The sequence below is a fragment of the Pempheris klunzingeri genome, chromosome 2 (assembly GCF_042242105.1).
Source record: "Pempheris klunzingeri isolate RE-2024b chromosome 2, fPemKlu1.hap1, whole genome shotgun sequence".
Lineage (NCBI taxonomy): Eukaryota > Metazoa > Chordata > Actinopteri > Acropomatiformes > Pempheridae > Pempheris > Pempheris klunzingeri.
The window spans coordinates 27,297,553-27,585,910 of record NC_092013.1 but is presented as its reverse complement, the minus strand read 5'-3'; the positions used below and the strand labels follow the sequence as shown (position 1 = coordinate 27,585,910).

Below are 288,358 nucleotides of genomic sequence, written 5' to 3'. Positions count from 1 at the left end.
CAAAACGCCGCTTTGCTCCTCGTTGCAGCGAACTTTCCGCCGGGTTCATTAACAGTATCCAGTTTGTCCGCAACCGGTGCTTGTACGTGTAGACAAGTTAGCCAAACAGCGTAACGTTATTTCTCGAGGTTACGAGATCACAAACTCCATTGTCGGACAGTCTACACTTGTAAATTCCCTCTCACGCATCCAACTTTCACTTGTTTGCTCGCCTAACGCTTTTGTGAGGAAAAAAAAATCAGTGCAGTTATTCCAAGCAGTAAAAAGTAATGTTTGGTTTAGTTTCTTTCCTCCGCTCGGTTTCTCTCAGCAGGTTTCTTCCCCCCACATGTAGCCGGTGAGCGGTGGTGGGAATGGTTCGGTGCTGCGCTCAGCGCCCACTTCTCCACAGGCGTAAAAAGGGGTTTGGCAAAGGGGATGTATCATGCTGCCTTCAAGTGCTCCTCGTTTTTTTCCCCATAAACTAGTCAGACGGTAGAGTAAGCCTGCAGTACTGTTTTTTTTTTTCTTTTTGTTTTTTTAAGTAATTCGTTCTCATTTTTGGCTTTAAGGTGAAATAAACAGATCAAGACCAGATTTCCATAGCAAACCAAAGAAAAGTGTTGCATTCAAGACCCTGATGCAAAGTGCAGTTGTAGCATGGTGGCTAACTAATGCTCTTCTGTATACTCATCTTGAAATTTTCAGACAAAACTTAAAGCAATCATTAGATATAAATCTAATGGCCAAAGATGCTTTAAAAAAAAAAAGAAAGAAAAGGAGGGGGGTGTTTCTTAGAGCCACTGCTCTGTTGGGTTTTTACACTGAATCATTTGGTTCACATTCCAGATGTGGCCACCAGGCCAGGTCAAGCACATCTCATTGGTAGTTGCAATACTTTGGAGAAACCTGTTCTTGTACCAAACTAAATCTTTAACACCCCTGGTGTTGATAATGAACTATTACAGCTCTTCTCTGCCTACAAAAAGAGAGGACACTGTATTCGCAGAGCTAAATCTGAACTGTTCCCTAAGCAGAAGCAGATGAACACTGTTCTCACGAGGGGAAGCAAGGCCAGTCACTGAAATCACGTCATGTCACATTTAGGCTTCCACTATGGTGTTGGTGTGTTGTGTGCTTGCGATGTAGTGGTAAGACCGACATTTCACCGAGTGTGTGAAGGCAACATTAGCTGCTTGAAAATGCCTGGTGCATGGCAGACCCCTTCTGGCCAACTGGAGACATGCATGGGATGAGATGAGATGAGATGAGATGAGATGAGATGAGATGACATGAGATGACATGAGATGACATGAGATGACATGAGATGACATGAGATGAGATGAGATGAGATGAGATGACATGAGATGACATGAGATGAGATGAGATGGACTTTATTTATCCCACACAGGGGAAATTCACTTGTTCCAGTAGCAGAGAGTTAAGAGACAGACAAGGTGCAGAAGAAACAAAGTGTCAGAAGTAGTGCAAAAACAAGGGATATAACAAATATAAAAAAGGTATTGCACAGGAGGTGTTTATTGCAAAACATACAACTCACATGGTCTGATCCCCAAAGTTTGTCACTTCACAAACGGCCATTTAAACCAGCAGCCCTACAGTGTTAAACCACCGTAAAAGATGAAAGCTGTGAGATGGATTCGTTAATTTGATACTTTTTTTTTTAACACTAAGTTGTCTTGAGCAAAGACCCATGGGGGTGCATGTCCCAACTACTTTTGAGTTTCTAAGCTCTATATTGTCGGCTAGCTTAAATAAAAGATATGAATAAATACAGTGATTTCCAGTGGCCATCCACACATTCATGCTTTGTATTGCCTTTTTGTTCATTTATTATTTTTGGTTTGTACGCCAGTCTTCAGCTATCATGAGGTATGAAACAAGCATTCATTAAGCATTAAGATGGCATGACTGGAACTGAAGCTGTGATAATTTCAGGATCCAGTCCTCATCTGCTCCTCCATTTACAGAGGACGTGTCATGCTCTGAGACATCACATGCATATCAATAGAGACCACACAGAGATCACAAAACCCGCTGCACACACTTTTCCTCGCTAAGGAGGCTCTCTCTCTCTCCCGCTCTGTCTCCCTCTGTATCTTTGTCCCCTCTTGTGAAAAGACGCCTTTTATCTCCCCTCTCTTAATTCTCCTGTAATGAGGGCTGAAGCTAGATAAGCTATGCTCACTTCAAAGATCACTCAGCCCCACCCACCATGCCACTCCTTAAAACCACCACCCCTCCCTGCCCCCATTTCAAAGGCAAGACAACAACAGCGGGCTCTACTCTGCTCCTGCAATACAGTGTACCATTGGAGTTATGATATTTATGTACAAATATATGTCAGTAAACTTTGCAATAAACAAATGTTGTCCTTAATATTTCAATAAAAAGATATCATGTGTCTTTGTGTGTACAGCGTAAAGTAATATTTGTTACGTTTAAATTGTATAGATATAGATGATGGCTCGGTATAGTTGATCATGTTATAAAAATCTAATTCGCTTAATACAATGCACGCTAGATTCCAGAAATGTGTGGATTCTTTAGGACTCCATGCAGCAAAGAATCCTACAATCTCACTGACAGAGCAGAGATGCTCTATCAGTAAATCCAAATAACCAGATATTTTCATATGTATCAAGGGGTTTGCATATACACTACTCACTAAAAGTTAGGGATATTCGACTTTCAGGTGAAATATATGGAAAATGTAAAAAGTTAATGCTACAGTGATATTATATCATGAAAGTAGGGCATTTAAGTAGAAGCATGCAATGGTAATTTTATTCATCTTAAACAATTTATTGAGAGAAAATCTACCAACAGTGGTAGGTATACCACAACAAAACATTTTCAGTGTCTCAATAAATTGGGATGTGGCCAAAGGACGTCCACTCCTCTCCTTTCTGTGACTCTTCCAGTCTCTGTATCACTGTTCCAACCTCCTGATGACACTCTGTGACCCTCTAAGCTCAGTGAACACCTCCGTCTGAGGACTTCCTGTTTGAAGCCTCCAGTGTTGAGGTGCTGCTGATCAACTGTTAGGTGTCGTCTTGGTCTCATGATGTCAGAATGTGAACAGCAGGATGAGGAGGACTGTTTAAATACCAATTCTAACTGAAGCAGGAAATGTATTGGTGGATTCATGGATCAAACCTGTTGTGAATGTTGCTGTTAAGCTTCTTGTTAGAGAACAGCAACTTGTGCAGAAAGTACTGAAACACTGAACAGTTGGACATGTGCATTCAAAGGTTTAGAGAAGGTCACATTAAGTTCACCTGGAAAGGTTAGAATGCATTTTAGGTTCATCCTGAAATTTCACCTGAAAGCTGAATATCCCTAACTTTTTGTGAGTAGTGTATATTCAGTATATGTGCATACAAGCAGGTGACAAATGAAAGCAAAAAGAAAAGCCTTTGCTCTGCTGATGTGTTTTGCACAAAGCTCCACAGTTAAAAATGAAAGCCAGCAGAAATGATGATGTTGTTTGTTCGTTTATTTTGCCTTCTGCTGAATTGAAGTTTTGCTCCACCCTGAGCCTCCACAACAGCATCAGTGGTCCTCAGCATTGATTCTCTACTGGAGGGATGAGCAGCATCCTTCCGTCAGACAAAAGATCTCTCACTGGGTGACGGTGGAGGAGAGCGCTGTCCATAGGAAGTCAAGTGACTGTGAAGGCCAGAGCATGGGAATCACAGAATTTTCATTCTCCTCAAACTATTCAGTAAGCCCTGTAACGGGTAGAACTTTTTGCAGGAAACATCTTCTGTCATTTACATTTGTTATTTTGGTGTACACCAAAGAAACTTAACACAAGTGGAGTAGAGATAAAAACAAAATCAGTAGAAACTCTCAAGTTCAGAAAACAAGTAAACATCAATGGACATACTGTTTGTTTGGCTGCAGAGTTGGAGAGAAGGAATTACTCAGAAATGAGCTTTTGATACAGCAAGGTGGAGACAGTTAAGAACATGTCAGAGCTGCCACTTCAAGCCTGCAAACTATACACAAAACACTGTATGTGGGTAATACACATCTCTGAGGTTGATAGTACCGTCATACCCATGAAGTCTAGTGGGGACCCCTCAGTCTGTGTGGATTTGTGTGTTCTCGGCACAGGCTTGTATTCATAGCAGGGCGACAGAGAAGTTAGTTTGAAAAGTGGAAAAGCAGAGTGTGAATGAGCATGTCTGTGTGTCAGGAGCAACACACTGTATTCATGTCCCTGTGAAAAACACTGGGCCATTCATCCCCAAAGCTCACACACACACATGTAGCTCTCGGTCACACTGAGAACCAACTTGTCTTTAGAAAGGAGATAGGAGCTGGGTGAGCTGGCTGGGATGGGGGATGGACGGTGGGAGGCTGGCTGGTAGGCGATGGATGGCTGGGGGAGGTGTGGGTAATAGTGGGTGTGAATGGGTGCGGGGGCAGCCTCCCCCCTCCCACTATGTTCATTATCACAAGCCCAAACACAGATCCAAACTATTCAGTCTCAATTCTAATGTGCTTTCACACATAGCTGATAGGCATGAAAACAAACTCAGCTGTAAGTCAAACATCTCTCGGACTTTTCTTCAGTCACTGAAGGTTCATGGAGCACATTTAGAGGAAAAACTTACAGGCAATGACCTGGTATTTCAATAAGTTAGAGACTGGTTGAGAGGATACCAGTCCGAACAATAGGGTTGACAGTGCTCGATGAAATAATCCTGGAATTCTACTAGGGAAGGTGTTCCTGTTTCAAAACAAAGAACAGGTATTTCTCCTTGTCTGTGCCATTTGTTTTTGTCCCTTTGTACATTTGTCTGCAGGCCACCTCCAAATGCACACGTGAACGTCAGTGAAAAGTTAAGTGTGTGTCAAAGAAGAATCAGTTAGTTTTTGGTGATGTTTCCCATCTAATAGCGCCACCGTGTGGCTATTCGTGAAACACAAAACTCCTGAACCATGAGGCAGAGATGCAAAACTCCAGGCAATTTTCCAGGCATCCTGTGCTCAAGACAGATCTATTGTGACTAACCCTCGAACAGACTTTCCTCTGTTTTTTAATGTTTTGCGAAACACATTGTCATTAGTCAAATTTCATTCAATCTGTCCCGAATTACCAACATAGCACACGAACAAAAGGTCACTCGTTTGACAAGATAAATCAGATAAATCAGTTCACCTGCTTTTTGGGAATAGGGTTTTTCACAGCAGAGATTCTGAGTTGTCACAGCAGAAAAATCACATGAGCAGAGGCATTGTTAACTTTATTAATTATACCTATGCTATGACAAGTCCAAGTGTCTGTCATCAAAAGGTCTATAGGTGGGGACCTACAGAATTCCCTATAAATCATGGCTGCCAGCAGACAACCAACACATCTGTCACCATGTATGTTTTGATCTATATTCAGATCTAGATACAACTATTTTCTAGTATTAAAATAACAAATATAGAGGATTATATGTGGCCTCTCTGTAAAAATTAGAGTACTCTGACAATCATTATTAATATATATATATATATATATATATATATATATATATATATTTGGAGAACATGTGTGCTACAAGAATTAACACGATTAATATATAAAAAACATGACCCAGATCAATTGTCATTCAATTACAAATAATAAATAATAATAATAATGGATTACAAATAATAAAAAGTTCACCAATGAATGAAAAATGAATGAAAAGAATGTAAAAGCAAACAAGATTGTGTATGATACGAGACTGAAGACCTTTATTTGTCACACACACAGTTATACACATGATCGAGAGCACCACTGATATTAAATGGATCTATAGGCACTGTGAACCACACTGTACATTACCTCTGATCACCACACTGCACATTACCTCTGATCACCACACTGCACATTACCTCTGATCACTACACTGTACATTACCTCTGATCACCACACTGCACATTACCTCTGATCACCACACTGTACATTACCTCTGATCACCACACTGTACATTACCTCTGATCACTACACTGTACATTACCTCTGATCACCACACTGTACATTACCTCTGATCACTACACTGTACATTACATTACCTCTGATCACTACACTGCACATTACCTCTAATCACTACACTGCACATTACAAGTACTTAAATACTTTTCTTTTTGCACTGGTGAACTGCAATCAAACTCTAATACACTGTTTGTTTCCTTTTCTTCTTAAATTATTCTTCTGTACATTGCCTTTGTTTTTATATTTATAATTGTTTTTGTCTATGTGGAGGGAAACGAGCAAAGTAAGTTTTCCATTGCTCAGTGTTACCACCGTGTTTTTTTTACTGTGCACATGACAAATAAACATCTTGAATCTTGAATCTATTGGTGAGATTGTTTTGTCAACTCCCTTATTTATTCATTCATGTGTTAGTATATAGTGTGCTCAGTTTACAGCTGACTGTGTATCAGCGTTAGTATGAACAGCTGTGACTGGAGCTCCTTTAACACTACCTCCTCTGTCCAGTAGATGGCGCTCCCGTACTTCCGATAAAGTAGCTCCGTCAGTGTGGACCCCGGGCTGTGTCACGGCTGTCCGTGCTCACACTGTGGAAAACTCACATGTTCTCCTGATATCTTCCTTTCTTGAACCAACCGATGGTTCTTCATAAAAAAAAAAATGTAAAAATAAATCCGGAGCAGCCGCTGCTCCATCAGCTCCATCAGCTCCATCAGCTGCATCCCGACTGGATAAAGTTCGGTGTCACAGCGGACGCGGTGAGGGGCAGCGCACGAGGAACTGACGCAGTCCTTGAAACCAAAAACTATCATGGAGCAACTTAAAGGACAGTTGTGCTTTCTTTAAACATTAACTTATGAGCAGAGATTCTCTTCTGGCGGACACGCGCAATGGAACATCGTGCGTGCGCGCTTCCGTGCAGCAGTGACAAAGATGGCGACCGCCAGACCAGGTAAGCCGACTTCACCGACACTTCAGACTCTATCTTTCCCTTGATTTAGCATAAAAGGTTAATTTTCCAGCCTACCGTAGCAGCTGAATACTAGTCCGTCAGTCCCTGGAGTCCAGCTGCAGTCCAGCTTAGACTCTAACAGTTCTCAGTGGGAAGGAAACGCTGTCGGTTCCACTGATAGCTAGTTCATTTGGAGGCTAAGCTGGCCCACAGTTTTCGCCCAACACTCAGCCATCTGCAGCAGCCTTGACGTGCCATTATGAAGCTTAACGTTACACCGTCTTCGGTCATCTGTGTGACTCCGTGTCCGGACCCGATGTTCCCACCTTCACATTTCGCCCCTCAACACCACCAACCCCGCGGGTCACACAGTCTGACGGGTCACCACATACGGTGCATCACCGATCAGAGAAACGGCTCCATCGGGATCAGATCTACACCACAGATCACATTAGTCCGAGTGTTGGTGGGTTACTTTGTTCGGAGTGTGGCGACGCCTAGTTAGGTGTGTAGATAAGCAGTTTGCGGTGATAACGCTCAGCAGCCAGAGGCACAGCACCCCGGAAGAGATGCTCGGAAGTAGCTCGTCAGTCTGAAATGTTACACAGTCTTTCCGTTTAGTTAATGAGAACATCTGGCCTTAATGAGTTACATCTCACAGTTCAATCGGCAGCAGCTTTAACTAGTAGCAGCATAATGTAGTCAGTAGTAGTGAAAGCTAACATCAGCGCTGCTGCGGTGGAGCAGCCGTCACATCCTGTCTGAGGGACGATGGTGCCAACAACGAAGGCTCATCTTATAATCCTGCTGATACAATCACAGCAGCGACGACTGGTGATAATGTCCCAGTGTAAATTCAGTAATACTGAATATTTCGCATGCCTGGTTAGCTTGAACTTGTTCACCTGGATGTCGCAGCAGGTGGATTCTGCCGTCCAGGTGTTAGACCTATCCACAGGCTCCCTGGTTGACGGTCAATAAATGGATCCTTTAAACTTCTAAAAGTGTTTAGTTTCTCAAGAAAGGAGCACATGAAGACTCTTTCTCCCACTTGCGTGGAAATCTGGTGGAACAGGTATGCTTGGAAAGCAGCCATACCGGACAGGAGCTGTTCCCGGGGTGAAGCCTGAGGCTGGAATTAGTCAGCGTGTTATAACAAGAGTCAGAAGCTGGAGTTCAACAACACAGTCACACACATCACATCATCCTGACCTGGTTGACCTGGAACACTGATGATTTAAACTAGGAAATTAAAGTGAAATCTTCTAATCCTACCCGACAGAGTTCTTTTAGGACGGAGGTTGGAAGTTGATAGTTGATGATTGTTGATTTAAAAAAAATATTATCAGCTTTTAAACTATGTGATGATACTAGAGGCATGTATCCCCCCCCCCACAAACCTTTCTTTAGTTGAGTTTAGCTTTCAATTAGCAGCTTCTATTCAGGGGAATGTCTGAGTGTGACGTGACTGGATTTTCTCCAAGTGTGTCATCAGACAGAAGTGTTTAACTTACACCCATTTCTGTGTTGTGTCTGTGTGTGTCTGTGTCTGTGTGTGTCTGTGTGTGTGTGTGTGTGTGAAGACGTTGTAGTTCCTCGCACCTTTCGGCTGCTGGATGAACTAGAGGAAGGTCAGAAGGGAGGTGGAGACGGCACAGTGAGCTGGGGTCCGGCAGATGATGACGACATGACGCTAACTCATTGGAATGGCATGATCATCGGCCCCGCCAAGGTGTGCCACCCCCAGGGCACTCAAATGCATCATACTGCTCTTCTCCTTGGTTGGCCAGTGTGCTTCCCACATCGCATTGGATTTTAGAAATACTTCATGTCAAAGGGATCTTTTAACATGCAGCAGTAGCAAATAGAAAACTCTGGTTAATAAGAGTGATGAAACACCCTTAAATGGAGTGCATATGGTACATGAGGTTTCAGATCTCTCTCAGCTAATGATCAAATAGCAGGGTTATTAGAGCAGTTGTGGTAACACTTCTTGCTGCAGATGAGTTGATCTAGAAACTGTCAAGTACCAAGTAGGGCAACTTTTAAAAAAAAAAGCCCCTGGACATAAGCAACTACCATTAAAGCCTAACTTTAACTTTGGCTTTTAACACATCAAGATATGGATTTTTGCTACTGGTTTGGGTGAACCTCCCACAAGTCATTGAGGTAAACAACACCTCCCATTGTGTTGTTGCCCTCAAAACAGCACAGCACAGCACCAGCATCAGCTTATGAAGCGTGCTTGTCTTTAAAATGAGATCCAACCAATTGTTGATTTACATGAGAAATAGCAATCTAGCACAATGGTTTTGTTTGTCAGTTAGTGTGGCTCATTCAGCTCTTACTTTGTGCAGATTCTGCTGCAGTATGCAAGAAGCATGTTTTCCTGAGAGCCAACATTGTGGGTGGCATTTGCATTGTTCAGTCAACCCTGTAGAGAGTTAAGGATGATGTCGTACTTCCTTGTGTGGTTTAGAAATAAAATCCATGCATGCACTAGTAAGCTTTGCAATACTGAAAATGGCAACCATCTTCCTGTAATGTGGGAGCAAGTGTTACAGCATATAAAGATGTTGGTACACCGCTTGTAACGGCAGTAGTTTCCCCAAGATGAACACATCACTCGACCCTGTTCCTAAGAACCAGCACTCAGATTTGTCTGTGCAGCTTCTTTCAGACTTTTAAAGTTAAAATCAGCTTCTGTGTTCACACAGATGTTGCAGTAGTCAGTGCTACCTGACTGTCACTCTTAGAGCTAACCTGCTTTCTTCTATTGCAGACTGTGTATGAAAACAGGATATACAGTTTGAAAATGGAATGTGGAGTCAAATATCCGGAGCATCCCCCTGTCGTCCGCTTTGTGAACAAGATCAACCTGGGCTGCGTACACAGTTCAAATGGTGTGGTGAGTATCCACATTTCACCACCATCATCATTTTAAGTTAGATCATTCATTGTTAGTGTTTATTGGTCTGTTGTGGACTGAATCTGACCAGTGCAGTATACACATAATACACCTGCTCTGCTCCCAGTAGGACCTGCTACTGCCAGTTCAATTTAACCCTGGAGAACCCACGGGGTCAAATTTGGCCGCTGTTAATTGCTGCCACCCAAAATGAACATAAAAAAAAATGTCAAATTTAACTTCAAAAACCCAGAGTGCCACTTCTGACCTCTGCATAGAGACACTTAGTGGATGAATATTGAACTGACATGAGCCAGAGTGGTAGTGACAAGATGACTGACCACATGCTGTTTCGTTGAGCTGGAAACCTTCCCGAACAAAATCGTCTTCTCAGCAAACCAGTGGTTGGTAAAATTGTGTATTTTTTGTTAATCTATTTAGTATTAGCTTGCAGAATGCCTAGAAGTACGTTTTCTATTCTTTTTGGATAAATTAGCAACTCTGAGCTAGTTCAAAAAACGATGGGCCAAAAATGACCCTCTGGGTGTATGGGTTAAAAAACGTCGGGTCAAAAATGACCCTTTGGTTCTTTGAGTGACTTTGTAGATGGAGAATGGTGACAGTCCTGTATTTGGCTAAAGCCTTGAAATAAATTCATTTGTATAATCTATTTTACTAAGTTACCTCGGTAGTACAGGGCCAGAGACTAATACTTATAATAACTATAATAATATAATAACTTATTACGTATTTTATATATAAATAGATATAATAAGTAAATTGCCGTCGATGTGCTGTGTGCAAGGACCTCAAAACTGAAATGCACTGTGAAAAATGTGCAGTTCCTCTCTGCATCAACAAAAAAAGAAATTCAAAGACTACCACAATGTCTAGTGTGAGTTCCTCTCTCTAGCAGAACAGATTTTTTGATAAGCAAAGACCCATGGTGTTAGTTTTTTGGCCTTGTGTTCTTGTTTCCATTGGCCAAAGTGTGTTTGTACATTTGAAATCCAGTTCTAACATGCAAAAAAAACATTGTTAAATGTAGCTGTGTGGTTAACTGATTTTAAAATAGTTTGCATTGACAGTGTTTGTTATTGTGATTCTTTGAAATGATACACCTAAAGCCCAATGGGTCAAATTTGGCCCTAATCCTAAATTAGGGAATAAAGGGTTAAAATTGAAAAAGTGGATATGTTGGTGTTCAGTGAACTTATAGCAGTCATTTAATGCATAGTTCATAATTTTCCAAAGAAGAAAAGGGTTCTTGGGTTCTCCAGGGTTAAGACTTGACTTGTGCTTCAGTCATAATGGTTGCTTTTAGTAGTAAGTTGTTGAAGAGTTGATTACTTACCTGCTCATGTTAGAGACTCTGATGTCGTACTTTTTGATCTGCCATGCATGTTGCAGTTGGACTGGTGAATTTGCATGTCAGCACAGAGTTTCACATGCATCAGTGAACCCTCTATGTATAGCACAGCTCTGACTGACCATTCTGTTTAAGGAAGCCTTCTGTGATTTGTAAAGGCAGTCAATATCTGTCACTGACTGACCCACAGAACTAAAAACCAAACAAATCAAAGTACTTCGAACAACTGTAGCTGTACTGTAGCTTGGTCTAAATGTAAGTGAAAGAGATGACTAAGGTTCAGGCACCATGTTTACTTACCACTTACCACGAGGGCCCCTCTTAAATGGTCCTAAACATTCCTAGCTAAGAGTTTCCTCTTATTACCTTTTCACAAAGCTGCTGGGAGCAACTGAAAAAAGGAGAGAAGGGGTAAAGTTGACCCTGTTAAAGATGTCATGTCTATAAATGAATGTAATTAGTGGTTGGTGACGTGTTTGATAAAATATTCCTCCATACACACACAGTAGCACCATGAAAGCTGTTTGGAACATCATCAGCCCCCAGCACCAAAATATGCTTCTAACATTTCATAATCATTGTATTCTTCTGAAACACTGACACAACCAGACTGAGGACTTGTCTGGACTACCTCTGACTTTTCTCTGCTGTTCTGACCAGTTAGGAGCTCCCATTAGTCTTATATTTCTTATACTGAATCGTACTCTCCGTGCAGACACACTGCCTTAGCCTAAAACTGTATTCTGCATATTTAATGTTGATGCCAGGCCGCCCAATAGGTGTCTTATAGAGGCCGTAACAGAAAGATCCCCCTCCTTTCAGGTGGACAGAAAGGCCTTGGCATCGCTGAGCAGGTGGAAAAGCACCTACAACATCCGGACGGTGCTGCAGGAGCTGAGACAGCACATGATGATGAAAGAGAACAACAGGCTCACCCAACCGCCTGAAGGCCAGGTGTACAGCAACTGAGGCTCCTGCTGCTATTCCTCCCAGTCATCCACACACACACACACACACACACACACACACACACACACACACACACACACACACACACACAAACACACAGGTATAGAAACAAACACAGACACACACGCACACAGACACATTGCATCTTAAATATGTAACACTGATTCTACCATTTTCAACCTACACAACCATCATGTAATCCAAGACTCTCAACTTCCACTTCCTTTCTTGAGAGCCTCCCATTGGACAGAGGGAGAGACACGCAGGTGAACCCGACGTCCTCAGCAGACCAGACATTACGAAACAAGAATACTGTACATCTTACTAATGTTGTTTTTTTATTTTCTTTGTGTCATACATCCAGACAGTAAATTAACAATTGACCTGGTTGAGTGTACCAATTATGAGTGTGCACGCTGGATTCTTCACAAGTGATGACAGTCCCTGTAATATGGGTATTGTGGTAAGGGATTTGAATCAGCTCACTACTAGCAAAACAAATATACTGTAACTCTGACTGAAAAGTTAAATGTTTGGATCATTCGGAGTTATTTTTTGAACACCAAACCTCAACATCTCGCAGTATGCTGACACATTCCCGTCAGAGAGAAAAAGAAGTACCCCAAAGAATGCTTTGCTAGGTCTCCCGGGGCATGTCAGTCTCAAATTCCCCAGCTTCCGCAATCCCGATGATGTGAATTTGACGGGCCTTCCTTAAAAGAGTGCATGTCCGGTACATGGGAATAAACTGCTACTAGACATTCAGCGACGTATGTATCAACAGGGCACTACTGGCTCATCACTCATGTTCTCAGACTTGTCTTCTGTGTGCCATATGGTTCATAGCGCTTTGTGATAGTGATTGATTATTAGCAGCCAGTGGGAGGGGGATGGGGTGGAGGATGTCAAACAGGTCCTTATGCTTTCTCTCTTCAGAGACCATAGTTTGTGTGCTTGGCACCTTTGCAGGATCATCACTGTACTGTGGCCTGTGTGAAGCAGGAGGAGCTGTGATATATTTTTTTTTTCTTTGTTGCTGTTTTTTGGTTCTTGTCTTTGTTTCTTTAGTCTCTGGGCTGACCTGTGTATACTCCATGGAGTCGTCTCTTCTCTTATACAGTGAATGCCCACTGAACGCAATGTATGGCTTTGGATGTTTATTTTATAACGGGTTGAATCTAATCAGGGTGATGGTGACCTGTTGCATGGTTTTATTTGAATTAAACGTTATTACTTTTGCACGCCTTTGTGTCATGATTCTCAAATTGCAGCACGCTGTATCCCAGTGGTACAGCAATACTATAAACAATTTGTCCACTGTAGATGGACAGATGGAGTAGATGGAGGTTTGTTAATACAATGAATGAATTTTCACAGCAGGAAAACGCACTAGAGAAAGCCACTCTGATGTCTGTGCCCGTGGTCAGTATGTGCAAATGATGGCTGTAAAATACACTACGACAACACAAAAAGGGAATCCTGTACTAAAGACAGGAAGATATCCACTTGAATGAATCAGACTGCTGAAGCCTCATATTGGCTTCAGACAAACCTCTAAATACAGTTTTGCACACAATGTGGGCTGTAGATTTTGTCCTCCACTTACATTGGATGCACCTCAGGAAGGGATCAGGGGATGGTTACAGAAAGCAAACTCCTCTGTCAATGATCATATTGAAACTATTGTTTGAAGACATACTTGAATTGTGAACTTCTAATTTAACAAACGTATACGACACCTGGGCAATTTGGTATAAAAATATGTGAGGCAAAGTTGGAGCTGTAGGCCGGGCTTTCCTTTTGGTTCCAAGTATGAATTGAAGTCCAACAAGCCTTCATTCTACATTTCCCAAATGCAACTAATAACATGCATCAGACTCCCCCTGCTAGGTTAATGCTGGCTCTCTGCTGTTTTCTGAGATGTGATGAAACTCCTCCGGAGCCACAGAGGAGTTTATCCAACTGTTGAGACAGGCTAAAGTGTAAAACAGACACGCACATATGGAATTAGTGGAGCTCCCACCACGACGCCTACTTTCAACTCTGCCGAGCCAAGTATTTGTTGTTTAGGAGAACTTTACAGTGGTAACTTGAGAGACATTGTAACATGAGAAAGAAACTGGGTCGTTCATAGCAGAATGATACAGTCTCATCCATCACATTTGGAGAGACATCAATGCAAAAATTAAGCTGTGGAATGTAGCTGGAGGCTACCGTGCCTGGCGGACATCTTTTCTCGTCCATCTTGCTGGGCTGACAGCGAAATGCTTCTCTAAGTGTAACAAGACGCAGCATCCCCATTCAACAGCTGTTGTTGCCTCTATTTGCATCTTCTCTGCTGCAGGGAAACAGGACAAAGAGTGGCACGTGACCTGAGCCAGGGGGAGAAAAGATTGGAGAATCAATCACGGTGGGTGATACAGCTGGGTGTCCTTCACTCCCTTCTATACCATACCCAGAAGCTCTTAGGGGCTTCCAAGGGTACACAGCCTGCTAGATGCCAACATGTATACAATCTAAACAAACTCCTGAATGCACATACTGTGGAGGCAAAAGGATTTGTCTGACAGTGGATGATGTTTTATCCAATGTAAAATGAGCTGAATACGTTGATTTGATTCAACAACAGAGGAGTTGACCAATAAAAAGCAATGTTTGAGAGGGTCAGATTGACCCCATTAGTCCTTAAAATTCTCAATCAAGCTGATACCATAATGACAAATATCCTAAAATTACCACTTTTTGTGAGATTTCCATGACATATTCGCTCTTAAAAGTGTGTCACGAGTTCCACATCCAGTCCCTCTAACAGCTCTGATGTCAGCTGGACAGCTTGGTCAGTATGTGTGTGGCATAGGCAATAAATGGACAGGCCCTCAATCACTTTAATCATATCTGCTGTGATGGACAAGCTCTCCGTCAGCCCAACTGTATCAAAGAGTGAAAGAGAAGACAACATGGTGTGTCACTCAATCAGCATAATTGTACGCCTACAATCACCATTCACCCATGGCCCCATCTGACACATGCTTGGTACAAACAATTAACACGCTATAATATGTCCTCTGACAAACCACCTACGGCGTTCATTGAATTACAAGGAGTCCAAGGAGACCTGGTGAGAAATCTACATGAAGTTTCCTTACACGATCATTTCAGCACAGCATTAATGACACACACAATGAAGGAAGAATCGACCCCAAATGCTCTGATTCTGGTCAAAATAAGGAGTCCCTTTGCTTTCCAACTTTGTCTCATGTTTGTTGTATAATGAAGGCCTGCAACTGTGATGAATAATAATGTTTTATGATTTTGTAAAGCTTCCCAGTGAACGCTTGTTGAGCATGTTGCGAAAAAGAGGGTGAAAATATGCTGATTTCAGATTGCTCAGACTTTCTCAAACGTGTCATAAACACTTCAATACTGATTCCCTCATCATTCACTACAGATGTATGTTGATTCAATGACTTTTTCAGGCAAGTAGATCAAATGGACTTCTGTATTAAATGTATTAATATACAACAGTGTCTTCCCTTAGAATAAAAACCTACTTTAGACACAGTGTTCTTTTCAATGGATCTTGCTCCCTCAGGACAACATCTTGTTTTCCACATGTACACATGGATCGTGTTCCTGCAATATAATCTCTCAGGATTTCTCACTTCATTTTAAAAGTGAGGAATAAGAGAGAGAGAGGTGGTGACATGCAGCATAGGGCGCAGGCTGGACTTCATCCGCTGTGGTAATGACTCTGCTTTAATTACTGGTATGCACTGTACCAGGTCAGCTACTGGAGTATTTCACACAGTTACACAGATTATGGATCCATCCATTCATCCGTTAGCCTTTTCAGAGTCGCCAGGGGCCAGAGCATATACCAGAACACATGCACAGGCCATTAGTATCATGGGCCCAAAGAGATCTTCTTTCCATACAATAGAAACTACAGTAATATATTGTTTTAACAAGTCAACACAACATTAAAAATACCATATTTCAGGACTTATGTGTCACTTTAACCTATTGCTGGTGATGTAAATTATATTTCTTGACCAGTATTTCATGATGGCTTTGTATTTTATACCGACCTCTATGGATAACTGGATAATGGAGAAGAGAAGCTTTTTTAGAGCCACTGTTCAGCAGTTGAGTCATGAGTCACAGAGACACCCATAAAGAAGCAGCAGAGATACCAGTTTTTCCACTTTAGCAGAATGCAGTACAACCACAAGGCAGGTTTCATTTAACTTTTTTTCCCCCTCTGCCCTCATCTCCACCTTTGACAGTGTACAGCAAGAACAGATCCTTTCCGTGGAGGCTTACAGGATCATTTATAGTCAGTAAGTGAAGCAGAATTGGACAAAAAGGTTAAGTGAAACTATATGAGGATCTTCCCTTTTAGGCTGCTACATTTACACTTGGTATTAGTTGCTTGTCATTTTTAGTGAATGGACCAAACATCAGCTGAATGCCACAAATGTCAAATGAATCATACCTGTATGTGAAGCTCTGTCCAACTTTTGCCTAATTATCATATGAAAATCTGCATTCACACACCATCTCGATAATTAACTCCATTGGCCGAATTGCACTCCATTTGTTACATTCACATGTAAAAGCACAGGGGGGAGTGTGGACCAGTTGTGGGAGGTGTCAGATGGTCGGTGACATACACACTCCCACATCCATTCTTCTGCACGACCTGGTGTGTGTTCAGGACTGAGCAGAGCAGTGTGGAGGAGCCCATCTGCTCACAGGGTCAATACCATTTTCTCCTTACACACACACACACACACACATACACGCATGCACGCACACACACACACACACACACACACACACACACACACATGCACACACAGACCATGCAGAGTGGGCCAATTAGCTAAATGAGACAGATTTTTCTTCAGTGTTGATTTGCATTTTTTATAGTGAGCACATGGTTTTAATACTCACATTAATGGACTGAAATAAAAAATGTTGCTTTAAAATCAAACAGAATTTATATGCAGAGACTCACACACTTTGGGCCACAGACAAGGCAGAGTTTTGCTTAATTCACGTTCCTCATTTATTGTTGAATGTAATATAGATGTAATATTTCTGTTTTTAGTTCATATCTAAGCAAGCATCTATGACTGTAGCTACAGTAACCAGTGTAGCTTATTTCTCTTTATTAGAACTGTACATATTTAGAATTTTTAACACTTTCAACACAGAAAGTTAAGCATAGGAGAAAGTGCCTGTGTCCCATGAATATGTAGTGTAGGTGTGTTTCTTCACAGTAATACTGGCTGAACTGTAAATCTAGGTGGAGGGACAGGCTGCTAACTGTCTGACCAGCTCAGCTGATGATGATGGTGATGTTTACTGCTGCTAACCATTTCCTCTCTGCTGTTAAAGATCATTAATAAGAAAACTGCTGTGTGAGTGCAAAACAAATGTGAACTTTTGGCATGTGACAGCAGGCAAGCAGTTGTGAGACTAATCAGCGTGGTTTGCCCACCAGCAGGCAGTAAACTAAGAGCTGAAATCTGTGACTGCTGTTAGTAAAACTATAAAAGTTTTATGTCATGTGTAAGGTGGAGTGTTATCAGGTGTTCAGAATGACAAAAAGAGAGACAGGTTAAAGCTCAAAGATGAGGATGAATATTGGCATCCCAGCCCCCACTAAAAAAAGTATGTTGTATGTTTTTAAGACAAGAATTCTTGAATGAGAAAGCTTGTTGACATAAGATATAATGTTAGACGATGTTGTTATCGCAAGAAATATTTTTATAACAAGAATAAAATAACAAAAAAGTGTCTTACACTAAACACTTTCTTGTAACAAGAAACTGAGCAAGTACTTTTTTATTTTGGCTGTTTGCAGCAATACTTTTGTACACTTGTACCATAAAACTGAACTGGTTAAAGAGCTGCAATGTGGGCAGATAATGTACCAGGTAATAATGAAATCTAGCTGTTCAGATTTCTCGTAATGAGTTCACTAGTCATGTGGATAATTGTTGTTAGTTGGTCATACTCACCAGATATATTGTTCTTGGGCTTTATATTATATTATACACAGTACAGGCCAAAAGTTTGGACGCACCTTCTCATTCAATGCGTTTTCTTTATTTTCATGACTATTTACATTGTAGATTCTCACTGAAGGCATCAAAACTATGAATGAACACATGTGGAATTATGTACTTAACAAAAAAGTGTGAAATAACTGAAAACATGTCTTATATTCTAGTTTCTTCAAAGTAGCCACCCTTTGCTCTGATTACTGCTTTGCACACTCTTGGCATTCTCTTGATGAGCTTCAAGAGGTAGTCACCTGAAATGGTTTTCCAACAGTCTTGAAGGAGTTCCCAGAGATGCTTAGCACTTGTTGGCCCTTTTGCCTTCACTCTGCGGTCCAGCTCACCCCAAACCAACTCGATTGGGTTCAGGTCCGGTGACTATGGAGGCCAGGTCATCTGGCGCAGCACTCCATCACTCTCCTTCTTGGTCAAATAGCCCTTACACAGCCTGGAGGTGCGATTGGGGTCATTGTCCTGTTGGAAAAATAAATGATGGTCCAACTAAACGCAAACCGGATGGGATGGCATGTCGCTGCAGGATGCTGTGGTAGCCATGCTGGTTCAGTATGCCTTCAATTTTGAATAAATCCCCAACAGTGTCACCAGCAAAGCACCCCCACACCATCACACCTCCTCCTCCATGCTTCACGGTGGGAACCAGGCATGTAGAATCCATCCGTTCACCTTTTCTGCGTCGCACAAAGACACGGCGGTTGGAACCAAAGATCTAAAATTTGGACTCATCAGACCAAAGCTCCTTGTGTTTCTTGGCCCAAACACATCTCTTCTGCTTGTTGCCTCTCCTTAGCAGTGGTTTCCTAGCAGCTATTTGACCATGAAGGCCTGATTCGCTCAGTCTCCTCTTAACAGTTGTTCTAGAGATGTGTCTGCTGCTAGAGCTCTGTGTGGCATTCATCTGGTCTCTAATCTGAGCTGCTGTTAACTTGCGATTTCTGAGGCTGGTGACTCGGATGAACTTATCCTCAGCAGCAGAGGTGACTCTTGGTCTTCCTTTCCTGGGGCGGTCCTCATGTGAGCCAGTTTCGTTGTAGCGCTTGATGGTTTTTGCGACTGCACTTGGGGACACATTCAAAGTTTTTGCAATTTTCCGGACTGACTGACCTTCATTTCTTAAAGTAATGATGGCCACTCGTTTCTCTTTACTTAGCTGATTGGTTCTTGCCATAATATGAATTCTAACAGTTGTCCAATAGGGCTGTCGGCTGTGTATCAACCTGACTTCTGCACAACACAACTGATGGTCCCAACCCCATTAATAAGGCAAGAAATTCCACTAAGTAACCCTGACAAGGCACACCTGTGAAGTGAAAACCATTTCAGGTGACTACCTCTTGAAGCTCATCAAGAGAATACCAAGAGTGTGCAAAGCAGTAATCAGAGCAAAGGGTGGCTACTTTGAAGAAACTAGAATATAAGACATGTTTTCAGTTATTTCACACTTTTTTGTTAAGTACACAATTTCACATGTGTTCATTCATAGTTTTGATGCCTTCAGCGAGAATCTACAATGTAAATAGTCATGAAAATAAAGAAAACGCATTGAATGAGAAGGTGTGTCCCAACTTTTGGCCTGTACTGTATACCCTTTATTAATGCCTTTACTGACAAATCTATTTTGGATTGTTTGATTATTGAGGCATATCTGCAAATAGCCTGACTAAAATACACATTATATCTGTGTAAATGCAAGTTGCTGCAGATTTACATCATTCCATAACATTTCTATCACCCCGTGCTAATTTAGTGCATAATTTCATTGCATTTGCGATTTTATCAAAAAAGGTCATTTTTACTCTCATGATGATATATTGGACTTGTATCTTGGCAACATAAAGGATGGTTATTATATAGTGATGTGTGACACCTACACTGCTGTCAATGTTTTATTGTCTTAGCCTATGTCTCTTATATTCTTCTCTTGGAAAGATGAATTATATAATTATTTACCCTGTGTAACACAACAGATTCAATTTTGCCTTTTTCTGGTTTTGTCTACTTGCGTAACCTTTTTTTTTAATTATCATTTTTATTTTATATGTATATATTTGTGTATGTGTATGTATATATATATATGTATATGTGTGTATGTATGTATATATATGTGTGTGTGTGTGTGTGTGTGTGTGTGTGTGTGTATATATATATATATATATATTATATTTGTTTCATGGTTCTCAGACTGTTTAAGTTCTGTTGTGGAAAAAATGGAAAAACTAATAAAAAGTGAGTTACAAAAAACAAAAAAGCTCATTTTTAACCCTTCAGCTGGAGCTTTTCACACACATGGAGCTAATCTGCCACCTTTATGATAGTTTGAGCATCAGTTATGTCTCACAACCATATAACGGTGACAACATGCAGACAGCTAAACTTAGACCTTGATAGTAACACATTCAGATGTCCTATATTTACTTGTCAAAAACACATTTCTATATTACTAATCCATAACAACAAATGCATTTTGAAAGAAATGCAATGCTGCTGGGATAAAGTTTGTTATCAACATAATGGGGAAATATTTTTAATGAATTTCTCGGCAAAGTTCCAAAAAGTTGATATTGGATGAATCTGCTAAATATTTTCTGTCAACATACGTCAATTCTTTTCCAACAATATCTGCTAATGGCGAGTAAAGTGTGATTACATTTTTATAGTTCTGCTTAGGCAAATCAGAGCACTTGCTAAAGGTTGGGAAAAATCATGATCTCAGTTAAACTGAAACAGTCAATATTCACTTGGAGCATGAGGCAGGATGTGCTTGTTTTAACACAGTTTTGTCGACCAAACCTAAGCAGACACGAGCCCAGCTCTCCACTATCAAAGCCTCGCGTGTTGCACATGAAAACTATCTTTATACACTAAAACGTATCAGTTCCTTGTCACATTCACAAGTGAGAGGGCACATTTCATACTGTGTGAACAAATCAGGATAAAAATATGTCCTTCTGCTCTCTGAAATCTGCAAGGTTTATTTGAAATTTGCTATTAAATTAGCTCCGTAGTGTTGTCTTTAATGACCTTCCACAGCCTTCAGCTCCTTCACAAAATGAGCGATAAACAGGAGTGTTTTGCGAAATGGAGAGTCAGTGGGGTCACTGGGGCTGTAAATTTCTCTCGCAGTGTGACAGAGCGTCTGCAGCCTCCCGTGGCCTGGCTTGGCTCAGAGTGGCTCTGTGCAGTGGATAGTTGTAAGGTGACGGAATGTATACCCCCCCCTCCCCCCTTTCTAGCCCTACAACCCTCCACCTCCCCTCCTCACACACACACTCACAACCATTATGAAACCCCAGCAGATGGCTAGGAGACAAAGGGTGTGTGAGGGTGAGAGGCCCCTCATCTCCCCCAACACCCCCTCCCCACCTCACTTTTCCTAGAGAGACCGTCCCAACCCCACCTTGTCCAACGAGAAGTAGACATTCTGTTGCCGTAGCCTTACAGCTGGGACCCACTGAAACCCCCCTCCCCAACCTTAACACACACACACACACACACACGCTTTTTTGCCACATGCCTCTCAATTAAGACAAATCGACAGCGCTTGCTCCATCCCTTGTTCATGCAGATGTGGCGATTTAGCCTCGATTCCTCACTCCTTGTGAAATGAGCTTCTTTAATGTGGAGACATTAGCCTAAATGATTCCTGGTGTCCTTTATCAGGCGAGAACTCCCATTTGGGGCCCAGAGGCAGGTAATTCTCCTTTTGACAGTGCAATTGAACTGGCCAGCGCTGAAGGGCTATTTGGCAAAGAGCCATTTAGTGTAAGTGCTCTCAAGGCTGGCGAATGACACTTGTAGAGACAATGTCACCCCTACTGACACCATCAGTTGATTGTGTATTGAACAGAAATAGAGGAGTGATGTAGGCCCTAGGCCAGATATATGCAGCATTATTGGAGTGGAGAAGTCCAAGGCGAATGTCCGGGGAGAAACGAATTCAGACGTGCTCTGTGAAGGTCCCTGTCAATACTAGATGCCAAGGACACCGGGACAGGGACTGAGGCGATCAACTGGCTGATTTCACTGAGGTGTGCTGCATGGTCATTTTTTACAGGCTGCAGCACAGGACAGACACTTTCTACAGAAATGCTGTCAACATGCCCGGTGAAGGTCCCTGTGCGGATTGTGCTCCTGTAAACAGACATGGGATAAACGGGTTCAGATGGTTCGCCCACATTACACAAACATTTTCTCACTTTCCTCTTGTAGTATCTAGCCATGCAGATAGATTAAGTATTATTTGCCCAAGCTTTAACAAGACATCTCAATAAACTGCAGTAACCCAGTAACTAATAATGCACAGACCTCACTGTGAAGAATTATGAAAACTGTTGACAGTGATGTCTGTGGGTTTCCCAGAGGAACAGGGGCACTGTTCCAGGAAAGACATATTTCTGGTGATTTCGTTTAATGTACATTTTATATGTTGTTAGCACCATGGATCACCTCAGTTGTATTGGAGTACATACAGATACTAAAGGGTACCTTGCTTGTCCGCATCAAATGCCAAAACAGACTGGCGAAATGGTGCTATGATGACCTGGGAATGAGAATTGTCTGGTTGTTCTCATGGCTGCCTGGGAAAGAGCATTGACTTTAGTCACACATTTCATCAAGAAAACCTCCTAAATTGCATTTAGCATCACAGACTGACACCAGTGTATATGTCCTTTGAAGGACCAGTATAACATTTGGGAAATGTACCTTTTTGCTGTATTTTTTTCTTCTGGATTGATGAATCTCATGTGAATACGGAGCTATAGGCAGGAGGTGGTTAGCCTAGCTTAGCATAAAGACTGAAAGACGGGGGAAGAAGCTAGCTCAGCTTTCTAGAATATTTTATTTGATATAATGCACCTGTTGTTATACTGTCTATCTCATAGCGTCATCTGCTACCACGCATGTCATCATTTTTTTCAATTCACCATATTTCCTTTTCATCACTCTAGTTTCTCCATTTTGAGCAGCATCTGTAGCCCTTAACGGGCTGCTCCCCTGAGACCCCCGACATCCACTGGAGCAGAGGCCAGTGACACGTGTGATTGATGACCCCCAGAATGGAAAAGAGAAAGATGGACAGATTCCTTTTATCAGGATTGAAGTCTGACTAGATTAAAATGCAGTTGTACAACGCCTCCTCCCCCATTTTTTGGCATCTCCCGTCGGCCTCCTCAGCATCCCCACTCTATCCCCTGTCAGTCACCTCACCTGAAGGCTGGGAGTTTTCTCCTCATCTCCTCCACTGACCTCTCATTCCACCTCCCCACTCGAGGTGACACGGTGTGGACGTGGCCGATTGTGCGAGACTTTAACCAGTCACTTCCAAATTGACTTGAGGTGTTTTGTTATTTGCTTCTGCAGAGAAGTGTGCAAGACAAATCTCTGTGGAGCGTTCCTAACACCATTTGCACAAAGCTGGTTGGTTGAAAAAAAAAAAAAAACATGAAATGTGTTGGAACATAAATCACAAGTCGGTCTCCGCAGCTAACCACAATCAACCCTTGAAAAAACATGTAGTGAAGAGGGGAAATTCTCCATTTTCTCACTCACTAAGTGCTGATTAAAAGAAAAGAGACAATCATTCTCATTCACTGGCTTGCAGCTGCCCCGTTGTCAGATGGCAGAGTGCGAGATTTTTGTGGAGGTGCTGAAAAGATGCCTCAGTGAAAAGAACCCGCGTTTGTTTTTCAGATGGCTCTCTAATGACTGGATGTGATTAACACAAATTATCTCACTTATCACAGCTCAACAGGCTTAGATAGTCTCAGCGTGCATTCACTGCAATGCTACTTAACATGCGTCTAATCAGACTCAGCAGTCAGTATCACATACACAAGGACAGCAATGACCAAATTTCCCTGTTATAAATATGGTTTCTGGCTGTTCCATTTCCCTTTGTTACACAAAAAGATTGAATTAAGAGAATCACTTTTGTGTCAAAATATGGCTTATTTTGTTTTCCATGTTAGTCTGAGCTTTGCTTCTGATTCTCTAGGAAATCTCTCTGCTTGCTCACTTTGCTCATTGATGACGTCACTGCTGAATCTAAATCGACTTTTGTGTGCAGGATTAAAACACACATGTAAACTGGAAACACAACAAAAAATTTGTTTTCAGAACTTCTTAGTGCACAGACTAACACAGTTGGAGGTCAAATTCAAGGTATTTTTTCATATTGTCAGCAAGTCTCAAGAAAAGACCAAAACCAGTGGTGTGTGAGTTCATCTCGTGTTTTTTGACTTCCTTACTGAAGACAAAATTCTTAACAGGTCATAAATATATTGTTTCATTTTTAAAAGCCGACTACAGTTTATTACAACTTGGGCTTTATGTTGTCGGCTCAGGCCATCAGTAATGATAGCATATGCACCAAAATAATGGCAGAGATTTTGGAATTCTGCAACGTTGCTACAAATAGGTACAAATTGTCGGACAATCACACAGGTTTTAATTGACCTCTAACAATTAACCCTCTACAGTGTTATCATAACTGATAGAACTGATCTGGGCAGAGTAACAAAGACAAAACAGTTGTAATAAACTGTAGTTTTGCTTTCAAAAGGGTCAGTAGTTTCCTTAAACAGCTGTAGTTTTTAGTAAATGCTACTCCAACAGGAACAAATTGTTTGGGGACTACTTTCAGCAGTAGAATATTACTCATTTGGTGTTCTCGCACGTATTTGGGATTGAGTCTGAAGAAACAACAGCGTGTGCGTTCATGGTAATGGAACATATCACCCAGTGTTAACAGAGTGGCTCAATGATGTGTATTCAATAGTCTTTGGACAACAGTGGATCTCTACAGTACTAAGGAAGAATCGGGTGACAGACACAACATTTGTTAGTAGATACATTCATTGATGGTTTGGGTTTGAATGTGGGATTTGTTGACAAAAACAAATATTATTGCTTGTTTCATACTTTAAAACAGAGATTTTTGACATTTCGAGATGCTTTTCGGTCAGCACCTCTGAGATGCTTTCACATTAGAGCAGACCAGAGATGATTTCTCCTCTGTAAACATGTTACTGTATGAGGTACTAAATGAAAATCCCCTATGACATCTGTCTGTGAGATTATATATTTTGTATTATCCAGTCATAGCGAACTGTACCTTGCAGAGCCATCTGTGAGTGAGCAGTCCACACTGCGTTTAAGCTGCTGCCATCTCTCCTGCCAACCAGACTTTGACCCCATGACCCCGCAGGCACCCAGAGGTCAGCCCGTCACAGCCGACGGACCGGAAATCACCACGGGGGCCTTTTTATCCAGATGAGGGTTATATGGTTCTATGGAGGGCCGAGGGGTCAGTCAGAGAGACATAAACCTGCCAGGGACATACAGATGATGGAAGTGAAAAATACAACTGTTAAACCTCCAGGCTGATGCCACAAACATGTAGAGATTATTTCAAACAGTTAGATGTACAAATGAAGACATTTTTCATTACATATTCCTACAGTCTTAATGAATTAATCAATAATAATCTGTAACACTCATATTACCTATCTATAACACTTTGAACAGACGTTTAGCCTGTCAGCAAATAATAAATGAGACATGGGCAGGGTGTGGTTAACTGCTGGTCAGTACATAACTAAATATCCAATTAGAATAACTGAAGAAAATGTATAGAATCGGTTGGTATCTGCACTAACAGTGATCCTTTATTTATGTTGTAATTTCCTATAAAGTTTCCTGGAAAGAACTATATAATTGGTATTAGTTGTATTAGTTTATTAGTTTTAATTAAATCGTTTTATTCACTTGCACTCATTACTATAAAACGAATGACATCAAACACATACAAACCTCAATCCAACATGAAGAAGATTCATTTTAACCAAATGAGAAAAAAGTTGCGTCATTTAGCACAACTATATTATTTAGAAATAAGACATAAAATACTATATAATAAAATATTCCCTTCACTGAATTGGATTGAAGTAAACAAAATGAAGAAATGAACTTTCAGGATTTGACAGTTTTTGATAAGACACGCATGAAGGGATTTGAATGCAGATACTTGTAAGTTAATCATGACTCTGACCTACATTTGAAGGAAAATGAACACAACCCAATCCGTAATCTGGTTTACATTCTTAGACTATTTTAACCTCTTAATAATGAGCTGGATGTTAGGATGATGAAATATCAGAGGTGGTGGTGGTATTAGGAGGAAGGGGGTGTGTGTTTGGGGCAGCATAAATTGTGTTAGCTACTTCATTGAAAGACAATGGAGGACAAGATGTTGTGTGTAGTGTCACCCACGTGCTTCTGCGCCACTATTGTCTGCTCTCCTTCCCTCGGAGAGGGGAGACGAAGGGGTGAAAGGAGGAGGAGGATGTGGGAGGAGGTGGTTTAGTTGACTGCTGTGTGTGTGTGTGTGTGTGTGTGTGTGTGTGTGTGTGTGGGTGTATGTGTGTGCATGTGTGTGTGCATGTGTGTGTGCATGTGTGTGTGCATGCGGGGAGAAGCACAGACGGCTCGTGGTAATTTGATGTGTGTCCCCGGGGATGTTTGATGGATTAATGCTAAGCAGCTCCCTCTTCCAAAGCACCACCTGATCTTTGGGGCTCGTGCCCCACATATAAAAGGCTGCAGTAGTGCTGAGCTCAGCTAGTCCAGCATCTCTCTCTCTCTCTCTCTCTCTCTCTCTCTGTTTCTCCCTCGCCACTTTCTGTCTTACTCTTCATCCTCCCTGTCCTCTGCTTTCTCTTTCTCTCTCTCTGCTGCTTCCACTATATTTTCTCTATCTCCTTCCCTCTGGCTTTGAAGCATTTCCAGGACAGATTTTTTTGTAAACCTTCTTTTTCAATCCTCTGTTTGGCCTGTTCAAGAAGGCCGCCTGGAAGCTCAGTGCATTTCTGTTCTGTTCTTTTTTTTTTAGCATCAGCTTGTTCAGATTTTTCTATGAGGCTCTAGCATCAGTTTTTCATCAGGGAAAAAAATGCCTCGCTCTTTTTTGGTGAAGCAGCCGAAGGTTCATGATTTCTCGTCTTCTAACTACTACCATCAGCACCAGCAGCACTGGGACGACTCCTACACTGTGACACATGCCATCACAGAGTCAGCCACCAACTTGGCAGTGCGTTTGAGTGAAAATGGTGAGTTGACATCTCTCTGAGTTGCATTTTCAACTTTGTTATGTGCGTTTCTGCTGCAGTAGCTCAGGATTTCTGCATTCGGAGAAGAGCCACGTGGTCTCTCGCAAAAAAAATAGAGAAGAAAATCTGAAATAACAGACAGGGATTCATGCAGCCTTGTTTATCTTGCTGTCTCTGCAACCTAATCGCTTTTGGAAATCCCCCACATGCATCGCTCGCCCCCCTTCCGTATGTCTCAGGACTTTTGTTTTCTAACTCGGTGGATGCTAAATAGTATTCAGGTCACGCTGGCTCAATCTGCTTAATTCTCAAACCAGATCACACAGTAGCCCTTAGCTTTAATACTATTGTGTACGTGAATGATGAGATAGATGTGCACACAGGCATTAAGCACAAAATCTGACGCAAGCCTTTGTCAGGTCCAACTAGAAAGAAGGAGAAAAAAACTCAGGAGAAAGCAGATAGCCACATGGGACTGTGTTGTCCTTAGATGGTGCAGTTGCCCTTGAGTCTCTCCTCTTATCATCCACCCCCCCCCCCCTCGTTCATCTCTCCATCTCTCTCCATCTGATCCTGCAGGATGTTAGATAGCCACAGGGAGTAGGATTGCAGCAACACAATCCATATGTGGAGCAGTGAGAGGTGATGGAACAGGGTTTTTAGAGGATGGGTATTGACTGGAAAATAGAGAGTGCTGCAGGTAATTCAATAAAGTGCAACATGAGCAGTACATTGGCAGACAGTAGATTTTCATTCAAGGTATTTCTACAGTGGCTGGAAGTGAGAACAACCCTGCAATACTAACAATATGGTGTGTTGTGTGTGTGTGTGTGTGTGTGTGCGCGCATATGCGAGTGTGCTTGGCTTTAAGAGACATCCAAAGAAATGTGTGCTTTGAGCGGATTCACACCCCTCGCACCCCCACCCCCCTCCACCAGCATCACAGATCTTGTGTTCGCGTTGAATTATTTGTCCCCCAGATTTAGGATGCCAGCTGTCTGCTTCCCTTTGTGTTCCACTGTGTGTGTGTGTGTGTGGGAGGGGTGGGGAGGGGGGAGTGGGCTCAATATACCATTGACTGCTGTCAAGATCAGACAGCAGTCCCCCCCACCAATCACACACACACACACACACACACACACACGCACACACACCCTGCCTAGCCCTCCCTTCCCTCTTTGCCAAATCACAGTCCCCCACCTGTCACTCAATCTCCCCCTTTATCATACTCATGAACACTCTCAAAAACGGCACAGATGGGGAATGATCTGATTAAAATGATTTAGTGATTGAGGGGATTTCACTGGTGAAACGCTCAGTTTTGGTCACACCCCCCACCGTCACAGATTTAGACGCGTAGCTGCTGCCAGTGTGAGGCAGCGACAGGTGGATCAATCTGGAGCCAAACTATTGCTCTGTGACTGTTTTGTCTATGTCAGCACATTGTGTTTGACTCATATTCAGCCACCATGTGCTTTTCAGATTTTTTATGGTGGCACTTGTTGGAGCCAGTGAAGGTATTGATTGGGACAGAACTGTGGACCAAAGCCTCATTAATATTTCATTCCCAAAGCTTGCTGAACCTGGCACTTACAAATAGCTTCCTGTGTAGGTTTCATATTGATTAGAGGTTTGGGTGAGAGGGCACTTTTCTTCAGAGGTTATTGAGATCATGAAGATGTTCCATTCATATATTCCGATGAAAAATATATTTTCCATCTGTTTTATTAAATGTCTTTTCCTTTCTCAGGCTATATCCATGATTACATCATCCCCTCGGTGTTGCAGAGCACAAAGGAGTCAGGTCATGAGGAAACCGGGCTCTCCTCAGAGCCCCTGTACTCCCCAGGTGGCAGTGGTGGGGAAGAGTTCTCCGACCATGACATGGAGCATCCGGACAGCCCTGTCTCTAGTGGCACAGTGGAGTCAGACAGTAGTGGCCCAGAGTTGGAGGCCTGCACCATCAACGCCTTCCTCATCTCTGATGGCCGCTCTCGCCGAAAGCTCAGCCAGAGGTGTCCCCGCAAGGGAGGCCGTCAATCGGACAGCAGCGACGGTGTGCGCTCGGCAGACTGCAGCCCTGCCAAAGGTAAATCCAAAGGCCGCTACATGTGCACCGAGTGCGGCAAGTCTTATGCCACGTCCTCCAATCTGAGCAGACACAAGCAGACTCACCGCAGCCTGGACAGTCAGCAGGCCAGGAAGTGTCCCACCTGCCACAAGGTGTACGTGTCCATGCCAGCGCTGGCCATGCACATGCTGACCCATGACCTGAAGCACGAGTGCACGGTGTGCGGCAAAGCCTTCAGTCGACCCTGGCTCCTGCAGGGCCACATGAGGTCTCACACTGGGGAGAAACCGTTCGCCTGTGCCCACTGCGGGAAAGCCTTCGCCGACCGCTCCAACCTGCGCGCCCACATGCAGACGCACTCGGCCTTCAAGCACTACTCCTGCAAACGCTGCGACAAAAGCTTTGCACTCAAGTCCTACCTGAACAAGCACTACGAGTCGGCCTGCTTCAAAGGGTACCAAGCAGAGGACGACTGCGGCTCTGAGGACTGATTGGATAAGAGTCATCCTTTTCATTTCAATTCATACACTTTTTAATAGTTCACACAACAAAGTGAGAGAAAAGCTTGCTACTTCTCAGGCTTGTCACATGCATGCATCATAATCCTGCCTTTTGATAAGCAATAACCTCACTTTAAATTATTCAGGAATTACGTATGAAATTCATAGAACTGTCAGTGTTGATCACAAATGTAAAATATTTTATATTGTTTTTTATAAATTGAATTGCAATAATTTACATGCCAGTATTATTTTATATATCAACTAGCTCTTAATTTACCTCAAACATTTCTTATTTGTTAAATAATGTATTTGTGTATTTATTAATTTATTTAACTATTTATTTGCCAATTTTGGAAATTATTTATTTATTATTAGTTGATGTATTTGTGAATTTAACATGGCTTTATTGGAAGCCATGTATTGGATTTGTTGAAAACAAAAGCCAAAATATATTCTGACACCCTATATTTCTCTGTCTGATCAATTGGTGATGACAATAAAACTGATAGAAATGAATAATTACAGAAACTCCCCTCACTCATGCGTGAATGTATGCAAAGATCAAACACATTTAGATCTTTCAAGTGAAATGTCCAACGTGTTAAAAAAGATAGAATTCACTAAACTATCCACAACAGCTCTGTCAGTTTTTCAACAACAACAGAAATAACATTGAATAATCACAACTACGATTCATCCGAGAAGCAGCGCATGGAAGTATTTCGGGTTCTACACCATAGATGACCAGCAAGCACAGGACTGTTTTTCAACTTTGTTCTTTACTCTACAACAACCAATACAAATCTGAGGACTCACCTGCAAGAGGAGCAATGTCAGCTGTACAACTTCATCTGACTGCCTACTCAAGTGCCAAAGTGCAGCTGTTTTTACACCCCACAGGAAAATACATTAGGGGTAAGATTCAGACCATTGGTAATAACTGACCACACATACTTAAGTGACAGCTCACTGAATCTCAGCCTTATTCTGATCATAGGTATACGTTGAGTTACATGTTAGTTTGAATTCATTCAAACTTGAATTTGTGAAACAGTGCCAGCCTTAATTTGCTCACATTACTTTTCAGATAAGTGTGTGATGAGTGTCTGGCCTGACAGAGTCAGAAATGCAACAATCCTCCTAGAGGACAAAACTTCTTTATCCTTTGGTTGTCTGTGACCCAGAAACCATCGTTCAGGCTAATCTTAGCAACAAGCTACAAAACATCACGTGACCACATTATGTTTACCAGGTCAGTCAATGGTAAAGAAAACACATTAAGTACAATAAAAACCATGTAAGAATGAATGGAAACCATAAACTCCCCTGTTTGTTATTCTGCCTGCCTGGATATGTTGTTAATCGCTGACAGTTAGAAAAATGTTTTCATCATAAAGCTACCGGTGACCTGATACACTGCTATTTATAGTAGAAAACCCCCAAAAGGATCATGCCTTTCCTTGTTTCATTGTTTAGTTTTCAGAGACAAGAACACATAAAGCAGCAAAGATTTAATTGGTCAGGAAAAAAAGTATTAGTGTGTAGCAGAAATATCTTTTCTCCCCTTCTTTATGTTGCGACTGTTAACATTTATCTTACGACCCCTTTGGGGTTCCTGACCCCAAAGTTAAGAACCCCTGGGTCACGCCATTTTATACGGGAAGCAGCCACGGGTTTCAGTCTGGCTTTTGTGGGCCATGTCCTTCAGATAATCCAGCCTCTGAAGTGGGACACGGTGAAAGTGTGAAGAAAGATCATCTCAATATTTCTGTCACAGCAGTGCTTCCCCTGGCCAGCAGAGGGGGCAACCACATAAACACCTAAACCTGACCTCCCCAGTGTGGAAAGAGGTAAGACTGTACACATAAGGAGGATAAATGTGAGAGTCAAAACAGCCAAATTCAGAAGCTAGAAAGCAGAACCCACTTTAAAGCCTGTCCTCCTCCCTGCCATGTTAGGAGCTTCCCTCCGAGCAGACCCTGGCCCTCCTCAGCAAAGAGCTGCAGCCGGACCACAGGATGTGCTCTGGGTCAGGTGTCGTGAGAACTGGGCTCCTGGTCCAGACCAGACAGGGCTGAGCCCTCGGTGGCCCCTAGCCATGACCCCTCATGGGAAATGCAAGTATGTGTCTCAATAGACCACAGACTGGAGATGGCTATTTTCGGACACAATGGCCACCATTCAAAACACGTTTATGTCTGCACATACATGTATGTGTAAATGTACACGTGTGTGTGCGTGTGTTGTATGTAAAACTGCAACAGTGCTACAGAACATGTTTCATTAACAGATCAAACATCCTCAAAGCTGCACCAGCCAATATTTCTATATTAACAATGGATCAAATGACCCACAGAGAATAGTCACCTGACTGTGGTTCCTCTCAGCGCTACAGAATAGTCTAGAGTCATTGTTTTGGGTTTATGGTCTTACTTTACTGTAAAAAATTCAGATTCAACTTCTTTACTCAAGTAAAAGTTTAAAAGCAAAAGCTATAAAAGGAAAAAGTTCATTTCTTACAATTCTTTTAAATAAGGCCTTAGATGGGAAATGTCTTGCTGCTCAGATTCAGAGCAGGAGTTCAAAATAGAATCATCAGTGGGATACAAACACATTAGCTGTTGCAACTTTATACGGTGACAATATGCCAGTGTTGTGTGTATAGCTTGTTAGCCAAAAAGAAGAACAAACCCATCAATGCAGCTTTAAAAAATAATGGTTAAATATGATGTATCGGAATTCATCAGTTAGTTCAATATATTGCCAGAAATTCAATTCAGAACAACTCAACATCAATCATTTAAGTCATTCATCAAGCACAAATGCTGAGCCTTCACTATCTTAAGTGTCTCAAATGTGAGGATTCGCTGCTTGTCTCTGTTTTATATTGTTGTTAATAGGACATCTTTGGGTTCTGGTGTGCTGTTGGGGCAAAACAAATTATTTGAAGACCTTGGACTCAGGGAAGCTATTTGCAGCCCTTAAATACAGGTCAATCTTTCCATAGTAAGACAAAGGATGTAGCCATAAAAACAAGCAATCATGCTCTACTGTACATGTCGGCAAGCATAAAACTTCCACCACAGACAAAGGAGCAGAGCAACACTGCAGGTCAACATTGCTTGCCAATCAACACGGAGGATATGACCGCGTCCAGAGCAGGCAGAGTGACCTCAAGGCCAAAACGGATGAGTCTTTTTATAGCATCCTTTATCAGACCTCAAGCCATGTCTGTTACATCATGTCATACAAGGTTTTATAGCCAACTTGTAGATTTCTCTGGTGCGATAAACTCTGTTGACCCGCAGAGGCCTCGGCTCAGAGGTCCCAAGTGACTCTGAAGGAAGCCAGCAGACGTGGACCGGAGAAACATCAAGCCCAGCTTGGTGGACATTAAAGGTGGGCTTCTCCAAAAGAATCATTGCGTGTGAGTCGACTTCCTGTAACGCAGGGCCTGTTTGAGGGCCTTTGGGGATCCCATGGGAGATGATGACACTCTAGTTTACCAGCCCCAGGATCAAGAAACACCTGCTTCTTTTAGATATTAGCCCCATAACGTAGCCTCAGGGTGTTTATTTTAGCTCTGGTGTTACCTTTAGCTGCTCAAAATGGAACACATGAAAGATTCACCTATAAAACTGTGATTTTTACACTTGGAACTCAAGACCACTCCTTCACAGTGATGTCATTTCATTTGAAAAGACAACTTGGCCTCTTCAAACGAAGAACTGATGGAAGAAGTTGAAGCTACAAAATGATGTGAGACAAGTGGCGGATGTGGCTGAGGCCATTTGTTGAACTTTAACTGACACACCGCCCCACCTGTCCTGGTTTCTCAGACTGTCAGGAGTGAAAGACGATCAGTGCCGTTGGAGGGAAAAGAGGGGAAAACGTGGGGGAGAAAGTGGAGGAGGGTGGTGGGATGGGAGGAGGATGGGCGAATGAGGGCTGAATCTTATCTTGAGGTCACATTGAGGGTCAAACGAAAGATAATACTGTTGCTACTGCACTGGGGGTTACAGTAGCTTTGCTCTGCACAAGAAGCTAACTAATTTACCACAGGAGACGTCTGGACTGATGAATATGTCATTTAGTCATCCTTTGGATTAACTGAGGGTTTAATGGCTACATCAACTGGTACTGTAGTCTGACGAGGAAGAAGATCATCAGTTCCATTGTTTTCGTAAGGGTCTAATTCAACATTTTGGGAAACATGCTCTTGTGCTCCAAGAGTTACATGAAAAGATCCATGGTGCAAGTGAGTGATTAGATTAGCTTCACGTAGGAAAGGAAAGCAGGAGGAAACCACTAGCCTGGCTAAGTCCACGGTTGTGTACCAGCACCTCTCCATTTTCCAAATGTATTACAACTTGTTCGTTTAATCACTGAACAAAAATATAAATATGACACTATCTGGTTTATGGAGGAGTCACATGCTGCAACCCCTTCTTGGAGAACAACAGCAGGGGCAGTGACTTTCACCTTTCTCTTTGAGACTTGTGGTCACATGAGGTTGCCAGGGTTGGTACCACTGGGCGTGAACAGAGACCTGTGCTAAGACTTGTGCTTGCTGACTGTTTCCTGGAAACCGTATTAATGCCATTAATGCTGCACTAAAGTCCTGGTGGAGGGATAAACAGTTGTTAGTCAAAAAATGGTTGCAGCACATAACTTGGATAGCTTGTATTTCTTCTCCCGTCTGATTTCTTTTTAGAGATGTCCCTGGATTCCCAGATCTCAGTGATGAGCTTGGTGAGTACAGTCTTATCATAAATGATGGCAATGTTTTCTGAAATGACAAAATCTTGTAATAAACTGAAATTATCCTTAAAGCTCACTGAGGTTTGTCTGTCCGTAGCCTGTAGTCTGTAACTGATGCATCTTAGATATCATATCGACATGGGGAGGTTCAGTGTTATGTGTTATGACTGTGAAGGAAGCAAAGACAAAAAAAGATTGTGTTATATTGGACCTCTCCCAGATATACAGCAGTTCTTAATGAAGACACTGACTGATGCTTTTTTCATGTACATTAAACTATAATCTAAACTATTCAATCTATCCCACTATAGTCCATGTCTTCCCCACCGATCGTCTCTCCTGCTATGCTCCATTTAATGAAGCACCAATGCACACACACACACACACACACACACACACACACACACACACACAGATAAATCATAAAAGGCCCTTTGCAGCAGGCTGCAGCTGGCTGTTAGGAGGAGGCTCTTTTCTGTCCAGTGCAGCTGTTTCCGATGAGTCAAGTTATCTGACCGCAGCCTTTCCCAGCAGACAACTAACACTGACGGGCCATACGCTCATCGTCTCGTCACTCCATACTGTGCTGTGGGGGGTATGGAAGAAGGGAGCATACGGCCTGATGTTGGAAAAACTGCAAAAAGATGCATTCACCAGTGCCAAAATATCCCACATTAATGGTGGGAAAAAACATTGCATATCATTGGTGCAAAGAATGTCAGCACTGAAGTGTCTCATCTGTCACTTTAACACCAATTTCAAAAAACAGCTTGAAATCAGAGAAATCAGAAGTCCACTGCATTAAAACATCTTTTGTAAAGCAGACATCATAATTTGTCATAGCAGGAAAAGCTCAGTTGTAAGATGACTCATGGCTCTGGGCCATGATTAATGTCATATTATGAGCCAGCATGCACAGGAGCACAGCCATGTTACTGGCACAAGTAAACAGAAATGCAGCTATTGTTAATGTTATAAGATCCAGCTGTGCTTTTCCTGCTGGGAAATATCTGCAGTGAAAAAGCCTTATTGGAAACAAAAACAGATTGTGTTTATTACTTAATTCATGACTTACTTTCCTATTCAGCAGACAGAGAGGAACATCAGCAATCATTTGTCTGTTCATTTGTTTAAGCTGCACCGTAAGTCCACCCTAAGAATGTCAGTCCAATATTCACTCATTCTTCAGCTCTGTTTTGGATTCCATCAGTTCCTGATGAAATATATCAGGCTCTTTAGCCACGACATGTTTGACTGTCTTTTACTTGGTAGTTTCCTGGTAGTAGTGCTAACTTTGTCTGTCTAGCGCTGGGTGAGGAGCATATAGTGGGTATATCAAGGATTTTTTTATTCATCTTGACACGAGCACTGAGGCCAAACAATGTAAACGTGCCGTAAAAAAGACACAATGAACTACAAGTGGCTAAAAAGCTTGATGGAGCGAGGCCTAGTGATACTTGTGGGTGGGTTAGTTACTACCAGTGTAAGCTTCCACACCAGCCATGATAATATAATTTATTGTTAACATAAACAAATGTCTATTATCGCAGATTTACGGCTCATGGACACCAAACACTGTTAAACCCTTCATGGACAGTTTAAGGACTTGGTAACCCACCTAAAGTAATGCTACTACTACAGCTTCCAGAGGCTTTCAAGGTTTGTCTTGCACATATTTAGTATACCGTAATAGTTTAGTTGGTATTTCAGAGGACTTTTCCAAGAACAACATCCCTTTCACTGGAAAGATTATGACTAACAGTGCACTTAATTTCTTCCCATGTTATTGTTATCTGCTTCAAAAACTATTTAGTCAAGCCACATACTAAACGTTCTGATTGACTTCCATTCTCATGTCTTCCCTGACACACATCCCACCCACCACACACTTCATTAGTACTTTAATCACCTCAACAGGCATTTAATGGCATTCCTTTAGGTTGATGCAGGGGGTGGGGGGTTGGGGGGGGGGGGTTAAAGTATTTAAGGTTCCAAACTGTGAAGTGGTGGTGGTGTTGGGGGGAGAGAGTGCAGCGGGGTCGTGTTGCTGGCTGGCCGCGCGTGGTAAAACACCATGGTGTCCTGCTTTATGAGTGGAACTGGGTTCCGCACAGGTCGCCGTTGTTGGTGCAGCTGAGCTGGGGGCCAGGGGCCACCGGTGCCCCGGTTTGATGTGTCAAGGGGTTGTGTTTGTAAAAACAGGCCCTTTGATGACACTTCGTCCCTTTTCCAGCAGTTGGCCCCTCCCTCCCTCCAACAGCACCAGTCAATCTGGAAGCCATTTGTTCGCTTTCTACAGAGAAAGTTCAGGCTTGATCACCTCCAGCATCTGCTGAGTGTTTATTTACCCGCAGCACTTAACCCATTAGACAAACTGAAACAGAGCAACTGTAGAGCCACTGATCACATTGGGCTGAGGACAGGAGCCAGCTCAGTGTTGCCACGATCTGAATATGATTAGGAAAGATGCCCAGTATGTGTCAATATATGTCTAATTACTTGTTTTAGTTTAATGGTCACAAGAATTTCGGTGCCTAAAAGTGGATAGGAAAAGGTGGAGAAACTCTGGCATAACTGAAGCAGATTTGAAAAGGAAGGCCAGAATTTCAGAGGAAATTCACAAGGCCACAAGTCACAAAAAACCTAATGACATCTAATGTCAAAAACTTCCAAGTCCACTTGTGTGTTCTAGCCTGTTTCAGATAGCTTAGAAACTTTCTGGGGATACAGTATTCTTCCAAAACACACTCCCTCATTGGGTGTTTTGATTATGGTGGTGGAGAGTCTGTTTCACACGTCACACTAAAATGCCCCATGGGAGAGTGTACAGGCTATCACATATGACTGGAACAGCTGTTGATGGACGGCATATATAATAACCGCGTTATATCATATACTTGGATCATACACCCAGTTTCCAGTGTATTAGGTGCGCCTATCTGAATTTAATGCAGTCTAAGGGACTGTATGAAAGTTATTAGGGGAGAGGGATGGCGTCACGAAAGGAAGAGTGTTATGTACTTTTTCTGTTTGCTGAATGGAGAGTAGTCTGACTTTTGGGGGAGAGCAAAGGAGCGTCCTTTGATTATTTTTCTCTGTCTTGTTACATCAAAAGTTTCCCATGCGCGACTGCATGAGCCATAAGTCAGAAATAAGCATTTTGCCATATGTAGAAAACCATAATCCTGTTTTGTCAGTGCAGCGTTAATCGGTTCATTAAAGCAGCTATTAAAAAACTGGCATCTGAGTGTAGTTTTGCATGTTAAATCTTTATCTGCCGAGTACAGTAAAAAGCTGACAAATGCACAGTAGAGTGTAGTGAAATGTATATTTGTCTCTGAAATGTTGAGCACAAGACTACTGTGGCATGAAATAGAAATACTGCAGTACATTTCGAGGGGCCTCAAAATTGTACTGCAGTACGGTACTTGAGTAAATGTTTTTTAAGCTCATTAATAGATTCAGTGACTTCTCTGCGTTCTCTGTGCGAGCATCTGCATGTGAAGGCCACCAAAGTGTGATCCCAAAGTCAAGCGTGTCTCTGAAAAGCCAATTTAAGGAAATGCTAAAATAAATGCCTGTGTTTGTTATTTCCTCTCCCCTCTTAAAAACTGATGGCTCGTTTTGGTGAAGGTTGTGCAAGTGTCCACACCTTGCCATACTCAGCTGTAGCCTGTGACTTTTGGGACCAAAACATTTGGGAGGATGGGAGCCCCTGCATGTGCTCCACCCCACCCTGTACAGCTGAGGGGCTACTGTTGCCGCTATAAGAGCCCTCCCTGTCATGAGGAGTATCACACTGGATCAGCCTATGGAGAAGTGTCTTGATAAACTGGGGACTTGTGCTTGTTAAACCTTGGAAATACAGCTACTTTTACGCACGGCCCCTGTCTGCATGCAACTGTTTTCTACTCTAAAAGAAGGGACAGGATTTCCCCTGTGAGACACTTGCCTGTCTGTGATGGCTTTCACAATGCTGAGGCCGATGTCGACGCACCCCTTCTCTTACCCCGCTGACCTGACCTTGATGTCGGACGATGAGGAGGGGAACCGCAGCGAGAGCGACGGCAGCACCGATCAGGGCTACGGCTGCTGCGGGACGCCGGGGGGGTCCGGCGGCGTGGTGCGGCAGCGGAACGCCGCTAACGCCAGGGAGAGATACCGGACCCAGAACGTCAACACGGCCTTCACGGCGCTGCGGACACTCATCCCCACGGAACCGGTGGACAGAAAACTCTCCAAAATAGAGACGCTGCGCCTGGCGTCCAGCTACATCTCACACTTGGCCAACGTGCTGGTGGTCGGGGACGGGAGGGAGGACGGCCAGCCGTGTCTAAGTGCTGTCTACAAGGAGGTGAAGGGGAGTGGAGGTGGAAAACAGCCCCGGACTATCTGCACATTCTGCCTCAGCAACCAACGGAAAGGGGTAAACGATTTGGTACATTTATATTATCCAAAACTCCATTTTAAATTTGTACTAGTTTTAAATATCTATCTCATTGGTGAGCGTAACACATGTAGTCTATATTATTTTAAACCTTCATATAATGCCTTAAAGCCCCCTTTGATATTCAGTTTACCATGCAAAGCAATTTACAATGTAGTTAGAACTTTTACAGTTTGTCCCCCTGTGATTTCTGCACCATAGTCCCTGCGAAACACACAACGGGGATCCCAGTGTGTATGTTGGTGTATTGCAAAATTTAGAATGGGGTCATTTAGATAAAGCGTGGACCAGCTATTTGGATCATTTACATGCCGAATATCCAATAAACCCCTAAATATTTCTGAAAAGATATTTAGAGATGGATAACAATGTGTGGGTAGAGAAAGGAACAGAAGCGTTGCAACATATAAATGGGGTCAGCAAAGGGAAGGTCAGTGAGTTATGTAATATAGAAGTTATATAATATTTTTTCTGTTAATTATTTCTAATTATTAGTTAATTGAATATTGAATAATTTGAAATAGTGTAGTCCTCCTGAACAGTGTGGTAGCAGTAGTCAGTGAGTGCTGTCATATATGTTGGCCTATCTGAATTCATTGTGGTGTGACATCTTATGCTAGTACAAACAAACTGAATGCATACAGTATTTATTTCCAGCATTGTTATGTTATGTTATGTTATATTATCAGAATTTATGGATATAAGTCATGAATTTAATGCGAAACATACCTGTAGCCTTTTTATGCTCTAGAGACAAACTGTGATTAAGTAAATTTACATCTCTGACTGACTGGACCTCTTCAACAGATCATCATTACATCAAAGTATTTGACTGGACTGACTGTGGTCCACTTTAGAAGGAGGCCATATGACACTGGGGGGTTAGAATGAACTACATAGTCCATCTTAGATGCAAATGTCTGTGTTGGGATTTGGTTTATTTATAGGGGGCCATATTATTCAGTGCATGGAGATGTCCTTTAAAGGAAAACAGTGTTTTTACCCATTCTAGTCAGCGATGTAATTGCAGTGAACCTATTTATATTCTCTTAGGAAAGTACATAAAAACATCTGAATTTAAAAACTGTGTTTAGGTCAAAAGTATTGACAGTAACCATGGTGATGTTTGAAGTGACAGTGACACAGTCCCTGCTTGTTCACAGGTGAAAGACAGACGAGACTGTGTGAAAATGCATGGAAGCAGTGCGAGACAAATAAGTCGACGATGAGACTGTCTGACTTGGAGTAGGATTGGGCCAACTCTTCGGACCTCCACCAACCATTCTTAGGGCCTAGAAGCATCTCAGTCCCCCCAACACTCATTTAGGACTGCTCTGACTTTTTGGGAGTTTGGGTCATTGGTCATTTTAGCTAATATGAGATGAGACGTTTGGCACCAAAACCGTCTGTGTGTCACCAGCTGATAAAGAAACTCAAACTGCAGTCTAATGACTCATGTTATATGGAACTATTGTGAAAGAGAAAAATTAGAGCAGAGAGTGCACATACAGTTACATTTGACCTTTCAGGAGCAGACTGTCTCTAAGTATAATGATTTTATTTAAACAGGAAGTGAGAAATGTGTTTTTGCATTTGTACTTTACTAATGATGAATGTAAGAAAAAGTCTTTACAGCAGTTTGAAATCTATGGGCATACAGCATAACCTGTTCTGACTAAAGGTTTATAATCATGTAGCAAAGTGGATAATGCTAATCGCCTATTAATACTTAAAGGCATCATCCATAATGCATTTGTAAATAAAGCTATCACTTTAAGATGAAAAAGTTTATCAATATATGAACTGACAACAGATGATAAATATATGTTTTCAGAGTTTTATGATGCCGGTTAAGGCTCATTTACATAAATAATGTATTTTTAACTGTAGGTCAAACTCTTAAGTTACATATGAAATTATAATGAATGGCAAAGCATTAGCGTGGCTGCTGGACAGACTGATCTGCCACAGACACAGAGATGCTTTTGGTGCCTACCTCCTTCTGTACTGGCTGGAGGGACTGATGAGACTCCCATAAAAGTTGGCATTGTTCTTTAAGTTGAAACTAGATGATTTTGGGCAGTTTGGCTCACAAACAGACTTCTAGCCTTCAACAGAGCGGTTTCAGGAGTGATACATGGGGACAGACCACTCCATCCACATAGGCTGGTGTTGTGTGCAACAGGAGATATCTGTGGGACACTATACTGTTCGGTTTTTCATTACATGTTGTATACTTTGAAATTAAATTTATTTTTACATAGACATGTCTCTCTTGTATTTTACTTTCAAACTAATGGCAATGTGTCTGCAAGAATTTATTCAGGTTTTGAGAAAGTAACAAAACACGTTTATATAATTTGTGTTAACTGACCCTTTAACATTGCAATTCTAGGCTGTAGATCAGTTAAGTAAGCTCTGCAATTGTACTTGCTTCAGATCTCTATTTTGCTTATTTTATAAACCACATAAAGAGTTCAAGCAAATTCAGGGCAGCTGGAGCTGCACAACAAACCACTTAACCATTACTGGCATCTTCTGCCTGTGACTGCTCAAAAGAGGAAACCTATACGGGGAATTCCAATGAAGGTTTACCTTCTCCGTCTGAATAATGCCAAGGAATCTCAACAGAGGAAGTAATCAATCTCTTCCTCAGCGGGCTCTTTCTGAAATTGTTGTACCCCTGCAGAATGTGACCACTGAGAGTCCCGTCTGGGTGGTAGGTGCAGACTGCCAGTTAGGAAGGCATGAATCAGAGTCAACTCTGGGAAAGGTAAAGACAAAACAGGAAAGACACAAATTAGTGTTGCTGGATCTATTGTGGCGACTGATGATTACTCAGGGGGACGATCAGGAGTGCAACACATTACTGGAGCCAAGCCAACGAGATCAACCAGGAAGAAGCAGAGTTTGGTGTTACAGCTGAAAAATACCACTTTGAAAATGCATGAAAATGAATTGAAAGTGCATTCTCTCGATAAAGCAAACACATATTCTTGTTATCCTTTTTCCAGTGAAACTGGAGTAGCTAACTTTCTCTTTTCATGAATACCACTATATTCAGAGTTTTGGAAATGGTATCAGGAAAATACAATACAGAAATCTGAGGGCTGATCTTTGGCTTGACTCTGCTCGGGTAGTAAATCTCCCTGGTTGGGATCCACATGTGGTGTTGATCAGTCACAGCTAATATCACCTAGCACCCTGTGTCCAGACAAACACAGCTGCTGATAAATAATGTTAAAGATCACAGCAGGAGACCAGTATTGTGGGATGTATGAGAACCAGTGCTCAAACTGAGACACATAGAAATACGGTTTTATAATTGGATGTACCAAAAGCAACACAAACCGTTCAGAGGACTTATGAAGCGGTTAACGGATGAATACCGGTAGTTTAATTTGAAAAACCTGCACCGCAACAATCACATAATGTGGTGAAAATAAAAGCAGACAAGATGTCCACTATGATGGATTATTTTATTCAAGCAAGTCTGATGTCTGTGCAATCCAATTTACACAGTGAAATGAACTGAAAAATGCAAAATACTGCAGTGTTTCTTGAAAAGAAAAAGCAATGTCAGATGAATTGCTTGACATTTTGCTCAGGTAGATGACAAGATTGATTCCACTTTCACATCTGTACATCAGGCTAAAGATGAAGCTACAGTTAGGGAATGGTTAGCTTAGCTTAGCACTAAGACTGGAAACAGGGGTAAAAGAGCACTTTCTTGCACCTCTAAAGTTTACTAATTAACATGCTGTCTCTTCTTTTTAATACATACAAAAACTAAAGTGGAAAAACAACAAGGTTACGTGGCAGTTGTCTCCAGTCTTTTTTTTGCTAAACTAAGCTGGCTGGCTCTGGCTTTACTGTATTTACTGCACAAATGTGAGAATAGTGTCAACCTTCTCACCTCACTCTCAGAGGGTGAATGTGCATTTCACAAAATGTCAAACAATATCCTCACAAACATTCAAAAATTACATACTGTCACATTGTGAAGTGCAACACCTGAGTCACAGCCAACAATGAGATTTACTGCAGATTCTAAACATTTGACAACACAGTTATAACTAAACTGAATCCTTTAAATCACCCCTTAAGTGTTGTTTCGGGGTACACTCCTCTGGAAGAAAGTTATTGCACTCACAGTCCTTCGGGGCGGCACAAATAACTGCACACTTGCATAAAGCATCCCAACCCTCCACTTTCTCTCCACCTGTCAGTGCTAAAGCCTAATTAGAAGCTGCTGTGTGAGTTTATCCTGCAGCTCCAAGGGTCTGGCGGAGCCCCGCTCAATGGCTCCCAGGGGCCCCCCCAGGCAGGAAGATGTCATAGAGGAACAGGAAGGAAAAGGCCTGAGTGCTCGACCCTGCCGAGGGCCTCCCTTTGGGGCCCCGGGCCCTGGGTCAGTGCCAGCTTTGACATCAATTGGGGCCCAGATGGCCCATTGCACTCAGCTGATGATTATTTTAATTCCTGGGTGGGAAAGCGGGGCTGAACAAAACTTACACTGAGTCAGACTCACATTTAATTGTTGTGACTCAGATTTTACAGTAAACTAACTGCATGGGATGGTCCCATAGGCAATATTATACATGACATAAAACAGTCAAATCTTCTTTATATAACGTGCAGGTAAACTGTATGAGTAAATACATGTAGTATAGCAAGAATATATGACATATATGGGATGTACATACACTGATAGCCAGCTATCAAGTTACATGAGAGCCAGTGGGGGCTGAGCTCCCATAACAAGAGATCTGAGCTCCAATGAAAGCAGTAAAATTGTGAATTTGTGGGGGTCACTAATACATTACCAACAATCTTTATTTTAATCACAAATAATACATTTGTCATGTAATGAGTTTTATTTCCATTTACAAGATAAATAAGCTAAAATAAGCATGTCTTCCAAAAGAACTGCGCACCATATTGTCTCAAGAATGACAGTCACTTCACCACCAAGGATAGCTTACACTTGTAAGTAGTGAGCTACTGTGTGTGTGTCAGAGCGCCAATTCTCTGTCCCTAACTTTAGTTAGAAACCCCCACAAAGCTCAGGTTATGATTCAAACTCTGCTGATAGCAATCTTGGATGTCAAACGTACAGGCAGATTGTATTGCACTCAGCTGTGATGTAAGGACAACCATAACGCAAAAAAGAAACATGTTTACATGAACTCAAATGGCTAAAACACTGCATAGTCATAAATCCCTTCACATGTGACTCTAGATTGATAGGTTTGATAGGTGTGAGGTGTTCTTTGACCAGAAATATATTAAAAGAAGCGATGTTGTTGAAAAAAAGCTGTGATGTCCAAAAAAACCCAAAAACTATTAAGATGGTAAAGACAGAGAAAACACAGAGGGGGAACATTTCATACCTTTTGTATATTATTGGAATCCTTTATATCAGGGGTGTCAAACTCATTTTAGTTCAGGGGCCACATATACAGCCCAATTTGATCTCAAGTGGGCCGGAGCAGTAAATCACAGCATAATAACCTATGAATAATGACAACTCCAAAACTTTCCCTTTGTTTTAGTACAAAAAAAGTAAAACTACATTCTGAACATTTAATGAACTATCTTTTGACAAAACATTACAAACGACCTGAAATTTGTCTTCTCTGTAATTTTTACACTTTGCAAAGTCATCCCATGGGCCGGATTGGACCCTCTGGCGGGCTGATTTTGGCCCGCGGGCCATATGTTTGACACCCCTGCTTTATATATACAAGAAGTGTAAAGGAAGGTATGGAGCAACCACTTCTGCTGGCTGGGGTGATTTCTTATTAAAGTTAGTGATATCCCTGTACAAGACAGTGAAATGTTCCATCTGAACATAAATTAACCTGTCAAAGGCTTCAGCGGCGCCTTCCCCATCCTGAGCCCCATCTGGAAAGCATTAGTGGAGGATACCATGGGGCAAATAGGAAGGGCTAAGATTGCGATACAGTTCCCCTCCACCACATTTAGCCCCAAACAGACCCTTGTGGTGCTGTAGCTCAACTGTGCAGACACCTTCCACCCCCTCACTGACTCTTGTTCAACCCTAAACTTCCCCGCCCGGCTGGCCTGTCTGAAGAGATAATCACCATTGGACATGCACTACGGGCCCTTTCATGGGACAGCGGCCTTGGATAGTCTGCTTCCGATTTTTATGATTGTTTTCCACTGATGGGTGGAGTGGGAGAGCAGGGAGCAACCCAATCCTCTGCAGTGGCCAAACAGGCACTAACTGGGCCAGACACAGTAGTGTATGTGTCTCTGTGTGTGTATTTGTACATAAAGTTTGACTGATAAGACAATTTGAAGGCCGATACTAATCCATATGTTTCTGTGTCCTGTCTATGCCTAGTCTGAGGGAAACATGGACAAACTGAATTCCGGATGTGTGAGGCTACATGAATGGCTTTTAAATAAAAACATGATTAGACTTGAGCATGGAAGTTCATTTATGACAGTGTCATTCTAACAGTATGTTTGAGAAAATAGTCTCAACTCAAAGGTGAGCTTACTACACTGATGTGAATGTGATGTGAAAAAACGTGCGTTACCGCAAATCAGGGGTGGACAATATTGTCTACTGATAGTAGTAAGGACATTATCACGCTGACATATCGGTCTAACACAGCAGATGAGTGTCTGTGTGGGTGTATGTTCTGTATGGGCGATGGTGTTGACAGACGCTCGCTGGACTATTGTTTCCCTCCCAACATGCAGTGGGAGGAAGTGGTGGAAAGACCTGAGACATTAGTACAGACAATATCAGTCCACTGGGGCAGGGCTCTGATTGCTCTCTGCTTGGCTCCCACTCCTGCGCTCTACCTCAGTCTTAGGGCGGTGGCCCTTAATACAAAGGTGAAAGGTGACTAATCTCTGACTTGATTTCTCCCCCTGTCAAAATAATACTACAATATGTCTACTCTGAAGGAGGAAAAAGGCTGACTTCCGCAGCACCCTGATGTCCATCACAGCCCTAAAAGCTTTCTTAACCTCTAAAGACCTGGCGTACACATGCGTGGGCATCACATTTTGGGTTATATTACCATAGTAGTTAATTCTGCTTAGCTGGGGCCGTATGGACATGTATGTGGGCAAAATTGCTGAAATTGTTCACAATATGTTTTGTATGTGTTCTAAATACATGCAAAAGCAGTCAGGAACAAAAACTGCTATGTTCAGGGTGGAAATAAAGAGTTTTGCACAAAGGTGACTTTATTGTGTTTTCTGGAAATTAAGACCGATTGTCCACATATGTGGACATAGTTTTTCTCTAAAACTACATCATGTAAAAAGATGATGCTTAGGTTTTATACTTATCAGGGTCCAATAAGCCCAAATAGCAAGGAGAAATAAAAAATGCATATCCAACAAGAGCTCGGGTCTTAAGAGGTTAACAGAGGCATGAGGCAGGCCTGTTTTCTTTTTTTTTTTGCATGGTGAAAAACTTCACTTCGATAAGAGAGCTGCTCCTGATTTTACATTTTTATATTCTAATATGATTCAACATGTGTTGTTGAGAAAACTTTGTTGAACCCCTTTTTCAAACAATAAAGCAGATTTTTTGTACATTCCCAATCTCGTTTTTTTCCAACATATAATTAACCTATACTGTGCTCTTCCCTTCAACCCCAGAGTTTTCAGAGTAATCACAAGTAGCTTGTGTTTGTCAGAGATGTTTAGGAGATAGCGGTCCAAGTGTTCCAGAAAAACACACACACACACACAAAGCAACATATTTTACATTGTGGCACTACATGGGAAAAACTCTCCTAGGAATAAGGAAGCCTAAGGACCTGCATTTTAACAAGACATGAAGAATGATCATGGGGCCAATAACTGCAATTGTTCACCGCTCAGAGCCTCCCGTGACTGGGAGATGGATGGGAGGAAGAATATACGTCTGAAAACTTTGAACCAGTTTCAACACCCAGAGCAATTGTTTAGAGGATATCCTCAATCAAGGCCCAAAGAGCACAATGAATAGTCTCGCTGACTGAAACCTGCTGCCCCCAACTAACTCCTCAACTTGCCTACTGCGGTGGAGAAGAATGAGTGTGCCGTTCCAAGCACAACACGATAGTGACACCAGAGCTTTGCTTATCATTGAATGATGCCAAAAGGAGGTCTCTGCCATTTTAAACATGTCATCTGATAGTGGCTCAGTGGACACCGGTGTAAAACTGACATACAACTTGTAATGGTTCCGATTTTCACTGTATTCGTACGCATGGCCGGATTAACCTGTTAACCTATACCGTGGGTAGCTAGAGGGCAAAAATGCATTGATTGGCCCTTGTTTACAACTACCACCAACTTGCCATTGTGCTCCTTATGTATGTGCCCTGTTCCTTCTACAAAGCAGACAGTTGTTTTGGAATAATGCCTGCCACTAGATTTTCTCTAAAAGTCTATTCATAGTAGTATTTGTTTTCAAATTTTAAAATATATTCATGCATTAAAATATCAGTATGTAAAAGTTAGTCGACAAACATGTCTTAAGAAATTATATGAAATTCGGTAGGAATTGTTAACCTCTTACAAATATTATCCCTGGATGTTGTAGTGTTGTATGTATATTATGTGTTTTTAGTATAGTGTTGTGAATGAATACATGTTTCCACTAGTTTTAAGGGCAATTGCTGAAAGTCGAGCAGACTGTAGTTTGAAATCTATGGGCAATAGAACATACATTTCCTGTTCTGAATTAAGGTTTATAATCATGTAGCAAAGTGGATGATGCTAAATGCCTATTAATACTTAAAGGCATCATCCATAATGCATTGGCAAATAAAGCTATTACTTTAAGATGAAAAAGTTGATCAATATATGAACTGACAACAGATGATAAATATGTTTTCAAAGTTTTATGATGCTAGTTAAGGCTCATTTACATAAATAATGTATTTTTAACTGTAGGTCAAACTCTTTACATACATATGAAATTATATTGAAATTAAAATATCTGATAATGGACTTTTTAATATTGCATGGCAAAGCATTAGCGTGGCTTAGGTTGAAACTAGATGATTTTTGGAAGCTTGGCTCACAAACAGACTTCTAGCCTTCAACAGAGCGGTTTCAGGAGTGATATATGGGGTTTCTGCCTTTGGACGCTGCACCACATACACATTTTCAGTGCCATTATTTTCTAATGAAGAAACAATATCTAGGCTCTGTGGATTATTCAGAAATTCAGTGATATTCTGATATCTCAAGACCTAAATATCTGCATGGCTAGACCTCACAGAGGGTAAGTGACGAAACACGTTTCTATAATTTGTGTGAACTGACCCTTGACCATTGCAGGTTTAGGCTGTAGATCATAGTGAGCTCTGCAAGTGTACCCACTTCAGATCTCTATTTTGCTGATTTTATAAACCACATGAAGAGTTCATGTAAATTTAGGGTAGCTGGAGCTGCACAACAAACCACTGAACCAACCATAGTTTTAAGGGCGGTTGCTCCAAATCGAGCAGTCTGAACTACAGTGTTAATGGGTTTTGAATGTTGGGGCGCCCTCTATTGGACATGGCAAGGATTTTTTTTTCAGATGATTTCTTAAATTGATCTTTATTTATTTATTTTCTTTTGAAAGCATTGATTTTGAAATAACAAGTTCAAACAACACTTGTTGGTGTTAAACTATCGTAATAACCCTTCAGAAACTGCAACTATACGCAATGTAACTATTAGCCCAACCATGTAATGCATAAATTTGCCAGCTGGATAATTTGCATGTACTGACCTAAGGGCCACAACACATGCAGTAGCCTCTATACCTCTGTGACTGCTTCTCTGGGCCCTGACTCTCCGAGGCCCCCAGGTATTGGTTTGACCTATAGGCAATTCTCCACTGTAAAAATGTGGACATGGTGTCTGTGATGAGATATCATCCTTAACAAGCAGTAAACCAAACCAAGACTGCCATATTTCTCAGTTGCTGGGGCCAAAAATTTTTAATTACCAAAATATCAGGGAGTTTGTTCGGAGTTAAGACTGGGCATGCAAGTGGAAATGTGTTAATATTTTAATGTAAACATTAATACAGAGGTGAAAATAGCTACTGAAACTGGAGTATTATAATGAACTAATATTAACTTCTTGTTTCCAGGGAGAAGTTGCAAGTTTTCCTGTTCTTTTCAACATAATAGCTTTAGTGTTCCGTAGTGGTGGTTGCAGCTTGGTTTGTGATATACTGTGCGGTCCAAGTGTATAAGGACAGTGACATATTTCTGTTGTGTTGGCTCTGTACTCCAGTCACAACAGGGATAAAGTTCAGATCCTCATCTTTTATGTTTTCATTCACATCTTAGTAACCCCTTTTAGACATAGCAATCCAATTTTAGGACACATTGTGTAAACTTATATTTAATATCTGTCTGTAAATCATTTGTAGTCTGTCAGTCTACATCCACGTTTCAGACCTGCAAGGCAGCCATCCCATAGACTGCTCTATAGACTAGAATGTATAGTCAATTGGCCATCTGTTACAGGTTTTGGGGCTTTCTCGCCTTCAGGCTGATCTTCAACAGTGAAACGCATCACCGGGTTTGGTGACTTACTTGACCATAAAAACATGTTCAATGTGTTTGAGTGCATGTAAAATAAAACATAATACCACCTTTGCGACTTTGCGGTGTCTTGTCCCTCCACGGCCCCCGTTGCACTACCCGGGGACGTAGGTGGCGGTGGTCAGCCATATTGTCTCTGATACAGCAGAAATCACACACTGGCACACCGGCGACGGAGGAAGGCGAGGACCATTGGCCTGACGAAACTCAGCCTACTGGGGAGCATTTCGGTCGTCGAATTGATTAAGGGGGTAAATATCCACTCCCGTGTTTCTCTGCTGCTAATAATTCTGACTCGTATTCTCTGTGGAAACTAGCGAGCGCCAACGTTAGCCGTGCTAAGGTTAGCGAGCTAGCAACTTGGGCCCGCCTAGAGCCGATAAGTTACATTACACCTTCTGCTCACACAGAAAGCCATTCAGTCGGATGATCTAGTTAGCTAACTAACAAGAAACTGCCGTAGTCGTCGGGAAATGGAGCTAATTTATTCTCAGGCTGAAATGAATGTGTAAACACACTATAAACGATGCTCAGTTGTTTTATGAATGTTGACATAGCGTTAACATTTCGAATGTCGCATAATTTCGAGTGAATGCTGCACAGCCATAACGATACACTTAAATTGGTCCACATAACTTTGTTTGCACCCAACATTGTTCCTTTCGATATACAAAGACTGTGAGATTTTGTGAAAGTTAAAATTTCATTGAATTTAAAGCTCATAGTCTTGCCAGCAGGCTACACGACTGCCGAACGGGGGAGTCGATCAAGATAAGGTCTTCATTCATGTTTCATGACGGTGTCTTTGTGGACTATAATCTATTAAATATTAAGTCGCTAACATTAACGTCCACTGATTGATAAGATTCACCCTTGCGTTTCTCGCCGAAAGAAAAAGACATCGGGGCGATAGCCAATGCAGCCGATATTGACGTTACGCTAGCTACCTACATGTCGGGGTTAAGTTGTTAGCTAACGTTGGCTAGCCAAAGACTTAAAAGCTAGCCTTGTCTATGAAAGAGAGAAGTTAGGATCAGCTTATATATCGCAAGTTGCTCTGATAATGCCCCCGGCTGTGTAATATAAGTTAACAGATTAAATTATCAACCAAACGCTACGTAGCTACAGTGTGAATCTGTTGTTAACAGCTAACATTAACGCTACCACGCATGCGACATTAAGAACGACACTAATTGCGCACCTAAGTTAGCGTTAAGTTTTGTGTGTAAAATAGCATAAGAACCTTCTTACCCCAGCGGGTAACTTGGCTACCCGAGACCAGCGTTATTAGTTAAAATCAAGCGACACGAATTTCTTCTTACTTGACACATTGGTTTCAGAGAGATCGACTTTTTGGCGGTCGAGTTCTAAGCCACATAAGCTTGTAACCTTATCAAACGCTAAAGGTTGTCTTCCTAAGTTCGGATGTGTTGTGCCAGCCAAGCTGCTGATTAATGTGTAAGCTAATTAAACTGCTAGTAGAATAATTGATGCAACAGTCTAACACAACAGTCCTTTACTGAACTCCATGAGGGTTACCATGTTCAGTTTTTGTTGAAACAGCTTTAGACAGGTGTTGCTTCAACTGAATGATAATTCTGGAGGATGTAGTTTTTACTGCTGTTAAACTGTGTTATATGTTTTGCATAGTGGTAACTGCAGTACTGTTGTATTGGACTGCATTAAGCTAATAAATTGGTAACTGAATGTATATTATCTACTCTTATATTGGTCCAGTAGCAGCAGCAGCACTCTGTTGATGAAAACTTGCCTCATATACCATTAAGGACAATGATGCTCATTTCTTATCCCAAATTAGTAAAAATGCTGGGTAAATGTTGTTTAGTTGTATGTCAGAAGGAAGTATTGTAAAACAGACCAGATACTGCATATGTTGTCCTTATTAATTCACAAATGTATGGCAAAGTTTTCCCATTGTTCAGTGTTATTTACCTGACATTGGTTCGAGAGAGATTAAAGTTGCTTTGATGGTTCTGTCAGTGGAGTGTCATTCAAAGAATGGATTGAATGAGATCAATAATTTCACAGCTTATCCCTTACTGTCCTAGTAATTCAAATACCTATCAACACTTTGTAAAATGAACACTACTGGAGCACATTTTGGCCACGTCTATTTGGTCACTAGCCAAAGCTAATGAACGTAGGTGAAGGTTAGGGCCCAAGATGTGAATTTCAGCTTCAGACTCTGCTTGCTCTGAACCACAACAGTCTAGTACAGCATATACTGCAAACATTTGCCTGTTGATCTGATGCTCCATCTTTACCCTCTAGTGACCAACGACTCAAGATACGCATATTTAAGTCACACTTGATATATCTGAAGCTGTTTTCTCATATGAACAACCTGACAACTAATGAATTTATTAAGACACAATACGAAAGATTCTTCGGTGTTAGGATTTGTGGCTTATTCATTTCACATCTTTGTAGCTTCTCCACTCATACATTTACAGACACCTGTGACATAGCAGTATGAATCAGAAATTCAATTTCTCTAATCTTTTATTTCCTCTCCCAATTTTTCTGTTAGCTATCCCACCGTGCCCCTGGTGGCCCCTCCCCCCGTCCTCAGGCAAAGCCCCCCCCAAACCCCTTGCCCTGTTGGGATTAGCCCCCCTCACCCCCTACCTTCCCTCCTCTTCCTCCCTCCCTCCCACCCATCCTCCCTGTACTCCAACCGTCCTCCGCTGCAGTAAGATCTTCCCACCATCTCTGCCAAGCTGTCGGACATGTCAGGACCCGTGCCAAGCCGGGCCCGAGTGTACACCGAGGTCAACACTCATCGGCCCAGGGAGTACTGGGACTATGAGTCCCACGTGGTTGAATGGGGGTAAATACCTTGTTGACCCTCACACAACATTTGCATCATTTGGCATCAAAAGTCTTCAACCCAACTGCTCCTTGGTTTTGTTTTTTCCACAGAAACCAGGATGACTTTCAGTTGGTGCGGAAGCTAGGGCGTGGCAAGTACAGTGAAGTCTTTGAGGCAATCAACATCACCAATAATGAGAAAGTGGTGGTGAAGATACTCAAGGTAAATGCATACATGGACAGAGGCATGGATCAAATCAGTGGCTAAGATTGAATGATTTGATGCTTTAATCCCATTTGACTGACTCTCCCTCATCCTTTCCCCTGTAGCCAGTGAAGAAAAAGAAGATCAAGCGTGAGATCAAGATTTTGGAGAACCTGCGTGGAGGTCCCAACATTATCTCCCTCATTGATATTGTTAAAGACCCAGTAGTAAGTACAGTATATTGATTTGCAAGAACACTTGATTCTGTGGTCATGAGTAATTTGACAATTTATAAAACAAATATCATGAAATATCATTACTGTACCAATAGAGTGATGAGCCCACCAGCTGTGCAAGCTTATCGATTTCACTTGGGCTTGCGAAGTATGTGTCTGTAAGTACTTAGACAGCCATGGCTTTAAGTTAGTTAGCTGTATCTATGCAGTTATACAGCCGTGTGTTCCTGTAGTGTCGGGGCTCTCTCCAAAGAATGGAACAACTGTTGTATTGTAATGATATAGGACTGCCAATATAATGTTAAATCTTTGTTTCAAGATTTCACACTACACATTGTCATCTTGTTGTTTTGCATCTTTTTGTTGACTGACATTTGAATTCATGAGTAAATGAAAAAGAAATTTGCAGAAACGGAAACAAACCCTGGAACACCGGTCTTTACAGCAGATAATTTAATTTGTCAAGTGTTAGGTGTTATTTCTGCTTTAGAAGATAACCGCAATTAAACTATCAGCAAATTCATGTCCTCTTTGCTTGCGCTCTGAGCTGAATCAATTAGTTGATCAACGGAAAATATAGACTTTTTTTCGAATGTTTGTGTTGTTCAAAACGGAACATTTGAAGATATCGTCTAGGAATTTTGATTGCCATTTTTTGCAGTCTTCTACATTTAGTCTGTAGATGATTTATGCAATTAATTGTTGAGTTTATAAATGGCGATAGTTGTAGCACTATATTTCCGTACCTCTCCTGATGTAATTAACAAGTGCCTGTTCGGGCCGTGTCCTATCGGACTGCGTCTTGCAGCGTTGTTCATTGAGTGGATAAATGGTTGTTTAGGAAAGTGACACACACACACACACACACACACACACACACACACACACACACACACACACACACACACACACACACACACACACACACACACACACACACACACACACACACACACACACACACACACACACACACACACACACACACACACACAGTGCTGATCATAGACTTTTGAGAGCACCAGGCGAAGAAACCCTTCAAGGCCCATATGTCCACACAAATCTTTGAACAACTAAGGAGGAGCAGCATATATATGTAACATCATATATTCAAATATCAACGCAGCGCAGAATAATGCCTTTTTAAAATATGCTTAATTTGTTCTAAACTGTAAAAATACCAGCGCTCACAGTGGAATTCACTTACAATCCTTGCCAGCGGATAAGGTGCTGCAATTAGCTTAACACAAATAGTGCAAACTGTGCATTTATAAAAAGCCTTTAATGCACCAGCATGGTAGAAGATACTGCTTGTTAGTAGTATTTCTAAAATCCATTACAGATGCAGTCTTTAAGTTGGTAGCACTTTTAGCATAATCAAATGGGATTTTACATGGCAATAAATAGGGTTGCAGCCACAGACTGGTTGCATCTAGTGGCCACTTTTAGTGGAAGTCAGTGGAGTTAAACATAGAGAAAATTAGCATCATGAGCAGCGGACATTTTAGCAGCTTTGTCGAGCTGCTACTGCTATGCTCCAAACACTGGTACGGTAACAGCATGGATGGACATGATGTTACAGCACCAGTGTAATAGCATGGGTAGACATACACCAAAGATTGGCTGGCTTGACCGGGTTTGTGCAAAACCAGTAATCCAGACAACCTCACTCAACACTACACTCCCATGTGTCCTCGACAATACACCCATCAAGTGTGAAGTCGATTGGCTGAATGATTCTTGAGAAAATCGAAGAGCACACACACAGTCAAATACAGAAATTTCTTTCTTGTATAGTTAGAGGATCCTGGGGAGAGCCCTGTGTTAGGAAGCACCCTTTGCAGGCATATCAACCACCACTAAAATGAGTTGACTGAGGACAAATTGCTGACTATGCTAAGACTTGATAAATCACAAGGCATTCATGGAGAAACAGAAAATGTTCAGCAGTTTTTACTTTTGTTTGCATCATTGGGATACTTTTTTCTAAAACTATCTTGCATTGTTGCTCATACAAACCAAGCAGTTTTAATACATGACTTTGGCACTTTTTTTTTTTTTTTTTTTAGAAGCACATTCATAGAATCTAAAACAGTTAGAAGATGACTGGTGAATGTTGGTTGGTTAGTTGCAGCTCTAGTTCACACTGTAAGCAACACGTGACCATTTGTTGCTGTGGCCAGAGATGATCAGCAGCTACAAAGTTTTCATCATACTGCTTTAAGTATTTTTCAAAGTTCAAAACATATTAAGCTAGATAGCAAGTGCTGATTACATAGCATTACAAGGAAAATCACAAGAAACGCATTGCTTACTCATTAGTACAGAAAATGAATGAACATTTGGAGACTTGGTGTTGCTCCCAGTGTGGGTGCCTGGTTAGACGGTACAGGGTCTGCATTAGTGCTGTACCTTATTACAATGTTGCTGTTTTAGTTGAATAGCTAAGATGAACTAGGCCCAGGTGTAGTTAATGCTGGTTGCAACTGCAATGTATTAAATACACTGCCATAACTTTTTCAGTCCCGGACGCCTGCGCTGGTCTTTGAACATGTGAACAACACAGATTTCAAGGTAAGAACTAAACTTTTTGTTAATCTCTAAAACTTAGTTGGAAACCTCCTGTCTTGGCATACTCGTTGTTTTCCCGTACACGTGTGTGTATGTGATGGAGGAATATGAAAGTCCAGTGCTATGTCTTCGGTGCCAGCAAGTCAACCATCTTCTGGTTCTATCCTCAATCACTGGCACATTCCCACAGGTCCATGTCGGCAATGTGTGATTGTTCCAATGTGCGCTGTCTGTTTACGGCAAGAGATCACCATAGAAAGTCTAATGACTTTGTTTTGGTCTCCAGCAACTTTACCAGACCCTGACAGACTATGACATCCGGTTCTACATGTATGAGATCCTCAAGGTGAGTCCTTAATGTTTCAGCTTCATCTTAGTTCATTATCTTTAACTTCTAAATGTCCTGAAGGTGGTGAAGAATTAAGTCTCTGTTTAGGCCATCAACATTGTGTGTGTTTGTTGGCAGCACATTCTTGTAATCTATTGCTGTTTTGGAATGACTGGGAAGAAAAATCTTTGACAAAAGAATGACAAAGTCTCTGTGCTCTTGTCTGTAGGCCCTGGACTACTGCCACAGCATGGGAATCATGCATAGAGATGTAAAGCCACACAATGTGATGATTGATCATGAACACCGCAAGGTGAGTGATAAACACAGTCTCTCCACACTGGGTGCTTGGTTTCATTCATTCTGTAATGTGTGACAGATAAGTAAATGTTCATTAACTTTGCTGTGTTTAACTGTAATACATGCACTGTCTGTAGTGGCTAACCACTTAATTTCTCTCTATAGTTGCGCCTTATTGACTGGGGTCTGGCTGAGTTTTACCACCCAGGACAGGAGTACAACGTCAGAGTCGCCTCTCGCTACTTTAAAGGACCCGAGCTCCTGGTGGACTACCAGGTACAGCTGTGTGCTATAAAGCTTTAGGTTGATTTGGCATGTTTGAAGTATCTGATGGGTGTTAGTCAATATATCTTAATCTGGGGCTATAGAAAATAATTCGCTGCCGAGATTAACTTGTTGCATTAATCCCTTCTGGGCTTTTTGTTGCTCTCAACCCAGTCACTTTTACTATATTCTTCATTACAGCTGCTGATTATTCGCTGTACATTTAAACTATTGCTGCTCAATCACTCACAGCTCTCTCTTTCTTTTAGTGACCTTTTTTGCGAATTCCATTGTAGTTTACATGCTATGCAGCAGTTGCTGGCAGTTTGGCTCTCTCTCCCTCCTGATCTGTCTTGCTCAGTGTGCCTAGTATCTATTCCTTTGCCTCCTTTTAATGATAATCATACAAACTAAATGTTGTTTATTGTTTATAGCAATAAGCAACATCCTGGTAAATATTAAAACGTGTATTAATACCTAAGGTGTACAGTGTTTAGCTGCTTGTGCTCATTGCATACGGTTAATTTTTAGCTAGCAGATTAGCTCTTAATATTATAATAAACTTACACAACGCCATTTGTGGGAGTGATGTGGAGCTACTGTTCAATGTCCAGCGTGATGACACTGGAAAATGTGAGTTTATTTCCTGTGTCACATGGAAATGTGAAGCTTTCTTAAGGGCACGACAGCCAGTTGAAAAGACTGGTTGTGTTGGTGGTTAATTTTAGAAGGGACATTAGGGCCACACTTGGGCATACATGGCACCGACCATTTCACCATGCTTTCATTCCTGATGGAAATGTAATGTTGATGATTCTGTCTGAATGGATTGGATGTTACTGAATGGGTGGTGATGTTCTAGTAAAAAATAACTATTTGAATGCAACATTAAGAATATAACATTTTTTGTCCTGGTCCTCTACTTGACTCAACTTTTTATGAATACACAATTTCATAACGAGACTATTACAATCATTTATGGTTAAATGGCAACCTAGCTAAAACTGGCAGCTTGCCATAGTCAGCTCTATGTTGGGGAAACACTGGATTTAGTTAATCTTGGTTATATTATGCACCTTATTCACACGTCTTTGGTATTATCAGAACCACACTGAATACCCTTGCAGCAGTTTCAGGTACAGACTAGGTCACATGCTTGTTTCTGATTGCCAGAGGGAGCTGCTACGTTTATGCATTTTTCTAATCTTCATGACAATCCAATGCTCATTTAAGCTGGCTGGCTGGATGTCATGGAGATGCATCTCTGGGAAATTAGATTTCACTGCTTTCATCTAATCTGTGCTCCCTTTAAGACTTGCACTGTGTGTTTCAGATGTATGACTACAGTCTGGATATGTGGAGCTTGGGCTGTATGTTGGCAAGCATGATCTTCAGGAAGGAGCCCTTCTTCCATGGCCATGACAACTACGACCAGGTAAATACAATGCAGGATTGATCTATTGGGCACAGTTCTCCTACTGACCACTGTTTGCCCTTAAAGTCTGTCCAAATGTAAACACGTGTGCGTTAATCCATGTAGTATCATCGGTTTGTCTCCTTTACTGTAAAGGCAATACACAATTCTCATCATTGGATGAGCAGCTACATTAACGGCAAACTATGACTTGCTCTTGCTCTTCCAATTATTCTTGTTAATAGTTTATTTTCTAGAAACTGTATTAAAATGTGGCATTTTTGGCCACAGATGAAAGTGGGGACCACCCAGTATTTCCTGTAACTGACTTGTCTGATGTCGGTAGGTTTGTGTCTGTAAGGGTTAAAGTCTTCTGTACAGAGCTGCCAAACTGTTCATTGTCTGTGCCCCTGTAGTTGGTGAGAATAGCAAAGGTTCTTGGGACGGAAGACCTCTATGACTACATCGACAAGTACAATATTGAGCTGGAGCCTCGCTTCAACGACATATTGGGAAGGTGAGAGCTGTCACTGCAGTCACATTACAATGCTGCTGCTGATGAGTCTTCGCTTGGCAGGCCTTTGTTTTTTTTAATTATTCTTAGTATGTATGTTGCTAAAAAAAAAGCCACATACTATCAACCTCAAATTGAAACTTAAATAAACCTTGAACCTTAACCCTTTGGAGTCTAGGACCGCCACACGGTGTCAAAGTCACATGTCGCACGTTTGAAAACGTAAAGCTGTGACACAAGCACGCAGGTGCTCAATTCAAAGACTGTTGGAAAGCGGACACTTCAAATTTTTTAAATTTTGTTGATCAGCCTATTAAGACTAAATTTATAAAGACCCGAAGTCGCACACTACAGCTCTTCTACGAGTTAGAAGATGCTGAATCTGAGGAAGAACGTTCTGATTCTGAGGAAGACTCCTTTCAGAGGATGAAGTGGATGCTGCGCGTGAAGACGAACAAGAGGAGGTGTCCGCGCAGACCCCCGCTCCTCCAAAGATCCAACTAGTTCCTACTCGGATTTTGTGTTTCTTTTGCACTTTCACATATAGTGTGTCCATATATTATGTCAAAATAAATAAATACTTGTAGAATCACATAGGTGAGGTTGTGCTGAAAAGAAAGACACAAAGAAAGGCAAGCTAAGCAGTTTTAATGGGAAACACAAAGGTAAAATGAAAAGTAGTAAAAAACGCTGTTTTACCCCAGACTCTGAAGGGTTAAATTCAATAGCTGGAGTTCATCTGTTCTACATACATACATCACCTATGACATGCTTCTCTGTGGTTTGGATCCTCACAACTGTCTTTCTGTGTCACTTTCTTCAGTCTGAATTGATCTCATTTGTTTTTTGCCTTCAGGCATTCTCGTAAGAGGTGGGAGAGGTTTGTCCACAGCGAGAACCAGCACCTGGTCAGCCCAGAGGCCCTGGATTTCCTGGACAAGCTGCTGCGCTACGACCACCAGGCCCGGCTGACTGCTCGCGAGGCCATGGATCACCCTTACTTCTGTAAGCCTCCATAAATGGCCAAGAATGATTTATAAGGAAGAAAGCACAATGAGTAAAAGCAATGGCAAAGTAAGTAATTTCTTTATTTTTGTTGTTCCCACAGTCCCCATTGTGAAGGATCAGTCTCGTGTGGCTGGATCAGCCAACCTGCCCAGTGGGAACACAGCTGTTAGCACAGCCAGCATGATCACTGGTGAGAACACATGCCATTAAGTGATTATACTGCTCTGCCATCTAGACAAAAACATTTACAACTGTCACCTGGAAATCCCACTGAACACGTGTCTGTGCCGTCGCGTCAGTGACGTGTTTCTGCTCCGTCTTACGCGCGTCTGTAAAACCCACCGGGAGCGGTTCAGGAGCGGAGCGTGCTGGCTGCACAGCTGATTTGCATATCCTGTACATTTGGTCATTTTTGCGTGATTTTTCTTCTTTCAATATGGGTAAGTAGGCTACTTTTGTTTAATGGTTTCTTTTTTATTGAGTTTCAATATACGTTTATTGAGTTTAGTACTATCTCCTTTGTTGTGAGTAGACAACAGGCAAAGTTCAAATCTAGTGAAGGACATGGATCAAAGATTTGTGTCTGTTTTAAAATAATTGCATGCTGTATATACTGGACATTGTGAGCATTCTTATAGTGTCAGATTCAATTTAATATACTTAAAGTAAAGTTTTTAAAGTTTTGCATGGCTAATTTCTCATTTAATCCAGTATCACTGCACTATTCTTATTAACAAATGTCATTGTTTTGTGATAGTTACATATAATATCTCTGCGTATACACTTTTTACATATAAGTATACCTTTACATAGTGGTTAAATGTAAAAACCTGAGTCAGATTCCTTGTATGTGTACACATACATGGCCATTCTAATGATCAAATGATTCACATCTATATTTTACATACAGTGCCTGTTAGCAGGAGGAGAACTCTTGCATTACTTCTTCTGGTCAAATGGCTTAAGAAGGAAATCATATTGGATGCATCCCCTTTACCAGCAAAGGAGATGAGGGGATTTTTATCACCTTATGGCTGATGCTGGACAGCCAACGCCATCATCTGTACTTTCGGATGAGTGCGGAGTAGATGGATGAACTTCTGTCCCTGATTGGCCCTGAACTGACCAGACAATCAACAAATTAGAACTGCCATAGAGCCTAAACAGAGACAGATTGTCTGATGGCCAGAAATGATGCAAGTTTCACAGACAAATCATTGACCACAAGTTAAGCTAGTGTTTGTTATTAAAAATTCTTAACCACAGACAAACGATTTGTAGAATGTGGCAAAAAATTTATGATATTCATACATAGAAAAATAAGCTTTTCCACAGTCAAATTCTCTATTGACGTTCTACAAATTGGCATTTGAAAAAGTGTACACACCCTAAAAAGTAGAAAAATTACACACACTAGTATTCCCAACTTCAAAAGTTTGGGTGGGTGTTTGAGTGCTACAGGTCTGTGTAGTACCTCTCTGCTGCTGTCGTCCCATTGTGTGTCACAGCTAGGGGATAACATTTGTGTGAAAGGCCCAATCAGTCTTGGGAAGTTTTGTGGGAGATGGGTAGGCTGAAAGCCTACTGGCCTGGAGGTGTCAGGGCAGTGCCTTAGAGTGTTGTGAATGGGGGGTGTTGTGATGGTATGTGTGGGGGAGGGTCAGTGGGCTGCCAACGACCCTGATGTTGCTGCTGGGCTTGCTCTTTTTCAATGTCATGCAACATTTGCAAAATATTTATTTTTGCCTGTTGCCTCCTGTCTTTATCCAGTCTGTGCAACATGGGCACAAGCCTCAGTGCAAAATGATATGACTCATCCAGTTCACCATCAGGCATATGCAGCTTGGGGATCGGCTCTTGAAGGATGGACAGCAGCCGATCCCCTATGTCTGTAGTTGGTGCCTGTGGCTGCCTCCTGGTGTCCTTTTGAAGCAGCTTGCAGCACGGCTGGTCTGGAGTTCTCTCGGGGACTACGGGACCTAGATGGCCTTTCAGTCGCCCCTGAGGTTGTGGTTGGTACAACTGATGGTGCCAGAGATTCAGTTGAGGTTCTCTGTTGTAAAATCCCAGTTGTGCTGTAAGTGGATGGATCAGATTCAGACAGGAGAAAAGTGGGTACTTGAACTCTCCCCTTCTTCAGCATCCACAGTGGGTTGTTGAGCCAAGTTGCTTTTTGAACTGTATAAAGTGAAGCTACACAAAAAACAGTAAGAAGTAGTAAGAAGTTGATTAAGTTAATGATTTTAATTTTTTCTTTACAATACACCATGACAAAATACAACTTAACTACAGTTACCTACACTGTTATGAAATTAAAAAATGTCATATTTACATGATTGAATACAGACCTCCTTGGATGTAAGTATGGCAGAAGGAAGGACATTATTTCTGCATACTTCCACTCTTTCTGCATGCCACCTGCAGACCCACTTGTTAGATTTCTTTCTGTTTTTTTACAAATGCATCCCTCACCGCCTTCCATCTTGCCTTGTAAATGTCAACTGAGACTAAGGAGAGAGACGGATAAATAAAAGTTAATTGTATGTAACTTATATGTGCTTGTTTCTTCCCTCACAGGTTCTTGGCTTCTGGGGACTCACCCATCAGCCTAGCATTCAACTATCACCTTGGACAGACCACAGTCAGAAACTCAATCCATATGGTGTGTGCAGCCATTGAAAAAGTGATGATGCAGACTTTACTACCAAGGCCAACACAAGACACTTGGGGGAAGGTGGCACAAGACTTCTGGGAGAAATGGAATTTTCCAAATTGCAAATTGGGAGCAATAAATGGAAATCATGTCACCATACAAGCACCACCACGGTCTGGAAGTCAGTACTATAATTACAAGAGGACTTTCTCTATAGTTCTTCTGGCGCTGTGGGATGCTGACTACATGTCCCGCGTGATTCAAGTAGGTGACTTTGGAAGAACCAGCGATTGGAGGTTGGATTGTGTATGCCGGATCAGATTTGGGAAAAGGAATGGAGAACAAAAGTCTTCATGTGCCCCCCAGTACCTCTCTGCCTGGTGCGGCTCCCTTGGGTGATGTGCCACTCATCATGGTTGGTGACGCAGCTTTCCCACTGAAGCCATACTTGAAGAAGCTGTACCCTGGACAGAACCTCACTCATTAGGAGATTTTTAACTATAGATGTTCGAGGGCAAGGATGGAAGTGGAAAATGCCTTTGGCATTGTCCTCCAGGTGGAGAATCTTTCACTGAAGAATCAACGTGCACCCTCAAAATGTGGACTCGCTTGTGTAGGCTACATGTATCCTCCACAACTTCCTGCTTACTCCTAATGACAAGCAGAGGTTGCTGGATGAGCAAGAGCAGCCGGGGAGACACATGGGAGGAAACAGGGCATCAAGAGAGGCCTGTAATGTGAGGGAGGTCTTCTGCACCGTCTTCAACTCTCCTGAAGGCAGTGTTTCTTGGCAGGATAGGATGGAGTGATAACCTCACCGCAGAGTGTATATTGTGATTTGTAAATAGCTTGTTTTTCATGTTCTTTTTTTTGTCATCTTGCTAAAAACAAGCTGATAAGCTTCTTAACAAATTTGTATTGGATGTGTAAGAATTTCTTCATTGTGTATGTCTTCTCCATGACAATACAACTTCACAAAAAAGCTTTTCGCCTCTCTCCCGAAGTATTCATTTCAGCACCTTTCAGTGTGGTTAAAACCCCCACCCTGCTATAATCACAAGGACAAGAGGTCATACCAATCTGTAGAGCCATCACATTTACAGAACTACAGCTACAAACAGGAAGCACAAGAACTTCCACCACAGTACACTGTATTTGGATAGCAGTGAAGTTGGGTAGCTGTGATGACCCAAGTTGTTTGTATTATTTTCTATTATTAAATGCCTGTACATTAGCATTAAATAGGTCTCAAATCACATTGTATAACTTCAAAAGATGAACCCATGCTTTTTCTGTTGCTGTAAACTGTGTGCTAAAACCTCTAAACTACCTTTTACAACTAGTAGTTGGGAGACATTAACACAAGTGTCAGGTTTTAGATGGCTCCACAGTTTAAACAGATTATCCAAGTTACTTGCGTGGAAGTCACAACACGGCCAACGTGGCATTTATTCCTGTAAGGTGTATTCTTTATCTACCTGTGCCTACAGCTGAAGTTTCTCCATTTCTACATTTGGGTCGCTTTTCTATCCAAATTAAAGCCACTCTCTGGTCTCAGGAGGGTGGAACGCTGCTCCACTAACTTTTTTTCTGTTTTGAGCGAATCCAGACACAATGGTGATACAGAAATTCTGAATTTATCAAATATATCGACTATATATATCGACATGACTTAAATTAGGTCAGTCCCAGTTTTGGTAAATGATCGTTAAATATCCCTGTCCTAGTTCACCACAGCCTCTGAGCACATGTTGTTTGACTGGTGACTGAACCCACAGTATTCTACACTATTGGTTTTCTAACCACCTCCCTGACTTCTCCTCCCTCAGGTATCTCTGCCTTGCCAGCATCCACTGCCCTGGGCCCTCTTACTGGCTCGCCAGTCCTGTCTGCTGCCACCAACGCCCTGAGCACCCCGGTGCCCGCTGCTGCCGGCGCCCCGCAGTGACATCCCATCTGAATCCACCCCCCTCCCCTCTCCTCTCAACCCCCTCTCTCCCCAATTTCTCCCACCTCTACCACCACCCAGCCTGGGGGGGAGTGAAACTAGACAGGTGCCACTCTGCCAGCCCTCACCACATCCAACCAAACTCAGTGTGACCGCGCCTCACCAACCTCCTGGCTGGAGGACGCTGTTGTCTAAGAAAAGAGATGTTTTTCCGTTTTCTTATCCTCCTCGAATGAACGTGTTAACCTGACATCTGAAATGAATGTTCTGTGTAACTGAAATATACAGGTATTCCTTTCATTTTCCCACAAGCCGTAGTGAATGCACAGAGGTGTGTGTGTTTGTGTGTGGTGAGTCTGAGAGTGTGTGTCATCCACGGCTGACTTTGGGTCTTGAAAGCCCCCTCCCCTGTGTTTTTAGTTTGGATTGTGAAGGCAGTGGTCAATATGTACATCTGCAGAAGGCAAAAGAAAGATGTTGGCCATCAGGACCAAAAGGAGCACATCCTGTATAGTTTACTACTGCAGCATTGTCAAAAACAAGACCTGATGAGAACACTTAATTTAGCTCCCCCAGATGAGTCTAAACACTCTCCAGAACACAGCATTTTGGAAGTGTTTGGTGCTGTTCTGTGCTCCAGGTGTATGTGAACACAATGACACTTCAACACTTTCTATGCCTGAGTAGTTTGGTTTTGCCTTTCTTACCAAACCAGATCACCAGTCTTCTTTTGATATGCGACTCCCCGTCACATCATCCGTCGTTAATTTGTTTTGTATGGAGATGTTCTGGACTGCTGGATAAGGTTCATCACCATCAAGTGGTTTGATCGACTCTAGTGTGTACTATGATCTCTTAAGAAGCCAGGTAAGGTTAATTCAGGTTCTCAAATAAATGGTTTCTCAAACGTGCTGCTTTCCAGTTCCTTGAATTACTTCAAGTGGCTTTTCTTGAACTACTTCAAGATATAACCAAAGTTTACTCGGTTGGAAGAAGAGACTGACCAAACCTAGTTTTGTTTTGTGGGAGTTACTCATGCAGATGCTGTAACGCAGGTTGACAACTCGGGTTCTGGTGAATAAAATGACAACGTGATACAATAACCATCCACAGGTGACTGAAGTGCTGTTGGTGTTGGAGGAAGGTTCAGTTCTGTGAAGTGTAGTGACATGGGTAAGCTTTGTGATGAGTAATACAGTTTACTGGCTTTCACCAACATGTTGACGGAAGTATTAAAGTTGAAATGTTGAATAGCACTTGAAGGGTAGAGTTTTCCCCAGTATTTTAGTGCCAGAGTTCGAAAGTGTAAGTTTTAGATCCTGCTGTACATATGCATCTTTTTTTCTTTTTTTTTTTTTTTCATTTCAAAACCTGAAAATGCAAATAAATCACAACATGTATACATTGACCTGAGAACGGAGCAGTTTGAGTCCCTACATCACTGTATATATTTTTATGTCCTTATGTAGAAGACTAGTATTTGAAAATATTTGTGTAAATAAACGTGTTTTATTTATCAGGTACATCTGACTGACTTGTCTGTCACTTTTCCAAAGAGCACTCCAAACATCACATACACAATCTGCAATTTATGGATTTTTTTGAACTAGTTAAATTTTCAAGGTTTTCTTTTCCACATATCTGAACATTATTTCTAATGTCAAAAGTACATTTACAGTTTAGGTGGTGTAATTATTTCTGCCGACACTTCTGGAGGTGAAGTTTACCTTTTCAAATGCGACACTGAAAGATGACAAAATTTACTGTTATGGTGTTAAAATGTATTCCCAAATTAAGCTGATGCTACTAGGATGATTTAAATGTAGAAATGGGCATGTCAATAATGTTCTTAGAAAGACTTCCTGATCCCCTTCACGATTGCAACAGAAAATGAACATGAATGTGAAACATTAGTAATATTAAATTAAGAGAAAATTGCAGACCAACTAACAGAAAATAATGTGCAAACATGCACATCGTAGTTTTTGGCAGTAAAATCCTCCCAGTAATGTCACCTGAGAAGCCAGCCATGATTACCAAAACAGTCTGGTGCTTTTTGATTTGTTGGAAATTTAAGAATTTGCACCACTTAAGTACAAAGTCAACTGTGTTTTACTTATTACTTAATTCCCAAATCTTTTTCCTTGTGCCAACATAACTATACATATTATTTTTAGACACCCAATGACCCTTAAGTTTCTAATACTTATCTTATTTTAGTTTGTATTTACCATATACATACAGCACCAGGCAGAACGGAGTGACAGATAAAGAAGATGCAAACTATTGTTTGCTGTGGTGCTCTGTGCACTGTTCTTCATACAGACTTAGAAAAAAAGACAAGCCCAAAAGCAAGTGTTTCCCTGTAAACATGGGGGCCATGCTGAGAAGAAGCATTACTGGTATTACGTTCAAGGCCCTGTGAGTCATTTAGAACTCAAAGAATAATTATTTGAAGAATATGTACAGATATAAAAACAGTATTTGCAGATAATGTACATTTTTATTTTATTTTAATTAATAATTCTGTATTGTAATTATTATACATGTTCTGTTAATGTTTCTTGATTAATACTAGTAATTTGAAAACTTATTTGGCAATAAACCTGATTCTTAGTTTCTTTGTAGTTTTGCCCATTTGTCCTAAGCATTTAAATACACTACTCACTAAAAGTTAGGGAAATTCGACTTTCAGGTGAAATATATGGAAAATGTAAAAAGTGAATGCTACAGTGATATTATATCATGAAAGTAGGGCATTTAAGTAGAAGCATGCACTGGTGATTTTATTCATCTTAAACAATTTATTGAAAGAAAATCTACCAACAGTGGTAGGTAAACCACAACAAAACATGTTCAGTGTCTCAATAAATTGGGACGTGGCCAAAGGACGTCCACTCCTCTCCTTTCTGTGACTCTTCCAGTCTCTGTATCACTGTTCCAACCTCCTGATGACACTCTGTGACCCTCTAAGCTCAGTGAACACCTCCGTCTGAGGACTTCCTGTTTGAAGCCTCCAGTGTTGAGGTGCTGCTGATCAACTGTTAGGTGTCGTCTTGGTCTCATGATGTCAGAATGTGAACAGCAGGATGAGGAGGACTGTTTAAATACCAATTCTAACTGAAGCAGGAAATGTATTGGTGGATTCATGGATCAAACCTGTTGTGAATGTTGCTGTTAAGCTTCTTGTTAGAGAACAGCAGCTGGTGCAGAAAGTACTGAGACACTGAACAGTTGGACATGTGCATTCAAAGGTTTAGAGAAGGTCACATTAAGTTCACCTGGAAAGGTTAGAATGCATTTTAGGTTCATCCTGAAATTTCACCTGAAAGCCGATATCCCTGACGTTTTGTGAGCAGTGTATGTCACTTACCAGTGTTGTCACTGAGGGGGACACCTACTAGAGTGTTCACATGATCAGGCAGGTGGAAAACATAACACAGGCAATTGTGTTAATCACAAAAATGTGAGTGAATGCACCCAAAATGTCCATTACACTAGCTTTCTGCTTTCTGCTATCACTGTGTGATGAAGTTGTAACAGACAGGTCCATGTAATGAAAATGTTAAAACCAAGCTAACAGCTGGAATAAGATAAGATAAGACTTTATTGATCCCCCATCGGGGGAAAATTTGCATGTTACAGCAGCAACAGAGGCAGGGGCAAGATAGGCAGATATAGAAAAAATAAGCAAGTAGGAAAGCAGGACAAAAAAAGACTGATAAAATACAATAACAATATTAATAATTATTATTATTATTTACACTTTGAATGACTGCAACACAACAACACACATGATCACACAGAAAACTTAGAAAATACACTTTATTAACTTGTTTCCACAAATATACCACTTATATATTCATGGCAGAATAATGTCAACGTTCAGTCTTCAGCTACCGTGACTGTTATGTCAGTCAGAGTGGGACGGATGACTGCTCTGAATGTACAGTGCTAAAACTCTTGTTAAGTATCTCGTGTCAGTATGTGGCATCAAGTCAATCACCCTGAGGCGCTAACTTGACAGTGCACTCTCTGATACTGTGGGGAAGTGTTTCTCCGGCTGATAATGCCACAGCACTCCTCACTGTGGTAAAACCTGCAACACGAGGCCAAGGACAAACAGTAAATGGTCTGTATTTGTATAGTGCCTTTCTAGTCATTTCAACTAGTGAAACATGCTCAAAGCTTTTACGTTACATCCTCATTCACCCAATCAAGTTGGAGGAGACTATTCTTTCACACACTGAATGATTCAGGAGCAAGTTGGGGTTCAGTGCATTGCCCAAGGACACTTGGACATGCTGACTTAGAGGAATCTGGGATCGAACCGCCAACCTTCCGATTGATGTACCCACACTCGCTCTGAGCCACAGCCACCATCACCTAACATGATCATGTATTTCATCAGATAAATAGAGATCCTACCTGTTTAAACGCAGCTCCTTGTCTATTTCCTCCAGAGTCTTCCCTTTGGTCTCTGGTAGCATGAAGTAGAAGAAACCACCAGCTGCCACAGCGCTCATCCCATACAACAGAAACATCCCCGACAGACCTATCAAATCTGTTGGTTGAAAACATAGTTTACTCTCTGCTGGCAATTTAGAACTAAGATTTTTAGAATTTAGATTTTTAAGCTGGTCATAAATTTACTTTCAAGTAGCAATACAATTCTTTTTCTATCTTAAAGCCCTACACAGTTATGCCCCCCCACACAGGTGTTTTCACTTCCTGTTCAGGTGTGTACACTGTACTTGACAGACATGTGTCTTACTGTCCTGTTAGTTTAGTTGAACCTATGTGAGGGGGAAAGTTTAGATCAGTGTTTCCAAACCACCGTCCTGCATGTTTCCCTGCTCCAGCTCACCTGATTCAAATAACTGGGTTGTTATCAGGCTTTGAGCTGATCATTTGAATGCAGAAGATCTGGGTACTTTTATGCTCTGGAAGTAATGTGCCACTGAGCAACTTTCATAGGAATGAATAGAACCCCACTTCCAGCACTTTATCCAGTTCTCTTTATACATCCATGCTCCTGACTCGCAGTCGAGAGGGGTTACTGCAGCAGCTGCTGATGAGACTACCCTTGTGCTAGCAGGCCTACTGACAGCCTTAGCAATGTGGCTAAAGCTATCTGAGTGCCCATGATATCTAATGTAGTTTTAACAGAGACGCTGCTTTAACTCACTGACACTGTCTCTCTGAAAGAGATCTGCAACAATAGAGCAGTCAACACAAGCCATTGTAACACTGATTATCAAAGCTGGGTTGAGGACACTTCACTGGTAACATGGAGATGCTCTTTCATAGGGAAAAAACAGTGTTAGTCAAAGTTGTGCTGTGAGTTTTCACACCCTTTCAGCAGTAATTTTCTAGCATATACACAAAGATATCACCGATTGTGCTTTACACGACTCATTGAAAGGTTTCAGGAGGCACTTTTTCTCTCTTTGGATCTAACCCACAAAGCTGGATTGTGAAGTTGGTAATCAGACATGTTCAATAGGCTTTTCAAATTTTGAGCTTTCAATCATCCATCCATCTTCTATACCGCTTATCCGCCAGGGTCGCGGGAGCTTATCCCAGCTGACTTCGGACGAGAGGCGGGGTACACCCTGAACTGGCCACAGACAGACAGACAGACAGACACTCACTCTCATACTACGGGCAATTTTCGAGTTACCAATTAACCTAATGTGCATGTCTTTGGATTGTGGGAGGAAGCCGGAGTACCCGGAGAGAACCCACGCTAGCATGGGGAGAACATTCAAACCGGGATTCCAACCCAGGACCTTCTTGCTGTGAGGCAACGGTGCTAACCACAGCACCACCATGCTGCCCCCCAGCTTTCAATCCATTTTTTTCACCATTTTTGCTGTGTTCCATGTGGCTTTTTTTCTGGTATTATTATTGTGGACTCACTGACTTACTGTAGTAGAACCATCATTAACTTTACTAGTTACTAGTTTACATTTCTGCTGTGAAAAGTGTTCATGGGAACTCACCGATAAAATTCAAGAAAGTGAATGTGACCAACAGGTTGGCGGCCCAGTTGAAGCAGTTGATGAAAGCGAACGCTCTTCCTCTGATGGCAGCTGGAAATATTTCACTCAGAAGAAGCCAGGTCACTGGTCAAAGACAAAAGAATGTTTAATTTCCCTGCAATTATAGCCCACAAGGAAATCCAACATCTGTGTTGGTTGTAATTTTTGAGACAGTAAAGCTAATTTAGGCAGCTTTGCATGCTAGCAGCTACAAAATACTAATTTATTTAGGCTGATATATAGTTGTATTCGAATTCATAATGTTTTTGTAGCTTTAAATAACCAATTCTTTAAGAAAAACATTTATCTGAACTTTGAAAAAAAGACCTATTTTGAGTGAATATACAAACTTGGTCCGAATCCAACGGCGTATGCACTGACAACGGCCATCATACACAAGAGAATGATCCAGTTCACAACTGCGCCACGGATGCTAGGAGAAGATGCCAGAGGAGTGTCCGATGGTTTCTGTCTACCTTCATCGGGTACTACATCTTCATCTTGTGTGATGTTATTGAGGAATCTTTGGCTCTCATCAAAAGGCGTGTCAAAAACGGTCCGATTACCAACAGTTAAATGAGGTAGATCTGTCCTGTTAACCTTGAAGTCCTCAGAACTACAAGGCGTCTTGGTGTTCGTAAACGAATGTCCACTGAGGAGTCCGATAGTTATCAGACATACCGCCATAACAGAGCATCCACTGATGAGCAGAGGCCTCCTGCCCACCCGGTCTGAAAACACCATGGAGGTCAGGGTAGCAATCACTTTGACTAACCCCAAGCCCACAGAGGCCAGAACTGCTGAGGCATTGCTGTGAAAGCCCACTGAGTGGAAGATGGTGGAGGCGTAGAAGAGAACATTCGGCTGGCCTGTGAACTGTTGAAAAAGCACCAGTCCGAGGCCAATGACGGTCCGAGTTCTCATGTTGTCTTTACGCTGGAAAAGGTACGTGCTGTTGTACTGAACCTCATCTGCTTCTTGGTTTTCGATGGTGCTCGTGAGGTCTCTTTGGCTCACAGATCCTTTGGTGCTGGATGGAAGAAACCAGACAGAGACCAGCTGAATCAAAGTTGGCACTATGGCTGATCCAAACATCCACTTCCACCCTCTTTTAGAGTCAGACAGGATGTAATTCATGGCGTAAGCTGCCAGGATGCCCACAGTGATCCCAGCTTCGTACAGTGTTACCAGGAAACCCCTGCGGTCGGGAGTAACCATCTCGGACACAAAGATGCAGCAGGACATGGAGGATATACACATGGCAAAGCCCACTGTGAACCTGCCCACTACCAGCGCAGAGTAGGAGCTGATGAGCAGGACCAGGCTGCCGGTTAGGATCAGGACATTGCTGAGGAGGATGGAGTTCCTGCGACCATGATGGTCGATCACACAGCCGCCCACGATGGAGGCCAGAAGAGCTCCTATCAACAAAGAGCTGACCAGAGCCTCCTGCTGGACACATGACAGTCCAAACTCTGCCCTGAGCTGCAGCAAAGCACCTGAGATGATGCCCAACTCATAACCAAAGACCAGGCCGCCCACAGCGGACACCGCACTGGCCAACAGGAGGAAGGAGCTACCTAGAAGGAAGGAAACATCAGGTGGTTTACCTCTGGAGACGAGCACTTCACACATTAAGATCATCTCTATGAACAACAAAAGGGGTAGTCAGACGTAGCTTTGTCAAAGTTGGCACTTTCACTATAATAAATGAACTTTTGTGCAAAGTGCATCCAATTTCAGAATGGTTTTAAGTAGTTATAATAGATTAAAGTATCTATAATCTTTTATATCTTCATTTCATATTTCATGTTTCACCCATCCTGCCCCCCTTACACTGGCTTCCTGCTTTAAGAATTGACTACTAGATTATTATCATCATTAATCACTTTGAAAGACCTGAGAGGTCTCGCCCCAAGCCAGCCAACAGGTACGCCGTATGTCCCTTCATGCTCCCTGAGATCCTCCAATACATTATTCCTTGTTATTCCAAAGTCCAGACTGATTCAAAAGGTGTCAGAGCCTTTGCAGTCAGGGCTCTGACACTTTGGAATGACTTACACGAGGAGATCAGGGCTGCCCACTCTATCTCATCTTTTAAATCACTTTTTCCAAACTGCCTTTTGTAGAATATGATACTTTAGTCATGTTACTCTCTTTGTGTTTTAGAGTGTGTTCATTATCATCATCATTATGGCTTTCAGTTTTGCTAATTCACTTAAATATCGTGTTGTGTGTTTGTTGAGGAGCACTTTGTAACTACACAGAAAGGTGTTAAATAAATAAAGTTTAGGATTATTATTGAATATTTTAGTTTCCAAATAAATGGTGCACATTCATCACTCCAGCTGTGCTGCAGCTGCCCCTCACATTAACCTGTGAGTCTTTCATGTTCACGATCTATTGACAGAGATGCTAACAATGTAGGCGGAAATGCAAATGAAAGCTGCTGAATCTCAATGCAGATTAATGATTTTTACTCTGTCTTCCGTTCATATGTGGACAAATTAAGCTTAGAACAGCTCCTCACTTGACTGCAGATACAGTCTAGATGTAACCTCACAGAGGCTTTATGACCCTTCATGGTCAAATAGTACAGTCAGAGGCTTCGGAACAAAATGTTAGCTGTCAACAGCTCCAGTATGTCCAGTATTACAAAGGTAACACTAATTTACATTAGAAGCAGTGGAACTTAATGCATTTCAAACATCTGTTACTTACCTTCCATTACTTTACATCAGAGTAAAAATACACATGTTGTAATGTAACATTATTTCTTTGCAATGAAAAATAAAATATCTACACCCATAACTTACCCATTGCTTCTGTTATGTGCACATTTCAGGCATAATGTGCAGGTTCACTTCTTAGAAGACAGCCCCTGTATAATATAAGCAAAATATAATGTAAATACAATCTTCAGTTCCTGTGGTGCTCTCCTGGTCTGGCACCCACTGCAAGTCCTGCATCCTGCTCATAGAAAAGACAAGGGAGCCTGCAAGAGCCTGTTGCAGCCCCGTCACCTTGACAACCATGTTGGTGATTGCTGTGATTTCATTAGTGAGTCCACTTGAGAAGGGCTCAACAAAACACTTGGCTGTGTAGCAATCAGTCAGCTTGTTTAGTCTTATATTAACACCAAACATCCCGTCACTTAGGACCAAGCTGTGGGGAATTTGGTGTGTGAGTCTGAACCAGCAGGAGGAACCTACACCGGGCTAAACACACAAATAAAAACTGTTGTTCCACAGAGATGAACTGGGAGAGATGGGGGAGAGAAGACGTTCCTCATTCAAGTTTTTGGTTCCGTAGCCCACTTTGAATGTTTAAGATTCAAACCACACAGATGAACGTAGAAAATCTCCCATTAACTGTCACTGTCCAGGTTCCTCTTTCAGCATCAAAGTTCAAAATTCAGACAATTGTTACTCAAACGGAGAAACGTCACTATGTTTAACCAGTTCCTTTTGTCCTTACAATCACTTTCAACTGCTTTTAGAATTGATTTCAAAATGAATTTGATTTTAAAGGTCTAATGACACTTGCGCCTATTTATAGTGCTGAACTGTTCATGCCCCATGTCCACAACCTGCAATTTAATATTGCACAATTTAATAAGCCCTCCTATGAGGTGTGGAGAGAGGCCTGGCAATGTGAGACGAATTGTAAAGTGTTCACAGGTGTAAGCTGGTTTATCCAGCGCTGGAGGCTTCCTGCTTCAGATGCTTTACTCATGTAAAAGTAGCATTAACACAGTGAACAAATACTCTGTGTACTCCAGTAAAATCCCTGCATTGAAAATATTAGTTCACTAAAGGTGCTTAGGTATTCTAAGCAAAATGGACTTAAAGTATCAAAGGTGAAAATACCCATGCAGCAGGAAGGACCCTGTCAGTGCTATAATAGACATTTTGTTCTTTTCCCTGATGCACTAACATGTTAGGAGCATGCTAGGGGTGCTACATAGCCCCTAAGTCATCCAACTACACTAATCTAAGATGAAGAACCATTTAGGGGCTTACCGGGTTCTTGTATGGTAGTAATGCTATATAGCACCTCCACCACCCCAAAGAACTGCTGAAGAGCCTCCATTTATTTGCATTTGCTTTATCTGCTGCTGGGTAGTTTAATGTAGCAGTGCATCACATTTTATAAACTGTTCCATGACAATTATTCATCTATGCAGTAACCATTGTGAGGCACAGTGCAGTAAAGAGGTTAGTATGAAGAGGTAGAAGTGTAAAGTGACATAAAACATAATGTAGATCACTTGAGTAAATGAGATAAGTCACATTCCATCAGTGGGCCTGTCTGTGCTGCGGTCTCTCTCAGGTTAGAAGGAAAACACACTGACCGGTCACCGTCCTCTCCTCAGCCCCGTCTGTGGCCTGTTTTACAGCCATGAGGCCGTTACTCCGTCAGGACAGACGCTGCTCCGCCGCCCTGGTTAGACAGCTGCGGGGATCCCGGAGGACGCGAGCCGTGGGCAGGCTGAACCACGCAGAGATGCTCCAGCACAAGTTGTGGCCCTTCAGGAAGTTGGAGCTACGTGGCAGCGGCGTCAACTTACAAGAGGAGAAACTTCATGGCGAAGTTTTGACGCCAGAGGTCGTCCAACCTTCCCTGGAATAAGGATCCTCAAGACACACTGCAGAGCGCTCCAGCAGGGTTAAAGGAGCAGTCAGCAGTTTTACCTTTGGATCATGCCATTTACAACCAATCACATCTGACCGTAGAACTGAAGTCACAACTAGCAGCTAGTGTGTTGTAGTGGAATGTAATGAGATGGAATGAGTACATTTAGTCACTGTACTTTTCAGGTCATTCTTTGGGAAACATTATTACATTGTGGTATTTCTATTTCCGCTTTAGTAGAAGGTCTGAATACTTCAACCACTGTACCATTGAAAATACTTGACAATTAAAGCACTGCCTACATTGTCTTGTCTTGTTTGTAATCCATGCTGTCTGATGAGGCCAAAGGCAATTTTATTCACTGTGGAAGTTCCTAAATAAAGAACTGGCTGAAACCTTTTTGCATTACATACATGATACTATTATCATTATTATTATTATTATTAGTGGGTTGCAGCATGTGCAAATTTTTGCAGGTATTTGCACTTTTTGAGGCTGTAATGTCTCCTATCTCTCTTCTATCCCACTCTCTCTCTCTCTCTTGCTTTTGTCTTTTCCTATTTTTTATTTGCTTTTGTTTGGCCTCACTGATAATTATTATTATTATTACTGTTATTATTATTATTATGATCATTATGATTATTATTATTATGATGATGATTATTATTATTACTGTTATTATTAATATTATGATTATTATTATTACGGTGCTATACAAACGTGTCTTGTCACCATGGCCGTGTGGCCGCTAGGTGGCAGCCTGTACAAACAAAGCAGAGGAAGCAGCAGGAGGACGGACAGCAGAGTTAGACGGAAGTAAACATGGCTCAGGAGAAGAGCATGGCGGTCTCAGAGTTCCTCAGTAAAGCAGAGCTAATAAAACAAGGAGCAGAAGCCCGGGTTTACCGGGCAGAGTTTCTGGGAAAGCCCACTATTGTGAAAGAAAGGTTCACGAAGCGCTACAGACACCCGACGCTGGACGAAAAACTGACACACCGCCGCACGGTACAGGAGGTCCGCTCCATACTGCGCTGCCGGAGAGCAGGCAAGTTTAACACACCACCCTTTGGAGGTCTGGGTGGCTTATGTCTTAACCGTATTAGTACTTAATTAATACGGTTAGATGAAAGGAGTTTATTGAACTGAATTCTCAGGAAGCCTTCGCAGTGGAACGTACTGCGGGCCGTGCAGGTGTTTCAAAATATTGTGTGACTGTCAGGTCCTGTGACATTAGAGGGTGACCAAGTAATTGCCGGGGAAGAAGCGGTATCCGTGTGTATAAATATATTTTCTCGAAAACGATTTTCTCGATAATTGTACTAAACCATTGATAATCTGTCAGTTATTTTTCTCATGTATTTGTCTTATGTGTAGTTATTTGTTTGCAGACCACAAGTTCCCAAAGCAACGACAGAATAAAATCCAAAGATAATCAATCCACAGTGACACAAAACAGGAAGAAACAGCAAATCCTTACATTTGAACAACTGTCCTCTTCTTTATGTAACATTTTTTAAATAACTACAGTGGTCAGCTGGTTTTGGAAAATGGAACAATATATCTGTGAGGTGGTTTTATAGATATCAGTAGGTACCAGTGGTCTTGATCCTGGATGGAGAAGTCAGTAAGTATTTGGGAACAGACCAGCACAGAGTTGGTTTTGGTCTTTTCATGAGATTTGTTAACAATAAGGAAAATATACAATAACACCATCCTTATCTTTTAATATGAGAAAACACAGACTTTTTCTTTAATGAGCTGCTTTTGTATCTGTAGATCCCAGCATACAGTTTGCTAAACCAGACTCCCCATCATCTTCTCTTCTGCTCAGGCATATCTGCCCCTGTAGTGTATTTTGTGGACTACACCTCCCACTGTATTTTCTTGGAGGAAATCGTGGGTTCCTCGACTGTGCGTGACCACATCGCATCCGTTCAGCAGTCAGATTCCTGCAAGGAGCCGGAGCTGGAGCAGTTGGCTGAGAGGGTGGGCCAGATCTTGGCCAAAATGCACGATGACGACGTCATCCACGGTGACCTGACCACCTCCAACATGCTGCTGAGACGCGGCGGGGAGTCTGACCTGGTCCTCATTGACTTTGGCCTGAGTTACATCTCTGCTCTGCCGGAGGATAAGGGTGTGGACTTGTACGTGTTGGAGAAGGCCTTCCTGAGTACCCACCCCAACACAGAGGCGCTGTTCGAGAAGCTGCTGAAGAGCTACACAGCCTCGTCCAAGAGGTCGCCTGCAGTCATTAAAAAGCTTGACGAGATTCGGTTGAGAGGGAGGAAGAGGTCGATGGTTGGGTGATGCTCTGTGCAGGAAGAAGCTGGAAATGATGCTTCTATAAACGTGCTGTTATGAAGCTGTTGTACCAACAGACTGTTGTATGTTAAGTACCATGATCAAATAAAAAAAGTGTTTTGTAATAAAACAGGAAGACGTTTTCTTTTCTTATGTAAGGCCAATATGATAACAACAATGGACTTCGTAATGATGTTGGCACATTTTCAGCATCTACAAAAATATGACATACAAGGTCAGACGTGTTAGTAGCGCACACACCAGCGTCCTTACATCCATTATTGCAGATATTATAGCATTATAATAATTACAGAGACTTAAGTGCCTGTGGCATTATAGGAAGTCTGTGTGGCTTAAGTGCTTGATTTTCAGGGCAAAGGATGTCTTGACATCTAGGATAAAACCAGGCTGAGTTTGACTGAAAGTCACATAGAACCATTTTTTTCGGTGGTTGAAACAATAGTTACAGGTAGCCTTGATGCCTATTTTGGTAGTTTGTTAGAGATGTGATCTGAAAAGCACCAAATCACTACTTAAAGCGGTTTCAGCCCTTTCAACCTCCCGATATTGTATAAATGATTTGCGGCTCACATGTATTCGAAATGCTCTGTGAATCAGCACAAATCAAATCACACTGATATTTAAGATAACTTTATGTGAAATACATGCCAGATATTAAGTTAGGGAATAGTTTTAAATTTGCTTGTGTGTGATGAGAAGGTCGACGCAGAGGCTCAACATCACTGTGAGGTTGCCAGGCAACTAGTGGCGACTGTTTGTCTGGCACCTACAACATGTTGAGTTTTAGAAGTGCTGATAAGTGGATTGTGTTTCTGCCTTTAGGACAGAGCCAGACTAGCTATTTGACTCTGTCTCCAGTCTTTTCTGCTATACTAAGCTAACCTGCTGCTGGCTGTAGCTTTGTGTTTAGCATAGATGTGACAGTGGTGTCAATCTGAACACCTAACTGCAAGAAAGTAAATTAGGGTATAGCTCTGAATATTTTTCATATTTTAGAAAACTTCTTAACAGGAGGTGCTTCCTCTTAATAGGCTTAGGTAATAATTTTGACCAGTAAAGTGACCATAATGTAAAGTTGAGTTCCCCTTTAAGATGTTGTTAAGGGGTAGCTACACATTTTTGTCTCAGAATTGAAATCATAAGCCCATATGAACACTGAAACAGAGGTTTTCCTACTGTGATCATTCTGCCTGTCGATACTGACCATGAAGAGATCCCTTCCTAATGCACATTTGTGATGGGGAACAAAATCCACAGTGTTTGCTCTGTGCAAAATACATTCAAATTCGTTCACATAATCTGATCTTGATATAAAGCTTTAGTGGTCTGAGAAACTGCAAGCAACACAAACTATTTCAGTGTAGACGTGGGTGTGTGGATGTGTTTTAAGAGAGCACGTGAAGGTTGTAAATGGAGAACTGTTCCTTTGATTCTCAGTTGGCCTCAGAAAAACCTGCATGAGATGATTCATAGTGATCGGACATATTTTTCAACCATATGTAGATATAGTTACACAAATGTGCTACTGCAGGCCCAACAGCAGATTATTGCTGTGAGTCCTGCGTATTACAGGATGTGTTTCTGCAGGGAGGCATGCAGCAGGTTTCAGCCACAAGTCAAAGTCCAGGAGGGCGGGCAGTAGAACAATTCAGTATGGCTGACCAGTAATGAGCAACCACGAGTGTTAATGTGCCAAGCCACACTCTACAATCACTATGCGATCTTTAGTCCAAGAAATCTGTCTGAACTGTGCGGATACAATGGGCAGACTGGTACCTCAAAGTTTGCTTTCACTTCATCAAATACTGACAACGTGATATCTGAGTCCAAATGGAGAACCTTCAGAATCTGAAAATTCTGATTAAAGTCATGGTTATTGTTTTGCACTGTAGAGGTAAGTGTCAAGCATTGTTTTTCATTGTTTCAGTATGAAGTTATAAAGGAGCTCGTATGCACTGCAGGTTCTCTCTTGCATTTCCAGGCCCCTCAGCTGACACGAGCAGGAAGCTCAGTGTCCTGGTGGGCACAGACGTGACTCTCAGCTGCTTGTTTGACAAACTGTCCAAGCTGGTGGAATGGAGCGCTCTCACCATTGAGTGGAACATGGTGGATAAACATGCAGAGAAGAGCATCGTGTACACTTTGGTGGATGGTACGGTGCATGTGAACAGAAAAGGCTCTGTGGTGGACAAAATGCGGTTGCTAGAAAGCGATGCATCTCTGCAGCTTCGAAATGTGACTGTGGGGGATGATGGGCTGTACACCTGCAGAATCATCACACCTGTGGTCTACACAGAGGCCACTTCACTGGAAGTGCTGGGTACTAATCTTTTTCTCTTCTGTGTCGTACTCTGGATTTAGAAATGAAACCAACATGTACTACATGACCCACAAATATGATGTTTAGTAAGAAATCCCCCCCCCCCCCCCCCCAACCAGCTTAGAATAAAAATACAAACTGTCTTTCAGGAAATGAGATATAATGGAAATCCTATTTATTTTCCTGTCCACTGAATGATCCCCTCTCTCATACTTCTCTCTCTAATAATGCGACATTTTGTCCATTTTGTCTTAGATTGCTTGTTTTTTTTTCCTTTGCATGTCAGATTTTTTCTGTGGAAGCTGGGATGTGCCACCTGAATAATTGCTACTGTTTAATCATAATCAAATATATAATACTATTATATCATAATTCATACCTGTTATGTCCAGTGCTCCAGTTGTTGTTTTGGTGCTTTTTCAAATTTATTTTCTTTCTTTTTTTTTTAACAAACCATAATTGTTAGGCTACTTACGTAAATGAAGGGAATACTTGGGCATTTTGGGAAATATCATTTATTATTATTTGGCTGCTTCTTCAGACTCTGCACATAGAAACATGGGGGAAGCAGCTAGCCTGGATCTGTACAATGGTGACAAAATCCACCTACCAAACCCTCGAATGCTTTCATAGTTTCCCGTTTCCAGTCTTCAAGCTAACCAGCTACTGGCTTTGGCGTCTGCTGTAGGCTGCAGACATGAGAATGTCATTGAGGCAACATAAATAATAAGCACACGTCCCAAAATGTTGAACTATTGCTTAAAACAACAAGCTTTAAATCCAATACTGACATATGATCTGCCTAAAGCTGTTATAGCTAATTCATTAGCCAGCTCTTGCTTATTTACACGTGGGGTTGTGTTCACATAATGAATGATGATGAATGAATGAAGTCCAATGAATGCAGTCGAATAGTCACTCTCCTTTTAGCTCATTCTTGTTTTCCACAAACTCCTGATCTTTCTTGATGTATCTGATGTCATTGTTTGCGCTGACTGTGGCTGAAAAGGCAATGTGTGATGAAGTTTGATCCCCAAAAGAGCAGTACAGCAGCAGTTATCTACAGTGTGGGATGTTTGTCGGTGAAGAACAACAACCAAAAACGGATTGTGTTTTTTGCCTCCTGCCCAGCTCGGCCTTCAGTGCTGCTCCCAGAAAAGGCAGCGGTGACGGAGGGGGAGGAGAAGACGATACAGTGTGACATCACAGGTTTCTATCCAGAGAAACTGGCCGTGACATGGCACATCCAGAATGGCTCCAACGTCGTCCATGCAGGTGCAAGCCACCTCTCCCGTGTCTGCACCGACATGGCTACTCACAACCCAGATGGCACCTACAGTATTCGGAGTGGCATCACACTGCACTCCTCAGCCGTGAAGGGTGGTGAGATGCGCATCATCTGTCGGGTGGAGCATCAGACCTACAGCCGGCCATACAACAGATCTGTTACACTGACTGTTCAAGGTAGGATTTCATTGTTTCTTTCATTCAGTCGTTTAACTCTGAATTCACGTAATTATCATGTTTTACTACATGTTGTATAGATCTCTCTCTTCCCTGCAGCTCCGCCACAGACCCTTTACAGTGCTGTCAAACTGATCGCTGTCACAAGTGTCATCAGTTTGCTGCTGATCACCTCCATTGTTGGAGGCATTTTGCTTCTCTACAGTTATTTCTGTAAAGGTATGTCTCAGTGTGAATATGTATGTTTTGGAAGAGTGATTCTAGGTTGGCAATGTGTCTATTTGTCCATTTTGACTCACAGACACACATATGAACAATATCAAAGGCTGCAAATCAGTCAGGGTTCTCTAGTCCTTTTTTACTCCGAAGTTTGCTGTCGTTGTTCTCGGAAGCATTTCTTGCTGGAAGATGCATGAGGAACCCCTTTGACTGTTCAAGTCAAGTTTGACTCAAAACATGTGATATTTACTGTCTTAATTATGCGACAACCTGTGGTCTGTCACTCTCCACAGCTCCACCAAGTGTTTCTGAAATCAGCCAACCCAGCATCATGTATGCTCAGGTACCGGCCAACCTCAAATGCACCATCCGAGGAGCGAGACAGTGGGAGCTCAAAGTGAAATGGTTTCGAATAAGAAGCAGCTCAGACTCAGTGGTTCAGTCAGAATCTGTTTCTCTGTTGGTCAGTGAGGATCTGAGCGAATTTGCTCATCTTCAGTCTGATGGCAGGCGCCACACGTCTGTCCTGACTGTGTGTCTGACTGTCACTGAAGACCTGACCAAATACCAGTGTGTGGTGCTGTGCAGGGGCAAGAGCTTCAGCAGACAGACCACTGTCCGAGTAAAAGGTGAGTAATTGTAGTGTGAAGACCCTCATATTCATGTGACTGTATTAAGCTCACCGAAACAATTAAAAGATATCACTTGATGTCTGACTAACTGTCGAACCATTTGATCTGGAATATGATATTATGGTTATGGCCAGATTGCCAGTAAATATATTCTAGATATTCATGATCCCCAGAGGATGATTCATAATGATTTTGGTGACCCCCTGATCTGTGTGTCTAGTGGCACCATGAGTGCTTAACGTGATGGGGTACCTTGAAAACTTTTCATCAGATTTCATTTCATTTCCTGTGGATGTTCATGACCCTCAGAGGACAAATCGTTGCCGATCTTATGGCCTTTCCTCTGGCACAGGCCACAGAACAATTTTCAGCTCCACATCTGGCAAACTTAAACTGTATGACAGTCAAAGTCACCTGTCATTTTCTTTTCAGTACATCAGTACACATGGCATCCTCTGCAGGCTGCCTGGTAAACATTTTCTTGTTGATTTATTCTTGATTATGGCATAATGATGTTTCACTCCCTATAGTATGGGTCAAGCTCCAAAACATTATGTCCTACATTTACCATAAGACTCTTTTGATTATTATGGTGATATGGCTAAAGTTATTATTTGTCACAAACAGTAAGATTAAATGTGAAATGTATGCAACATTAACAGTAACCTTTAATTAGCTGTGTTCTCTTTACTTAACACTACTCCTGTCTGGGAAGACCTCAACCTGAGATGATTCACTGGTGTTATTTTCAGCAGATGAGACATGTGAAAGAATATGTTCTGTGTTGTTACATTATCTCCTGTGAGTTTAACATAGCTGCCCTCTCCTCTCACCACAAACACTCTCACATCTCCAGTGGAGCCGTCATTCCTCCAGATCTCCAGCGTCCCTCAGATCCCCGAGGTGGAGAGGCTGCTGGTTCTCTGCTGTCGGGTGGAGAACTTCTACCCCAACGACGTGGACCTGGAGTGGTCCAGGAATGACGGGGACCACGTCGGAACTGTTACACACTTTGGACCTTTCTCCGACCACAACTGCCTCTACAGCGTGTGGAGTAAGATCCAGCTGGTCATGGCCAGAGAGGATGAGAGGGCTGTCTACACCTGCCGGGTTTATCACTCCAGCTTCGCAGCTCCGGGCTACAAAGATGTCCTGTACCACATCAACACTCATGGTAGGAGCACCAAAAGTTTTCTTCAAGTGCCTTTACATAATTGTTTAGAGTAAATCTGTATAGCATTGCAAACTGAATAATGTATTGTCTTCTAAATATCCTGAAACACTTTGTAGCCTCAAACTAACATCATTTGTTCACTGTATGTCACATGATTATAATATACAGCATCAATATTTTTAAACAAAGTTATGTTTAATCACATTACTGCAAACTAACAACGTGGTGACAATTAAGCCTATTCCCATAACAACTCCTTCTGAGGAAAATGTTGAGATGTGGTTGAAAGCTCAGGAAAAAGCTAGTATGTGGACCAAGGTCAAGAATGAACGTTCCCACTGATATTTTACCACATATAGACACTGAGTTATTTAGGAGATTCTATAACACTTTGACCATGCATTGTGACATGTATCCTATGTCTGTCTGAACAGGAACTCCTCCTAAAGTGATGTTTATCGACTGTGACCCGCTGTGTCCTCTGTTGAATGAGGAGTGTACACTGCACCTGTGCATCAAAGACTTCTGTCCCGAGGACGTGTCAGTGACTTGGACTAAAGATGGAGAGACGGTTCTCTCCGGCGTCTTCAACACTCCCCCGAGCCTGAACATCAACGGCCTCTACTCCATGTTCAGCTTTCTCAAAGTCACACCCAACGAGGATGACTCGGGTACCGAGCTGCGGTGCTGGGTGGTCCACAGCGCCCAGAGGGAGCCTGAGGAGAGGCTCTTCACGCTGCCTAACCTGCAGCTGACAGATGGCTGCTGACGCCCTACCTCTGTGAACTGCTGCATTTCGGCCTGCTGTGGTCTGATTTGGGATGCAGAACAGTAGCGTTAAACCAGGGTGGTGGACTGATGATGGACTTGCTGAGTGATGATGGACTTGCTGACTGATGATGGACCTGGATGATGGAGTAATATATAAAAATATTAACCTATTTAATAGGCCTTGTGATTAGAGATTCAAAAGAGGAAATGTCTCTCATTAATACATCTAAATCAGGCTTATCTGACTCCTCTAGTGCTAGAGCTCTTGCCCCCTAATGGCAAAGGCCGACTGTGACAGTGGGAAACAAACCAACTCAATGTAAATCACAGGGAAACATTTATTTCAGATTTCTCACCGTTAAGGACGACGTGGTCCAACTCTATTGAGATCCCAGTGGTGATGGTCCGGGGCCTGAACGGTCAGTCCTCTCATCTCTTAATCTTTGATGAGGTAGAGGCTGGAAGTTTTCTCTTCCAGGATGATCAGTCACCGTCCATTGCAGGCTCCGGATCCTATCAGCCAAGGGATCACACTTCTGACACCAAATTGTTGTGGAATTTCTTCTATTTTGGCGAGAACTGAAATGAGACTTTGGAACAGGATGTCTTTCTGAGGTTTATTCTTTGCAAAGAAGGTCAGACAATCAGACAGAGTGCAAAGCAGTCTGCAGAGAGGGAGACAAAATCTTACTGTAACAGGAGTTTTTAACAAGGTACCTTGCAGTCAAGGAATGTGTATAGTTGCGTAGCAGACAGAGAAGACAACACACTGTAGATAGTTGTACAAGGACAAGGTTAAAGAGTGGTGAGAAACAATTCTTCCATACTTTCCCATCACCCTCCACTGTAGGGATGGGGGTGGGTTTCAAAAAGTACCTGCCTGATTTTTGTACATCTTGCAGTAATTGTCAAAGTAAAAGAGTTTCATCAGAAACTCTGAACAACCAATTAGAACCTGGCTCAAAATGTTCAAATCATTTATGGAACCCAGTGAATTTTATGACAGTCAGGTGTCACAAAGATTAGGCAAAATGGGACAAACATCCCATTCTGCATAGAGTTATCAAAAAATGGCTCAGAGAAGAGCCCCTGAACTTAAACCACTCTGCTTATCCAACAAAGCTGCCACGGGCTCAACCCACATAGTCCCCTCTGCCTACTGGTCCTGAGGCTGGGTCTACCGTCAACCATTCAAGTCCTTACACCACTACCACCTCAGCCTCAGGACGCACGCTCTGACCAAATTAGACCCAACCAAATTATCCATCCATCCATTATCTATACCGCTTATCCGTCAGGGTCACGCCAACCAAATTATGATGAAAGGAAAAGAAAAATACCATGATTATTGGACAGTACTAACAAAACCCTCCATCAAAATGGAAACCTATCTAGATCTAAACAGTTGTGGCAACCACTTGACCTCTAACTCACTGCAACCAATATTAAAGTCTTAAAGACCAGTATTTAACAAAAAGAACAAAAATATTCCCAGAGTTCCTCTGTCTAAATGCCTCGGAGATACTTCAGGTCGTACTGGGAGAGAGGGAAGACTGCTGTAGACTGGCAGTAAGATAGCCTGCCATGAATAATGTTTATATCTTATGTATGTTATGTCCTTAATCCTGTTTTTTTTTTTACCTGTGCTGTTGAATTGTTATCTTTTTATTATAACATTGTGTGTTAATATGCTTTTGGCTACATTGTATTGAATTCAGCCATGCCAATAAAGTCACTTGATCAAGAGACAGATTTTAATGAGAAGCCCAAGGGGTGATATAAATTATCAGACTTGTGTGTCTGCAGTAGATGTTTCTCTATTGTTAAGTGATGAGTGTTCGTTTGGCCCAACAGACCCATTGCTCCGTGCAGCACCTAAAGAGCCTGGAGCCAGAGCAGGAAGTTGTAACTGCACCATGTTAACACCCGATTTATTGCATCAAGACAAAAAGTATAAGAGCTCTTGTATCATTAATTGACTCTTTGATTCGACATGCATGGCTAAATCTACTGGCCACGATCACTGAAGCAGCTTCATTAGGGATTTAAGAGCAGTAAGATAATTATTCCTGCATGAGTTGGTGAGGGTGTATCCTGTGTTAGTAAGCCAGTTCTATTTGTGACGACCAGCATCCCTCATCACCACCAAAATCCCTGTAATCCTCATCCTCATCTTCTTCAGCAGTAGGGATAAGGAGGTCAAACAGGTAGCATCATGATCGCACACAAATCTACGCTAAAGGGGATATCAATTACACAAAGTAGTTGTGTATGTGGAGTAAAGTCAGAAATTCACAAATCTGAAAAAATCTGAAATACAAAAGTTTGATTACTTTTTTGGTTTTCTATTTTATGAATAGAATAAGAGTGAAATATTACAGTATATACAACACTTGAGGACATTTGTCAGACTTCAGATGGCTCCCTCTGAGGACACTAAAAAGTTTTTACTACTTGTTTCACATCTCAATCACTTTTTCACATTTTTCATCAGACGATTGTACCTTTGCAACATGTGTAATGTGAACCTGCAGAGAATTATCACCAACTCTGTAGTTCCCCTCAGCTCTCTGAGCACCACCTGCTCAGCACACCTTGGTGACATGTTAACCTACTTAAGAGCCAGATCATTTCTCAGGAGCTGGAGACCAAAACAGAGCCAAAAGAGGGAGGCAACATGACTCCAAATGAATGTTGCTGTGTCTGCTGCATATGTAAATATGCAGTTGGTTGCCAGCATGTGATAATATGAATATGTTGTGTTTTCAGCTTGTTTCACTTCAAAAATCAGTGAATAGACTCCTGCTTAAAAGACAGAAAAATACGTTTGGACTATTAACTGAAACATTAATGTTGTAATGTTTTACATTCTACACTATAAACTTGGAACTATTAAGTTTAAATTGTTCTGTAGTTTTGTCTGGATGGAAATTGTTGTGCATTTAAGTACATTTTACATCAATTCAAATCGCTCAGATGTAAAGTGTGTTTATCTTTTACAGCATTTGCACCCTTGCTGTAAGTCAGACTAGAGTTTCAATGTACAGACTGCCTTCTACAATCTAACAACATTTACAGGAAACTCACAAAAAGTATAAAACCAATTATCATTTAATAATTTTCAGAATACAGACATCTCATATAAGCAGTGCTCAAAAAGCTTAGAATTGGTCAGTGCAGTTCTTTTGTATTTCAAGTTTGTTTTGTGGCCTAATGTATTGTTCAAATCTTTCAATTTATCACTGCGCTTTGTACAATGTAAGTAAGAGGAAACAGCCAATGCATGTGCATATGTATGATGCATATGTTTTGATGACAATCAGCTATTGTTTGAAAGAGTTTGAATTTCTTTTGTGAAAACAAATATAAAAGCAAATCTAAATGACCATAGATAAGCCTGAACAGAAACTGCAGAAGCACTACTGAGAATTCAAAACACACTAACTACAGAAAATCCCTTTGGCTTATAAGGCATCTGGTCAATGTTTGTATCATATAATTAAACAATACAATGATTTATTATCATAAAAGGATCAAAATATCATTTATTTATCATAAAATGAAATGACCATTCAATTAATACTGACATTTAGGACAAAGCAAAAAAGTAGAATCATACAATCATATTAAAGCTATTCCATGCTATTTGGAGTCATACAATGATACAAATAAGCAAATAGTTGAATTGTATCTGCGTTCAATGCAGTTCTGTCACTGTAAGGATTATTTCACAACCTGAAACTGTCACATCTCAAAGACACGTTTACACTAAATATCTTGGTCCATAAATATTTGGCAGAAACTTTGAGTCATATTGCAGGAATGTGTCGTGTTTATCAGCAATAATTTACTATACTCACCTACTTCATATTACTCTAAATATATTCAACAATCTGAAACACTGGACAGACATATAAGGCATTAGAAGGCATAGCAGCAAACTATAAGAGCTTACTACGGTACACAAGTCACAAATCAATCCTCAATATTAATGCTGAACTTTGTAAAATATTCACATTTTGAAAGCAATGAAAACAAATGTTTCATTAAATCGTTGCTGTTAAAGCAGAAATGCACCTGTTGATGAATTTGATTTAATTTACAATTCACAAAAATGTACAGAAACAACTAATGGAATGCTTTTCTTCATGGTGTGTTTTTGTGCTTCAATAGCAAATGTGTGATTGTCCTTAAATGTCCAATTAATAAGCAGCTGCTGCTGACTGGTAAGAAATCACTTCATAGTATATACCTGCACCCGAAGCAGCTGTTTTGGCACCTCTGAACCTGATCCAAGATTTGACCGAATTAAAACGGAAATAATGAAACTACACTCCAGCTAAAAGTATAAAATGTGTGTCTATTTTCAAAGTAAGACATAGGCAATATGGTTGGAGTTGATGTAAAAAAAAAAGAGGTTTGTGGAGGGCAGAGTGCGGTCAAACTGATCAGCTGAAGTCTCGGTTGGTGAGGATCATGGGAGCCATCAGGGTCCAGACGTACAGGACCAAACACACCCAGCTGGAGGTGATCTTCACCCACACTACTGGCCACTTGCTGACTATGGTATAGTCTGCATCCGGGCTGTCAGGAACACAAGACAACAAAAGGTCTTACAGTTGTCAATATTTATCTCCTCATAATGTTTAACAGGTAGAAAAGACATCGTTAATCTACGAGAAAATGTGGTGGCAGAAAAGTAGATGAATCTCACTAGGGGGCCTTAAATCTAAGTGGGGTCTTATTAACCCTAGAACACTAACGTCAGGTGATTTTCACCCACTCGATTGTGGTCACGTGATTTTCATTGTGTGCCATTTTAGAGCCTTTTTGTTGGGTCCCCGTTTTATGAGACGTTGTACAGGAGAAAATAAAAGAAGAGTACTTCAATTTGCCATGTAATCAGAATCAGAATCAGAATCAGATGTATTGTTGTACTTTAGTATATTTTGATGTTACTAACTGTTAGGTTAGTGTTCTAGGGTTAAGATCTGGGGATGCAGTAACAAAGATCAGGGATGTGCATTTAGACAGTCAAATAGGCTGTAAACAACCTCCTTTGTAGCCACATGAACCAAATGAACCCTAAATGTTGCTTGTACTGCAATGCCTCACTGCACAGACAAACTCTAATAATAATAGTGTTGGGAGGAGGGCACCAACCTGTACCAGTTGGTGAGTGTCATCATAATGTAGAGCGAGGCCAGGAAGAGCATGAAGTGGAAGAAGGAGTAGCTGTACTGGACCATGTCCTGCTCATTGTCCTCTACCCGCCTGGGGCCTGTCGACTCCTCAGAGAGGTCGGGACTGCTGCCGCCCTCAGCCAGGATGGCCGAATCTTTGGAGGCCATGGTCAGTTTGTTCACCTGGCTGGTGTTGGACGAACGAATGCTGAGGACGAAACAGACATAAATGGATATGTGTGTTTAGAAATACCACAAATGACCTTGAAGTGCACACCACAACAACATATGAGATAACAAACTGACAAAACAGAAAGGGCAGAAACATTTCTCATACTGATGGTAGTTAGTTACTAAAACCTTTCTAATGAACTGAGGGCTGTACTACAAAGCAAGTTCAGCAGCGCCAGGCTTTCTTTGTATGAGCTAGCTCAGCAAAACCAGAACTTGCAACCAGAGATGACTGTTATAAGAATTTGCGGTCAAGGACATGCTCTGCAACAGTGTGTATCCTCATGTTATAAGAATATCCATTTTGGGACAAGAGGACCTGAACAACCTCGATGTCTGACGGCAGTAGATGATCACGCAGCCAACTTCCTGTCTGGGAACAGAATGATCACACCCACGACCGAGATGATAAATACACGCTCACTCGTTGAGCCTTTTACTCTGTAACCTCCATGATGTTGTTGCACTGTTAAACGCTCCTCTTGCAAAATTAAAACACTTTGTTAAAACTCGCAAGCTGGCTCCAATCTCCTCAATCTAAAGTCTAATAAGAAAGGTCTTTTGACAATGACAGTTTCTCTTACTCTTAAGTTTGCTGTAAATTTCCATGGTGATTTAGCCAGATTAAAAGAGAGCCACCTTTGTGACACAGTGGAGCTTTTGATCATATCACATGATCTTCCACAGCAGATGGACTTTGCCTGGTTGACATGGAGCGGCACATCTTGTTTAAAGGTAAGTTTTTTCTTGGAGGTCTTCTCGTCCACATTGTTGGCTTAAAGGTTGAGTTTCTCTCTTGACCTAAGAAATAACAGCTGACAGATGAAGATCATGTGATGTGATTGAAAGCTCCTGAACAGAAACATTGCAAACAAACACTGAAACTGTTGTACTTCTTTGGTTATGAAATAGAGAAGATTAGAAATGCATTAAATTATCCTTGGTAATAAACAACATGTTTGTAACATACTTTTCTTTATTTATCACAGTGAGCAGGGCTTATATGTCATAAATGCCAGGCGTGAACGGAGCTACTGTTTCCATAGAGAGTACATACTTATCAAATTACCTTGCTTTATAAAAAAAAAAAAGTCAGTTCCCCCTGAACTGCTATCCACCAAATCATGCTACGACTTCACATCCTTTTTTACAGAGAAAATAATAAAGATCAGACAGAAAATCTGTAACTCCTGTCTGGGCAAAACCTGTATGTCGCCTCCACGTAAAACCACTTCTGTTAAATTGACACTTTTGTGCAGCCTTGACAGACATTGTGTGTAACCTTAAATCCTCTACCTGCTGCCTTGATAACTTGTCTACAACCTTTTTTAGAGATTTCTTTACAGAGGTTTTTAACTGCTTAGCACCACATATATTCCAAATTGTTAACAGTTCTCTTCAGTCAGGCTTTTTTCCTAGGGCCCTGGAGATAGCAGTTATTAAACCTCTCTTGAAAAAGCCTAATCTAGATTCCTCAGTGATAAATAACTACTGACCAATATCAAACTTGACTTTTCTGGGAAAGGTCATTGAAAGGGTTGTTTTCCTGCAGCTTCCCGGTGCAAAATGATTCCCTCAGTCTCTTTCAGCCTGGTTTTAGACCACACCACAGCACTGACGCTGCACTTTCACTCACCCCATCTGAGTAGCAGCGCATCGAAAATCTCAGTTCTAATCTTATTGGATCTCAGTGCTGCTTTTAATACTGTTGACCATGAAATACTGTTGGACAGATTAGGAAAGTGGGTGGGGCTGTCTGGCACAGTGTTAAACCTGTCCAAATCTTACTTACAGGATAGGGACTACTTTGTGTAAGTTGGTAATTCTAAATCTGAGCGAACAAAGACAACATGTGGGGTTCCTCAAGTGTCCATTCTCGGACCTCTTCTTTTTAATGTTTATATGCTTCCCCTTGCTCAGATCATTGAATCTTACAACATCTCGTATCATGCAGATGACACATAACAGTGTTACCACAAGACTACAGTCCCTTACATTTCCTAAACAAATGCATCAAACACATCAGTGGATGTGCCAGAATTTATTACAACTAAACACAGATAAAACTGAAATAATTGTTTTTGGCCGCAAACACGAAAGATTAAAAGTCAGCGCTCATCTTGAATCCATGAAATTAAAGCCCAATAATCAAGCCAGAAATCTTGGTGTTATAATGGACTCAGACCTAAATTTCAATCCCCACATAAAAACAATAATCAAATCAGCCTACTACCGCCTTAAAAATACAGCCAGAATTAAAAGATGCTTGTCTAAACAGGATACAGAAAAACTTATTTGCGCATTTATCTTTAGCAGGTTGAACTATTGCAATAGTGTCTTCATGGGTCTTAATAAAAAAAGCAATTAGAAAACTGCAGCTTGCAGCTCACTAACACCAAGAAGGTAGAGCACATCACACCGATTCTTAAATCCCTCCACTGGCTTCCAGAGTGTCAAAGGAAAGAATTTACAATCCTATTACTTGCCTACCAAACAATAAATAGTCTTGGACCCAAATACATAACTGACTTACTTATAAGGTATGAGGCGTCCAGACCCCTCAGGTCATCTGGTGCAGGTCTACTCAGTGTTCCCAAAATCAGAACCAAGCAAGGTGAAGCAGCTTTTAGTTTCTACGCTCCCCACCTAAGGAACAACTAAGGTCTGCTAAAACTGTCAGCGCATTTAAATTAGGCCTTAAAACATTACTGTTTACTGTGGCTTTCCAATAATAGAGCTACATAACTTGATTTGTAACTATTTATACACATGCTTTTATTGTCTTTTAACGCGTCTTACACTTTAACTACTTATTTTTTCGTGCTTTTATTATCTTTTACATGCAATTTAATGTTTCTGTGTCTTGTTGTTATTGTGTTTTATGTCCCTGTTAAGCACTTTGAAGTGCCTTGTGTCCGAAATGTGCTATACAAATAACTTTGCCTTGCCTTGCCTTGTTCATATAAACTATAAACATATATGTATATATATAAACAGATTATGAAGATGACAAGAGAATTAAATCTTACCCAAGTCTACCAACAAGTCAGGACAGAACAGGGATGAGGGTTGTAACTGGCTGCAAATTCGAACAGGTCACAATTTCCCAAAACACAGGTCTTCCGGAGCTGCTTGCTGGTTCCTCGTAATGATTAGGTTGCACTGAATTACATTATGATGTGTTCAAGATCTACTTGATAAAAATGACCACTGGACGAAGGTAAATCGTAACGCTATCATGATGAGTCAGATGCAGTTTTGGTAAATGTTTTTGCTGTTTTCACTGCAACATAAAACAGATAGTAGGGATGGAATTATGACCCATTTTCACTGGTTCTAAGTGACTTCTAATACATAAATGCCAAGAATTTTTATAATTGAAGCAAATTGTTAAATATAAATAGTTGATTTCCTAATCATTTCCAATTTCAATTGTGTGTTTTTATGCAAATAACCGCTATAAACGGGTAAGAAAGTAGAAGGACATTTAGAATTTTAGAGGGTTTACACTGACTTTGGTATGGTTTCAATTATTTTTCAGGATGGTATTGAAAACAATAAATCTTTTATCTTATCTCACAAAAAATCTGCCTTTAAACTAGAAAGAAACAATGATTTGATTTATTATGATAATTACTGATATTGACTGATATGAACATTTTCATCATGATGACATTTTTAGCTACCAACACTCCCCAACATTATTTTCATGTGAACACTTCATGTGACCCCAAAAGACTGACCATGGGATGGTTTGCAAGTCGTGGTCACATATCAAGTGTCACATCTCACACAGGGGCGGTACTCCTACCTTGAGTAGAGGATGCACAGAACAAATATAGCAAGCCCCACGATGCTCTGGGCATCCCACCACTGCAGATATGGGGATGTCAGGACAGGTTCTTCTGTGCCAATAATCACCACAGCTGTCTGGTTCTCTATCTCCAGTGGGGCCATTGTGGGGACTGCGATCTGCTGGAAGATACCCAGTAGGGTGGGATTACATGTTCGGTCTGAGGGGAAGAGAGGAAACAAGCACAATGTTTAAATCTACAGCTCAGCATGTAAAGTAATTTAAAAATGGTGACAGAGATCGAGTCCTGACTTTCACGTGCTTACAACATACTGTTTGTGCAAGGGTAGGTCATAAGATCCATTAAAGTAGCTTGAAAATTATAATTAACCCACTTCAAATCAATAGTAATGCTTCGTGTGTGGATACATTTGCACATTCTATGGAGAGATCAATTAACTACAGCATGTATCACACAATATTTTGAACAGAACAAGAAAAGCATAACTAACGAAAGCAATACCTCTTAGTTATATGACATGAATCACACATAAAACCAATATATCGTATTGATTCTCGTTTGAGGCTACAGCAAAATCTCCAGTAACCAGCAAACATTCTCACCGGGCTCATTGTTCATGGCAGACCAGGTCAGAAACATGGTATACAGGGTGATGATGGAGGACTGTAGAAGACCTGAACGTGGCTGAGACTCCTGAGGACACACACAGATAAAGTAGTCAGAAATCTATAAATGCATCATATGAAATACTGCATGATAACTCAGCAAATTCCATTCACTGATGAAGACTGTACGATGTGTCTGTATGTATGAAAAAGCCAGTGGGAAGACCTTGAGTTAAGAATATCCTGTCAAAATTGGAAAGATTGGAAAGATTGTTAGAAGTCCAAAAGGACATTTTCAAAGTCAAGTCAATTTTATTTATATATCAATCAATATACTGTGTCTATTTATATAAGTCACAGATTTGCCTGAAAGGAATTTTCAGTCTGTACACATGAATGCAAACAGGTAAGGGGTAATTTTGTCAAGTGTCATAATTACATGATTCAATTTTGCCAACGCTGAATAGAAAACTGAAAGATTTGTTTAACTTAATTATTTGTGTCAGTGTGTCAGTAGGTTAAATAGGCCATAGAAATTGCACAAAAGACCATGTCATCCCTACAGGCAATACAAAAAGTATGAAAATCACCTAATAATAGTTCTGGGAGATAGTAATCAATGTTGTGGCAGAGCAACCAAAAAAAGTTTGATAATGTTGACATTAATATTTACATTACAATATACTGTGTGTTATTTGTACTGTAAGTCGACTCTGCTGTAAGTCTACTGCCCTCAGTTGTTTACCCACCAGTAATTCAAGGGCCTGCTTCCTTTGCTTTGTTGCATTCCTTACAGACTTGCACGCTTTTCTCGCTCCAATGCAACTTTCTTGCTCTCCTCAGCGCCTTTTGATTTCATTTTTTAGAAGTAAATATCAAAGGGAAACACAAAGCCATAGTTAACCGTTCCTGCTTCAGCTTCCTGACTGTGGTCAGACCACAGTGGGGACTTTGTTTTCCCTCCACAGCAAGGTGATGCTCACCTCAAAGGCTGACTTCCCTTGCTGTACCCAGCAGCTAGGAAGCTAGACATGGGACCTTCTTGGGTCTTAAGGAACTGCAGCATTTATTCAGAGACAAACTTAAACCTTCACGGTACATTTACCTTATTACTACTACACCACAACACCGTCACTTTCTTCTCTGCTCCACCAGCTACACCTGTGTGCTCTGAGCCACCGTCACTCTCTCCCTTGCTCCACCACACACTCGCTATGCTCACACTATACACTGAGCTAGGAGCCACGCTGCTCACGTGCTCACACCATGTCTCCACCAATACATTTTTAAGCTGCATTTCTAATGTTGGACTACAAATCGCTTCATTGTGTAATCTAATGATTGTGCATGATCATTGTAAGCTCCAATATTCAATATTCATTTATGTAATAATGACAATAATCATTGTGACAGGACTAGATCCCACCCAATTTAACCCAATTTAAAAAAAAATCATCAGATCTATAGGAATCAGGAAGTGAGGTGAGGGGTTTGCAGCTCTGTGTCCAACAAATCACACCCACATCATTACTGGGGATTCAGTGCTGCGTTAGAACAGTACAGGGAGTTGAACAGAATGTGGCTTTAAGGTTGGTTATCATTACAATTGTATGAAATTTCTCAAAAAGTTTCTGATGCATATAATAAATAAACAGTATGAGAGCTACACTACAGTTTGTTTCATCTGGTCATTTTTGCCAGAATAAGTTCTGTATTAATACTATTATACTGTAATGGGTTCCCTCTATGAGCTCTAAACAATAGAAGACTTTACAGGTGTTCATGACACTGTTTCCACTGCCTGTATATAAAAAGCATGTCACATGTTTGACATGACAGCTTATACCTGACTGAATGTTTGACACTACTTTGTGTCCAGTACCTGGACTTTCGGCAGCACCGAGACAATGGAGACCAAGATGCAGAGCAACATGTTGAAGCTGATGAAGAACTTGTTGATGAAGCATCCATCAGGCTTGGTGTAGAAGCAGAAGAACAGCACGGCAGCAATGAATGACAGGATGTAGTTGAGGAGTGTGACCACCACCAAAGCTGAAAACAGAAGGTAGGAAAAGTAACCGTCTAATTCAAAAGTGGCCTAAAACATTCAGAAACTAGAATTACCATATATATATATATATATATATATATATATATATGCCTCTCTTGAGTTATGGCGTTGAATAATGGCCAGAAATGAAAGCTGACCTTTGACCTTTTGGACTAAAGATTTCATCACTTCATCATTTCATTCTTTGAGGCATTTTTGTGAAATGCTGACATAATTGGCTTGAGTTATGACAGCAAATGTGCTTTGTAAGGTTACAATGACCTTGACCTTTGACCACCAAAATCTAATGAGTTCATGCTTGAGTCCAAGTGGATGATGCAATACTTGAAGAAAGTGCACGTCCATTTTTAGTCTACATGTTGTCATTTGTACATGTATTTCATTTTGGGATATGAAAGTGTGAATACAGGACATACTCAAAACACAGTTTGAGCTGTATGTCGTTATGCTACAGCTTGAGTCACTGACCTGCATACCAGCCCTTGGAGTTTCCAGTCTCCATCTTGTCCAACCAGGACTCGTTCCAGGAGTGGGCAAAGTCCACCAGCAGCACCAGTTGGATTAAGATGAAAAAGAAAGCACCACCGGAGCCCATGACAAACCACGCTGCAACAACAGACACACCCAGGCATCCAATCACTCATCTATCACATATTATCATAAATCTGTGTATATCGGGTGTCAGAGTTTAGAAAATATGAAGTTCTTACTGTAGGTAAAAGGCCCATCTGGAATGTAAAAGGCACCGACTGTAATGGCCACCAAGACAGCAAGCTTAAAGAACCAAAATCTGAAAACCAATTGTTAATGGCTGATTATACAATAGAATGAGCACAGGGCCATTTGATTGGTTTATTCTTTGACAAACAACTCAAGCAGCTCACTCAGAGATCAGCAGAGGAAGAATGTGGTTATTGTGTGCTGGACTATTTATTTAGCACTACATAAGTCATACAAGGACTCCCAATAAAGGACAATTTCTGAGCATGAACACTGTAAGTTGACAATATTTTGTATTATTATTATCATCATTATTATTATTCACTCCATTAAGAGGAGTGAATACACATGAAGCAAAAAAAAAAAGAAGACAAAAACCTGACTCACGAGGATCATTTATTTATGATACACTTGTGGAACTACGAAACACTCGAGCAAGTGGGAAACATAGACTTTACGAACGATTAATCAAAAGTATAATCAATAGATTGGTAGTGTGCTGTACATCAGTAATGAAAATAAATGTTGTAGCAGTAGTAAAGAATCTTAAGACTTAAAAGGTGAGTGCAGGACAATGGCTGTCTGCTTAATGACATGCCGTACAACTTAAACCAAGTCAGACCTAGTGTACAAGAGGACAGAGAAAGCCAAAGTTCCTTTTGTTTCAAGCAGGCTAAAGCTCCACAGTTTTAAGAAGGTTGGAGAGACACATCGAAGCCCACCATATACTGCAGTGTGTTAGTCAAAAAGTGTATGTGTTGCTGGTGTTATTGCAGTGCTTACCCATTGTGGATGGCAGCACGAGGGTCTCTGCTGTTCTTGATGTTAATCATAAGAATGGAAAACCCCAGGAACCACATGCTCATGCCGAAGCAGACACGATACACTGCCTTGTAGCCCACAAACATTTCACAGTTGACATTAGCCTGTAGGTCGGGGATAGAAGAGCCTGCTCCGTCTTCACAGAAGCCTGGGATCTACAGCAGATTACGACAGAACACATTTTAATGAAGCATCTATAAATAACCCAATATTCAAAAGAATGACAATATGAACCTCTAACTGACTTGATTTAAGTCAAGTCTCTAAAGTAACATGGAAACACATTTAACCAAAAGTAACAACCATGCAGCCAGTCTGCGTGTGCTTATGTCTTTTGTGTGATTATGTGTGAATATAATTAACTGTGTGGGCCAGATCTAACTCTGATTGAAAAATGACTCAACTGCAAGGGAATGTGCAGTTGGCTGCACACACACAGACCAGAACAAAACTAAATGTAAATAATATCAGAAAAAAGCTTTGGCTTCATTAGGAAAGATGAGCAATTTTGTTCCATCGCCTGAGATACAACCACATCATGCAACATGGTGAATGCATGGCAAAAACAATGAAAGATACAGAGAAAATCTGTACCACACTAGATGAGGATGTGGCAGGTTTCTCATGTAACCACATAAGCTAAACATCCAACAAATGCATCCATAACACGTTTGATTATTTTCCTTTGTGTGTTTGACAAAGAAATAAAGTATGACTGCGAATAGGAATGTCCTCTCTGTGTATATGTTTCCCGCACCTCCACGGTCCATTCATACCCTTTTTAGCTGCTGATCTACACCCGGCGACAGCATGATACAAGCGACGATGGTCCCCAGCAACAAGATGAAGGCGTAGACAATTCTGGTCACAGTGGAGTTCCTGCTGCTGGGACAGCAGCTGCACATCAGACAGGTTGCACTGCTGCACAGGCATGGCACCTGGGAACAAACAACATCACACATTTCAGCATCCACCTGTAAACATCAACAAAGCAATGACAAATTTAAAGAAAAAGCAACAACACCAAAAAAGACCACAACAACTGTGTACAGAATGTCTGACGACTGATTCAAGTTGTCATCTGTTTGCACATAGGAACTGCATTCATCTCTTACTCTTCAAATGTCAATTTGATAAACTTTATCAGCTTGTGCTTGTGTGTAATTCACACAATTTCTACTGCCCATACCCAATATACTCCAACTGCTTTTAGTGCTCCCACTTCAGCCAACACCTCAAGTGACAACGTCTCATACCTTTTACATGTGAACTGGTGCTAATTTCTTTCACTTCAACTGACACCTCAAGCTCAGTTCATTACCTACACTTGACATTTCAACTCTTTTCAGCATTTACAGTTCAACGTATACTTATTACTTGCACTTCTGCATGTTATCATCCTGAGAATGAATGTGAGAAGTGAAATATATCAGAGCGTAAAAAAACATTCCTATGTCATTCTGTTCATTAGCAGGTGACTGAGACTAATTCCTTTATCTCACCTCTAAACGGTAGAGTTCATCATCTGAAAGTCATCTGCTGAGGCTATATCACCTGACTATCACTTAGTTCTGGTCTGTGTCTGAGCTTAAGACTTGAATGAATGTGCTGTTTAGCCATTCTCCCATTCAGCACTTGAACTAATCTACCAACTGTACATGGTTAGTTTGCAGACCTTGATCACTTGATACAAGAGAGACTTTTTTCAGAGGTAGGTGAGATGGTTTCCAGCAGGACCCAGAAAGAAGAATGTCTTATTGGAAAAAGAACAGTTCAGACGGATCTTGCATGTTAACTGTAGTCATGGTAACCGTATGAAACGATGATCAGACTGGGGATGGGTAGGAGGACTGGTATCACATTGTTAATGGACAAGATGTTCTGCCAGTTTCTTTTTTACTGCCATTAAATACTGAAAGTCTGCTTGTACAGTCTTTAATTGACAGAAATATGCTGTGTATCATCTAAGCTATCATAGGTTTTTAACAGAGCTCCATGTCCAATCATTTGTCCTCCAGTCATAGTGACCACGATCAGCAAACAAAGGATGCAATACTTAAAAAGAACAATAAAGAAGAAAGGAGACCATTATTTCAGTGTATGTTATGGTATGTACACTCTGTACACACTATCATAAAGTGTGTTTGGGCCTGAAATTTTGTAGGGGAATAAATTGTGATTTAAACGTTTAAACGCCATATGTTCATGTGAAAATAACCTTGTTTTGTCTTGCTATTAAAAGACAGACACTGTGGGAGCTTAGTGACTTGGCTTTAGAAACTAGACTGACTTACAGACTAGACTCTTCCTGCCGATTATAGTTAAGTTTTTCGTTGTGTCAATGTGACAACTATATTTCTCAATGAAACTGGGATGTATTCCAAGTTGCTATGTGTAGAATTTTCACAGTAATAGCCTCTTTTAGTATAAAACATTTTGAGCTGTTGTCTCACTGTCCACAACATCCTGCACAGGCCTCCAAGGTTTTCAGGAAGTTGTCTACTTAAAGTAAGAGGGAAACTGGTGCCATGGCAACATCCGGCAAAAATATCTGAACAATCAGCCACATCCATGAAACCAGTGAGGGTTGCTAGGTTTGAGTCCTCAACCGGAGTACACCTCTGAGCTGAGTTTTTCTTTTGGAACATCAAAAAAAAAAAAACACACAAAAAAGTGCAGATATATATGCACTGGAGCAATCGTTCAATGTTCAAATTTCTCTCATCACCACTATTAAAACAAGTTGACATAAAGATATAATGTGGCGTAATTCTGTAACTTCATGCTTTATTCAGAAAGTACATTTGGTGGATAATTGTTAGAGGTTAGGCTGTTGGAAGAATACAGTTTTACTGATTGATTATCCAATATTATTATTCAAATTCTAAACAAATCAAGACCAAAGCCCCTGTCTGTGGCTCTGAGCCCCAAATTCATTGGTTCCTACTAAAGATGTAAATCTTAAAAAGAAAAACACCGCAAAAATATCTATTTCTATTTTTTTAAAAAGGCTCAGCAATTCCATTAAGCAGCTGGTCACTGGTCAACTTTACTCAAAGTCAAACACTGCATTTGTTGGGAACTATTTTGCGCTGCAGATTAATCCACACTTGGTGCTCTAGTGAGTATTTGGGGCAGCAGGACAGTGTGTGTAGCACTGAGTCACAATAAACTATGTGTGTGTGTGTTCATGGCAAGGTAAGTTTATTTATATAGCACCTTGCAACAGCAGGGCAATTCTAAGTGCTTCGATAAGACACACTGTACACAAGACCATATAAGAAGACAAATGCATCGACAATAAGCTACGAAATAATAAACCAGTTGACACGAGATAATAAAAGCTAAAGTGAAACTATCAGTTGTGAATGTTCTTTAATCATTTCATTCAGCTATAGAGCTCTATGGCGCTAAAGCTTGCAGGCAGAAACATTAGCTGGAGTCGTTAGTTAGTTATGAGTTGAAAATAATTTGTCATATAAAACATCATAAAGTAAGCAGCCAGCACAGAACTATGACTAAAACACTACACAACAATGTAAACTGTGAAAGGGTTGTTTTCACCAGTAATGTTTGTGAGCATAACAGGAGTCAAATGTAGGCTATTGGTCGGATGGTTTCACTTGTGACCAGATGAGACACACAAAGTGCAGATTTTTTATTCACATCATCAAACTGTTCACAGCTTACTACTAACATACTCTATGTACGTGATTTGACTTTAAGTTTAAACAAAGTATTTCCACCCCAGTCATTGCGTTATATTCCAAATACTGATCCACAATAGTACCATAAGCATTGTGTTTGATTAGAGTTTTTTTTTTTAAAAGAAGAGAATGATCCATTTATCCACCCACTGGGCCTCCGATCGAGCAGCTGCGCTACAGAAGAGTTTACCTATAACTGGGTATAACAGGGAACCTTGCAGTCAAGGAACGTGTATAGTTGCGTAGCAGACAGAGAAGACGATACACTGTAGATAGTACAAAGACAAGGTTAAAGAGTGGTGAGAAACAGTTCTTCCATATTTTCCCATCACACTACCCATTATTTCACTCCTCGTGCCCTGAATAAGATATATCAGGCTTTAGATACACAGGCAGTGATTGTTAGTAGGATCATTTTGTTCACATTTCAATTCTATTGGCCAATTTTCGGTACGTTTTTACTCGGATTAAAAACTGGCACAGCTCGCTGTGAGTGCATTTATTTACAATAAATCACTACGTAGACTACTCTCTCCCACACCAAAAACTAAGTGGGGTCAAGAGATAAGGAAGCCCGGAATACTGTCAACAAGTTAATACCCCTACCAGCCAGACAAGGTCGGCTTAGTACACCCACAGACTGGGCGATGGTAATTTGTGTCAGATAGCACATAGAGCCACATGACCAAGCAGGCCTCACTCTGTCCCGACCTGAACCAAAGTAAACCCTGGAAATGTGTTTATTAGTGTAAAATTGACAGGAGCATGGTCATTATTTTGTCTGAGCATGGCAGGAGCTCTAACAGCCCTCTATTGAAAAGGCCTGACAGGAGAAATTTTTACAAACTATTCATCATTTATTTTTCATTTACTCATCAAGTAAATACTATTTCCGCATCGCAGCTTTATAAATGCGACTGTGTGTCTTTTTCTATTTCAAAATCCCCATAAATGTATTACCTGGCACATTTTACATATACATTTTTATATAGTAGTAGTAGTGGTAGTAGTATTATTGGTATTATATAGTACAGCGCCTTACTATGATTGTGCATGTTGTTATATATTTTTATTAGTAGTATTATTAGTAGTGGTATTATTGTTATTATTATTATAAGACTCTGGACTCACCTGGTGCAGTAATTTACCTCTGTGTAATAATTTGTAATAATAATTTTTAATACATCTTTTTTTAAAATTCATACTTTTATATATTTATATTTTACTTTGTGTTTGAAGTGTACTCTTATTCTTATTCTTTTGGAGCTGTGTGTAACAAAAAGCAATTTCCCCCTGGGGATTATTAAAGGAATTCTGATTCTGATTCTGATTCTGATTTGATTATTGGAAAACTTGAGATGTATGTTTGTCCCGTCTCATTTTTGACATTTAGTATACACTGTGAAGTTGTTACATTTCTAGATGGATAGACACAATAATAGAATAGTAAAGCATTTGTGCTGCCTGACACCCAAAGCCTTTCATCCATACACAAGATGTTCCTGTAGTATTTGTCCTAATCCTGTCCTTCTCTCTGACTAAGATCCTCTCCACACTTCTACTAACATGCTCCTCTCTTCCTCTCTGGCCTTGCATATAAAGGCGTGTTGTTATCATCACCTGCGTCCATACGTTGACAGTATGTATGAATACGGCCCTTGTTGTGGTCGTACAACAAGGCAACAAAGCAGAGTTAATCCAATTAATCACGTGTAAGCAGATGACCAAGCCTGTTATGATTAACCCTGTGCTTTCCTGAGGTCTTCAGGTTTTGTGTGCTGATCCTCATGTTGGAAACATTTGAGAACAGACGCAAACATCTAGCAGGTTACGTACAGTCTAGCAGAGTACCACCATGAGGAACTCTTCGGCTGGCTTGAGGGGAATATAAACGCATTTTAATGACGTTAATATATTATGACGTGTTGATACCAATCTGAATCGTGCAAGTGCAGAATTAACCAATGAACCGAAGCAATCCCTGTAAAAACGTAAGCAATTTTCTCTCTCTGCCCAAATGTGAGGAAAAAAGAAAAGCATTATTAGGATGAATGATATTTGAATTGAGTTCGCTCTTTGGTTCTTCCGCTAAAAATACAAGCTGCCGGGCGGATGAGAACAGAATGAAACGACTTAAAACACCAGATATTTGAGTGGACTTTGGTGTTGCGGACATTAACCTGTTGCTTATTCCTCTCCATGACGTCACCGTGTCTTACATTTCCCATCCGTATAAAACTGCTTGGTTGTCAACAACACAGTTCAAACATGTGCGCAATATGAAAACTTACCCAGCTTCCTAAGGTAAAGGCCCCCAGAACAGCTCCCATGGCTGTCCAGTGTCAGTACAGGAGCGTACAGTCCGTAAATCCGTGTTCCTCTTCCCGCTATTTCTCCTCTGCCGCTCCAGGATGGAACTCAAACACAGAGCAGGTAAATAAACGGTGAGGCGGCAGGACAGGACCAAACGCGGACGGGTACCGCAGCCCAGAGGGAGTCCTGAACACTATTATGTACTAAACTGTAGCAGCTGAGGTCCACTCATGATTTTTTTTCCGCTCAGTGCGTCTGACAGCGCGTCATGCTGGGTTACGTCATCACGACGCCAGCCTGTTGACAACAGCAGACTGACCGGATCTGATCTCTAATCAGTTTATGCGCTTGTCATCTGTGAACTCTTTAAACTTTAGCATTTATAGCATTTAACATTAGACTAACTATTTAGTCTGTATGATGTCCGGTGTATGATAGTGCACATGCATCATACATTCGTAGAGCTTTAGGTTACGTCTATAAATGTTTTGCCCAAAAGTCTAAAAAAAAAAACTTCTTTTGCAATAAAATCAAACTGAAAAAAGCAAAACATCCCCACATTTGACAAGTTTTACTTCAGTTGATGATTTTCTGTCTTTTACTTAGTCGGTGTTATCAATTTATTGTTTCAGCTTTCTAGTTTATGCAGGATACAATGTAAATGTTATTAATACATATCTTATGGATTGTTTTCATATCCTTCATAACTCAAACTATCAAATGAACAAAAACTGACAGTACAAGAATAACTGTTGCATTTAAAGTAGCGCATGCAGATACTGCAGATGTATGTGTCTGCACAAGATTCATTATGCATGTGGGAATTTCTGGCAAGAATTTATTCGCTTGCAACGTTTTTATGCAAAATCATCAGGCCTAAAATTCATGTAAAACCATTCCAGCTGTCATCTACCATGTTCTTCTCGTTTTTCTGTTATCGTTAAACCTTCTTCAGTTAACTTAATTTGAATCTTTATGTACTTATTTTGTTCTGTTTTTTTATTATTGTTGGTTTGGTGATATGACTGCAACTATGTGAGTGACATTGTGGCAAATTGTGTGGTCTGACTGTACTGAGAAAAATAAAAGTGTCAGAACTGTAGAAAGTTTTCAAAAAGAAATACTTTTTTATTCTTGCTTTAAATTTGGCTCAGTTGGGAAATAGTTGGGACGCACTGAGAAAATAAAGCAAAATGCTCCTGGAGTGGTGGGAGAGTGGTGGGAGAGTGGTGGGAGAATGAGTGTGATGGGAAACATTCATCTCGTTAAAACCCCACTGATAGCATGATGTACATGTCATGTGGCCTCTTGGTGTTAGTGAACTCCAACTGGAGATCACAATTCAACAAACACAAGCTAGAGGTCAGATCGGTACAAGCTACTGAGCCATGTCCATCCCAAGTATCTCAGACATGCACACTTGCTGTTACTGGATTCCTCCTCCTGTGAAGACCAGAAGGTGATCCATTTTAGCTCTGACACCTGTTGAGTGAGAGATCACGGTAATGCTAATGCTAATGCTAATGCTTATGCTTCACCACTTAGTTGGTTGGCTGGCTGGGAGCATCACCGCCTGGATGGGCAGCAGCACCAAGCAGCACCAAGCAGGACTTCTTGGCCTACAGATTTCTACGGTTTTTGCTTTTTTGTCACACTTACATGTTTCAGATCATCAAACAAATTTTAATATCAGACAAAGATAACCTGAGTAAATACAAAAAGCAGTTTTTAAATGATGATTTTATTTATTAAGGGACAAAAGCTATCCAAACCAACCTGGCCCTATGTGAAAAAGTAATTGCCCCCTAAACCTAATAACTGGTTGTGCCACCCTGGGCGGCAACAACTGCAAACAAGCGTTTGCAATAACTGGCAATGAGTCTTTCACATCGCTGTGGGGGAATTTTGGCCCACTCTTCTTTGCAGAATTGTCTTAATTCAGCCACATTGGAGGGTTTTCGAGCATGAACGGCCTGTTTAAGGTCATGCCACAGCATCTCAATCGGATTTAAGTCCGGACTTTGACTAGGTCACTCCAAAACCTTCACTTTGTTTTTTTTGAGCTATTTGGAGGTGGACTTGCTGGTGTGCTTCGGATCATTGTCCTGCTGCATAACCCAAGTGCGCTTGAGCTTAAGGTCACGAACTGATGGCCGGACATTCTCCTTCAGGATTTTCTGGTAGAGAGCAGAATTCATGGTTCCATTAATTACGGCAAGTTGTCCAGGTCCTGAAGCAGCAAAGCAGCCCCAGACCATCACACTACCACCACCATGTTTGACTGTCGGTATGATGCTGTGTTTGTTATGATCCTGTTATCTCTTCCCTGTTTCCCCTGTCTCTCTCCCTAACCCTGGAGAACCCACAGGGTCAAATTTGGCCGCTGTTAATTGCTGCTACCCAAAATTAACAAATATAAAAAAAATTGTCAAATTTAACCTCAAAAACCCAGAGTGCCACTTCTGACCTCTGCATAGAGACACTTAGTGGATGAATATTGAACTGACATGAGCCAGAGTGGTAGTGACAAGATGACTGACCACATGCTGTTTCGTTGAGCTGGAAACCTACCCAAACAAAATCGTCTTCTCAGCAAACCAGTGGTTGGTAAAATTGTGTATTTTTTGTTAATCTATTTAGTATTAGCTTGCAGAATGCCTAGAAGTACGTTTTATATTCTTTTTGGATAAATTAGCAACTCTGAGCTAGTTCAAAAAACGATGGGCCAAAAATGACAGTCCTGTATTTGGCTAAAGCCTTGAAATAAATTCATTTGTATAATATATTTTACTAAATTACCTCGGTAGTACAGGGCCAGAGACTAATACTTATAATAACTATAATAATATAATAACTTATTACTTATTTTATATATTATGTTTATTTCAGTGAACTTTGTAAAGCACTATGAGACACTCTGTTGTGATATTGGGCTATACAAATAAAATTGAATTGAAAAATTGAATATATAAATAGATATAATAAGTAAATTGCCGTCGATGTGCTGTGTGCAAGGACCTCAAAACTGAAATGCACTGTGAAAAATGTGCAGTTTCTCCCCAACAAAAAAAGAAATTGACTACCACAATGTCTAGTGTGAGTTCCTCTCTCTAGCAGAACAGATTTTTTGATAAGCAAAGACCCATGGTGTTAGTTTTTTGGCCTTGTGTTCTTGTTTCCATTGGCCAAAGTGTGTTTGTACATTTGAAATCCAGTTCTAACATGCAACAAATAACGCAAAAAAAACATTGTTAAATGTAGCTGTGTGGTTAACTGATTATTTTCCTAAGTTTAAAATAGTTTGCATTGACAGTGTTTGTTATTGTGATTCTTTGAAATGATACGCCTAAAGCCCAATGGGTCAAATTTGACCCTAATCCTAAATTAGGGAATAAAGGGTTAAAATTGAAAAAGTGGATATGTTGGTGTTCAGTGAACTTATAGCAGTCATTTAATGCATAGTTCATAATTTTCCAAAGAAGAAAAGGGTTCTTGGGTTCTCCAGGGCTAAGTGTGACAAAGCAAAAACAGAAGAAATCTGTAAGGGGGCAAATACTTTTTCACAGCACTATGTGTGTTACTGCTCTTATTGTTTCACTTTGTGTGCTTATTTTATACTTATTGTTGTTCTTATTGTGGAACAGGCACCCAGAACATTTCACTGCACATTATATTGTGTATAACTGTATGTGACAGAGGTCTTATGTGTTATGAAGTTAGATCATGATCGCTTTTAGCCAGAATTAAATACAAAATAATCGCATATTTCGATCTCGCAGCCCCCAGTGTTAACTCTAACTGAGTTTACAGGTGCAACTGATGAAAATCAGCTCTTAAATACATTTATAACACACAAACTAACTCCCACATACCACAATGAACTAGGTAAATTTCTGTAATGCAGTAATATGATTGTATTTTATCTTTTATTTGGATCCCTTTTCACTCGTTTCCTTGTAGATCCATATTAAAGCAACAATGATGGTATGATCAATAAATATTTACACTTATGATACAGTACTTGATACACTTACTGTACAGCAACTGTGGGAAAATCTTTCTATCACTGCTTTTCATCTCCATTGTGTTTTGTATTACAATTCATATCCTGTATAAATTACCTCTCTCCTATTAAGTCCTATTTCTGGAATCAAATGATTCAGCCTGGCACAACTTGTTTTTCTTAGAATCATGGTGGGTGGGGGTTTATGTGACAATGTAATAGATAAGTGGAATTTTTAATCTTGTGATTCATGTGTAGGTGTGCTGGGACGTAATGTTTCTTCAGCCACTCTGGGAATGAGTGATTTCTGAATAAAGACTTTACATACTTGAGACCGCCTTCAGAGACAGACTTTTACCATAAGTCTGACAGCAAAAATCCCCAATGATAGTTACAATATCACTATTACTATCACTATCGATCTATCTAAGGTCTAAGGTAATATCTTAAAAGCAAGCTTTAACTCTAATGCCAATAAACACGAGACAGACAGACGAGAAAAAAAACCCTTTATCCTCAGTTTTCCCTGTCCTGTGCCTTGTGTCGAGTGTTCCAGCATTCTCGTTGGTGTTAGTATCTTTTTGAGAGTGTCAGGTAAGTATTTGTCAGAAGGTATTTTTTGGATTGTGTCCGTTTTTGGTGCCTTCTGTTTGTTAAACTGCAGCTCTTTAACATCTGTTTGCCTCGTGTTGAGCATCTGAGTCTGTTTTCTTGCTTGTGCTCCTGGTCATAACACAGAGACTTCATGACCAAACATGATCTAGACATGCATGCATGCTTTTATCTCCAGCAGTCTGAACTACTGCAGTTCGGAATAGAGCGAAGACTTAAGACAATTCTGACTGCTTTCATATCTAAGCTAAAGTTAAATTCATTTGTTACTTTTATCATTTTTACTTTGTGCGCTTTGGCCTTTGTGCTCTGTAAAGGACTTTGGGTATGAAATGTGATTTATAAATACATTTGACACTCTTCAGTCTGGATGCCTCTTATAACATTTTAATTTCACAGTATTAGAAAGGCAGAATGGTGGGTGCATTGACAGCCTTATGGATGCAATACAAAAATGTATAAGAGTAGGAAATCACTCAAGTTTGTATGATGGAGAAAAAAAAAGGTCCATTGAGCTTAACCCTTTCATGCATAGAGGTCACTACAGCGTACAGCTATTCAAAAGCTGTTTTCTTGTATATGTATGAGTTTTGATGGCATAGTTGTACATCAGCCGCTACACTGAAGCTGCTGCATCATCTCATACACTGACTGCTACCCAGTGGGAAGCCATTGCAAGTGGAAAAAAAGGGAGTGAAACCAAGATGGTCGACAGACAGACAGAAACACCAAGTTGCTCATTTTTTTCTGTTCAAACCTTCTATAAAAAGAAACCTATGCAGATAAGAAAAATATGGGGACATCAAGTAACATCTAAGGAGTCATGCAATTGCTACATTTTTTTGATTATTATTGATTTTATTTTGGGAGGAAATTATGATTAATCACATGTCCACTAAATTGTACATCATACATCACCAGCTATATTTCAACTACTGGACATGTAAATACATCTTTATAAAATATGGGTTAAAAAAATAACTAAAAAATAAAATAAAGTTCAAACCTTGTTTTTCATACCTAAAGATGAATTTAAAAAATCCTCATAATTCATGCATGCAAGGGTTAAAGGTTTTAATAACCATAAATTCATAAAACCATGCTGTGGCAAGCTTAAAGACAGATTTCATGTGTCAGCAGTGTTTCATATCAAGATGAAAAATGACTCACACCAACATTAAAACATTCTGCCTGTTCCTGCAGCTTTGCTGTGGGAAAAACCAGCATAAGAGACATCAGTGAGGTGACCTGTGGAACTCATGCATACCGTCTCGCTCAGTGAACTGTTGTTCTATCAGCAGATGCTTGACTGTATTGTAGGCTGAACTTATGTTTACATACTTCTTGCTAAATCACTGCAACAACTATTTTCAGAGCCAAGTGAAAACACTGGTGGTCTGTTTGGTGGACAGATGTGGAGAAAAGAGTGAGGTTGACTGAGGGGAAATGGAAATTCCCTTGATGTTAAACTGAAATGTGAGCTGAGACACATTCATCCAAAGCAAAGCAGCAAACACAGTGAAACTGGATGTTAGCTACTGAGTCAGATCTGCGTGGAATCATAAAGTCATGTATAAACATGTGAAGTTTAAGCTGTCATCTCCTCCAACACTATGACTCAATTATTCAAAATTTTCATGTAGAAATTAGTCCAGAACCTGAAACTTTCAAGCAGAAAGGGCAGTGAAACCTACTCTTCAGTCTGGTGTTCAGTTAATATTTAACACAGTTATAAAGGGAAAGAGTCTTCCTGGGAGTGTTATCTGAGGGCACTTACAGAGCACAAAGTTGAACCCAAGTGCAGGCTTGAAGCAGCTCTGTGAGGCTGAATTTGGCACAGAAACAATGCTACCATTCCCACAGTGTACCATTCCCACATAGTGATGTTTAGTAGATACAATGTTGTCCATGTTCACCCTTTTAGTTCAGCACTTTAAACTGTGGAACTCACTCACCAGTATCTCTAGGAAATCTGTTTCATCCACTAGGTGGAGACAAATCACCATCAAAGTTTCAATCACTTGAAGCTGTGGTGTGACTGTGATCAAGATGAGCACTCTAATAGAATACAGAATCACAGTGAATGATGTTACTACCCACACAGCACCATTACAAAGGCAGCTACATTGCATTATGGGAAGAAGTATTTGGAGACCAAATGCACAGGCCGCAGGTGGATGCTCCGAGGATGGAGACCATAGATGCATGTGATCCATTAATAGTGACATTTATTATTTCATGATCCAGTGCAGTAACTATAGAACAGCTGTGACAGCAGTGCCAGATAAGGCAATCAGGAGAGGAACGTTTGCTTTACACCAGTTGCACAGACTGCAGGGAAATTGCATTCTTTCATCAGCCAGCATGAAGTTGAAGGGTAAAGAAAACTCCCATGTAGATTGATCAGTTGGAGTACAGGAGCAAAACAGAATTCACCTGTTACTGCTTGAAAGCCAACGGCAAGCACAGGTCCACAGTGAATAAGCAGCCAGCCTGTATCGTCATCTCAGTTATCACAAAATGCTCCACAGCTGCTACATTGCTCATTTTCAAAGCCAGAGAACAAAGCCTACAGGTTGACCAAGCATTGCCTCACCACATTGCCTCACCACAAGTCTCTCAAGTCACATAAGTCACATGTGAAAACTATGGCTGTAATTTGAAAAGTAGTGCATGTCTTCTTGTCATGCCAGTCTGTGGAAGTTGGTCAATATCCACAACATGACCTCAGCACACACACACACACACACACACACGACTTACAATTTCAACACCTAAACCTCACCTGTTATGAAACCCACAAACCAGAGCACTGTTGAGCCCCACTGGGCTCAGGTCATTTGCAGAACTAATTGTACTCTGGCTGATTGGCCTGTAATTTCCTCCATTAGGAGGCATCTGTTATACACATCCATTAGCTGATGTGCTCTGCTTTCTTTTGAGGAGAAGAGTTCCACGAGGTGTTTTGCTGTACTGTGCATGTTGTTTTGCGACTACTGCTTTACCATCAAAGTCTATCTCACCATTTCTATCTAATCTCCCCCTTTGGACTACTAGACGAATACTTTGAAGTGACTGTGATAAAGATCTGAAAGTAGTAATAATCGTAGCCCAGAACGGTTTTTTCTGCAGTCAGGAATATTCACATGCAGAGTGGCGTGATGACTGTCAAGAAACAGGCTGTAGCCTATGAGGCTTCTGCTAAACTAGCCTCAGCTCATCAGATAGTGTATCTGTATCTGTATCACCTTTACCCTTTCATGCATGAATTATGATAACCTCAGTCAAGATTTTTTTGTGTGTGTTTTTATTCATCTTTAGGCATGAAAAACAAGATTTGAACTTATATTTTATAAAGATGTATTTACATGTCCAGTAGTTGAAATATAGCTGGTGATGCATGATGTACAATTTAGTAGACATGTGATTAATCATAATTTCCTCCCAAAATAAAATCAATACTTGAAAAATGTAGCAATTGCATGACTCCTTAGATGTTACTTGATGTCCCCATATTTTTCTTATCTGCATAGGTTTCTTTTTATAGAAGGCTTGAACAGAAAAAAAATGAGCAACTTGGTGTTTCTGTCTGTCTGTCGACCATCTTGGTTTCACTCTTTTTTTTCCCACTTGCAATGGCTTCCCACTGGGTAGCAGTCAGTGTATGAGATGATGCAGCAGCATCCACTGCAGTGGCTGATGTGCAACTATGCCATCAAAACTCATGCATATACAAGAAAACAGCTTTTGAATAGCTGTACGCTGTAGTGACCTCTATGCATGAAAGGGTTAATCTACAAAATCTAATACATGGTCCTATACACCTTTACTTTAACACAACAGTGGACATTTATGTCCAAGGGGTTTGAAGGCCAACCAGTGCTTGCTCAATATGACTTTCAGGTTTGTTTGTTTGCTTATTTAGTATATGAGTTTCAGTATTTAAGTGTCAAATTGTAGAAGTGATTAAAATGCACAAAAACAGCTGGCCTATATTCATTAGTTTTTGTCTTGTGAGTCTCAGTGTTGAGAGTGTATTTATTGATTAGATTTATTTTTTGATACATTTGATCAATCTATCAAACAGTGACAGTGATTGGTATAGGGGGGCTGGTTACTGGGTTACTTGGGTAACTAGTTGTGACAGAAGCCATGCTGGCTGCTGCTGTCATTCCGTAACCGAGGAGGATGAACTGTAACCATGCAATGAAAAATTTAACCATAAACAAGGGCTGCCAATAAACTAGCATTATACAACAGGAAGCCTAAGTAAAACAAAGGATAATAGGTAGGCTTATTTATTGTTGCATAAGTTAAATGCTAGGTTAGCTAAGTATCTGCCAGAGTATTGTGTAGTTTACACTTTTTTATGTGTTCTGGCATTAGCTAGTTAGCTGTGTCAGGCTAACCCTGAGTTATTCACTTCAGGAATCCATGTAATGCTAACATTACCTCACAAATGTCTAAATAATCCCCAGTCACTCACTAAATGCAACTGGTTTAATTAAGTTGGCTATCAATAAATAGCCAATTAACCTAACAGACACAACCCTTTATGTTATTAGTAGCCTGCAATAGCAGCAATAGCAAATTGATTGACATTGGTTAACATTAGAGCTCTGGCTTGTTGGATTTCTAGTAAGCTAATACTAGTTGAGATAAGTTGCTTTTTCTCATATATAACCAGACCAGCAAAGTTGTTAAAAATGTATTTATTCATTCACTTTAATTTATGCACTGCACTCTTTTAGCCTTACTACTATGTTAGTGATTTAATGGCAAAGGTGCATTGAGTTATCGAAGATCTTCAACTATCATTAGCTTAATGTCCAATAAAGTCTAATAAATTGTTCCCACCCTGGGTTTTAAAAAGTTCCCCATAAGAACATCCATAGTAGTATAGTATATAGTTATAGTTATAGTTATAGTTATAGTTATATATATATATATATATATATATATATATATAAAAAAATAAGTTAATGCCTAGAGAGCAGAAGGAAATATGGCAGTCAGCAAGTTCCGGTCATGTTGAGTCTTTTTCACAGAAATTAATGGGTGGATAGTGATTACATTTAGATTTTGAATGTGATGTAGTTCCTTGGGTACGAGGTTGTGGAAGGACATAATGGTCGGACAGTTCAGTTTGTGGTGCTGTACATGACTGGTGTGAGTGGGTGTGTTGCAGTTTCACACTATAGAATTGATGACAAATTACTGTAAATAGTCTCACACATTTCTGAATACTATGCAGTGGTTGGGACCTGAAAAGCCAGTAATCCATGTGGGTTGCTTGCTGATCATATACTTAAGAAACATAAACTCTCTTTTGGACCATTAACATCCCACAACAATTAGTTTTTAACTTATTTGTAAAGAAGTCAAAAATATGAGCAAACAACCATTGGTCTGTAAAAGTTTCCTTTTTCCATAGTAGTTCCTTGGGTTTATGCCAGTATTGGTATATGGAGGCCTGATAATTATTCTGCTTCCCAGCCGACACTGGTTGCCAGTCAATCACAGGGCCAACACATAGAGACAGACTCACACTCACACCTCAGGCACCTGTATGTCTTTGTCCTGTGGGAGGAAGCCGCAGTACCCGCAGAAAACAGAGAACATGCAAACTCCCCCAAGAATACAGTTCAGTTCAGTTGTCTGTATATTGACTATAGCTTGCATACTGTGCATTAGCTTGCCTTACAGCTGCTAATGTATGTTCCAGTCATCATGAACGAAGTGAAGCTGGCCCGTACAAACTCAGATGAGTGTAGAGTCCAGGAGGTCAAGACTCAGAAGGACACTCTCCTAGACCTCTGCAACCAAATCCTACGGCTGCTCAACACCAGACTTAGTGATAAGTCCATCCTGGTTAGTATACCACAATGTGGAGCCGGGTGCAACCTGTACACATTTGTATTATCATTCATTTGTTATCACATGTTTTTGGGCTTGTATAGCATATTGTAAATTTGATCTTGTCATTTAGTCAGCAAACAGAAGTGGACAGGCCAAAGAAGCTGTGGTTTTTAATATGAAGCAATCTGTGAGAGTTGCGCATTGCCACTTACACTCAACTGACTACATGGTCTGCATGAGAACATATAAAGTGCCCCCCCCCCCACAAACACACAAACACACATGGTCCATGCAGTCGTCCCAGTCAAATAGATGATGGGCCTGCATTTTTTTCAGACGGTGCCAGTGTTGGTCTGAACACAGCCTTGAAGCCCCTACACACCCATTGTCCACTCACACACATGTATTAGCTCATGTTGCCTAATTAAAGGTTCTTCTCTGTATACAGACTGTGCTCAATTGACACCTCCTTCATTCTCCTGCTAGCTTTGGTGCAATTGTTAGGGGTGGGACAAATTGCACTGTTATCACTATTATTTTGTAACTGTAACACAGTTATTGGTAAGGTTTTTAAGAGACCTGTATGGGTCTTTTGATGCTTTCAAATTCCTGACTTGTAAATGTGATGTCAGAGGGATTTGGTACAGTATGAACGGCTGAGCACAAGCTGAGTGCCTGTAAATTCATGAGTTCATGTGATGTGTTCCCAAGGTGTTGCAGGAAGAGCTGCGGTTCATGCAGAGGTGCTCGTACTACTTGGAAATCCAACGCGAAGACTTGCTACCAACTGTGGACCAAAATCAGCAAACTTTACATTTGTCTGACAGCATGGTGTGGTCTCTCATTGACCAGCAAAAGCTGCAGCGTACAATGACCCAGGCTAACACCCAGGTGAGGCTCCTGCTCGCTCTCCTAGGAATGCTCTACGAAGAGATCATCAGGGGCTGCCAGGAGCTAGAGGCCTTCATTGTTGAGTACTACCAGGGTTTGGTGGACAGTGACATGGCAGCTTCCATGCAGCAGAAGCTCCAGAAAACCCACCAGTACATGAGTGACTTTCAGAACAGATTGACTCGGAATCTCGGCCCGCTGGACCTGCAGAACCGGCTCATTCCCAACACATGCAACTTCCCCCTCCCACACCTCAGTGCATCATTAACCATCAAGATGCCAGTGATATTTGACAGGTTCAAGTCATGTGTGTCATCCAACACTGCTTACCTGTTTTGGGATGTCGTAGATGAGCAGTCTAAGGAACCAACCCAGCAATTTGAGATCCATGGAAGGAGCCTTCACCCAACCATTCCTGAACATGGCCAGCTTACTGTAACTACATCCCAGTCGTACAACATACAAGTCAACAACCTGACACCTGACATGCATTATCAGTTCTCTGTCAAGAGAGTAGATGCTGTCAACTTGGTCTATGGACTGTGGATAGACACCATCATCCTGAAGACCTTGGACATTTCCAAGTAAGAGCAAAATGTCTCTTTCTGAAAATGAAGAGAAAGGGGACAATTATAATATACTTTGTATCCTTGCAAAGAGAAATATAGTTGACCTGCTTTATTGCAAATAAATCAACTTCTAGGATTCTTGAAAACTGTGTTAAGTGCAGGCTGAAATCATTCCAAATAACTTGGTGGACAATGCAGTTGAAAAATGAAAAACACACATATAGCAGAGTGGGACATTAAAGGCAGAAATATGAAGCACACCTTGGCTCTTATATTTAATTTGGATGTGTCAATATTGTAGTCACATCCTGTTTTAGCAAAAAAAACAATGCACATTTAACTGTTGAATTCTCCTTGGATCTCTACATCCTCTGCTGGAGTAAACAGAGGTTAACAGATGGAAGCTGTAGCTTAGTCATGCATCTCAGTTTTTAAAAGTCTTAACTTACCCAATGTAGCTATTAGTCTGCTTGAGGGCCTGAAAGGCTATTTGGAGATTCTAGAGATCATCACAATTCACTTGCACTTCAGCACTACAACATTAAGAGAACTCATCACCATATTATATGGAAACAATGTTCAGTGCTGACTTTGGCTGTGTGAAGTACAGTCTGTTGCCGGTTCAGGCCTTTACATTCATTTCAGTTCAAAACCAGGTTAACATATTGTCGAGCAATAACAATTGCTCCATTCTACTGTTTCCATTGTCAAGAATGAACTTTGTAACTAAATTTTTAAACCAACATGGATGAGAAATCCTTAAAATGCTCAGAGAACATATACTTTTGAACGTCTATTTGCAGATGATAACCTGCAAATAGATGTTGCAATGAACAATGTGATAAAATCAAAAGGATTTGACAGGAGAAATTTAGGGTTTTAAAGTATTTCTGTGATTTTCTCTGTTCTTTTAGTGGGTGGGGCTGCGATGGAGATTTGATGGTTTAACGATGTAGGAATCAGGATGTGATGGCAGTTGCTGGGCTATTTGCCTATGTTGCCAGGCGGAGACACTGTTAATTGGATTAGACCATGCCCCACACAGTCCTGATGATGCAGATTAGCTCAGTAAATTATTTCATTCTAGATGATTTATAGATGATTTATTGATATATATGTAAAATGTGACAATATAAAATTTTGATTCTAAATTAAATTTTTACTTCACTTGCCACTTTGCAATAGGGCCTATGGGAAAGGAATTAATATACCAACAGGACTAATATCATTACTGATTCTGATTCTGATTCTGATTATCTTGTGGATTAGAAATTCTTTAGTCAAATAGACCACACCAGTGCCTATATAGTGTCTGTATATGGGATATATGGGTATATGGGACTTGTTGGCTGTAATTGGCTGTGTGAGGGCAGGCACACAAAGACACCTTATAGCTTGGCAGGGGTGTGAGGCAAGGGTATTGGAATTAAATATAGATAAGTCAGCAGAGCTTCTTTTTTCTAGACAAGACACCCGGAATAAACTGTAATCTTTGACATTCACCAGATCTCTGGTAGAAATCAGCAGCAGCTATAAACTGAAACAGAACTGTTGATTCATAGTGACCTAAAATGAACTTAAAATGATGATGATATTCTTAAGAAGAAGACATTGTATATACCCAGTTGATTGATTCAGACGTTAGTAAACAACAAGTAAATTCTTAATGTTAAAAAATGTTCTTTTCTGGTCATATTGTACAGAAATGACAAAATAATAAAAACAGCTTGTGAAGTGTTGAATGCAACAAAGAGAGAAATATGATGTAAATACTATGAACAAAGCTTTCCAAAGCAAACATAATTTTTCCTATTCTTTGTGTTGCCTGTGTGTTGTTGGCCAGTATCCTTGGAAAAGGAAACAAAATTGGTTAACTTGAATGGCTATAGTTAGGACTGGCTGCAGCCCCCCACACCACCCCCGGTAACCAGCTAAGGATAAGAGGAATAGATAATGTATGGATGGATGAACTCAGTTTCAGGCTGAACCTATCAATTGAAACAAAACTTGCAAGAGAATTTGAGCTTCCAAAAAGGCTAAACAGAAAAGGGCAGCAGAATTGTGCAGTGAATGCCGTTTAAAAAGCAATGTATGTTTCTGTCTGTATCTCTGTCCATTATGTTCCTTACTTTTCTCCTGTCACTGTCTTATTATTATTTTAAAAATGTTTTTAAAAAATGCAGTGTTTTTGATTTTCCAAAACTGCGTTCCATTTTCATTGACCAACCGGTATTACTATACAGTGTCTGGCTGGTCCTGGTGTTTCCTCTAAGTGCTTGTGCACATTCATCAAGCTGCTTTGTGTTTTTCTTACCAGACTGTGTTTATAGCGTTAGGGAATGGGTGGGAGGGAAAATCAGTACGATGTTAATATTTATCTGTCGAAGCAGCAAAAGGCTGTGTTGGGCTCCTGCTCAGACCACAAAGACACAAAGAACTCAGATGGAATGAACTGTCTTATGTCAGCCTTTGGCTATGAGACAATCCTGTAAAATTCAGTTTGTCTGATTCAGACTAAGAGAGTGAGAACCATTTCAATGAATGTGTGAGACCTTTGCGACAGGAAAATGATTTTGCAACTACAAATGAAGAATGACGCTGTTTGCTGCTGAGAGTTTCCTGTATTTTTGCCATATAGCAGCATAATTGCATCACACCCTGCAAACGGTTTACACAATAGTTTACTTTGATGGGAAAAAGAGCAGAATCAATTAGTAGTACCTTAATTAATATCTCTCTGGTTGTCTGTCTGAAGTCCAAATAGAAACCGCTTGTGGCTTTTGTGTGCACTTCAGTGCACCAGGGGAATGTTGGACCTCCTTATTGTGTTTTATGTTCCTGTTTATGTCACTATCCTTGTTAGATTTCCAAGCCGGACATCGGGTCATTATTCCTATGAAGAGTGGAACTCATATATCAGTTGTGAGAGCAGATCAGGTCAAGGACCTAATAAGTCATTTCGTGAAATCCTCCCAGGGCACACACTTCTCCCAGCCACAAGCTCTTAGCCTGTACTTCCCGCTCCATTGTGCTGTATCGTTAAATGGAGGATGCATTTCCAAAGAATCCTACACAATACATGACATCATATACTGTATTTTCCATATAAACCCTTCAATCACACCTGGCCTCAATTTCTGACCTTCGCTTTCATAATCATGATCACTAAAGTGAAAGTAGGAGGTGAACTCCTGAACTATGCCTGAGAGTTTATGGTTAGCACGCCCTTTCCTGAAACTTTGCATAGGCTATGGCTTGTAGCTCAACTCAAAATTTCCCCACCTTTCAAGAGAATTTGTGAAAATCCCCAGAAACATCATTGAAGCATATATAAAATATATGAGTTACACTCCTGAAATGACAACAGATCAGTGACTGCTCTCCCCTTTTCACAATGAATTACACAGTGGGAACTAATTATGTAACACTCAAAGTATCATTTATTTCTTTTCTTCTAAAATGTTACTCCTTTGTTCTGATAAGTTATCCTTTTTTCCTCTGTATTATACCTACGTCGATGTAGGTGAGTACGTCTGTGATACCAATAGATTTAAAAAAGGACAGAATGCTGCTACTAAACGAAGAACACGAACTTAATCACATATGTTACTGATAGTATCACAGAAGTACAAAGAGAGTTCACAAAGACAGACGGATCTGAAATTCTCTCAGTGGTCTGTGAAGTTAACAGTGGCCTGATAAATATCTCCCGCATAGCTGAGCAACCAAAGAATTTAAATTTCTTCTATCCGGACCTGCTTCTGCATCTTTAGTCAGAACTACTCATGTGGGACCACACACTTGGTCATAGTTTGCAGTCTGCAAATCAGTTGTCATGCAGTTACATTTTACACTTATCAGATGATGCATTACTTTACACTTGTAATACTGTAGATGTGTATTCAGTGCTGCAAAGAACAATTATTTTCATCATCTATTAATGACTAAATGCAGTCAAATACAGCAGTTGGTGAGAGTCCTGTTGTTTAGCCTACACTGTCGATAGAAACGGTGTGGACAGAACAATAAAAACATCTCCTGGTATAACGTAACACAGTTGGACTGCACTACAAAACTGCAGCCTTCAAAATGATCACGCAGTTGAATCATTCATCTTTCATCATGGTATTCTTTATTGTTGGGTTTTGACTGCACTGGTTTTCGCTTGGTGGGCCTATTATTTATATTTACATGGTAATGATAAACTAATAATAACACGTATGGTGGTATATCATTCTGACAGGAAACAGTCTGCATAATGAGTAGTTCAGTTAGTGATACATGATTACATTTTGCTGATTTAAGTACATACTAGACTTTTCCTTGTAAGAAAGAATGCTTACAGTCTGGATTTAAACTTGACTGGGGTTTTGAATATTTCATCCACCACTTCTTCAGACTGACAACCCCAGAGGATACACAGCTCTTACTGTCTGTTGCCTTAAATAACGGAATAAATGCCTCTGATCAAACCCCTGTCCACTGAGTCTGTTACATAAACGGTGGACAATAAAAAAAACACTGGCATGTACTACAAACGCTTCACCTATAACAGTGCAAAATAGTAAACAGTGCTTTATGTGACCACTTATAAAAAGTTCCTGGCAATGCTTAAACTCAAAACACATTTTTGACAATCACAGCTTTAAAGCACACAAACACGGTGACATAGAAAGTGCAACAATACTGACAGCACAATACTTGATACAATACATCAGTGCAGTAAGTGAGATGAGCATCAGCTGGGAATAATAACATTTGTGTTGTGGAGTAATGTTCTGCAGATTCAAAGAAAATTCTCAAGCAGGACATTTGATTTCATCTCTGCGCTGACACCTCGGTGACACGACGACTTATGACTCTGGCAGAGTCAGATGGGCGTAATATCTGGCAAGTCATCAGTCCTCACTGAGCTTTGTTCCCAGACATGTGGAAGTTCTGGCGGTGCAAGATATGCAGGGATTAGTCCGCACGGAAGCGCATCGCACGTCTGATCCTCTGATCAGGTTGGAGTCTCTGAATCAGCCTCCGCTTCCACCGGTTTCCTATAAAGAACTGCGCCTGTCAGGACGACGACAGATTGCCGGGCCCGTTTACTCAAGTGATGAAGTTTCATTAGGAAATCGTCATTTCCAACTATATAAATTAGCGGGTTGATCGCACTGTTTAGACAAGCCAGACATCTGCCAACCTGATGCGCGATGTAGATGTCGCGGAAGCTGGGGTGGCAAATACCATCCTGTTTCAAAATCCTGATTTTCAAATTAACATTTCGAAACACGTGGTAGGGGATAAAACAGACCGAGAACAGAATCACCAGAATCACGACCAGTTTCAAGCACCGCTGCTTTAGCAAGGGGTTGATGTTGGCTTTTCTGGCAAGAACCACGACAACGTGTCCATAACAGACCAAAATGATAACCAAAGGTATGGCAAACCCTACGACGGTCCAGGCGATGCTGTAAGGCAGGTAGAGTCTGATCAGGTCGTTCGAGGTGGTGTCGAAACACGAGTTTGGTGATTCTAAACCATTCTTGTCAAAGAACATATCAGGGAAGATCTGAGTAAAGACGAAAAGCCAGACCAGAGCGCTTATGGCCAGCGAGTGGCGGCTGGTGATCTTTCCCATCACTCTCATGGGGTGCACGATGCCCAGGTACCTATAGATGCTGATGCAGGTGAGGAAGCCGATGCTGCCGTAAAGGTTGAGGTTGAAGCAGAAGCGGGTCACCTTGCAGAAAGTCTGGCCGAACCGCCAGTGGCTGTTGCGCGCGTAATAGTCCACGAGGAACGGCAGGGTGAAGAGGTACAGCAGGTCCGCCACCCCCAGGTTGAGCATGAAGATGTTGATGCTTCCGATGTTGTTCCAGCTGGTGCACACGCTCCTCAGACCCCAGATGTTGGACAGTGTCCCGACAAGGAACACAGTGATAAACACAGGCGGCAGAAATGTGTGCGTAAAATTCAGGTTAATGCTCCCGCAGGCTCCTAGCGTGGTGTTTTCAGACATCTCTTTGGTTTTAGCTCGTTTTAAAAGTCTTGTTCTTGTTTGATCTAAAAGCTGTTGCCAGGCGCTGGCTCGCTCAGACCAAACATCTCTGAACTACTTGTGCACCGTGCTAAAAAATACCGAAGTGAATATGAAACCAAGGGAATTCCCGCCCCCTTCTGAGCCTGGACCTTGGTGTGATGCGCACGAAGAGCCATGCAGACACGCTCGGTAATAGAAAACAAAAACATACGAAAAGCAAATGAAGTTATTTATTGCTGTGAAATCATTTACATCATCGCCACCTGTACGCGCTGTACAAGTTACGTTTGAAAAAAAAAAATCTAAATCCAAATATCACATGGATTTATGACCAACAAATTGTTAGTGACTGCCTTCAGATATGGCCTTGCATGTTCAAACACTCACAGACACACCTTCCCTCTTCTCAAACACTGATTATGTAATACCTTTATACAACTAGGTAGATTGTATCAACATTTAAGTCTAATGCTGATAACCAAATGCCATAACATACTTATTCAATAGCCTGCATAAATGGACACCCATGAAAAATTAAGAAAGTGGAACACATTAGGTGGTTCCACTTTCATATAACTCTATTACCATCTCTCTACTCTGATGAGTGTGCAGTTATCTATACATTCAGCCCAACCTTTGGCTACCTCAAATTTGCTTTGGGATATGAAATGTGGCGCTGTAGGTCTACCCACCGCCTGTTCAGACTGTTACTGTTGACTGGGGAGGGCACAGTAGCAGCACAGGTGATAACTTCACCAACATAGGAGAAAATGGAAATGGTTGACGCTGCAGTTCCACTAGATGTTGGTCCCCACATAACTCAAACTGCACTGCATCGGCGGGTGAGTGTATGTGCTTAATTGACAAATGAGCCAATATGGGCACCAAGGCATAAGGCTAACAAAGTCCACTGGTAGCTAAGGACAGAAAGGGCTGCTTTAAAATGAAATAATATGGGGTAAAATGTTGATGAGGTTACCTTCTCATTGTTTTAAAATCTGGATACAGATCACTGCATAAATCGTAGCACTTCCTTTCAAATGACCATGGATGGAGTATTTGCACATCTTGATACACTGTTCTCAATGGCTACTGTTAGATGTCAAGTTTCACATCCTGAATGTAACATTTCCATAATTTTGAAACACTGGCTCAACTTCTTTTTGAATCTTTGGTTTCCTCACAGACAGGACCTGCCCATCTTTCCTGTAGCTGGATGCACAGGTCCCTCACAGCCAGGGCAGGACGCTCCGGGCAGCCGTGGCCGGGGACTGGCAGGTGGAGATGCTGCAGGAGCAGGACTCGATCATCATCACCTGCTGCTGAATGAGCCTGCCTTTGGGGCAGCGGAAAACCATCCGCACTGTCCTGGTGTGGGAGGGGCTGCAGCAGCGTCCGTCCGGACAGGCCAAGGCACAGAACCTGGGACGGAAGGCTCTGGTGCTCCAGCACCCCTGGTGTTCAAGGTGTACGGGCAACAGTGAACTGTAGCTGCTCTCGCACACCCCCGAAACCTAAAATAAACAGCAATAAGCAAAACTGTACTGTCCAGTGAGACATGGTCATTTGTGGTTGGTACATCTTTTAACATCTAGAGTAGGCCCCTGCTTACCTTGAACGATGGCACAAAATTTGCAACATCCAATAAACATCAACTCTGTAATTGCAAGTCTTATCAAAAGTGTATCTGGGGAATATACCACTACAAAATAAGAAAGAAATAGGAAAAAAGACTTTAAATAGTGAGTTTTAGATAATAGAACAATTATGGAATTACATCCCTAGTTCTTTTATGTACTGTTCCACAGTGGCTCTTTTAGATATACTGTATTATAGTACTTTTTTATATGGTTATCTTATTGAAATTGTAAAATTTCAATGTCTCAATGCAATTGCACCTATTTATATAATATTTTCTAGTTCCATGCAGTTCAAGATAAAACTATGTGGATGCCAAAATGGTGCACAGTGGCTCAGAAATGCATTACCTCACCTAAAGCATTTGTAAATAGTGTGCATGTTGTAACTTTTCTTTGGAACGCATTAACAGTAAACATTACATGCTTGTTCAATCTGATTAATGTGTTTCAATTGTGCACTGACCGACTGCAGCCTCCGGAGTCCCGGCAGCAGACTGTGGCATGGCCTGACCTGGCACAGTCTGGTCTCAGTCTGCAGGCGACAAGCCCAGTTCCTGTTTGTGGTGCGGGTGGACACACCTGGGCCACAGCTGTGGGAGCAGGGGCCCCATTCTGAGGTCCATTGGATACAGTTGGAGATCGAGTCAAATGACGGGCCGGACAGCCCACCCCCGTAGTCCTGACGTGCCTGCTCTGCTGGAAAGAAACACAGAGGAGGAAAATATTTGCTGTATGCATCAAGCAGAAAGTTGTTTGAGGTGGACAGATTTGACAAGAGCGAATCCACAGCACATCTGCAGGTTAAAATAATGTTTGGGTGAGGTCAGTTTTCTAAGAATAGCGCTCACAGATGTTTCATGCATATGTTTGATCTTCCTGACACCGGTTTGTATTGAAGTCTGTTTAATCCTCACAATCCAAAAGTGACCTGAACCATTCCACAAGCCAAGTGTGGGTCTTATGCATCCTAATACCTGCTGTCTTGAATCCAGTTTTTCTCCATTGCTTTGGTACATTTCTCAAATCATTACATTTGCAAAACAACTGTATTGCTTGAAAGAATCTGTGCGAAAAGCACCACACAGTGAATTACCCACAAAAGCCTGTGACTTGCTTAATAAATAAATAAATAAATAAGTCAATGAACATGTCAGTGTCAAGCCCCCGTGTCAGCGTTTAAAAACAAGATGCTTAGCCATGTTGTCAATACAAGTATTTTTCAATGTAAACTATGGCGAGGGTTTTTAAGACATTAAGTCATTAAGTCATTGAAAATGCACAAGGCTGCACTTTTTCTGCATAAGATATAACAATTTCACCAGTACAAAGTTACACATTGCTGTATGTGGGAGAGGATGAACGTATATACATTATATACATATATATGTGTGTGTTACAGCATATGTACAGTGTCTGTATAAAGTATACTTCTAGAATACTGTAAAATGCAAGTAGAATACTGTAATATGAAACATTACACTAAGTATACCGTATTACAGTACAGTGCACAATATTGGATTGCATACCTGTTCTGTCTACAGAACATTCAAATGATTGAGGGCACAGCTCAACAACATTAGCTGCACCCTTCCACCTTTGTCTAGATAACGCTGTTATGAATTGGCGCTATATGAATAAAGATTGATTGATTGACTGGTATATATTGTATATGTGCCTTAGCTCAAAAAGCTTTCAGAACAAGGCAAACTGCCAAAACAACATGCAGATGGCACCTACAAGTCCAACAGCAAACATCTATGACATTTCTGGCAGGGTGGGTGTATTTTTTTCCTTTCCGAAAGTGAAAAATGCGAGCAGAGATGGTGGATGTAGCACTGTGTACATCCTCACTTACAACTGCTTTCATCGGAAATGAACTGAAATACATTTGATTGCTCAAATGTAAGATGCAAATTAAAATGAGCTAATACACTACTAACTTAAAGTTAACACTGAAAATAGCTCTCAAATTCATACATACCGTATTTACCGGACTATAAGCCGCTACTTTTTTCCCCACGCTTTGAACCCTGCGGCTCATACAACGATGCGGCTAATCTATAGATTTTCCTTCGCTAACGGCCATCAGGGGGCGCAGGAAGTGCAAAAACGAGACAGACGCAAGAGGTCAATGCAAAGAAGAAGACGCTAGTTTTTGGCGCACTCAACGTAAAATGCAGCACGAACGCAAAATATTTTTCACACAAGGTGTGTGGCTCTTCAACTCCGACACTGAAGAAGCCGACTTCAGTGGTTTCAGTGCACAGGAGGAGAATGAATAAAAATATTAATGACTTTTCTGTTTTGTTTGATCAGCCGTTTTACTGCCGTGTTACAGGCACTGCTTGGAAACAATTAAGGTATGTAAATAAACATTTACAAAATCTTTCTGTGTAAATATCTCATTTCACAACGTATATATCTTATAGTCTGCTGCGGCTAATATATGTAAAAAAAAATTTTTCTTTTAAAATTTAGTGGGTGCGGCTTATATTCCGAAGCGCTCTATAGTCCGGTAAATACGGTAATCCGTTCTTTTTACTTCTCTCTTATATTTCAGAACTATTATTCCAGAAATGTGTGATTTCCTTTGGAAGATCTCGCACAGATGTTGTTAGAAAAGTGAAATTGGTTCCAGGTGCAGAAAGCTTGGCAGGCGTAGTAACAGTAAGTTGTGCAGAAGTGACAAGACGGCGGGTGGAGTGAACAAGGAGTTTTTAGCATTTCAATTCTGATCTGAGAAAAGTAACTGAGGAAAACTGTACCAGCAGCTTGTCATGTCTCACAGGAAATAGCTGAAAAGCATCTAACTGCCTCAGTGGTCTGACTTCTGGCAGAGATCATATGATAACACCTCTGCTGTCTTCGTTGTGGCTATATTTAACACTTTTGCTCTTGATAGATATGATAGATAGATAAGATATGTTGTTTTAATAGCATGACTTGTTGCAAATGTTCTTTTGACCATCTAACAACAGACTAATGTGTTGGAATGTGTTCCCAGCCATTTTTGTTTGGTCTTGTACATCATCTATTTCATCTGCCCCATTACCTGATGATGGATTTGAGGAAATGCTGTTATCCACGTCCTTACACACCCACTCTTTGCAGCAATGTCCTGGTCGCTGCACCAGTTGAGGGTTGGGGCACTTATCAGTAGGTCTCTGCAGATCATCTTTGCACAGGGGCACGCAGGTCACCCCTCCCCCCAGGCAGTGGCAGAGCTGGGCACAGGAAGGTTGAAATACCTGTCCCTCCTCCATTCTCCTGCCATTCATCTCACAGCCCAGCTCATTCCGACCTGATAACAGCAAGGGAAGGAAGAGGAGGAGACAAGGGAGTATTATGTGGGTGAAAGTGCTTGATGCATCACTGCTGTGCCAAGCGTGGAGCAGGTTCAACATGTGCAGACATATAACCTGTGGAAATCACACACCATTGTATTAGTGGTAGGACGCAACATCACTACTGTCAGTGTAGTAGTTGCAGCAGTAGAAGTATCAGTAGAGTATTACAGTAGTTGTTTTAGTAGTAGTACTGGTATTGGCAGCTGTGGTGGCCTCAGGTTGTGCCTTCTATGCATTATCATAAGTCACAGGCATAAAAAAAGTTTTTGGAGGTATTTTGGATGGAATGTGTTTTGCTAAGATGTCCAAATAAACACTGAAGCATTTACATTTAAAAAATGAAAAGTGCCCATTACTACAACACAAATTTGTGTTGAACCAATAGTCCTAAACCCCAAAACACTCAGTTTATTTGTCAAATGGACAATAAAAAAGTTAAAGGACCAAAGTTAGGACCAAAATTTTAGTTTCACTCATTGTCTGCCACTATAGCAGCCATTAGAATTTTAGTGGCATAGCAGTTGAAATGATAGCTGTAGAAGATTTGTCAGTATTAGTAGCAGTAAAAGTAGCAGTACAGATATTTGCAGATCTTATCCAAACTAATCTGTTTTAGCACGAGTATGATCTGTTCGCACCGACACACAGTCCCGGCCCTCCAGGGAAGCTGGAGCTGTAGTCACACTTCAGCCCTCGCTGGGTGTCACAGGGCAACCGGTCGGTGCAGGATTCGCCCTCCTGCCTGGCACACATCTGGCAGCACCCACAGCTGTCTAACATCAGGGTAACACCAACGGGACAGCGCAGCACGCTGGGAGGGCACTCACATGGCCATGCACACATCTGGCACCACACCTAAAGTGAAAGTGACAAAGAGGTAGCTGCTGTCGTGATTGTCGTGGATTTGGCTCTTTCGGTTAAGACACATCGTGTAAAGGTTATCCACACACTTCACTGTGAGCAGAGTAAAGATGTTGTTTCTGAAAACAGAACACGCACATTTCCACCTACCTCCTCTGCTGGGACAGAAGCAGAAATCTCATACGTGTGAATCTCAAAACCTCAGGATGTGACCCTGAAACAAAAACACCTGAAGCATCTGTCTACCTGGTTCTCTAATCCTTTGTTAGAGGACTCCTTTTTACTATGATGGGAGAGGTCGGTGTTTCTACTGTATACTGAAGTAACTCCAGCAAACATGCATGTAGCTGTACTTCTGATACTTGAGTAAGATGCTTTTGTATTGACACTCCTGAACCTGGCTGACCGCTGTTTATATACTGTGTGCAGATTTTACTGTCACTACAGACAAATGGAACAGACAGGAAGTGCACCTCTATTCTAGGCCAAGTAACCACATAGTTCAGACACGTGCTCACGTGTAGAACTCAGTGGGAGTCATCTGTATTCCTGTGCAGCTCTATACACAGGTTGATACATGTGCTTGTTCTTTTGTAAAAGATCATATGATTCCAATGAAACAAAAGTCATATGTACCACTTCACTTTCAACATTCAACTCTCCTTCTAGTATTAGATGTTTTCATGAAAACCCATGTGTGGGTATCATGTATCATCATATTAGCATATCAGAGATTTCCTGTGTCAAATTTCCATTTACAACCAGAATACAGATTGAAATGATGTGAAATCACAGACAAGCCTACAAAAGTCTGTGTGTTGACTGCAGCTATCCTCTCCTAGCTGATTAGCTTTGCTTCTTTAACTTTTTTAAAGAGAAAGACTTTTGATTTGCCAGCCAACATAGTGAAAGGATTTCTCATCACTCATCACATCACTTTACAAATAAATATTCCAGCATCACAATTATGTCCACAGATATTCTTTGGTCTTAGATGAGCATTACATTTAAACTCTGGATTCAAAGGTAGAGGAAGAGCAGTAAAAGAAAAAAAAGAACATTTTAATCAGAAAACTATTAGTTGACTTAAATCAGATATTCATTTATTTCAATGTCATGCCAAACATTTGGCCAAACTCACACGGTTTCCCATTCCATATTGTCATCTAAAGCCAACTTTGGTGCATATTTGTGCATACCCAAAAATATAAAACAGGGCTGTTTTGTATCGATTTAGACAAGTAAGAGTACAGGAAACACACAGGCTTGAAAAAAGATCAATCTTTCAGATTATTATTACTTTTTTTTTTTTTTTTACCAACTCTTTATACTCAGCAAGCTCTTACCAACACATAAATAATTAAATACAATTAAAATTAAAACTAAATCATTTGTATTATCAGTATAGAGATCCATGTATTAATATGAGTCTATTTGTTTTGGGGAAAACACACTAATAACCCCGTTGATAACCCTCTTAAGGTGTCACTCCAGGTGCTCTCCCCTCATGGTAAGGTGATTAATGGCAGTTTTTCACTTTGTATCACTGCCTCCAGTCATCATAGTCTACGCTGTTAGGAGATATAACAGGGACATCCTCAACCCAACAATCGTTATGCAGGCATTCACATTTCACACACAGCACAGCTAAGTGCGTCACTCTGCAGTGAATGATGCAACTGAGAGAGGAACTACTTCTGTGGCTGAGGATGTGAGCTGTCATTTTGCTGAGAGTATATAAATATGCGTCTCACTTGGCTGGTCTCACCTGAGTGACGATACACAACAGCAAAGAGCAAACCAGCTGGGGGTCTCTTCTGTCCATTTTCATCAACTCTGCCCTCAGTGTTCCTTCTTTTGTCAAGTCTCCCTCCCTTCTTGTTCTTGTCCTCTTCTGGAGAAGAGTGTAGTTATTAAAGCTGCCTTCCTCCAATCATTTATATAGTCTAGGTTCTGATGTCATAGGCGGTGGACTGCAAAGTAAATAGAATGAAGACTCCTTGGCCTCTACATCTCCACATTCCTGCAGCAAACCTTTTCCACTGCCACCCTTTGCTCTGCATGGTCTTTACCTGCAATATGCTGCTCAAATGTGTTCAGTTGGCCTGGCTGATGAAATAGACCTAAGCTGAGTACTAATGTAGGCAAAGGTATTTGCAAACGTGTGTTAACTTTCCTCTGTTGATCCAGTGTCACACCATCCCACTTTAATTTCTTTCACTGTATCTGACTTTAACACTATTTAACACTGTCCTTTTCTGTCAGTATTTCCATTCAGCCAATTGCCTTGAGCTTAAATAAAAGCTACAATAAGTCCAGTATTAACGCTCCTTTTAGCTATGGTCTGGTCTAGTTTCTGAGAAAAATGTCTGGATGTTTAGTTGCTAAATGCTCCACTTTCTTCACCAGCTAGTCACTAGATTTGTTCATTGTTTGGTGCTGGGCAGGTAGCATAGTGGGTTTATTTATTTTGCTAATCTGTATTTTGATATTGGATGAAATGACTGGATGGAATGACTATGTTTAATGTAAAAGTTGCTCATAATGACAAACCTAGTGAGAATCATCCGTTTCCACTTTCCCTCAAGAGCCTATAAATCGGCTTTCAGCTGAATACTCAACGTTTTGATTTTGCAGCCTGCAGCTTCACTGCTTTGGTTCAGTCCTATCATATCATCTTTTGTTTAGCAGACAGCTATTTTTGGCAGGACACAAAAAGTCAGATAAACCCTATGTATGCTACCAGCTCATCACCCAAAGGCTGAGTGGAAGTTAGCAATTAGCTGGTGAACATAGTAAAGCATTTAACAGCTGTTTGAGAGACAGATACTTAAGTAGTTTTGGAGACTAAAACGGAGCTAAAAAGAGAGTGAATACTGGACATCTATTTGACAAGTCAGCAGAAACATGACTACAATTAAATGCTAAATGCTAAAATTGCTATGTGTCTACTGTATGGAAAAACCTGTAAGTACAACTGTGATTGTGTTTTACAGTGGGTGACATGTTATAACGGTTGTGTAGGAGGGTGATACTATGTCACAGTGGCTGTGTCTGAGGTCACTTCCTTTTTCCTATGTAGCACACTATATTTACCAACAACATCTATAGCTATAGTGCTCCTCAAAAAAGTAGAAGCAGCAGAAAGCAGCGGCTGTTAACAATCCCACACTGCAATGAGTCACATTTCACATGTGAAAATGATCATTGTCTCTTAAAGGTTCAATGCGTAATATTTAGCTAGATCATTTTAGTTTAAAACAATTATCAATTATTTCATATGACATTTCATTTCACCCAACAACATTTCATTGGGAAATTCCTTGGATTGGAGCTACAGTCACCTAGAGAAAGACTATCTAGAGAAGAACAGGCAGAAACAATCACGACTATTTGTCTCCACTTAGTGGTTGAATAAGTTCACTGGTGAGAAACTTCCTTGATTTCATGTGCACTTTATTTTCTACACTAGCAATCTTTCCCTGACTGAGTAAAATGATACCCTGTCTCATTTTAATCATCATTAAATTTCATTTTAACATTCTACAGATCTGACCATAAACGATAACACAAGATAAATACAAAGTTACAAGATAAATACAAATGCAAACACTTGTGCTTGAATACTCTAGGACAATCACATTTGGATCTGTGGTCGCTTTAGGTTAAGAGAGAGGTTGAAGTTTTTTTAGAAGCTTACATGCACACCAACTGTGGAATAATTGATACCCAGTGGTGTAAAGTAATGAACATTTACAGTACACTTCCTCAAATATGTGGCATCATGTGGTACTTGTACATTACTCGAGTATTTCCGTGTTATCCCAATTGTTTTGCTTCTCCCGTACATTTGTACTTTCTATTCTAGTCCCTTGACAGCTTGAATTACTTTGCGCTGATACTTTAAACTTGATGATTACATGAGATTAAGATCTCTTTTACAAGACAGACCTGAGAACAAGCAACATTCACAAAAACACACAGAACAAAACAGAACTTTACACGAGACACAACTAAACAATAACAGGAAATAAAGAGTGGTTACATGAAGCAGTTACAAGAATCAGCAAAGACATCAGGTACTAAGGTTTTAATTCTCTAATAGTGATGAGTGACTCCAGTTTGAGGGCAGATTGTAGCTCAGTCCATTGAAAAGGTGCATAATACCTGAACCCAGTTCTGCCAGTGCTAGTGAGGGACCTCTGAAGTTCGGTGGACACTGGATCGTTCGCTGAGGTTAGTGGATTTGAATGAGAGAAGAGATGTGAGGTGGTCAGGAAGCTTCAACAGCAGAGCTTTTTGAATGAACGGCATGAGGTGCCTGTTTCTTCTTGTCTGTAAGGAAGTCCATCCAACCTTCTGATACAGAGGACAATGATGAGGTCTGAATTTGTCATTTGTGATAAAGTGTAATACACTGTGATCCACAGGGGTTAACTGCTGGAGAGTTGATGACCTCCATAGTCCAGAACAGACATAACAGTTGATTGCACAATAGTTTTACGGTTGGATGGAGACAGACAGCCTTTAATCCTACATACGAAACTCAGTTTGATTTTGTATTTTTCAGTCAAATGTCGAGTATGAGCCAAATTCCTGAGTCATACAGAGAGTCGTGGCCGTCCAGGGGAATAACATATAAGAATATAGCTTGGCCTCTTTCTGATTGACAGAAGTTCCATTGAATAATTCTCAGTCAGCTCTACCCATCGTACCTGAGCAGAGTGTTGAACAGGAAATAAAAGGAAATAAAACGCCTGCGTGGGTGGAGTTCTGTAAATGTATCTAAGACATCATCTAAATGTTGTTTCAAAGCCTTGTCAAGGGGATAGTGTTTCAGTGGACAAACGTGAAATCCCTTTGTTAGATTTTAGTTTTATTCAAACACCTCTGCCTAATCTAAGGATGTTCACTCTAAAAACTACCAAACTCAGCCTCCAAAGCCCACCCAGTGTCATTTGTTTGTAACTGTAGAATAAGAAAAATAAATTGTCAATAAACTGTCCTGAGACTTTGACTGATTTACTTCACGATGTCTCCTTCCTCTGTTAGTTTTAAAGGTTTAAATGAGTGTAATGTTGCTGGGAGCCTCGACTACAACGAACGTATTGTAGTACAGACATTTAACCACTTGGTGGCGCTGCTGGATATGATTTTGCCAGAGGCTGCCAGCACCAACAGTAAAAGGCTGTCCTCTGCAGTCAAACATTGAGGAAGATGTTTAAGAAATGGAAGGGATATGTTTAGCTTCCCTAAGAGATTTCTGTATCATCACGTGATTTTCTGTTAACAATCAGGAAGCTCTGTCTCTTGGCGAGGCACCCAGAGACCATCGAGCTATTATATTTCTGTCAACGTTTCAACATAACTCATGCACAAATTGTAGTCAAGTCTAGTGGTGTGTGAGCGTGTGTGTGTGTGTGTGTGTGTGTGTGTGTGTGGTGGCAGCTAAATTTTTTTTAAGTGATATTCATTTATGTGAATCTCCAAAATCACCCCTGACATATCCAGATTATCTAGAGGTCAGGTCAGGGTGAACTAATGTAGGATGCTGGAGGCTAAAATCTAAAATAGTCAGTACATGACCTTTTAATCAAATGATTAAAAGAGTCTGGTGTTCTGTATTTCACTTTTTGTCAGCAAATCCCATGAAAAGACAAAGCCAAAAGTGAATGTATCCTCCTAACAAGTATGGTGTGCATATCAAAGCCTGATATGTTGCATTCCAGTGAGCACCTGTTTTAGGAAATGACTAGGAAACTATATATTAGTAGAACCAATGGGTGTGAAGCTGAGGGACACAGACAGGTTAGAGAACTGAGAAAGAACAGAGAGACGGTTCTAACACATCGTTGGCTTTGGTGTTTTCATGGGATTTGTTGACAATTAGAAAGATGTAGTATATCACCATCTTATCCACTGAGGATAGTATCTCAGTCAGAAATCCAGTGAATATCTAAGAATTTGATCGATTTTCACTACTATTATGCAATACCTTTTTCTCTTGTGTTTTTTGCAATCACTTTTTTTTGTCATGTACGACTTGCACTAATGCTGACGTCTCTACTCTCACACAGTCAAACAGGGACACAGCTTTCCTTATCAGTGCTGATTGATTGCTGATCACCTCTTCAGCTGTATTCAGTGTGATCTCGTTTCAGCCAGTTGAAAACTACTTGGTGAGATTAAAAAGATTCACTCCAGCTCGAAGGAATGCTACGCTGCTTGATGATTAACTCAGGCCTTGATGGATGACTGGTTAGAAGGAGGATTTAATCCACTTAAATATACTGTTCAGTGTAGAGCAGGATGAATCACACTTGTGTGTGTGAACTTAAATATATGAACTTTTTTTTGGTTTGAATATTGTCGGGGCAAATAATCCTTTTCTCCCTCACAGCAGCAATACGCACTCCATTCTGTTCAGTGGTTCAACAGATCAGTGACATTTGAGCTGACCTGTTTTGAGTGGCTGCAGAAAGCCAAGGGACAATTTTCCAGGGAAACTGAAGGTGGAGTGAGTATAGTCATTGCTTTGTGGTGTTACAGAGACATGCATAATGCTACGCATCAGTAACACCATATCTGCACTGCAGAATCACAAAGAGAGGGATCCTGCTTTTGCATGCTGGCTGCCTGACAATGTTTGACATTCCAACAGTGCTTCCTTTCAGAGTCTGGGAGAGTCTGAGTGGGAATGAGTGCGCTATTGTTGGTGGTTAATTACACAAATCACGGCTTGTCAACTTCAGATTCTGTTCAGCTCTAAAACAGTGATCAGTCAGAGCTCACACTCAAGAGCATGATGCCTGAATAACTGCAGAAAAAACTCCGGCACACAAATCATTTATAACTACAAGACTGTGTTAAATATTAGGTACTTCTGACCCAAGTGGACCTGTATGGTCTGTAGTGTACCGCCAGAAAAATCACAGACTGTTTCAGTGTAATCATTTAATTTTGAAATAAGTTTTTAAGATTTATATTGAAAAGGCTTAAGAAAACATACCTTTACATTTAATCATTTCATTTCACTGTGTCTGCCGATAATATTCCGTATCATATATTTATTTGTCTCACTTTTACAGCTGGTTGTACTTGATCGACACAAATGGCACCATCAAATCTTTTATAAAATTGAAGGTTTATTGAACTACTAAATACATACACACAAGAAATATCTAATAAACAGACACATACATGAATGAATAAATGCAACAATTAATAAATGAATACGGTACAGCGATGAGCAAGTAATAAATGCATGAATGAAACCATGAATACAGCAGAATCATTGACTGAATGAGGACTAGTGTATACCAGCTAGAACAGTGAATGATGCTAAAATGTATAATTTTTTGTGAACATAGAAGAACACTCAGTACTTCATAAGTACTCCTATCAATCTATAGCATCAAACCCTCTCATCACAGGTGCTTCAGAGGAGGGAGGGATGGAGGGATGTGCAGCACCAGCTCTCATGTGGGCCTTTCTGCAGTTCACAGGCCTTCTTGGGCATGTTCCATCACAGGCGGTGCCCAGGCAGCAGGCAGGTAAAATCACTCTCACTTGGCAGGGTGTGCAGGATTCAAAGTCTCTTCAATGCTAACCTTTGGTGTGTTAGAACACAGGCTTTGGCAAGGTTCTTTCAAAAGTTCTGGCCTTCAGCACCTTCTGTGTGGCTCAGGCTGTAATGAGTGTAAAGAGGCCTGCACAGGCGAAAGGTCAGACACAAAAGGCAGAGAGAGTGATGTTCAGGCTTCCTCTTGTAAATCCATATACCAGTTCCTTTGGCTAAATAAATAGACCTCACACTGCAACTTTATCTTATCTGGATTACTGGATATGTGTAACCACTTCTTGTTAGTTCAGGGTTTATTGTCGTAAATTTAGGCAATTGTCACCATTAATCATCATCCCTGAGTCTTGGCGTTTTCTGTGCGTCTTTCTCAACGACTACCACAGTAGGCTTTAGGGAGATCTAACCCCCACCTTACATGAAAAGCTATAAGAAAACTACACAACACATGAACTTCAACAAATAAATAAAAATCTACACTTGACAGCATTTGAACAAAGATGTTACACTATTATCTTAACTACTGCACAAACTAGCAACAATGAAACATTCAACCATTTATTTCAGTCATTCTGGCATGTGGCTGTAACTACAATGGAGTTGTTCAACCCATGCCAATGGAGAGAACCTTCATTATAGTATCCGTTGCTGGAGTTGTACTTGTGCCTGTGTGTCGATTAGTTTGTGGCTATATGATTTAGAAAATGTATAAATTCATAGGTAGCATGTTGGTGCAATGTCAACAGAAACAACTCGGCCTATTAAAACTGGATTAGGACACAAAGCCACCCTTCAACACTCAGCAGTAGCTAATAATGCTGGCTTTACCTTTGTCAACCTAAGGACATTCATGAAAGTCTCCCATCCTATTACTCCTGTTATCGTTATACTCCCAGAACCCAAACTGTATTAGGGAACTAGCAGAAATGATTCTTTCCAAGAGCTGTTTAATGTTGCAGCGTAAAGGAAAACGTCTCCTACAGTCACTTCTGTACATGCGGCTCTGCTTTGACAGCGACTGTGACTTTGTGTGTCTGTTTTTGAAGGATCTGTTGATGTTTTATCGCAGTCTTAAGATATCTCAGTAGCTGCCACCAACATTTGAAGTTGTCCATCAGCTATGATGCAGGACAGAGGACACAGAGAATCATCTTGGCCTCTTCCATATGTCGGTTTGGTCGTATTCTACAAATAGTGCCCATGTGGCCTAACATATGGGAAAAACACAGGACCTCCCAGGTGCATTTCAGAGCCACATGATTGCACTGGGTGACACGGTCCTTCACTACCGTGAACACACACACTGTAGTTTATTTTTACACAGTCCCACGTACACCGTCCTTCTGCCAAAGCACCAAAGGTGGATCAAAATAGTCCCCAACAGATGCAACTATCCCCTCCTGTTTGTGTAGGGTTTGATAAAAACTACAGTTTATGAATTACAGCACCTTTTTCTGCCACCAACTACACAAGGTAGAAACCAATGGACTGGAAGCAGATTGTGCTTATATCATATGGGATGGATGATGACAGACTGCTATGTTTACGAGCCTATATAGTGAGTCTTATCTTTGAAATACTTTTGTCAATGTATTTTAATACATTTTAACTATATGTAAAGGTCTACACCTTGATTACGACACATTTCAGCTACTTGCCTTAAGCAGCAAGGGTGCAGTATGTAAAGTTGTAACGAGCAAGAATCAGTAAACATGCCAAGTGTGAAGAATCATTAATTTTGTCAGTTGTCTTTTACCCTCATGTGGGCAACACACACCCAGCGAAAGTCATGGAAACGACACGCTTATGCTTTCCTCAGCACTTGTTAGCTTTAGTCATTGGCAGGCAAAGGTTAAAAATTCACACAGATGAGAGGTATTTCCAACCTTTATTGAAACAGAGCCCTGATATGTACAAAGTCAGCAATAAAAAAAAAAACATGTTTTCATTTAAGCAAACAGCTTTAGTAACATGTACAACCGAGGACTGTAAATTCTGTTGGAATAGAGGGTCAAGTCATCCAAACTCAAGATCCAGTATTACAGCACAGTTCCTGTCAGGATGAGAAGCAGAGGACAAACACAGAATCAGCCGGGCCTGGATCGTTCCACGGTGTACCCAGGGAGGCAGAGTTGCATAGAAGAGTGTTGCATGTAAAACCTATTAGTCATTACAGTTTAGTCCAACACGATGCCCCTGCACACATTTACATGTACATTATCTCAACACCAAAGGAACCATCCAGAGGCTAAACAAACATGGAGGGGACTACTTTGAGGGTTCACTTATATCTCTTCACATTTTAAATACATTCCACTAAATCAAAGTAAAATAAATGCAACTCATCAGAAATCAGAATAACTCTTAAGCATAAAATACTGTGTGTGAGCTGATCATCTCGAACTTGGCTCAACCATTACTTCACCCCCAGTTCAAGATTATCATTTCAACCCCACATGATCTAATATTCATACATACATTAGTGAAACAAAGGTGGGGAACTGAGGTACGATATTCACAGAAGTTCAAGAAATTAACCAAAGTACACTGTGGCTTATATTGAGCTAAAGGTGTGTAAACATTTGTATCAATGTAAACCCATTTCTCCCAATGCATCAGCAAAAAGAGACAGAAAGAGTCAGACAGATGACAGAAGTCGCTGAAACCCATGTGATGCATTTACAATCCAAGGAAAACTGCACTCACCCAACAAACACTGTAATGACATGAAATAAAAAGCTGTTGCTTTGAAATCTGCCAACTGAGGAATGTCTTTGTCAGCAACATGAAGCAATGGCTCAGTAAAAAAGAAGGAGAAAATGTGCAGAAACACGAGGTAGTGCAGTTAAAAAGAAACAGGGTTCTTTTAAATTATTCAGGGTCCCAGTTTAGATAAACATGACAGACTTCAGGGAAATGGTTCATTCAGCTTCTGCAGTCCTCTGACCTTTGGTTTGAGAGTTCACATATGCAGCTGTGGCTAAATGTACAAATGTGCTAAGATGTTCCTGAACTCGTTATTGTTCACATTCCACTTTTGGTCACAGGAGCATTTACACCTCTTAAAGGTCTGCGACTGATTTTAGCAACACTTACATTGAGTGATTATTTCTCAACCGGAAACAAACCCTGTTCATCACAGTTCAAAAGCTAAAATACACCTAAAACATTATGAAATAACTGCGGCTGTGTTCCTTTACCATGGATGGTACTTGTTGCAACATCAAGTCTTCACTTCCCTTTAAAACTTGTTTTTACTCAACAAATAAATGGTCCACGGTAAAATGCAAAAATACTGCTGATTCATGTCATTTTCCAAATTAACATGAGAAATCTCGAAAACCATATTTGTCTTGGGGGGAGCAACATTTATCATTTTTATCCCTAAGTACACTCTAAACACAAAAGAAAACTACATCGCCGAGACCACATACCCTGCATAAGTATTTGGAGTGCCAAATCAAGGGAAAATATAGCAGCTGATCTTGAGCCAAATTTTACCTGATGAGCAATTTCAAGGCACCATGGGTACAGAGAATTAGATTACAGTGAAATGAAAAAAGGTAGTGTCCATTTAAAGTGAGATTTAAATGACAGGCTGCCAAATAACCTCATCGCCACGCTCGCTTCTTCTCAGAGGCAAAGAAGTGATGTAAAATAACGTTTACATACACTCATTGAAAAGGAGTTTGGGAGATTTCTTTTCGACACAGTTTAGCTTTATGAAATGCATTAGTGACATTTCTGTTTGTAAAGAGTGTTGAGAAGCCAAACACCAACTCTGTGACCAAAGGGTGCAGAAAAACAAATGACTATGAAAACAAAACAAAAACTTTAATTCTGCTGACGTGGGCTTTATTTTCAGAGTATTTGCATTCATGGCAGACAAAAAAAAAAAAAAGCCATCCAACAACGTCCATGAGCACTAAATGAAGGGGCTGTTCGCAACACCGCTGTGAACCTTATAAAGGTGGCAGAGTGAAGATGTTCATGATGCCAAAGGGTATCACACAAAATGGTTGTAGCAGTTAAAAGGCGGTGGAAGCCAAGTACTGTGGCACTGTGTGGAAAGGCCAGGTTCGGATTGATTGTTTTTTTGGTGTGTCTGAGTTCGATCCCTTTGGACCGGAGAGCAGCACTGCCTGCAGGCTGACACACAGATGAAAACATGATTGCAACAGGACAGGAATATTAGGACTGCAGCCACGCTGACAGGCAACTGATGGGTACGACGATTTTTTTACTGTGAAACTACAGAACTTTGTCAGCCATTACAATCCTGCTCTATTGTTTATAATAAGGTACCATTCATTTAGAAACTCCGGACACATCAGGACATTGAGGTGCCGTGACCCTATGAGCATGACTTACGACTGTACTGAATTTACAGGATTTTTGCATTTAATTAATTAAATTAGCCGAAACAGTCTGAACTGAATTTCAGAAAAATGACTGTATCGTGATCGACATCGCAATATAAAATTACACACATAATGACATTGGATTTTACACATATGACCCACTCCTCATAACTAACCATGATTCTTCCAGCATACCTCGGTGTAAACCAACAGACCTCCGGAGAAAGTTCACCCGCCAACAGAAGAAAGGGTGGTGACATTGTTTTCTGTCACCACGTTAAGCTGTCTAATCTCACTGGGGCAACACGTGGTGATGATGTTTACTACAGTACTGTAATAACAGGAAATCCACCGACACGAGAGAGGTAAGCATGTGGCATACAATCCTAAATGTCAGCAAACTAACATCTGCCATAACAGCAGACTTCACTCAAGTTTTAGACAAAATAACAGAAACTTCACCACATGAAGAGAGAGCTTTTCAGTAGCAGTGTGGATCTGATGTCACATTGAAATAAAAAAAAAATAAAGATTAAATATTTCATCAAATATTAGTGCGAAACAGATGTGAACACACGCTGCAACCTAAATTCAGAGTCAATCGCTGCACTGTCCTTGGTGTCATGTCTATGTCATGTTTTCTGATGGGGATTTCTTTGATGGAGGCATGTCTACGGCAGTTTAATCAAACTTCCCAATGAGCAGCAGATGTAATGTTTCTTGCTTTATTAAAATATTCAGGGCAAGACAAACATCACGTTGGCAGATGACTTCACTGTAAACTACTTCAAAGAAAACAAAAATCCCATTTCTGCATCCAAACTGTTTCCTTTGCTTCTCCTTTATCTTCACAGTCTTCAGATTAAAACAGGGAGACTCTCACTGATGTAGCAGCTCCAGGCAGAAACACGAGTCTGTAGTGAAATACAAGAACAATAATAGTCATTTAAAGTGTTCAAAAAAAGATTCAGTGTCATGAAATGTATTAATAACTTTACAGCTGAAATAATTAGATGCTCCGTTTCTGATGCGGCATTCTGCAACTATTTGATAATCCATTAATTATCATAATGAAAATGGCTGTTTTGCACACAAGATATTTCATAATCTGGCGTACAAATTACCACGAGATGTACCCGAGCATATTCATGTTACCCAGGTGATAAAACATTTTAAGTTTAGTAACCCTACGGCCTTTTCCATCACTCTCGGGGCAAACTTATCGATTTTAGCCTCACTTCTAGTCAGGCTCAAAGAAAGGAGGAGCAATGGAGCTTGTATTAGCTGGAATGGTGTTTTACACTTTCGTCACTCATTTACTTGCTATCCGAAGCTCAAATAGTGCTGCTCCCCCGATAGATCTTTATTAGCTTGCAGAACATCTGTCAATAGCTCTCCTACAAACAAACTGTGTTTTTCTTGAGGAGACACTGAAGCCCCCTGGAGGATTTCACCCAACAGTCAGCAGCTTTACGCAGCCTGCAAAATGTGTGTGTGTGTGTGTGCCATAGAGACAGCTGGAGAAACATTATGAACTTTCCATCAACCTGCTTTGACACTTCATTTAACACTGAATCTTACAGTGCAGCAGTGAGGACGCGAAATTTGCTGCAGCCTATAAACAAAGAGATGTGCTGAGTCAGTGCAGCGTTACCACACTGCTGCAGTAAACAGTCTGACTCTTTTACAGCAATACCCACTGCAGAGCGTCCTATCTGCTGGGCACGCATGCTGACTGACTGACTGACTGCATGCAGAAAGACAGCGATTCAAAACAGAGGCACAGATAGAATGATCTTGTTATATATTCAAAAATAAAATTTAAAAAAACACGTCTGAATTGTGGCTGTCTGGTAACTGAGTGAATATGGATACTGTGAGCTGTAGCAACGGCGAGTAAAGCTAAATTTATTCAACATGGTGTAACTGAAGCCTGAAGTGTGGTGGGACAGACAGGGGGTCACAGGCATGCTGTCAATCACTCTGACAGGGCAGCTGAGTCCAGGGCCACAAACACTTGCAAATAGCCTGGGAGGTCCTGCACTCCACTTCACATGAGCACAGCTAATATCTGTGAACTGCTGTGTTGAGGATTACCATCAGCTATTGTGCAGCAGTGAGGCGCTGGAGCCTCCAGTGAATCCTGCTGCACAAACAGTCCTTTGTTAAATCTGTCCTGCAGGACCATGTGAGGGGACTGGTGTGTTTTGAGATGTGCAGCCGCTTGGCTTGTCAGTCACTGATGCAGTTTGTGCCAATGTGCTCTCTTACATAACGTGATGTAAAGAGGTTCAGGCAGGGATTCAGAGCTTCATCCTGCAGCCCATGGAGACAACGGGTTTTAATGGCATGGGAATTTGGTTGACAGATTATGGCCTGGATTGGCCCTGCCTCGCCACATGAATGCAACAGAACACAGAACTGATGCTGGTTCCAGAATACTTAACATACCAATATGCTCTGGGCTACCTGTTCCATTTACAAGTCCAGTACTCATTCAGGCTTTCAGAAAGTCCTGGGGACTACCTCTACCCAATAGCTTTCACACTTTACTGAAAGATTATCCACAATTTAGAAGATACATTTTAAACACATTTTCCCCACTTATCTACCTACAAATGCACCCAATTTATATGCTGAAGTTTAAATATGTGTATTGTTCAGACTTCCGTCACCACCACAATAAAATGGAGGTGAGTTGAATTTAGTCTGTGGTGCACAAAAGCACAACAACATGGGTCTTTCCAGAAACAATGTCCCAGTGGTCAGCAGCAACGTTAAATGTGGGCCTGTTATCAAGTTCGTTGTGGGCCTGTTATCAAGTTCGTTAGTTCGCATCAGTCAGAGTTGGCTGACAACAAGGACCTGCAAGCTGATTGTCTTGTACTGTTCTTTGCTAATGAGAACTCAGTCACTCACAGCCGTGCGCAGATACATTCAAATGCTCCAATGCCCGGCTGTCATTAAGGAGCTGCAACACTAACAAGCTGAGGTGGACAAAACACAGAGTCCAGTAAAGAAGGGATTGGTTTTTAATGTGCTTTATTATAGTTGATATTGATAAGTTAAAATATGCCCAGATTGGCCTCAATACTGATACAATGGTGTACCTTTTCTTTCTATAACTGGTTAACAATCCAAAACAGTGACTAAAACAAAGCCACGGGGCCAACTGCCAATGACATTAGCCCCCTTTCCACCGCAGGAACTTTTCTCATTTACCCGGGATTTTGAAAAACCATGGCGACTCGAAACGACCGAGTCTATGGAAGAATGGCCGACAAGCTGGCGGAGCTAAATGTAGGGCACACGGCGAAACAAATTTGTGAAACGTTGAAGAAACTTACGCAAGATTATAAGAAGCTGAAGGACCACAACAGTCCCAGTGGGTCCGACCGCCGTACTAACAAGTGGTCTGACCAGCTCGACGCCATACTGGGCCACAGACCAGCATATTCTGGCACTCCCCCATATGACATCAGCCTGATTTGAATAAATGTTCCGGAACTTTGAGGAGCGGTGGAAACGCAAACCACACAGATTACCAGGAAAATAGGTAAATACGTTCCTGGTAATAAAAGTTCCTGGAAATGTTGGTGGAAAGGGAGCTCTTGTTATCAATCTGAGAGATAAGATTAGATCTCAAAATACAAATGAGCAAATTAACCAGACGGAGCTGGAAGACTTGTACATAAACACGGTGTGTCCCAGGTGAAGAAAAATAATGCTGCTGTATGGGCTCTACTTATTTTTCCTTTTCAAGGTCAGGGCCTGCCTGCGGCCTATGGCTGGTCAGCTTGAGACAGCAGTGTTAATTAGCAGATGTGACCTGATAACACGGTAGGAGGATTCTTTAATTAAGAATGTTGTCATACAGACTGCATTTCCACCTAACTGAGATCTGATTACAATGGGAGCCAGACCACCTCCAGACGTCTGCTGACCCACTGGGTAGCATTCCAGTTTCAATGTGCTGAGTCTATTCACACCTGCATTCAAAATGTTTGTCCTTGTCCAGAAACAGAGGGTTTGGTTCAGAGAGCATTTTATGGAATGTGATTTAAATCTGCTTGATCCTTTGGAATCCATAATCAAATCTTCTTACTTTACCTTTTGACATTTGTTAGTAACTGAAGTTACAAATAACTATCCGTAATCATTTGTTGGCTGAAAGGGCAGAAACACTACACCATCTTGTTGGTCTGCAAGAACACACAGAGCACACAGTCTACCAGCTAAGTGCTTACTAAGTGGTGTGTTTTTGCTCTGACAAACAACCTTTGTCAGAATTCAGAACATTTGTCATAAAATTACTGTTACTAAACTACGATTTATTAACATGCTGCCATTTATTGAAATAACAGTTGGCTAAAGGCTGCTAATGGTAAGTGAATGTCTTATACATTGCTTTTTGCAGTGTAGAAAGAGTATGAAGAGGTAAAAGGCTCAATAAGAGATTCTCTAATGCTACATTTTCAGATGATATTCAAGACTTGTTTACATCAGTTAAGTTTGGAAACACAGTAGAGGCACCTGTTACCAGTTATGATTAGCTAACAAACTACTAAAATTTCATCATTAAGTCTCTTCAAATGTGTCCTATGTGAATATACCTGCCGCTTTAAGCTCACTGAAGTCATTAAAACACATACAAGACAAACATCGACTTCAGTGTTTGGAGAACACACAAGGAATCCGGGTGGGGGATGGAGGACGGGATGAATGGGAGGTGGGGGGCTCGGGGTGGGGTTCAGCAGACTGACAAGCAGAAAGAAGTAGAGCAGGAGAGGGAAGGTCAGCTGGGATGTTTGCAGCTCCTCCTATCCTCGCCCTGCTCACATAATATGCTCTCCTGCCCAACCCCCAACCAGAGCAAGGCACATGACGTAAGCACTAACAAAGGCAAACGTTGTGATACATTATCTTTCACACAAAGGAAAGGGACTCTAGTAGCTCAGTTAAGGAACAAGCAGCTCGCCATCATATGTAATAACATGAACTATCAGTGTACAAAACAACACAGGAACAAGTTCATGTACAGCCTCTTTAAAAACACATGTGCTGATGGATCTGTGGCCCTAGGGCCAGGGGGAGGCTGGGGCATTAGTTGCATAAGAGGTGTCCTGGTTAGCTCCAGCATAATGTACACACACACCAACTTGCTTATCCAGACAAGATGACTGACAGGAGCATATACACAGAGGGTAGTCACCACAGTCACTAAATATGTGCCCTGGGCGAGACACAGCAACCTCACCCTCGCTCTTAACCATTTACCTGCACACAACAAGTAAACTTCACAGGACGTGTCACGACACCTCACACTGACTGACAGCCATCAAAGTACAGGCCTGAACAGACCCGAGGACAAAGACTGAAATGAACGTGGACAGTTTAAACTCCTCACAGCGGTTACTTATACTACTATTAATCTCATTAGACCCTGAGAATAACATACAACGGCAGACTTATAGCACAGGCAGAATAAAATACAATCCCCTAGAAGACATGTACAGTTTCTGAATGCAGTTGTCTTTCTGATATCAGAACAGTGAGGATATTAATTGGTGACTTCACCCTTTTTTTCCAGCTAATGGCACAGTCACTGTATGTCTTAGCTAGACATCTCACGTCTTCGCAGACGAGGTTAGGCTATTAGGAAACAGCAAATTACAAGTCACATACTCTGGGACAAGTTTTCTTAATTTAAAATAGTTTGTGTACGTTGCCTGAATTTCCATAAGTCTTCAACACACCACAAATATCTGTATATGATAGGCTGAAGCAGTGTCAGTGTTTCAGGGAAAAGTGACAGAAATAGCTGTCACAGTTTCAGAAATTGTCAGACACAGAGCCCCAAATTTCAACATCTCAAAGTCGTGACCATCCAAGGAGTACTTCTGCATGTCGTGTTAAAATGGACCATGTATGCTTTGGTTCAGGTCTTCATCTGCACTGTAAATAGTGCTCTATAGTCATCATTAAAAAAACAACACTGATAGCAGCACAGACAGCACACTGACCAGGTCAAAGAAGTCATGGGGTGTTCACAGGAAGAGAAAAGCATAAATACCTGTAAAACAATCTGGTTGGGGGTCATGCAGCATACATAACCTGGTCCATTCTGGCCTGCAACTCGAAAGCATTGGGCCGGTCCTGAGGGTTCACGGCGAGCATGTCCTGCAGCAGCTTCCTCACTCCATCTGACATGCATGACCTGCGTTTCTGTGGGATGTTCAGTACCATCTTTGGATTCTCTAGCAGTGCCTCACCCACTGGCACAATGTCTGCTCCTTGTCTCACATATGTACCAAGCAGCTCCCGCTTAGACTCCGCATCTATGAAAGTAATTCTCTCCAACATGGCCCAGATGATGATGCCTAGGGCAAATATGTCAGCCTTGGCTGTATAGTGGCCTTCCCACACCTCGGGAGCCATGTAGAAGTCTGAGCCGCATGCCGATGACAACCAGAACTTATTGACGTTCACGTTTCTGTTCTTGTCTTCGCCTTCTTTGCCCTCGCTGGCATTTCCTAGACCAGCACAAACTTTACTCAGACCAAAGTCGGCCACCTTGAGAATCGGAGTCCCCGACTTCTCTGAGATGAGGATGTTGTCAGGTTTGAGGTCTCTGTGGACGATGTTGTTTTCATGCAGGAAAGCGACGGCGCTGGTCAGCTGGAGCATAAAGCTGTTATTGGTTTGCTCGTCGGGCCTCCGGGACAGGATGAACTGGTTGAGGTCTCCGCCTTCACAGAACTCCATGATGAACCAGAGGTAACAGGGCTCCTCTGGAGGACCGGGCACTCTCTCACCTGCAACAAGCGCACACACATTGATACAAATCAATTTGCACACAAATCTGAATAGTCGCATGTACAAAAAAATTGACATATTTCACTTAATCCAAAATATATCTAAATAAAGTCAATGATCTGGACATGTCACTGAGAAAACACATCAGGTCACTAGCTATGGATAAGGTTTTATAAGAGTTAGGCTACTTTTGTGGCCATTTCGTGCAACTGTATGTGAATAAGTGTTACCGTTCAATACTGAGTAGAGATGATTACCATTTCCCAACAGCCCAGTGAATTTATTTACCATTTACCTTGAACTATCTGGGTGATTCTAGGCCAGTCGATGAACCTATACTGTCTTTCTGTATTCTGGATTTAAACAGGCTGTGATTTAGTGGAACCTATTCACATTATCACCAACATGCTTTGCTGTGTATTTTTTTGTTTTAAGCAAGATTTTCATCAAAAATGATGTGCCAAATTGACAGTCATTAGACAAAAAGCATGTAGTTTTCATAGAGTGTCTGGTTATGTTGCTAAAACCATTCCATGCATTGATTGAAAGGCATAGTTCATATAATAGCCTATAATAATATAATTTCATTGTAGACTTGAACAGATCCAGGTCCACTACCATGGATGAGGTGTAAGTGCACACAGCCGGACACTCACTGGTGCTTTGGAGTGATACTTAAGGTAAATCATTCTGTCTTTAACAATATTGCCATATTGTGACTCATCATTAAGACTACAAAGCCATCACCAGATAAGCACCAATAAATCAGAAGAATAAGGCTCAATGTTGACGTGACGGTTGTGGCATAAGCGCCAAGGTTGTCAAAGGAATGTGCAAAACACCTCTATACAGAATACAGCCAACCCAGCAGACTCCATTTTAGTGACTGAGCCTCGGAGGCTCCCTCACTAAATCTACCCATCCCCCAACGAGAGTGTGTCATGGCGACAACAACAAATCTACTAGAAAGGAAATCTCTTAAAACAAAACCAGCCCTTCAAACTAAACCTCACATGCAAACATGTTTATCACACGCCGGTGAAACCTAGCTAGGTGACAGGGCAACGCAACAATGACAACACAAATGGTAAAACCTCAGGGTCTAAAACCCTCTTCTGGGGCTCAATCAAAGGACTGGTGTGAGTTACTGTAAAAGGAAACTGTTAACGTGAACTGAAGCTAATGATCAGTTGCGTGATAAAAAAAAAAAAAAAAAAAAAGGCCCCAGCATGACCATACACAGTAAACCAGTGCCCCAGTGTGTGGAACTACCTCCTGCTTTAGCCAAGAAGGAAAAACTACATTCAAAAATCTTGCTGCTTCAGTGATTGTGCTTCAGTTTGGCATGAAGCCAAACCAAAAAGCAGCACTCGCTTCACTCTGATCTTAAATCTGCTGAAGTGACTCAGCTCTAGCGGCTCATGTCGGGCAGCTAGCGTTCAAGAGTCTCACCTTTCAGCGAAGTCTCAACCAGACGGAGGTACTGTTTGGACCGTTTGTTCCCATGACTCATTTTCTGGGCCATACCATTCCTCTGCAGCACGCACTCTTCCAGCTGTACCACATTTTGATGTCGTTTCTCCAGACTTGCCAGCGCCCAGAACTCCTGCAGGGCGAGCTCCACATTTTCCGGCGCGTCGCATCGCAGTTTCTTCACGGCAACTTTAGCGCCGGACCTCCGGGCCACCGCTTCGTACACCACGCCGTACGTGCCCCTTCCCACCTCCCGCAGCAGGTTGTAGCGGGGCGCCATGACCCTCAGCTCCAGGTTGTCCCGCTTGAAGAGGCCGGTGTCTCCCTTCATGTCATCGTCTTCTTCCGTGTTTCCCACGCTCCGACACCGCAGCACGTTGGACTCGTCAGCTCGTGCTCCGGCTTGTTGTTTGAAGCAGGCTCGCGCGCTCCTCGTGCGTCTCCGCCAGTTGTCACAACCAACTGTATCCATACGTCCGCGACAATCCTTCACGATTCAAAAGTTAAGTAGAAAAACGTCCCCATCTTGCCAACAGCAGCAGAGCCCGGGCGATTCATCACCCCCCTGTATTTGAATGGAGAAAACAGGAAAGAAAGTGGCTCAGTAATGTGGGTTACAGAGGGGAGGAGGGTAAATGGAGGAAACGATTAGTGAAGATGGCGACAATATGTAGGAGCTTTTCCGGTTAAGTCTATCAAAATAAAACCAGTAATGTCGAATATGGTGTGTTAAACTGGAACATTTACTGCGATTTTCGACCTTGCACATTGTGTTAACTAACACTACACGTTTGAATCGACCCTTCTGCGTCTGAACTTTTATGCTCACACTGAACAAAGTAAAGTGAACCCTCTGTTGGTTATTGTTCATAGCCAGTGATGATTTTAATCAATAAAGTTTATTTGAAACAAGATGGCTGCGCCCTCAATGTTGACAAATTGGAGAAAGGCAGCATTCGGTTATTTGTGCTGTTCTATCATAAACGGAGTGTGAGAAGAAAATTGTGCAGCTGTAAATTGTATTTTTAAAATAGGCATTTGCATATGCATATGCGAATGAACTTGTGATTTCCTGTATTTTAAATTAACAACTGATTAGTCCTGCATCCGACTAACCCACATCATTTTATTAACTCCACAAAATTTTGATATTCATATTCTGAATACGGCGTTTCTATCTCGTCAACACCTTTATTTAACCATATCATTCAAGCGTCTACTTTTATTATTGATACTTTTATTTTTTTAACCCCTGTTTCATGTTCCATGTGGTCGCTTGACGCCTCCCGGGGACTCTGAGTTGAGATATACCACTGCCAAAGAACACGGGGTACCATAATACACATTTGAAAAAAAAAAAGGAAAAACGGGGCTTTTACTATGAGTGCCAGTGAGTATCGTTCTTCTCTTCATAAATTCTACTTTCCTTTTTTTTGTTACCTGCCGACATTTATTATTTTTACTTCGTCCATGCTAAATCATAATATTCGAGTCATACAGAGCTGCATGTCAATTTAGAGCTGAAATAAAGGGTCATTTAAATATTTCAGTGTAGTCTGGTAAATGCTGAGTTCAGTGACGTTGAAAGTCATTCATCTTTTGCGACAGTTTCAGGCCGCTTTGTTTACAGGTTCACCCCCCGCCAGTTGGTTTCTTCCCTCCACCTCCGTCCAGCATGGTACTTCACGTGCTCGCGTCCTTAGCCCGTGAGGTCACGTGTTAGCGCACGCTGCCTGCGGAGGGACGGACACATGACGTTAGACCCTTCAGGGCTCATTAATCATGACTGTATTTACAAACCCGCCGAGTTGGTTGAAATACTTAATGCCCAAATTAAGCTCCATGTTTCACCTGATTGCATGTATTTATTTTTTGAGCAGATTTCAGTTCTATTATTGGTATTGGTATTGGTCTATTATTGGATGGTACTATTTGCTAAATAACAGGCCTGTTAAAATATGTTTTCTGTTGCTCTAAAACAGGACAGGCCTTAATGTTTTTTCCAGGTGTGTAGGAGCATTCTCTCTCCTAGTTAGACTGGAGAAACCTATTCACTCCTAATCCCATTATTTCATTTACAGCTCATGAGATTGTGTGTGGTGAGTATAAATGGGTGACACCATTGCTTGTGTAACTTTATTAAGACACATAAAAGCTCCAAGTTTCATATAGACCTACACCCTAAGGTGTTTAAGGAAATTACCGTAAGCTTGTCTTAAAGCCTCTATGCTTGATTAAGGTGTTTTATTAAAACCCAACACAAGCTGGACACACAGCCAGTTCATCAACAGGGACAGGTCTTTGTGCAGCCTACTGTGGCATGAAAGGTAAGTAGTCCCAACATGTGGATAAGTGGTACTGTGTTATATTTTGTTTGTCAAATACATTAAGCCAAGTCCAATCCAAAGCCCTCTCTTGGCCAAAGCATTAGCAGGTACGGTCAGCTGGATTCCAGGTATTCAGATTTTGTTTGCATGTTTTGAATGACAAAATAACCATTTATCTGTTCTGTGCTAACATCATCCTTTGTGAGACAAAACGCATCATGACCACAGATGACATCATCGGTGTGCTGTCTCCCTGCTGAGAGACTGTCTGAGTTGTAACATCTATTAGTCCATTCTCCTCTGCAGCACCAACAGTGTTTGGTGTCTTGTACAGCACCAAAGATAATGAATCTTTTTGTTATTTCCGGCATGTTTGTAGCTAATCAATTGAAGTTAAAATACAGATATGTTACTTTGGTCAGGCTTTATTTTTTAATGTCCCACATACAGTATATCTACATGTGGATCCAGAGGGCATGTTAGTCTGGTGTTAAAGAGACTCTCCAGGAGCCTGTGCCATGTGTGTGTCCCAAGTGTGTAGACACAGAAGATACAACACAAGGTATGATATATGTACATATATGCATGACCTTTGTTTTTGTGTAATTTTCATTAAATAATTACTTTGGTAACGCACTGAAATCTCTTGCCTACTGTTAGCTGCTCACTCACTCACTCACTCACAGGTACCACATGCCCCCTTGTGCTCAGAAGCAGAACTACATTATCTATGCAGGCATTATGGTGCTGTGATTATATTTTGCTTAGAAAGAAGATCTTTCTTAGCTTTGGGGCTGTGACACCATGTTGGGTGCACTTGATATTGACGGTCAGTGGAGATACATTAATATTAATATCACATATTGTGTTTGTCAAATACATTAAGCCAAGTCAAATCCAAAGCCCAGTCTCGGTCACAGCATCGAGAAGGTACCGTCAGCTGGATTCCCAGGTGTTAAGATTTTGTTTGTGTGTTTTGAATGAGAGTAGCCATTTATCCGTTCTATTCTGACATCATTTCATGAAACAAAATGCGTCATGGCCACAGATGACTTCACATAGTTTTACACCTTACAAGTTTAGACTGGCTTTATGACTCTGTCATAGTACTTTGTCATACTTTGGAAAGAATACATTGGTCACTGGTGCTGATGAAGAACATGACTCCAGCAGATGGGAAGGCACACATGGTTTGGTACAGCTAAAGATTTTATTTATCAAAACATCTCTTATTACAGTGCTTTGTATGACAATATAAGTCGTCAAATTACCCGTGCCCCACTTTTCTTTATACGAACAGAAGTCATTTATAGTACCACAATTTATGCACCACACTTGCGATCCAAGTGCCATTTCTCTGTTTTAGGCAGAACAAGCGTGTACAAAATCTTTATCTGAGAAATAAAATGATGTGAAAATCCCATTAATTCAATTTAACAGGGTCAAGACAAAAAACATAAACTCTAAAAAAATCAATACATTTTTTTTGTGTACATTTGTAAACAGATGCATTAAAATCACTGAGCATAGAGAGGCTTGACAATGAAAATATCACACAATATAAAAAGCCAAAGGTAATCCATGAACATAGAATATTTAAACGTATCAAAGCATTAATATCAAACATGAAAAAACTACAGACTAGACCCACTGACTCATGTGCCTGCTTAAGTATTAAGGTCAGATTTGAATATATATATTGATTTCATACAATAGTAAATATAGTGGAATACATTTCAACTAAAAATGAGTTTAACAAGTAACAAGAGCTGAACTCTGTCCTCTGTCAGCTGCCCAGATTAGCACTGTGTAAGTATTAACTTAGCATGCAAAAATGCATATTAAACTTGAGTAACAGAAATGAAAAATATGAAAAAAAAACAAAAATTTGAAATTTAAATGAACACATCAAACAATACAATTCTCAATACAGTTAATGTAGAATTTGTGGGATTACCTATATACAGATGCATACATATCACAGATAAAGTTTTATGTAAATCAGAGCACAACTGTGTCAAATACAAAATCAAAAACCCCAAAACTGGTATAAAAATGTAAAAAGAATGCACCAAAAGTCACTAAGACGTCATAGAAAATATTCACGTATTTTGTTAAATCGTGCTGTTGCGTAAATGTAGGAGCTCTGATGTGCTGCGTGTACAAATCAAGGCTCTTCAGAGGATAAGGGAGGTCAGCTATGTGGCGCTACACACTGAAATCTTGTCTGCCTCTGTCACTGCACTGTGAAGCCTGTAGTAGTTCAGGAGTTTTTTCCAAGCTCTACTGCAATTGAGCAACTCCTGGTTGCCTTTGAGAGGACAGAAATAGTTGAGTGATTAGCTGAATTAGCTGAACTTTGAGCCTTAAGCGTAGGCAGAAAAAAGAGATGAGCTGCAGTATCTTACCAATGATGCACAGTCCCTCCTTGGCCCTGGTGATGCCGACATTTATCTGGTTAGGATCGCCCACAAAGCCCAGATGTTGTGATAGCCACGCTCCGTCTGGTTCACGCTCAATTTCTTCCCTTGGCAGAGAGCACACTGTAGATATGATCACGTAGCGCCATTCACTCCCTGAATGACAAAATTTTGCAGGTCACATGATGAGGCATCACTCAACAAAAGGACAAAGACGTCACAGATTCGGCTGTGTCTTTAGTCTTTCCCCCATCTGTTCTCTGCGTCTGTTTATGTAGTAGTCGTGGCATTCCATTACTCTCCTGGCTCCAGTCTGCTGCTCTGCCCACTCACTTGCTCCTGCCTTATCTACCTGCTGTCAATCAACTCATCAACCTGAAGCTTATCTACCTCGGTGTTTCAGCCTCTGTGGTAGTGCTCACTCTAAGCAGCTCTGCAAAACTACATACTTCATTTTGTTTCTGCTCGTTTACTTCCTTGTCTTTTTCACTCTGTTCACCCTGTGCCTTCAGGATCATATTCTCCGGTTTCACCTGCATGTCTGCCTGCCTCGCCATTTGCATTTGTTTTTTTGTCTCCATCATTAGTTGCTGTGACTGTTTCTTGCTGTTTGAGTCAGTTACATAAGGTCACCTGAGGAACAGGAGCAAGTTTTGCTGCTACATCTCTGCCTTGTTTTTGGCAGTTTGTCATAAGCTTCAAGGAGATTACATTTTTAGTTGAGAGAAAATTATTTTCTTTTTCCCATCGTGATATCAATGTACATGCAGCAGTAGCCTCATGTAGCCAGCTGGAGGCAGACAGGTTAAAGCAAGACAAAGTATTACAGGAGTAAAGTAAAAAACATTGCTGCATTTTTTCCATATATCGTCATGTATGAAAAGACCCAAAATGAACACTGTATGCAGACTATTAGATTACTATAAGCAAATTATTTAAACACCATTTGGTAAGTTTTTTGGTCAATATAAAACATCTGAGAATTTCATTAAAGGGTTTGTTGTTAGGTAGCAGAGGAGAGACTGTCACCTTGGCTTTTAGTGATGGTGGTAACAGTGATTTTATCCATTTTCTTCTTCATCAGCTCAGCTTTGATTTCTGATACTTGGGCGTTGTAGGGTGACAGAATCACAATACTTTCCTGTTCAATTTTTGCAGTGTCCACCAGCATTTTAGCAATGCAAATCTGCAAAAGAACCAAACCAAAACCAGTGACTTAAAGCAATCACAAGTAACGTCACTAACTAACTTTTACTCCTGTATTTTAATATTATAGTTTGAAATCAACAAGGAAATGCAAGGGTGCCCAACATAGTACCACTTTTTCTGCCTCTTCCTTGTTTGCTTTAGAGTTCTGGTTGCCCTTGGCTGTGTTGACAATCAAACTGATGGTCTTTCCTTCAATGTTCCCAAAAACAATCGGCATTGTCTTCTTGTCAACACGCAGGACGCTGTTCGGCTGCTCCACCCCAGTTTTCAGCCTTTTCTCATAATATTCTGTTGATGGGAACTCACATATGTCCTCATGCTATGGAGGCACATAATTGATAGTTGTTGATTACACATAACATATACTAAACACAGACATTGTAAAGCAACATTGCTACATTAAGTACATGTATACACAAATATAAAATATACTGTATAATATATGATTTGATACATATTTAATGTACTCACCATTCTATATTGGGTGTCCAGCATCACTGCCCTCTTCTCCTGCATTGTATAGTAGCGTTCAAACAGAGACTTGGCCATCCCCAGCCTCTTCACACGCTCATTCTTCACAATGGGTCGTAATTGTTTGTGGTCACCGATCAAAACAATCTGAAAGATATATTGGGAGACTTTAAAGTGAATAATAAGTGAGTGTTACTGATCAATGGTGAAACTAGTGCCCCAGACAGCTGGATGTAAAAATAGTAAGTCTGACAATCAAGTAAGTTTATTTGGCAACCCCCTGTCCTGTCCTGTTGGGGGTGTGAATCTTCTCAACAAATCTGTCTATTAGGTTTTGATATTTCTTATGTACAAGCCCTGGTGATGACTATAAATCATGTATGCTTTAGATGTCGCATGTGTGCTTTTGTAGGTTGCATGCAAGTTTTATTTAAATGCACACATGCTTAAGTTGCACACTTTACTGGAGTCCAACAGTATCTTTATTTTCTATACATTTCATACATGTAATAAGGACCTCAGCTGAAATAATAGATGCATCTACTGTACTACAATAGTTATCAACAATAGTGTTATCTGCATATAGATTAATTGATCATGACAACTTCACTAGTAGTTGTCATGATGTCATTTTCATATCTGCCACACTTAGACACAACTGTTACTACATGTAATGTGAAATAATGATATTACATTCTCGAAAGGGATTTGTCTACTAAAAAAGAGTAAAAAAGGATTTGCTGACATGCTGTGCTTTGTTATTTCAGACAGGCACAAAGGAAGTTACACTGGTAATCAGCATACATTCACACAGGATAAGGACAAGGACACTGTTAATGCAAAGCACGAGTGAGATACTGAATGTTAAATGAAAAGCACACCTTTTCTGGTTTGTTGCAGACTAACGGAATCAGGGCCTGAGGTTCAGTGGCCATTGCGCATTCATCAATCAGGATCTGACGTGCGCTGACTGTCTTAGTCAAACTCGGGGTGGAAGACTGTGTACATGTACACAATATGATGTCATGCCTTTCGAGCTCATATGTCCGAGCATCTCTGAGAAGTTCTTTGTATCTAGGAGGAAAACCAATCCATGCAATTAGAGTTGTGAAAAAAATTCTGCAAATTCCAGCCGATGTCTAAAAATTGCCATCCTACTCTTTTCTACTCTTTTTTTAGTCTTCACTACTCTCACAGCATGCTCACTCATTATTTTTAAGACATAATGATGTTCAACCCAGCCCTCTTTTGGGACTGGCTCAAGGAATTGGCCATGTGCTGTATTTTAACAGAGGTAAAACAGTTAACTAGGTCTATAATTGCCAAACCAACTAGTTAGTCTCTTTAGTCTTTTCTTTAGCTAAAAAAATTGAAGTGGGTTTCCTTCTACAATCAAATTATACAGTTTGAAAGCGCTTCCAATTATAACAGATTTAAAAACTCGTAACTAGTAGAATTTGGCATTTTGAAAATTTGTTAAACCAATAGTGCATCTGAACTTACTTCTTCACCTCTTGAGCAACCTTGTTTTTTACTTCCTCAAGATCAAGTTGAATGCGTTGAAGCTCATCTTTGTCCTCAAGTACAAGTTGATTGTCCTGGAGCTCTTCTATTTTCTCAAGGGCAAGTTGAATGCGTTTGTCAAAATCTTTTATTTGACCTGAATGTGGGTTTTGTTCCTCTCGCATGCGGTGATGCAGAGTGATGTTCCTAATACCATAAAATATGCCAGTGTTAGTTAACAAAAATTAAAAACTGAATTCTGAGTTCAGCTGGTGTGATTACAATACCTGAGTTCTGGTTTGGCACGCTCTTGGCGGAGTGTTCTCTGGGAAAACTGAAGGATACAGTCTGGATATGGGTAATCAATCATCTCCACTTGTTGGCTGTAGACCCTGAGGGGCTTTATCCTGTCCCCAAACCTCAACAGGAATTCTGTGTTACATCAGAAAAAGACACACACAAGACGAGTTATAGTCACAGAAATGAATGTAGCTGAAATATCTGCAGAGAAATAAAATATTATACCTGCAACAACATCAACAGACTTGTTGGATGGGCCACAGTAGAGAATAACTTGTTTCTTTTTCTCATCCTTTGGGTCATCAATTTTCCTTGGGTTCTCAGAGTTCAACTTCAAGAAGCAGTACACAATGTACACACCTACTACTGTCTTTCCAGTACCTAAAAGACGAATGGGAAAATGACTTAAGGCTTTGCAGAAAATACAAAGTATGAGATTGAATCCAAGTTCTACCCCTTACCAGGTGGTCCCTGTATAAGTGTGAAACCATTATTTAGTGCTTTATCCACAGCAAGACGCTGACTCTGGTTAAGCTCTGGCAGTCCATTAGGCAAATCTGTCCTCAGGTGTTGCCACCTTATTTGTACTGCAAAGACAAGATGTTTTCAAGTAACTTGAAAAATTATAATTGTTTTTGGCAAACAAAACAAAATCCATGAAACTCTCCCCTGCTTACTAATGTGCATACCTTCTTTTGGAATGTGCTTCCCAAGTGCTATAGCCTTGACAAGATCACATGCAGTTGCAATGCTGACCACAGCATTTTCTTTCCGGCTAAAATAAATTATATGAAACCATATGTCAACAGTAACATCAATGTCATTACATGAAAAATGTGAGATGAAAAGTATAAAAATTCAAACTATAGTCAGTGTTACAGTAAAATGGTCTAAGTGAATTGCACTTACATGTCAGGCAGGAGCTTTGGGATTATTTCAACTGTGAAAGAAGCATTTTTCTGAAAGACACATTCCGGGATGGTCTCCATTGGCAGGTGATTGACGTAAAACTCAACTGTACTTCCTTCATTTGGGGGGATTTTCCATTCTGCTTTTCTTGTGACACCATGGGCCACCCATGTGTACTCAGTTGGGTCCACCAGTGAAGAATGTTCTGAGACTGAAGTCAACTTCAGACCTCTTTTCCTTATGCACAGTAAACACCTCGAAAGGTTACATTCAATGGCCCATTCATTGATCCATGCCATAGGTAAGAAGAAGCTCCCATTTAGTGTGCCTTCCCACTCTTGATTGAAGTTTACCATCAGATTCTCAATGACTATGCTTTCACTTTCATTTACTGCAGTGGAGGCAGATTCCATCTCACACAGTGGTTTCCAGATCCGTACATACTCTTTGGTGTCACTGTAATAAATCCTTGATGGATCATCTGTAGATTTGGAGAAGCATGTGATAGGGCTGTGGACATGATCCACACAAACCTCAAACTTTGGCTTAATGCGCACCAGTTGAACAGCAGGCATGTCATAACCTCTTCTAACCTCTGATGTCATTTGGACCTGAAGGGTGTCACCTCTTTGCAACTGGAAGTCGATGTCAACCTCATGCTGCGTTTGTACCTTTGGTACCTCTTGCTTCACAGAGGTGCACGTCTTGGGATGAAGCCCCTCAGATGATTGTGGCAGAGTATTTGAGTTTTCCAGTTGTTCTGTGGCATTCATTATGAGAAACTTTGCACGATGGAAGTTTTCATTATTAATTGCTCCAACAATGTCTCTCCATATTGTCATTGGAATCTCAACGCAGGGACCAGAATCTGGTATTTTCAGCTCTTGGTGGATTTTCATGGTGTCAGCTGCATAGACGCGCCTTTTCCACTTAAGAGTAATGCAGTCATTTTCTCTATCATACAATGGTTGGTCCCACAATTGTAAATCTTTGTACATAATTGCTAAACTCTCTGGGAAGATGTTCTTGTTAAAAGGAAATGACACTGCAAAACTATCTCTGTCAGGATCCGCACGAACAACAAAGGCTAGCTTTGAAGCACTTTGTTTTTTCATGCTCACTGCATAGGAGATCTGCTCAACCTTTCGTTCATACTCCTTGGCATGCTTGAGGTTGTGCTCAAACTCATTGCAAAGAGTTGAAATCTCTGTTTGAGTGTATTGGACATTCCTGTTACATATTACAGACTGCAAAAGTCTCTGTAAGATGATGTCCATGTACCGACGTATCGGTGAGGATGCTTGTGTGTAAGATCTGACACTGAGAGAATAATGCCCAACATCTGCTTTGGGAGAGGAGTTGGAACATATGACATAAGCTTTACTGGAACACTTTCTGAACTGATCAATGACTGGCTGGAGCAGAGGGTGGATGTCATCTGCAGCAATCAGGTCCACCATTTTGTCTATATCATCTGCTCTGGCAGCTGATTGGATATCTTCCCACACTTTAGTCAGTATATGGAAGTTTTCACAGTTTGGGGCTTGTGTGTTATGGACAGGGACCTTGCGCTGCACATGAAAAGACAGTGGTATTAATTCTCCACATTTCTCCTTGAATTCTTTTATCTTGTCAGTATCTGGTTCTGCCTGACAGCGAAGGGGTGTGTAATATCTGGTTTTTCCTGAACCAAGCAAAGTCTCAGATGCAAGTCTGTTGAATAACACACTCAGCTCTTCGATCATCAGCTTGGCTTTGCGCTTTCCAGGCAGTCTCTGATCATCAGGTTGAGAATAAGCCCAATCTACAAGTCTAATCTTCCTTTGAGCTTTTGCAAAACAATAAGCCACTGTGACACAGTCTTCTACTCTGGCAAAGTCAGGTCTTGTTCCATAATGTTCTGTGATGATGCCCTCTGCTTCTTCATAAGACAACTGCTTATTGGAATTAATCAGTGATAGTTGGAATGTGGGCTTTCCAATGATCTCATTTGTCTTCTTGTTTACTTTGAACATTAATGAAACCACCCTGCGATCTTGGCCTGACAGAAGACTGAAGAGTTCAGTGCTCAGTTTTTGCGGGAGCATATGATTGGGGTTGTCCTTACTGCAGTAATATGTAGCACCACGTTGTTTCGCATCATCATCTAATTTACTACCCCGACTCACAGAGCTCGCCACATCTGCAATATGGATTCCCAACTCATATTGGTCTCCAATTTTCCTGACACTGATGGCATCATCCAAGTCTTTTGCTCCCTTTGGATCAACAGTGAACGTGATGACCTCACGTATGTCCTGTCTGTGTTTCCCATTTTCATCTGCCCCGGAGAGACCTTCAACTGGTATACATGTTCTGGGTGCTACTTTGAATTCTTCATTCAGGATCCTTAGTTCATTTGCCAAAGATCCTCCAGTTGGAAGGATATCTATGACCTTCCCCAAGGGAAAATAACAATGTTCTTTCCAGCAAACCACTTGCACCACAAATACATTGTTCTGTGTGAGCTTTTCATCAAGACGTCGATGGTATGCAAATGTCCACTGTCCATCAATTTGCTCGTATATTGGAAGGAAGTTGCGTTTTTTCTTGTTGATCAGTATGCATATTTTGGGGGCAGATCTTGTAATTGGCACCATCGTCCTTTTGACAAAAATACCATCAGAATTCCATCTTGGTTTGCTGTGATCCTCATCCTCAAGCTGGCACACAAGTACACGGGCGGATTCATCTTCCTTGGCAATGCTGACCACCCTTGCTGTTTGTAAGACCACTTCATCTCCAGTGAACACCTTACCCAGGTTTTCCTTTCCCTTAATGCTTATACGTTTGGTAGGGTTATTGAATGGTATGACATAACCTCTGTTATATGACTCCCTGTACAACTTTCCTTGCTTGTACATATGTGGATGTTTTTCACACAACTCCAAAAGGTCTTTGTCAACATCAGTGAAATCAGGGGGTAATTCCAAACTGTCTTCATCTGAGCTATATTCTGTTTTCTGCTGTTCATATTCATCTTTCAACTCTTGAAGAATTGCATCACTGAGAGTATTGCTCTCATCCACGTATTCAGACTTTTGAAATCTTGCAGTTTCTATGACATCTTTTTCGAAGAAGTCTTTGGTGAAATGCTGTGGTGAAATACTGTTGGTGCTGACGCAATGGTCTATGTAGCTCTTCCAGACTCCGGAGCATTTCCCAAAGCAACAGAGGGCAGCAGCATCTCCAACCACAACCACGTGGGACTGAGCCCTGGTCATTGCAGTGTTTAACACTCGGGCATCATTGAACAGTTCCAGACCAGGCAGGTACGACGTTTTTAGGCTGTCACGTGTTTGCACAGCTGTTATTATGACTGCCCTGAACTGTTTGCCTGTTAACACATGAAGACATTGTTTATTATGTAAAATGACAATATTAAATATGGAAGTAAGGAAAATAAGTAGAATGTTTGAATAATTGTGCAGTTTGAGCATAGGCATCCTTTATATTTGACATAGCGGGATAATCATGCTGGAGTTCTTATAGCTAAATTACAATTACCTTGCACATTTGCAAGATTCTCAACATGGACTTGATCAAGGCTTCTTCTTTCAAGCGCTTTCCTAATGTGCCGAACCTATGAACCATAAGTAACAATAGAGTTAATTTAATTATTACAACTCTGACCATATCTAACCATGACAATGCCAATACATTTATGTAGAAAACGTCGCCATATCACTGATGTATTGATATTCTTGTAATTTACCTGAACTCCCTCTGATAGAACACAGATTGAGCTTTGGTCCTTGGTCCCCCAGGTCAATGGCCAGTGTTCAAGAATCTCCTTCACTGCTTCAACAACTTTGGCAACTTCCTGCTTGTTATACCAAGACATAGACACAGTGTCCAAGAGACACTCTCCTCTGACATGGTGAAACTTTAGGGCATGGCCATTTGCAGGAGCTGGAATATTTCCGGTAGCTTTGATAACATCGTTCTTACCAACGTAGAAATTAGTGGACACAAACTCCACAATTTCATTGGTTGAGCGATAGTTTTCACTGAAAATGATTCTACTCTTCTGGGCAGCATCACATTTTTGGCTCTGATAGTAGTGAAATAAGCGATTGAGCAGTGTGTGATTTGAACGGTGATGGTCATCAACTGAGAAAAGCTTTGGCCCCATTTGCATGTGATCTCCAGCCAAAACGACTCTGGTGTTTGGCCCAGCAAGGCCGAGGGCCATCAAGGCTTCACATTCCAACATCTGAGAGGCTTCATCAATTAGTATGTGAGTGAAGTATCCCTCTGGAAGCTTTAGGTCATGAAATAGTCTTGCCATTGTTGTGGTTGTTATGACTATTTTGTGGCGATCTAGGGCAGCTTTGGTAGGTGGCAGAAAATACTGCCTGTCTTCGGAAAGAAAACAGTACTTCAAAGTAATCTCATCTGTGGCAAATAAAGCACTCCCCTGTTTGTTTGCTTTTATTCGAATTGGTCTCATTCCATCATTTTTCTTGTCGATGAATGGATGGAAGTGATCTCTGATGTACAGATCTGCAGAACTGAAAGGAAACAAAAATTTACAAAATTTACAAACGCACATGTTGATGTTGTATTAATTAAAAAAAAACATTGGGAATTACATGTCTATATGAATCATTCAGCATTTCATTAATTGCATTTCCAATAGTATGCATTACCTGTTGGTGTGTGTGCAAATTAGCACTTTGTTGTGAGGCTGCTTACAAAGCTCTCTGGCTGCTGTAGCAAGGGTGAATGTTTTCCCAGTTCCAAATGGTCCATAAATGAGGAGTGGTGCCACAAATTTTTGGTCAGTGGAATTCCCTGTGATAAAGTCAATTGCTGACTGCTGTTTGATATTCAGCTTCTCATAGTCGATATTATTCACAGGAACTCCGCAGTTTTTGAGGTCTGGTAGCACTCTTTTTGTATCAGGAAGGAGGTCTACAGCCTTGTGCATGGTGCAGAAGTTGTGGCGGTTAAGCTGAAACTGCAGCTCCATTTGATACGATTCATTGCTTTTGAGTGTGAGATCGGAGCAACATTTTTTAGACAGTTGCAAATACATTTTGCTCTCACGTGTCTTGTCTTGCAGAATGGTGGCTTCATAGACCATGGAGTTACAACCACTTGAAGATAAAGGGGCTATCAGGCCAGACTGGATGCTCCGTTTTAGTGCCTGTCCCTCAGGGGTGTCTGGTGTGAGATTACAAGGAATCGAGACAGCACAGAACAGCTGTCCCCTAGGAGCTATCATCATGCCGAACTGTGTACTTTTCAGTGTGTCCAGTGTTGTAATTTCTCCATTAACATTAAGTCTAAAGCAAATATGAAAAAAAAGTTTAGGCATGGTTTTGTAGAAAAATACAAATTTTCAAACAATGTAAAAGGAGAAGGACAGAGATAATCACATTACCTTGAAACAACCTGGTCCTCTGCCCGTTCCTCTTTGTACAGGAAGTGGTGCATTCTTTCTTTGTAGTTTTCATTATTCAGCGGTGTTTGGCTGTTGTAGGAGGATTTGTGCAGGAAGCTAATCTGAGGAGGTTTATATTCCTTTAACAGCCCCTCCTGCTCTTCTGTCCTGGATGAGCATGGAGCGATGACCCTGTTCCCTCGATGCCAACGCTCAGCACTTTGAAACGTGTGTCCGTGGTTCACAGTTGGTTGTTCAGCATCATCCAGTGACAGCTGTCCTACTTTTACTCTAAGTTTCCTCAAGAGCACTGGTCTCATGTCAAAATCTAGCACTAACCACTGTTCATACAGGCCTTGATTGATGGATGTGAAAGACACAGTGATGGCATAGGTCATGTCTTCACTGAGAAAATGTTCACCTGAAGAGTAGATGCAGGGCCCAGAGCTGATGTCACCAAGTGTGAATGAGGCTCCTGGTTCTTGCTTCAACAGCGCCACATGTGCAAGCTGTCTCTGTATATCGAGAAAAGTGGCATTTTTTGTGAACACTAGACTGAAACCAAGAAGGCTAATGGTGAAAAACAGCTTTTAACTGAGTCTAGCAGTCATGTGACTCATGCAGCCCACGGTATGCCCTCTATATGTTGTACTGTTGGTAACCAGAATGCTCTTTGACATTATGCCTCAGTCTAACCATTTCTCCCTGGCTGTATTCTCTGTTTACATGTTTGGTTCATTTTGCTATTTTGACCTGCCTGCTTTTTGATGACTGTAAACCCGTTTATTCACTGCTGAATTGACTAAACTGCCTTTATAGATATCAGCCGTATGCTCAACAAGATACTTTAGTCCAAACCCTTGCTTTTAAGTTGCTCTGAGAAACGAGCAAATATTTAAGATTCAAGTCCTGTTTGGTGCCTTTTTTTTGTATTGAGAGAATCTTACCTCCGTTTCAACATGGAATTTCCAATGCAGTGTTGCATTGATCTGTTCACACTCCACAGTCAAATCTTCGTCACAAAAGATGCGGACATCATCCACGTGTTCTGACATCTGTTTGAAAAAGTGAATTAAATACTATAATTTAGGATGGTGAACAACTGAAGAATTAATTGATTCAACCAACAATCAGTAATACTCAGTGAAAACATGTATTAAGTCAGCTAACCAACATCCTTTGTTAGCAGTTACAAAGTCATCCGGTATTAACCTCTGTACACAATGAACTGCCAATTTGAAATGCACTTTTTCTAAATGAAATGAATTTTTTTACAGTTAATTTTTCAAAGGTAGCCTTCCACACAAATCCCTATATATTGATTACGGTCTCTTGTAGACTAACATTTACCTTGAGTACCATTGGTCCAAATTCAGCCATGCATTTTTATCTCTTCTGTAGTTATCAGATTAATTATAAATTGCAAAAACATCATCAACAGACTGTTTGACCTGTGTACATACTTGATACACACTTGATTTTGTTATTTTTTCACTTAATTTCTATGTTTTGTCTGATTGTCTGATTGTGCGGTTGTTTGTCTTTACAGTTTGTTGACAGTTTGTTCTTTAGGAAAGTGATAAACTTTGCTATGACCTTGGGAAAGACAGGGAGATCAGAGCCTCATACTCACAATGTGCACTTCGTTACTGCTGTTTTTGTATTCTTCCAAGATCCTTTCATTATAGCACATGAGACCCTGGGCTTCGATGTTGCATCTGATCTCCTTCTCTTCTGTAGCACGCATCATCCACTCCTGCAGTTCCTCCACAGAATGAGCTTTTGGGCACTTGTTGCCATACTCACATGTTTGAGGTCTAGGATGAACAACACAATACACAGCATATATTGATCAAACAGCTATTTTGCAAGACTTTTAAAACATCTAAATTTATACATTTAGATTTACTTTTGTGTTGCTCCCTTACAATGGAAGATTTTAAATACACACAACATGAAAACAACTAAGAAGAAAGAAATAATTTACATTTATTTCAAACTCTGAGTAGTTTGTCTATTTCTATCATGCTAAGCATCATTGGACGATAGTGTCTTCAACAACACAAGTTGACAAGTCTAATAAATTTAGTATGTCTGTGTTTTTCTTACTTTCAACAAATCCCATGTGCAGACCCAAAAGCAACTCTAAATGTATCCAAGTATTGGATGCATATCCAAAGCCTGATGTATCATATATATTCCTCTGTGCCTCTGAGCTCTGTTGTTATCCAAAACTATTAAAAACTCAGTACTCCGTCTTGCTACAAGAAATACTGATTAGTGTACCATATATGAATCAATCTGCTGCTACAGATTATCTCCAACAAATGTACCATTCCGTCCCATTTGAAATCTGTTTGTAACAAAACTTTAGTGCCCAGCTGCTTAAATGAGATTCTTAGAAAGTACATATCCATGATGCAAATACATTAGATTCATGTCTTTAGAAGGAATAACAGGCTTGGAGTGGACTAGTGGGGTTTGTTGACAAGGACAAAATTCTTTATCTTTAAATGGAAAAAGAGCATGATAAAGAACGTGCATGAATTAACAGCATGGTGTTAACATATGTAAAGTGGAATACTATTTACCTCTCACACAGCCACATCTCTTCTTGGAGGTTGTGAGGAGGTTGTCGTCCTCTCCACCTGGTGGTGGTGTCCTCAGAGAGTAAGCGGGCATGCTCCAAAGAGGAGCAGTGTTTGTAGAAGCTCTCTGGGGAGGACAGTACCAGGAGGCAAACTTTGCAGTACATGGTGACACGTCTAGCCTCCGTCTCCTCCCGCCGGCTCAACTGGAGGAGATGAGGTCGAATGGAGAGCCCGCTATCTTCTGCTTTCCACACGGCCATCTCCACCTCACTCTGGGCGGACCGGCAGTGGCCAGCCTCATGCCAGCAGGGCTTTCCTTGCCTAACATGACTGCAGTACTTAAACTGACAGTTTTGGGGAAGAGGGCGCACCTGACTGTAGATGTGCTTTTCGCTATTCTCTGATAGGTGATAAACCAAGACTGGGTCCCATGTGTGTGCTGCATCTGCTGAGCAAGTGGCATTCCACCTTTTGGCCGTCAGTTTTTGTGGACGATCGTGAAAGCAGTCCTTACAGAGCTCAATGAATTCACCCGAAAACTGTTGGAGTATGCTTTCAGCAGTGCTTTCTGGTGTTACTGAAATACGCAAAGACTCAATTACACGTCTGACCAACTCGTCTTTATCAATCTCTTCATCTCTAACATGGTTCCACACTATGGCCTCTTCATGGCTTCTAGCATAAGTGCAACTCTGCCCATGTTTTGTACACCCAGAGTCCTCAACATAGAAGTCACACTTTTGATAATGAACATTTCGACCAAATTGCCCCCCTGTAGGCCGCTCCGAGACAGGCCTCCATTGGTCAGAGGTTTTGGCTTTGGCTAAAAGCAGATTTCTACTGCAGTTGTGACTGACTGACCGAATTGTGTATGTTATATCCTTCTCCTTGACAGAACACACATCACATGCAACCTTCAAATCAAGAGTTGCAGAGAGGTCACGTAGAGGTTCAGAGCTGTCAGGAGGATCAGATCCTTTCTCAGACAGAGCTATAAGGTGACAGAGAACCACATGGTCTAACCTGTGATGCTTTTCAAATGTCCACACAGCAGCTTCCTCGTCGCTTCTGGCAAAGGTGCACCGATTCTTGTGGTGTGTGCAACCTAAGCCCTCCTTAAAGTAGTAGCACACCTCATATTGACTCGGAAGTGGAAACGGGGGCCGCTTGGACACAGGCCTCCATTTGCTGCCACCTTTCGCTTTGCAGAGCAGGAGATCATGTGCACACTGGTGGTGGACTGATTTTAACGTATATGTAATTTCTTTCTCCTTGACAGAGCATTGAGGGCAAACAAGTTTGAATTCGTGTGTTGATAAAAGAGGAGCCAGACTGGATCCACTAACTGACATTGTGATACATTCATAACGCTGAAGCCAGCACCTGGATGCAATAACGTGGAATGGCCCTGAATGTGCTCAGAACTTGAGCAATTTACCTCAAAAGAGTTGGACTCTTTTCAAATGTGTTTCCTGGTTCCAGCTAGTCACTGTAGACCCAGATTTCGTTACACGTCTGATTAACTAAGGCCCTGACTATTGAACCTCTGACAGAAATGATTTATGGCAAGCTGAAGTCCGAAGTCTGAGAAATGTATCTGAAAAAGAAAACAGCAGAGAAGAAGCATTATGAGAAGTGCGTTCAATATTTTCAATTCAGAAAGCCAGGCCAAATTTTTTTCACAGATTTCTATTCATCTTCAGAATAGTTTGAATAGTATGGCATCAAAATTCAAGGTTAGGAAAGTAAGGAAGGACACAAAGTGTGCTTGTTACTATGGTCACCTGTTGCTTAAAACAACATGACCCTGGTTACAACTGGTATGTGTGTCTGCATACATTATTTCAGTCTACGGGTCTTATGCCTGGTATTAATAAATGTTCACATCATCTCAGTTGTGGTGGGAGGGTGGGAGTTGCATCACACCAAAATAGCATGCTTCTAAGGGAATATAATGAGAAATAAACTAGTCATCGTGAGAGGCTAGTGTAAGCCCAAATGTGCGGCTCAAGGTGGTCCAGGTAGTTTCCTGTGTGCATGTTAGAGTGCTGGGAAAACTGGGAAACACCTGTTATCATGGTTCATCATAACCACCAATAGCTTTTGCCTATTCTGCACATTCTCAACTCGGTTTGTTGTATTCCATGTTGATGACAAGTCACCAGTCAGCCCTTATTTCTCTTAGTATGGTGATAGTATAAGTGAGAGAGGTAACTTAAAACCCCCCCTCAAACCATAGTGCACAGACTAGTTAGGCAGTTAGTTAGGGAGGTGAAGGTGAAGAAAAGCAACGCCACGGACAGACGTCTTTCATTTTAATATTATGTTTTGCAAGGGGAGACTTGCTACCTACTCCTAATACTTTTAGCTATTGCTGGGCTTGCTTGTGCAAGCAGGATGAGGCAGGAAACAGTCAACTTTCAACTTGTTGGGTGAGTTCTTTTTAAGTCATCAGATGACATTGTTAACCGGTGGTGTGACTCATAGTGTGAACCACACCATCTCTAGATGTGGTCTGGATGATCCAATCACATTCTGTTCACAATGCATGCATGTACACCTTGCATTAACATGAATGTTTCTTTCTCCATGCAGGATATCTAGGTACAGATCATGTCACAGCCAGGCGGCTTTCAGAATTGCTTTGTTACACTGAACATTACATTTTTGTGCCCATTTTGTTAAATAGAGATGAATATAGATTAAAACATCACTCTAAAACAAGTGGCCCTAATCAAAAAGAGGATCAAAAACTTCATAAGTAACTCAGTTTCCACAGAAAAGCCCCAAAGATCATCAAATTCACAGTCACAAGGTTAAAGTCAGTGGTGAAAAGTAAATAAGAATATTTGCTCAAGTACTATACTTAAGTCTAAAAGTACACATACTTTACATGAAAATATCTATTTAAAGCAACTACTTTTTATTCCAGAAATTACAATTTTGCATACCCTCCCTGTCCAGTTAGAACCACATATCCAAAGTTGGTGATTTCGAATTTGAGTTTGAGATAAACTGGAGGCTGAAGTGTTCCTTTGAGGGCTGAGAACATTCTACTTCCTAAGCTAACTATCTAAAACTCCCTTGAATCATCTGAAAATTACATCATCACCACACTGAGAACTGAAAACAAATTCATTTGGACACAGGACAGTAGCCGCTGCGTGCAGCCTGCAGCCTGCAGCCTGCACCTCATGTCCACGAGGCGGCGCACTTTCACATGTTTTAATGCAACACAAGGAGCATCTATAGGCGGCAACACAGACAGGATGAAGTCAGTGGCTCAAACGGCTCAATCGACCGGGAAGTAACATTTAAGTACATTTTGAACCATAATTATTTGCAGCTTGGGGCAGGTTACACCTTCAAAGGCCTATTTATTGTTGTCTGCCTACAATAAAAATTCTACTCCCATGTCCATAACTGTAAGTCAAGTTTACTGTCCATAATATTACTGCAACTGCTACTTTACCTACCACTGCCACTGCCACTACTACTGCTAGACAACCTCTGCTATTAATGATGAAGACTAATGCAATAACAACAACAACAACAACAACAGTAATAACAACAACACCAATAACAACAACAACAGTAATAATAATATTAATAATATTAGCAATAAAAATAATAATAATTACGGGCAAAGAGGCAGATCTCCTTAAAGGTGGTAATATCGCAGAGACAAACTGAGGTACTCCACCCCATCTGAAGCTCACGTGAGACTTGGCGGAGCAGCTAGAGCCGGGTGTGAAGGTGCGCACTCACCGCTCTGAGAGAGAGAGAGAGAGAGAGAGAGAGAGAGAGAGAGAGCTCTCCCTGGACTGGATCACATCTACAGCCTCTCAACACCTACGGACTCTCTCATTATATGGAGTCGCATAACCGGTGCAGCCTGTCTGACTTAGGTTTCGATTTCCCTTATTTTGCGTCAGCATCAGGTTAGAATGGTAAGCATGCGCGCTCTGTGCCCCCCCCCACTAGTCACAACAACCATCCCTCTTCCTCATTTCAGCCTTAGATCTCATGTGCAGCTGCATGTCCTTGCACACGAAGCACGCCTTCTTTAGAAACCGCCCTGATGACTTATTTTACTCCAAATGACCAACAGAGGCATAACCAACATTTATGTTTGTTAGACATAATAATATAATAATCTAATTTAAAGTAATGTAAGATAACCTTTTAGATACATTATATGGTACTGGAAAACTGCTCAGCTTCACATGGAGTTATAAGAGATAATGTAATCTACAGAACATAACGGCATAACAGGAGGTTGGAACAAGGAGATCCAGGTCTGTCAGACAGTGTGGGAAATATTAGTCTTCTTTCAAACGAGCGTGAACATGACGGTTCAAGAGGTTACAGCAGTCTACATTTATGTTCTGGCTGAGCACCCAGCAGCCACCTGTGCAGCATCTTTCACTTCTTCGTCTTGCCCCTCAAAACATTTTCTGCATTCAGCTTGAAATGTAAATTAGAGAAGTTCTTACCCATCACCTTTTCTCTGATGTCAAAGTGGCATTCACCCTTTAAGTCCACAAGTACCAGGAATACTTGCATCACATATTATACGTTAAGTATGAAGCTACCCATGTGTCTAAAGTGGAAACATTCAGAGTTGTCCCTTATAGTAGTTGGCCCTGGTATTATTCATGCCGACTCTCTGTCACACTGTCACATTTTACTGGGACGCTTAAATGGAACGGAGCCAGCGTTGATGTTATTTGTAGCACCCATGTTTTCTTACTATGACAAGCCAAAATGTGTGCTATCAGAAGGGCTTGATAATGTCTCCCAGTGTTATAGACATTTTACAACTGCTTTCACAAACTGATGACTAAACTGATCTTCATGTGTAAAATTGCCCCTTTAAGAAGTCAGAATGTAGTGGTGGTAGTGAAATGAATTCTGTTCAGGTATCTAATGAACTTCTTCATCTTTAAACAATTCAGTGTATTTTAATCCTTGTTTGGCACCATGACAGCTACTGTATATGGGAGGGGGGGCCCTAAAAGGCTTAGTGCAGCCCTGGCAGGAGTCATGACAAACTCACAGTAAACTATTGTGGAAAGAAACTGACAGTTATAAACAGTTAAACTACTTTACTAAAGCAGTTATTTTACATGTTATTGGCCAGCACATCTTCTCAGTCACACATAAACCCAACACAGACCATGTTTGGCTCAGGATTGGACTTTATTTCATCTGGACACGACTGCTATCGGGAATATGTTTCTGCACTTCCAAATGTGCGTGGTTTACCAAAAATGAAACAGATGAGTAACATTATTTGGTGCTGATTAAGTACTAGTTTGAGACCTGAAAGGTGCACTGTAGGATGATATTGGTGAATATTGAACAGGAAAACTTTGACACACAGAAGATTTTCAAAGTGAGCATCCACTGCCAGAGTGTAGAAAACGTATTCAGCCGGAGAGGTCGGCCTGACGCTCCTTGTTCCTGCGTACCTCAGTGGCATGGACTTCCTGTGGAACAGAGTGATAAACAGTCAGAAACACAGGAGGTATAATGAAACTTAATGGTGATGATGGTGGGCCTTCTGAGGAACATGAAACTTAAAGGCTTTTTTCATCACTAAAGACCAGAAACATGACCAACATTTCAGAGAAATTACGCAAAGATACAGAAACAACAGAAGAGAAACAAAGCAATGATATTTTCACACTAATTAACATAATATGTTGTATGCAGGGCTTGGCTTGATGACTGTTGCATGTCAAAAGTCATTTAACTGCTTAACTGTTTTGAGCTAAAAACTTGCAACCCACTGAAGCTTCAGTTGATTCAGAACGCAGTGACGCTGATGTATTTAGACTTTGTTTTGACCATATTGAAATAACACCTCCAGGGTCCTAGGGTGCATTATGTGTAAACCCTCTGTGTTTCTGGTTAACTGGTTTCTGTTCATCACAACCTGTTTACATGCAGCGGTCTGTTTTTTTTGCTCTGTGTGACTGTATATGAACAGAATTGTACACGTGCAATATCATCATGTGCAATAGTTGCCAAAGGTTTACTGTTTACTCTCAATTCACTTTGTTATTTATTCACTTCTTGTTTACATTTTGTACTTATTTTATTTAATTTGTTAGACACTATTTCTCTGCATTTCACTCAGACACTACACACTTAGACACTTTACACTTTGTACTTTGTACACTTATTTTGATTTTTATTTAATTCCTTTCTGTAATTGTGTATACTGCTTCAACTTTTTTTATGATATTGTATTCTGGCAAAATAATTTCCTTCGGGATTAATAACATTGATCTTATTTTATCTTATAAGAAATATAGAGTGTATAAGTGTAATATAGAGGAAATATAGTTTGAGGCCCAACAACATACAGTACCTGCTTTCACCCACCATCTTCTGCCTGTTGTCAAACATTAGTCAGAGTGGCTAGTTAACACTCTTAGTCACTCCAAGTAACTGACTTGCATGACCATTGCTCATGCAGTGATCCCTTTAAACTGTCTTGACTAGTGTTATTATTCATTTTTTTCTTTTCTTTTTTTATATTGAAGTCTTTTTCACAGGGGACATATTGACCACACTATAGGTTTAAATGTTTAAATGAAGGATGGCTTCATTTGTTTCAGCTGCTACAGTTTCTGATGTAGCGGCTGAAATGTGTGATGTGATGACACTGTTGCACCGTTATGTGAAAAAGAAACTAGCTGAGCAGTGTTTGAGACTGTCAGCATGGATCCCTGCACCGTCTGGACTACTGATGAGTACAACTCCCCTCCCTCTACAATACTTGTTAGATGACCATTAAAGACATTTAGACGAGAGAGGAAGACCTTGCTACACTGATCAGCTGCTACACAATAATGGGTGGTGTTGGTATTTCCTGGCTTCCTGTAATGTTCTGATGTCACAGTGTCTTAAAATACCAAATCCGCTGCATTTCATGAGAAGTGAAACAGAATCTGCCATCAGGACTAAGTCAGTGAATGATTTACATCCAATCCATGTAAAGCAGCTTTATTTTGACAACAACAGTGTGATGCATGGGTGCATTTTCTCTATCAGTCCTTTTATCAAGTAGCTTTAGTTGCCCAATCTTAACTATCATTGATTTAAATGTAACCAAAAGGGTCAACTGTACATTCAGATTTCTTATGTGTTTGAACACTTGCAATTTATATGTTAAAATGGGATTGCATCCAGTTTGTGCAGTTGTCAAATGGTCCAAACTTTGGGGGAGAAACATCTGTCACATATTTTTCATACCCTCAGTCAGATTGTTGCCGTTGGTTGTGTGACTGTATGAAATTTGATAAAATAACATTAATATCACAGAAGGGGGACACTTGCTTTCTCACGGAGCCGCTGTTTGAGAGCGTTGAGGTGGGACTCCCGGTTCTCCTTGCTGACCTCCATCTTCTGGAAGAGCTTCTCCTCTGTCTTCTTGCTAAAGATGTTGCTCTCCTCGCGCGCCTTGTGGAGAACCTCCTGCACACGCTCCCTCTTCTCCGCCAGTTGCTTCAGCACCAGGGCCTCCTGGGACTACAGCAGGGTGGGGGTGGGGGTTGTGGGGAGGGTGGGGGGCGGTGGGGTTTCAGATTTCGGCAGACACAGAGGGAGGAGTGACCGAGATGAGGATGGTGGTTATGGGAGTGGCAGTAGGGGTTTGGTTAGGATTCATGCAAGCCAAAAACAAACTTTATCAAACAGAAACAGTGATGTTGGTTTTTCTTTTAATTTACTTCGCTGTATCACTAATGAACCAACATACATCTGCAGGGCTTGATGTTGCATTTCAACACTCACTCTGACTCATGGTGTTTTGAAATAAAAAACTGCCACCCACTGAAGTTGCAACACAGTCCCTCATAAAACCCGCCAGGTATTATCTGCTCTAATGAGCCACTTTAATACCCTTTAGATTGGAGAGAGCACACTGTACTGCTTGTTTACAGCACAATCTGTCACAATCAGCTCTGTTATGTTGTCTAACTGGCATCGTGCACACCCTGCTGCTTGTGGCACTCCCTTCATTCCAAGATCATTTCGATTAAGCACTTCTTTGTGACAGTACTGTAAATTGCATTGTGTTTAAACATTCTTCCTCTTTCTTATATCTATAGTGGCTGATGAGCAATCTTATTTACTCCATTCTTCTTTTACGTTGACATCCGATAGTCACTAAGGGAGGATATTGCAGTAGAAAACTGGGGAGCTTAGGCGCTAAAACACAGCAGATCTTAGAATGATGAACATACCGGTTAGAGCAGGATTAGAGGAGTTACATATAGTTATTTTGAGATTAACTGGTGCTTTTAGCTGCCACCCATTTAAAAGTCTGGAATCTGGAATCGTACTTAATTATACAGTAACCCTGCCAACCATCTTACATCTAGCAAACCTGTTTATCATTGTCTGCTCAGACTGTAGTGTCCAGAGGAGCTGTGCTTTGATTTCATTGCAGCTTTACAACTGGTTAATCTTGAACTGAGAAAGACATGTGATCCCTGAAGCCCTGTCACAACACATTAACTTAACACATTTGGGAGGACTTAAATTTAATTCTCTGTCCAATCAGAATAAAGCAAAGGGTAACATAACCTTACAACTCCCAAACAACCAAGACAAGGAAACGAATGAAAAGGGAAGCACTTGGAGGACAAAGTTGTGCCTCAGTGGGGCTGAGAACAGATAGTTTAAGAGGAAACTGAGCTTTCTGGGTGCTTTTGCTCTTGTTCTGACTGTGAGATTAGAAGACAGATATAAATCTCACATCTGTGTGTTGCCCTTCCTGTTGTTCTCACTCGTCTCTCATGATTACTCAGGATTACTGCCACTGCTAGCCTTGTACTCATTTCCTCCTCGTGTCTGAGGTATTTATTATATGGAGTGATTTGACAAATGACAAATGAAACCACATACAGAAAAAACTTGGCAACAAACCAGTGTTAAAATTGATTCTATGCAGACCTTTAGGATTTGTCAGATGTGGTTTGTAAACATACTATTCAAAGTTGACCTTTCCCAGCTCTCTTTCACTGCTACATTTGTGTTTTTTCAGCACTGTGTCCACCATTGTCTTAGCTTTCTCTTGGATGTGTGCTTATAATCGGCCACCTGTTTGTTATTTGCTGGAGATTACACATCCACTGCCCAAAGACTGATGCCTAGAAACACCCCAAACAGCAAGATAAGAAACTTCAGGCAGAGGGTAGGGTCTCTGCAGGCAGGCGTAACACTTCTAGTGGGTCATAAGAGATGATGGAGAGTTTTTTTTTTTGCATCAATCTGTAAATTTTTTTAGGAATATCCTACTCATTCTACCTTTACGTCAAATAAAACAAGAAGATTACCAATGGTACTCCATCATCAGACCACGCTGCTCACCTTCCTCCTCTCCTCAGCGGCCTCCAGCCTCTTCTGGAGTTCCTCCAGAGACATCTCCTTCCTTGGTGGGGAGGGCAACAGCTGAGGCTGGCTTTTATCGCCAGACTGATCTGGATCCTTCAAGATCACCTCAAACGATTGGCCAGAGGCTCGCTTGTTCAAGCCCTTCACCTCCAGGTCTGACACAGTCCACACACAAACAATAAAACAAAAGTGAGCAAGTTAGTAAGTTAGAAAGCTGCCTGTCAGGATCAAATATTTGCTTTCTTTCTCACATATCTGAGGGATGGGGGATACATCCCATAAAAATACAGTATTTAGGGTTTATGGAGCTGGCCATTAACATCCCTGGCTCAGGTCCAGTTGGGAACCTTTCCTACATGTCACTCCTCATCTCTGTCTTTCTTCATTTCCTGTCATCTGTCTACTTTCAACTATTGAAGAGAGGAATACAAATGCCCCCACAATATAATTCAAAGGAGCTGTGAACACACCATTGGTAGTAACCAGATGGGGTAAAAAATGTAAATGCCTAAATATAACCTAAAGACTGAAAACTTGAAAAAAGTGTGGCAGTGACATGGCCTAAGGTCCACACACACTGTACACGTTGCAGATGAGCAAAGACATGTTCTTATAATGTACTTTTTCAGAGCAGCGTAAGTAAACTAAGCAGATCCTTAGTTTAACTAGCAGATCCTGAGGTAAACTAAGCAGATCCTTAGTTTACCACTCAAAAGCAGCTCCCAAAGGATGGTGACTGCTCTTCGTTCTTTTATCATTCTTTTATTAGTTCATTTATTTCTCTCTGTCAGAAATTGTAGTCCACAGTTGGAGTGGATGCAAATGAGACAATGTTAAAGCCTTAAACTGCAACGACTGACACATCAACATGAGACACACAGTTTGTTTTGGCAGATGGACAGACGGGCAGACTGACAGACAGACAGACAAACAGACAGACAGACAGACAAACAGGCAGACTGACCTCCATATTGATAGAGGCTGTTGGGGTGTGGCTGTGTGTAGAAGCAGGAGCAGAGCAGAGACAGCATGGACATCTCCTTGATCTTGTCTGTGTAGGCTGTTACAGAGAGAGAAAAGACACAACGTTACATCCGAGAACATGCTGCCAACTTTTGGGACAGAATAAGGAATTTGGTTGTGCTAATAATATGATACAACACTGAAAACAATAGAAATGAGTGAAATGGGAGGCTTTTTCTGATGGGTTTCATGGTGCCTTTGAGACCGAAAGGCCTTGGTTTGAAAATGCATCATGTTATTACACTTTTCATGGTCTTGTGTAGCTGGTAGTGAATAAAAACAACTGTGTGGGTGTGCAAGGTCTTTAAATGTTGTAAAAACTCTGCTTTTTAGCCTGCTACCACAAGGCTTGACTGAGTGTAAAAGCAGATTTATCTTGAACTTATCTTCAAATGAAAGAGCTTAAGTTTCTATACTATGTTCTACTGCATTATGACATGAACTGTGAATATACAGATCCGATGTCAGATTTCCCTCCACAGAGCCTGTTTTTTTAGCTTTCAAGATAACATCCTTGTGTCCTTGATACTATCTGAACAATGGCCACACTGTTGAAGTAGAAACTGCTGAAACTCACACAGCTGTGCATGTGTTCAGATTTTATTGGCTAAGGCCGCGCTGAGGTATAATCAGGTCAAACTTTTACTCTTTACCCAATATTGTGGGGAGAAACCAGCTTGTATCTATAAAAATGAATGATAAATGGCTTAGACATAAATTGTCTTTAAGACATATTTGCTACATATTGAAGTGCGAAGAGTTTAAGAGGTGCAGAGGAGCATGAAGTTCAGACTTCCTAATGTGAGCCTTCAGGCCATCACCAGTGCTAAACAGAGAACAGAGCAGGGTAGCATGTCATAAATAACCCACTGTGTGCTGAGATGTCACGCGCGTAACAAAACACACAATAAAGTGCATAATATCTAATTTAATTATTACATATATAATGTAAATGTAATTATAACATTTTATATTATGCACTTTATTTCTATCATTATATGATATATACAATATCTTACAACTCACCATAATGCAGAATGAGTGAGAGCCCTGAGCTTGTTTCCCTGCAACTAGACTGTCCCATCTGGGGGTGATGGGGTGTAATAGAATTTTATCATATCCTCTGTGTGTTATCATATATTCTCATGATCATCAGTTCTTATATGCTTGTTTAGCTTACATGGTCTTAACAGTATCTTCCTGGGAACTCCATTTTGAAGTGACCTTGAAGATCAAACAATGTTTCAACTTTACTCCCTTCGCCTCAGTCTTCTGCACAAGCAAAACTCCCTTTTCTCTAAACTTAGATAACAGGATACCCTTCCTCTTGGGTTGGAGCATGTGAATCACTTGTTGTGATGAACCAGTAAATTAAGTAGGACTCCTGGTATTTTCTTTTAAATGCAGCTTTCTTTTTGGTGGCGGTTGTGGAGTCTTCTGCTGTCTCATCATTGGGCCTTCCCCCTTTTCAAAGAAGCTCTCCAGCGACTTTTGTTTTCTACTCATTTTCGCTAGGGTTAGCTTTTGGGCTTACCGGTGCAGATGCTGTTCTTGGTTCCTAAAGTCCTCAAAAGTAGTGAGCTTTCAATTATATTCAACTATGATTGATTGATTGATTGCTATGTACAACTAAAGGTACCCTACTGAAGGCTACTCCACTGACTGAGTGTTGTTGGTGGTAGTGCATCTAGAAAGGAAGCAATGTGCCAACAAAGACAGAGAGGTGAAAGAGTGCTAGCTAACAAAACATGTACGTAAACACTGCAAAATAAAGAAAATAATAAAAAATAAAATATTTCAAAATATTCATCACACAGCACTTCCAGGTATTGAAATTGTCTAAGTCATAGCAGCTCCCTTCCCCTGTCATTTGAGGCCATTCACAAAGTAAGAGAGGCCAAGTACAAAGTAGTGGAACCATCACTTTTGATGTCTGGAAGCTTTTATTGCGTGACTAAAACTACTGCACACTACAGTGCATTTTAGGAACAGCTGGTATTTTTAGAAAGATTCTGAATTTTTAACGTGTACTTCAAAATCATCCTCTGGCCCCACAGCCCTCTGGGGGCTTTGTGAGGTGCTTGCTGCTGTCTGTGTGCCTCCTGAGTCAGTGAGTTGGCTCTCTGTAGTAGCCAATCTGTACTCTGCCACTAAATATGATTGCAATAGCCCCTAAGTCACCAAAATCAATAATCAGACTTAATAATAATCAGAGTCAGTTCTCCTGTTGGTAGGACTGGAGCAGTGTTACTGAGTGGGCTGCTTTTCATGTTATTTCCATGGAAAATAGCCTGTAAACACACATCTATGCTCACACTAATACATTCACACAGAGTCCAACATGATGCAACAGACGGAAGGAAAGACAATAGAAACTAAATTTATCTCATCTAAATGTTGCCAACAGGAAATATCACTTTCAGCAGTTACAAAGGAAGAACTTTTACTTTCATGCAGAGCTATTATAATTGCATCCTTTGACAAAATACAAAGCACTACCTTTATATGTATCTATTTATTTCACAAATATATCTTTATTTGGATTTAAAACCCCGGATTTAAAATCTGCCACATTGTCTGTGATGTTCTGTATTCTGCTGTACGGGATTGGTTGTCCATATTTTTTTTCATCATTGCTCAATGGGTCATATTGCACAATTAGAATAATTAATGAAATGTATTAAAATAAAATAAGAAGAGGAGGTTGTTCACTGGGAGGAGTTGACCATTTTGCATGTGTTTTCCACACAGCCCCTCATAAGTCACAGGACTGTTTCAGTGTGTAATGGAAACTTATTTAGCAATACTGGATTCAGACAGAAGTCTCACCTTTCATTCACCTCTTGACCTTTTCACTTCTTTCTTAAGTAGTTTTTGACTGGTAGCCCCTTTTGTATTAGAACCATATCCCTTTTTTAAGTCGTTCTTTCTGTTCCCCTTTATCACTTCCCCTTTAGTCAAATCTCACCCCAGTGGTACTTTCACCCTAAGTTAGACTGAGACCCCCCCATCCGCACCCTGTCTTTGTCACATACATTGCAGAGCCTATATGTGCTCTGTACTATTATCTGACCTCTTCGCAAAGAATGAAATACTCAGAAAGATAACTTCTGTTGCGTTTGACATTATTTCAGACTCATCTAAAATTTCCATAACAATCTATCTATCTCTCGTCCAAATGAAATATTATTAGTTTGACTGAGACTTGGTATCGGCCAGGGCCTCAGATCCACTGGGAACCCGAAGGCCCCAGGTTCACTGTGTGGCAACTAAGTTTGTGGTAATTTTTATTTTATTAAAAAACAGCGCAGTGAAAGCAGGCAGTGATCCAGGGCTGTGGCACATGAAGTAAATCTCACCATTCTTTGAAAGCATTGAGATGTAATCACAGGCAGAGCCCACAATTGTGGCATCCTCACCAGCCTGTTTCCTTGTAGTTACTGAAAATGCTTCAACAGGTTTCTGCCCACAACAAAACCATCTGTTGTGCATTCACATCTATATGCCCAGCGATTGTTCACAGGGGAGTTATTCAGGTTTGTTCCATCAGAGCGGAAAAAACAACTGAACCAGACAGTTCACTTCTTTGGCAACGTGCCTCATTCTTGCAAAGTTTAGTAACTGCAATGTAGCATAAAGCAGTTATGAAATGTTTTTAAACCAACCACCAAGAGCAAATTGATGAATCAGAATCAGAATCAGAATCAGAATTCCTTTAATAATCCCCAGGGGGAAATTGCTTTTTGTTACACACAGCTCCAAAAGAATAAGAATAAGAATAAACTTCAAACACAAAAGTAATAATAATGATAATAATAATAATGATACAAATGATACAAATACCACTACTACTAATAATAATACAAATAATACCACTACTACTAATAATAATATATAACAACATGTACATTCAGAATGAGGAGATGTATTAAATAATACTAATAATACTACTACCACTACTACTACCACCAAGAATAACAGGCAAAAACTAGCAGGAGAGTGTACAGCATATTAAGTGTGACTGTACAGTGAGGATAGTATATTTTGGGATTGATAGAGCATTTTATGTGGGCTGTGGGATATGTATTTGAATATGAGTTGTGTCAATTACCTTCAAACATTAACTAGGTGGGTGTTTATATGGAATTTTATTATCATAATCATATTATGGACTAGCCAGCTGTCAAAGATTAACTTACTGTAGGGTTTTTAGAAAGGAATATGTCGTGGAAAACCTACGCTGGGCCAAATGTCTTCAGGTCATTCAAAACATATCTTTCTTTAAAATTAAAGGGATAATACAGAGTAAACTGACGGAAATCCCCCAAATCATCACTTCCTCAACTTGAGGTCATTGTAACCTTGAAGAAGCTCCCTTGAACCTTTTTCTCCCTCTAAGACACCAATATTAAAAAGGCAAAAGATTTGCTTTTATTAAGCTACTGATTACTTAGAGCTATTATGACTTAAGAAGGTAATCAGACAGATTATAGAAGTCAGGACATTTAATACAGGGTCATAAGTATTGGGTGCAGTCGCAGGACTTATTGGAGTAAAAGCAGGGCCTGTCTGGAGGGTAGACGGGAACAATAAAAACCTTTCGCTTTAAACCTCTCATAAAAAGATTAAAGTTACCCAGTGGAGGTTTTGACCTCTTCCATTGCTGTACTAAGTGTGTCCACATTTTGTTTGTATCCTGTTGTATACACACAATGACACACATTCTCAAGCAGGCAGCATGCTGGATTCACACTCTTCCACTGATTTACAGTTGGTGGAATGAAGCTTGCAGGTAGAAGACGACTACAAGCTTGCGTGGAAATACAGTCAACATGTTTGATAGACTTCAGACACTCTCAATGGGCCTCATTCAGGAAAATGTTTGTATTCATTTTTATAAAAATCTCTCCTTATTTTTTACGTTTGTCTGCACATACTTGTTGCAATTCTCTCATTTCAGCCTGTTGAACGCCACCTACTAATAAGGAAGTGTGTGCTCATAAAATGTAATCATTACCATAATCTATGCGCCCAAAATAGCCTCATAAGGCTGCCTGTTTCTGCTCCGTTGGCGGGTAGAGCTTCAAGTTCAGAGCAGAGCTTCTGCTGTTGGAATTCAGGAGCCAAAAGGATGACAAATGTAGCTGCGCCAGTGATGGTATATGAGAGGTGGTCATATGAAAGTCACAAACATATCAGATGAATATTCTCAGCGATATTCTCGGTGATGTAACTGTCAGGTGTTAAAACAGAGGCCGATACGGGACAGAGAAAGACTCTGCAGCTGTCAGACTGAAAGAACTTGTCCATCAATTGCTGCAATGTATACGTCCCATCCATCCATCCGTTATCTATACTGTTTTTCTGTCAGGGTCGCGGGAGGGCTGGAGCCAATCCCAGCTGACTGGACCGGTCACCAGTCAATCACAGGGCCAACAACAGACAACCACTTACACCTCACACTCACACCTACGGGCAATTTAGAGTCACCAGTTAACCTGCATGTCTTTGGACTGTGGGAGGAAGCCGGAGTACCCGGAGAAAACCCACCAATGCATATGTTTCTGTGTTGAATTAAAAGAGTCAATTGCCAGCCGTGATGATGATAATAGGGTGAAGAGAATATTAATGTCACTATAGGTTCAAGGGAGCCTATCTAAGCGTGACTCACATAACAGGTCTGGAACAGTCTTAGTACGACAAAATGCTGCAGATTCTCTTAAATCACTTGTACATTCCAGCTGTTTCTATGAATGGTTCTTCCATGAGGTTAGTTTCTATATGTTATACTGAATGAAAAAAGTTTACATTTATTTATATCTTTAAGGTGAAATGTGAGATCTATGAAGCCCCTAAAAAACGATCAAATCTTTCATACTTCTTGATAACACTATTGGTGACTATGTAAGCAACAAGTAAAAGTAAATGCTGTGTAGTGGAAGCCTCAAGTATTGAAAAAAATGTTCAAAAAGAGCATTTTTTTACGCAGAGATACTCACAGCTGAGAAGAGAGAAGGTAAACAAACTTTAGAATCCAATGTCTCACATTCGTATCTGACAAAGCACTGGACGGGTTATTTCCCTCCAGCTTCATAGTAAAAGCATTTCTTTCTAACACTATCTATAGCGATCCTGAATTCTTACTATTATTATCATCACCATTAGAAGGTGTCTCATTAATTCTCACAAATTCACTGTAAATTTGTAAATAGTGAGCTTTAACATCATAAACATCATAAATTATTCTAAACCAAACAAAATGGATTATTTAATCACGATGAACGAGAACAATTCACAGCAGTAAAGTTCCAAAAATTTGAATCTTACTTTTCTTATATCAATCTTTTATTCATTAAGTGACGACTGCAGCTAGTCTGCTTCATCGGGACTGTGTGAGTGTGCTTGATGAAATTTGACTGGCAAATTTACCAAACAAATCCTTTTGTCAAATCCCAATTGGCACATGAAAGTATGTGACATCACATTGCATCGCATGCTAAGAGAAAACAGTGTTCCTTTTACTGGAGGTAAACAGTGTGTTATGCAGCTGATTAATAAAATGCATTTTCAGGGCCTTAACCTCCATTACTGAATAACTGATGGCTTAAAGGATGAAGGTTTAAGCACGTACTTAAGGTATATTTTAAGCAACCTTTCGACAAAGTCTATAAACTAACACCAAGTTCATATCAAACTCTAAATTCAGAATTGAATGTGGTGTTTTTTTCCCCTGTTTTGAGGGACGCTTGTCCTCATGTGACCCTGCAAGTCATTTGTCCTTGTACCTCCCTGCACCATGGCTGCAAAACAAACATGTCCCACATGAGGGCTTCTTCCTGTGAGTGTATGTGTGTGTGGATAAGACACAGTATGGGTTGTGTGTGTGTGTGCTGATAAGCCTGCAATAAAGCCTGACAGTCAAGGTCCCGGTGGTTGTTGCCAAGGTGACATCACGGAAGTTGTCTGAGGAGTTGGCTACCTCTCTGCCACAAGCAAATTATATTAAAAAATATAACATGGCGGTGCGTCTCGCTATACAGCCCGGGTCCAACCTATTCTCATTTCATTAAACAGAAATGAGCTCCACAACAAAATGAATATTGAGTCTTGGAACATAAAGCTTCCCAAACAGTCTGTGTGGGTTAATGGACGTTAGTTTAAATGGGTATCAGTTTAAAGTTTTGTGACATGAAATATTTAGATTAGAGGCACAGTTAGGTCTGTAACATCCATTATACATGACACATACAGTCATTTGCCAGTTTATTAGGCGCATCTGGCTAAAACTAGTACAGTCTGCTTCAAGCCCTTCGATAAATCCTCCCTTCATGGAGGTTATAATGTTCAGTTGTAGTTGAAACGGTCGTATTGTTGCTGTTGTGTCAGACTGTGTCGAAGTTTATCTGCCCTTCATTTGATGTTGAAACATGCCATCTGCTGTTCACAAAGGCAGATGCCAAGTGGTTGGTACAGCTCATGTAGCACACTGCACACTGCATGTGTGATACAAACACAAGTATCTGCAGTTTGGTTTGAAGTGCTGAGTATTCCTCAGTCATACAGTCAGGTACTGAGGGCTAAATAAGAGATGAACTGACTTGCTAAGATGGATGTTTTCCACTGAGAGATGTTTTTGTCGAGAGAACCTCAAGTTGCAGGCCAAATATAGAAAACCCTCTCTGAAGAGGCACGTCATGGTGCGTTGTTGTTTCTCCTCAAAACAGGAGGTTCGTTTAAGGTCCCGGGCTTTACTGACATGACAGGAAGAGTGGGATTCGTGCTTTCGCCACGAGGTCATTCATTATTCAGATGCTCATCAGGATGGATGCATTAGTCCCACTCAGCGGCTCTATCACGTGTTTCTTTCTCCGTCTGAGTCACACTGTATCATGACACAGCAGAAGTCTTTCTTCCTCATAGAGAAACTTCCAAATGAAATAAAATGTCCCAATCTGTTGTAATCAGCAGCCTATTCGTTTCAGCTCACAGAGTTATTGTCTGGGCAAAGCACCCGCAGCACAACACGAAATACTTTACTGTTAACATTATTGTTTTATACAAGCCATATACAGTATTTCCCATCTGCTCCATCAACCCAGACATACAGAGCCACTTAGTGGATTCTCAGTTTTAATTGCCAATTAACAGAAGATGAGCAAACAGAGGAGGGATGAGGTTTATGTGACCATATTATACCTCAACATAATGCACATTATTATACACACAGGGCTTTATGAGCTTGAGATTGACAGCTGTAACTGGCTAATTGTTGTTCTGCATGTAAAAGTTAATTTCAAGGCTGACATTAAATTCCTTTTGTTAACCAGATTAAGTGTGATGTAAGTCACAGAGTTACAATAACAAGTTCATATATGAACTAGTCTACCATTTTTTTGGAGAATGGTTCATAAAAAATGTAGATGAAATGATTTTTTGTTTTTACCTGAGAAACACAGTTGGGAGAGGCTACGTTTTTAGCCCTGAGTAGTGTCTGCAAGTACTCCATTTTTAGGCTGTATACGCCCCAGCAACCTCCACCAATAAGGTTGAAAGGCCAACAAAACACACACGGCCTGTTAAGCTCATAGCTCAGAGCGCACAGTAATAACTGAAGATGACTCAGACAAGCTGTCAACAGTTTTAGCAGTTCAGTTTCTGATCATGACAACATTATCCCTTGTTAAACAGGCCTTTCTTGAGTGATGAACCATTTAAAATATAAATGAGTCATGCCTGTGATGGAAAGCTTTTACCCACCTTCGAGTGGCTGCTCAGAACAGCTAACAGCAGTAAACAGTTTTGCCTCCTGTTAACTGTTGGATTTTTTGGCCTTTTTTATATTTATTTATTTGGATGGGCATTTTAGCCATAACGTGCAGCAACTTGAGCTACTTCAGCCTCTATGTGTACAGATCTCTGTTTGAGGTTTTAGGTTGGCATGATTAGATACTGCTCAGGCCCATGCAGCCCTGAAAGAAGCTCTGAGAGACCAGAGACCATTCATTTGTTCATTTCCTTCCTCCTGTTCTTCTTGGGGGAAGATATTAAAACTGGCTATAGAATATAAGGCTAATGGGAAGTGTTCACACTCCCCCAGTGTCCTCGGCACAGTGAGTCAGTGTGAGTGGGCACCTCGGAGGAGTGAGAAGCATTATACACCATTTTGTCAGTGTCAGTCTAAAGTAGGGCAAGGTACCAGCCCCACCGGGCATTTACCAGCACAGTCACCTCTGCTACTCCACTGAATCCTCAAAATGGCTGACTCGTGCACAACAGGGTAATGTTATGAATGTAATCAAGTTTCGGGAGGAAAGGCAAAGGTATTCATCATTCATGTCCAGACTCCTCGCTGTGAGCGGCTGGCACAACAAGACATCAACTGTGAATTCCTGTCTCTTCTTATTTCTTCTTCAGGGCATCTAGCTTCCTGCTGTGTTTTTTTCTGTGGAGGCTAAACAGCCACATGAAGCATGTACACAAAGGGAGACAAGGAACAGGGCGTAGACTCACTGACAGAGCCAGAGTGCATGCAGCATTTGATACATTATTCATCAGTTTGGTGCAAAAGACAAAACCCCAAAATCTGACAAAAACAAACTGCTGCACCAGAGACACCAGCGAAGCTACGTGGACACAGCAGGAAATATGTTGACTATGAAGAATTAAGAAGAATAAAGAAATCCTTTGGGCGTGACAAAGATATACACTGACAAGTACCTCGGCCCACTCTGGGGTACGATCTTGAGACAGCTAAAAAAAGATGAAAGAGACTGGTTGTGGAATTAAAATGACGAGTGAGCTGGGAAATGAACTGATGAGAATTCAAACACAATGAAGGATGAGGAGCTCAGTGATCGCTGGACACTTAAAATGATCTAAAAAGCTAATATAGGTAATATCTCTATATGTAGAACTATGTCAAATTTTACAAAACAACAAGGAAACAAGAAAATTGGTTTGTGACAATTGACCCTGCTTCAACATACTTCAAAGTTAAAAACATTGATTGTGAGCAAGAACTGTGAAAACCTGTGTTGAACATTTTAAAAAGCCTCCAGATAATAGAAAGGCAAACTATCAGTGCCTTGATCCACAGAATATTGATAACTCCATAATTGTGTATCATAGGAAACTTTATAGAGACCTGAGATCTGATGAATGATGTTATAGCTCTGTCTTTATGTGCAGATTCACAGAAGTGGAACAAACTTCCAGAGCACATTAGACCTGCACTGACTTTAGATCCAGGTCAGAAACTGTGAAGTCTTGCACTGCCTTTGACTGATCCTTAAATACTCAACATGACCCATTTTGTCCTCCTATCCTATGATTATATCTGTGCTCACAATGTTTTAATTTCCTGCAAAAAGGTTTCTATTCTTTTAATGTTTACTTCAAAGTTTTCATGTTTTCTTTTTTACAGTTGTAATGCATTATGTACAGTAAGGCTTTGACTCGCCAGTGCACGGTGATATATTATCTTATTAATTTATTATCTTATTGATGTTCAGTTCAAGGATCATTTTTAGGATGATATCAACTAGTAATAAAGATATAAATCACTTTCTTTTTAAACAGCAAAATTAAATGAGAAATTTTGTTTTCCAGCCCTGAGTTGTGTCTGCAGGTGTTGCTTTTAGGCTGCATACAGCCCCAACAACCATCAGCAATAAGGAAGAGCCACCATGGCACAGCTATGTCCAAGGCACTCGCTGCTGCTCATTAAGCTTATTGCTGTGAGTGCACAGTAATAACTGAATGCGACTCACATGAGAGCATCAACATTTTTATCGCCTCAGATTTCCTCTCATCTGGACTTTGATAGCCGAACAGAGAAAGGATAATGTTTCGAGAGACTTCAGGTAGGCAATCAAACTGGAACAATAAAAAACTACTTCCCTCTGGGCAACTATTGGGTGAACTTTGGTACAGACAATCACAATCCTAAAAGGTGGAGTGTTGGTAGAGACCAAAAACAGAGCTGAAAGACAGTTACTGAAACACCACTCCAGATGAATACTAATGTTGCTTAGTAAAGACTGGATGTGTAAACAATGTCTCTTTAAAAGTTGATGATATATCAATATCACCAAGTGGCCAAAAAATAGTATTATTACTGGTTTAAGTTTTCAATTATCTGGTGAAAATTCTCAGCATTTGTCTAATAACTGGCACAAAATATGGTTCCTAATAATCTAAGTGATACTCTGACTTTTCATCTAATGCAAACGTTAGATAACATCTTCAATCGCTCAATACTTTGTGTACACGCAAAGCTGATGACACTCTCATCAGCCTCAGCTTTGTGTTTAGAGCTAATTAGTAAATGTTAGCATGCTAACATGCTAAATAAGATGGTGAATAACATGGTAAACGTTATACCTGGTTGTTTTATTGGTGTGACTTTGGTATTGTCCCCACAGACTGGCACATACATTTGATAGATCAAACCACTGCATACAAATAAGGGCATTCCTGTTTTTCTTGTTAACTCTTTACAATAAATGCCAGGCTGTGTCTGTACAAGAAAACAGAAGGATCAAGAAAGGTGGGACAAATGTTTGTGATTTATTTAACAATTGTTGTGAGTCCACTCAATGATGCGTACCATCACAGGGGAAAAAAGCATTCATTGGGCTTCTGTGGATTATAGAAGGCTTTTGAATTGGTTGATGCTACTCCATTGTCTAAGGTTATTGCCTCAGATGTAAAAGCAAATGTACAAAATGCTGTTTTTACTATAGTATGCATTTAAATGCAAGAGTGTTAGATGTGGTTGTAAATTGCATTGCATCAGCATTTTCTGTGAAATATTGAATATGAATATCAAATATGAATATACTGTATATACACCAGGAACTAAATGTATCTCCACTTTTGTGTTTTTTTTTGTGTTATGTCTGCACAACACTAGTACAATGCATAACACAACAATATTCAAACATTTAACTTAATGACTTAAACCTAAGATTAACTTTTTACCATGTGGTTTTGAGTAATTTACTAAATAGCATGTCAGATCACATGTGAGATGATACCGTAATCATCATATCAGTATCAATTTTGTTCCCCCTTACTTACATTATAAAGTCACCAGAATTCTGATAACAAATGCCATTGCCACCCTCAGTATGAATCTATATATATATAGAGAAATATAGATATAGATCTATATTTATAACCCTATGAATGATCAAAAACCTGCTCTTTTTGGATCAATCTCACTACATTTACATGCCTGTGTGGAACTATGAGAGGGTCTCTTATCTACACCAGAGCCCCAGTGCAATGAGAGAAGAAAACCCTTGTTGCCATGACAATTACACAGATACACAGAGACTCTCTCCACCCTCAGCATTATTAAATAGACTTAAAAAAAAAACAGTCCCTCCCCACCCCCTGCACACACACACACACACACACACACACACACACACACACACTATCCACACTATTTTAACTAAACGGTGATCTAGTGTGGAACATGTTGTCTTACCTGATACTGTGCTGGTCATTGTTGCTGACAGTGGAGGAAGAGCAAAGAGCCGGAGGATGCTGTTGGATGGAGGAGAGCAGAGAATGTGAGGGCTTCAGAGAGAGAGGACGAAGAAGGAGGAGGAGGAGGAGGAGAAGGAGGAGGGGGGAGAGAGCGAGAGAGAGAGAGATGGAGAGAGTAAGGGGGTTGGGTTGGGCATATGTCTGTGCCCTGAATGGTGCAATGCACAAATCTATGTGAACAATGGGTAGCCAGTGGGACTTGGTGTGTGCATGTGTGTGTGTGTGTGTGTGTGTGTGTGTGTGTGTGTGTGTGTGTGTGTGTGTGTGCGCTTCTGTGTTGCTGGCAAGAGAATAGGTGGGTGGGGTGCAGCAGTGGTGGGAGAGCAGTCACATGAAAGACATAATGAAATTTTGAAATGAAATCAAATTTTAGGTATCTCACATGATCTGGAAAGATGATCAGGCATGAAATGCATCTAATCGTCTTAAAAATACTTGATTCCATTAGTTGGCACTTATATTAAGGTGTTATATAGTTTATTGATTTCTAATGGTATTAATAAACTGCAGACTTGAAAGTCAAATAAAGTCAAGGGCACTCATTTCAAGCATTAAAATAGAAGCAGAAAGCTCCATTACCAACACAATTACCCGACCAATGTCTGTTTTTATTTTGATAACCTCCTCCCTGCAGAAAATGTGTATATAGTAAATTAGTAAATGACTTCAGACCAAAACCAAAAAGTCTTATCCTCCAATACTTTCCTACTCTGTCTGTGGCACTTTGTATAACTCTACACCCATTTGTTACTGCTGAGGATCTAAATTTTATAAAAACTCACATATAAAAAATATCATTTACCATTTAAAAAGTCTCAGTAATTTCCTAAAATAGTTGCTCGCTCCAGTTTTTAGCAAACGTTAATCAAACAGGAGGAAAAAGTACATTATTTTGGACTATTTTCAGCAGCGGATTAATCCAAGTTTAGCGCTCTGTGGCACAGAGAAAATAAGAGAGATCAGGCTTTGATACAGCAGCCAGTAGAGACAATCAGAGGGATGGGGTGTGTGTCGTTGTCTGAGAGAAAGCAGGATGGAGCTGGTGGAGGAGGAGCATGTGGGAATCCTCTCAGGGGGGTGGTGACAGTAGGGAGATTTTGCAGGGAGGGGCTCAGGGGTCAAAGGTCACGAGGAGTATGAGACAGGGATCGTTGACTTCTTGTAAGTGAAGCGATGTTATAGACTGGAATGATGCACAGTCACTCCGAAGACATGCTGAGATGAAACGTTGTGGTTTGAATATCCAGTGTGTTTTAATGACGTTGGCAGGGTCAGCCTCCTCCTCCCACAGTCTGAGCAGACATTTTATCACACTCTAGTTTTTTCCTCTCTTGTTAACCAGCTCGTACCGGATGACTTACGGTCTGCTGTTGCCTAGCTGTGACAAGTGAGAATAATGTTGATTAATCATATATCACATCACCAGGCCCTGCATTGATTTAACACCACTGAGGAAATTAGGACAGGTGCACTTGTGTGTGTGCCAGAGAAGAATTAGCATTTCAAATGGACCATTGATTCCTGCTGCCTGGAACAATACTGGGTGGGTTTTAAAGCAAACCACAGAGGAAGAACAGGACAGATCAGATTTGTAAATGTCTCTGTGCATTATTTGTGGGAGGAAGATGTCAGACGTGCAGAGAAAACACAGAAAACCTAAAGTCTGAAAGCAAAAAAGCACATATCTTATTGTATCTTTCAGTAAGTAATTATGATTAAATAAAACAAATAAATGAACATGCCTATAAATTATCCCACAAAGTGTTCGTGTTTCCCGGATACAAACATGTAATGGTGCCCAAAAAGACCTTTAGGTTAACAGGTTATTGAATTTTAGAGATTAAAACAACTGACGATGATCCCTGCAGTTCCAGAAGACTGTCACTTCATAGCAATTTTAGGAACATGACATGGTAGTTGAAATTTTCTTCTTGGCTCTTAAATGCGCATCATCTTCTGAATACTTCAACAATTTGAGCAAAACATTCATTAAAACATTTCACTGTGAATCAACCTAATATAGAGCTGAAACAAAAATCAAATGATCCATTTGAGTTGGAATGAGCTGATATTGAGATACTTAGCATCAATAATTAAGACATTAAAACACAGTACAGTGTGTCAAAGCCGTGTCAAACAGTTGTGCATGACGACATGCTTATATTTGTGTTTTTGGGGAGTCCAATATACCAATATCCATCCCATTGCAGTTAAACTCCTGTAATATTGTTAAAAAAAAAAATAAAAAGATAAAATAAAACACACAAACACCCATCTGACTAATAATTATATACTAAGCCAGTCTGGGTCAGTGTGAATACTGATGGCAGGACATTTTTATGTCAAACTATGTCACAATGAAACACAACAGATTTATAGTTAAAATCAGACATTTATTATCATCATCTAGCATACAGTATATGTGACTGACTTAGGACGTCTCCTTCAGTTGTTTTAACCACTTCATACACCCCAAGTTACACTGCAGGTCTGCAGTGATTCAGCAGAGGTCAGCAAAAGTTCTCAGTGTGTTCAGCACACTTTGTGCATTTAGTTTTCCAGATGTGACTTTCAGTTATCCAACCATATGTAGTGTCTGCCAATTTCCAAGTAAAAAAAAAGTGTTTTCCAGAGGTCAAAGGATATACAGGTAACATAAAGAACCAGTTTAGAGGCTGTTGAATCGTATCTGTCTCACTTGAACAAGTCAGTAAAGACTCTGGTGCTGTTTAGGCTGCTGCACCAGTCTGTATGGAGCCCCACCGATTAGCCCTCTGTCATGACCTAAATAATGCAAAAAAGCCACCATCAAAAACCACCTAAAATATACAAAACTGGTAATAAGAGTAGTTATTGTCCTTTTTAGCTCACATTATTAGGATATGAACACAGCACACTGCACAGCTGCTCCAGGAAAACTCAAACTAAATCTCGTGACAAATGTAATCCTTGAAAAGTTCTTTCCTCGTTTATCCATCGTTAATTTATCTTGTGATAATTATATAAAGCCCAAAACATGATGAATAAATAATATTAAATCAAACTGGAGGGCTCAAACCTTACCGCCGAACTGAAATTGAAAATCATTCTTGCAAAGAAAGTATTGGTTTTAACTCGTGTATGAAACTGTAATTAACCAAAAGAAGAAATTTGTTTCATTCATCTTTTTCCAATTATGGCAACGCCAGCTATGATGACATTGTCCAGGGGGCGTGAATTATTGGTTTCTGACTGATGATATCAGTACTACTAATATGATTGCTGCAGTGTCTGCGTGGGCGCCCACACAATAGTTTGTTGGATGCCTTCAATTTGAACTTATGGGTCCATGCTGTTCACATTTTCTTGGTACCAACTATTATTCAGCACTCCCCAGATTACAGCGTTTCGTGATCCAGACCACAGATAACGATAACGAGTGCCTGTTGCTTTGAGCTTCGACAGTTTGCTCTTACCATCACCACAGCTAGAAGAGAGACAGCTAACGCTAGCTAGATGCCACCCTGTGTCTAATGAGGAACGGACACAGCACTCGGATTAACTCCTTGATGGTTGTTAACTAATGCTATGTGGACTTGTTGAAAAAAAAAATGAACCAATGTCAGTAGGTAGGGTAGATGTTCTTTGTTGTCACTCACTGGCTGTCAAGGTAAACCTCCAACCAGGGGCCTGAAGTGTAAATGCTGTTTCCACAAATATGCACATTAGCTGCAGTATCTTTGTTGATATTGTGTCACCCAAAATGAGTGGAGAATTTAAAATTCAGTTCAGCGTTAAAACTGTGTGCTAAACATTGTTTGGCTGATCTGTTACTGTGAACAACCCACCGTATTATAGTTTTGTATCTTTCGTGTGAGAACTGATGTTTCAAACTGAGCTTCTGTGCTCTTGTGGGCACAGCGCAGAGTGTTGGTCGGTGAGGCTCCGAGCAGTCAGTGCAGCCCAAGCAGCACAGGAGACTGAAGCTGCTGCTCACATATGTAGCAAAACACTGCTTCAAACAGTGGAACAAGTGGAACAGACAGATGTCCATTCAAAGCACATCTGAAATTATGCTTGGTGATTAAAAGACTGTCACACTCTGTCTGTGCTGAACTCCTAACAGCAGAAATTCAAACAGTTCAAAGTCATAGCAAACACGAGGAGAGGAGATCGATCAGCTCCAGGGTTGACGTGGAATGTCCTTGAGGAGAAACTCAGAGTCCGAAAGACGTTTACAGAGTGCTGATGACTTCTTACGTGATGTCCTTCTGTCTGGGTGGCCTGTGAATGTTTCTGACAACACACTTTACCATCCACTCAATGCCTTCATTCACTCCATCCCTGTATCAAAAAACAAAAAAAAAAAAAGTCATTTAGTAGGTCTCTAGTCCTACAGTGGTGTGGTACAGTGGTATGTGCAAGAGCTGGTGGTAACAAGACTGAAAAGCTGCAGATGGTGAACAATAACAAGCTGGGTGGATTGTTCCTTTATCGGGCATCCAAGCTGCTGATATCATGAACTTCATCACATTTCAACAGTTGTTTTTCTGTTAAATATCTGTTCATCACTGAGATCCATCAGCCTCCGGACAAATTAATATTTAGCTCCAGCTGCTGACAGAAATCTGAGACAAACAAAATAAGGGAATGTCGACACTACACTGTCTTAGTAATCTCACTGTATGAAGTGGCTTATTTAAAGCAGACATATTAGGCAAAATGTACTTTTTTGTCCCTGGTGTGTCTACAGAACCTCTAGGCTATGAGATAAGCTGAGACTTCTAACAGAAATGTTCTCACAGCGATTGCAAAACATGGCTGTTGTGTAAAACATTATTTTACTCTGAACGTCTTTCTTGACAAGGGCTGTTACACTTCAAGCTCAAGGACGATTTGATACCGGCTGGTGTGACCCGACTTCAGACTTGGAAGCTGGATGTTTTTGCCAAGTTTCGTGTTGTTTTGCTGTTTATTTGGCAGGTTAGTCTGTTGAACTTGGCGTTGGCGTGATGCCCAGCTAATGTTGCCATCCTTCGGAGATGCAGCAGAGAGTTGTTGGGTGGTGTTGTGGGAGCTGACCAATCAGAGCAGACTAGGCTTTTTGGTAGGTTGCCTTAAAGACGCAGGAGCTAAAATGGAGCGTTAAGAAAGAGACTGAAAAGTGCAGTATGCACAGTATGAGGAAAAAAAATGTGCTTTTAGATATTAAAGCAAGTAAAAATGTTCAAGTAGGACCCCTACATAACAGAATGAACCTGCAAATGAGCATAATATGTCTCCTTTAACCAGTGCCACTAACTGTGCATCAAAATAACATTGCTACTGCCTATGCCGAATATGAAGGCAACAGAAAGTGTGTATTCAGCAAGACCGCTTGAAAAATGAAAGCCGTGTGCAGTTGGGAAAAATATGAACAAGATATGAATCATTTAAAAATCGAAAATTATCCCGAAGATTTACCGTATAATTTAAAGCCATGTTAAATATTTCTATAATGTCCGTAACGTTAATACAGTGACTGAGCACATCTGTCAGAGATTCACTGTGAGCTTACGATACCTGTAATCTTGAATTTAAATTCTGATATCACTATAATAGTTTAAAGTGAATTATATTTCTATGTCATCTAGGGATAGCCATATCCACCATGGAAAGTTTTTTATTTTTTTTTTATTTTGACGTGGTAAGTTAAAACTATGACTTAACATGAGAATTTCCTTTTAATTATTATGTTTTTTTTTTATTCTCTAAGTTTATCTTAACTTATAATATTGTGACTATGTTGTAGCTAACTGTAGAGATATAATGAATTCACTGTAACAGTGAATTGATTATATTTCTCTCATTGCTTTTTAAAGGGTGTTTTGTTCAGCCATCACTGTCAAATTAAGTTCTTTTGTGATCATATGAAATCAAACCACAACAACATGTAAAAACACATCCAGGACTGTCGTTGATTAGCTTCTACTTCAGAAATGAAACATTGTGGGCTTCACAAAGGAAGCGCTCTTTACAGGACTATTGTACAGGTTGCTGTTGTTGCACACACTCAGTGCACCGTTTAGCACAGTAGCAGACTTACCCAGTGAGGGCAGTACAAGGCTGGACTAAACAATCTCTCTTGCCGATCTTCGGGGCAGAGTCACTGAAGGCTGTTTTAATGTCCGGCACTGACAAACAGTTCTAAGAACAGAGCAGACACAAAACATGACAGACATGACTTTACGATAAAAGAAACCAGCAAGAATCAGAAAATCCTTACGTCTGAGAAACAGAGAATGTTTGCTTGATATATGGCTCATCAGTAGGGAGTAAGGTGTTACTGTGTTTTAAAATGAATGTGCATTAACGTGTACACAGCCTTAGTAGGTTAAAAAGGTCATACAGTACCGGTACATCCTGCTTGTTGGCCAGCACGAGGAGTGGAACGCCCTCCAACACCTCACTGCTGATCATTTTTTCTGGAAAGAGTTAAATTATTGATTCAACAGCTAGCAGAAGAGTGTTTCTATCATCACAGAATATCAACTCCTTCTGTTCCCTGTTATGCTATTGATAGTTTTCTCACAACACACAATAACGCCTTTAATGTTTGGAGGCTGAGTGTTGATTTCAATACACTGAACAAGGAATCTGCACTGAAACACTGGTGCTATTGGTGCTTTGAAGGTTTAAATGTCAAAGCAGTTGTAAAGCTGACAACCATGTTTTAATTATTTTAGTGGAATAAAGTCACAGGTCATTTCAGAAAATAACTCAAAGTCTGACTTCATTTTAAGGATAGAATTCATTTCTGTAATCACTCCTCCAGTTCATCTGGCCCTTAACAGATCCCTTCCTAATGTGCCTCCAATGTGAGTGATAATGGACAAAACCCACAGTCCTCATTCTGTGGAGAATTGTATGGAAATGTATGTGAAGCTAATATGAGGCTTCAGAAGTCTCAGTGAACAAGTGAATATCTTGCCATCTGTTACCAATCCTTCACTGCAGCACAACAGAGAAACACTGGCCAGGGCCACACAAGGAGGGAACTTAATACGAAAAAATGGTACCAATGAGAGACGTCCACTTGATTTGACTGACTCACAGAACCAAATCCTCATTTTAGCTTCAGATAAACTTTGAAATATATTCAAAAGGTAAAATAAGACCTGTGGATATTGTCCACTATCACCAACATGGAAAATCCATTAGGTTAGATTGTTTAATGGCCAATATAACCACGAGAAATGAAGGAACACCTGTTTCAACGTTCACGTTAGCCTTTTTGAAAATTGCGCACCAAACCTTTAAAGGTTGTTTCAAACACGGGCACACAGACAGACACAGAGTGTGTTACTCACCAAAGGCCTCCTTTGATTCTGACAGGCGCTCTTCGTCAGTTGAATCTATCACATAGATGACTCCATGGGACTCAGCGTAGTACTAAATATAAACACGAAGAACATGAAGGAGCAGGCTTCTTGGACTGAAATAACCAACATCGCAACTGAGTGCCAACACGTCATCAAAAAGACAGCGGTACCTTCAAGAAGGCTTTTGGCAGAAAAGTTGGCAACAAAGCCACAACTGGGAAGAAAATCTGAGTTTTGAAGATGAATATATGAAATTATATTTGGGGAAAAAAAGTAGCAATATTCTGCAACAGTCCCTCCCCAAATCCTCCACTTTATACTGAACTTACTATGACCTTATCTGTAATGATTGATGAAGCAGACTCGAAACAGTCACTATGAGATTTCTGGTTTCACGAAGGGCAGATTCTCCCAGATGTGTCATTAAATAAAAACAACAGGAAGGCAGATTTGGGGTGATTGCTGGCATTTCAGCTCATCTGGAGCTGCTGACAGACAGACAGCAGACTCTGAGGACAGTATTATTCACTGAACGGAGATGGGAGTCAGTGTGAATCGAACAGACAGAACATCTCAGTAACATATACGAACCGCTCATGTTCCACTTCTAGTGTGTAATACCAACTGTGCTCCAGTCAGCGCTTCAAACCAAGTCCAGTTATATAATTCACATCTTGCAGACTAGTGGGAAGTCTATAATGATGAGGGGCTTATTGATGAAACAAGTCGCGCACATCCCTCATATGATACATGAAACCAGATGCTCTCAGCTGATTTGAATGTCATGAAATTATGACTCAAAGCTCGAAACATAATGATGTTTCCTTTGATGAATTTTTAACTTTATTTCTTGTAATATTTCTGTTTTACACTTGATATTAATTTTCTTCTGGACTGAGATACTCCATCTCAGGAAAGCTGTCTGACTTCTTATGAGAGACTGGTAACTAAATATAATGCCTTCGGTTTATTCTGGATTTGAGAAGTTATATGATAGAAAGGTAGAGCAGAAAATACATTGACATATTTCAATGAATAAAGTAATTCTGTTTAAGGAACAGGATTTTCTTCCAGTCTGCTTAAGACCTAAGAGCCTCAGAATATTGTTGGTGTTTAATGTTTTTACTCACTTTGTCCCACAGAGACTGCAGCTCCTCCTGACCTCCCAGATCCCAGAACATTAGACGAGCCTTACCTACATCTATTGTACCAACTGTGAGGGAGAGGGAAAAATCAATAAGAAATGCTTGAGAATAGCAGGAGGAATCGTGCACCTCCTGTAAAGTAGAAGAAGAGCAGCATCAAGTGACAACAGAGTGTACGAGTGAAGTGGGATAAAGAAGAGCTGGCTTGAGTTCGTCTTTCAGAAAGCAGCTGCACAACAACGTGATGTTCCCCAGTAATCAGTAAGAACCCCTAAACATATATAACAATTTGACTAACTTTGGTCCACTCACTTTTCAAAGGAAAGCAAATGATTGATTTTACATTGGTTAATTTTGGTGAGTCTTTTCTGATTCACCCTGAGTAATCAGAACAATAATAATAATAATAATAATAGCTATTGGTATAGAACTTTCAATTCACAACGGAAGACATATTGGAACATCCACTTACTGTTCAGGCCAACTGTGGTGGTGATCTTTGATAAAGTCATTCCCTTATAGTTCTTACTGAACTTTGTTTTGGTTTGTTCCAGAAAGGTCTGCAAGGAGAGACAACAATTAACAGACAATTCAAACTTTTAATATTCAACGATTCAAGACATGGCATAAGGCTCAGGTATGCCGTTTAGTGAAGTATACTTTGGTAAAGTTTCACTCAGATGTGGGAAAACTGAACTCATTTACTTCAAATCTAAGTGCATGCACATACAATGTACTTAAATAATACACAAATTGCAATTTTAAGATATCAGTACTTAACCTAAGTACATCTGTTTTAGGAGACTGTCTACTGTACCCCCACTGCTTTTCAGAGGCTAACACTTGACCTTTAACATCACTACATTTATCCAGTAGCTGTAGTCAGAGGATATTCAAATAGATGAAGATCAGTGCAAGCCATGAAAGAAGATAATAAACTCATTCAGGTTAGCTGCTGTGGTTCCACTTGGAAAAGCTACAACATTGAAACACTGCTTTTATACGTTACTCAACCAAAAATGTCATAATGTCAAACACTAGTCAGTAAACCAGTTACACTAGTTGTAATTCTTACTAATTGCTTTCTAGATCCTGTACAGGTTGCAGGTGTGTGGCGGGTTGGACAGTAGGACTTCACCGAGCTAAAGCTTAAAGCTAAAACAACAGTCCTCTCGCCATAAACAGGAAACACTGATTGACCGTAATGATGAACTGCTGGGTTGACACCACACTGACGGACAAGGAGTGAAAGCAGAGTGAAAGATCGAGTTAGAACTTAACGTACTGTTTTCCCAGCGTTGTCCAGTCCCAGGATCAGAATACAATATTCGTCCTTTTGGAACATGTACTTGTATAATCCAGATAATAACGTATACATCTTGGGAGAATTTGTAAACAACACAAGTACAAGCTAACTAGTCCAAAATTAGCTTGATGGCATAGCTTAGCTCTTATATGAGGAGAAACCCAGCGACAAACGCCACTGTGGCTTCATTATAATCAAAGTAAATCAACCCGTGTAGAAACAGCAGTAAAATAACAATCGTAGGCTTTTAGAAACAAGTCTGTAAAACCGTCGTTTGTAAATATCTTGTATATCTACTCCGGAGAAGTGTAACACAGCAATGACGCGACGTGTAATCTAACCAGGAAGTATGAACGTAGGAATTGTGGGAAATGGAGTACACTCTGTCTCTTCCATCTTTCTGTTAATCGGATGCACGTTGATATAAAACTACATTTCCCAGAAAGCATTGCGGGCTTCTATACGCTTCATGGAGCGTAATCACCTTTTAAAGTGATTCTCTTTAAGATGTTAAACTCAAATGAGTTTAAGTTCATGGCTTTCAAAACTACCCCAAAGTCCCCCCGACTGTTATTGTAGCAGGCGGTTTAAGTGACTATAAAGCCGTTCTATTTGCTGATGTGAAATTAGACATGATCACTGCTTGCTTACCATCTGGACTTTATTTACAGAACGCAGCAATAGCCGTCCAACAGCAACAATCATCATCATCATCATAAATATCTGGTGGCAGATGGTCTATAATGGCTTTCTTACTGATCTAGACGAAGTTAGGGAATGGAAAGTAATATACATCAGTCGAGTGGATATTATTACCAACAAAAAACACCAGAAATAACCATTTCAATGAATTTAAGACACAAAGAATTGTATAAACATAATATATTAAAATTTCTTTCAATCTGCATTACTTCATTTTGACCTCTAGGTGGCAGAAAAGCATCAAACAAGCCAACAGGTACTTAGCCCCCACCACATCCCCAGCTTAAAAAGTTGGAAATGGAAAAGATGAAAACATGTTAGCAACCAGCTGCCTGTTTTCACATCCAGCAGACATGAAACAACATCATCGTGCATCTGGATTCATGTTTCTGGCCACTTGATGAAACAAAGTCTCCTTTTGAGTTGTTCTCCATCAAGTCCCGAGAAACATACATACACATTCTCATTCTTTTTTTTTCTTTCAAAGTAAACCTGTATATAAAAACTGTATATTTAGTCCATACAAAGCAGAATCACCTGTTACTGAACAGATGGAATAGAATGGCTATTACAGAGCTGATTAAAGCTAACTGTTGGGATGGCATGATCATCACTGTGCCGCTGTGCTCTGTTCCCAGGGTGTGGCACTTTGTGATGTACGTCTTCCTCTGCACACATCTGTAGAATGTCTTTGGGTTGCCTGATCTCACATACAGTCCATCAGCTCGGCGTGTGCAGAAGCTTCCGACAGGATACACAACAGTGATGTTCTGGAGGCAGCTGTTGTCTGGTGCTGCTGCGGTGCTGCTGGCTGTGGTGAATTGCCCCTCTGTGGTTTGCATGCTCTCAGAAGGAGAGGAGGAAGTTGTGGGAAGAGGCTCAGAGGTAGTTGTATTCTGTGTTGTCCAGTCTGGGAAAAAAAACATTGATTAGCATTGAAATAAATCTAACAATTCTAACGTTCAACACAGCCTCAATCTGTGAAAAGTATAATGTTGTACTACTGTTGTTTTTGTACTTTCCATCATTTAACCTATTAATGTGTAAATGTAGTGTTTTGAGGAGTCTGTCTTGTAAGCGGGCCAAAGCAGGAATCTTATAACAATAGGCAAATGTATTGCGATTACTTAAGATAGATAAACACGTTAATAAATACAATAATACAATGAATTAAACTTTAAAGCCTTTCTGTAAATCCATTCACATGCACATTTTTGTTTAATCTTAAAAGTGAAAAATTATTTTAACAATACTTTTACAATTTGATAAATCTGAGAGGTAAGAATTTAAAGGTCCCATATTCTGCTCATTCACACTAGAACATATTCACATGGTTTACTATTTTTCTCATGGCAGACATGGCTGCTGCAACTGTTTTCAGCCTCTTTCTTCAAGCTCTGTTTTAGTAGAACAGAACAATCTGTGTGCGTTGCTCTTGCCTTCAACATCTACGTGTTACCAGGAGCTTGTGCTAGTGAGGAAAAACAATGGCAGACAGCGAGGTGGATCCACAAGGTGGACAGTTGGCCTGCTGAAGGGGGGTGGGGAGTCACACGATCAACAACCTTATGACATCAAAAAGGGAGCTAAATCTGAATAAATTAAGTGTTTTTTCATAGTTTGAAGGTCTCTAGATACATGGCAGGCACACATTCATGTTGAAAAGGCATTAAAAAGGGCATTTTATATAATATGGGACCTCTAAAAAACATACTTCCCCTTTAGAATTCCCCTCGAAAAATCCAGAATCCAAAAATAAATTATTCAAATGAACAAACTTGAGAGGATTTTTTTTAACTGGCCATAAGTCACAGATAAACCACAAGGGGTCACACAGACATTGCTTTGGTCAAAAATCGATGCAGGTTTAAAATCTAAATTTAATGGATAACTTCATATATTGCTTTTAAAGGCAATGCTTTATTGTAATAATTTCAGTTTCATTTTCATAATTTCAGTTTTAAATTTCAGACATTTTTAGAGGCATATACATTTCAGTGGTTTATAATAAACTTCTGAAATATATATGCCTCTACAAATGTCTTTGTGTCAGTGAACTGAATTACCGCCCCTCGAGTAAAGTAAGTGTATGGTTCTGAAACCTCACCCTCACTGAGTTTAAGTTTCAGATGTGATATCAGTGGATATTTGCCCTGTTCACAGAACTGTCCAGAAAAGTCATCCATATCCAGAGTCCAAACCGCAGCTCCTGCCAACCGCCTGCTCTTCAGATAGTCCACCTGTAGGACCATTAGAGGGAACACAATAAAACTCACACGTAGAGAGACGACTATCTGTCCTTTCCCACAACCATGTCTTATAACGTACCTTGGCATCATAGCTCCTCTGGTTATCAAAGCCAACCCACTGATTCCCTTTGACAGCGTAGGGAACTTCTTGACCATCAATCCAGTGAACTGAGGCTCCTTTTAAGAAGGAACAGGTCTGGTAAAGAAACATCACAGCCTCTGTCAGTATGATTATCATTATACACAGCTATAACGAATGTGCTGTGTTCGTGCTGATGAAGTCGGAGTGGCACTAGTTGCACTTGCAGCAGTAGTAGTCGTAGAGGCCGTAGTTGATGTGGTTGCAGTGGTAGTAATGGTTTCACTAATACTAGTACAGCTACAGTACAGCAGCATTAGCAGTAATAGTAATTGTTATATAAGTGCCCATGGACATGTTTTGGCTATGGACACAATTGGAACTGCAGGTCACATGCCACAATGGAAGGAGTCTATCTGAATGACTAAATGTATCTGATTTTCTCAACACTGACCTCACATTTGGGCTTATTGCTGAGGTCCCAAGGAATCCAGTATGAGCTCCTGAGGTCTATGGACATATATTATTAGTCGTGCATTACTATGGCCAGAGATACACATTGTGTGTACTGTATTGAGAAGGGACCCCTGTAAACTCTTGGGCATGCTGGGTACATCTCGTTCTCAGTTGCTTGCTACAGTACATTGGAGAACGTTTGAAGAAAGAGAGACCAGAGAGACTGGAGATGTTCCATTGTAGGGAGCTCCAACATCTCAAGCATCAGCCGTGTAACTTCCAGAATCAACAATTTTGTTCCAGGAAATAGCCTAGTCCCAAATAGCTTGCTGTTAGCAATGAAAATGCGTTAAAAAAAAGTTAATTTGTCAGGGGTTTTCTTGTCCCGTTTTTCGTATGGCCTGGGTTTGTGTTACTGTTTGACAACCTGCCAGTAACAGGAGCCATGAATCTAACTTTGGGCAACAAGAATGAAGCTTTATCAGAGCTGAGCCAGAACAAGCAGGCCACCCTCTGTTCTTTTGAATGAAACGATCGTTTAAAAAATCAGTTGTATGAGTGCTACTGGTACATGTTGCACACTTGATAGTGCTAGAAATTGCAGATTGTTGCTAATGTGATTATGTAGACTTCTCTTCCAACTGTACCTTAGTAAGCATGCTCTTGTTACCTCATAGTAAGACCAGAGTCCAATCTGCTGGGTGTAGGGCGCTGGGTTTGCAGGGCCGCTGACTGGAGCGCCCAGGCCTGTCGCCGTGGTGGACAGCGTAAAGGGACAAGCATGGGTGGGAAAACCCAGCAACAGCTTCCCTGCTGGGGCTCCACGCTCTATCCAGTACTGCATAACATAATCCTTACAGGAAAGGAAGGGAAGGGCTGTTAATGAAGGGAGGGATTTCTAAAAAAAAAATGATTCACTATCTTGGATTGTAGTTAATATACGGCTGTGTCACATCTACAAAAGATCTAGTGCTGTTGCATGAATTAAAAGGGCACACAATGGCTTCTCTAGTCAGTTATGTTTTGATTGTGTTATCCAACCATTACATGTCTGCCTCAACATTAGAACATTCAATGACCAAGTGCCTTTCTAAGATTACAATGCAAACCTGCAATAACTGTGTTTTTTGAGTAGGCCTACTAGGCCACTGACATATCATCACCTTTCAAAGTTGATGAGCCGTTACCATCCAGCTGTTACTGAGTAACATTATCATTCATTCACAGATGAGTGTGTGTTCTGTTTTCCCGTAGGGGAAATATGTGGCTCTTTAGTTGCTAAATGCTCCTCTGTGGTCAGCAGCCAGGGTCAGGCATTCAGTAGGTTTATCAGAGCTTTTTGTGGTCAGCTGATAATTATTAATTAGGTTCATGAGCACGAGCGACCCCTTTAATAGTCACATTGTCCTGGCACTGACATTTGATATGTTGTTATTAAAAAATATTAATATTAATATAACTATAATATTAAGAACTGTGTGTGTGTGTGTGTGTTTATGGTAACGCTGGTAGGGACAAACCCACTGATAATTTTCACAATTACCACCTAATATATATTTCAAATATCTCAGGTTTATACAGTTTATACAGTAAGTAAAATATATTTACTATGTTAGCATTGTTTTCAGTGTAGAGTGAACTGTGATGGGCTGTCACTCGATCCTGATCACCATGGAGGTCAAACGTCTTTATACTGATGAAGTCCAGGTACCTACCACACACAAACACACGCACAAAATCACCCATAGAACATACAAAACAGGTGGTATTTAATGTGATGATATAATGTGAACAGTATTTAAACTGAGCTCACATAAATCTAACTCTTACTTTGACATCTCTGAGAGTTCATATCCTGGATCAATAAGATCTTTTGGTGGTGCCACGGTTGCAGAGAGCATCAGTTGTATGTTACTTCCTCCTTTACTCTCAGCTTCATAGGCCTCTGAAAGTTCCTAGAAATCAATAGAAATTAATTTACACTTTATTCAATAGTCCAAAATGTACCTCAGAACAACAAATCACATTATATTCTATTTTACTGCAAACCACTTTCGATTTTCTCCCATCTTCCAGTCAAACCCAGTTCAGCCCAGCACTCAACTTTTAAGATTTTCCATCACACTGAACATGTGATTCAGCTGTTAAATGTTTGGCTGTTTTAAATGATTACAATGGTTTCACTGCATTAGCATATAATAATGTGTGTGTGTGTGTGTGTGTGTGTGTGTGTGTGTGTGTGTGTGTGTGTGTGTGTGTTTGCTGAAGCGATGCTCACTGAGAGATTACGTAACTCAGATTGTCTCAGGTTTTCATACTGAAAAGAGGACAAACCGGTTGCTGAACATGAAGGAGGCAGAAAGCAGTCTGGTTTGCATTTAGAGCAAAAAGTCAGAATAAATGATTTGTATTATAACTGTTAACATTTTCAGTTCAGTTCAAAAGAATATAAATATTTCTATTTATAGATAGAAATATAAATTATATTTGGTAAATGCTGCTTTTCCATCTAGAATAAGAAACTTACTTATGCACTGATTTTAGTAAATCCAAGACTGAATGATAACTGAATAACAAATGAATGAAAGAAAGATGCAAAACATAACATTTCATTATGAATGGTGGTGTCACACAGTCTAACTTTCCCAGTTATACAAAGGAGGGAGGTTCTGGAAGTGTCATGGATTGGATACATTCGGATAAGGATCAAATTAGGGGGAGAACTAGGAGAAAGGTTTCAGTTTGGATCTATTTGCTTTGTATAGTGCACTGTGTTGGAACAGTTGGACTGAACAGTCTTTGCTTATTATGAACAGATTTCTGGTTTTAGGATTGTATGGCCTGTACTGAAGTTTGAAAGACATATCCATAATCCTCAGTCTCATATATCCTACAAGCTCTGTACAAAAAAAAACCTTGACTGTGTCTGCAGAGAGAAATTCGATAATTCATTCAACATTCTAATTTTTCTAATTTTTACTTTTACTTGCATATTTTTCAACTTAACTTAATTTAACTTAATGGGTATCTTGATTCTTTGACCCAAATGTTGATGTCAGCTTGTCCAGCTGCCATCTTTGTTGACATAAGAACAGTAAAATAATATCCATTAAGTCCATAAACAAAATGTATTGGAGCAGCAAGCCACCTCATTAAACATCACTGTTATATTTAAGATGTTTGGACTGAAGATTACATTTTAGATTAGATTACAATTAGCCACTGCTTTGTGATAACACTAAGACTTTGAAAAATGGAAAACAGGAGAAAATGAAAAATATAGAAAACAAAATACTAGAAACAGAAAAGTCTCCCGTCAGTGACCTTGCAGAGCAGAGTGAACCTCTGCTTGTTCTCAGGAGGACTTCCATCAGCTCCAGGGTACTCCCAGTCCAGATCCAGACCATCAAATCCATGAGTCCTCAGGAATTTGATAGTAGACTGGATGAATGTTTGACGGTTAGCTGGAGTGGACACCATGATGGAGAACCTGCAGCAGATGATGAGAGAGCTGCTTGTTCTTTAAAATGGAACTCTGATATCCAAACGGACTGAAGTATTTTGAAAGCCAACTCAAACATTTGCACTAGATTACTGATATCTAGATAATAATGACAAGGCTCTAGCTAACAGTAATGAAAATCATTGATTATTCTGTAGATTTTTCAAATAGTTTTAGTACACAGTATCAAACAAGTGCACAAAACATGCCACTAACAACTGTGCAACTACTACCTACTAGTATTTCATGACTACTAGTACTCCTGTAATTCTGCTACTAATACATGTAATTCATGAAAGTAATGCCTACTAGCAAAGACTCCATAGAAGTAAATTAATTAATTAATAATATTTTCTGATTAGATTATGTCTACATTTCAGAAGTTACTTGAAAATTCTTCACAGTCAAACAATCAACTTGAGGAAACAGTACAAAAAATGCTTCTCTTCACCCATTCGTGCTTTCTGCAGATAGAGGAGTTTCATAAAGAGTTAGAAACAGGGATTCAACTCACTGAGTTCCATCGTTAACCTCTCTGACCGACAGTAAAGTCTTCAGCCTTGGGTTTCTGTTCAGGTCCACACAAAAAAAAAAATGAGCAGCTGATTGAACAGACATTAAGTTTCAAAATCTCTGCTTAAATTGCAGACATACATAATTTCCATGGAACAAATGGTACCTGTTCTTGAGCTCAGTGAATGATTTGTAGAGACGTTTCTCATTCCAATCATACTCAGTGATCTCATTGGCATAGCTGATGATGGCAAAGGCATAAACCAGGTGAGTGCAGAGGAAGGGGTCTGCATTTTCTGGCAGGAATTTCCCCATATCTGTTCTGTACTGTGACCAGCTGGTAAAATAGCACACCAGTTTGGCTGTGGTCACTGAATCAAGGAAAAAACACAAAACATTAGCTTTGTATGCAAAGCATGCTCTCCAATTCCTGTTGTAAAAATGTGATGCTCACCAATCTGAATGAAGAACTGCAGGGCCACTGCAACAGGCACAATTCACAAGTTATTAGAGTTTAATGAACTGTCATAATTAGCAAAAACAAATACAATGAACAACACATTGAATTTCTTACCAATGATGCTTGCTACTCCTGCATTCATCTTAGCTGTTTGTGTTTTCTTTCCAGGCACACTCTCCCATTGTGTGGCACTTCACACTGTGGGACAGACAGGAAAAAGTAGAAAATGTATACACAGCGTAACGTCACTCTAGTCTTCTCATATTACTATGAGTCACATGGTATAATATTCAGGTACTTACTACCTTTACCTAAGAAGACCTATGACATACATAATACATAAAACCTATGACATACATAATGCTGTCTAATTCATAAAAGAATTAGACAGCATCTGTGTGTGAGGACAAAAATATAGTCAGAAAATGAGTATGTTGCAGATTAAAAATGGCATGAGTAACCATTAACTGTCATAGATGGAAATTTTTAGTTTGTAATCTTGAGCTTGAAAAAAGATTTTAGATTAATTTTAAATTGGAAACTGACAGTTTGTCTGCCTTAATAGGAAGGACTGGATCAGCTTTCTACAGTTTAGAGTGACCCACTTCCAAATTTTCACCCTAAAGCAGTTTAAACATGAAACCCATATTTGAAACTCAAAGCAAACCATCCCTGCATCTTTTAATATCCGCCAGTGTAATGATGATATGTTGTTGCTGAAATTGTTTGACAGGCACAGATTGGCAGGACAAAGGACATACTATGCTTTCACCTCAAGGCTAAAGTTGCTAGTTGAGCAGTAAAGACAGTGGAAGATGCACAGAAAATGTTGTTCCATCTTTTACTCTGTTGATTTCATTGTCTTTGTCTTGTAAATTGTTCAAAATGTAGGAATTTTGAATGAAACTTGTTATACATAATGTTGTAGTTCTCTGTTTTTGCTCCCATTATGACAAAATGGCAAAGCACAATCAAAGTATTCTGCAATGATGTCATTCTGTTTGAGCTACGTCCAAGCAGCTGCAGTCTAGGTTTCATTTTTCACTTAAAATGAATGGCTTTCTCAGTATTATATGGAAATGAGCATTGGTAAATCCCCTCATGTTTCTCCTCACAGTATCACATTTTACATTACAAGGGAGAAATAAGGAGCTTTCTGGAGAAAAAAAAACAAGATGATCTCTACTATACTCCTTAAAAGAATCAGAGCTATCGGTTAGATCTGACCTTAATTCGGTGAAATACAAATACAAACATCTTTGCATTAATTTTTTCTAAACATGTTCATAATGAGACAGTGCGTTTGTGTAGTTTGATACCAATGACCAGTGACCATAGCAATCATGGCGGTAGTAAAGGAGATAGTTGGCTGATGAAGTATATACAGTGTTAGGGGGTTGGACTGGATGAATGTGTCGAACACAGGACTTTCACCCAGGAGACTGCTGTTTGTGTCCTGTGTGAAACAAAAAGGCAATGTTAAGTTATTCTATCTAATGTAAGTTAGGCCAAATATGTAACGTAACGTTTAATGTAACGGAACTTCACTTCTGAGGCAAAAATCTATCTATTCTTGGCAATCTATCTACTCTGTTGTTTCAGAATAAGGACGTGTTGGTTTGCAAGTTTCAGCTCTTTAATACAAATCTTGTCATTTTGAATCCATGCTTTAAACTTTTATAGATTTGGATGTGTTTCTCACATTGTTTCTGGTAGCCATTCATTTATGTATGGTATGAAAAACAAGTAGCTGACACTTGTGTCACTCACTCAGTGAACTTGAAAGTCTGCAATGATTTGTCAACTGGCTATACAGTTTAAAGGCAAATTGACAAGAAAATGTAATTCTATCATATGGAAATGAATAGAAATTAACTAATGCCTAGAACCATAGAAAGGATGCATTTAAATGCGCAGAACACATCAGGACGGTCTGAAAATGGTGCGTTGCGAATAGTGATGAATGGACTAAAGCTTGCAAAACCCTAGAAGAAAACACAGACATCTTGATGTAAAAGAAACTAGAAAATGATAAAACCAAAATGTCCGCAGAAGCCTCCTGTACCTCTGGACCTTCCCCAGATGAAAAAGAATTGACAAAGGAACCAACGAGAAATGCTCCTTCATACTGTTGTTGTGGAGGCACATAAACATTACAAGGTCATCATAATCTGCAAAAGTATCAAAAGTCATAAATATCGGTTGATTTATGGCTGCAAAGCTCTTTCAGTGTGTTGCATCAGGGGGGCTGTTCACTGTTCATTTACTGTGCCTTTTATCAGTTCAGTTTATATTTTACCAAAGTCCACAACTGCTATTTATGCTCGGAGACTGACAGAATACTGAATATTCAAAAGCTTAATTGACCTTTGCATCTGTTATCATAAACACGCTTTCACATTTCGGCTACAAAGTGTTAGCTGCTGTACATTGCGCTTTTTCCAGAACACAGAGTTCACAGGGGAGGGATGTACACACAGTCCCCCAAATTATGGTGTTTCAATAAAGTTTGGTTTTTATAATATTGTGATAATTCTGTCTCCTCCTGGTCTTAAAGGCTGAGGTTAAGGACAGCAGTACCATCTTCTAAATAAAAAAGAACAGTTTGTCAGATTTAGTAGCATCTAGTGGTGAGATTGTAGGGTGCAACCAAATGAATACCACTTGGCTCACCCCTCCCTTTAAGTGTGTGAGATACGGTGGCCATTGAGGATTTGCCCTCCCTTTCTTTCTCTTGTGTTACAATATGATCCGCCATTTGCAAAAATCTTTGTTCTCAAAGTTCTTGCAACACAAAATAGTCACACCATCTAATTCAAGCTGCCACTTCAAAGATGGGAAATGAGACTAAAAGAAAATAAGGAAAAAAGTAAGTAAATCCTCAGTTGCATTTAAGTAACAACAGGGAATATCTCAGACTAAAGATGGATATAAAGAAGTACACTAAGTGGTTACAGCGTTTAATGTACCATGGCAGCAGAGATACCACATGAAGACAACGAGAACTGTGATTAAAATAACAGTCCTACCTAAATATGGGAGATGAGGTTTGTTGCCACACGTTTTACTCTTTTGTGAATTGCTCATCACAACACACCTTACAATAGTCCTTCCTACATCAGAGGGAAGCTTAAGGTCTTGGGTTGAAATGGGTATCCACCTCATTCCTAAAACTTATTTTAACAGTAAGTTATTAACCATCAAATACACTTTGACACATCCCATCACAAAGTTAGTTGTCCCTGTATTTACCAATGGGGCATCAGGAAAAAAGAAATAGATTTTTGAATAAAAAAAATCAATTTGTTAGATTTTTCAGCTAGAGACACCAAATCAGCTTTAAGATGAATAGAATTACCTTCACTAATGAATTAAATTACTAATTAAATTACATTATATGTCTATCTATTTCAACTATTAATGCGAATCATGATTATTTGTTTAAATTATTCTCTATGTTAAATGAAGGAATTTAGTGTTTACAAAATTAGCTCATAGCTAGCTCATAGTTTCACAACAACTGATTATGAATGTAACATTCAATGAATGTCACAGGTATGACAATCAGTTCCTGGAGCAGTGAGACAAGCAGCCCCACCTGACCTCCTGAAAAAGGATTTACGCTAGCTGCCACATGTCTTTAACTAGCAACTGAAATGTAAACTAAAATGAAAACCATTGCTCTCCTCTTTTTAATACATTTTTGATAATGAAATGTCTAATTGCCTTATAAAAACAGCAATGTCAAAAATTATTTTGTGGGCAACACAAACAAAGTTTAAAGTTTATTGGCCAAAGACTGCCAAATCACTTTCACACTACAGATTTACTGTAGAGCGTGCAAGGTTCCATTTCTGCACTACTCTCCTTACCAAATTCTCTTTATTCTGGAATGAACTCAAAGGAAGTGAAAGAAAGGTAATACTGAATCCTGCCCCCGCTCACCTTTCTTAACAGTTTTCTGAAGGCAATGTTGTGCTCTTTGTGATATCTATATATGAAGTTGAGTGCTCTTTGTTTGAAGTGATTTCTTTCCCGCAGGGTTGCATCTAGCGGTGCATGAGTTTGGCAGTTTGTTTTATGTCTTTGATGGCTAGCATATCTTTGATGGCTAAGGGGAAGCAGACATTCACGTGTTTTCAGAATTGAGATTGTCCCTGCCATAAAAATAAGTTTTTCTTTTGAGTGCAGAAGCAGTTTCAGGTTAATAATGTTGTCTGGGGTCTAAACTGCGCCTTTCATGCTGCGGTTCTCACTGGTCTGATCAACTGGGAAAACGACCCATGACTAATCAGCATTTTATATAAGAGTCTGGATTACTCCCAAAAAAGTTCTCTCAGTGATAAAAACCTGTCGTGATATACATCCTGTACAGTACATGCATTGTTTTTTGCCCTTGACTCAAAGCTGGGACTAAATGACATTACAGTGTTAGTCCTATTAGTTATTTTTGGTTGATGATATACTGTATTTGTAAAAGGCTCCTGCACAGCTGTTTGTGTTAAGATTAAACTGAACACTGCATTTGAGTAACTTACTGTATGTTGATACATTTATATGCAGAAATATGTCTTTATACTTAGCAAAGTAAGGTATTAAAAATAAGTATATAGTATAAAGTAGTAGTCGTGGTACGGAAACTAGGATACTGTACTGATGTCAGTGCTGAAAATATGATATCCAGCTGCACAGTTAAATTGTGTAGTAACATGAAGGTTTGTTGAACATATTATGGACAAAGCAGTAGATTTAAATGAATGAGTTGACTGAAATGATGAGGCAGCAGTACCAAAAGTACTTTGGTGCTTTTGTTCGCAATCTATGATCTATGTTACATATTCAGCAAAAAAATAAGAAAATACACTGTATCAACACAACACTAACAATAGACTAATTTTGGTACATGATAGTATACACAGTGAATACAAGTGAATACTCAGTTTAATAGCTGACATTTGCATCAATTTTAATACACATTGTCTCCACTCATGGCTCAGGGCCAGACGCAGCACTTGCAGCTATCATCAAAGACAGATCCAGTTCCACAGTATCTCACATAGGTGGTACCACCAGTGCACATGTAGAAGGCAGTCTTGTCTTCAAGGTGGGAGTACAGGCCGTCAGGTTTTCCGTTACAAAAGCCGGATCCTGGGGCATGGGTGGTGGCAGTGGTGGTGGTGGTTGGAGGGGAGGTGGTGCTAGCACCAGGTTTTGGGGTGGTAGTAGGGGGCAGTGGGGGCAGAACTGAATGATAGCAGGAGGCAAAGGGAATAGAGAGATGTCCATTAATGTTTACAACTTCACTACGAGTTTAATGCATAATTCCTGAGCCTTCTCAAGACGTTATTACAAGCAAAATACCATTTTGAACATACATGTTGGTACTTATTTTATTGTGTATAATGAATAACTGTAGTAGTTCAGAATATGACCCATTCCGCCATCTACTGTGCCCTTTAATAGGCTCTTATTAAAGAGATACCTTAGTTATCCAACTTGTTTAAAAAAAGTGCCGCTTCAATTACAGTTTAGATTATAATGATATAGGGGTTATATAGGAATGGTTCATATGGTAGCCAAAGATAAATAATCCTGATGGGACAATAGAGTACTAACGATAACAATTATCAATCACCAGACCATGAAAGATGACAGACTACTATTTGTCTTGACCATAGTTCAATAACTTTAAAGTAAAGCATTAGCATAAAAATGTCTTCGACTTACCAATTTCCATAAGTTTGTGAAGATGAGACAACAGAGGGTGATTCCCCTCTCCGCAGAATCTTCCAGCAAAGTCATCCAAATCAAGGGCCCACACAAAAGCACCACCAAACTTATGTTCCTGCAGGTAGCGCACCTATTGCGACAATAATAAATAGAAATTGGTGTTAATACTTTGGATATGCTGTGGATGTGTAAAAACATAGAGATGGTGTGTTCTCTACCTTTATCTCATAGCTCTCTTTGGTGTCAAATCCCACCCACTCATTGTTCTTGGTCGCATAGGGAACTTTCTGGTCCTCAATCCACTGAATCTTAGTGTCCTTTATGAAGCCACAAATCTAGACCACAGAAAATAGTATAAGGCTTAAGTGGCTTTACAATTAATTTTTGTCTTTTCACACAGGCCATTAAATGCCATCTACTGCATGTACTGTTCATCACATCATAATGGGTTTACTCCAGCCTTATATGAATTGTACCTCATAGTAAGACCAGAATCCAGCTTCACGCGTGAATGGTCCGGCAGATGCAGGGCCACTAGCTGGGGCTCCAACTCCAGTCTCTGATGATGTCAAACGGAAGGTACGACCATAAGTAGCGAATCCCATCCTCAACTTCTCAACTGGGGTGCCATTGTCTCTCCAGTACTTCATAGCATAGTCCTACAAAAGTTGATGGAAGAGGTAAAGTTCTTTAAAAAGGTATTGCTCAACTTCAGTCTTCTTCAGCCACTTCAGTCCCCAATGTCTACTTACAGTGTTAAAGTAGATGAGGTCACCAAAATCTTCGGATCCACGGAATAGTGGACTGTTGTGTCCAGTGAACTGCTCCCAAGTTCCATGGAAGTCATAGGTCATCACATTGATGAAGTCCAGTTCCCTGGAAAAACAGAAATATCGATTACGAAATTCTTTGCAAAATTATTCTATATAATCTTTTTTTTTCTCTCTCAGAAAGTATTCAAGGCAGCACACTCACTTGGCAACCTCAGCAATCTCAAATCCTGCATCAATGGTTCCCTTTCCAGCAGGCACTGCTGCAGTCAGCATGAGCTGACGATTGCCGGTGGACTTGGCCTCAGCTGCGTAGGCTTGAACAAGTTCCTGCAAATACACAGCAAAGAGGAAGTAAGTCCACATCATGTAAGCTATACGGCAGTAACTGTGAATTGTGCTAGAAACTAAAACAACAGAAATCTGTGCCCACCCTGCAGAGGAGTGTGAACCTCTGTTTGTCCTCTGGGGGACTTCCACGAGATCCAGGGTACTCCCAGTCCAGATCCAGACCATCAAATCCATGAGTCCTCAGGAATTTGATGGAAGACTGGATGAACTTTTGACGGTTGGCTGCAGACGAGACCATGATGGAGAACCTGCATGGAATATTGAACCCTGTTATCACACTGTCATCAAGTGGACTAACAGCCTTTGGCCTATAGTAGTCTTTAGCTTTTGGGAAACATCTGACCACAGTTTCAGACATGCATGATTAATATTTGGCTTGGTTTTGATTGGAGATGTATTTTGTCATTAATACATGTGTCTCATAGATAGCAAATCACTCATCTAGTTAGCTATTTATTGTTGTAAAGTCAACAACACTAATCGAACCTCTAATTGGATGATCAGTGGTTAGATTTGTCCAGTCTGCATGTTGAAGTACCTTTGGGCAAGACACTGATTCTCAAATTGCTCCCATGTAAATGGCATGAGTGGTTAGTTTCCGACTGATTAGTAGGTTGGTCCCTTTCATCAGAGTATGAACATTGTGAGAACAGGGTAATATTAATGTAGTGTTACAGAGCTTTGAGTGGTCAAAAAGACTAGAAAGGCACTATACAAGTACCATTACAATAAATTACAATTACATTATCACTAAACATACAGTAGAGGAAGTAGATGCTATTACAAGTACAAGTGGCTAAGTGATGTATCTTAAAAAAATGTAGCTGAGTCTCCCTGCTGGTCAGTTAACTAGCTCTGGGCAAATCTGCTAAATCTTGCCTGAACTTTGTCAAAGTTAAGACATTTTTGGACTTTCAGGATATTTCAAGAATGTAGTGGATAAAACATATATGACATCTTCTCCAAGCCCTGGGTATTTGTGTATAGGCATGTGACACACTTTGTTTGGGATTTAAAATGTTACTTACTGTGCTGAACCAAAGTTCCAGCCACCAACAGCCAGCAGAGTCTTCAGATGGGGATTTCTAGAAACAGCAGAAGGCAGGTTAGGACTAACAGGCTGCTAGGGTAATGTATCGTCTAGGCTCAAGAAGTGCCTTTACATGTTACAATAGGGAAGATCATTGGGCAAGTATTACCCTGCTGAAGGCTTCTTGTGTAAGTCACTCAACTTCTCCTTGCTCCAGAAGTACTATAGCTGTAACTGCAGAAGTACTGGAGCCTGAGCTCCAGTCTCTATTGTATCTGATTCAAGGGTATCTCAACTCTGATCACTTACTTTTGTTTCAGAGCATTGAAAGATTTGTAGAGGACGTCATCATTCCACTCGTAGGTAACCAACTCATTGGCATGGTTAATGATGGAGAAGGCATAGAGCAGGGTGGTGCACAGGAAAGGGTCCACATCTTGTGGCATGTACTTCCCCATACCAGGTCTGTACTGGGACCAGTTGGTGAAGTAACACTCCATCTTGGTTGCATATCCTGTGATAAAAACAAAGATTAAAGAAACAGTGATTACAGTAATTTTATGCCAGCGAAAATCCAAATCAAATGATGGTGGTTGATCAAAAAATGTTTAGACTTACCCAGCTGGCATATCACCAGACATAAGCCTAAGGAATATAGAAAAGAAAGAAACTAAAACATAAAAACATACAAGTTTGTGAATATACATATAGCGCAAAATGAAGATAAATACCTGCTAGAATTGTGAGCCTGGACATCTTGAACCGACTTTTCACAACTTCACTGGATTACTATAAGACAGGAAGTGAGCTGGGGTTTATGACCGAAGAAAATAAATGAAAATGAAATGAGAATTCTCAAAATTAATAACTGAGAGGAGTTCTTTTCCCATGTATACTCACCTTGGGACTGGATGAGAGACTTGAACAACAGCAGCAAAGTGTGGCCTTTTATATCATTCATTGGAGCAGCCTTTGAAATATTGTAGCAATAAATGAAATGATTGGAATGTTTTTTGATAAGATCCTTCAACGGCTGAATTACACATGGACAATTATTTACTTGGTGCAGCAGTTCACAGCATGCACTCAACACATGAACTGGGTGAAATTTAGGTTTAAAGACATGTAAGTAATTATCATATCATTCATCAGCCAAATGACCATAGAGTTCTATGGGTCATAGTCCTGATATCTTACTTTTGTTTAGGAAAGTGTCTTATTGTTACTGTCATAGTAACTTAACTAGGTTAATAACAACTACATTCAACTGATCGAAAAACCAATATCATTTTTCCAAAAAAAACAATCAGCCTAATTATAGATATTATTCGGTTCCAAACCCCATTTCAGTTTCATGTTATTGAAATTAGTGAATGATAACAAGTTAATAACTGATTAATCATAAAATCAAACATGAAACTGTCATGTTATTATCAGTTTGTTCTAAATTTTATGTCCAATTTCAATTGAAACAGAACATAATGTATGATATAAAACAGAAAATATTCAACACATGTTTTGACTGGCTGCACAATAACCATCAATCACAACAGATGCACATAAACAGGGATGCGCTATGAAATTATTGGGTATATCTTGAGGCTCTCCTCTTCTAGTTCCTAGATTAACAGCTTGGATTACTTTATCTCTTTACTCTGTTGAACACTGGCCATGATCATTGATCATCAAGCTGTCCCACTGCTGTCAGCCTGTTTTTCCACTCCACAGTAACCCTAATCTAACTTGGAGATAAGTGAGGAGCTGACTGGGGAATTCTGGGACAACCAGGGTGGTGTGATACAGTTAAACATAGAACACACAGGAATTGTAAACACCAATGATTTACAATAGCAGAGGTGGGACCAAGTCATTGTTTTGCAAGTCACACGTAAGTCTCAAGTCTTTGCCCTCGAGTCCCAAGTCAAGTCCTGAGTCAAGGCAGGCAAGTCCCGAGTCAAGTCCCAAGTCAAGACCGACAAGTCTTAAGTCAAGTCCCAAGTCAAGACCGACAAGTCTCAAGTCAAGTCCCAAGTCCTACCATTTGAGTTTCAAGTCCTTTCGAGTCCTTTTAACAACAGAGAAATAATATTTACACAGATCATGTATGCTACAACATCTGTATTTATTCAAACCTTTTTTAAAGAAGAACAAGAACATTGCATTACTGCAATTTGTTTTTTGTTGACCACCTCGTAGTTTTTATACCCAAACGAGACTATCTTTGGTATCATTTTTGCCAACTGGCGCGCTGCTTTATGCGCTTCATTGGTTGTCCTGTAATTTGATTGGTTGGATGCTGTCGGATCAAAACAACGTGGATCTAATTTGATTGGATGTCGTGACGACAGCGCGCTTGCTCAGGTACACACGCACGCACACACACACACACACACACACACACACACACAGATATAGATATATAGCGGTCCATGTCAACATAATTTTTAATCTTTGGGTTTGGGGAAAGTAGCAAGTCTTTTCTAGTCAAAAGGGTCAAGTCCAAGTGAAGTCACGAGTTACTGATGTTAAAGTCCAAGTCGAGTCGCAAGTCTCTTTACATTTTGTCAAGTTGAGTCTAAAGTCATCAAATTCATGACTCGAGTCTGACTCGAGTCCAAGTCATGTGACTCGAGTCCACACCTCTGTACAATAGTATGACATGGGTAAAAGCGGCAGCGAGTGACAAATTAGTAACATTCTAAATGACTGTAAACTAATCAATGAGAATAGACAATATTTTCCACAGTATTGAAATGTGTTATGTTTTGATAATTTAAGCAATAATAATCAAAATGGAAATGCTGTTTGCTATTGATGCCAGTGATGAAATGTGTTATGTAGATTTGTATGATATGGGGCAATTATTGATTAATTCACTTGTATTGATTCATTTACAAGTTTGACAAATTTAATTTGAACTATACCCCACTATGTTTTATGACAGAAATGGATTCAACACATTTCTTAAAGCTTGAGGATACACATTCTGCAGTTTGATGAATAACAGTGAATGTAAACAAAACCTCTGTTTGTTTCAAAGAAAAGCCCACAGAGCACCTTTAAGTTTACAATGATATAAAATGTGTCAAATTAGCAGCTTGGTTTGAAAATCCTCACTTTGAGATGTTGTTTTGTCAAGATCTTTGTCCACCATGTGAACAAAATAATGTAAAGAAAATGATGTACTATCATAATACATACTATGCATGCCTTCAAATATAAAACAATCAAATACAACTAAAGCAAAACTGTTCAAAATGACACTGATGAATGGTTATCACCTGACCAATTAAAGACCAAAATCATAATTCTTTTACTTTTGGAAACAGCCAATGAACGTGGATATTGTAACAGTATCACTGTATTTTTTTCCACATTGAATTTCAAATGGTCTTCTGAACAAGAGAACTGTCTTTCTCTCTAACACAATCTAACTCCCGCTGTCAAGAGGCAGAGTATTGCTATGAAGCTGCAACAACATCAGGTGCTGCTGGTGGGCTTCCTCTACCCTCTAAATGAGTATGCGGTGATGTAAAGCAATGATTGCATGCACTTTCCATCTGTCCATTCACCTGCAGTAACTACTGCCTGCAGCTTCCAGTTCCTCCCAACCTTACTCTAACAAAGAAGTTGGATGTAAACTATACCAAAGCCTTCTGTGGAGTGAAACAAAATGTTTTTTTTTTGTTTACATTTGAGTATGTATTCATGATGTTCTTTACATAGCCATCTATCGTGGCATCTTACATATGGAGAGTATTACTCTCAAACTGTCTTATAGTGACCCTAAAAGTGCTTTAGTATTCCCTGAAAAAAACATCTCCTCAAACTGACTGAATTGAACTGACTGAAAGCAATTAGTGATGTGGTAAAGTGGTCATTTGAAGCAAAACACAGCAATAATGGCAACTAGAAAGTGCAATTTCTGGAGAAATTGCGGTGTGAATGCTGCCTCCTAAATAGCCCACGCCGCGCCGCACTGCAGCCTTTTGCAATTTCAATGCACGGTTTAAGTTTCCATGATTTGTGTGCTTGGATTTCCTACTGCCTCTGAACGCGCGAAAATGAAATATTGAATATTATGGAAACTATGAATGGAAAAGAATGAGAAAAGTCATAGCAGTCGATTCCCGATGGAGTTGCACGTTTTACAGTTTGAATAACGTTGATAATTTGAACGGTGTGGGAGGAGAAGCGTGCCAAAAAACGGCTGTAGAAGAACATGCTTGCAGCATTCACACCAATGATGTGAAGGTACTTTTACTGCTAGGTTAAAGCTGTTTATAAAGTGCCAAAGGGCATGTGTGATATGGTGACAGCAATTCTGGCAAGAGATCATCAGAGATATACTGTCTCTATGTCCTTTGGCACAAACGTCATGCTGTGTCACACACACACTGAGGTGTTGGTGCTGGCACACCCATATCGCATTCTCTAATATAAATGCACAGGTTTTCAGGCAGCAAAAAAGGTGAAGACAGGTACAATTTAACCCCACTGTGACTGATATTTTACTGTTGTACTTTACAACAATGAGCAATGTTTTAGTACAATGGCATCATACATTTCTTCACATTCTTCACATTCTCCACAAGGAATGAATTTCCGAGGTTTTGAACCTATAAAATCTATGAAATTTTTTGTTTTTACTAGTTGCTAAAAAAAAAAAAGTTCTGCTGTGATAGTGTTAATGTGTTTCCCAGTATTGATCCCTGGTTCATGTGAACCTGTCCAGCTTCAGCAAATGAGGCAGTAAAGAAACTGGAAGGGCAAGGTGATAGGCAGGTGCAGTGAAGAACATAAGGGGAAATCTAAAACCATTACATGAGCTTATGGTTTGATCAGCATTACAGTATATTTAGAATTGGTCAAGTCCACTACATTAAGTTCAAATAAATGTTTAAGTGAATCTGAGTTACAAAGGCAAACATACAGAAACCAAAATATAAAAGACAGGCTAACTCTAATTGTTAAAAGGCAACAATGGGTGGATTCAAATGATCAGAATTATTGTCCTCAGTGATTGGGTTTTGTCTTTGAAAACATAATAATTGATAACAAAATCTTCAATCAGGTAAGAAGATAAAGGAGACCGAGGACTCTGTTTTAATAACAAAATATGTGTAAGCTTTTATTGACCAGGTTTCATGAAAAAGGGGCCTTGAAGTTATTTATTAGTTAATTTAGTTAATCTTTTGTTAATCTTGTTTTCTTGCTGGGCCCCTGCACCTGAGGGATGTCCTCCAAACTCTGTTATCCGCTGTATCCTGCCTCTGTGGCATCTTTATTTTTTGTTGGGAAAATGTGTTGGAGAAAATATTTTTTTGTTTTTAGTCATTTATCAATCAAATTTTTGACTTGTTGCAATTCTTTTATTCTTCAACATTAAACATCACAGTGTTACAATTTTTCATTGTCAAAAACCACAAAAAAGTGTATCAAGTCAATACTGAGGTATCAGTGAGTGACAGTCCTACATTAATTGACACTTAAGGCCACACACAGCACTTGCAGCTCTCTTCGAAAACAGTTCCGCTTCCACACTGACGCAGATAGGTTCGGCCACCTGCACACATGTAGAAGCTGGTCTTGTCAGCAGGGTTGGCGTACATGCCATCAGGCTTGTCTTTACAGAAACCGCGTCCTGGAACCGGGATGGTGGTCTTGGTGGACGGAGAAACAGTGGTCCCGCTGGGTTTGGGGGTTGTTGTGGAGGCTGGTGCAGCTGTGGTAATGGCAGGTTTGGTGGTTGTGCGAGTGCCAGGTGCTGTGGTGGTAACACTTGGTTTCTTGGTTGTGGTTGCAGGAAGTGGAGGCATCTCTGTGAGAGATGGAAGAAACAGAAAGACATATGGTTTGACTGTGGTTCGTATAAAGGGCATCACTCTGGCTCCCACAAATCTGCCAAGAGCTTGAAGTTGCCATGATGACTTCATTATTCTTGTCTTACTTGTTATTTGAGACTTACCAACATCAATGAGTTTGCGCAGATGGGACAGTAGAGGATGGCTTCCCTGTCCACAGAACTCTCCTTTAAAGTCATCCAGGTCCAAGGCCCACACAAACGCTCCACCATACTTCATGTCCTTCATGTACTGGACCTGTGGATTGAACAATAAGATGAGTCAACCTCAAAGTAAGGAAGAATTAATTATATCTCTTGAATTCCACCCTGCAGACCATTCAATCTCTAATCCTGGTGATGTGTCACCCACCTTGATCTCATAGCTCTCCCTGGTGTCGAACCCTACCCACTCATTGTTCTTTGCGGCATAGGGAACTTTCTGGTCATCAATCCACTGAATGGTAGTGCCCTTCAGGAAGGTGCAGATCTGCAAAACCAGAGTAAAGAATTGCCATTGGATTGTCCCACAGTCCATCCCCTCATCTTGAGTTAATGTTTGGTTATGCTTATGTTTTGCTCAAACTTTACCTCATAGTAAGACCAGAATCCAGCTTCACGTGTGAAAGGTCCAGCTGATGCAGCACCACTTACTGGGGCTCCAACACCAGTGTTTGACGATGTCAAACGGAAGGTACGACCATAAGCAGCGAATCCCATCCTCAGCTTCTCCACTGGGGTGCCATTGTCTCTCCAGTACTTCATGGCATAGTCCTGCAAGAGTTGATGGAAGATGTGAAGTAAAACTTTCTTTCAGTCCCCAATGTGAGAGATGAAGCAGCAGAGGCCGCTATATATCTCGCCTTTTAGTCCCTTTTATGTGTCACCTCCATAAATGCTGGATCCTACATTTCCCATAATGAAACCTGAAAACTGTATTTTCTCCTTAGACTCTCTGGGCCCAGGTCCACACCCGTAGTTTGTACCACAGGCTACCTGTAAGGCTGAGCTGAGATACCCTCATGACAATATTATGATATCAGGGTTATTTTGTCAGACCTGATAAAGTAATATGTGGATGTGTAGATGTAGTTGAGTCATACATATACAATTAGTAAACAGACCTTTACGAGTAAAACCAGCTGCGTTACCCTGTACAGATCAGATCAACTTGATTTATGTATTCAAGTGTCATCCGTGCTAGAATAATGTCATCAGTTAAAGCACCATAGCACCACTCTGTCTCTTACAGTGTTGAAGTAGATGAGGTCACCGCTGTCATGTGCGCCACGGTACAGTGGGCTGTTGTGTCCAGTGAATCGCTCCCAAGTTCCATGGAAGTCATATGTCATCACATTGATGAAGTCCAAATGCCTGGAAATGCATATAGAATACTGATTAAGACGACCTACCATTGAGCCAACTCTCACATCAAAAACAAAGACCAATTTAATCAGCAATTCCATAGAAATCTGCAGTACTTGGCAATCTCAGCAATCTCATATCCTGCATCAATGGTTCCCTTCCCAGCAGACACTGCAGCAGTCAGCATGAGCTGAGGCTTGCCGGTGCCCTTGGCCTCAGCTGTGTAAGCTTCAACAAGTTCCTACAAATGAAGAATATTGATAAGGCACTTTCTAAATGATTGTGTTATCAATAAAACACATCTGTACCCCATAGCTCAAGAGTTCATGGCCCACCTTGCACAGCAGAGTGAACCTCTTCTTGTCCTCTGGAGGACTTCCACGAGATCCAGGGTACTCCCAGTCCAGATCCAGACCATCAAATCCATGAGTCCTCAGGAATTTGATAGATGACTGGATGAACTTCTGACGGTTGGCTGGAGTGGACACCATGATGGAGAATCTGAGGAAATTTGTTTAATATTTAACAAAATGAATCAGAGCTTTCATTTTTTTTTGTCTTAATCTATGCCACGTCTTTCTATTCTGATGTAAACTAAACTTTTATTATGTGTTCAACATTTGGGGTATTTTAAAAGCAGCATTAATTTGATAAACAAAGAAGAAATACTCACTGAGCTGAGCCAAAGTTCCATCCACCAACAGCCAGTAAGGTCTTCAGACTGGGGTTCCTTTAAATGCAGATGAGGCTCTATATGAATATTTGAGTTGAGTAGGTCTTGTTTGCATACAAATACACAAGGATTTTTAAAAGTTCACACTTAAATTGTTGTCATTTAAACACAGAGCTGCAGCTGCTGGGGAGAATATGTGATACCCTGCTAAGGTCTTACTTGCTCTTCAGGCCATTGAAGGTCTTGTAAAGTGTCTCATCATTCCATTCATATGTGATCAACTCATTTTTGTTGTTGATGATGGAGAAAGCATAAATCAGATGTGTGCACAGGAAGGGATCCACATTTTGTGGCATGTATTTACCAGTCCCCGGTCTGTACTGGGACCAGTTGGTGAAGTAGCACACCATCTGGGAGGCAGTAGCTAGAAATCAGTGACAGCAAATCTGTTGTCAGCATTCCTTGTAATCTCTATTTCTGTCAGACATGTGTCGCAGTCAGAGTCAATAGAAATGTCAAAATGTGGTTATATGACTAAGTTTTAGTCAAGTGTAACTTACCCAGCTGGCACATCACAAGGCACAAGCCTAGAGAGAGGTCAAAAGTAGAGATGAATGCTTTTTGGAATACAGAGATTAATACACAAGGTATCATATTATCAAGGCATCATGGTAATGTCAAGCACTGAGGCCTGATGGCTGTTTACCTGCTAGAATAGTGAGTTTGGTCATCTTGATTTCAAAGCTCACACCTTCAACTTATTTTTTCTGGAATAAATAAACAGATTTGTCATACATACAAAATGGGCTGGAATTATCAAGATGATTGTAATGTATAATCTGAATGTAAAAGTATATGGCCAATAAGACAATTTGAAGTTGGAGGACTCTTTAGAGCTTTTTATTCTTATTTGAATCAAACAATATCAATTGAGGTTATATTTGTTACCTTACAGATTTCATATATGAGTGTAACCAATAACTGTTTCACATTGTTTTGGCAAGTCATAATAGTGGCACTAACATAAATTATACCTGTACCATTCTTAAAATCACAATTTTACCAAAGAAACAGAGCTTCAGAATAATGTCTTCCCTGTCACAACATATATGCCTCAGGTTACAGGTGTGACCATATCAAGATGATGTGAGAGTTTAACTTTTTAATTTAGTGTTAAACACAACTTTTTCCCAACTTACAGGAAGCCCTGTGTATACATTTTTCTAATGTCATTTCCTAAAAAGAAAAATATCAACTGTCTATAATGAAGTTGCTCTTCAAAACCCAAGAAAGGAAAAGAAGAAGTGATACTGCTAAATTCCCAATGCTTACCTTTGGGATCTCAGAAGCGACCAATGTGTCTGAGTTTTCCAGCGTCTTATATACTTCCCACATCTGTGGAGGAGTGGGATATCAGTCCTCATCATGCAACATGGAAGGGAGGTGGGCAATAATAATTCAGTACATTGTTGGTACAGAAAGGGATAAGATAAGTAAAATCAGACGTGAACTGACAGATGGTGATAAGCTATACTATATGGTAGAGAGACAGCATATTTCTGTGCAAGATATGGGACTTAATATAGGTCATGATATGCCTTCTCATTACGCCCACCATTCACTCTGGGAGAAAACTTCCTCTGGAACAATTGAGATTTTACAGGGAAAATTAAGTGAACAGAAAAAACAGAAAATACGTATAAGGCCTACATTTTTATGTTACTGTGATTCTCTGAACACTGTTTGTAAACCACAAATCAAACCATGTTTCCATGTTGTAGTCATTATTTAAGTGGTGTCATTGATTGCTACCACAGAAAATTAGTCCTTCAGCTGTCTGAGGACGTTGACATTGTTACCAATGATCAAATAATTAGTTGTGCTACACGTCCGCTCTGATGTTTCATTATTTTTTCTAATGAGCTGATGCAGTTGTTAATGTGCATTAGCAATGAATGCAACTGGACTGTACTGAATGCCATACATTAATAAGATCAATAAAATGCTCTCTAAATCACTAATACAGACTCATGTAAGACCGGACTGGTACATGGTATCAAGTCATCATGTTGGGGTAAAGAAAATATATATTACACAGAACACATCAGTTCTTTTTAGTGTTGTGGTCAATCTCACTGCCTGTCCTAACACCACTCCCCTTTACGTGAACAGTGAGAACCAGCCAGTCACGAGACGTAGACATGTCATGTGTCACATGTCCTGTGACATTCGAGGCAAGGCAACTTTGTTTAAATAGGGCCTATCTGATAGGCTAATACATTTCATACAGAGGGGAAAAAATCTCATCAGCAAAGCAGAGGTTACGTTTACAGTGCAGATTATTGAAATTAGGTCTGGTTATGTTATGTTACTGGCGGCATTGAAGTGTGAATCTGATCCAAATCTTACCCTATCATTATCTTAGTTATTATTTTGCAGATAAATCTAGTAACCCTTTTAAAAGGGCCTCATCGACTGCTGGACTCTTTATTAGATTGTTTGTTCGCTTACACTTCTTGTTTATTTCAGTGAACTTTGTAAAGCACTGTGAGACAACTCTGTTGTGATATTGGGCTATACAAAATAAATTGAATTGAATTGAATTGAATAAAAAGGAACAGATCCAAAAGCTACGGCTGTAAATCCCATCACTTCTCTCTAGGTGTTTGTGTATTAGAGTCTGCAGTTTAGCTTAGAAAAAAGACTGGTGGAGGGGGAATCTTTGTTCATCTCTATTACCAAATGAGATACTAGTGAGCTTTAGAGGTGTAGGTTCATTTTGTCACACTGGACAGAGCCAGGCTAGCTGTTCATCCCCGCTTCCTGTCTTTAACCCTTTGAAGGTCCTCAGAAATAATCACGTTAAAGATCCTTACACACATAAATGTGTATGCATAAAAACAAGCCATAAAAATGTTAAAAATCTTTCTTTTTTTTAAATTTTTTTTAAATCGTTTTTTAGACCAGCATCAGCCCTAATCATACATATCAAATTTTAATTAGTTTTTTAAAAAATTAACCCTTAAATTGCCATGTTTTTTTCATGATGCGCATCATTTTATGGTCTAAAATACACAAAAAATACATGAAAAAAATTGAGAACTCTGAAAAATTCACCATCTTGCAAAATTATAAGCAATATGCATGAAAAACTGATAAAATATGCTAAAAATAAAAATCATAACACACTAGAAAGTGCTGAAGACCCTCAAAGGGTTAAACTAAGGTAGGCTAACAACCTCATGTTTTTAACTTTATACTTTATTCACAGACATGAGATCAATGCTCTCTCTTATAAACAAATATTTAACAGTCATTGCCCACTCTTCCCCTTCTCCCCAGGACATTCATGGATACCCAGCTGTACAAGGACATGTAGATAATCTGAATAATGATTTCTGGCTCTCCTTAAATGCTCAATGCATATCAATCCATTGTGCATGAAGTTGCTCAAGTTAAGATTACTTTATCTCTCCTTCGTCAAAAACAGTGAACATTGTCATTGAGAAAGGTTTTTTGTTGTTGTAAATATTGCTGCGATAACACACTAGAGCATTAATAGATGATTTATTTTTCTACTGATAACACATTTGTATAGGTGTGACAGCGTAGTCTATTTGACATGATTTTGTGTTTTTCAGAACTGTTTCATAATGAACAGCCGCCAAAGTCCCCAAAGTCAGTTCATCTAAGGGAAAAGAAAAACTCTTGTCTTATCACTGCAGAAGCAGTTCCTGCTTCATAATCACTTGTCCTAAGCACAGCTATAAATGGCAAAGCTGATTACTGTTTATGTAATCCCTTTTGATGTTTGTTGTCATATTTGTCACGTCAGGAACTACTGATTATTCATTAAGCACTGTGTTGTAATTATTATCAATTATATATAACATGGCAGTGTTGCAGAGTGTCATTTCTGATATTTTCTGTATGAATAAGCAATAAGTCTATTTGTATAGCGGATATCAGAGAAGACACTCTGCCACACAAATTGAATTGGTTCTTTCATTTGACAATCAGGATTTTAGTGCTGAACTTAGAGACCTCACCTGGGCCATGGCTACAAGTTTCCAGCCTATCTGTAACATTCGAAAGGGCTTAAAGTGAACAAAGCTGAAGAGCCAGATGGAATATGTGGAAGAACGTTAGGATATTTTGCTGACAAACTGAGTAATTTGTTTCAAAAATGTTTCCAGCTCTCCTTAGATTCTGGGGTTGTTCCTGACCTCTGGAAGAATTCAAATATTCTAATATCTAATTCTAATATCAGTCCAATTTCAAAGATCAGTAGACCATGACTTATAGCCTATAGCACCTAACGTCACTAGTAATGAAAACTCCAGAGAATATTATTAAATCAAAAATTATGGATGCAACTGAAGCAATTCTTGACCCCCTGCAGTTTGCTTATAAGCCTGGGAGAGGTGCTGACGATGCAAGGTTGTTCATTTTGAATTCTGTACATGAACATTTGAAACAAAACTCAGTTATGCAACATTACTTTTTGTTGACTTCTCGTCAGCCTTTAACACAATGCAAGCCTACGTACTAGTAAAAAAGCTTATATTTATTTTCTATTTTGTATCCAGATGACTGTCGAGGTAAATAAGAAAATCAACATGTTGTAAAATTTGCTAACAATGGTGTTATTATGTCCTCTCTTATTCAGATCAATCACATGCACCCATATTGCAGGAATTTGGTGTAACGAAGCTTTTTTTGAATCTAAATTTATCCAAAACAAAATAAATAATAATCTCACCAAAACACATAGACAGCCTCCCAACAGGCACACATTGCAAAAGTGTTGAAACTGTCCACACCCATAACTACTTGGGAGCTGTGTTTGATGACAGATTGAGATTTAATGAAAATGCAGATGTTATTGTGAAAAAGGCTCAGCAGTGTCTCCATTGTCTATGTAAACTAAACTCCTTTGGAGATGATCAGAGAATAGAGGCAATGTTTTACACTTCTGTCATTTAAAGTTTTCTAACTTTTTCATGACTGCAAGGTGTTGTCAATCACAAAAACACAAAGGTCCCTTGTTAATCTAATAAAAGATTATCAATGACCCCACACATGTCCTCTATGACCACTTTAAGCTGCTGCCATCAGGAAAGTGTTTCAGAATTCCCCATATGCAAAACAAAATAGAAGGAAGTCTGATTTTATTCCTGAAGCCATTAGACTTGTGAACAGCCACGGTGCAAGGAAGGGACAGCCTATCTTAGACTGATAAATACACTTGTACTTTGATCACTTATTTTTGCTTTTATATTTACTTCTTTTTAACATGTAATATGTGTTGTGGTATTTGATTATGTTGGACAGCTACAGTTTGACCACTGTTATCAATTCTTGTGTAGGTTGTTGTCATATTTATATTTTTGGATTGTATTTTTTGTGTGTCAATAAATTCTTTATGTATGCTTAAGTTTGCACTCCTGCCGCCTCTTTGATCAAAGGACCGCATTATTATTGAACTCATAAAGGTCACTTGGTTGGTAGCCAGTATGGTCTATTGCAACACTACTTTTAAATCCACTGTTATATATTGCAGATCTCAAGCCACTAACTTGGACTGGGTTTTGACGGTGGGGTGATATGATAAGTCTCATGCACAGCCACTGAATGACTTATATGGTCAAAATAATGACATAGAATAAAAAGCTCAAGGTTCATTTCATTCATTCATACAAGCATATCAGTAACGATGCTTGTACTGTTCACCATCATCCAAGACCATTAGACATTTACACAAGATAAAATATATACAGCTAAATACAAAAGAGCAAAAAAAATATACTCTTCATAGACAGTATGGACATTCCCATCACTCTGCCGCACACTTAAAGTGATTCAATGTTATTCGAGTATTCTAATATAAGAAGGGCTAAAAGCTACAGTGTGATCAGAATGGTTATGTCAAGGTAGCTTTACAAAGATCCACTCATTGAACTCAGTCACTAAACTGTTCATTGTCATGAAACCAGCCTCTTGTGGTCGATCACGAGGCAAAACCACTATAACATAATCAAGAAACTTTGGAAAATGATGAGTATTTGAAAGGAATTCTTCAAAAATAATGTTGTATCATCTGCCAATTAATAATAACCTGTCTGTCTGCTACCACGGCCCCACACAGATTATTTGTGCTGTTAGCAGTGAAAAGCTGGGAGACAAGCAAAAAGTGGGAATATGATGTGGTGTACAACAGTCTTCTCTGTCTTACACCACATCATATTCCCACTTTTTGCATCATATGTTTCATTGTGGGAATGTACTGCATTTCAGTATAGCTGAACTGTTGCAGTTATTGGTTTTTGCACAAGACACAAATCCAATTTAAAGCCTCAAAAAGAAAATCATGCTCATTTCAGTCAAATGCCATACGAACATGATGAAACTATTCACGACAAGTTCATTGCATCAGTCTTTCCTTTTAGAAACTCAAATGATAAATTCATTACACTTTATTTTCCCTTGAGACAGAATGAAAAGCATCTCCACCGATGGCTGATTATACCGTACAATCACACAGAAGCTGTGTAAAGCTTCTGTGTGTTTATTTGATCCTTTATCAGTTAACCACTGGGTGATCTGAGTGAGTCACAGCACACTGATCTGTTTGGACATGACTGTAATTCATGTCATAAATAGGCTATAATTCATTCATGTGTTTGTACCAGTTTTTTGAATAGTTGTTCGCAAGCTAGCTATTACTGCTAACTGTTAATAGATGCAACATAACTGCTAAAGTGCAGAGGTTACTCTGCTGTTTTTGGCTGTTACCAAACATGTTCAGGTGCATTACTACCTGCTTCTGGACTGGAATAGTGTCAACTCTTATCATAGCTTACCCATTGTTAGACAGTCAATGGAAGGACATACATAACAATACAATACAGTTGTGTGTGTAAATTTTTAATTTAAAGAATGAATAAAGAAAAGCAAATTATAAAACATATTTAATTGTGCAATTAAAAGTTCAGAATATATGTAAAATATAGAAAAATGTTTTCTTATAAAACAGAAGTTTGAGAAGTACAAATAAATCATGTAATGTAAGGTTTGTTTATTTTGTTGTAAGCATTGAGTCAGCAGTATGGGGTTAATCAGTGCAAATAACTCGATTACGTGATTTATTTTACTGAAATATAATCCACATGATTCTGATACATTCAGGGACTCAGCGTGTTTGTAGGTAATGGTTTTATGGCTCAGGGCCAGTCGCAGCACTTGCAGGAGTCCCAGTAAATGAGGCCAGGCTGGCAGCGGTGCAGGTAGGTGTTTCCTTGGAAGCACTGGAAGTAGGTGGTCTTATCAGCTGCGTTGCCATACAGGCCATCGGGGCGGCCTTGACAGAAATGTGCTATGGGGTCCCTGGTGGTGGTGGGGGCTGGGGTGGTGGTGGGCTTTGGTGGGAAGCCTGCAGAATAAGAAATGGAATATAATTTAAAAATGAATACACAGAAGCTAAAACACAAACCTAATCAAACCTATTTTTATTAAAACCTTAATACAAAAGCCATCTCAGTAAGCAGAGATTGCAAGTTAGCTGAGCTATGGTATTTACCCATTGACATCCTGAGGTGGTTGACTAGAGGATAAGCTCCCTCTGAGCAGAAGGATCCACTGAAGTCATCCATGTCCAGAGTCCACACATGAGCACCTCCCAGGTTGGTGGCAGTCATCCACTGGACCTACAGGAGGACAACATTGGTAACGAAGATGTTTGAATAGCAGCAGCTACAGATCTATGAAATAGATCTAGAGTGGAGAAATAGGAACAAAAAATACTAGAGATAGAAACTCTCATTTAAGAGCCTGGTATTATTTCTCCTCCAAACATATTTCAAATAATTTTACTTCAAATAGAATTTTACAAGAACATTTGATCACAGATCACAAGAGTGGGAATTTGTTGTCTAATAACACTATTAGAACTGTAATGGCACTTTTGGTTACCTTGGAAGAATAGCTGCGCATGTTGTCATAGCCCAGCCAGGCTTGCCCATTGCCATAGGTGGCATAAGGAACCTCCTGTTCAGAGATCCATTCAACAGTGGCCCTGGAGAGTAAGCCACAGATCTGATAACACAGAAACAGAAACAGAGTTAGATTGGATAGCACAGGGCTTAGGATCAAGATACCTACAAGTTTACCATCTTTACTGATATAAATACTTAAAGGCAAAATGAGATTTTCTTCAAAAAGAATAAATAGATTCATACAAAAATAATCCTTCTCAATTATCATTACTATCAATGGTCACTAAAAGCGTGTGGTGGTATCTGTATCTGCAGAGGGTCTGTCCTCTGTCTATATTCTCTTATTTTGTGTTCGAACAGTGGATATGTAGCCACTAGCCGATAGCAACCAGGTGCCAGACCATAGGTAAGAGGAAGCTAGCAAAAGGGTGGACACACCACTGAAAAAAAAGAATATAATAAGTGGATGTTCAAGCAGACAAAGCTCATTCCCAAACAAGGGTCTGGGGTTGGTTTTTCCCCGCTAGCAAGCAATGGGTGAGATTTTACATTGTCATTTTAACATCAGTTAAATCTGATGCAGTAGCTATTATTGGTGAAATACTGACATGCTCAGCTGAGCATTACATGGATGTGCTGTACCTCATAATAGGCCAAGAAGCCGGCAGTGCGAGTGTAGGCTCCGGCGTCAGCAGGGCCATCAGCTGGTGCTCCAAGGCCAGTAGCACCCGTGGTGAGGCGGTAGGTTCGTCCGTAGGTGGGGAATCCCAGCAGCAGCTTCTCAGCTGGTGCTCCGAGAGCCAACCAGTGGGATACGGAGGAGTTCTAACGAGGACAAAGGAGATAAATACTACAGAATAAAACTAATATTTTTGAGAGTAACATTGAATCAGATGTAATGTTAAAGGTTTGCCATCACTGTCGATCCAACTATGAATTAACAGCTAGTCTACAGGAACAGAAGCTAATAAAGGAGATATTTTTCTCAGGAGTTGGTGGAGACCAAACCAGAGCTAATAGAAGACTGAATATTGGAATTTCATTCCAATAGTGGGCAAAACATGACATCCAAACGATTTCAATCTGTCTATTGGATATTTGATATCTATATTTAACATTATAAAGGCTCATTATCATAGATGTTTGTGAGACCATCTGTCTCCTAGTGCTCACAAGTGAGCTAATGCAGCTTTAAATAGAAAAGGGTTTCTGAAAACCATATTTAGTGTATGACCCCAAATGCTATTCTGAGAATGAGATAAAACCTCATAAACTGCATTTTGGACAATTTGACAGTATTGGACAATATACAGCCAAAGAACACATAGACACTTGTCAAATAGTGTGTGTATTTTGCTGATGTCTGTGTGTCTTTGTGTGTTTCTTACGATATTGTGATGGATATGTGAGCCAAAGTCCACAGAGCTGCGGTACAGTGGGCTGTTGTGTCCAGTAATTGCCTCCCAGTGTCCATGGAAGTCATAGGTCATGACATTGATGAAGTCAAGGCGGCTGTTGATTTTAAAAAAATGTTCTTTTTAGATCAGCGGTAGAAAAAGTGTCACCATTGGTGTTAAGTACATTCAAACTATTTTGTTTTCAGTAGAGGTAAAATTCTTTCTAACTCTGAACAATAAAAGGCAGAAAGCAGAAGTCAATTGATTTGAAAAAATCTCATCCCATCAGTGAATACTGGTCTTGTGTTCAGATGTGTTCTTCCTCCTATGTGGTAGTCACAGTAAGCAGGGCTGGGTATCATTCAGTACCGTCACCAACATACAATGGCTGCCCTTCACTTCTAATAACAAAACTCTGCTTTTTTGGATACTTTACTTTTATAGCATAAATATACAACGGTTTCAGTGACATCAAACTTACAGTGCAATCTTGTTGACCTCGTAGGCTCTGTCAATAGTTGGACGGAAACCAGCAACGTTGGATGACAGCAGCAGCCGGGTCTTCCTGTTGTCTTTAGCATCGTCGTCAAAGGCCTTGGCCATCTCCTGTAAGCAAAATGAACAAAAAAACATAGTTTCTGTCTATCTCCTGTTACAGCACTGCAGGTTCTAATGAAGACTTGGAAGAATGATACATCACAGAGCACTGTTCTTGTCATTCATTAAATATCAACATTTATATTGCAAATCTCATTTAAATATTAGTTTGTTGTATTGTATCAAAAACTACAACTACTGTAAGAGGATTCAATATTTGAATAAAGCTGACTGGTTCAGAGAAGGCATTATACTTGCCAGTAAAACACAGCATTGTTTAGGGAAGCCACAAATGTATTTAATTATATGTACCATGATTTTAGCCTAGACTGAAATATCTGAACAGCTACTGGATGGATTGCCATGTTCCCAGAGCACAAATCCTAATGACTTTGCTGATCTTGTGAATTAAGTTTGATACAAAAGTCCATGGTGCCCTGAAGATAAACTGTAATGACTTTGGTGATCCTCTGACGTTTTCTAGTGCCACCACCATGTTTTCACCATTAGAGCAAAATACAGTTTCTAACTATCTACTAGATAGATTTGGACCAAACTGTGGATAAATGTTTCCCTAGTGAACAAATCCTACTGACATTGGTATTCCACTAATTTTCCTGTAGCGCCCCCACGAGGTTGACATTGGTGGCTTTGGGTGCAATGTCTTGATAACTATTTCATGTCATAAAATTTGCTACACATACAGTTGCACTCAACGCTGTCAGTCTATGCATCACATTTGTAGTAGGTCATAACAGCAAAAGGGTGCTCAACTACAGTTGCACCAAAAATTATTCAACCCCCATTGCAAAATAAGCGTATTAATATCAGCTGTGTTCAATGAACAACTCAAACAAGAACAACTGAAATAGCTCAACACAACTAATAATTATTTAACAAACAGATGGTTTCTGTTAACAGTCAACACAAAATGCCATTTTTAATGACTACAGCGGTCTCAAAATTATTCAACCCCCTGAATAGAATCCATCACAAGAGCACTCATTTTCAAACTAGGTGTTGTCTCAAGCACACCTGACGCAACTAATCAAGGGCCTCATTAATTGAATCAGGTGTGCTTGAGATAGAACACGTCAAATACCCGGACTGGTTAGGGGTTTATTCACAGTGATGTTGGGTAAGTCAAGAGAATTGTCCAAAAAGTTAGGAGAGGAAACGATTGTTTTGCACAAACAAGGAAAAGGATACAACAAGATAGAAAAGGCACCGAATGTTTCTAGAAATACTGTTGGAAGCATAGCTCGTAAGTTCAAAGCTAAAGGAACACGGGCCTCACTACCTGGACGTGGCAGAAAGAGGAAGCTATCATCAGCTGCCACCAGATTTCTGAGGAGGCAGGAGGCCAAAAACCGTCAAGCAACTGTAAGAGACCTGCAGCAAGACTTGGTGGACACAAGACAAGTTGGCTCCAGTATGATCGAAACCATATAAATAAGCCACAGAAGTTTTATGATTCTGTTGTGTGGAGCAATGAAACAAAACTGGAATTTTCTGGGGCTATGGATCAGCGGTATGTCTGGAGGAGGAAGAATGAAGCATACGCTGAAAAGAGCATCCTGCTTACAGTGAAGCATGGCGGTGGGTCAGTGATGCGCTGATGCTGCCTTGCTTCTACTGCCTCTGGAAACCTGCGGCGTTTGCAGGGCAAGATGGATTCAATCAAATATCAGGATATCCTCAAGAAAACGTTGTGAGAAAGATGAAGCATGGGCGTCATTGGACAATGATCCCAAGCAAGTCCACCAAGGCTTGACTTCAGACAAAGTCCTGGAAGATACTAGAGTGGCCGTCACAGTTGCCTGACTTGAATCCAATAGAAATTCTCTGGTAGGAGTGAGTGAGTGAGGAAGATTCCTCAGGAACGCTGTCAGAACCTGGTGTCTGGATATGCATCACATTTGCAGCAAAAGGGTGCTACAGTGCTAAAGAAGCTTGTCCAGAAGGGGTTGAATAATTCTGAGACAGCAGTAGTCATTAAAAGTGGCACAAAAAGTGTTGAATTTGGTGAAACCACCTGTAATATTAGTTATTAGTTGTGCTATTCCAATTGTTCTTGTTCTTGATGTTCATTGAACACAGCTGAAAGTGTGAAAATTTAAATATGAATGAAAATATTTTTAGGTGCGACTGTAGTTGAGCACCCTTTTCAACCCTGTATTAATGTCATCCTTAGAATGAATCCTGAATAACTTTGGCGATCCTCTGACATTTAATCTTGCACCATCATCTGGTCAATTTGTTTTTCTAATGCTTTGGATTATGACCAAATACTTGCAAAACAAATGCCATTCTCATATGAAGATGAAACTCAGATGAAACACTATCATACACCCCTAATTAAAAAAATAGATAAATAAAAAATCTGCCATGCTAACCGTGATCAGCATAGTGAACTTCTGCTTGTCTTCCACTGGGCTGCCGTTGTGTCCTGGATATTCCCAAGCCAGGTTCAGCCCGTCAAAGTTATGGGTGCGCAGGTAGCTAATGGCTGACCTGATGAAGGCTGCGCGACTCTCAGGCGTGGCGACCATGGCGATGAATCTGGTTGGATGTGTATAAAAAAAAGACTGCAGCCTCCGTTTTGGTAATAGAGTGGCAGAAGGTTTACTGACCTCTGAGATGGATGTTTGTCAAGGATATTGAGGATGATGTGGTTTTAACTTACGGGCTCACTCCATTGAGTGTGCCTCCAACAGACAGCAGAGTCTTCAGTGCAGGATTGCTAATAGCAAGGAGAGAGGCAAACATAAGCTCAATGTGAAACTTTGTATTTAAATGTATGTGTGTATTTATAAAATGCATTTGTATAAGTGTATATAAATAACTGTATACATACAACTGTATACATTTAACTTGTCCTTCTCTAAATGTAACTATCTGTAAATGTGTTGCTGGAGTGTGTAGCATGAAGGGACTACAACTTTCATTTGTGCAACCCTGTGCTGTAAACTGACAAATAAATGATCTTGTTACACTGATATCTTGGAGACTTTGGGGTTTCAGTTCTGAAGTTAACAAGCAGAAGGGGTCACATGAGATTTCTCTTTTACGTTTGTCACAAAAATGCCTTGATGCTATTTGAAATGTATCATTATTTCTTTGTAATTGATTCATCATTTTGAAAACAGGAAAATACATGCATGCCACATTTTACATGGCGACTTGACCTTTCTTATTAGAGTGTCCAGGCAGCAGTACAAATGGTTCTGGTCTACATATTGTTCTAAAAGCCATTCCACCCAAGAGTACAGCTCTGGAGGACACTTTGAGCACTTCAACACTTTAAATGTTGAATACTGGCACACATTGTGTGTGCACTGACACCACAGACTGTGTTGACTCACACATTCCTGAGGTTGTTAAGCCTGCTGTAGTGCTGCTCATCGTTCCACTCGATGGGGTGGATCTGGTTGAAGTTGTTGATGGTGGCCAGACCGTAGATGATGTGTGTGCAGAGGAAGGGATCAATATTGTTTGGGGTGAAGCTGGCACTGCCGGGCCTGTACTGGGCCCAGTTAGTCATGTGGCATACCAATTTATTGGAAGAAGCTGGGGGAAGACAGAAGAATAGCAGCATTAGAGATTCTGAGTGCATTTTAAATGCCACGTTTGTTCTGAAACTTTGATGTTTCATGTTTCATGTTAGTGCGAAGAAGGGTCAATGATGATGCCAAACTTACCGAAGTGCAGAATGAGCAGAACGCCCAGAGCTGCAGAAAAAGAGAAAACTGTTGTTAGAGATCATAACTGTATAGAGTAAATACCTACAACAGGACGAACAAGAACCTGCTGTGCAGATAAACAATCAACTTTGTTAACTGAAATTAAAACTGCAGCAACAATATTCACCGGGTAATTTTAAAGAATATCCCATTGGTGTAATAGCATTTTTTAGTGAGAGTCCAAATCTTAAAACACATTTATTTTTAATCATATAACGTTCATATATCATATATCTGCAAGATTACAATGCAATATATTATTTAATTAGATACTATAAACGAAACATTAAATGTATGACGTGGACACTTTTGCAAAATGTTCAAAATAGTAAGCCATTAAAACTCACAATGTAATTGGAAATAATTTTGAAATCATAAATTAGTAATTTGGAGAAAGAAAATATTTCCTACCTCTCCTTCACAAAAAGTATACTCCGTCTTTATGTATTCATGTGTAAACATCAAATTAAAAAAACTGAATGAGCGAATGGTATTTACCTGTGAGGAGTCTCGCCATTGTGCTCCCTTGAGATGCAAATACCTTTCTGCTGCAACAGTGAGCCTCTGATTGAGAACTAAATTTAAAACATTCACGAGATAATGATAAAATACATGAAAAACAACAGCATCCATATCCTGCAGTTACAGCTGAAAATATAAGTTACCTGTTGGCAACTTCAGTATTTTTTCATGATAGTAAATTAATTAACTTCTTAGGTTGGTCCCAGATAAACAAGCAAATCTACAACATCACCCTCAATGTCTTTATAGTCATCTAGTTGTCTTCCTTAAGTTAATCAATAATGAAAATAATTCTTAGTTGTAGGCCTCCTTGCAGCTACCAATAAATGTAGTACAATATAAAACCTTTTTACACATGAGGGAACTAGCTAAATGCTAGTTGAATATAAACACGATGATCATCACATTACCTTTCTTCAAGAGGAACAGAAGTGGAATGCAGAGCGGGCTGTAGCTGGGTGGGATTTATATTCTAATGACTAATAGCTGGTGGCAAAGTGCAGTTGATAAGGGCTCAGGTTGGTGGACGGCAGGATGACATTACTTATAACCCGACTTCCAGGTAAGACTGGGTTGAAGCCATGAAATAATTAGACTTGCTGGGAAATGAGCTACCAGATGGAATGAAATTGTAAAGGTGTGGTCTAAGTGATAGATGTTGATTGCCTAAGTGTACCTGAAGCCTGAAATTGAGCATGCAGCTTCCAATGGTTGGATGTGCATGTGTCCTAGGTGACAGGACAGAGGGGCTGATGCAGTGGGTGATTAAAACTGTCCAGTACATCATTGGTACCCATCTACCGAACATCAGTGATAATAGGGAGGTGCCTGCACAGAGCCCAAAGTAAAAGATCATATCCACCCCCGCACCAGCCAGTCCATTTGTCTATTTCTACACATTTTAAAACCCTTTAACAGTTGGTGGGTCATTAAAAAACCCTACAACACATTACAAAATGAACAGGAAACTGTATACCTTTGGATGCCAGTATAACCGACACCAGCTAATCATTTTGGACTGGCAAAATATTTTCTTTTTGCAGCAGACATTCATGGTCCCGATGGATCCGGATTTTGGTGACACATTGTGCTACCAAAGTGTTGACTTGTGTACAAGATATGGGCAAATTGCATTCATGGTCTTCACTGGATGAGGCCATTTCATTTTAGGCTGGACAGACACTGATTTTACTCTGATTTTACTGACCTTGTATAATGTCTCAACTCACTACACATGTTGATCAGTCTTTCTGCATGCTCAGAACATGAGACTGTTCACGCTGAACGGATCAATTGATTGGTCACGATGTGGAGCTCACACTGAATGTAAGTAGGTAACCTGCAGTTGGTTACGGCCAATGACAATTTCAATAAAGTTTATTCTAACAAGATGGTTTTGTCCTCAATGTAGACAAAAGGGAGAAGGGCAGCATAACTTTGTGAAATTCTTTTATGAACACAAAGTAAGAGGAAGAAATTAAATGTATGGAGCTGCAGATGTTTCGAGGGTGCAGACATTATGAGGTCTGTTCTGCACTGAAGTTCAGCACCAACAGCATCATTCCCTTTTTGCTTTGCCATGTTTACAGTTGTGTGAGAAAACGCAGTGTGCTCCTATTGGTCAATGTCATGAATCATCTCGTGAAATTTTCCATGGAAGGCAAAAAACTTTAAACACATTAGTCTTTCGGGTCATCGTGACACTTCCTAGATGCAAAGTCAATTGTTGTCTACTATGGTAAAACAATCGTTGCAACCGATGCCTGTTTTAGTTCCCGATACCCTACATCTGTTGGGTCGGGCTATTATTGGGCTGCTATTGTGTAGTCTGAACTCAGCATTACAGCCCTGCCAGCAAAATGCCAACTGTGATCTATGTGGGAAGTTATCAAGAAAGACTGCCGTGAGTGTAGAAAATGCACACACTACTGAAATACAATCCCAAGGTGTTTATTTTAAATCATATTTACATGTAGCACCCCTCCCAACCCTCCCTCACATTTCCATTTAATCACAAATCATAAAAGGCCCCAAGGTCCAGTGCATCCAGCCGAGCCATATGAAACAGATTCGTTACCAGCTTAAGTGAGAGATGAAACCGGTCTGTTCATCAGCCAGAACATTCAGTGACTGGGCAATGGAAATGACTTTATGGCTCTTCACTGAATACTAAAGGCGTTGAGAAAACACTTTGTAAAGAGTAAAGCACAAAACCCAGGATGCTTCTGAGAGCATTTCCAACTTCTCGACTAGTTCAGAGATTAAGCAGCTGTGCGATTCTCATCATTTCTGAGTGAAAAACAGTGATGGTGATTTAAGTTCAGGTTTAGACCAGTTTTTTTTTTTTTAAGGCTGACACCAATAATTGAGCCATGAAGCTGACAGAAACCCAGAATAGACTGTTGAAATGACTGTAGGCCCAGGGGTAGACCACACTGATCTGAGGCCAGATCTGGGATTTATCGGTTCAAAATATCACTACACTGGTCTAATCCAAATTTAAACCACAGTTTTTACTAATCACAGAACATGTGAACAATATTAACTGTCTACTGTTAATAGGCTACAAAGTGAAATTCAGGCTGTGCATGTTTTGACATTTGTGATATTTTGCTTTCCAGTGCTTGCAGAAAACTATATTTCCTAACGTTTTCCTAATACATTGTTTTTTCTACACCCGAACTAATGTTACAGTTAAATGACAGAGTAAGAGCAGCCTTTTGGTGTAAAGTGTGAAGCATGTGATGAAAAGTTACATTTTTCTGACAAAATAAAGCACATTGTTGTACAATCAAGTGGTCTATCATTCAACCACTTGCAAGTTATAAAATGTAATACTGACGTAACACAGAAAACAATTGGTTGTCCAGACCATTCAAATGTTTAAATATAAAAACATAAAAAAACCCTTTAAAATATAAATAAAAGATGAAAAGTTAATTTGGATCTCCGATCCAGAGTTAATGAGTAACAGAGAACCTTCAGGTTTAACTCTCAAGCTAGTAAACCCATGTTTCTCTGCAAACCCTCACTCTGATTTTGGCATTTTTTAAAACAAGTATTTAGCTTTAGTCTTTCAGTTTTTGTAGTTTTGTGTACGTGTAAGCACATCCATGCATCAGTCTGTTTCTACAGGACAAATCCTGGTGTTTCTTATTTGATTCACCAGTTCCTGATGCTTTGGCTTTGGACTAGCTGCAGATGAACTACAAAACATGGCTGCCATCTTGGAGCTCATCTGCAGACTGTAAGTAATGAACAATTCCTCAGATTTGTGTCAAATCACAACATTTTGTGATTTACAGAACTTAAAGTAATAAATGAAATGAAAGTACACTAGGTACACTAGTTTTTGTTGGCAGTTAGAGAAAACCAAAACCATGTATCCCACTTGTTATTGACTTTTGGACTAAACCCAAAGCATCAGATGCCCTTTAACCTTGTGAGTTTTATACGGTTGACAGCACACAGTTCTGTTTGAATCAACCAAAAAATTAAGGCAACAACAATAACAAAAGAGACAAGTTGTAAGTACTTGATTTCCATCTTTGACATGCTGACCAGACATGATCTGGATACCTGTGGACAAAAGAAAACTGCAAGAACAACATCACATTCTTCCTGTACACTGTAGCCAGTCAGACATATTACATAAGAGCTGATAGATGCTGACAGGGTTACAATGAGGACGATATATGACACTGTTAACGGTACTCTGATAACTCTTCTTACCTACTCTTTCATCTCTAGCAGTGATTCGTCCCTGCTGCCCTGCGCGTTCAACCTACCAGCTTGAAAGCAGCTGCAATAAACCCAATAAACACCAAACAGAAGCATTTTTACATTGTTGTCGGAATCATTTAAACTATGCAGGCACAACAAATGTAAGAATTAAATAGTCCTTTATCCATCCAATCATTACTTTTCCCAAAATGAGACATAAAAAATAGAAATTGTAAACATTCATTTGGACCAGTAACACATTTCTGCAGTTTGCTATAATTACAGCAGAGACAAAAACACAAATAAGCATACAGACATTAGCAGGAGCTAAAAATCAACAATAAAAAGTTCTTCAGCGTCTTAATGAGTGACTCTTATTCTGTATTCACACTGCGAGCAACAAGACTAATGACTCACAACACGTTCAGCTGAGTAGATGCTCAAAAGGCGTGTTTGTTTTGGATCTGAAGCCACGGATGTCAGAATACAATCACAGAAAACAAGTTTCATGATGCTGACAAATGTTGCTTCTTTGTTTTGTAATTACCTTTTAACGAACCTTCACTGGCTTCTGTTTAGTGATACTGTTGAGCTATTTTACTGATGACGTTATATCACCTGGTATGTTGGGTTACTAATTGTATTCTGAGGTTTGTTCATTCTTTGCAATCATTTCTTTAAACATGATTCCCATTTGTATGATTACTATTATTATGTGTCCAGATCTTCTTATTAAAATCATCATATATTAGAGAAACCTGCTTAAAGGGACTCAAGTATTTCATTGGATCCTACTGATTGATTTGATTGTATGTTTGAGTTTCATGTTATAAACACTAAATACTTTGCTGTGTTGACCTATTTTATGGCAGGGGTGATGCTGAGCTGCATTTTAATAAATCTCTTTTGGGAGCATCTATTCAGTATGCTGGTACTAGTTTGCCGCTAGTTTGTGGCTGAGGCAGTATTACAGAAATGTGGCTCAAGACATCCTATGCCTAAACTTGAAGTCTGACTTTATTTAGCCGCATGTGGCAAATGCAGATTTCATGGTTTGAGAACAGCTGGTTTCTACTTTGAATATTACAGTAATTTATGTAACAATCCAATTTTAATTTTAGAGCTTTTAAGGGCAATGTGGTCACTTTGGTCATTTCAAAAGAGCTTTCCTCGGACTGAAAATCTGCATTATAAAATGTGGGGACACTGAGCATAAAATGATGACAAGAAATACTAAACAGTGAAAAAAGCATGAAGAGCTGTTCTTAATATTTTTAATGCAGACCTCTACAGCTCACACCACCCACAACCCCAGAATACAGAGACCTATCAAGTAGTCATGTTGCTCTCAGTGTGGACAGACAGACACTCATCTCATGTAAGACTGTACTGTATGTACACAAGTTATACACACCATTGATTCTATGAATAATTTACACCTGAAGTCTGTGTGTCTCACCAGCTACAGTTTGGAGGACGCGAGCATGAGACGCGTCAGCCACAGATGTGATGGTCCCCATAAGGCGCGGTTTTACAGACACTGGTACACAAATACACAACCAGACAGGGCTGCCCTGCTCCCCCACCCCTTTCAACCCATCCAGACTAGAAAAGACCCTCTTTGCTTTTATTATCAAATATGAAAAGTGACACCCCTCCTTCTTTCCCCACCCCTCGAATCCCTGCAGTGCTACAACATTCTTCAATTGCCAGAATCCACCCTGACCAAGAAAATAAACAACACGGGCTGAGACACAGGAGAGCTTTAGTTTCAAGCCATTAAAAGTAAAAAGTCCACAGAATGGCTGACATCACAGGCCTGACAATGACACAAGAGAGAGCAGAACCAAAGCGGTGAGGAGGTGGAGGGGAGAGTGACTGAACAGTGTGGAGGAGGCCTTGTTCTGCACCATCATACCAGTTCCTGTGAGGGGGAGTGAGAGAATGAGTTGCTGAAATATTTCCATCCCTAAAAACTCTGATTCTCATGCTGTAAATCAGTATAAAACCGAATTAGGTTGTGAACTTCACTACTTGCTTGGTACCTATATCTGTAGCACCAAGTATCAAAACGTTCCAAGCAAAGTTTTGGTCAGTTGGTTAAGTAGTTCCAAGTTTAAATCAAAATTGTGCAAATCAACTTGACACTAAACTTTCTCCACGCCCTCCCATACTGGCTTTAACCTTTAGAACTTCCCCTTAAAAACAAAGGACCTTAAATGTCTAATTATATAAAACCATATATAACGTTCATGGTACCACAGATACTGCTGACATGTTTATGATCAGCATAATAGATCATCATGTTCCTGCTCCAAGATAACACGGCCTTGGAAGAACAATAATAAGTATCTGAAGAGGGGCTTATGGCCTTTAACTAAAGGGATTATTAGTAGTCATCCCATTATCATACAGAATGAAAAAAAAGATTCATATCGCTTTATAAATAAAGCAGAGCCCCAAAGGGGCCCCTTGGTGGAAAAAAGATATTACTGTGGTTCATCACTTGAATAAATGGTAATATTTTTACAGGTGTCTTTTACTTATAGAATAAGTAATGCTCTGTTCCATATGGTTTCTCAAATGCTTGTTTCATTCTCTGCTTATTACACAGTGAGTGTTTGGTGTGTGTTTCTTAGTTTCTCACCTGAGTCTCGGGACACAATAATCTCGTGTGCAGGCCCGTCCCCGCCCTCTCCCCAGGACCGAATCTCCAACACAACGTAACCGTTGTCTTTTGGCAGCGGCAGGCTCACTGATGTCTTTGCCTTGTCCAGAACCTTCAATGCGGTCTGACCTTCATGTTTGTACAGAACCTGACACACAGAACACAGCACGTTCACTTCGGACCTCAACATTACAACAACAAAAAGGCATCTTCACAGTTAGCATCAGCTCAGAAAACATCCTACTTGTGTACTGTAGTGCCATTGTTTGATAAATACAAAGGACCATCTTTACCATTGTTATCTTTTCATGACCATGTTTTCCGTTTGCATGAGCCAGAACGAGGCTTGTAAACATTTTTACTGACGCTCATATTTCACATGCACAGGAGATAACCAGATTATCATGATGACAAATCAAAATCATCAGCCAACATGCAACTCCTGCCAAATTATGAGATTAATTATTATTATTAAGCCTTGATTTTCCACAACATCATCACCTGTTGTTGCCAGCTAAATTCATGCCCTTGATAATATAACATCAAGCTTCGTCGAGCCCTCAGAAATGCAAAAATTCATTTGATTTTCAAATTCAAATGAATTTTTTAGAAACACATTAATATCTTTAATGCGTCTTCTCCTGTATTTAAAGTAGCTGTAAGTCTCACAGTTTCAAATGTAAGTCTTTCAAGTCAAGTCCTAAATATTAAAGAAACGCAGCTTCTTGTTTACTTTTTCCACCAAAGTGATTTTTTCATAGCTGAGGTCAAACCCTCATAACATAACATAATAATTAAATATTCAAGGTGTGCAGTTTACGTTCTACAAAGTTACTTATGAGTTATTGTTCCAGTATTTTACCAGGCGAAACTGTCTCAAGTCATGCATCCTCACATCCACACACTTCCAGTGAGACGGCACTCACTTTGTAGCCCAGTACGGCTGACTCATTGTGCATGGCCTTCACATGGTCCCACCTCACGGTTACCCATGAGCCATCGGTCTTCCATGACACGTTGCCTGGACGACGATTAGGAGCTGTAATGGCAACACAAACATGTTAAAAAAAAAGAAAACTGATAGGAGAATTAAAAGAACAAAAAAATCTGATTCTGCGTGTGATGATCAAAAAAACTAGAACAATATGGTCAAGAGTAGAAAAATCCCTTTTATTAGAGGGGTAATTCACAGATAAAAGGATGGTTGGGATTATATGTTCATTACAAATAATGAGACAATGAACTATGCGGAGGTTGCAAAAGATTGCAAAAATGCTTCTCTACTACTTTCAAAAGAATTAAAATGTTTATGTTTTATAGACAGAACCTGAATGTATTGTATGCAGAGTTATCTTTGATGTATGCATGTCAGTACACTGTACTCTACTATGTGTGTCTACATTTACTGATTTACATCCTCTGTACTGTGGGCTTAGTACAGTGTAGCATTCACATTATCATATAGCAAAGTAAACCACATTTAATTTTGACTAAAAGATGACGCATAATGACACTCACACGTGTTACAGTATTTTAGCATAAAGATGTGTGTGGTATATTTTGACAGGTCTATGTGTACATGCTGACGTGGCTCTAGGCAGAGACGTGAATATTGCTCTGACACAGATCCTGTCTAATCCCCCAGTTGAATATATTTACAGCCACAGGCTCAGGTAGAGGTAAGTATCTACTATTCCTTCCTGAGTACTGGAAAAAGCCACAGGCTGCTCCAGCTGAGAGGGAAAACCCATCTCAGCCAGGAGGTGGGGTGGAGAAGAGAGCTACATGGGTCATTTAAACTGGTTGTATTAGTCATAGGATCTTTAAGACAGGACATGCCTGAGGAGACGACTCCTGTTCGTGTGGCGATGTGGAAGTTCAATGATGACAAAGATACTACAAGTCAAAAACTGAGAGTAAAACAGAGATTTAAATGTAGATTAGCCATTGTTTTAAGCCTCTAAGAAAAATTGTGTTCTGTAATTTAAGTGATTTAATCTTGTGCTCTTCAAAGCTGTTCACTCTTTAGAGCAGACAAACTCTTTTTGAGGTCACTTTCACACCTGTGACTTGGTTCATTTGGTCAAAATTAGACAGTATTGACTTTTAATTCACACCTAGTTCTTTCAAACAAACCAAGAGGTGTAATGATGTCCTAACTGACCGACAGGGAGAAATCAAACTGGAGTGACTGACAGCACGTCATGCAGCACTAAACTAAAAATGCTGTGTTTATTTTCTTTGACCTAGCTATGTAGTTCTGTCCTTAATAAACCTCCACTTCGGTGACTGTGTATACATGTGTGAGTGCTGCAGCCGTACGTGGTTTCCTGGTGGTGACAGTGGTGCGTGGCGAGGGCGGCCCGGTGCCGGCGCTGTTGTAGGCCAGAACAGCGACGTGGTATCGAGTGCTGGGTCGCAGCCCAGACACTCTGGCAGTTGTTTCAAGTCCTGCTGTCCGCACTCGGTCTGCTGCCGCTTCGCGTTCATGCTGCCGCCAGTACCGGATCTGAGGACACACGTCACGGCAAGATTGAAAATGCTGCATATAAACATTGCAGGGTCAGTTCATTACGTACAGTTTCATGATCAAACTAACTAACCTGATCCTGCTTTAAATTCACTAAATATGTCAGTATTTGGATTGTGTAGACTTAGACTTAGACTTAGACTTCTTTATTTGAGTTCTAGTGTTCTAGTTCTAGTGAAATGAAACCGATAATCACAACTTTACCAATAGGCAAACGTGTTGAGCGTGCTGATGTCAGATTTCATGGCACTAATAAATAAATTTGCTTTATCTTGGAGATTTCAACAACCAAAGCTGATAAAGTGAGTCTGAACTATGCCGACTTAAGGGACTAAGAACAGCTAATACAATGATTAGAACTTTAATGGCAGGTCAGAGGACTGTGTACAAATGAACTGGTCCAATATACTAGTAAAACCTTGTCTATTAGGCCAAAGAGTGCAGACAGAGACCAGCTGAAGGCCATTGACAAACCTGATTTTGACAAACACAGCGAAAATATCCTTGATAATCAAACGTAATGTTTTATTGGTTCAATGTCATATGTTCACATGGCAAGTTCTTTTCTTACACATTTGTATTGTAGCGAGATCATACTGTTTGTAGATATGGTTTAGCTGAGCTATTTCTACACTGCAAAAAGTAATTATAAAGCAGATCCTATAAGAAGTACATCTCTCTGTACTTTATAAAACAGATTTTATCAGGTAATAATTAGCCCCTTTGAATATGACTTTTTTTCTACCGTGTTATTGTTATCGTGTCCAGTCTGCTATGTTGGACAAACATTCAGACGTGCATTCGTGCAGTTCGTCACCTCGTATCCTCTGAGGATTCCGTTGGCGCTGAGCTGCTGGACGGGCTCCCATGAAACCTGGATCTCAAAGGCAGTCAGTGCTGTAGCGTTTATGCTTGATGGCCCCACTGTTGGCTCTGTGAGGAGTCAGCGTGAGACCAGGAGGTTAGAACATGCAGCATGCTTCATGTTGTGCACGGTGTCTTCATATTTTACAAACAGAGGGATAAAGTGACTGTGGTCAGTCTACTATAATGTGTGGTTGCCCTCTAGTGGTGACAGCAAATACCACAGCTAGAGAGACTGAGTCTGTCGCAAACATTTAGATACAAATCTAGCATCATTTACCCTACTGCTAAACATTGTCCTCTGTATGCTGTTGAGTATCAGTCTGAATGTATCTACATCTATTTTACAACAATAACGATATATCTCTGACAGATATAAAACCTTTATTGATGCTCACTGCATGGAGCACTAATCTCAAATCTGCATGTTGATTTTCTTAATATTTTCAGAGGCCAACAGCTTTCTGGAAGATAAATGAAGCACATGATAGTACTACGATGATGTCAGAAAACTGGTCAGCTGTAATGCAATATATTCTGGAGCAAATGCACCCCTACCCTAAAAGCGTTTGGATTTCTGAAAATTGATTTTCCACTCTCTTTGGATTTAAATAAAATAATCTCAATATCTTATGTTCATAATGACAATATTATAATACTACAAAGTTAGAGGTGCAGCAGTAGACATAAAGGTGCAGTTTGATTAGAATAGGGGGTGGTACAGTGGGACATTAGACGTCACAGTGACTCACCTTCCTCTGCAGAGTAGACCACAGCGATCTGGCTGAATGGACCTTCTCCTCTGCGGTTATAAGCTTTGATCTTCACTTCGAAGGGACTGTACGGCATCAGGCTGTCGTTGTAGTAAACATATCGGGAGGACTCCACGTGAGGAATGCGCACCAGTGTCCAAGATGATGTGTCTTTCTTTCTGAATGACAGGACGTAGCCAAAGCCATCCCCATTCTGGTACTCTCTGGCCATGGGCTGGAAGGTTCAGAAGGAAATTAAGATGTGAACCTCTACAAAGACAAATGGGCTCAATCCCAATTTTCAAACAACTGTGTGTGTGTGTGTGTGTGTGTGTGTGTGTGTGCGCGCTCAGTAAACTATTGAGGGCTCTCTGACAAACATTTTAAAAGTCCTTAATACACACAGGACAGGCTCACATTTTTTCTTACAATAGTCAGGCGCCCATGTGAACAACGAAACAGTTTTTGCTGTAAACATTCCTTCCTACTGGTCAACGCTGCCTTCTGCAATGTTAGAACACTATAATGAATTAAAAATTAGATGAAGGAAATTGGATTAGGCAGTAGTCTGCACGTTGTCAGTACACACATGCACACACATGCACAGACCACTCCAAGTCATCCACGCACCGTCCAGGTAACAATGAGTTCATTGCGGTCGCCTCCTCCTCCTCCAAGTCCACTGGGGGCCACTGTGGGAGCTGAGAAGACATTAAAAACATTGAGGTAACTGATGTCACTTGTACATTTGTTGTTGTTGTTTCCTGTCGTTATCTGTAGGCTCAAAGGACTCCTCAAATTTGACACATCAAATTGTGTTGACAGGAGTTGAGGAGTACTGCTTCATGTGGTATAGAGCCTTTAGTGTCTCCAGAGGGAGCTTTGTCAAGTCTGATGAATGTCCTCCAGTGATTGTGGGGGTCTGCAGTTAGACAGAGGTGAGTTTACCAGACCTCTGCAGTCCTCTCTTCATCTCTGCTTCAGTCTACATGCCTCAGGCTACATTAGCTGCTACAAGCAAGACACTCGCATTTCCGACTGAACTGTCAGCACTCAAGTTGACTTGTGGGTAATGTACAGTGCCAGGTTTCCAAGTTTTCGGGAAACCAGGCTTCCAGGTTTCGACAAGGAAGAAGAAAAAACCCTTTTTGAAAAACAGTCAGATACATTATGAGTCTGACAGTTATAGGAGTGCAATGCTAAGTGATTAAGATAACAAAATAAAGAGTTATGCCAAATATTTTATGATGGTGATGTTTCTGTTTTGGGCACCATGTGGTGCAGTGATTAGCACTGTCGCCTCACAGCCATGAAGGCTGCAGGTTCGATCCTGCTAGCCAGCAAAATGTGGTTTGCAGTTAGAACCTGGGGTCTTTCTGTAGTGAGTTTGCATGTTATCCCGGTGCTTGCACAGGTTCTCTCCGGGGGCTCTGGCTTCCTCCCAAACACTAACGACATGTGAGTGTGAGCATGAGTGGTTGTCTGTCTCCATTTGTCAGCTCTGTGACTGACTGGTGACCAGTTGCCTAATGTCGGCTGGGATTGCCTCCAGCCCTCTGGGACCCTTACGGATAAGCGGTATAGTCAATGGATGGATGCTTCTATTTGATCTTACTCTGATGAACTTCTGGATAATCCTATATCTCTCATGCTTATTGAGGGAAGCTACTGTACTAATGCTACGTCACTGCTCCTGAGCTGCTTTGGCGTGTAATTTAGTTTTTCAATGCAGTATGTTCATGTATATAGACTACAGTGGTGAAAAAAGACTGCCAATGAGAAACCCCTCACCTGCTTGCTGTGTGCGGATGGTGTGTGAGGGCATGCTGGCCTCTCCGCTACCCAGGATGTTGCTGGCGATGACTTGGAATTCATAATCCATCCAGGGCATCAGTCCCATCACACGAGCCGACTCTGCGTTCCCCTCGATGTTCACAGGGTCTGGTGTACAGTGACGTGTGGAGACGTGTGTTTATTTACATGAAAAGATATGTGAAGCATCAATATTCAGTCTTAACCCTTGTTTTTGCTAAATAGTTTAGTCTATAAAACATCAAAAACAATGAAAAAAATATCCATAGCATATTCCCACTACCTAAAAAGAATTTCACTTAGTCTGACTTTTGAAAAGGAGTGACCAGTAAATGTTCAATACTATAAAAATGACTTCATATATTGATTACACGATTGTTTCAGTTCTACACACACACACACACACACACACACACACACCTGTCCTCATCTTCTTCCACTCTGATGAGAGCGACGATCGGCCCATGATGACATATTTGCCGATGGGACTGTGGTTATCGTAGCCACGACTCCACCTAAGCTCCACCGATGTCTCAGCGACGTTCTTAACGAGTAAACCTCCAGGAGGTCCTGGGGGTCCTGGACACAACACACATATGTTATTGTGTGAGCAAATAAATGATGACATTATTCATGTCAGTGTGTGCGTATTAATCAAAGCAACAAGGATTTGATGAGCACTGCTTGATTAAGAAGTCCGCATGACTCACAGATAGCAGTGAGTATGTCTCTGCACAGATAACAGATCATGATTGGGCGTAAAAACAGTGGTACCATCCACACAGGCTGGAAGTTACTACACCTGTCTGTAACAACATTGTAGGTGATTGAACTGCAACAATTTTTTGGAGCAACTACTCTTATCTTGTATGTGTGAATCAGAACTGCTGCTGACTTGAAATTTCCCCATTGTGGGATAAATAAAGGAATATCTTATCTTATCTTATCTTATCTTATCTTAACCTCTTAAGACCCGAGCTCTTGTTTGATATGCATTTTTTATTTCTCCTTGCTATTTGGGCTTATTGGACCCTGATAAGCATAAAACCTAAGCATCATCTTTTTACATGATGTAGTTTTAGAGAAACATTATGTCCACATATGTGGACAATCGGTCTTAATTTCCAGAAAACACAATAAAGTCACCTTTGTGCAAAACTCTTTATTTCCACCCTGAACATAGCAGTTTTTTTTCCTGACTGCTTTTGCATGTATTTAGAACACATACAAAACATATTTTGAACATGTTTTGAAAGTCACAGTGCAAAAAACAATATGAAATATGAACAATTTTGCCCACATACATGTCCATACGGCCCCAGCTAAGCAGAATTAACTACTATGGTGATATAACCCAAAATGTGATGTCCACGCAGGTGTACGCCAGGTCTTTAGAGGATAAAATATGATGTATAGCCAAAGTTAAAGCTATCAAAGTGTGTAAGAAGGAGTTAGATGTGGTGCCACATGGGGCACCTACAACGTTACCTCTACTGACACTGTGAGTGAGTACTTTACCTTTGATACCCAACTAAATTTAACCCACTACTATACAACAGCACTACATGGTACACTGGTTCCATCTACAAACCTTAGAATTCCGAAAATGAATTTAAATTCTGAGTACCACATCATTTCTACTACAGATGGTCAAAACAGAAGAATACTCCCCCAGTGTATATGGTACCCCAACAAGCCCCAACAATCCTAAACCATGTCAGTCTCTCTTCTGACCTGATACCTCAAACCAAGTGATATGCTGACACTTCTGGGTGGTTGTGGCTCAGATGTAACATGTCAACTAATGGGAAGATTAGAGGTTTGTATCCTGGCTCCTCCAGTCTTGGGCAAGGCACTGACCCCCAAATTGCTCTGATGAGAGTGTGTGAATGGTCAGTTCCTCTTTGATGAGCAGGTTGGCGCCTTGCTTGTATGAATGGTTTTGTGTGAATGGGTTGAATGTGAATGTAGTGTTAAAATGATTTGAGTTGAAAATACTAGACGAGACACCATTTACCATTTACACACAGTCTGGAAGGCTCACAGGGAGTGCCTGACAGACTGAATTCAGGGCAGCTTCATCAGCCTCACTATTATCACTGCACAGATCAAACCATAGTTCACCAACATCATACTGACCTGCCATGATATGGCACTTTTTAGAAATAAAAATTCCTTGGTTTGATATAAATAGGGTAATAATAGGTCAATAAAATCCTCACTAAAAAGACTAAGAGAATATATGATATGCATTCACACTGACTTCTGTTTCTAATCTTTCTTGAATGTTGCAGGATTGCATGTCTTTCTGTAACAGTGAAGGCAGAGCTCTGATGCATCTTACCTCGAACCACTAGTTTAGCTGAAGCTGAGGCGCTGTCCACCACAGTCTGAGCTGTGCAGGTGTACATCCCTGCTTGACTCAGCTGAGCATTCACAATCAACAGGTCGCCAATGTTTTCTTTCTGAAAAGGGCGGAACAGATGGACAGAAACAAGCACACAAGATAAACGCTGTGTTAGTCAGGAGTACAGGAGACGAAAGAGGAGAAGAAAACACGCTGGTCATGAGCTGCATGCTGCAGCACAACATTATAGTGCTGACCGTGACTAGATGACGTGAAGGCTGCAGGAGCTCATTTTCTCATTTTCAGCTAGACCCACAACAAGCTAATAGCAGTGTCTTATCACATCACCATTCATTAAATACTGAGACATAAAGGAGTAGGAACATTAAATGGATAGTTAATCTCATTTAGGGGCTTATTTCTCCCTGGCCCTGTGCTCAGGTACCGTGAAATGTTCAACTCATGGTCCTGAAATGAACTAATTACAGCTGGAACATATCTTGCATATAGTGGTGTGGGAAAATGCTGTAAAACCCTGTTGTCTATTTTGGTGATGACCCTCCAAACTTTGGTGACATCACTTACTTTTGACATCAAATCACCAGCAAAATAAACACGGATGAAACCTCATTACCATATTAATGAACAAGTAAGGTCAGCGGTGATGAGGGCAGCCTCTACTTGGATTTAGGGAAAGCTAGAGCTGTTCGGTGCATGAAAAAACAAATATTTAACCTTGTGGAGGTCCAAAAACTATTACAAACACATCAAAGAGCCACACTGCTGCATCCTAATGCCCCAAATATTCATCAAAGCACCAAATGTGGATTAATCCACTGCTGAAAATAATCCCCAACAAATGAACTGTTTCTGCCTGTTTGGGGGACATTTGTCAAAAAATAAAAGCCAGTAATGTCAAGCTGTTTTAGGAAATTTTGAAAATGAAACAATATATTTGTTGTGTGTTTTTTGATGATCTATGTCTTCAGTGGAAACTAATAAGCTTCTTTAGCTCACAGTGTGAGCCCTGATTTCATTACTTAGCTTTAAACAAACTATTGAGTCATTTATTGAAAATTATTCTACAAGCCTGAACAAAACTATTCAAAGAGTTTGGTGGGAAAGTGAAAAGGCCTAAAAGGCATAAAATTACAAACACTGTTTATCCTCATCAGCAAAGCCAGACAGAAAACCTTTGAACATCCAGGTTTTATGAAGCGTTTTCCCAATACTTCAAAGTTGAGGTGGATTCTGCTTATGGTCGATCATGGTGGTATTTGTTGTTTGATGTTTTGAAGCTGGGATGGAACTTATAAGAATGCATCACAACCTCAACTATCAATAATGTCACTCCTTCCCCAACTGCCTCACAAAACCACCAAATCAATGTTAAACCTCTATGCAATTGCTCAGCAGGGTTTTCCAATCCTACACACAAAGTGTCGTCCCAACCACCTTCTCTCCACCATTCATCATAAGACTCACTCCTTCCACCCTGTGGTATGGCCCAGCATGGTCCTCCAGGTCCAGCAGAACCCCGTTGAGGGCCCAGGTGAAGGTCAGGTCCATGGTGGGGTCATGGGAGGCGTGACACTGCAGAGTCACATTCTCTCCCTGATTAATGTCAGCGTTGGAAGGAGCTAGTGTGATCTTAGTGGCATCTGCATGTTTGGGCACAAAATCAAAGTAAATTCAGATTATCAGATTAATATGTGAGAACAAAATGTCTTGGAATACAAAACAAAGAGAAAAATGTGTGTGTGTAAAAAAAAAATGAGGCCAATTTTCACACTCTATCAATAGACAGTGTCTGTGCAGCAGACATCATGTCATGGCAGCAGGTGTTAATTATGACATTCAAAATGACTGCATTCCATTTAGGTGAGCTACTTCCAGGTCCCTGTTATTTGACATTCTGGCTCACTGTCATGGCTCATCGGGACATATGATGGAACTGAGTCATCATTAATAAAATTTGATTCACCCGTGTTATTCCCGATCTGACGACTGTCTGCTGAAAACAGTATTTAACCCCTTGAAGGTCCTCAGAAATAATCACGTTAAAGATCCTTACACACATAAATGTGTATGCATAAAAACAAGCCATAAAAATGTTAAAAATCTTTCTTTTTTTTAAATTTTTTTTAAATAGTTTTTTAGACCAGCATCAGCCCTAATCATACATATCAAATTTTGATTAGTTTTTTAAAAAATTAACCCTTAAATTGCCATGTTTTTGTCATGATGCGCATCATTTTATGGTCTAAAATACACAAAAATACATGAAAAAAATTGAGAACTCTGAAAAATTCACCATCTTGCAAAATTATAAGCAATATGCATGAAAAACTGATAAAATATGCTAAAAATAAAAATCATAACACACTAGAAAGTGCTGAAGACCCTCAAAGGGTTAAAAGGAAATCCCAGTGGCTTGTTTTGGTGTTGGCTGGCAAATCTTTTCAAGTAGTGTGTTGTTGAAATGGGCAGTCTAGAGACTCTAGTTCATATGAAGTTCTTATTCATCTGAAGTGCTGATATTAACAATTAGAGGAAATATATCCATTATCCCTTGTTCCTCTTCACCGGCCTTATGTAAGCAGGCCTACTGAGAGCCAAACAATTATAGATAAAGCCTTACTGATGCAGGAAGTTTTGAATTGGATACATTTAATATACTAAAAAATGTATATTCTCTATATATAATCTATATATTATCTACATGCATCTACATTATCGATAATGATTCCTTTAATGTGTTTTTTTAACTACCGAACAGGACAATTTGATTTACAATGAAAAAATAAACCTTGTATGTAATAGTGACATTGTTCCAAAGTTACCTTAAACATATCTTTGACATTTCTGTACTGCAATTTCTTGTGATTTATTTTCCATATGCATAGATACTGATCTGCAACAAATGAATAAGCCAATGCAGCTGATGTTTTGGTGCTGGTGTTATGTTGTTCATTTCAAATGACTTGGGATTTTAAAATATTCTTCAATTTATGGTTAAAGATAGAAAGTAGTTTAGGTCATACCATGCAATAACAAAAATAAAAGCAACGGATAAAACAAAACATATATTTGACATAGCATCTGTCACCCTGGCAGTTCTGGAGGTACATTTAAAGTCTGGACTGAGGGTTTCCACTCGCCTCCGTTTTGAAGCCATAAAATCGAACTTTGCTCCAAGTTGAGGAAGCAGCCGCAGCTGAGTGTGGCATTCTAAGCTTACGTTTTTTTTTAAAATGTTTTTTGTTGTAGTTAACAGATCACAAGGCTACTGACTTTGGTTGTTTTGCTTCAGTTGATGCGAATGTGTGTGTATCTATATGCTGTATGTGTGTGTACCTCTGACAGACAGGTGTCCAGTGCTGTTGGCTTTGCCCAGGTAGTTTTCCGCAAAGCAGGTGTATTTTCCTTCATCTGCCCTGCTGATGTTGTGGATCCACAAGATGCCGTCTGGAGTTACTGTGACTCTGGGAAGACACACGCATACAGAGGATAAAGAGCCTGCAGCTGGATATCACTGCAGTAATACTACCAACTTAATGCATGTATGGTCTTAGTGTGGCTCCATGCATTTCTTAAAAATGCCCACTTAAGCAATAGAGTCAGGGCATGTAGTTGACATGTGCCTAAATAATACTCTGTCGTAAATGTTCTTCTTTAAGTGATGATGAACAATGACAAAATACTAAAAACATACTACACAAGCATGAGCATGTACAGCAAATCAGGCCGGGGACTAGTGTGCTCTCAAGGCGCCACACTTTCCACTTAAGTATCTAACAATCACATGCAACATGTTTTACATGTTAACCAATCAGAAGCCAAGGCTGAAGTCATTTTTGCTAATCAAGTGCACTACAATGAAATTATGGAACTACTTATCCTTAGCAAGTATAATACAGCAAAGTCTAAATTATTTACAACCATGTTTTGTTTGTATAAATTCCTCTCACGATAGGCATGGAGAACATAATGGATAACAGAGCAATATCTCTGAGGTAATCCAATACAACGTCACCAAACTATGAGTGTTAGTGCTACTGTATTGAATTGTGAGTCCACGTCCTGTATGCCAGCTCTCGCTTCATGTGGTGTAGCAGTGAAAAAGTGGTATGGAGCATAATTAGGTAAATATATTCCCTGAATATCTTAACCTCTGTGCATCCATTCCTCCTGCACATTCATTCATTCCCCAATTCCCCAATTCTTTGAAAGGTGAGTGTTTCTCATTCACTGTCCCGCCCTCGTATTCCCAGCTGGTCTTCTAGTTTCAGCCTCAAGCCCACTGCTTCTTGGTCTTCACTGGTCTTAGTTTTGCTGCTTTAAACATCACTCCCATCCTTTTGCTCTCCTATATAGCTGATGAGATGTGGGGATGTGGTGAAGCTACTAGACAGTGTACAAAACAGTGCACAAGGAAACAACAGCTTAACTGTGATTGTCAGACAAATTCTTTGCAAATCAGTTATTTCCTAAATGTGCTGTTGTAATTTTCAGAGATACTCACCTTTGACCTTCAGCACTCTACTCACATGGAACTCATGGTTATTTTAGTGTGCGTGCAGACTGTATGTATGAATGTATCCACCTCAGCATACTCAGAGAGAGACCAGAGAGAAAACAAAACAAACCCACACTACAGTTTACGGGAGACTAGAATCAGAACCTACAGATAGATGCAGATGCTGATTAGTTGATGAGTTATAAGAGAGCAGACACAGTATAATAATACTATATAACGATACTGAATGTGGTGAGAAGAGCAGCAGAAGTATGGAGTGGATTAAGTTAACTGCACAGATGACATAAGGAATAAGATGAATAAACAAGTGCAGAAACTGCAGGCGGGCTCACTGGATAGTTTGACGAATAATGTAAATAATATATGACCTTTAGTTAATCAGATAACATTATGAGTGCAGCAGATAAAAAAGGAATATAATATGGCCTCCACAGTCACCAGGTCTCCGCCCAACTGAACACCTCAAAATACTAAATGAGGGAATATCTGTTGTATGAATGCTGGTCATCCCTCCAGTAGAGATCACTTAAAGAAACTAAGACAAGAAGCTCTGAGGCTGTGCTAAAGGCTCCTGGTGGAATACATGTCAGTGCAACCTGGATCGTCTACCTGCAGGCCTTGGTCCATCTGCACGCACATTGTTTCATAGAGTAGCGCTCAGTTAGAATGCAGCTTTGTATTTCGGCCGAACGATCATCCAAACCACTTATGTTTCGCCTGTTCTGGTGGATTTTGTTGCAAAGCTATGTCTCCACATCTCTGCAATGACTTTGGTGAGTAAATTGACAGAACAACTAGGAATGACAGAGTACAAGACTCCAGTTGGCTGAACACACAGTTCTCTGTACTTAGTGGGTGCAATTTGAATCAATATAGCGCACTCACTGGCTACTAAATTGTCATGCAGCTGCGACAGAATCTGATGAAATCAACAGTAATAAATCCCTTCGACACACACACACAGCACTGTGAGAAGTTGCCTTGGATCCCACCACCATGTAATAAGAGTTTTTAGTTTTTTCTGACTCTTTCAACAGTTAACACAAAGTAAAACTCATTTTGCTCCCCCTGCAGATGATGACATTTCTAGTAGCTTTGGCTGTGTATAGTAATCAAACGTGTATGTCCTAGATGTTATACTGTCAGGTTACTAAAAGTTTATCCACACCTTCCAGCCTGTCAGAATTCAGAAATTTTGGCAGAAATGGTTCAATCATTGTCAAAGGACTCTAGACTTGAGCAAATCAGCTTCATCAGGACATCAACACGGTCTACATTAAGTTTTGATGAGACTGTGGCCTCTGATGTGGTGGGTAACGCATTGCCGCCTAGTATAACACTGAGGTACATAGCCTCATCCTACAGTATGCCTTTAATTTTATTAGTGATGTATCCACCAACTACAGGTCTTCCACAGGCCGATAGCAAACGCACTGCAGTATGTATGAAAATCAAGAAACTCCTGTACTACCTGCTACTGTTGGTGAGCAGCTCCGTCCCACGGCTCCAGAACAGGCTGGGCTTCGGGGCAGCTCGAGGGCGACACTCGATCATCACCTGCCCCCCTCTCGCTGCTGGGATCAGTTTCCTTACTGGATTCAACCTGAAGTCTGGAGCCTGAACTGGAATGGCAGGAGCCAGGATGGAGTCAGAATAACAGGGCAGAAAACAAAGAGGTTGATGGAAGACACGGATGGAGAAAGTCAGATTATGGGAGATGGAGGATTAGCAAACGTCAGAATGCTGTTAACGTGAGGCAAGATAGCGGTACAGTATCAAAATATACTAAACTTCCTTTTGCATAAATACAAAGATAATTTACGATTATTTCACAATACAGAAAGGGTTTCTATTTTTTAATGACAGCTCTGGAAATGAAAAATATGTCTTTTCAAAGTGTAAAATAAAGATTGACAGTGTGCTGAATTCTGTTTTATGAGAGAAACTAAAAACAGGATCCCTTGGTCTCCAACCTTGGACTCTGAGCTCAGAAGTGGAATAGATGGTGCCGTGTTTGTTCTCAGCCACACACTGGTACATCCCAGAATCCTCCAGGGCCAGGTTGCTGATCTTGAGACGAGCTCCGTTCACCTCCACCCGGTCCTGTGTAATTTGAGAAGGTGGGAGGAAGTGAGTGAAGGGAGGTAAAGCTGTGAAACAAAGAATGGAGCATGGAAGCTAAAATGTCACAATAAATTCTGATGCTCCACCCCATTCACATTTACACCTGCTTTTTTCACCTGGTACATTGACTAAAACACTATTTAGAAGTTTTAATCTAAATGTAAATGTTCTTTAACAAATGCAGTCCGTGTTATTAAACCCATTATCCTTTGAGATTTTTCTCTAGATGTGCTCCTACTCTTAAGTTAGATGAACGTGTGCCCAAATGCAATCACGGCTCTCATCAATAGTTTCAACTCTCTCTGAGGACAATTCATATGGGACAAATGATGACAGATAACCTCTGTATTTTGTCAAATTTAGTGTGTAATTTGGAGTAAAGATTTTACTTGACATGGACATTTAACACAGGCCTGAGCACAGAGACGACTTCTGTACTTATTACAAATCAAACGATGAGGTGATCCCTGGTGTTTCCAGTCACTGATATTTTACTGTCAGCAACAACAGCAAGGAAATACATTAGTGGAATCATATTTGTGTTGAATGATACACAACACTTTTACACTGAGCAACTGAGATGTCACAATCCAAAACAAATGAGCTAAATTATTTCCTCTACTTTGACTTTGTTGAGCAAAAGGACAATTAGAGTATTTCACACCTGTTGGTACCCAATCATTCACCGCAGGGAGAACTTAACTATTGCTTCTACTTTAATGAAGAGTCGACAAGAAGTGGATTTCCAGTGTGTAGATATACCCCCCTTAGAAAGAAAACATGACCTTTTCTGGGTCTAATATATTCTCTGACTCAGTGTTTCCCCACACTGGACACACCTGATTCAAATGAACGGGTCATTATCAGGCCTCTGTTCTGCCTGATGACAAGCTGATCATTTGAATCAGGTGTGCTGGAGCGTCTAAAACAGACGGTGGGTCTCCAAGACCGGGATTGAGAAACACTGCTCTAATTGAAAGGAAATGCGTTTTCTCTGGGTGCAAGTATCCCTTTTTACAGAGATTTACAAGAAGAGGGGCAACAAGAACATTACACATTAACATAGTGTATCATGGTCTGGGTGAATACTATATTCTGATTGGGTGTTCAAATGTGATATAAGGCACCTACTTAGTAGTTCCGGTGAAAATGCTCACCGTTCTAAATTAATGTGCTGGCTACGTTAAATGAGTAGCCACGGCAACAGAGACACAGTCAGAGCCTCTGTTTACATTTTAATCTAACCGGTTAGCAAGTTTTCTTATTTCCAACAGTTAGTGCAGTCCTTCAGTGTCTCTTCCTCTGGACACCACGGGCTGGAGACTGTAACACACAAGCTCACAGGCTTGTGAAAACATATTCACTGATTTTCAAAAGCATGCAGTGTTATTGACTTTGAGTTTAACATTACGTTAGCTTCAAAAGGGTTGAGCAGACTAGAAATATCTCTATATAGTCTATTCTATTTACTGGACTAGTGAATGACATTTCCATTCCATAAGAACCTTATGGGATGATAGTATTAGACAATTCCTCAGGTATTATCAGAGTTGTGGCTTGTGGGAAACTTTACATTTTGTTTGCAAAACGCACAAAAATATTAAATTCATTTCATAATTTTTTTTCTTTGGCAAGTGACCATGCTATATGTGGGATAATGCCAATCGAGGTGTCCATTATAAGGAATTAATGGATGATATGGAGGATGAGAACTATCTGATGTGCACATCATCCATTACTTCCTGATAATGGCATTATGTCTTACTATTACAACAAGGGGAGGAAAACTGCAGACATTTGAAGTATAATGGTAAATGGAAATAAACAGCAGTGCTACATGAATATTTAACATAACTTCGTGTAGTACAGTAAAAGAGCATGCTGTGTGTTCTACCTGTGTGCTGAGTGGCTGTCCGTTGCGTAGCCAGCGAATGGAAGGTCGCGGTTTGCCAGCAGCAACACAGCTCCAGTGAAGCTCTGAACTGATCTCTACCTCTGAGTCACTCATCACCTGCAACCACTCCGGCTGAGCTGGAGGTTTGGAGAAGGTAGATATGAGAAAAGTGTTAAGTGCTTTGCTGGATCGCCATTTAAGTATCCATACAACTGACGCTAAATGAACACTGGAAATACATGGAGTGACTCTTGGAAACATTCTTTTGCTTTGGTCTTTTGTTCACTGCAAGGCGGAAAATAGTTTTTAATACAGTAATCTGATATAAGAACATTCTAAAACTGTCTCTGTCAGAGTGTTTCATAGTTTATTACATTGATTTTGTAAATAAGAGATGGCGATTGAGATAAATGTATTGAGGTGAACTCAGAAGGCGATACAAGATGTGCATTTAATCTCGCTTTGTATCTCCTTGTGCAGCTGTTAAACTGACTGCATTCAGTTCAGACTTGGGCCATGTGATAGGGAAACGATATAACAGATATGAGAGTGATGTATAAAATTGCCACCAGATTTAAGAGTGCATGTCTGAGAGGGGCTACAAAAACATCACCGATTGATCTGATACGATGTGTGCTTTGCTGCAACAGAAACAGATGTTCATAGAATTTCTTTTCTTTACCTTGCACATTGATGCGTCCCTGGTATGTGTCACTTCCCTCTGAATTATAGGCTTCACACTCATAAATGCCCTCATCGTCGAAGGTGAGTTCTGGCAGGATGACGGTGGGACTCTCAGCACTGGCGCCCGCCTTGGATGGCATCAAACCGTCCACCTTCCTCCATCTCAGTTTTGGGACTGGACTATAAAAAAAAACATAGAAAGGAAGTGGAGGTGAAGTAAAGGAGGAGAATGTGGTAATTTCACGAAAATGAGGAAGAGTTTGCAACTTACTTTCCATAGGCGAAGCACTCTAACTGAGTAGTGTGTCCTGCGAGAGCGTAGGTCTCTGCTGGGAAGCGCACTTTGATGCTTGGAGCCGACTTCCTGGGAGAGGCTGAAATGAAATACAAATGTAAGTATTCAGATTAAATCTCATTCAGATGCACTTTTCTAATCTAAGACCTGGATGGGACATTTGCACTGCAACTGCCTGTATGGTGTTTAGCATGTTAGATAGAGGCCTGATAAAACGCACCCTCTGACCATTTGATAAATTCAATAGGAATTGTTTTTTCACAATGAAGTAATTGAAAAAAGTCAAAGTGTAAAGAAAAGGGTAAAGAGCAGACTTACCCTTAACTATGACTTACTAGTTGTAAATACATTTGATTTGCTCACTGGACAATGTTTCTATACTGTAATAGTAATGGATTACTGTAGTCCAGTAACATTCAATTTAGGTGTGTATCAATAGTTGTTGAGAAATTCCTGAATTATATGGATTGAATTGATTCAAGTATATACTCAAGTTTAGAATATATTTTTATGATTTTTGGACATATATTTGTAGTTTGATACAAATCTATACTCAGCAAAGTCAAGTTTTGAAAAACCAAACCATAACCCAGATAAAAAAAGACCTAACTGATCACCAGTGGTTATTATCTCAGGTATTCCTCTGTCCTCTATTTGTTCACATTTAGTCGCTAGTTACACACAGCCAGTGTTTCTGCACACCTCCATGGTGAAGCTACATGTGGCTGCTAGTGAATCAGTGATGCAGCAGCAGAGCCTACATACCATCAGGCAGCACAGTCAGCTGGTTAGCCTTGCTGAAGGTGCTCTTGGTGCTGATGTCCATGTTGATGGTGGTGAAGCAGAAGTAGTTCCCAGTGTCGTTCGGTTCTGCTTTGGCAACATACATGTTCCCTGTTACCTGCGACACAAACCAGCGGCCGTCATCCTTCTTGATGAAGTTGGGAAATTCATTGATAAACCAGCGGTAGGAGAGAGCTGGAGAGAGAAAAGATTGGTTCAAATCATGTTAATCAGTAATACAGTCAGATTTTGACAGTCATGCTCAGACTTCAGTATGGACACAGGCTATATTGAAGTCCCCCTCATTCAAAGAAGAGGTTAAAATTCTGCTAATCGAATACACTCTGACCTTTTAACCATATGTTTCACCTTTATCCCATATGTATATGATATATTTATTGTTCTCTCACCTTCCAGGTGGTTTAAAATGCTAAAAGAATGGATATGAACCTTAAAGTTGAGTGGGTACCTGGGTAATGTGGAGGGGGCTGGCAGGCCAAGAACGTTCCTAAGCCCTCATATGCTGTTTGAGGACTCCTGCTGTCTGGAGGGAAGTCATGGAGATCTGGAGAATCATGCAAAGGAGTGATGCAGAAAAAGAGAACGCAATGGAAAAAAGGTTATTGTCACATACACAGCTGATAGCATCCAAAGCACAACTGTGCTCAGGCAGCACACACAGATGAAAAGGTGACAGGGTCTCACTCACAGCCAAATTTGAGGATAGCTGCTCGGCTGATGATGGTGCCACAGCGGTTTATGGCCAAACACTGATAAGAGCCTGTATCTCGAATAGGCTCAGGGCTGCTGACCACTAGGTTGCCAGCCACTAAGGTGTAGCGCAGGTCCAAACCCAGCGGGACCTCTGTGCCATTCACAAGCCATCTGCAAGAAAAATGGCAGGGCAAACTGATGAGAATACAGTAAAGATAATAAACATAACCAACATTTGCATAAGGATCCAGACTTTTAGAGGCTGAGCCTGACACTTAAAGAAAGAGTTGCCTTGCTCGTAACCTGTGCCTACATCGTGGTGAAGATAGCGTCTTTGCTATGAGTCAGTCCCACTGTGAATGGGTTTCAACATGTAGTCATGGGAATATACACGCCATTATAAGCTACTGTAGTCAGCCACAAAGTATCTAGAGAAGCTCAGGGTGCAGCATAGCAGTTCTGTTCACTGTCACATAAGGGAAATGAAGTTTGTTCATGTTACGTGTCATGTTTCAGCGGCGTCTCTCCCACTCCTCACAGCAGAGCTACACAGACAGATGGGTAACCAGTATCAGTCAGGCTATGCTGAACTAGCCTAAAAACCAAACTTCTCCCAACTATGGTCTAACCGTTGGCCTGTGAAGATAACAAAAGGAATATCAAGTTCTAGAAAAGAATGACAAACTATGGATTACAGTTTAATGGGCCACTGCAGTTCAGTTGTGACCAAACCGTAACCTTTAGTGTTTGTTCGTGTTAGCAGCCTGGGCATGTTGTTGATTATAGTTACAGAGAAATAGAGGACGTGTATTATTTTCCAGAGGTCTTTATTTTGTTGCAGTACAGTATCACAACTTGGGTATCATGTAAAGTCAGTGAAATATCCACTGGTATTTACCAGTTTGTCAGCAATTTTAGGGGAACTGCAGTAGAATCATTCGGGGCTGAAGCTCTGTCTGCTGAAGGACACACCTTCATAGTCCCTAACATCAAACACAGCCAGGGAGTGAGTGAGTGTGTGTGTGTGTGTGTATGTGTGTGTAACCCACCTGTAGGAAGCAGCTGGACTGGCTCTGGCCTGACAGCTGAGGGTCACCTTGCCTTCAATCAGGCCCTCTGGGTAAATTATACTGCTTGGCTGTTCTTCAAACACTGGCCCGCTGTCATGACCCGACACACACACGTCTCCACCTGGAAACAACATTTTTGACAACACACTAATCAAACCCTGCTATACCAGAAACGTCCCAATGGCGAGGATCTACAGATAATTCTGTTCTGTACTCATATACCTCCTATTAGCCTTAAGTTCTTCCATATTTCTTAAGGTCTTTTACAACATGACTTCTAACTTACCCAAGATTTGACAGTCTTCCCTTGGTATGTGTGATTTTACAGTGTTGAGAAATTTACAGTGTTGTTGGTTTCATTTATATGCCCTCGCACAAGGAGAATAATCCAGGCAAAATAAGTGAATTCATTGAATTTGGGAATGTCCAAGGCCGAGTAACAAGGGATTTTTAACCTGAGTTGTATTTCTGTTGAAGGGTGCAGGAGGACAGGAGGAAAGAGTGACAATAAATCTGTTCTCCAGCTATGAGAGCCCATCCATCAGTACTGTTTAGGCTCCTGACACGTTGCTGTATCAGCAGTGTATCTACTGTACACAACTGTGATCCAATGATTGTGGTCTAATGATGTACGTCCACAATCAGGTTCCCAACCACTAGGGCCTTTTGTCATGAATCCCACGCCTTCCTTCAGCACAGAGGAGAATGCTGCATCTTTATGTAGGAGTCTCCAAACCAGTTTTCCCATCTGCCTTAGAGTAAACAGCACAAACATACTCTCTGTCATGTAACCCTCAATTCAACAACTAAAATGAACATACTACAATTACATATTTCCATCCATAAGTAGCAGACATTTTAAAACACGTTTCCAAAACGTTGGCACACAAAAATGTGAATTAATTTCCAGTGAGTTGAATGCAAATATCTCGAGAGATCAGGTTTACAGACTTACTGTAAGGACCATTTTTTTTAGACTTAATACTTCTACATTTCAAAAGAAAATAATGGACAACATTTACTTGACTAGTTAAATTACAGCTTACATATTTAATCAGATCAAAAGATATGAAGCGTTGTTATGGGTAAGCTGCCAAACAATGGCAAATTAGCTTCATTAATGACACTCAATGACAATGACAGCATTATAGCACAAGTAAAAATAATTCAATAATATGATATATAATAAGATAGCACACTGTTTTGCATTTTATTTAGCGCATTTAGCTTAAAATAGTTGTGGACTTTTACTGTCTTTTTATATTATTGTATTTCAGCCATTTCAGCTTGCTACTAAATTAAAGAGCTAATGTTACTCTGTGTTGGCTGGATGTGTAAATAACTGACTGCTAACAAGTTCACCACAACAACTTCATATGGTGATGATATGCCAGTGTTGTGTTTGCAGCTTGCTGCCTCCAAGTGGTCAAAAGATATTCCACTGAACAAGTTTAACTCTTGTACTTTCGTTCATGTCACTGTCATGAATTCATTTGTATCTTCTGTCAACACACATTATGTGGAAGTTTTTTGTGTGTCTGCTGTGATATGAAACTCAGCCGGACAGCAATGAATAAATTAAATGGTTTGACAAAAAAAAAAAAAAGAAATGCGGTGTCTGTGGCTCTGACTGGATTGTAAAAAGCCTGTCCAGTCTTTTGATAGAAAATCAACATTCCAGCCTACCTATGCTCGCTCTGCCTGGATACTCATTGTGCATGAGCTAGACTAAAGATAACAAGCTAGTCTAGACTCAGCTGCAGACAGACTGTTCAGATTTATAATGTTACGCAGTAAGAAGCACATAATCCCTGAGCCTAAGAACGAGAGAGACCTGCAGCGCTCGTAGCTGTTTATTTATCAGACTGAGGGAGGCTGTCAGTAAACAGTTGTGTACAGAACGAACGAGAGATCCAGCTGAGAAGCCGTGGTGACATTATCATCACTATTGTGGACTGATCCTCCAGCAGTGGTCAGGCAGCATTCCTTCGTGTGTTGTAGAGGAGAGGCTGGGAGCAAGGCCTGAAGGGAAGGGTTGGGATTGTTTTTTCGATAACATGCTTTCAAAATCTAGCTACTCTTGCTAGTTTCTCAAATTCTGCCTTTAAAACAACTGGATTAAAACCTTCCATCCCTCAGTTCAAGCCTACAGTGTGTCTTTAAACTTACTTTTGGTTAGCTCTTTTTAAAACTTCACATGAGCAAAACTTTCAGCATTAAATTCATTACGTATGAATGGTGTGGTTGTGCTTTGAGCAGCTGGTGAGTTAAACTATCTACACTTGCAGACACACAGTGTTAGGTATAATGTGTATTGATTTTAGCAGTCAGTCACAATTTGAGAGAAAGTTCCTTTTCCCCCAAATAATTCATCTCTAACATCGAACTTGGAAAATGTTTTTTTTGCCTGAGGGCAAAAAAACATATTCCATGACCTTGGACAACTGCCAATATGTGCACAGCATTGTTTTTCCCAGCATGTGTATTTCTATGTCAGTGCACACACACACCTTAAAATATAGGTGACAGAACACAGATTAACTACCTTAGAGGCTCACTTTTCAGCAGTAATAGTGCAGCTTGTCTATGGCTTCAAATACATTTTGGAGAATTCATTTTTAAGTTTATTAGGCTTAACGGCCTCCATGTGTCTGCTCACGTTTTTTTTAATATTCAACTGAACAGTGATTAGGACATTTCACATCTGTGCCTGTGTCTGTGTGTGTATATGTGAGAGCATGCACATACTGTATTCATCTCAACACTGATGATAATGAACAACATTTTTTCTGCAGAGTGCATTGTGTGCCCAGGGGTACTGAGCACGCGTGACTGCACATTTCAGCACCCTGGCAGAGCTTGTTAAGCTACACCCGCTCACCATCCATCATTCATCACGCCGGTGCATTATTTCAACGCTAAGGCCTGGTGGAGAAAAGGGAAAAGGGTCTTCTTGGAGAAAATTGAATCCCCTCCACTAGAACAACAATCATGAAATTTTAATCAGGCCCCATAGGTCCCCAGACGAACCACACCCACACATTTAACTCTCTCTATATCTGTTGCACACACACACACACACACACACACACACACACACACACACACACACACACACATTTGAGTTAACTATTGTATTTTAACTATTTCATACTAGCTTAACACTTACGACCTTGTACTCTGGCTCAAAGCTGTTACTAATTCTAATTTTATTTTGTGGTCAAAAGTCCTTGTCAAAGTGGTTTGATTTTTTATTTTGTTAATATTCTTTTATTCTTCGACGAAAGAAGAAAAAGGCCTTTGGGAATACAACAGAAACGGTCGGTTTAACCGCCAAGAGTGGGTGGATTGGTGTATGTGTGTTAGATTGACAGCTGAGCTGGCAGATACCATTTGTGCTGGTTACTGCAGTGTAAGCATAAGGACAAATGGTGTTTTGTTAGCATTGGCTTAAGAATCAAAGAATAAGACCCTGTGACATCTAGCATCTAAACTGACTGCAGCTGTCACTTTTTAGCTGCCTTTTGAAAAGTTGTCTGCCTGTGGGGAAAAAATCTAACATTTGATTTTTACTCATTTGAATTTATTTGAATTTAGGATTTTAGGATTAGGCTGCATGGGTTGCATTTGAATTAAGTCAAACAAATTATCAGAAAAAAAGTGACAGCTCTGAAACTGACTGATCTGGAGACATTCCAATCTCTTTAATGCACTACAGCCAACTAGCTAATATGCTATCCAAAACTGGCCAGCTAACTGAGATTGGAAGGTAGATGCTTGTTTGGTAGTTTGTTCAGCAAAATGAGATACAATACAGCACTTGTGTCTGTGCTTACGGATGAAGGGAAATTACCAAGAACCCTAATGTGAATCTCAATTCAGAGCTCCGTGCTTCGAACTGTTGTCTGGTCGTTAGTCTCACTGTCATGAAGACCCACATGGACATGTTTGTGTGTGTGTGTGTGTGTGTGTGTGTGTGTGTGTGTGTGTGTGTATTAAGGCGTAACTCACCGACAGCCTCCTTCACGAACACTGAGCTGAGGACCAGCATACACAGCAAACGCTCCATCGTCTGGATCCAGCTGGATTGCGAAAAGACCGCAAACTGATCAGGAGGAGATCAGAACCTGTTCACCTTATCTCACAGGAAGAAGAGGTCTTCAATCTGGGCCTGCGCAGAGAAAAAAAGACAAATAAGATTACTCCCATGGAAACTTCTATAGCTCTATGGAGTAACTGAATTAAGCACTGACCACTTAAAGAAACTGAATTAAAGTTGACGCCCCACCTATCACTAAAATTCCCTTGTCTTCTTTATCAAGACAAGATTGTAATATTATGACAAGTTGTCAGCATGACATATTGAATCTTCCCCGTCTCTCGTCTCCAACTCAGCCAAACTCTGGTCAAAACAACGCAAAGAATTTTTACTTCCAACTTTGCATTCTGTTTAAAAACCTTATTAAATTGTTAACATATGTATGTTCATAGTAATGTGCATACATATACTAAAATATATTTTTCCTTGCAGGTTCCTATTTCTATTCTTTGTGATAAGGACCCCTCCCCCACTATGATTACTTTTTTTTTTTAAATTAGTATGTAAAAAACAGTTAGATTAATGGAAAGCAATATGTTTTGTAGAAGGAATACCAACCAACATGTGACACAACTAAAAAATATTTTTCCCATTTTCTTATGAATCTTATTACAGACTCCCTTCTTCTCTCTCCAAGCGGTTCTCTCCATCCATTTGGGACTTCCTATGAAAAAGATTATACTGTATGTGGTACCATGAAGTCCACTGGACTAAAGCTGGAAAGAACCCTTTTAGAAATGTTCATCTATCTTCATAAAACTCTAAAACAAGAGTTCCAAAATTCATTCACAATAACATATGATTCCACTACACCTATATCAAACCTGTGGGCACATTTGGTTAGGTACAGAGCTACACTGATGCTGAGAAGGTAACACTGTGCTCAATGAATGATACAGTAGTTAAACTAGTTTCTGTTTCTGATTCTGTTGAGATCCCGATCCTCAGAGACCTTAGACCTCAGAGTCTATGATCCTCACTATGAGACCCAAGTAAACAAACCTTAGATATTTCTGAACACCACAGTAGACAGAGCTGGACACTGAATGGAAAAGTTAAGACTTGAAAGCAAACGAACACTGAGAACATTTTTATAATACAGTCAATCTAATCTAATCTAATATTTTCATGGCTCATGCTGCACACAAATGTTTCTTCATAAAGAATCTGAAGTGTTTTTTCAGGCTTGCACCATGCAACCTTTTTGGAGGATTCTTCTATAATAGTTCTGTATGCTGTACTGACATAAACCAAGGTTTTACAGTTACTGCAAGATATTAGTCAGGAACAGGAACCTCAAAGTCAGGAATGTTTCAGTTCAGTTTTGATTTTCAATGCCTCTGGACACATTCGGATAGACCTACAACTAATCAGAGCAATAAAACGTGACGTTACCAGATTCTGTTGGAAGTACAGCTTGTTCTTATCGACAAAACCCTGTCAGTGCAGTTTTTGTTCTTCTTTTAACAAATATCCCATCCAGTCCAATACTGACATGATGGTGGATTCAACTGAACATTCCACATCAGTAGCAGCCATCTTGGTTGTTTACAAAAAAGACTCAAGGGTACTCCACTGTCCGTCATCGTAAATCAATCAATCAATATACTTTATTAATCCCCAACGGGGACCCCATTTTAGATGTATGGTTATGATTAGCACGGCCTCGGCCAAGCCAGCTGGTTATCTGACTAGATGGGAGGGTGGCCAGACATATCTGCCACAAGACTAGAACGGGAGCTCAAAGATTTGTCTGTTTCCCAGGTCACCAAAGTGGAGGTGAAGTCCATGGGTCAACAGGTCAGTGTGTCCTAATACCCGAGACTCATTCGAGACGTGCTGGGTCTTCATTATATTCATCATATTATATCAGGTCCTGGTAGGGTCCCTTGTCAATACATCTAATACCCCAGTGGATCCAAGCCTACGTGCTTTTCAGCTCTGACAAAGTGGTGCATCATAATCAGTACAATGGAACTTTGACATGAGATGGATAGTCTACTTCAAGTCTCAGGACCTGTACTCCTACTGGTGATGACTGTGGCTGCTTGTTGTTCAATGGCATATCTTGCTGGGGTTGTTGGTGTTTGGGTCTGTTTGGTATACATGGGAATATTATACAAGGTTTTTTCAGTTCTAATAGTTGCTGGATCCCTTTTGAGTTTTTTTTCCCCCTATTAGTTTTTTCCCCATGAAGGGTCCATGTAAAACAAAGTGTTGTAAAGAACCAGATAAGCAAATTGCGTCTTGACTGACATGGTCAATCAAGAAGCAATTTGACCCTAATGATTCTTGAGTCATTGACCCATTCTTGAATCACTAAGGTTCCACTCTGAGCCACTACACTAACCAAGAATCACCGCTTTATCTGTAAACACTTTTTATAGTGTAAACATACACTGGGATGTATAACATTATAAAGTAGAGTATAGTAAACATTATATAAGGTGAGTGAATTTGGAGACCAAAGGCTTCTCTTGGTCTTCTACACCTCTAAATTGCACTGTAGCTCTCAATGGCTCCCGAGTCCCTGGTGTGCCTGTGCTCTGATTTGTTCACAGTGAGTCACTGCAATATCACACTGTGCTAATAAAAAAACAAAGCACCCCTCTAATTAGAATGAAATAAACCAGGGTCACTTTCAGCACTGCAACATGGTTTTAAACAGAAACTGTCAATTTATTGGCTACAAAAGCAGCGTACAGGCCTACATGTACTCCATGTTGCATTAGAGCTCTTTGTTGTGTTTCTATGGGTTATTGCTTCCCTGGGTGTTGTCATGGTAGTGGACGTAGCAGGCCAAGGTGTGGTCACACTGGACTTTGTGTAATGGGAAACAGCAGCAGTGAAAACTGTACACTGCAGGGAATTGAAATTACAAGCTGCTGAAGCTAGCATCCTTACTGAGGTAATAGTAGCATTCCACAAATTAAAAACTGCTACATCTTTTATTAAACACTACATTTACCAGTGGTTCCTCTCACTGTAGCCTTGCAAGTATCCCATCCACTCTGCCTCCTATTCAGTAAAACAAATACAAACCCAAACAGTTCAATACTTCCTCACCAAAACGTCAGTACAACCACCTTCTTTCAAATTGTTTGGGCATTGGTGTCTTTTACACTCAGTGAGACAGAATCTAGTGTGAGTAGTGTTCACAGCAAGAGGCAAATGTATCATCCAACAGAAAAAGTGTGGATTGACTTTTGATGCGAGTGCACCTCAAACTGAAATGCCTGCAAAATTCACAGCCACTTGAACAGAATCCAACTTTAATAATATTTCAAAAAATTAAATTCAAGGTCCACTTATTAGAATTTTCTCCATCATTCCATGGTCTTCCTCCGCAGATAAATTGTGATGACATGACTTAAGTATGTAGTCATCAAACAACCTATCTCACATGTCACTGACAATTCAGGAAGCTCTCTCTGCTCCGGCGTTAAGACTTAAGTTCATACTCAACCTTAGTAAGGTTCATTTTCCATCTTTGCTTATATTCATGCATACAAGAAAGGTAAAATAAAATAGGACATAGTTCTGAAAACTCCTAGGGCCCTTTCTTTATCTGTGTATCACCTCGACACATCTACCGTCATCCCGGGAGACAACCCTGCTTTATCGGTTTTAATTCACTCAATATAAAGAAGGATTACAATTCTCCATGCACCACAAGGCCTGATTGACGTCACTGAGCCAAACACACACACACACATCACTGTCAGTCTGAACTCTCACACAAAGTGTTAAGAGTGAAGGGGAGGTTATGGTCTTGGAAGAATAGAACAGGATGGTATGGAAGAGAATCACGGAAAAATCTGGTATAAAAAGCATGAGAATGCAAGAGAAAGTGCACAAGAGGACGAGTAAAAGGAGGAGCAACCGATAGATAAACAGAGAGGAGGCTGGGAGACTAAATCAAATGGAGAGGGAGAAAGAGAAAGATAGGCCAGGAAATAGGAAGAAGTGTATGACATAACCTCAAATGACCCTTCGCTGTCTATGCAACACAGAGTACTGCAGATTGCATTTATCTCAGCGCTTATCACAGGCAGAGAGCATATTAGATATTTTGCTGAAGTGTAAGTGTGACACTCAGCTGCTCGGTGAAGCACTGAAACACTTTAAGCTTTAACATCAACATTGCAGGTCCGCATGCTGAATTCTGCTAAAACTCGTCACACTATGTGCCTGCTGAACTAAATTTGTCACATTAAAGCAACGGGAGTCAACAGGCTTTGCTTTGGGAGGACTGGGTTTGAGTGGCAGAAGGTGAGCAACAAGTTCTCACATCTAACGGAAAAAAATCTGGCAGTGCCATTTAAAACTATCCATATGGTCATTGTAAAAACAATTCACATGACTGCTTAGTGATGCACGTGCAATCATCAGTCATGTTACTTCCACCTTATGAAAGACAAGCCACTGTTGGCACCACTACAAGAGGTTACTGGTCACAAAATGTAATAATAGTTCATTTGAAATGTTTGAGCAAACGACCAATGAGAAAAGCTTGTAGCTCTCTGGATGGCAATGTTGGTCAGTCAGTTGATCGGTCGCCCACTTTGGTCCAGAATGAAATATCTTGTTGACTATTTGACAGACTGTCATAGCATTTTGCACATATATTTGTGATACCCAGAGGATGAATCTTCCTGATGTGGTTTGAAGCATGTGGTTTGAACCAAATTGGAACTTTCAATATTCATGCTGCACGGGGGATGAATCCTACCTTCTGATGATCCACTGACACATTGTTGCTCGGAGCAAAATGTCTGAACAACTATTAGATGCACTAACATGCAATTTGGTGAAGACATTTAGGGTCTTTGTGAACTTGGATGGTGCCATCTTCAGGTCATTGTGTCAATGTGTCCAAAGATACATTTTGGCTGTCTCTGTGATGACGTTTACGGACTCATAAAGCTCAAAGTGGTGCTGTAGACTCATCTTGTTGAAATGAAGGCATTGTCAAGGTAAGCCACAATTTGTCTTACGGAGCATTTGATATTGCTACAGTCTTTCATTCTGAAGAGGAAATTGCACATTTTATGTGTAGCCTGGTAGCCCTGTCAGATGCTGGGCGTTTCAGGATTTTTGACAGTCTGTACTTGGTGAAAGAAAAGTACACAAAGCAGTTTCCAAATGTTAAGTATACATTTTCAGGATTTCTAAAAGTTGGAACCCTTTGTGTGCATCAGAAAAAAATAGGTTTAAAATCCTAACTTCAGAAACACAAAGCAACTTCTGGATGATCTCTGTCTCAAGAACAGCGTCACATTACATGGTGAGATAAATTGCTATACAAATGCTTTAATGTCGGAAAATAAACTATTTGCTACTGCTTTTATTTTTTTGATACAGTGGATAGGTTGGTTTTCAGCGGCAAAACCTTTCTGAAGATGAATTGAAAATAGAACCATTTCCCTGTTGAATTCCTGTCAAACTGTCATTTCTTTAGGCTCTTAACACGTACTTCTGATCGCGGACTGAACAGTCCCTGTGGGGTAAGTGTAAGCCTGCCACAAACTGAGCCTGACTTGCTGTCCTGCACTTGCCCGACTATCAGTTTTCTCTATTTGTGACTAATAGGAGAAATACAGAAATACAGCCTGGGATAACACTCAGAGTCTGAGCAACTCTCTCTGGAGAAGAGAGCAACAGCTGTGGGGTTGAACAGTTTTGAGTGCAACTGTGGGTACATCTTAAAAGCCCACGCCAGGCCAGTTTTCCTAAGAATTAAATTTATATTGTACGATCCTGCAGCACACAGTCTATAATACTACTACTACTACTAATAATAATACTATTACTAATACTAACAAGATTCATACAGCACCTCTCATGCACAAAATGATGCTCAAATTGTTGCAAGAAGCCTTTACTGTGTGTGAGCAGGTGGAAAGTAATGGTGTGGAGGTCAGGGTGGTGGATGGGTACCTGACTTTCATGCAGGTTCCCCATCACAGACAACAAATATTTGTTTTGTTTTTTAAATCTCCACACAAAAACATGTCTGTGTTAGCAATCAATCAAATGAGTGTAATGTGAAATGTGTCAGCAAGAATTCACTGAAATTCATCACCCATCTGTCCATCAGTGGAATACTGTGAAACCATTGGCAGCATTATGTATCATGTCACTGACAAACATACACGTATGTGTCCTTTACGTGGTAAACAGCTTAACAGCACTACTAGAGATCAAAAACTCAGATTCCATATATTTATGACTGAACATGATGAATAAAAATATAATATACACTCATCAGAATCAGAATCAGAATCAGATAACAACAGTTAATGAATAACAAGTTCAGTCTTGAAACTATACTGTAAAATTAAACGAACACAAAATGTACTTAAACTCCTCTACTACAAAGTACAACAAACTATTTAATGATTTTGTGATGTTGTTACATAGCAGCTGTGCGACAAGCAGCGTAACCCACAAAAACGGAATGCTTCAAGCTTTAAGTGGTGGAAGCTTTTTCAGTCATTTGAAATAGTTGCAATCTGTCCTCATCTCTCTGTTTTCTGCTCTGAAGGTGAGGCTGCTGAAGGCCACTTAAGGACAGCAGCAGGAAAAGTCAAAATGGCTCCTCACACTCACAATTAAACTGTGGGCCACACTCTTTATCTGTCCTTCACCACAGCTCTCTCTGTATCACCTTCATGCTCCATAAAGGAGTGCGACCGCCCACGGCCACGGGGCTTTTAGGGCTGTGTGGACATCTGCTGATGAAACACACACTCCCTTGAGGACCACACATGCAGTCATAAACATTAGAGTTGCACAATATCATTTAAAGGAGGTAAAATATGTATATAAAGGCTGAGTGTGGAGATGTGTGTAGGCAGATTTAGAGGTCAACCTTAACACCCTGTGTTAGATGATTTGTAGATGATTCTGCACAGCATGTTAGTACTCTATATTTAGAAAATGCAGCGTTTCCTTACAATGCTAATGTATAGGTGTAATGGGTAACGTGCTAGCTGTGTAAACCAACATATTGAGACTCATAGAGGCTATTTTGTGTCACTTTCAGCTCTATGAGTGAGTTTCATCTCTGCTCCAGTATATTTAACAGTGTTTTCTAAGAGCGTTGATTTGAACGGTTTGAAATTTCTTGACATGTTTCCCAAAGCAGTAAATACGCATAAACAGTAATTTTTTTCCCCCATTCAATGTGAAGCAAATGCGTCGTACTAATAGTACTAAATGAAAAAATTACAATTTTGATTTTGGTCACGAAATATCTGATCAAACGATATGTTATCAAGCATATTCTAGAGGCTGTGGCAGAGAAAAGCCTGACCACAAATGAGTTTTGAAAGCTCTTATATGGCAATAAGCACAATAATAATAATAAAATACACATCAGCCTAGATTTTTGTAGCACTCTCACATATCACACACATGCACACACACACACACACACACACACACACCTCGGTAATAGGTCAAATAACACATCAGAGCAACAAGCAAAAAAACAAGTCCCTGCTGATTTGCAGACAGAGCAGTTTGCAGATAGTCAGGTAAACACATCATACACACACACACACACGCAGAGGCAGGCTCCCTCCCTGTTGATTCAGTGATGCAGAAATACAGATGCTGAAAGTGAGAAGCAGCTCATTCTTTGGTATAACTTCATGAGTGAGATCAGATTGGCACCGTGACTGGAATTTTGATGAACAAACACGCACAGACAGACACATATTATCTCTTTCTCTTTCCATCACGCTGTGTTATAGCATCATTACCACGCTCGGTTAGCAGAGCCCAAGACTACGCAAAGTACAATTTCACACATAAATGTGTAAAAGTGCACCACGGTGGTGTGCTGTTTGCTGTGTATTATCACCTCTGTTACTGTGATGCGATGCCTCCGAGCGGAAATGTGGCAAATGTGATTTACTTCTGCACAACAAACATCAAGTTGAGAAGTTAAACTAAGGATAAAGGATAATTGGGCTGTTTCGTGTCATGAGCAAAACACCATGATCAGAGTCTATGAACAACAGCAAGAACGGCACAGTAAAAGGTGGCACTACAGTAAGGACCTGTTAGCTGCAGTTCATTGTGGCCGCTCCCTCCCTGGCTACTCCTCTATGCAATAGTTAAAAGAAACCCAAGAGGAGGCATTAAGAGAAAGGAGGGAGCAAATAGAAAGAAGAAGGAAAATAAGTAAAGGAGGAAAAACAGAATGAATAGAGGTAACTCTTTCAAACAAAAAACAAAAGTGTTTTCTTTGAAAATCTCTGTGAACATTCTCTTGTGTTCTCTTACCGTCCTGTCACGACAGTCCAGACGAGAGAACATTTCAGCTAATAAAAATCATGAGCAGCCTCCTGAAACTACAAAAATGCTAAAATCATTCGATCTGTTTTTATCTTATTCATAGTTAATGCTAGCCTAACAAATCAAAATACTGATTATAGCTGCTTTAACTTTTAACTTTTAAAAATGAGTCCATCTCAAAAAGTCAGTTAACTGTAGTGAAGCCAAACAATGACAATGATGGTTTATCAGGTCACCCTGCAGATGTCATTAATTAGAATACCCCCCTCTGTGGTTGGAGGTGCCTGTGTAGTAATGTTGGCTGGTGCCAGGCCCTGGCTCCACATGATGGAGCAGCGTGGTGTCTGGCTCCTGTAGCTTTAGAAAGAAGGTCTGCTGTCATCATCTCTGTTTCTCAGTTTCTCTGCTGTCTGTTTGCGCATCACAACTATTTTATGTTGCCAGAGTGAAAGACTGATAACACAGATACTGACTGGTGCCTTCACTTAAGATCACTACCAAACTGATTAACTTACAAATTTCACATTAATTCCCAGTCATGTGATCAGCTATTTTACCCACCATCCCCAGTATCTGCCCGTATCCGATCCTCCTAAAAAGACTGGAACACTGGTATGGCTACATGGTGGACCAGCTGCCCTGCTCTCCTCTGTCTGGCAGCCGTGGATGAAATAGCTGAGCAGCCAGCAGACCTCAACCCTACAGTCCTCCATCCTTCATTCTATGCAGATGGTCAGCAAGATGCTCAGCTCTGTTCGTCTGAGACGTAAGGACCCTGCATGTATGAACTGTGAAGGGTGTGTAGGGATATATTTGTGTTTGTGTGTGTGTGTGTGTGTGTGTGTGTGTATAAAACTTGCTCTCTACACCTCTGCTGAAATTCTGTTGAAAGCACAGTACTTGTATCCTTGAGTCTACACAATGGCACGACATTACTGCTTTTTTTCCTTTGACTTGTGTTCAGGAAAAACTAAAGTCCTTTCTGTTTTCAAAAACGTTTCATAAGAATCAGCCTGAGCCTACTGGTACACTGCTTGCGGCATTGAGTTGACTTCACATTTAAGGACCAGGGCCCAGAGGCCTGTCCTTTACATTCTCCATACAGTGTCCTTTAGACCCTTTAATCCTGCTGGAGAATTTGACCGAGTGACTTCAATCCTGGTTTTATACACCAGGGCAAGATAACAAGTCAGTGGCACGCTGATGTTCTCCGCTAAACGTGCGTCCAACTAGCAAGCCCAAGGTTTCATGTTGCATTGTTTTAAACAATATGCTAATTGAGAACATTGTGAATATTAATCATAGCAGGGTAAACATCACTCTTCCTATTTAGATGTTCTTGCTGCTGCTTTAACCTGAAAATGACCTGACTGAGTTTGATCGGTGTAGTTACATGGCACTAAGCCAGCCTTCTTTGGGTATACTAATGCATTATTGATGGCTGCTGAGTCAAGAGAGTGCTGTGTATCAGCACAGTGCTGCTTGACCTTAGTCTGGCCTTTAGCACTATTGACCAGGACTTTGTAATGTAACAGTGGACTGTATTTCTGACCTGCCTTGGGTTGATTCGATCATTTTATCATTTGCCAAATAGGAACATTTTGGTCAGTTGATGAGTTTATCTCATCAGTGTCAGAGATCCTGCAAAATACTTCAAGGAACTCCTGAACTTGTTTTTTCCTCACTGTACATGATTCTAGGACATTGTATAAATCATGCTAGATGCCCCAACAAGAATGTCTCAGGACGGAACATGTGCATGTTTTAGCCTGAGTCTTAATCATCATGGTGCATCATTTTGCTGTAATTAATAGATCGTGATCAAAAAACTCCCACACAAACAAATGTTAAAAGTAGTCATTAAAGATAATGAATAACTAAAGCCTTTCAAGCAGCACTGGGAATTGAGTTAATTAAAAAGAGGCAAATCTTGTCAGTGTAAAACAAAATGCATTCTCATTCGATCCACTAACAAAACCGTGCCTGAAAATGTGATAAAAAATGTACAATTTAGACTGACAAGCAGATGAAGCATCTAATCAGCACTCCAGGGTAGCTCCCACACTCCGGCGTACGCCATGTAACTGCCACCACTTAATGCAAGTTAGACATTAATTGACTGACCTCATACAGGGAAAAACATAATTACTGCAACATTAATAGATGGAAAAAATTAGTGATCATATTGAGACATGTTGAGCAGCTCACTAAGTACCCAGGTAAAACTGGGGGAGGGAGTGCATAATGAGGTCCTTTGCCAGTAATCAGGCAGCCAACAAGGGGAAAGATTAAAAAAAAAAGCTCCAGGATGCCTGCTGCACCCTGAACCAGTTATTAGCCTCCCATCCAATAGCAAGGGGAGTGTGGCGCCTGAGAGCAGGATGACCTCATGCAAACTCTGGCTGACTTCATCAGGACACAGAGACACACATCTATTATCTGTGTGTCTGTGAATGTGTGTGTCTGATCATTAGGGAACAATAATGCGTCTGTACGTCCCTTTTGCCACTAACGGCCCTGTTAAACAGAGAACTATTCACTGAAGTGCTACTCGCACTTACAACACTGATACACACACCCATAAGACCTGTACCATCGCAGCAGCACTCAAAGAGCCCAGTCAAAACACACTCACTTGACATGAGTGCAGAACTGTTAACAAATATTACAAAAATACATCCTTTGTCCTCTCTACTAGGGATGGGCCATGATTTTTGAATGATCAAATATTCGATATATTATAAAAAATGGAATAGTTTACACGACTATCGTCATGTTTTAAAAAGTATATTTTCCTCAGTTTTTACTGGTGCTCAGTAGTACGGCCGTCAGGGGCAGTAGATTGATAAAGGGGCTTTTAAATGGAGCCAGGTCTGTGTAATTCATCCAGCTGATCTTCCTGCGACCGGGCAGTAGCTAGAAGCTGCCTTAAGTACAAGCTGTGTTCGCTTAGCTCTGATCCTGGCTCTCTCTCTTCTCCTCCCAGGGAGATCGCCCCTCCTGCTGCAGCGCTGGTTTGGTCCAAAAAACAAAGCAGTAGAACGCCTACCTAAAACGTATGTGAATAAATACACAAAAAAGGGACTGTAGTTTTGAAAGCCAAGGATAGAATTGTTTCATTAATTTTTAAGCAAGAATGCCAAATATTCACCCTTTCCCGCTCCTCTGTTGCGATGATTTGCATCACTGCAAACTGAATATCTGTGGTTTTATCTGCTGGTAAGACGAATAAAACATCTGCAGATGTCACCTTGGATGTAATCTGATAATTTGCAATTTTTAATACATAATCATGAAAATATCTGCAGCACTAGATTAGTTGATTGACAGCAAATTGACCAGCAACTATTTTGAGAATCAATAATTATTTCAGCAATATTTCAAGCAAAAATGATTAGTTCCAGCCTTCGAAATGTTATCATTTGCTGTTTGCTGTCTTTGTTGTATTTTTTCACTATTGTATGAGATTCTATAGAGAAAACAATGAATCTATTACTGAAAAAATAATCACGACAAAAGCGCACACACAAACAAACAGTACACACAAACCCTTCTCTACTTTCTCCTTTCTGCCTCACAACCTTGTTGTTCTACTTTCTTCCTGGTTGAAGGACAAACTCCACAGCCTCAGTGTGTGTGTGTGTGTGAGCCTGTGCCTGTGTGTGTGTATTAACAATGTCTTAGCCTGTAAATGCCGGACGTGTGACCTCTGACCTCAGATACAAGTGCTGCCTCTCAGTAGTCATCACCATCTCCTCAGCCTTCCTGTTCTGACTGCAGACAGGACTGACATATAGCTGACCTCAGGCCACAGAAGGCTGCTGGGTGGAATAAGGTCAGCCATGCACCCAGGGCCATGGATGGACAGCTTGGCCATTGAAGTTCTTCAGAGACCACCGTGTTCACTCTCCTTCTGGGCCTTTACTTATCAAATGTGTCAGAGAAGGAAATAGGTCCAAAAAGTGACCCAAAACTCTGAGCGACACACATTTGATACTACTTTACTAGTAGACATGGGAGTAAGCTTATGCTCTCCTAACCTTGGGAAGGATTTAGGAGAGAAGCAGGCGTTGACATTTGAAAACTAACTATTATCTTCAAAGATGATATCAAATCTTTAGAACAGATTCGGTCCAGGATATATTCAGTGAGTCAGAGAAATAAACTTAAAATTAAATTAAGTTAAAATAAACACAAAATGCAATTGTGCTTGATGGGCATTTGTCAACAAGGAGGACGGGCAAACGATTTTCAGATCTACTGTATATTAAAACAATACTCACATGATCATGTTCACTGATGTTGTTTTGGTTGATGTGAGTATTCCATAGAGATCCCTTCCTGATAGAGTTCTAACAGAAGCAACGGGGGCCAAAATTCACCATCCTCATTATGTGTAGGGTCAGCTGAAGTGAATATGAGGCTTTAGTAGTGTTAGTTGGACAAATCGGGGGGGTATTACAAAGTCTTTTTAGTGTGAAATTCCCTCTTTGTTACTCACTAGCTTAGACAGAAAACACTGTCTAAGGAAACACAGTTTCAAAATAAAAGATTGTAAATTTGGGGGATATCCATGTGGTTTGTCTAACACAGACTGCTGAGCCCCCCTAACCCCGACCATTACAGTATGTCTACTGGCACACCAACACTAGCACACTTGGGCATGATAATAGAGATGACTGCTTCTGTCAGTAACACAACTGTCAGCACCCACGACACCTTCTTAAACATTTATCAGAAGGCAGTTTGATCAAAGCAGGTTTGTAATTGCATAATGTAGCTAGCTAGCAGGAGAGTGGCTGTGCACACACACACACACACACACACACACAGGGACAGGAATACAGAAAGTGACAGCTACTTCAAAGGACAGTGTTTTGATAGCCATATTGTTTCGTAAAGGTTTTCACAGAGAATTTGTTTTGGATCTGTGTATCAGTGCAGCTGGATTTCTGAATCTGTTGGTTCATCTTTACAATCCAAAGTGTATTGCTGCAACAAAATTCAGAGTATGGACCTCAATAGATGGAAGAAGAAGATATAAGGGCAATTATTCCCTGTCTCAAAGTGAATTTTCTTAGCTGCAATACTGCCAGTGATGACACAGCTTGTCTGTCTATTCCCATGTCACCCAGCAGGGAACCAGCCAACACTAAAATAGATAAAACCACCCGCCCACCCTTTCCATCTGCAGGCACCAAGGCTCTCCTGAGACCCGAACCCAGACACCGTGACCCCTGGAGTCAGGCATCGGCGCCGTCGGATTCCCCGTGGAGAACCAGCCCTGCTAATGTTGGTCTGTCTGTCCCTTGCTCATCTGTCACACTGCATACAACCAGTACCAAGACAGATGGAGCCAGAAGAAGGCAGACAGGAACAGGAAGGTAAGAGCTGGCGGATACACTGATGTATGAGCCACACATTAGTCTTTTAGAACAATTCTGATCGCAAATCCAGTGAATTTAGCCAAGTGTGATAGCATTTTGCTCTGTTTTACCTTCTACTGTCCTCAATGCACACAGAAACACAAAATAGACAACGGCTAAATGAGATCATGAGTTCAGACTGAGGGTGTGTTAACCAAAGGTTGGTCTCATCTATATTTGAGCATTTTTACCCCCATTTTTCATTGGGTCATTGGGTCACTGTAACCAATACATATATTTTAGGAAAAAAAACAAACTGATTTGTTATTGAGATTCTGATACATGCTTGGCAGCATCGTATGCCTGAGAACAAATAAAACTAGTACTCAGAACTCAACAAATGATTTTCTCTCAGGTTGGGGCTAAGAGGGGGGAAAGAGGCACAGTCTGTTAGCTTGCCAATAGCCATTAGCTTCCCAACTCCTGTAACAAGCCAAAACGGCCATCGTTTGTAGTTTCACCCTCCAACAACTTCATCCTCCACTCCGTATATATCAATCAGCAAACTGCACGGCTCCCGGACTGTCCAAGGAGCCGACTGCAGCACACCAGGCAGATTATAGAGGCAACTCCAGTGTTTTTGGAGCTTTGCTGAGCTTGTTTATCACTTGTCAAATGTATTGTTATCGGAATATGAAATTACCTATATCGGTATATGAGATTTGGGTCATATTACATAGCCCTGTTCTTATCATGTTCCACAGAAGGCTCTGTCCACGGCGTCTGGAATGACTCAGGGTATAATGCACAATTATGGTTCAAATGCCACCCTAGAAAAACTTTGGTTTCCTCCGTCTTTTCCAGCTGTCAGTTCTTTTTGATGGATTTCTTTGGGCTTGCACAGCTCACCTTGTAAACCCATTCCCAGTCATACTTTTTCATATTCTACAGCAGTATTTACTGACTGCTGTAAAACCACGTAGAAGGGAAAAAAATAACAGTCAATACCTTTACTTACTCAATGTTGATCAGGATGACATCCCTTCAGATGCCCCCTCTATTGGCTGCATGTGTATGGATGTGTAGCGGTGGCAAAAACAGTCTAACAGCCAATTAAAAACCAGCCAGGAGTTTTTGGCAGACCAGTTTATGACATGGTGTGGAAAGTGGGACCTTGAGACCAAGGCTTTTCAAACAAGACAATCACAGACTTCAGAGACATCTAGCAGAGATAACAGAGATGGGTTAATGCTCATCCATTTGTGGTAGTTTCAGTCCAGTGTTCAAACGGTAGAGGTTGCAGACACTCATGTTGGTACTGTGCTGTTTCGCTTCAATCTAGCTCAGTGCCTGTGTGGCTCAGTGCCTGGTTCCCGGAGTGTAGGCGGCTATATTTACATAAAGTGGAGATATTAAAGATTTCAGGTCAGACAGTATTGGCACTCAGTAAGACAGTCATTATGTGTGTGTGTGTGTGTGTGTGTGTGTGACTGCACAAACACCAATGCTAATAATCTAAACTGTAGGTTTTCTCAAATGTCACAGATGATGGGTTACAGTAAGTCATGAATTACAATGCTGAAATGAATGAGGCTCACCTGTGCGAAATATGAACATGCAGAACGACCCATGGTTTGCCTGTGTATTTATGTGGTGTCTTATTTGTGTGTGTGTGTGTGTGTGTGTGTGTGTGTGTTGGAGCAGACGAGAGAGGGCAAGCAGGCAGGCAGAGGGAAGGTTGTGTGAATTTAACAAATAGTCAAATGTTCAGAGGTAAAAAGTGACCTATTTAGACTTAGACTCAGTTTTAGTCAGACTTTGATTATGACAACACATTGCTACATATTATTACTTCTCCTACAATTAATCTTTGTGCAAACATATCTTCTTGTTTGATATTACATGCAGCACCAATATGGGCTCAAAATTTAAATCAAGCAATGTTGGTCATAATAATCGCAATTACATATCTCTCTCAAATTGTTTAGTCCTGTCAACTATCTTTTTTAATTAATCAAACACAATACTGTACAATATGATACGTATTATGTCAAACATTTGGTGCTTTCAGTGCTCTGCTCTGAATTTGTTCACATTGAACAGTTCAGTCCGGATGGTTCTCTGAGTTAATGAGGTTCGATACTCAGCCTTTGCTGTATAACAGCAGATTTGTCAGATTAGTTTTTCTGTGAAAGCCAATGGCTCATCACACACATCTTCACACCAATAGTTACATTCTGCCATTAAGTAACACAGTTGGTGAAAAAATATTGCTTCAAAGAGCAGATAATATTATGCTGCTAGAATACATTAAAAAAACATGTAGCTTAGTTGGCTGATGTAAAGAAGTCAGTCAGAGGAGACATCGGTTTGATCAGAAGCAAGGGAATAAAAGATAGGCACCATGACACTAAGAGATATAAAGTGCTTAGGAAAAAAATCAAAGAAGGACAAGTTGTGTGAACCGCTTTGCATTGATAGCACTGAGCCAAGCTGCGCTGTTGCTGGAAATGCAATTTTCCCGCAAGATCAAGCATCACATTGTGTTTCTCGGAAGAAATCAAACTGTAGAGACAGACTATCTGAGCTGAAATGCTGCTTTGACTTTTGTCAGAGGACTGAACACGATAAAAATGGATGTTTAAGTTATTTTATCTCCCCAGGACTGAACTTGTCCCATACCCATGCTCACATTACCCTTACTTTGTGGTAAGCTGAGACACAAGACCAGCTTTGTGTGTGTCAGGATTCTAAAACTGCTCTCTCTAAAACTGAGCTATTGTCGAATCGACTGCTCCCCACCTAACACAGGATACCTGGGCGCTGCAATCACACGATCCATCATGCCTCATGTGAGCTTTACTGTTTTTCTGCCACGCACTCAGCTTGCCCCTATATACGGTCTCTTAGTGTATCTATATACAAAGTGCATTGGACTGAGATGTGAGTTGAAGTAGATGGGAGTTGATAGTAGAGATGCATTATGATTTTCAAATATTCAAATAGTCGTAATATTATAAAAAAATCAAATAGTTTATGCGACTTTGGTCTTATGGTCTAGGAGGACAAGGTCTGCTTTCATCCAAATGCCTAAGTCAAACATGTAATTCTGCCATAAGTGATATGTGTTTCAGCAATAAATCATTAGATCATTAGCAGACTTATTAAAATACTGATATTGGTATGAGCCTTGAGGTCCAATACAAAGTCTAAGGCCATCAGGCAAGCTGTAGTCTGTTACATTCCACAGATGAAACTCTAACAACAATTAGAAAAAAAAGTGTTTTACAACAGGACAAACCTCACAATAGCAGTCTAGACAGAGCACCTTCAAACACAGAGAACATATTCACTTATCTTACCTGGTACTCTGAACTGCCGTCTGGCGCATAAGCACACACCACACTCAGAGCCTTCCCCCTAGCAACCCGTGGAGCAGTCCTGAGTCTGCAGGGCCCTGCTTGTTCTGTCGCCACCACGACCCTGACCTCGGATAAGCGGAAGATAATGGATGGAAGGATGGATGAAAGCATAGCTACTCTGGATGGCATTACACTGATCTCAAGCGCCACCATAAGAAATCTGGGAGTTATCTTTGATCAGGATATGTCCTTAAACACCCACATAAGCCAAATTACAAGGACTGCCCCTTTTTACCTACATAACATTGCTAAAATCAGGCCCATTCTGTCTCAGAATGATGCAGAAAAACTGGTCCACATATTTGTCACTTCCTGGCTGGATAATTGCAATTCCTCATTGCCAGGCTGACCCAACAAATCTCCAAAGACTCTCCAGCTGGTCCAGAATGCAGCTGCAAGTGTACTGACTATTAGGAGAATTAGGAGAAGAGATCATATTTCTCCCATACGAGCATCTCGGCACTGGCCCCAGAATAGAATTCAAAATCCTTCTCCTCAATTACAGAGCCCTCATTGATCAGGCACCATCATATCTTAAAGAGCACAGAGTACCCTATCACCCTACTAAAGCACTGCACTCCCAGAACGCAGGCCTACTTGAGTCTCCAAAAGAGTGTGGTCTAGACCTGTTCTTATGAATTGGAGGTAATGTTTGTTATGAATTGGCACTATCTAAGTAAAGATCGATTAATTGATTGATTGTTAGATTAGAATTTTTGTTTCCTAATATGAAATCCCATTCATTCGACAGCTGTTGTGTTTAATGACTCCTGTAGTGCTTGTAAAAATGAGCCTTATTTTCCAGATAGGCCTCTGTATTCAGAGTTCCTTATATCCACAGAAATTGACCTGAAAAAGAGACCCGTTCTCTACCTCGTAGACAGTCCAATTAATTATAGCACATATAATTTACAAACTTCAGCAACATCCAACATAATTCATTAAAAAGATTTATGAGTACAAATTAAAAAAAAAACTACAATACAAGTATACAATATAAACCTACTTGAGAATTAAAAGCATTCTGGTATGAACGATACATAATAACATTACCCTCTTCTCTCAACTTTTACAGGAGAGGTTGGATTTATGTCCTTCACATTTAACATGATTGACAACAGCTTTCAGTTCCCACAAATTAGTTATGTGTACTGATTAGGCTACAGCCACACTCTGAAAGCTGCAAATGGCAACCTCCTCCATGAAAGGAACACCTGAGAATTGTCTAAGATTAGTTGGGTAGACTTAAAATACACTGGACTTTGGGTTATCTCTGGTAAGCAGGATGATACTACACTTGTATTAACAACCCTGCACTTGTAAATCAAGCCCTGTATTCTCAGAGGGTTAGCTGTGCAGCCCTACCTTGCCTAAAATGATCAGCATCATAGCTCTCTGGTGCTGTCCTGCTATTAGTAGTCTGCAGCATGTTCCCCTGTATAGCGCTTCACCGAGTTTTAATTTGGACTGTTGGAAGGCTTCTATCCACAGCCTCAACCCTTCCCCGACAGCAGGAGCCTTCCAGCAAGTCATCCCAACCCCTGAAAAATATACGCATGGCAGATGTGTGTAGAGGTGTGAATGTTATGGATACACACATGCATACCTGTAATTTTAACTCCCTAAGACGAAGGGCATGACTGACAAAAAATAGACATTTGTGTGACAATACTCTCTGGCAATACATCTGTTTGCTCTGTATCCCAGTAGGCTGTTGTTCTTGGCTGTAGTCAAGGCTGCAGCCCCTCACTGCAGATGTTAGGAGTTCAAACAGACAGTAAATGTATCAGGGAGGCCAACAGACGTATACCATTGATGCAAACAATAGTGTGTGTGTGTGTGTGTGTGTGTGTGTGTGTGTGTGTGTGTGTGTGTGTGTGTGTGTGTTTATGTTTCACAGACAACACAGACAGACAGACAGGCAGACAGACAGACAGACAGACAGAATGAGAGGAGATATCGGAAGAAATAGGAGATAAAGCTTTGAAGCAATCACCCATCAAAAATTCATCAAATCCAAAAGCTGAGCTGACTGCACGCTGCACACTACATACTGACTGTGTGTGTTAAAGTGGGTTATTTCAGGGTTATTTTGTGATAAAAACAAAGTTAACATTTTGGACATATCTACATTGCCTTAACTAATCTCTCTGATTCTCTTCAAGTTGATGACTTCTTACAAGGGCAGGATGATGAAACAGAATTCATTGAATTATCGACACTGTGAATCTCTTACTGGCCTAGTTTTAGTCTCATCCCAGTTTTAGTTTTTAATAAATACAAAAAATGTAATTCCAAGTGCTGTAACTGAACTAGGTGCAACAACCGATGCCATGTAAGCAGATGTTCAACCAACCAATCAGAACAAAGTCCGGTCCAAAATCTGGAACTGGTCTCAACCGTAATTCATCTACACCAACACTGAAGAAAGGAGATGTAGATGGACCTGATGAGAGGAAAAGTCACATTCACATTCATCATGTGGGGTCTGAACCAAATGTCATGGTAATCCATCCAGGAGATGCTGAGATATTTTACTATGAAAGTAATACTGCTGATTGCACTACTGTAGTTGAAAAGCTAGAAGATCATCACAGTTATTAGGCTTAAACCTCTGGAACCATAAATGTCTGTACAAACTTTTGTTGCAATTCATCCACTTGGCGTGGATATATTTCATTATGGACCATTGGGAGTCTGACTGACTGTGGCTTCAACACTGTCATCATGCCTGGAGCCACGTCGCTAGTGAAGCTAAAATCCAAGGCAGACATGAGACGTAGGAACAGACATAAGACGATGACATTCCAAGAAAAATCCTTAAATCCAGAACTAGATCAACAAAAAACTAACTCAAAGAAATAAAAGTGTTTACAGAGTATTCTGTTGTTGTACATTGAGCTGTACAGGCAGTAGACCGACGTGTTTGAATCCATCACAACCTGCAAGACTTCTAGGAGATCAAAGTTACATCACCTGCAACTTTGCTAATTTCTAAGTTGAACTTCTGTGCCTGTTTAACTACTGCACTGTGAACTGTAAAAGCTTGAATGACAAATGCAGAAAAACATCTGTGGAATTTGTTCCATCAGGTCCCGTTTCCCTTGCAGACGCACTCTAAGATTAGCCATAATGGTTATTTCTCTGTGCAGAACAAAGAATTCTCCTTCCTGTCAGCTCCATATCTCCACATCTTTCTGACACTTTGGAGAAGCACAGAGGCGCAGCAGTCACGACAGGGTGCTGTGGCTCATATCTTTCTGAGATGGAAGGATTGACCTTCCTGGTCTCACCCCTTATTAGAGCACAAAGAGCTGTTGAGAAAGCTGGGCACACTGACACCAATCTTCTCTGAGTGAGAGAGGCTTGAGTGAAGGCTTTACTGTTCCATGCCAGCTCAAAGCATGTTTTATGAACCATACATGGAGTCAACTGGTGAATCGATGGCATCCTTGATATGGACACATGGAGCAGCAGGGCAGCAGACAGTACAGAGGTAGGGCTGAGAGACTTGGGAATGAAGGAGAAATAAATAAAATAAAGAAGATAGCACTCTTACAAAGTCTGAGAGCCGCTGTGGTGGCTCATAAGCCCTTCATCTCTAGATGATGACTAGTACTTCAAAACTTAAAAAATATCTCAAGATAACAAGTATATTAAGTTTTCTAAGCTCATTGTCCTCAGCTTAGATGTACATCATACTGACTGATGCCGTGACATTGACAATATTATTAGCCAATTTCAGCTTATTACAGATATTTTAGTATTAGTGTGTATACTGTATGTATATACACTGTATGTAAAGCTGCGATGTAGAGATGGTGTCACCATGGCATAGTTTGTCCACCAGAGAGCACCGACAAGTAGGGGTGTGCGATACTGCAAAATTTGGTATCGATCCAATACCAAGTAAATACAGGGCCATTACTGCCGATATCGATACCGATACTTTTTACTTAGAAAAACAGCTTATCTACTTGTAGGGGAGAGCAATGCTTCATAATTTATGAAGCGAATGCATTATATTTAATCAGTCTGCTAAAATTTGAATTATGAGGACCAATTACTCATTGAAAAATGACATTAACTAATGCTGGAGATGACTAAATCTTACTTTCACTTGTATAAACCTTCTGAAAGGCCTCTGCCAGTGACCTCTGTCTCAATGCAGGGGGGTCTGGTTCTGGTTTGGGGATCCCTCTGCACTGCTGAGTGCTGGGGGGGTGCAAAGTGAGCATGAGTGAAGTTGTGCTGTTTGCACGGTGAAGCAGTGTTTGCACATGCACAATCACTACGATATATCGATCTATCGATATTTTAGATCGATCCACCCATCACTACCGACAAGTTTAATTTTCCACCGTGAACTCTTCCTCTCAGTAAATATCTTGCTCACAACTTCTTAATAAGTAATTCTAAAGGATCCTCATCAAAATGTTTATGTCATGTGGTTACATTAAAGAGCAATTAAAAGCCCATATACTCTTATAAGACTTTGGACTGCTGCTCCTTTAGGCCACACTCATTAATGTCATTAATGAAAGCATATTTTTCCCTCTTTCATTAGTATTGACCCGTAAAATCAAGTATTGGACATAATGTCAATATGTAAGGATTACTTCAGAACATCATGATCTTCCTAAATGGATTTCATCATTCCTCTCGGCCTTGAGAGAGAGGGGGTCAGAGAACAGAACCAAAGTCTACACAGTTACCATCATGGCACCATTTGGTAGAGTGAAATAATTCTGTTCTAGGGTAACAACATAATCTAATTGTGATGTTGAGACAATGGGCCCACAAAATGATTGGCGACCAGAACTGCTTTCAGCTTCTGTGCACTGCTCAAATCTTTAGCAAACATCAGATTGCTGTTAGAGCTTCACAGCGTAATGGACCTCTATGCACTCTTTGCAGTTATTTACTGCCTCTGGTCTTCATACCAGTTAATGCACATTAAGAAATAACTACATGAGCACCAGTCTAACACCAGACTACGTTTTGTTCCAACGTATATACCAACTAAAATCTGCTGCCTGTCTTTATGTACAGAGGAACCTGCTGGAGCACTTTCTGCATTTTGTGCATTTTCTACCTGTTCCTGTTTATGACAATCAGGCTTTGCGTGACAATATGCGACTTCATTGACACGAACATTAAAAATGCAAATAAGACAAGTCTGGAGTTGCTGAAGGGGATATTTTTTCTCTTTTAATTGAGCTAACCTGGCAGTTTCCCCGTCTTCCTGTCTTCATGCTTAGCTCGGCTAAACGCGTTGCTTTATCTGAACTGGATGCTCGGAGATAACATTGTGTGATCTGACTCTGGATATGATGC

At 40.5% G+C, this 288,358-nt stretch overlaps 19 protein-coding genes, 1 non-coding gene and 1 gene segment (V, D, J or C); 8 read left to right on the top strand and 13 right to left on the bottom strand.

Annotated features, from left to right (window-relative positions):
* Positions 1-6,871: 6,871 nt before the first annotated feature.
* ube2v1 (ubiquitin-conjugating enzyme E2 variant 1) lies at positions 6,872-13,419 on the top strand. The gene is made up of 4 exons (XM_070849443.1): positions 6,872-6,932; positions 8,516-8,664; positions 9,715-9,840; positions 12,032-13,419. The coding sequence occupies exons 1-4, from the start codon at positions 6,914-6,916 to the stop codon at positions 12,176-12,178; spliced, it is 441 nt and encodes a 146-aa protein (XP_070705544.1). The 5' UTR covers positions 6,872-6,913; the 3' UTR covers positions 12,179-13,419.
* A 13,798-nt stretch (positions 13,420-27,217) lies between these two features.
* LOC139218526 (transcriptional repressor scratch 1-like) lies at positions 27,218-29,936 on the top strand. The gene is made up of 2 exons (XM_070850119.1): positions 27,218-27,374; positions 29,125-29,936. Exons 1-2 carry the CDS (start codon positions 27,218-27,220, stop codon positions 29,934-29,936), a joined length of 969 nt encoding a protein of 322 aa, XP_070706220.1.
* An 8,644-nt stretch (positions 29,937-38,580) lies between these two features.
* On the top strand, positions 38,581-40,632 carry LOC139218492 (transcription factor 15-like). The gene is made up of 2 exons (XM_070850070.1): positions 38,581-39,135; positions 40,320-40,632. Exons 1-2 carry the CDS (start codon positions 38,671-38,673, stop codon positions 40,383-40,385), a joined length of 531 nt encoding a protein of 176 aa, XP_070706171.1. The 5' UTR covers positions 38,581-38,670; the 3' UTR covers positions 40,386-40,632.
* A 9,263-nt stretch (positions 40,633-49,895) lies between these two features.
* csnk2a4 (casein kinase 2, alpha 4 polypeptide) lies at positions 49,896-65,541 on the top strand. Of its 2 annotated transcripts, none has more exons than XM_070840003.1 (13): positions 49,896-49,996; positions 52,297-52,596; positions 52,689-52,800; positions 52,908-53,009; positions 55,542-55,592; positions 55,876-55,935; positions 56,147-56,230; positions 56,383-56,493; positions 57,815-57,916; positions 58,312-58,412; positions 59,266-59,414; positions 59,518-59,607; positions 63,900-65,541. In XM_070840003.1, the coding sequence occupies exons 2-13, from the start codon at positions 52,496-52,498 to the stop codon at positions 64,016-64,018; spliced, it is 1,182 nt and encodes a 393-aa protein (XP_070696104.1). In that variant the 5' UTR covers positions 49,896-49,996; positions 52,297-52,495; the 3' UTR covers positions 64,019-65,541. The 2 variants fall into 2 exon arrangements, with proteins under 2 accessions (XP_070696104.1, XP_070696112.1); XM_070840011.1 differs by lacking the exon at positions 63,900-65,541 and adding an exon at positions 61,995-63,023.
* Positions 55,637-55,773, top strand: LOC139220635 (small nucleolar RNA SNORA57). The gene has a single exon (XR_011585851.1). It is a non-coding gene; the product is annotated as a small nucleolar RNA SNORA57 (small nucleolar RNA).
* A 2,290-nt stretch (positions 65,542-67,831) lies between the features above and the next one.
* On the bottom strand, positions 67,832-73,097 carry slc2a10 (solute carrier family 2 member 10). Its single transcript, XM_070839313.1, has 5 exons — positions 72,977-73,097; positions 70,413-71,642; positions 70,024-70,146; positions 68,447-68,582; positions 67,832-68,117 (listed from the first exon to the last, which is right to left on the bottom strand). The coding sequence occupies exons 1-5, from the start codon at positions 73,095-73,097 to the stop codon at positions 68,021-68,023; spliced, it is 1,707 nt and encodes a 568-aa protein (XP_070695414.1). The 3' UTR covers positions 67,832-68,020.
* Positions 73,098-75,514: 2,417 nt separating this feature from the next.
* On the top strand, positions 75,515-77,109 carry tp53rk (TP53 regulating kinase). The gene is made up of 2 exons (XM_070848452.1): positions 75,515-75,742; positions 76,529-77,109. Exons 1-2 carry the CDS (start codon positions 75,520-75,522, stop codon positions 77,005-77,007), a joined length of 702 nt encoding a protein of 233 aa, XP_070704553.1. The 5' UTR covers positions 75,515-75,519; the 3' UTR covers positions 77,008-77,109.
* Positions 77,110-78,780: 1,671 nt separating this feature from the next.
* Positions 78,781-83,607, top strand: LOC139218340 (Ig mu chain C region-like). The segment is given in 7 exon segments: positions 78,781-78,916; positions 79,004-79,342; positions 80,474-80,806; positions 80,906-81,025; positions 81,319-81,654; positions 82,514-82,831; positions 83,266-83,607. Coding segments are annotated over 7 exon segments (1,845 nt in total).
* Positions 83,608-87,128: 3,521 nt separating this feature from the next.
* Positions 87,129-103,204, bottom strand: LOC139211352 (serine incorporator 1). Its single transcript, XM_070841647.1, has 10 exons — positions 103,048-103,204; positions 97,826-97,987; positions 97,011-97,204; positions 96,218-96,297; positions 95,976-96,113; positions 95,319-95,488; positions 93,434-93,524; positions 92,828-93,029; positions 88,766-88,993; positions 87,129-88,186 (listed from the first exon to the last, which is right to left on the bottom strand). Exons 1-10 carry the CDS (start codon positions 103,084-103,086, stop codon positions 88,051-88,053), a joined length of 1,440 nt encoding a protein of 479 aa, XP_070697748.1. The 5' UTR covers positions 103,087-103,204; the 3' UTR covers positions 87,129-88,050.
* A 10,210-nt stretch (positions 103,205-113,414) lies between these two features.
* On the top strand, positions 113,415-115,022 carry LOC139209546 (fibronectin type III domain-containing protein 11-like). Its single transcript, XM_070839301.1, has 2 exons — positions 113,415-113,555; positions 114,255-115,022. Exons 1-2 carry the CDS (start codon positions 113,415-113,417, stop codon positions 115,020-115,022), a joined length of 909 nt encoding a protein of 302 aa, XP_070695402.1.
* Positions 115,023-119,118: 4,096 nt separating this feature from the next.
* On the bottom strand, positions 119,119-121,042 carry LOC139216182 (P2Y purinoceptor 1-like). The gene has a single exon (XM_070847248.1). It carries the CDS (start codon positions 121,011-121,013, stop codon positions 120,006-120,008), a length of 1,008 nt encoding a protein of 335 aa, XP_070703349.1. The 5' UTR covers positions 121,014-121,042; the 3' UTR covers positions 119,119-120,005.
* Positions 121,043-122,263: 1,221 nt separating this feature from the next.
* LOC139209537 (CCN family member 5-like) lies at positions 122,264-128,713 on the bottom strand. Its single transcript, XM_070839289.1, has 5 exons — positions 128,651-128,713; positions 126,660-126,876; positions 125,727-125,975; positions 123,138-123,370; positions 122,264-122,548 (listed from the first exon to the last, which is right to left on the bottom strand). The coding sequence occupies exons 1-5, from the start codon at positions 128,711-128,713 to the stop codon at positions 122,264-122,266; spliced, it is 1,047 nt and encodes a 348-aa protein (XP_070695390.1).
* A 10,699-nt stretch (positions 128,714-139,412) lies between these two features.
* LOC139215328 (serine/threonine-protein kinase 35-like) lies at positions 139,413-147,683 on the bottom strand. Its single transcript, XM_070846262.1, has 3 exons — positions 147,091-147,683; positions 144,896-145,637; positions 139,413-139,736 (listed from the first exon to the last, which is right to left on the bottom strand). The coding sequence occupies exons 1-2, from the start codon at positions 147,581-147,583 to the stop codon at positions 144,919-144,921; spliced, it is 1,212 nt and encodes a 403-aa protein (XP_070702363.1). The 5' UTR covers positions 147,584-147,683; the 3' UTR covers positions 139,413-139,736; positions 144,896-144,918.
* Positions 147,684-150,626: 2,943 nt separating this feature from the next.
* Positions 150,627-165,866, bottom strand: helz2a (helicase with zinc finger 2a). The gene is made up of 19 exons (XM_070852281.1): positions 164,270-165,866; positions 163,312-163,495; positions 162,626-162,733; positions 161,679-162,193; positions 160,942-161,580; positions 160,005-160,803; positions 159,797-159,872; positions 156,251-159,626; positions 156,031-156,116; positions 155,803-155,928; positions 155,567-155,722; positions 155,329-155,473; positions 155,042-155,248; positions 154,420-154,612; positions 153,539-153,685; positions 153,177-153,386; positions 152,888-153,044; positions 151,847-152,014; positions 150,627-151,749 (listed from the first exon to the last, which is right to left on the bottom strand). Exons 1-19 carry the CDS (start codon positions 165,619-165,621, stop codon positions 151,637-151,639), a joined length of 8,757 nt encoding a protein of 2,918 aa, XP_070708382.1. The 5' UTR covers positions 165,622-165,866; the 3' UTR covers positions 150,627-151,636.
* A 3,586-nt stretch (positions 165,867-169,452) lies between these two features.
* On the bottom strand, positions 169,453-187,272 carry stmn3 (stathmin-like 3). The gene is made up of 5 exons (XM_070843091.1): positions 187,200-187,272; positions 174,645-174,740; positions 173,657-173,835; positions 171,616-171,811; positions 169,453-169,757 (listed from the first exon to the last, which is right to left on the bottom strand). The coding sequence occupies exons 1-5, from the start codon at positions 187,216-187,218 to the stop codon at positions 169,702-169,704; spliced, it is 546 nt and encodes a 181-aa protein (XP_070699192.1). The 5' UTR covers positions 187,219-187,272; the 3' UTR covers positions 169,453-169,701.
* A 2,361-nt stretch (positions 187,273-189,633) lies between these two features.
* On the bottom strand, positions 189,634-197,353 carry arfrp1 (ADP-ribosylation factor related protein 1). 2 transcript variants are annotated; one of them, XR_011585311.1, is made up of 8 exons: positions 197,032-197,353; positions 196,219-196,306; positions 195,732-195,814; positions 194,590-194,671; positions 193,634-193,704; positions 193,326-193,426; positions 191,122-191,584; positions 189,634-191,062 (listed from the first exon to the last, which is right to left on the bottom strand). XR_011585311.1 is itself a non-coding variant. In XM_070842981.1 (7 exons), exons 1-7 carry the CDS (start codon positions 197,122-197,124, stop codon positions 191,497-191,499), a joined length of 606 nt encoding a protein of 201 aa, XP_070699082.1. In that variant the 5' UTR covers positions 197,125-197,353; the 3' UTR covers positions 189,634-191,496. The 2 variants fall into 2 exon arrangements, 1 of the variants encoding a protein (XP_070699082.1); XM_070842981.1 differs by having other exon boundaries at positions 189,634-191,584.
* Positions 197,354-198,287: 934 nt separating this feature from the next.
* On the bottom strand, positions 198,288-204,878 carry LOC139209527 (chitinase-3-like protein 1). Its single transcript, XM_070839278.1, has 9 exons — positions 204,720-204,878; positions 204,555-204,608; positions 203,863-204,028; positions 202,369-202,493; positions 202,147-202,249; positions 201,209-201,391; positions 200,083-200,199; positions 199,862-199,994; positions 198,288-198,664 (listed from the first exon to the last, which is right to left on the bottom strand). The coding sequence occupies exons 1-9, from the start codon at positions 204,866-204,868 to the stop codon at positions 198,288-198,290; spliced, it is 1,407 nt and encodes a 468-aa protein (XP_070695379.1). The 5' UTR covers positions 204,869-204,878.
* Positions 204,879-209,808: 4,930 nt separating this feature from the next.
* LOC139217259 (acidic mammalian chitinase-like) lies at positions 209,809-282,149 on the bottom strand. The gene is made up of 12 exons (XM_070848582.1): positions 282,145-282,149; positions 213,626-213,679; positions 213,513-213,539; positions 213,204-213,408; positions 212,893-212,949; positions 211,947-212,112; positions 211,719-211,843; positions 211,496-211,619; positions 211,220-211,402; positions 210,962-211,078; positions 210,741-210,873; positions 209,809-210,257 (listed from the first exon to the last, which is right to left on the bottom strand). The coding sequence occupies exons 2-12, from the start codon at positions 213,648-213,650 to the stop codon at positions 210,007-210,009; spliced, it is 1,413 nt and encodes a 470-aa protein (XP_070704683.1). The 5' UTR covers positions 213,651-213,679; positions 282,145-282,149; the 3' UTR covers positions 209,809-210,006.
* Positions 218,384-221,505, bottom strand: LOC139217269 (acidic mammalian chitinase-like). 3 transcript variants are annotated; one of them, XM_070848607.1, is made up of 12 exons: positions 221,481-221,505; positions 221,335-221,361; positions 220,994-221,198; positions 220,775-220,831; positions 220,437-220,602; positions 220,218-220,342; positions 219,987-220,110; positions 219,328-219,510; positions 219,110-219,226; positions 218,863-218,995; positions 218,633-218,715; positions 218,384-218,557 (listed from the first exon to the last, which is right to left on the bottom strand). In XM_070848607.1, exons 1-12 carry the CDS (start codon positions 221,503-221,505, stop codon positions 218,384-218,386), a joined length of 1,419 nt encoding a protein of 472 aa, XP_070704708.1. The 3 variants fall into 3 exon arrangements, with proteins under 3 accessions (XP_070704708.1, XP_070704701.1, XP_070704694.1); XM_070848600.1 differs by having other exon boundaries at positions 218,384-218,610; positions 218,677-218,715; XM_070848593.1 differs by having other exon boundaries at positions 218,384-218,715.
* Positions 227,928-235,110, bottom strand: chia.1 (chitinase, acidic.1). The gene is made up of 11 exons (XM_070842651.1): positions 235,004-235,110; positions 234,464-234,493; positions 234,128-234,332; positions 233,449-233,505; positions 233,159-233,324; positions 230,647-230,771; positions 230,157-230,280; positions 229,411-229,593; positions 228,746-228,868; positions 228,354-228,480; positions 227,928-228,206 (listed from the first exon to the last, which is right to left on the bottom strand). The coding sequence occupies exons 1-11, from the start codon at positions 235,020-235,022 to the stop codon at positions 227,998-228,000; spliced, it is 1,368 nt and encodes a 455-aa protein (XP_070698752.1). The 5' UTR covers positions 235,023-235,110; the 3' UTR covers positions 227,928-227,997.
* cntn2 (contactin 2) lies at positions 240,444-265,896 on the bottom strand. Its single transcript, XM_070842457.1, has 22 exons — positions 265,839-265,896; positions 261,807-261,948; positions 260,753-260,928; positions 260,513-260,608; positions 260,026-260,238; positions 259,237-259,339; positions 258,964-259,145; positions 258,282-258,418; positions 256,237-256,366; positions 255,735-255,885; positions 253,081-253,208; positions 251,209-251,384; positions 249,721-249,841; positions 247,797-247,955; positions 247,356-247,505; positions 246,195-246,265; positions 245,565-245,799; positions 244,766-244,881; positions 243,741-243,927; positions 242,345-242,457; positions 241,398-241,566; positions 240,444-240,674 (listed from the first exon to the last, which is right to left on the bottom strand). Exons 1-22 carry the CDS (start codon positions 265,894-265,896, stop codon positions 240,562-240,564), a joined length of 3,126 nt encoding a protein of 1,041 aa, XP_070698558.1. The 3' UTR covers positions 240,444-240,561.
* Positions 282,150-288,358: the final 6,209 nt, after the last annotated feature.

Excerpts from the sequence above, each read along its gene's own strand:
- ube2v1 (XM_070849443.1), top strand. Across the intron at positions 8,665-9,714 it reads TGATCATCGGCCCCGCCAAG|ACTGTGTATGAAAACAGGAT; the intron begins GTGTGCCACCCC and ends CTTCTATTGCAG. Across the intron at positions 9,841-12,031 it reads TACACAGTTCAAATGGTGTG|GTGGACAGAAAGGCCTTGGC; the intron begins GTGAGTATCCAC and ends CCCTCCTTTCAG.
- LOC139218526 (XM_070850119.1), top strand. The coding sequence starts at position 27,218 with ATGCCTCGCTCTTTTTTGGTGAAGCAGCCGAAGGTTCATGATTTCTCG. Across the intron at positions 27,375-29,124 it reads AGTGCGTTTGAGTGAAAATG|GCTATATCCATGATTACATC; the intron begins GTGAGTTGACAT and ends TTCCTTTCTCAG.
- LOC139218492 (XM_070850070.1), top strand. The coding sequence starts at position 38,671 with ATGGCTTTCACAATGCTGAGGCCGATGTCGACGCACCCCTTCTCTTAC. Across the intron at positions 39,136-40,319 it reads TCAGCAACCAACGGAAAGGG|GTGAAAGACAGACGAGACTG; the intron begins GTAAACGATTTG and ends GCTTGTTCACAG.
- csnk2a4 (XM_070840003.1), top strand. The coding sequence starts at position 52,496 with ATGTCAGGACCCGTGCCAAGCCGGGCCCGAGTGTACACCGAGGTCAAC. Across the intron at positions 52,801-52,907 it reads TGGTGGTGAAGATACTCAAG|CCAGTGAAGAAAAAGAAGAT; the intron begins GTAAATGCATAC and ends TTTCCCCTGTAG. Across the intron at positions 53,010-55,541 it reads ATATTGTTAAAGACCCAGTA|TCCCGGACGCCTGCGCTGGT; the intron begins GTAAGTACAGTA and ends TAACTTTTTCAG.
- slc2a10 (XM_070839313.1), bottom strand. The coding sequence starts at position 73,097 with ATGGTTGTCAAGGTGACGGGGCTGCAACAGGCTCTTGCAGGCTCCCTT. Across the intron at positions 70,147-70,412 it reads CGCCGTTGGATTCGGACCAA|TGACCTGGCTTCTTCTGAGT; the intron begins GTTTGTATATTC and ends GTCTTTGACCAG. Across the intron at positions 68,583-70,023 it reads CACTTTCTTGAATTTTATCG|ATTTGATAGGTCTGTCGGGG; the intron begins GTGAGTTCCCAT and ends TTCAACCAACAG.
- tp53rk (XM_070848452.1), top strand. The coding sequence starts at position 75,520 with ATGGCTCAGGAGAAGAGCATGGCGGTCTCAGAGTTCCTCAGTAAAGCA. Across the intron at positions 75,743-76,528 it reads ACTGCGCTGCCGGAGAGCAG|GCATATCTGCCCCTGTAGTG; the intron begins GCAAGTTTAACA and ends TCTTCTGCTCAG.
- LOC139211352 (XM_070841647.1), bottom strand. The coding sequence starts at position 103,086 with ATGGGAGCTGTTCTGGGGGCCTTTACCTTAGGAAGCTGG. Across the intron at positions 96,298-97,010 it reads CGTGCTGCCATCCACAATGG|ATTTTGGTTCTTTAAGCTTG; the intron begins GTAAGCACTGCA and ends ATTGGTTTTCAG. Across the intron at positions 95,489-95,975 it reads CTCCAAGGGCTGGTATGCAG|CTTTGGTGGTGGTCACACTC; the intron begins GTCAGTGACTCA and ends TTCTGTTTTCAG.
- LOC139209546 (XM_070839301.1), top strand. The coding sequence starts at position 113,415 with ATGAACGAAGTGAAGCTGGCCCGTACAAACTCAGATGAGTGTAGAGTC. Across the intron at positions 113,556-114,254 it reads TTAGTGATAAGTCCATCCTG|GTGTTGCAGGAAGAGCTGCG; the intron begins GTTAGTATACCA and ends TGTGTTCCCAAG.
- LOC139216182 (XM_070847248.1), bottom strand. The coding sequence starts at position 121,013 with ATGTCTGAAAACACCACGCTAGGAGCCTGCGGGAGCATTAACCTGAAT.
- LOC139209537 (XM_070839289.1), bottom strand. The coding sequence starts at position 128,713 with ATGAAAATGGACAGAAGAGACCCCCAGCTGGTTTGCTCTTTGCTGTTG. Across the intron at positions 126,877-128,650 it reads TGTTGTGTATCGTCACTCAG|GTGTGGTGCCAGATGTGTGC; the intron begins GTGAGACCAGCC and ends CTTTCACTTTAG. Across the intron at positions 123,371-125,726 it reads TTCCTCAAATCCATCATCAG|CAGAGCAGGCACGTCAGGAC; the intron begins GTAATGGGGCAG and ends GTTTCTTTCCAG.
- LOC139215328 (XM_070846262.1), bottom strand. The coding sequence starts at position 147,583 with ATGGATACAGTTGGTTGTGACAACTGGCGGAGACGCACGAGGAGCGCG. Across the intron at positions 145,638-147,090 it reads GGTTGAGACTTCGCTGAAAG|GTGAGAGAGTGCCCGGTCCT; the intron begins GTGAGACTCTTG and ends CGCTTGTTGCAG.
- helz2a (XM_070852281.1), bottom strand. The coding sequence starts at position 165,621 with ATGTCAGTTAGTGGATCCAGTCTGGCTCCTCTTTTATCAACACACGAA. Across the intron at positions 163,496-164,269 it reads GAGATGTGGCTGTGTGAGAG|ACCTCAAACATGTGAGTATG; the intron begins GTAAATAGTATT and ends TGTTCATCCTAG. Across the intron at positions 161,581-161,678 it reads GAGGACCAGGTTGTTTCAAG|ACTTAATGTTAATGGAGAAA; the intron begins GTAATGTGATTA and ends TATTTGCTTTAG.
- stmn3 (XM_070843091.1), bottom strand. Across the intron at positions 171,812-173,656 it reads CCGCTGAGGAGAGGAGGAAG|TCCCAGGAGGCCCTGGTGCT; the intron begins GTGAGCAGCGTG and ends ACCCTGCTGTAG. Across the intron at positions 169,758-171,615 it reads GCGGCTCCGTGAGAAAGCAA|TCCATGCCACTGAGGTACGC; the intron begins GTGTCCCCCTTC and ends TTCCACAGGAAG.
- arfrp1 (XM_070842981.1), bottom strand. The coding sequence starts at position 197,124 with ATGTATACGTTATTATCTGGATTATACAAGTACATGTTCCAAAAGGAC. Across the intron at positions 196,307-197,031 it reads TGGACAACGCTGGGAAAACA|ACCTTTCTGGAACAAACCAA; the intron begins GTACGTTAAGTT and ends CTCTCCTTGCAG. Across the intron at positions 191,585-193,325 it reads CCTTGTACTGCCCTCACTGG|GGATGGAGTGAATGAAGGCA; the intron begins GTAAGTCTGCTA and ends TTTTTGATACAG.
- LOC139209527 (XM_070839278.1), bottom strand. The coding sequence starts at position 204,868 with ATGGGGAAATTCCTGCCAGAAAATGCAGACCCCTTCCTCTGCACTCAC. Across the intron at positions 200,200-201,208 it reads GACTCTGGTCTTACTATGAG|ACCTGTTCCTTCTTAAAAGG; the intron begins GTAACAAGAGCA and ends TTTCTTTACCAG. Across the intron at positions 198,665-199,861 it reads GAAACTTAAACTCAGTGAGG|ACTGGACAACACAGAATACA; the intron begins GTGAGGTTTCAG and ends TTTTTTTCCCAG.
- LOC139217259 (XM_070848582.1), bottom strand. The coding sequence starts at position 213,650 with ATGTCCAGGCTCACAATTCTAGCAG. Across the intron at positions 211,620-211,718 it reads GAGATTGCTGAGGTTGCCAA|GGAACTGGACTTCATCAATG; the intron begins GTGAGTGTGCTG and ends CTGTTTTTCCAG. Across the intron at positions 210,874-210,961 it reads AAGAGAGCTATGAGATAAAG|GTGCGCTACCTGCAGGAACA; the intron begins GTAGAGAACACA and ends TTGTCGCAATAG.
- LOC139217269 (XM_070848593.1), bottom strand. The coding sequence starts at position 221,505 with ATGACCAAACTCACTATTCTAGCAG. Across the intron at positions 221,362-221,480 it reads CAAACTCACTATTCTAGCAG|GCTTGTGCCTTGTGATGTGC; the intron begins GTAAACAGCCAT and ends ACCTCTCTCTAG. Across the intron at positions 220,343-220,436 it reads GGTTCACTCTGCTGTGCAAG|GAACTTGTTGAAGCTTACAC; the intron begins GTGGGCCATGAA and ends CTTCATTTGTAG.
- chia.1 (XM_070842651.1), bottom strand. Across the intron at positions 233,325-233,448 it reads ACACTCAATGGAGTGAGCCC|ATTCATCGCCATGGTCGCCA; the intron begins GTAAGTTAAAAC and ends ACATCCAACCAG. Across the intron at positions 229,594-230,156 it reads CACATATCCATCACAATATC|AACTCCTCCGTATCCCACTG; the intron begins GTAAGAAACACA and ends TGTCCTCGTTAG.
- cntn2 (XM_070842457.1), bottom strand. The coding sequence starts at position 265,896 with ATGGAGCGTTTGCTGTGTATGCTGGTCCTCAGCTCAGTGTTCGTGAAG. Across the intron at positions 260,239-260,512 it reads GCCCCCTCCACATTACCCAG|CTCTCTCCTACCGCTGGTTT; the intron begins GTACCCACTCAA and ends TTCTCTCTCCAG. Across the intron at positions 253,209-255,734 it reads CTGCTCACCAACAGTAGCAG|AGTCACAGTAACTCCAGACG; the intron begins GTAGTACAGGAG and ends GTGTCTTCCCAG.